General features: G+C 50.8%; 21 protein-coding genes and 5 non-coding genes across 47 annotated transcripts; 10 read left to right on the forward strand and 16 right to left on the reverse strand.

The window, feature by feature from the left end:
- Positions 1 to 4,049: 4,049 nt before the first annotated feature.
- Positions 4,050 to 21,038, reverse strand: CENPI (centromere protein I). Of its 3 annotated transcripts, none has more exons than XM_072335312.1 (21): positions 20,974 to 21,038; positions 18,451 to 18,777; positions 17,686 to 17,823; positions 16,587 to 16,705; positions 15,989 to 16,096; positions 14,810 to 14,858; positions 14,466 to 14,512; positions 13,661 to 13,750; positions 12,630 to 12,758; positions 12,226 to 12,390; positions 11,829 to 11,949; positions 11,532 to 11,623; positions 11,101 to 11,218; positions 10,939 to 11,003; positions 10,379 to 10,476; positions 9,882 to 10,017; positions 9,127 to 9,251; positions 7,972 to 8,020; positions 6,987 to 7,220; positions 5,574 to 5,615; positions 4,050 to 4,937 (listed from the first exon to the last, which is right to left on the reverse strand). In XM_072335312.1, the coding sequence occupies exons 2-21, from the start codon at positions 18,647 to 18,649 to the stop codon at positions 4,806 to 4,808; spliced, it is 2,256 nt and encodes a 751-aa protein (XP_072191413.1). In that variant the 5' UTR covers positions 18,650 to 18,777; positions 20,974 to 21,038; the 3' UTR covers positions 4,050 to 4,805. The 3 variants fall into 3 exon arrangements, with proteins under 3 accessions (XP_072191413.1, XP_072191414.1, XP_072191416.1); XM_072335313.1 differs by having other exon boundaries at positions 20,950 to 21,027; XM_072335315.1 differs by lacking the exon at positions 20,974 to 21,038 and having other exon boundaries at positions 17,743 to 17,823; positions 18,451 to 18,773.
- Positions 21,039 to 21,994: 956 nt separating this feature from the next.
- On the reverse strand, positions 21,995 to 26,304 carry TMEM35A (transmembrane protein 35A). Its single transcript, XM_072336286.1, has 2 exons — positions 25,821 to 26,304; positions 21,995 to 23,518 (listed from the first exon to the last, which is right to left on the reverse strand). Exons 1-2 carry the CDS (start codon positions 25,938 to 25,940, stop codon positions 23,132 to 23,134), a joined length of 507 nt encoding a protein of 168 aa, XP_072192387.1. The 5' UTR covers positions 25,941 to 26,304; the 3' UTR covers positions 21,995 to 23,131.
- Positions 26,305 to 27,324: 1,020 nt separating this feature from the next.
- Positions 27,325 to 34,209, reverse strand: TRMT2B (tRNA methyltransferase 2 homolog B). Its single transcript, XM_072335108.1, has 13 exons — positions 34,049 to 34,209; positions 33,235 to 33,499; positions 32,245 to 32,299; positions 31,726 to 31,845; positions 31,162 to 31,261; positions 30,915 to 30,985; positions 30,330 to 30,476; positions 30,142 to 30,236; positions 29,428 to 29,642; positions 29,075 to 29,176; positions 28,808 to 28,927; positions 28,453 to 28,552; positions 27,325 to 27,693 (listed from the first exon to the last, which is right to left on the reverse strand). The coding sequence occupies exons 2-13, from the start codon at positions 33,417 to 33,419 to the stop codon at positions 27,567 to 27,569; spliced, it is 1,437 nt and encodes a 478-aa protein (XP_072191209.1). The 5' UTR covers positions 33,420 to 33,499; positions 34,049 to 34,209; the 3' UTR covers positions 27,325 to 27,566.
- A 1,895-nt stretch (positions 34,210 to 36,104) lies between these two features.
- On the reverse strand, positions 36,105 to 38,588 carry LOC140251880 (probable G-protein coupled receptor 34). Of its 2 annotated transcripts, none has more exons than XM_072336041.1 (2): positions 38,485 to 38,588; positions 36,105 to 37,133 (listed from the first exon to the last, which is right to left on the reverse strand). In XM_072336041.1, the coding sequence occupies exon 2, from the start codon at positions 37,116 to 37,118 to the stop codon at positions 36,105 to 36,107; it is 1,014 nt and encodes a 337-aa protein (XP_072192142.1). In that variant the 5' UTR covers positions 37,119 to 37,133; positions 38,485 to 38,588. The 2 variants fall into 2 exon arrangements, with proteins under 2 accessions (XP_072192142.1, XP_072192141.1); XM_072336040.1 differs by lacking the exon at positions 38,485 to 38,588 and adding an exon at positions 38,178 to 38,215.
- Positions 38,589 to 39,229: 641 nt separating this feature from the next.
- On the forward strand, positions 39,230 to 40,521 carry LOC140251879 (40-kDa huntingtin-associated protein-like). Its single transcript, XM_072336038.1, has one exon. The coding sequence runs from the start codon at positions 39,332 to 39,334 to the stop codon at positions 40,376 to 40,378; it is 1,047 nt and encodes a 348-aa protein (XP_072192139.1). The 5' UTR covers positions 39,230 to 39,331; the 3' UTR covers positions 40,379 to 40,521.
- Positions 40,522 to 40,687: 166 nt separating this feature from the next.
- Positions 40,688 to 49,802, forward strand: DKC1 (dyskerin pseudouridine synthase 1). Its single transcript, XM_072336037.1, has 15 exons — positions 40,688 to 40,825; positions 41,010 to 41,071; positions 41,226 to 41,312; positions 41,583 to 41,674; positions 42,164 to 42,348; positions 42,806 to 42,870; positions 43,438 to 43,564; positions 43,900 to 44,030; positions 45,019 to 45,162; positions 45,424 to 45,544; positions 46,257 to 46,375; positions 46,888 to 46,991; positions 47,445 to 47,511; positions 48,124 to 48,282; positions 48,520 to 49,802. Exons 1-15 carry the CDS (start codon positions 40,810 to 40,812, stop codon positions 48,589 to 48,591), a joined length of 1,551 nt encoding a protein of 516 aa, XP_072192138.1. The 5' UTR covers positions 40,688 to 40,809; the 3' UTR covers positions 48,592 to 49,802.
- Positions 42,971 to 43,217, forward strand: LOC140252334 (small nucleolar RNA SNORD17). Its single transcript, XR_011903615.1, has one exon. It is a non-coding gene; the product is annotated as a small nucleolar RNA SNORD17 (small nucleolar RNA).
- LOC140252325 (small nucleolar RNA SNORD83) lies at positions 43,747 to 43,822 on the forward strand. Its single transcript, XR_011903607.1, has one exon. It is a non-coding gene; the product is annotated as a small nucleolar RNA SNORD83 (small nucleolar RNA).
- On the forward strand, positions 44,187 to 44,320 carry LOC140252331 (small nucleolar RNA SNORA36 family). The gene has a single exon (XR_011903612.1). It is a non-coding gene; the product is annotated as a small nucleolar RNA SNORA36 family (small nucleolar RNA).
- Positions 45,730 to 45,977, forward strand: LOC140252333 (small nucleolar RNA SNORD17). Its single transcript, XR_011903614.1, has one exon. It is a non-coding gene; the product is annotated as a small nucleolar RNA SNORD17 (small nucleolar RNA).
- On the forward strand, positions 46,453 to 46,528 carry LOC140252324 (small nucleolar RNA SNORD83). Its single transcript, XR_011903606.1, has one exon. It is a non-coding gene; the product is annotated as a small nucleolar RNA SNORD83 (small nucleolar RNA).
- Positions 49,803 to 50,077: 275 nt separating the features above from the next.
- On the reverse strand, positions 50,078 to 64,429 carry MPP1 (MAGUK p55 scaffold protein 1). The gene is made up of 12 exons (XM_072336265.1): positions 64,193 to 64,429; positions 59,793 to 59,936; positions 59,498 to 59,576; positions 58,531 to 58,616; positions 57,957 to 58,025; positions 55,442 to 55,638; positions 54,947 to 55,053; positions 54,291 to 54,371; positions 53,771 to 53,851; positions 53,093 to 53,295; positions 52,752 to 52,826; positions 50,078 to 51,340 (listed from the first exon to the last, which is right to left on the reverse strand). Exons 1-12 carry the CDS (start codon positions 64,298 to 64,300, stop codon positions 51,164 to 51,166), a joined length of 1,407 nt encoding a protein of 468 aa, XP_072192366.1. The 5' UTR covers positions 64,301 to 64,429; the 3' UTR covers positions 50,078 to 51,163.
- A 3,613-nt stretch (positions 64,430 to 68,042) lies between these two features.
- F8 (coagulation factor VIII) lies at positions 68,043 to 86,320 on the reverse strand. 3 transcript variants are annotated; one of them, XM_072335756.1, is made up of 26 exons: positions 86,002 to 86,320; positions 83,622 to 83,746; positions 83,347 to 83,469; positions 82,687 to 82,899; positions 81,632 to 81,703; positions 81,174 to 81,263; positions 80,544 to 80,765; positions 80,052 to 80,286; positions 79,421 to 79,595; positions 78,728 to 78,826; positions 78,112 to 78,318; positions 77,628 to 77,778; positions 77,312 to 77,521; positions 74,017 to 76,312; positions 73,518 to 73,683; positions 73,194 to 73,388; positions 72,377 to 72,605; positions 72,100 to 72,282; positions 71,787 to 71,903; positions 70,837 to 70,908; positions 70,490 to 70,575; positions 70,208 to 70,363; positions 69,757 to 69,901; positions 69,054 to 69,202; positions 68,607 to 68,783; positions 68,043 to 68,440 (listed from the first exon to the last, which is right to left on the reverse strand). In XM_072335756.1, exons 1-26 carry the CDS (start codon positions 86,184 to 86,186, stop codon positions 68,285 to 68,287), a joined length of 6,234 nt encoding a protein of 2,077 aa, XP_072191857.1. In that variant the 5' UTR covers positions 86,187 to 86,320; the 3' UTR covers positions 68,043 to 68,284. The 3 variants fall into 3 exon arrangements, with proteins under 3 accessions (XP_072191857.1, XP_072191858.1, XP_072191859.1); XM_072335757.1 differs by having other exon boundaries at positions 68,225 to 68,440; positions 73,518 to 73,695; XM_072335758.1 differs by lacking the exons at positions 77,312 to 77,521; positions 77,628 to 77,778; positions 78,112 to 78,318; ... (8 more) ...; positions 83,622 to 83,746; positions 86,002 to 86,320 and having other exon boundaries at positions 68,225 to 68,440; positions 73,518 to 73,671; positions 74,017 to 74,495.
- Positions 86,321 to 91,273: 4,953 nt separating this feature from the next.
- FUNDC2 (FUN14 domain containing 2) lies at positions 91,274 to 97,615 on the forward strand. The gene is made up of 5 exons (XM_072334280.1): positions 91,274 to 91,369; positions 91,689 to 91,839; positions 93,092 to 93,167; positions 94,107 to 94,241; positions 94,883 to 97,615. The coding sequence occupies exons 1-5, from the start codon at positions 91,309 to 91,311 to the stop codon at positions 94,958 to 94,960; spliced, it is 501 nt and encodes a 166-aa protein (XP_072190381.1). The 5' UTR covers positions 91,274 to 91,308; the 3' UTR covers positions 94,961 to 97,615.
- CMC4 (C-X9-C motif containing 4) lies at positions 95,543 to 106,202 on the reverse strand. 2 transcript variants are annotated; one of them, XM_072334283.1, is made up of 3 exons: positions 106,145 to 106,202; positions 101,577 to 101,644; positions 95,543 to 99,582 (listed from the first exon to the last, which is right to left on the reverse strand). In XM_072334283.1, exons 2-3 carry the CDS (start codon positions 101,632 to 101,634, stop codon positions 99,416 to 99,418), a joined length of 225 nt encoding a protein of 74 aa, XP_072190384.1. In that variant the 5' UTR covers positions 101,635 to 101,644; positions 106,145 to 106,202; the 3' UTR covers positions 95,543 to 99,415. The 2 variants fall into 2 exon arrangements, with proteins under 2 accessions (XP_072190384.1, XP_072190383.1); XM_072334282.1 differs by lacking the exon at positions 106,145 to 106,202 and adding an exon at positions 102,540 to 102,679.
- On the reverse strand, positions 102,581 to 103,419 carry MTCP1 (mature T cell proliferation 1). Its single transcript, XM_072334281.1, has 4 exons — positions 103,281 to 103,419; positions 103,009 to 103,179; positions 102,802 to 102,853; positions 102,581 to 102,720 (listed from the first exon to the last, which is right to left on the reverse strand). The coding sequence occupies exons 1-3, from the start codon at positions 103,386 to 103,388 to the stop codon at positions 102,806 to 102,808; spliced, it is 327 nt and encodes a 108-aa protein (XP_072190382.1). The 5' UTR covers positions 103,389 to 103,419; the 3' UTR covers positions 102,581 to 102,720; positions 102,802 to 102,805.
- A 237-nt stretch (positions 106,203 to 106,439) lies between the features above and the next one.
- BRCC3 (BRCA1/BRCA2-containing complex subunit 3) lies at positions 106,440 to 110,435 on the forward strand. The gene is made up of 8 exons (XM_072335268.1): positions 106,440 to 106,616; positions 106,750 to 106,869; positions 107,109 to 107,196; positions 107,535 to 107,623; positions 107,961 to 108,016; positions 108,579 to 108,710; positions 109,201 to 109,244; positions 109,697 to 110,435. The coding sequence occupies exons 1-8, from the start codon at positions 106,512 to 106,514 to the stop codon at positions 109,846 to 109,848; spliced, it is 786 nt and encodes a 261-aa protein (XP_072191369.1). The 5' UTR covers positions 106,440 to 106,511; the 3' UTR covers positions 109,849 to 110,435.
- A 761-nt stretch (positions 110,436 to 111,196) lies between these two features.
- On the reverse strand, positions 111,197 to 119,158 carry GCNA (germ cell nuclear acidic peptidase). The gene is made up of 10 exons (XM_072335786.1): positions 119,064 to 119,158; positions 118,652 to 118,698; positions 117,892 to 117,943; positions 117,383 to 117,459; positions 116,282 to 116,722; positions 115,982 to 116,138; positions 115,672 to 115,816; positions 113,791 to 113,929; positions 112,957 to 113,161; positions 111,197 to 112,298 (listed from the first exon to the last, which is right to left on the reverse strand). Exons 1-10 carry the CDS (start codon positions 119,123 to 119,125, stop codon positions 112,046 to 112,048), a joined length of 1,578 nt encoding a protein of 525 aa, XP_072191887.1. The 5' UTR covers positions 119,126 to 119,158; the 3' UTR covers positions 111,197 to 112,045.
- Positions 119,159 to 119,552: 394 nt separating this feature from the next.
- Positions 119,553 to 136,628, reverse strand: OGT (O-linked N-acetylglucosamine (GlcNAc) transferase). Of its 3 annotated transcripts, none has more exons than XM_072336747.1 (22): positions 136,428 to 136,628; positions 134,586 to 134,766; positions 133,405 to 133,648; positions 133,073 to 133,141; positions 130,023 to 130,139; positions 129,393 to 129,472; positions 128,596 to 128,791; positions 128,199 to 128,339; positions 127,873 to 127,973; positions 127,628 to 127,781; positions 127,427 to 127,528; positions 127,009 to 127,188; positions 126,606 to 126,764; positions 126,091 to 126,180; positions 125,382 to 125,507; positions 124,402 to 124,572; positions 124,153 to 124,269; positions 123,905 to 124,072; positions 121,838 to 121,990; positions 121,456 to 121,708; positions 121,153 to 121,276; positions 119,553 to 120,609 (listed from the first exon to the last, which is right to left on the reverse strand). In XM_072336747.1, exons 1-22 carry the CDS (start codon positions 136,462 to 136,464, stop codon positions 120,435 to 120,437), a joined length of 3,138 nt encoding a protein of 1,045 aa, XP_072192848.1. In that variant the 5' UTR covers positions 136,465 to 136,628; the 3' UTR covers positions 119,553 to 120,434. The 3 variants fall into 3 exon arrangements, with proteins under 3 accessions (XP_072192848.1, XP_072192847.1, XP_072192849.1); XM_072336746.1 differs by having other exon boundaries at positions 134,586 to 134,736; positions 136,428 to 136,610; XM_072336748.1 differs by lacking the exons at positions 134,586 to 134,766; positions 136,428 to 136,628 and adding an exon at positions 131,305 to 131,449.
- A 427-nt stretch (positions 136,629 to 137,055) lies between these two features.
- TAF1 (TATA-box binding protein associated factor 1) lies at positions 137,056 to 163,654 on the reverse strand. The gene is made up of 39 exons (XM_072336745.1): positions 163,499 to 163,654; positions 163,188 to 163,305; positions 162,488 to 162,604; positions 161,615 to 161,734; positions 160,894 to 160,967; positions 159,447 to 159,665; positions 158,799 to 159,017; positions 158,460 to 158,661; positions 157,506 to 157,622; positions 156,959 to 157,126; positions 155,717 to 155,844; positions 155,502 to 155,609; positions 155,075 to 155,248; positions 154,797 to 154,970; positions 154,608 to 154,712; positions 153,282 to 153,482; positions 152,858 to 152,999; positions 152,599 to 152,729; positions 152,163 to 152,243; positions 151,352 to 151,501; positions 151,069 to 151,188; positions 150,717 to 150,892; positions 149,831 to 150,072; positions 149,169 to 149,376; positions 147,969 to 148,134; positions 147,587 to 147,798; positions 147,301 to 147,409; positions 147,007 to 147,105; positions 146,148 to 146,325; positions 145,372 to 145,439; positions 144,864 to 144,986; positions 144,018 to 144,110; positions 143,858 to 143,942; positions 143,343 to 143,410; positions 143,139 to 143,255; positions 139,430 to 139,528; positions 139,002 to 139,152; positions 138,330 to 138,507; positions 137,056 to 137,568 (listed from the first exon to the last, which is right to left on the reverse strand). The coding sequence occupies exons 1-39, from the start codon at positions 163,622 to 163,624 to the stop codon at positions 137,352 to 137,354; spliced, it is 5,583 nt and encodes a 1,860-aa protein (XP_072192846.1). The 5' UTR covers positions 163,625 to 163,654; the 3' UTR covers positions 137,056 to 137,351.
- Positions 163,655 to 163,765: 111 nt separating this feature from the next.
- On the reverse strand, positions 163,766 to 175,424 carry LOC140251484 (rho-related GTP-binding protein RhoG-like). 4 transcript variants are annotated; one of them, XM_072335323.1, is made up of 3 exons: positions 175,364 to 175,424; positions 169,757 to 169,827; positions 163,766 to 167,906 (listed from the first exon to the last, which is right to left on the reverse strand). In XM_072335323.1, exon 3 carries the CDS (start codon positions 167,883 to 167,885, stop codon positions 167,310 to 167,312), a length of 576 nt encoding a protein of 191 aa, XP_072191424.1. In that variant the 5' UTR covers positions 167,886 to 167,906; positions 169,757 to 169,827; positions 175,364 to 175,424; the 3' UTR covers positions 163,766 to 167,309. The 4 variants fall into 4 exon arrangements, with proteins under 4 accessions (XP_072191424.1, XP_072191422.1, XP_072191425.1 ...); XM_072335321.1 differs by lacking the exon at positions 175,364 to 175,424 and adding an exon at positions 174,694 to 174,759; XM_072335324.1 differs by lacking the exon at positions 169,757 to 169,827 and having other exon boundaries at positions 175,364 to 175,409.
- A 209-nt stretch (positions 175,425 to 175,633) lies between these two features.
- On the reverse strand, positions 175,634 to 181,191 carry ITGB1BP2 (integrin subunit beta 1 binding protein 2). The gene is made up of 11 exons (XM_072335320.1): positions 181,128 to 181,191; positions 180,879 to 180,928; positions 180,737 to 180,793; positions 180,188 to 180,333; positions 179,931 to 180,040; positions 179,756 to 179,814; positions 178,957 to 179,027; positions 178,736 to 178,838; positions 177,357 to 177,470; positions 177,012 to 177,074; positions 175,634 to 175,943 (listed from the first exon to the last, which is right to left on the reverse strand). Exons 1-11 carry the CDS (start codon positions 181,189 to 181,191, stop codon positions 175,647 to 175,649), a joined length of 1,134 nt encoding a protein of 377 aa, XP_072191421.1. The 3' UTR covers positions 175,634 to 175,646.
- Positions 181,192 to 186,193: 5,002 nt separating this feature from the next.
- Positions 186,194 to 199,312, reverse strand: NONO (non-POU domain containing octamer binding). 5 transcript variants are annotated; one of them, XM_072336156.1, is made up of 11 exons: positions 199,121 to 199,312; positions 198,566 to 198,701; positions 196,450 to 196,643; positions 195,199 to 195,500; positions 193,231 to 193,326; positions 192,004 to 192,200; positions 191,768 to 191,852; positions 190,910 to 191,012; positions 190,232 to 190,274; positions 189,464 to 189,573; positions 186,194 to 187,246 (listed from the first exon to the last, which is right to left on the reverse strand). In XM_072336156.1, exons 1-11 carry the CDS (start codon positions 199,232 to 199,234, stop codon positions 187,109 to 187,111), a joined length of 1,518 nt encoding a protein of 505 aa, XP_072192257.1. In that variant the 5' UTR covers positions 199,235 to 199,312; the 3' UTR covers positions 186,194 to 187,108. The 5 variants fall into 5 exon arrangements, with proteins under 5 accessions (XP_072192257.1, XP_072192255.1, XP_072192260.1 ...); XM_072336154.1 differs by having other exon boundaries at positions 196,450 to 196,670; XM_072336159.1 differs by lacking the exon at positions 199,121 to 199,312 and adding an exon at positions 198,938 to 199,052.
- On the forward strand, positions 199,266 to 228,890 carry ZMYM3 (zinc finger MYM-type containing 3). Of its 6 annotated transcripts, none has more exons than XM_072336151.1 (25): positions 199,266 to 199,332; positions 207,514 to 208,413; positions 209,091 to 209,131; positions 209,521 to 209,590; positions 210,403 to 210,691; positions 211,060 to 211,237; positions 211,650 to 211,862; positions 212,456 to 212,606; positions 213,163 to 213,278; positions 215,282 to 215,368; positions 215,688 to 215,838; positions 216,421 to 216,593; positions 217,017 to 217,182; positions 220,920 to 220,978; positions 221,514 to 221,679; positions 222,285 to 222,400; positions 222,572 to 222,746; positions 223,250 to 223,396; positions 224,214 to 224,317; positions 224,713 to 224,881; positions 225,004 to 225,155; positions 225,577 to 225,691; positions 226,618 to 226,872; positions 226,964 to 227,081; positions 227,464 to 228,845. In XM_072336151.1, exons 2-25 carry the CDS (start codon positions 207,528 to 207,530, stop codon positions 227,660 to 227,662), a joined length of 4,296 nt encoding a protein of 1,431 aa, XP_072192252.1. In that variant the 5' UTR covers positions 199,266 to 199,332; positions 207,514 to 207,527; the 3' UTR covers positions 227,663 to 228,845. The 6 variants fall into 6 exon arrangements, with proteins under 6 accessions (XP_072192252.1, XP_072192251.1, XP_072192253.1 ...); XM_072336150.1 differs by lacking the exon at positions 199,266 to 199,332 and adding an exon at positions 199,479 to 199,590; XM_072336148.1 differs by lacking the exon at positions 199,266 to 199,332 and adding an exon at positions 199,988 to 200,069.
- Positions 228,891 to 229,460: 570 nt separating this feature from the next.
- Positions 229,461 to 233,610, reverse strand: GJB1 (gap junction protein beta 1). Of its 2 annotated transcripts, XM_072336161.1 has the most exons (3): positions 233,547 to 233,609; positions 232,807 to 232,923; positions 229,461 to 232,136 (listed from the first exon to the last, which is right to left on the reverse strand). In XM_072336161.1, the coding sequence occupies exon 3, from the start codon at positions 232,122 to 232,124 to the stop codon at positions 231,288 to 231,290; it is 837 nt and encodes a 278-aa protein (XP_072192262.1). In that variant the 5' UTR covers positions 232,125 to 232,136; positions 232,807 to 232,923; positions 233,547 to 233,609; the 3' UTR covers positions 229,461 to 231,287. The 2 variants fall into 2 exon arrangements, with proteins under 2 accessions (XP_072192262.1, XP_072192263.1); XM_072336162.1 differs by lacking the exon at positions 232,807 to 232,923 and having other exon boundaries at positions 233,547 to 233,610.
- LOC140251942 (gap junction alpha-3 protein-like) lies at positions 229,492 to 230,400 on the reverse strand. The gene has a single exon (XM_072336160.1). The coding sequence runs from the start codon at positions 230,398 to 230,400 to the stop codon at positions 229,492 to 229,494; it is 909 nt and encodes a 302-aa protein (XP_072192261.1).
- Positions 233,611 to 235,344: the final 1,734 nt, after the last annotated feature.

Consider the following 235,344-nt stretch of genomic DNA (forward strand, 5'->3'; position numbering starts at 1 on the left):
CTAGCTGTAGTCTGAATCGTTTTGAAGCTGGAGCTGTGTTTGGTATGACCCCAAAACCTGCACCTCTCACTCATTATTCAAAATCAATATTATTTGGCCAAATCACTCTGGAGCTGGAGCCTTCCATAACACAAAGTGCCTTGAAGACTGAACAACACAAGCAGTAACTGCAGCCCTAACAGCCCCAGCTTCAGCAGGACAGTTAAGGTGCTGGAATAGTTCAAGGCAATTACTCTCACCATCTCTCTGCCTACAGAGAAAAGAATGAGCATAGGATACAGGAACAATGGAGAAATACTGTGCACAGTTTTGGGCACCAACTCCAACCACTCCATGATTCTATGAAAGGCTACAAATGGGAAACATCTTACAGCCCCAAGAAATGCTGTTTCTTTGCCTTCTTGAGGTCTTTTCCTACCTGATTGATTCTATGATTCCCAAGTGCCACCAAAGCCTGTGCTCTGCTGAGATGGAAGCTCTCTCCTCTGGGTCTCCACCTATCTGAAACAACAGAAGGGACTGAGTTCTACCATGGCAGTCCATACCAGACAGCGATGCGTTTTTGCTGTGGGATCATTGATTGGAGTGGCCATGCAGTGTCCACCTTCAGAGAGCTAGAAGGGATGGACCTCACACAAAGGGACAGAGATGCTCCATTCCCATACATCAGATGGGAACACAAAGGGCCTTACTGCAATAAGAAGAAATAAACCCCAAATGAGGAGCCCTACACTCAGCTTGGGGCAACATAAGAACAATTCCTCAGACATCAAACCCTACTGTTCCTCCATCTGCATAAAGCAAACGATGTCAAGTAAATTATTAACTCCTTTGTGAGCATCCATAAACACCCAGATCTCCCAAGCACAGATTCCACGCTGCCTGAGGTGCTTAAGGAAAGCAGCAGGAGGGTTTCTAAAAGCACGATACCTGGGGTGAGAAGGGGGGGAGCTGTGCAGGCAGGCAGCACGAAGCAGAACAGACCCCTCTGTGAATGATCCTGCAGCAGCACTGGAGCAGCTCTGCCAAGGAATGAGAAAGGAGGGAGGAAACCTGTTTGCTTGCTGCTCTGAACAGTGAGAAAGAATCTGAGAGGGGAAAAAAGCAGCAGAGAGGAGACAGGGATAGAAAGAGCAAAAACGTGACAGAGAAAAGGCAGACAGCCCACTTTCAGGGGTTCTGTTGTTGTTGTTCAGAGGCTGTCACCACATTTATGACGTGCTCTCCACTCCCTCCCTGCTCTCTGGGCTCTGCACACAGAGGAAGGAAGGCCATCAAGCAGGAGCTGCTGAAATTCACTTTGACACAGAACAGAGGAGCCCTAAGAGAAAGGAAACTGCTTAGTGATCCATGTGCAGGCAGCTGGAGTGGGGATGTCACAGACATGGGATGTGTGAAGAGGGCTGGGATAAACCTGCAAGGAGAAAGCTATTCCTGGAGGGTGGGGGTTCAGGGTTTTACAGGTAAGCCACACACACAAGCAGCTTACGGCTATATTCCTTAAAGGAAGAGCCCAAACACATTAGACAGACAATAGAATGTTCAGCTCTTTATCCAAACGCAGTGCCTGGAGCTCAGGAACTGCACCATGTAACAGCACCTTAACTCCCCACCTCCTGCACAGCACTAAGCAGCCCATTCTGTGCCACAGCTCCCAACAGCGCCCACTGTGGGCTGATGGGAGTCGATTCATTCAGCAGCAGAACAGCATCCCACCTGAGCATTCAGATATCTAACGCTGCCAGGGTCAGTGGTATTCTGAGGCTGTGGAAGGTACCCACTGCTTTGTTTGAGGACCATTTGAGTTGATGTGTTTGTAGCGAGCCTGGAAGGAGAGCAAAATGACAGCAGATTTATCAAGGCACTAAAAACCCTCTTTGCTGTGGGAATCTTTTCCTCACTTGGAGCATGAAACCAAGAGAAATAAGGCAGCATCACAAATCAGCACTGCATTGAAGCCACCAATACTGCTCGGGTACTTCAGTGCCTGCCCCAGCCATCACAGTTTGCTGGGAGTTATGGCACAGCTCTGACAGCTGGGGCAAAACTCAGGAGTCCAGGGCCTAATGCCAGCTTCATGACTTCCTTCATCAACACACTCAGTTTGGCAAAGATCAGACTCTAACATCAGAACAAATCATAGCTGTTATTCTAAAGATCAGAGCCATAACAAGGGATGTCTTTCCTAGAGGTAGGTATTTGGAGACTTGGTTCTTTCAAGATACTCATCCTCCAGAGCAAGCTTGTTTCCAATACCTGTTGTTCTCCCAGGCTGAAGCATCCTCTGCCTTAAGAGCCCACAAAGAGCTCCTCACACACTTCCCTCAGGAGTCATGGAGAAGGAAAGCAGGTCAGCGTGCATTATTAATGACAAGCTATCAGAGGATCTAGGACCACAGCCAGGGAGAGGAGCTCCCTGCAGAACCTTTAGCACAGTTGAACTCTCAGCAGGGTCACAGTCCTCAGTTTCCCTTATTCTCTTCTCCTGGCTGCAAAAATTGGTGATAAACCAACCAGTGATCAGGAAGTGACTGCTCTGCCCAAAGGGCTTACAGCTGAGCTTCAACTCAAAGGCAAAGGATGCAAAGTGAGGAGGCGTGGGGTAGAGGCACATAAACATTACTGGAAAACAGCAGAGGTGAGTTTGATTTTTGGGTACCAGTTAGATGTTATTAAAGGGCTCAGAACATGCATACTAGCAGTTGTTGGAGCTGCAGTGCAAGCCTCAGAGTTTCAATTTTCTGAGTGGCTACAGCTGTACCACCTTCTAAATCCTTGGGTCCTGATTTATTCATGGCATTAGGAATGCAAAATGCAAGCAGAGGGAAGTAGGCCAGCAAGAGAATAGAAAGCAGGGACACAGAGGAAACAGTTTCCTCATTCCAGCTGAAAACAGGTTGAAATTGTTAACTCCTTCAGAGCAAGGTGACTCTATGAAAGAACAACACTGCCCAGTGTGTAGAGATGTACAAATACCCATCTCCACTACAAGTCCTTGATAAATATAACCACAAAGCCAACGTGGCTTCCGAAAAGGAATTCAGCTTAACTTGAGCTGAAGGTGTTCACATCTGAATGCATAACACACAGTCCACTGTGCCTGAAAGGAGTTAAGGGTTTGGGTTCTGGGAGCCAGCTGCTCAGATGGTGTTCTGGGGAGCATCTCACCTGGCTATTAGAAAGGAGAGGACAGAGAACTGTTCATCCCCAATTCTTCCTATCAGTAAACAGGGCAGTTTCTATTACGCTGTCCTAGCGCATACACAAGGCTGCAGCATCACAACTGGCAGAAAAGGGCACTAGAGAGGAATCATTGATTTCTCTTCTAACTTATGAGGAAATTGACAGAGCTCAACTGCCCTCATTTTAGCCCTCAGAGCAGATGCTGTGGTCAGCCAAACCTTTGAGCACATGATTGTAATGGAAAGTTGTCTACAAAATTTACCATGTTGGACAGTAAAGAAAGAGCAGGAAAAGAGGAGAGAGCAGCACTTTCCTCCCTAAAAGGCACGTTCTTCCATGTAATTCTTCCATGTATGTGGAGAGGTAGCAGAGAAAAAGTCACATCTAGAAGAGAAAAAGAAAATAAGTGTCCAGGTGTGAAAGAAGGACCTACAGAAGTCCATCCCCTGCACCTGAATAACGGAACGGCACACAATTTGGTCAAAGACTGAGCATAAGAGCTGTGGTGGTGCCACAACCAATGCTGCTATTCCTGAATAAAACACCTACAAAGGTTAAGGAAAAAAACTGATCCCAAGGATCAATAACTATACACTTTGCTACTAGCATTTTAGAGGTATTTACATACAACAGACACCCTTCAGACACAGGCATCTTCCTCAGCTGAAAGGAAGTCTCTGGCACTCACCTTCAAAGCATTTACAACCACATTAGTGGTGAGATAATTGGAAGTTCAGCTTCATCTGACCTCTACTTAGTGTGAAGAACAGAATACAAGAAGATACATTTTCTTTTCTAAAAACAAAAATCCTTCAAAATGTCATTTTTGAAGTTTAGATGTGTTTTTTTTGCTTTTTTTTTTTTTTAACAGAATATACATTATATATGTACACATTTAATATACAACATTATAGCACTAAAAACACAAAAAGGGAAAGCTTATCAATAGGAAACAGTAAGCCAGTGGCAACGCTGTTAAGCTGTTGAAGGTCACCAGCAAGCCAGTGGCGCACAAAGTTCTTCAGCTGCATTACAAGAACTTTATAGTCAAAGGTATCACAAAGTCTCTTCTGGAAGACTCGTAACAAAAGTGAAGTTCAGGAGGGTCCATTTGGCCATCCTGTTATGAGCCAGCATGTACGTGGCACAACAGGGAACTAGGAAACACGGAGTCCTCCAGTCTGGCACAAAAATCAGTCGTTCAGGGTATGTGTAAGTTGTCAGGAAAGAAAGAGGAGGGTCACATCAACGCATCTTCTAAATAAGGCAACACTTCTCGCCACAGCTTTGAGATGGAAAATGTTTTTCTTTTTCCCCCCCCTCAGATACTCCAGCAAAGAAAAACGAGGATAAAAATCAGGGATGTCACATATCACATCAGCTCAACAGTCTTGGACTAAAAAAGTTCAGCAGGAAATAAGGGGGTTCAGTGCTGGTGAACTAAAACAGCCTTAACGTTCCTTCTCTATTTTTGCTTTCCTAACACAGATGCCAGCATGAAAATGCAGGCAAGCATAATTGCTCTGCTTCTTTCCTCTGAGGAAGGAAGAATTACTGACACAGTCCGTTAACATTCTGTTTCCCTATTCCAGATGACAGAAAGGCTCCAACAAGTCCTTGAGTCACACTTCCTCATCCTCTGGTTTACTTTGAGAGGCCTTGGAAACACGATTGATGCTGCTTTCAATGAAGAGTTTCAGGCCCTCTAAACCTTGCCCGTAGAGATAGCTCAGATACCAGTTCCACTTCTTTCCCTGAAAAAGGAGAAAAGAATAGTCAGATATGCAGGTCATGCTTTGGCTTTCTTGAGCCAATCTGAAGAATTATGCAAATTCAACCTGCCAGCTTGACAACAACCATCCAGGCCCATAAACACTCCACAGGTATACAGAGGTCTCACCCTGTACCCAGATGCCTAGACTTCTCACTTACATATTTCACGTTCTTAGCTTGAACATAACAAACAAACCATGGTCTTATTTAATACACAGGATGTTCATAAATCCCAATTCTAAGAGAGCAACATCTGTTGGATCAACAGCAAAGATGTCAAAGACCAAATTCACATGGATACTGAAGTCTTCCCTCAATAACAGTGTGATTCTTCCAGATCAGGACTGAAGGACACCATGATACAGGAAAGGAAACAAACTGCTATGACAGTTATTCAGTTGTTCTAAGCTAAAGCAACACTATGCATTCATCTCAAATTTAATATTCTGTTTGTTGATTGGTAGTACAAATTCTGCTTTAAGCATACCAGAAGAATACCAGTTATATACCAGCATTTCTGAAGCTGATCAGCTTCTTCTCCCCCACCCACTGCCCCCACATCCTCTACTAAGTAGCTGCTGAAAGTGTCCCTGTTTTTGTGAAAACAGTCATTTTACCTTAATTAGATTGAAGCTGAAAGTGGTATCATCTGGCCAGGCCTTAAGGAGGGAAAATAAAACAGTGTCAGAACGGTGTCAAGCATGTATACCAAAAGAACATCCAGCATGGCCAGGCCACTGCTTGCTCCCCTCGTAAATCAGGAATTCCAGGTATGCAAAATCAGTCAGGGATATTTAATTATCTTTCAGAATGAGCTTCCAGTGTTAAACCTGGCCAAGTCCACAAGTACTGCAGTATTACAAGGTTGCAATAGAGATATGCATCAGTGCCTTTAGCAACTTCTTCTGCACAGCATACAAGGCATCCCTGCAGAACAGCTGGACTGCATGACCTTAGAGGTCTTTTCTAACCTCGGGGATTCTATGATTTCCATGAGCAGTAGATAAATAATTCCCCTCAATGAAACAAGGCAGGAAGAGAACATATTGTGTTCTCGAGATGTACTACAGAGCAGCGCCCTCTGGTGCTCAGCACTGAAGCCTTTAAGAAAAGAGCACTGCAGTCAAAACATTCTTGTCTCAGTGATGCAGTGAGAAGAGTGGAAGAGTTCTTCAGAATTACATTGTTGGGTTTTTTAAAAGCTTACAAAAGCTACAAGGAAAAAGGACCTAGATAGAAAAAAAGATGTAAGTTCTGCAATAGCAGGAGAAAAACCAAAGAAGATAGAACTATCAACTCATATTAGAAACCTTTCATCCAGCAAAGGGAAAGCTTGGGTTTAAGCCAACAGTAACAAAGTACTCAGGTTCAAGACACTAAGCATGTAAGCCAAGGCAAATCTGTAGTGTACCTAACCAGCATTCTTCACATTTAACCTAAGGTTTGCTGTGTTGCATTCCAGCAGCATGCTCGCAGTCTGCCAGAAGTCCTTGCAACAAAACAGCAGCTTTGTGCACCTCGTGGATAGCCTACAAAGCCTGATTTCTATGAGCGACACGCACTTCTTAAACAGTAACAACCTGGCAAGCTGCTCCCTCCACTGTTCATTAACTGTAGGAACATGAGGGCATTTTGAATTCAGCTAATAGAACTTGCATTGGATGTTAGAGTACACCATGTTTCATCCCGTACTTGGAAGCAGCTACATGTATTTGTTTAGACCATTCTCAAAAGGCAAAGAAAAAGCCAGAAAGCACAGCTACAAGTTCTGCTGTGGATACCCAAATACAACTTAATTACGCATTTCTGCATCTTTGGGAGTTTAAAAGTTTAAGTCACGCACTGTATTCTGTGAAGAAGGTTACTGAATCAGTACATTTCTATGTTATTTATCCATTTTAGTTGTGAAAATGCACAAATCAACATCAAGCTGTTTTTACTCAGCCAACAGACAGAGAGGCTTCTTTAGAGAAAACATCACTACACTCTTTGGTGCTGCTAAAGGCCAAGGTATTCACCTACAACATTACCTGCTGCAGGAAGTCAACAGCATAACACATCAGAGCTGGGTGGTAGACAATATTGAAGCTGTTTTTATACTCCTGCACTCCGGTTTTCTTCAGCAATTCATCATCCATACGAATGCCCTGAGGATGATTATCCTTCTCGAAGGCACTGGATGTCCACAGACAACCCACCATGGCTATTATGTACTGGTTATACTCTTGATATGTCTGGCTACTGAACTTGAATTGCTGTATTTTCTAAGGGACAAAAACAAACAAAAATTAAAAAAATAAAATAAAAAAAACAATCACAAATGCATTGCCCTGCTTTCAGCTGGGACAGAACTGATTTTCTTCTAGTGTCTGGCATGATGCTGTGTTTTGGCTTCAGGAGAACTATGTCAATAACACACATGTTTCAGTTGCTGCTGAGCAATGCTGTGTGGAGCCAAGAATATCTCAGCTTCTTGTATTGTCCCTACCAAGGAGGGAGCTGGGGGTACACAAGGAGCTGGGATAGGATAGAGCCAGGACAGCTGAGCCAAACTGGCCAGAAGGGATATTGCACACCATATGACATCATGTGAAAATATGGGGTGAATTGGAAGGGGGGGGGAGGGAGGGATGGGGTTAAGGAGGCAGGGGGAGATGGCTGGCCTTGAAAGAGGCCTGCTGCTGCTCAGACTGGCTGGGCATCACTCAGCAAGTAGAAAGTACTTAACTGTGCATAAAATACATAAATATATAAAATCATTACTATTATTTCTTTCCCTTCTCCATCTTTGTAAATAGTTTTTATTGTCGCTCCCTCAAAGTTCCACATCTTGCCCCCACCCTGTTGGGGTGAGTGAACGAACACTGTGGTGCTCGTTTGACCTGGTAGGCAGCCTACAACAAACATCTTTGAACAGCCACACATTCCCTGCAGTCCTTAAGAGCACTATCAAAACACCTTCCCCCTGCTGAACCCCACTCCATACTAAGGTCCATTCTAGAGCACAGCAGATACCTTTTTACTTATCTCGTTCTCTTTTGCGGCTATCAAGTTGGTTCTATACCTAAAACAAAACAACAGGTGTCAGTAAAACTTACTAACTCTCTTATCTGTCACTGCTGGAAAAAAAACCACTGGTGAAACATTTACATAGAGTGAAGAAAGGTTTTCTTAATACAAGAGACCAACAAGTTTTCCTCTTCTGATCAAAAGAGAGGCAGGAAATAAAATCAAAGAGACTTGATCACTTGGCATCAGTTTTTCCTGAGGGAGTAAGGACAAATTTGATAAGGTTCATGTCTTGGATGAGTAACACACAACTGAGCTTACCAGAGACAAACTTTCAGAAAGGCTATACACAAGAATCAGCTTAGCCTTGGAATAAGCAGAAAAATGCAGTGTATCTTTAAGATGAGAGACTTTCATTCACTAAGCAGAGAAACGGAAGTCACTGGAAGTAACACAACTTGACAGTTGTTCCATATAATAAGCACTAGCTCCTCTCATTTCCCAGAGAGCATCCTGTCATGTTAATTACCCTGCAGACTCCTTAGAGAAAAAAGCCACATGGAGAGCCCTACGCCAGCTGTCAGCAATTGGCTACTCTTCTTCTCAGATGCAGCCACTGGAATTAACAGGGCCAAGAGCAGTAGGGGTGGATCCAGCAGACCTAAACAGTGCTGCTGTTGGGCTTGCAAGCACAAGGCAACCCTAAATTTACCACACATTTTCAGGGTGGCAAAAGTGCTTCCTACTCAGCACGGCACAGAATTTGCAAGGAAAAAAGTCAAATCTGATGGTCAGAGCACAAGACTAAGAAGTTTAATGCTTAACCCGCTAATGATTGCAAGCTCTTTGTTGCTAGGCAACATAAATCCCCTCAGAACTATATCAAACTCCTTCCTTCACACATTAGTGATAACAAAAGTAATATTAGGAAAGGTCAGAATGCTGCCATTTAGGATAACAGACCGGGGAACAAAATGCAAGTTACAGCTCTAAAATATTTTACCATGAAAGCTGGACACAACTAGAACATTATCTTTGTTTTATATAAGGAGAAAAAGTATAGATACCCATTTCAGATTTATAGACCCACATAATTTCATTTTCAAAAACTCAAAAAAGACCAACAAGAGAAATCCCTACAGCCCACACCATTCATAGTACCTGTACATGATGTAGCAGAGCTGATTTAAGTTGACAGAATCCATGCTGAGCAGTGCTGGGTAGAAAACTCCAGCAGGAGGCATTATTAGCAATGGCAGTTTGTACTTCAGATATATGTCACACACCTGCAGGAAAAAAGCAAATCTAGGCAGATTATTACTGCCATTAACAAACCCCCAAACATCTAGGAGCAAAAGAGTGCACAATGCTGCATTCTAGCCAGCTCCATCAATTTGATCCAGGAGGAACTGTCTCACTCCAACCTTCTATTCATTTTTCTCAGGTACAAGGCATTTATCCACTCTCAGCTCACATCTCAGTCTGGTTCAACCATTTAAGTATCCCAGAATGCTGGTGTTTGGTTGCTTGTTGGGTAACACTCACTTAGACCCCTCCAAAACACAGCCCATTTGCTTCACATGTTTAATTAGCATTTTAGTTATAAGCTCCCATCCCTGTCATCATGTCCTTAATTCCTTGCAATGTTAGCCATGCTGTAGAAGCAACAACAGCATGGCTGAGTTCACCTGGCAGTAAACACATCTGTAGAGAAGATGGAGGGAAGCTAGAGAGTAGACTGAATACTATTCAGTGCTGGGGGAAAAACTATAATGGAGCATTTAAAGAACATCCCAGCAATTAATCAAAGCTTATCCAACCATATTTGGGAAGGTAACATCATTTCAGCTAGAAAAAAAATGCAAACAGCCTCAGGGAAATGGGATTTGGAAAGACAAAGCAAATGGAACACATACGGTCTCATAGAAATCCAGGATGAAGTACAGCAAGAAGGTATGACTCTTCTCCAAGTGCAACGCAGCAGTAGAAATCCGTCCCACAAAGCTGATCAGTTCAGCCACCCCATTCACAAGTCCAGAAAGGGTGGTATTCCTGTAACAGTACACACTGAATATTACTACACACACACACACCCCTCCACAACAGGTAGAAACATACAGAAAAAGAAGCCAAGTCATTCTTCTGCCCTGCCACCCCAAAGTATTTGGTATTATGTTTTTTTATAAAGTACATCCAGTAATAGATTGTTACCCACATAATTACAAAGATGACCCAAGCTGTCAGTGTTATAAGGATCTTGAGATCTGGACATACCAATAAAAATATTTTTAAATCAGAAATAAAAGTCAGGACCTAAGAGGTAGCTTACAATATAGCAGAAACATTACAGTAATACCAAGTAATCTTAGCATTAGGTAACAGACATATGTAGATGTGTTTTAGACAAGCTTACAAAGTACTGAATTGAGAATCAGACTCTGAATCCAGCTGAACCACATGCCAGTTTAACCAGTTCTGTAACAGCTCTTTCAGACTCTCCAGAACGCTGCACTGTAGGATTAAAAAGATGACAAGATGTTGAAAAATAACACGAGTGAAAAACACTGAGCAGGACACGCTGAGAATTAAAGTGTACAAGGAAATGTATCAAGAGTTTCTCAAAGAGAAGTGAGTATCTGTGGTCTCTGAGTATCTGTGGTCTCCCTTTAAACTGAGTGTATATATTACATAGTTTTTGCTGGAGAATGAGAGTTTTTAATTCTGTTAGAACTGCAATAAAAACCAGCTACTGCCTTTCATACTATCAGACAGCTCTTTCTAAATCCAGTGCCTCAACTTAGCTCAAAAAATAAGATATCTTAAAAGGCACTTGAGTTCCCAGAGAAGTTTCATCATCAGAACATTTTACCCTTGGGCACAGACTTCTCTCTGTACTATACTTCAGACTGTTACAACTTATACAAACACAGATGCAGTACCAACTAGAAGTAAATGGCCACTCACTCAGATTACCTTAAAGTAAAGGGATGATGTGAAGAAGAGCTGTGCCAGGGGATCGCAGAGTTGTGACTTCATCTCTGGAATAAACAAGAAAGTAGCATGCTACCTGTGCTTAAACTGTTCCTCTGGGATCAGACACTGCCCAACCTCATGCAAAAGATCTGCAATACATACCACAGAAGGTACTGAGGGGGATCCAGCTCACAAGTTGGAGGATTTGTGAACGGCAGGAAACGCCATCCCAGAGAGGAAGACTCCTGTACAGGAACTCCTCGCAGGAAGGAAATCCCTCCTAGAAAGGGGAAAGTGAGCACTGAGAAATTCATCTCCTATGCCTGAACCCTGCCATGATCAAATCTCCTGGAGAAGGAAGAGGTTTGCACCTGCTTCGTGCAGTTCTCCGGGACACTCAAATTACCATTCCTGCAGAAACAACAGTTATCTCCAAAAAATTGGCTCTCTATGGGAAAATGTATTTTTAAAGATTCTGGGGAGATTTCAGACAATGCCATTTCTCAGTTAAAATACAGGAAGCACACGTGTCTCAAAAATACGTTAAGGAACAACTTCATGAAACCCTTGGTTTCCACATAGCAGGAACTTACCTGCAAGAAACACTCTGCCCTGTAGGCAGTTTCTAGGAAGCCTTTGAATTCTTCTTCATATTGGTTATTATCAACTACACACCAGGTGCATTCTGAAGAGGAGAGAGTAATGCATTTGAACAAGAGCACAGCAAGAATAAACAAAACCTGAAATAAAATTCAACTCTTATGCAGTGTTTGTTCTAGTACTACACAAGTAGAACTATAAACCCAAATGGCAAAGCACTATTATCAAATGGTGAAAAGCTAGAGACATCCTTAACCACCCCAATGTGCAAGGTTATGCTGATTTCCTACCTTCCTGAAGAACCTGTCCCATCCAATAGTAGAGCCTCAGATAAACAGATTCATCTTTTCTGCAGTTCATGTAGTGAAGCAATAATGGGTTTGTTAGCACTGAGCCCATCTGGGAAGGAAACTGCAAGAACAGCGGCAACATAAATAAACAAAACCAAACTAGTTATTGTGTTTATATTTGCAAATTGCCACAGACTCTCATGCTATCAGAGCTGTCCAATCCTTCATTGGCAAAAAGATCATCCTCCAGACCTCCTGCTCACCAGCCTCAGGTAGGACTAGATGCTCTTCCTGAATTAGGATGCCCACACACTAGATATCTATAAGGGCATGGACAAAAATCTTTGGATCTCTCCAAAGCATGCACAGAGCTTGCTGAGACCTTCCTGCCACTCACCTCCAGGCGGTGGATGTTTTGTAGGAGTTGGGGAAAGGTCCGCAGCTGCTCCACTGGAAAAGATTCGTTAGCACTGTATGAATCAACACGGCTCATTTTCCCACCCACTGCTACATTTTGTGCGTTGGCACTGCTTGCAGGTATAATCAACTGGGTATTCCATTTCTGCAGAAAAGAAACAAACAAACAGCAGTGACTCAGCTGTGCACTTGTGCCCACTGTTCACAAAGATCCTGTTATGCAAAGAGAAAGAAAGCACCCAGACTTCCAATACAGTGGGCACACTGCATTTCCATTTGGCTATCCCACCCTTCAGAGCTCTGAGATATAACCCAGCTCCCACAATTTGCCATTACTCATCGTGAAAACAGCTGTTTGGCAGCTTCCTGAGGAGCAAAACCTACTCTTTTCCGGGAGCGAGGTTGAGCTGTGCCTAGAAGCAATGGTTGGGGCACAGTAGAATTGGCCTGGTTTCTCTGCTTTACAGCATTCATTGCTGCCTTCCAGGGGCTGTCTGCATTCTTGAAATAAGCCTGAAAACAAAAATCAGACAAATATGCAAGAAACCAAACTAAGACAAAGTATCAGAAAGACCAGATACTATTCCAGCAGACATCAGTGATGTATATACAATCATCTCTGCCTAGCAGACCAAGAGGCTAGGATTTGACAGCAAGTAACTCTCATCATTCCTTGCTTTCATTATCTTTCAACTGTACTTCAGCAGCTACACTTTCATGCTCCTTCTGAAACGCCTGCTTTTTCTTAAGGGAATTCCAATACTTATAGTTCTTAAGATCAATCATCTGTTCATAGAGTAAATCTCAAGCACACACTAAAATAAAGCTATGACAAAGGAATGCATGTGCAAGTTATAAGGAAGGCTTCATGAACTCAGTCAAACTGAACAACTCAATGAGTAATTGAGCTCTCGAATCAGGTATCACAGCTAAAATGAAATTGGATGAATGAACGAAGCCCAACACCTGACACAAGCACAACGTCTCTGCACAAAACTTACTTTTGTCATTTCATTTACATTTAACTCCAATCAAGTCCCAAAATATCACAAGGACATCCAAGAAATAGAACCTACCTTCATCACTAAAACATAAAATCATAGAATTACCAAGGTTGGAAAAGACCTAAAAGATCATCCAGTCCAACCATTCACCTATTGCCAACAGCTCCCACTAAACCATGTCCCTCAACACAACATCCAGTCTTTCCTTGAACACCCTCAGGGTCGGTGACTCCACCACCTCCCTGGGCATCCATTCCAGTGTCTGACCAACCTTTTCTGAGAAGTAATATATGTATTAGTACACATGTATACATTAGTATACATAGTATACATGCTATGGCACAAGCAGAAAGCTCATCACAAATACTGTCCTAGGTGCTGGCTCCAGATAGATTAAATCTGACTCCTCACCTTCATTTTCTGAGGAAGGGTTATGGATACCAGCTCAGGACGGAAAAGCTTATAAAGCGATAGCAGAGCCTGTAGATGAGGTTGCATACCCTGTCAAGAAAAGAGGAAGAAAAAGATGTGATATGTTTTTAATATAGATATCAAATATTGTATTTACAAAGCAGAAAAACTCTCATTACTGAAAGCTTCCATAAGTACACATCAGTAAGTAACTAGAGGTATACAATGAATAGAGTAAAAACAGTCTGTGAAATACTGCAGGGAGGGATTACGAGAAAGGACTTGATACTGTCATAGCTCTAATAAGACATTTAACAGATAAAAGCTATTCAAAAATACAGTGCTCTGCAGATTAAATGCTCCAAGTGTTACTGTAGCTACATAGCTCCATGTATACCCCTCTAGCAGCTGTAGTTACTTCTACAGCCATTTTAGTTTCTTACAAAAAGGCAGCAGGTACTGTACAATCTTATATTTCCCAGAAACGTTTAATAAAGCCTGGAACAGGAAATTAAATAAGGTAACAGATAAGTGAAAACAAGTCGCTCTTCACATCAGAGATTTTACCACATCTCTATGAAACAAAGTTTTGTACACGTCATTGCATGTGCTCATGACAACAGAAAAAAACACAATATGAGAATTCAGGATGCAAATGCAAGGTAGAGAAGCTCAGATGCTAGAAAGATTACAGCCTACTGTTCCAAGCCTAATCCCATCTTAAGCTGCTCGCCTCTGTTCTGTAAGGACACTCAGAAGCTGCACCATTAAGTTTCAGCCTCTACAAGATTTGAAATTAACTTGCCACTTTTGATTGGAGATCAAGGAGTCGCCTGACCCGAAAAGGCTTGACTGGAAAAAACAATGGAGAACATTAGAAACTAAAAAACACTTTCATTCAGCATTTAAGTGAAAATGAGATGCAACTTCTATTGGTATAGCAAAGCAAGCAGGAACAGCCAGTATTATTTCTGGGCTAATAGACAGGTTTCTGCTTCATCAAGTATGATATCAGATAGAATTATAGCTTAGGTCTCCTGGACTGCATTGCCTGGTCATTGTGTTACCTCCATTGGAAAATGTGGCAGCAGCAGTACACAGAATAAGAAACAAAATGGTATTTCAACTCATACAAATGAGGACTCTCACCATTTTCTTTCCTGGTCAACAGGTAGAGCACATGGCAGATGTAGGGACACTGCAAAGAAAAGGCAGCAATGAATCTGTCTTGCTGATGCAAACCACAAATCAGGACACACTGAAGGGGAGACCCATTCCATATGGACTTCACAAGCTAGTACTGCTTCATTCCATCTGCTGCCTCAAGTCATCACTGCATCCCCAGTGAGGGGCAGGTTACCTTACTTCCCATAGGAAGCAGCACATCCTTACACCTACAAAAAACTGCCATATGTGACATTACATATGTATATATATGCAGTTTTCATAGTAATCAGACTACTCAGGGACCCCTGGTCCTGTGTTTGAGAATGTGATTTGTGTATCTCAGAGATCAGCAGTGAAAGTTTCCAAAGCAAAAGTTACCCCTAAATAAAAAGAACATATTAATGCTAACTACAACAGGGGCTGCAAGGGTCTGAGATCAACTCAGCTGTACTTGAAAATGCTGCTTTGAAATATAAATCCAGTTTCCTGAAAAGATTACAACTGATGTTGAACAGTCGAAAATTTGGCTGACTGTGTAATCAGAACTTTGAGTCTTAACCCCAAAGTATTCTGAACTGGATTAATATGACCGATTTCACGTCTAATGGGACTCCAGTATTACCTTACCATGAATCAAATCTAGCTATTTCAGCATCACAGCACCCAGACTTTGCAGATACCTTACAGCACAAAATTCCTCAGTACCTGTTCTTATTTAAGCTCTGTTGCAAACCAACAAAGAACAGCATTTTGAGCTCTCATCATTCAATAAACATTTCTCCAGGTTGTGTTGTTGTGTTTTTGCCCTAGGTACACAAGTCAGTTTTTCCTTCTCAGGAGTAAAAGGACTTTATCAGCTGATGCCCTATAAAAGCTGTTCCAAGCACTGCAGCATACACTGCAGCTCTGTTTCTGTGTATGAGATTATCAATTCTTGAAATCATTTTAACAACCAGACCACATCATTCAAGCAAACAACTCAGTGTTTCCCTGTTTCTGAAGTACCCAGCAACCATCAAATCCAAAAGGAGAAGAGGAAAATGAGTTCCACAAAAAAAGCCTCTAGTTTGCAGCTATTCCTGTCTAATTCTATTATCAATATGCAAACTACTAATTTAGACTTATTTTGTTCAATTTCATATGTTTTTCAGTTCTCCTTACCAACTTCTCGTCATTCAGGAAGAAAAAGAAGATGCCATAGAGGGCATGAACTTGTTCCTTGTGATCAATGAAGTCAAACATCGTGATCAGCCATCTCAGAAAAAGCAGCTGCAGACAGAAAATAGCTGTCTTACATTAACAGGCAAAAGCAGGACAGACAAGGCACCAACCAGCTTAAGAGAAACAGTCATTACAGGACATTCAAAGACAACCAGACAGCTACAGATAAACAACCAGCACTAATTCGGTTGTGGAAGAAAGCCAGACAGAACATCTACTGCCATACTCCAACAGAAGAATCATCAGCATTGAATATGTGCTAGCCCCTAAAGATGAGGCAAACCTTCAGCCACCTACATGAAGGCCAGAAGGACTGTCCTTAAAGGTTTCCACACCAGACACAAGACAAGTAGAAACTGTGCAAGATTCCACTTAACTCCAAAGCATCCCACTGACACTTCAGGTGCAGGTCTCTCCATCAGCAGTTTATGCAATAGCTTTGTACATTAAAACCACAGGAAGCAGAAATCCTGCACATCACCTGTCCTCATCAATCCTGTGCAGAAACATTAACTGTAGCAAACATTTATGAAATTACCTGGACATTGCTTGAGCATTTGCTGACACAGAACCAAGATACAGAGGAAACAATAGAACTTTCTGGTATTGTTGTGGTTGGAATTAGGCTCTTCAGTAAACGAATATTCACTGTATCAGCTGCAAAACAAACCAATGAAGATCAGATACTGCTCAAATACCAGGTTCTTCAATATAGTTTAACAGGTTAGGTTAAGATCACCCAAATTACTCAGAGCTTCTTTGCTTACAGTAACAGTGCACAAGAATCCATTAGGGACTATTTGTATCTCCCAAAAGAAAACCAAATATCCAGATTAAAGACAGAAAACAGCATATCTAGTATTTTAGTATTGAAACAGCCTCTAGACTCCTTGCAAGACAAAGAAAAGTAGCACATCTCTGGAAATATTAATGACCAATTCCTTCACCAAAAGAGTATATGAGTGCCAGCCAAACATCAGCAAATTACTGCCTTAGAGATAAGCCAAGCAATGTGAATCAATAAAAGAACAAAATTACTTGCATAATGAGGAAAGAACCCTGCATGCTCCTCTTGGATGTGAGAAAGGGAAAGGTCATCCTTCTCATTTAATACATTAATCTGGAAATACAAGTGGTGGCCACAATTTCTAAGAGTGCAAAACAATAGACTGCAGTGACAGGGAATTGATTGGTAGTACAACGCTCTAATTTTAGTGAGTTTCATTAACACACTTAGGAAAGTACCCTGGTTTTGCTTGAGATAAAGTTAGTTTTCGTTGTGGTGGCTGATAAAGTGCCATGTTTAGGATTTAGGAGGGAAAAACTATGATGATAACACACTGATGTTTTAGTTGCTGCTGAGCAGTGCTTACACAATTCCAAAGATGTTTCACTTCCTCAGATCAACAAGTCTGGCAGTGCAACAAGAAGCAGAGCAGGGGCAGAATCAGGACAGGTGACCCAAACTGGCTAAAGGGATATTCCATACCACATGGCATCTGGACTCAGAATCCACAATGGAGCATGCAACAAAGATTATTTTTATGCCAAACCCTATAGCCACTATAAATGTACCACCTCAAGCAGGTTCAGTTAGAAGGGAAGGAAGACGTGCCAACAGTACATAAACATTTTACCAAGTTTGCCACTGAGTGCCACATCTAGCAATACATTAAAACCTTCAGGGGGTAAACCTCTTTTCAGGGCAATGCTTTCCATAGTAGACAAATGTTTCCGCAAAACTTCGCTCTTTTTCAGTGAAACTCGATCTTGAACTAGAATAAAAAAGACAAACAATGAAACAACTTCTGAAGTTAAAATGAAGTGTTTTAAACTTCTCCAAACTGCTCCTACATGTAGCCCTTCTTGCTGGGCCTTCCACAGTATCATAGGGTGGTCTGCATTGAAAAGAACCACAAAGATCATCCAACTCCAACCCCCTGCTGTGTGCAGGGTCACCAGCCACCAGCCCAGGCTGCCCAGAGCCACATCCAGCCTGGCTCTGGATGCCTGCAAGGAAGGGGAATCCACAGCCTCCTTGGGCAACCTGTTCCAGTGTGTCACCACCCTCTGGGTGAAAGATTTCCTCCTAAAATCCAACTTAAACCTTCCGTGTCTCAGTTTAAAACCATTCCCCTTTGTCCTATCACTGCCCACCCTCATAAACAGCTGCTCCCCCTCCTGCTTATATGCTCCCTCCAAGCATTGGAAGGCCACAATGAGATCTCCCTGAAGCCTTCTCTTTTCCAAGAAAAACAAGCTTCATACAACAAGCAAAAGAAAAAAAACCTTTAAATACACTAACAAGATGAGTTACTATAAAGCTCAGATGTTAGAATAGGGAACATTAGTCATTAACAATCTTTACAAGTCTGTGTAGCTACTCTTAAACCTGCTCTTACTTTTCTCAAAGTAGCTCAGAGCTTCCTCAAGGGAGTCTTGCTCATTGTCATTTTTCTGATCACTCCAAGATTGATGATTCTGGGCACTTTTCTCAGTATCAACTGCCCCTCCTTTTCGCCACGCAGAGAGATCAGTCTGATTGCTGTGGTGAACTTGCAGAGGTCGCTTGGAGCGCTTAGAACTCTGTCTTGGTTGCATCTTCTCAGACTTTCAGTTGAGACAGGAGAATTCCACTCATTTGTCATGTGGGTTCTGATTCTTCATTGCAAATGGGGAAGAAAACAGATCAACCTCCAAATGTTGAAGAGCAACAGAGAGCAAGTTTCCTGCAAGAGAAGAAAACAAGCATTATCCTGACAAACTGACTTTACAGGGACCTTGCATGAGGTTAACGGCAGTTCTCACAGCAAAACATTTATAGTTGCGAGTCACTGAATGATTCACACACAAAGGTGTTTTGAACTGAGCAGCTTTTTCACAATTAAAGAATCACAGAATGACCCAGGTTGGAAGGGACCTCAAGGATCATGAAGCTCCAACCCCCTGCCTGGAAGGGCCACCAAACTTCCACATTTACTAGATCAGGTTGCCCAGGGCCCCATCCAACCTGGCCTTGAACACCTCCAGGGACGGGGCATCCACAGCCTCCCTAGGCAGCCTGTTCCAGGACCTCACCACTCTCCTAGTAAAGAACTTTCCCCTAACATCCAACCTAAATCTTCCCTCTTTCAACTTAAAACCACTCCCCCTTGTCCTACTATTATCGGCCCTTTCAAAGAGTTTACTCCCCTCCTGGTTACAGGTTCCCTTCGGGTACTGAAAGGCTACAATGAGGTCACCCCGCAGCCTTCTGTACAGCTGCCTGGGCTTCTTCCAGCTCAATCACAGAATCACAGAATCACAGAATGACCCGGGTTGGAAGGGACCTCAAGGATCATGTGGTTCCAACCCCCCTGCCTAGCAGGGCCACCAAACATACGTCTTTACTAGATCAGGTTGCCCAGAGCCCCGTCCAACCTGGTCTTGAACACCTCCAAGGACGGGGCATCCACAACCTCCCTGGGCAGCCTGTTCCAGGACCTAACCACTCTCCTAGTAATGAACTTCCCCCTAACATCCAACCTAAATCTTCCCTCTTTTAACTTAAAACCATTTCCCCTAGTCCTGCTATTATCAGCCCTTTCGAAGAGTTTGCTCCCCTCCTGGGAGTAAGTTCCCTTCAGGTATTGAAAGGCTGCAATGAGGTCACCCCGCAACCTTCTCTTCTCCAGGCTGAACAAACCCAACTCCCTCAGCCTGTCCTCATAGGGGAGGTGCTCCAGCCCCCTGATCATCTTCGTGGCCCTCCTCTGGACCCTTTCCAAAATCTCCATATCTTTTTTGTACTGAGGGCTCCACACCTGGACACAGTACTCCAGATGGGGCCTCACAAGAGCAGAGTAGAGAGGGACAATCACCTCCCTATCCCTGCTGACCACCCCTCTCCTGATGGAGCCCAGGATCCCATTTGCCTTCCGGGCTGCCAGAGCGCACTGCTGGCTCATGTTAAGTTTCTCATCTATTAGGACCCCTAGGTCTTTCTCTGCCGAGCTGCTCTCAAGGACAACTCCTCCCAGTCTGTACAAGTGCCTGGGGTTCTTCCGGCCCAAGTGCAAACCCTTGCACTTTGCCATGTTAAACCTCATTAGGTTCACCCAGGCCCACCTTTCAAGTCTGTCAAGGTCCCTCTGAATGGCATTCCTTCCTTCGTGTCAACTGCACCACTCAGCTTGGTGTCATTGTTTCAAGGGATGATAAAACTCACAAGACTTAACACTAACGTTAATAAATAAAGCTCATCTGATGAAGCGTTACATCCTGTTTTGATCCAAAACTAACACAACCAGACAGCAAACACAGTACAAAAAGAAGGCCAATTCAGTGCATAAATTAAATAGATAAGAAAACCGTGAGCAGCCCTATTGCTGTACTTTATATGGCAATGCAGCCAGCCAACGGGTGGTGATTTCCTGATAGCTGATGCCCAGATTTTGAAGGGCCACAACACTCTCCTACCTGTTCCACAGCAATTAGGTTCTTATGGTCTGTTTCTATGTAACAGGTAGAGTTTAAAGAATAGAAACAGCGAGGGCCCAAGTGAAGCACAAAAGCTACCAGCACTGCAACACTACCAAGCTCTGCGTAAAACACACTACTGAAAAGTGGTGCTCCATCAGGATCAGCCCCCAGTTCCCCCCGCAGCACCGTGTCAGCCGCTGGGACACACTCGTCGCACTCTCTCCCACAGCTGACAGCTGCTTCAGGAGGAGCGCAGCAGCAGGCCGCGCCCACGGAGCTCAGCGCGGTGCTCTGACGCAACGAGAGCTCCTGTCAGGAGAAACCGCCGCCCTCCCCAGCCGAGCACGCACACCCCTTCCCCGAGAGGCTCTCCTCGAGCTCCCACGGCGCTCTCAGCCTCCCCCCGGCAGCCGTGGTCCCGCCGCTGCTCCCCAGCTCACCCCGCCGGCCGCCGCCATCATTACCTCACTCCAACCGCCCGCAGTTCAAACTTCCGCGCCACGCCGCGCGCATGCGCGCTACACACCACGCAGCGCCTCTGCGTGAGGTGCGTCTTTTAACCAGTACGCGCATGCGCAAAGCAGTGATGGCGCTCCCGGCCGTTCTGAGCATGCGCAGTCGCTGCGCTCAGTAGACGGGAGCGGATGGGAGCGGCTCCGCGTTTGGAAACGCAAAGAAAGGGTTAAAAAATGCAGTAGGCCCAGATAGTTACAAGGCACGGGATTAACATAACGTGTTGTCTAAGGGATAGGTGAGCTCGTGCCCACTGGTCACCTCCAGCAAGCAAAGATGGGGCTCCAAATATAGGCTGGTGCTGGGGGCAGTGATTGGAGGGCAGTGATTGGAGGGCAGGGATGGAGGGCAGGGATGGAGGGCAGCCATCATTGGCTCCAGGAACAGCCTTCTGAAAGAGAGAAGTATAGAGAAGGCACAGGTTTCGGAATCCACTTGCTGTCTGCATCTAGTTAAAGAGCCCACAGCAGTGGTCTGTGCTGCACACAGTGCTGCTAATCCGCCTCGAGGCATCTGTGTGCATTTGGGGTGACCTCGGGATGGTCTCTGAGCAGCAGAGGTTGCCTCAGCAAGGTGCCCTGTTGGCAGTGCCCTCTATCTAAGATAATCCCTGGGGCTGCAGGAGGGGGGTTTTGCATGATATGTGTGTTTGGGCTGCATCCTTTGTAGCAGAGGAAGCAACTGCAAAACGGGATACACTGCATGCAGACATCTATCTGATGCTTACAGTCACACAGTACCAATGTTTGGACTGCGGGTTTAATATCTTTTCTCACTGCTACTCTGTACTGGAGCAGTATTCCCATGGCTCCCATCCACTATCGCCTTGTCTTTCTCTGAACCCTCCCTAAGGTGATTCTGCCTGCTTTAGGTGCAGTGTTAGAGCACACAGGAAGATCATTTTCAGCTGCATCTCCCAAAAGGACACTTTTCTCCAAATTTCCCCCCCCCAAAAAAAATAAAACAACAAACCAAACCAAACCAGTTTATTTTCATCAGTAACGAATAAGGGAAAACCCAGACAAACATCGAAAGAAGCAAACAGAACTCGGAGGTAAAACACACTTCTTGTTTGACACACAGGGATTCGGGGCCTTGTGAGAGGACATTCCCCAGTGGGTCCTTCCCACTGAAGCTGTGTATGGGATGCACGGTGGTCACACCCAGACATATTCAGACCCTCATTGGTTAGCAGTAACCATGGATTCCAACAAGTTTGGGGAAAAAGGATTTCTTTTTCTTTCTCTTTTTTTCTTGAAAGGGAGAGTTTGATGCTTTTTGCCAGCAGCAAATATGGTACTGGATAAAAGGAACTCTTTAGGCAGTCCTGCTTCTCATCCTCCTCAGTTGGGAGGTAAAGAGATACCACTGCTTCATGTTAAATAGGGAAAAAGTTACTGCTAAGAGGCCACTGCCCCTGTTCTAAAGCCTCTGCAAAGCATGGAAATCTGAGAAGATGTAAGCAGTGCATCACGGCTTCCCTGCAGCACTGAACCACATAACAGACTGGTCACAGGCAAAGGCTATGGGACACCTCCCTCAAACACAAGAATGCTTAGTAGGGTCCATTCCCTGCCTGACTACATCAAAGGAAATGTACATTTGTGCCTGGGGTGACTCTATGGGGTGGGCTGCACGAGCCAGCGCAGGGCAATGGTTGTGTTCTACCCAGCAGCTGTTGCTGAGACTGCAACAAAGCAGAAGTGCATCCAGGCCAAGTTTACACTGCTGAGGATCTCAGGTCTTATGTTCAGGGATGAACCCCCACCTCAGGAGTGCCAACCTAGCATGATGAACTGCCCAAGTCTTTGCCCACACTCTGGTTTTGTTGAGGCCAGGACTCCTCCAGTCAGGTGCTAACTGCCTGCAAACGGTCCTGCTCTAAGCCAGCTTGTATCTTCCTACATTACAGACCAGCAGCAAAGCAAGACTATGCTGTAGACATACCATATATCTCTCAGACCCCAAGTGAAACTTGATTTAGAGAGCTGAAAAATATAAATAGGTAAATAAAAAACCAAAAAACAACAAACCAAAACCAAACCAATTTTTTCTGGGTGCTTTTGGAGAGAGCTGCCTCGAGGGTCCGTATTCCTCAGACTCACTCCACTAAGATACCTTCACTTTGCCTTTCTCAGGAGCCGGGTCATGGAGGAGAGGCTGCTCATCCCCATTCACCGACAGCATCCTCTTTTCTGGTGGCTGCTCCTCGGGCTGGCGGGCAATCAGCAGGCGGCAGGTGAGCAGGATCCCAAAGACCAGAGCATGGGCGTAACGCTTGAGCGGGTCCCCCACTAGCTGGTGGAAGAAGAGCACAGCCAGCACGAGGAGGAGGAGCAGAAAGTTGGCCACGTCTTTGGGGCGGCCGGGTACCAGTGTCATGACAATGCCACACGCCACTTCTAGGGCTCCGATGCTCTTGCGGAGAAGGATGGAGCTGACTCCCATCTTCTTCAGCATGGGGAGGGCCCGCACGTAGCTCTTGTAGGCTCGTTTCTGAAAGCAAGCAGTGATAGTGGAGGATGCGGTGATGTGAGAAGAAAGAGGTGACTTTCATTGACATAGGTAAGTGTGGTATGATGTAAAGATCATAGTCATACAATCATACAATCATAGTATGGCCTGGCTTGCAAAGGACCACAAAGATCATCCAGTTCCAATCCCCTGCTATGTGCAGAGTCCCAACCACCAGACCAGGCTGCCCAGAGTCACATCCAGCCTGGCCTTGAATGCCTGCAGGGATGGGGCATCCACAGCCTCCTTGGGAAACCAAGATCAGTTCAATCATCACAGACCCTGCTGGCACGATACCCCTCTGTAGCCATAAAGCTTCTGTTGGAAGGACATTAACACTCCATCAACCCGCAGTTCTCCTTCAGGAGCTGGAAGACAGCTGTGCAAGCTAGCACCCAGTGCTGGAGCTAGGAGCGTGTTAAGGACTCCTCCCAAAATCTGAAGTTACCATTGCTACGATCAGCAATGCAGAACCACATTTAAAAGAAACCACTGTCTGAGAGTATCATGGCCTTAAATAACACACCTTGTCCCTGACAAGCCAGGGCACAGATGGTGAAAGAAATCACTTCCCATCTCAAAGCAACACAGTGTACCCCGGGGTTTGTGGGCAGGACAGACTCGGTGCAGGGTAGACAACGCATCAGAGATCAGATTCACCTTTGTGAGTCCTGCTCCTGCTCTCACCCACCTCTGTGATCCTCTGTTTCCTCAGATGAAAGCATGCAGACAATTTGACATCCTTGCCCTCTGATTTATGCTGGATTTAGAAGCAGCGTGAGCCGCTGCCAGCCTCTTTCCATGGCTGCCTCCTTGTCTGAGGGAAGAAGCAACCTCTGTCCTCACATACACTCAAGTTCTTGCATTCGAACGTGGGGTATAGGTGGGTCTGCACATTTACTTCCCAGGCAGTTTTGGAAACCTGCCTTATGGGCACACAGAGCTTTCCCCCTTCTCTGTGAATTTTAAGAGAAGCCGATGATGCTGTGGTTGAACAATATTCAGCTTTGCTATCAGACAGAGATCCCTTGACCAAGTGTATGTAAGGCTTTTTGCTGAATGGGAAAATAAAACTGAAAAAAATCACTGCCCGTTTGGGTAAATAGCAGCAGTTCTGTTTGCCTGGGGCAAGAAGTCACATGCTGATGGGCAAGATCGGGTTTTCATCCCCATCTCCACCACCGAGCAGATCTGCCTGGTTTGCTGTGCAGCAAAAGCATAGAAACCTAAGGAGCCTCATCACAACGCAGGGCATTAAGAATGATGTTGTTGCCCAACATATGAATGCCTCCACTTCCTCCTTGTAATAAAAATGGAGATCATCCCTACCTGTAGGCCTCGCTTCTAGCAAAGCACAGACCCACAGAGAAGCCCAGTGCTGTGCAGAGCGAGCATTCTGCAATGCTGCTAAAGCCTCAGGGCCTTATTCCTAAACTTCACTTAGGCAGCAGGAGCTGGAGAGCTTTGTTTTCTGGACATTTTGTCCTCACCTCTCACTCCTGAGTTATTCTGCAATGCTGTTCTCGGTCAGAGCCCTGTGCAGAGCTGCAGACACAGCACTGCCATTCAGATGTTATTTGAGAGCTAAGGAAAAGCAGGTGCAGCGATGGGAGAGAACAGAACGTGCTGGAAACTTCCATCACTATTTCTTACGTGCTCAACAATTACACCGGTGCTTTTCCACCATTGCAAGGACTAAAATGAAAATGGAGGAAGGCAGGAGAATTAGCCAAGGCGGATGGGAGCAGAGGGCCAACCCTTGCTCTCCCAGCTGATAAGTGCACTCGGTGCCACCCCCCTCCTTAGCACCCTGTAGGGGAAGAGGTCCATTTCCCAGAGCACAAGGAGTAATTAGGTGATTCTTCACATCCTTTTCTGCCCGCTAAGAATCCCACAGCATCTCACGGATGGGAATTAATCTCGTGCAAGCCCGGTGAGGTGGGGACACTCAGTGCCATTATCCCTGCAGGAAGGCACCCACATCATCGAGCACAATCCTGGGGCGCCTGGGGTGGGCACTGCCCAGGGATGGCCGGGACCGCTGCCCCTCCCCAGACCCTGCATCCCACACCCATCCTTCCCCCATCTTTAGAGAACAGCGGTGCCATCCCACCGTCCTCGCCCCGCACCGCAGCTTTCTCCCAGGGAGCGCGGGGGGATGCCAGCATCTTTTCGCTCGGTTCCTCCCTGTACCCAGCGCACGGCTCCCTCCCTCCCATCGTTGTTCCCGAGGGGTCGCGGTCCCCACCCGAGAGCCGCACGGCCGCCCCTCCGCCGGCCTCACCATCTCGTTGTAGGCATCCCTGCTGAGCCGCGGGGTCAGCTTGATGGTCCCCATGAAGACAAAGAAGAGCCCCAGGGCCACCGAAAGGGCGACGATGGTGATGGTCCTGGGGGATGCCATCGAGCCACCGGGATGAGGTCCTAACGCGGCCTCCGAGCTGCGGTCACCATGGAGGAAGCCGAGGAATAACGCTGCAGAGACAGCGGGAGGGATGCGGCCTCTCCGCCCCGCGGCCGCCGGGTCCTAACGCCCGCCCCGCAATACCCCGCAGCTCCGGGCACGGGGTGCTGCTCCCGGAGCCCCGCATCCCAATGAGGACGGTGCAATCCCGCTGCCAGCTCCTCCCCTTGTGCGTGTAGCGCTCCACAGCAACCGTGCTTCCTGATCCCGTGTTGCTTTTTGATGTCAAGTCATTCTCTCCCCTCCAATTTCCTTTTGGCAGAAGGACAGCCTAGCAGAGATCTGTTCCCACCTTACAGCAAGAAGCCGAGGTGTAATTATACAAAGCAATGATGCTGGAGAGCCGTCTCTCCTATGGAGTCAGGCCGTGAGCTGGGGGGGGCTCAGCCTGGGGTTGCAGGGAGATCTCATATTTTGGGGGGCTCAGCCTGGGGAAAATAGGGCTGCAGGGAGACCTCAGTGCAGCACCTGAAGGGACTTTATAAGCAGCATGGGGACCGACTTTTTACAGTGATGGAAAGAGGGAGGATGGCTTTAAACTAAAACAGGAGAGGTTAAGGTTAGAGGTTAGGAAGAAACTCTTTACAGAGCTGTCCAGAGAACTGTGGGTGCCCCATTCCTTGGGACATTCAAGGCCAGGTTGGATGGGGCTCTGCTCAGCCTGAGCTGCTGGTTGGCAACCCCGTGCATGGCAGGGGGATTGGAATTAGGTGATTTTTAAGATGCTAACCTAAGCTAAGTTCCATGAACCACATCCCTCACCATGAGCTGAAAATGAGAGGGAAGCCATGCAAAGGGGCAGCACGAGGGAACCTGTCAGCAGTGTGCCCATCACCTCCTTCTGCTGTAGGATCTGCTGTAACAAGCCCCAGGTCCTGACCCATGTATTTGAAGAGCCCAGTGAAGGTGGCTGGCACTGTCCCAAACTCTTAGGGACATGGCTTAGAGGGGAATACTGGCAATAGGTGTACAGTTGGACTTGATGATCTTAAGAGGTCTTTTCCATTCTCAATGATCCTATGAAGCTCAGGGCTCCTTAGGACTAAATCACAGCTGTGAGAGATACCAGCAGGCAGAGCCCTTAGGGCAGGAGCTCTCCCCGTTTCCTTAGAAGTCTGCTAATATCCATTGAACCAATTTCTCCTTTCTGAGGAAATTCAAAGCCTGACAGTAGAAGCAAATTCTGCTGATGGAGACCAACCTCCAACCTGCAGCAGTTTCATCTTCTGAAGAGAGAAGGAGGCTGGAGAGAATTTCAAGCACCTTTGAGGCTCACAGCTTGCCAGCCAATGAGAAGAGCACGACGTACAAATACCTTCTATTTGTTTACGCAGTTAGCCTGATTTATCTATTTATTTGGCCATTAGAGAGCAACCCAATGAGAAAACAACTTCCAGAAATCATTCTGTTTCCATATAGATTAGGCAACCCGCAGTAAGAGCAAACAGAAAAGAACTCATTTCTTGAGATTCGTATAAAAATAAGTTCAAGTCCCAGCCACATCCGCTCCTTAAGGACATCAGGAGGTCGCTTCCTGAGCTTGCAGAGCTACAAACCTCCTCGCTGTCAGCGGGTGAGCAGCAGCACCAGCTCACAGTGAGCAGTGTGAGGGAACATGTCGAAAGGGACAGCCAGCATCGGGGCAAACGGCTCTCCTTGCAGCTTCTTCCCTGGGTCAGCTGGACAGCACAGCCTGCAGGAAGAACAGACCCAGAGAGCAACCTTCAGACTGGCAGCATAAGCTTTCCCGTGCCATTAGAGACACTGAGGAGGCATTAAGAGGGTATCTTTAGGATGGCTAACATCCGTCAGCTGGGTGATTAACCCTAAGGAGGTGACTGCTAATCCTAGGATTAGCTGGAGGCCCACCTTCCTGCAGGGAGCGTAGGGATGCGGTATCCCACACCCTGCTGCACTGCTATCATACAATCATACAATCATAGAATGGCCTGGGTTGCAAAGGACCACAAAGATCATCCAGTTCATCCCCCTGCTGTGTGCAGGGTCGCCAACCACAAGACCAGGCTGCCCAGAGCCACATCCAGCCTGGCCTTGAATGCCTGCAGGGATGGGGCATCTACAGCCTCCTTGGGCAACCTGTTCCAGTGCATCACCACGCTCCATGCCATGTTGGGGAAGGGCTGTGCACAGTGTCATTACAGCACCTTTGCATTGTTTTCTACCCCTGAATGATGCTTTCTGCTGGCACTCAGCCCCAAGAATACCCACTACTTCAACCAATGCAGCTTGCAGGTAAACTCAAAGCAGTGCAAAAGCACAAACCACTTCTAGTCACGCACTGACCAGGGTGCCACCTGCAGAATTAACCCAGTGAAATTTGGTAATAACAAAAACCCTCCTGTGCTGAGGACAGGTCTTCAGGTCCTGGTCCTCAGGGCACACAACAGTGGTCACTAATGTCAGCAGAAAAGAAAAAAGGGAGGCTGCTCACTCCAGGAAGTTCCTCATGGCTTCACCCTCTGGCTTGCAGGAGATGTAGAGCAGCCTTCGGATGGCCCCACAGCTCCGGATGGCCCTCACGACCCTGTGATCTGCAACAGCACAGCACCATCTCACCACGTTCTGGAGACATTCCAGCTCCTGGGGACACCCCATGGCACTGGGCAGCATCTGGGCTCTAGGGACAGTCTGGGACTCCCCAATACTGGCCCAAACCAGTAGAGGCCACGAGGGTGGTTGTAGGGCCAGAGAATGAGTGAGCTGGGGGCTTGGAGCCAGCTCAACAGCTCACACACAGCTTGATCAAAACTGTCTCTTCAAGGTGAAAATAAATGGTATATCCTTACGGATCCCAGCCCGGGATGGGTTCACCACTGCAACAAGGGGTCGGGCATCCTCCCATGATGAGAGCAGTGCTGGTAACACAACCTCTGCCTTTCCACTGTGAAACTCACAGTTTGAGATTCCTGCACAGAGAAAGCAGGCACACAAACAAAGAGCACTCTCAGACATCCCAACACAAAACCCCACTCTTTGCTGAGTGGAGGGAGTAGTTAGGAGCAACCCTTCCCTTTTGCTTCAGGTTTCTCAGCAATGGCAGTGGTTGAACTTACCATTGAATGCTGCATTCCACCTGGCATCCTCTATTGCCTTCTGTACTATCTCAACACCAATGACCTTGGACACGTGGCGAGCCAGAGAGAGACCAATAGTGCCTAGAAACCAGGGATTCACAAACACTCTGCATTTCCATGTAGAAAAACAAGCACTGGAGATAATGTTGGGCATGCAAAGCATCAGCCCCAGGGAGCTGTGGTGTCCCAACCCTGGAGGTGCCTATGGCCGGGCTGGATGGGGCCCTGGGCAGCCTGAGCTGATGGGGGGCACCCAGCCCATGGCACAGGTGGGACTGGGTTGGCTTTAAGATCCCTTCCAACCCAACTGCTCTATGATTCATGCTGCTCACCCGTCCCACAGCAGACATCGAGGAGCACAGTGTCTCCAGCAGCCTGGCTCAGCTCCCTGACCTGCCGATACAGCACTTCTGCTCCACTTGTGTTCACCTGGAAAAAGGCGTCTGGAGAGATGCGAAACGTCAGGCCCAGCACGTCTTCAAAGATGTGTGGCTCTCCATGAAGGAGCTGGAAGGGTGACAGCTCATGGGAACAGCGCGTCATGGTGCTGGAAGGACACATAAAATAACACCCTGCTGGGGGACAGCGTTTCATTGCCCCATTCCTGGGCTGCCCAATTGCTTTTATTCCATACAAACATTTCAACACGATCAAGGAATTGTGACACCTTCAAGGGATCTGCAACTTGCTGAACGGAGAATTGAATAGGGTCACGATGATGTAGGGTGGAGTTGCGGCCCTTAGTAGAGGGTTGTAGCCCTGGGATGTATTCCCACTTTTGCTGCTGATGTGATTTGGAAATGATAGAACTGCTGGGTCATTCAGGTTGGAATAGACCCTTAAGAGCACTGAGTGCAGCCATCAGCCTGGCAGTACCCAGTCCACCGGTCGTCTCCCTAAGAGCACTTTATGTTTTCCCTTTTGCTCCCCAGGCTTAATGCTCCCAAGGGACAGAACCATATCCAAGTATCTCTGATGCTTCGTGACGAACGCAAAGTGCAGCCAGCTTAAAGCCATGCCCACAAGAGCCACCCAAGCACCAATACCTCTCCTGGAAGTACAGTGACGTCAGGGCACACGCTGCTCCGGGTCCATGAGTGAAGAACTCTCTCAGCAGTTCTTTCTGAACAGCCAGAGCCTCCTGGAAGAGAGGGAAGGAAGGGTTGGGTCACTATGCCCAGAGAGCTCCATGACAGCCATTGGGATGGCCTGGAGTTGTCCCAGCCCCGCTCACCTGGCCCAGCTGCTGGGGGTGGAAGGTAACGATGGCCATGGTGTGGCCGTGCTGGGAGGTGCGCACCACGAGCTCCCTCCAGTGCCCACCTTCATGGAAGAGGATGCAGGAGCCCAGCGGGGAGCGGCGGATGAACTGCTCATAGCACTGCATGGAGAGCACAGTGAGGGGCACAGCCCTCATCCTCGCGCCTTGTTGTGCCCCAAATAGTGACCGTTCCACCATTGCCCTCTATGCTATCTCAGCTGAACACCAAGAGAAAGCTCTTTGTGAGGAAAACGACACATTTCTGTCGTTCCACTTCGTGATTCTCATCGGTTTTAAATAGCAGTTAATTGCTGCTCCATTAACTTTGCTCCAGGGGACACATCTGAGGTTCCAGCATTAACTTTTATGCTTCAAAAAACATTTTTTTCCATTGGCCAGAATCAAAACAGACCTGGGACCACCTCATAACTACACATGCATATACATGCACATACATACTACACATACACATACACACAACCAGTGCAGTGTTGCCCCAGGAGGAGCTCTGGCACTGTTTATCCTCCCTTCTACAGACAGATGTGATATTTGTTTTACCTGGGCCACTTGTGTGTGCTTTTGGGGGATGTTCTTCATGTGGTCAGTTCTCACACAGACAATATTTCTTGCTGGAGAGAAAGATGGGTTTGTGAGGGGCTTGTTTCACTGCAAACCATGCAGCGTGCAGCACTGTAAGCTGGAAGAAAGCTTTTCCTCTGAACCATCCCATGGTGCAAAAGAGAAGAAAAGGTGATATGTAAACCCAGCAGCTCTCACCCAGCTCCACTCCTGGCCCCATACTGACCTCTGCCCGTCCCCACGTACAGCCCCACTGTTTTGGGGTTCCCATCCGGCCCTCGGTTCACAGAGAAGGTGGACTTGTTGCGGTACCCATTGACAGTGGGCTGTGGGAGGAAAGAAGGAAATGAAAGCTTTGTATGAGGGCTGCTCCAAAAGTGATGCCACCTGTTTTATGATGTTGACCCACAATGTCACAGGGGGATGCTGGTGGGTAGGGTTAAAGCTTCCCAACAATATCCCAGTTCCTTTTGTTGCCATGTGACAAATGGCAGCAGAGGGATAGTCTGACAGAATGCAGTCTGACATGGGAGTGCAGACGAAGCAAAGGGGTGTCAATGAATCCCTCCATGCACAAAAAGTGGCACCCGTTGCCATTCAACAGCACTTGCTGGGCATTTGTGGAGCCCAACCGGTAGATGCAGTACAGTGGCTGCTGTGCTTCAGCTGTGGTGACAGCAACAGCAGTCACCACTGCTGGTGCAGATGTGAGAGCATACAGCTCTTGTTCTGCAGCCTGCAGAGCAGAAGGCAGCAAGGCACCTCCTCTGGAACCAACCAAGGCACTCACCGAGGGAACCACGGGCTGCAGGGGACAGCAGAGCCCACTGGGATCCTGCACGCCTCCTCCCAGCTCCTCTAGGTGCGACGTCAGGGTCTGCAGAACCTCTCTCAGGTTCTCATACTTCACCTACAGAGCAGTGCTAAGCCAGGAACACTCCCACAGGACCACACAATCTCTGTGTACCACAGAGCAATGGAGAGACCGTGGCCCCAAGGGTAAGTCTGGGATGTTGGATGACTGAAGACTCTGTTAACCAGTCCTGCACTGGGCAGGGCCTGAGCACCTTTTGTGTTTTAGAATAACTCAAGAATGAAGGCAACAAAGGGTGGGGCTTAGGGACTTGGTTCAGTAAGCATGGGGTGGGATTTGGCAATCTCTGAGGTCTTTTCTAATTCTAATGATTCTGTGACTCTATGAGGATGGACCAGGCTGCAGTGTCAGATCCCCACTGAGCAGTTGCTCAAGGGGATGGAAAGGGAGAGTTGGGGCAACACGATGGAGAAATTCCAGGTGAGCACACCTTACCTGCAGCTGCTCCTGGTATGGAAGCCTCCACAGCGGCGTCGCTGCATCTGCCAGCCTGGAAAGCACAACTGAGGGCTTGTGCTCAGAGCTGCTTGGGGTGGGAGGGCCCAGGAGCCACAACAAACACAGCAGCCACAGCGAGCACAAAACAGGCTGAGCCTGGGCCCCTGGTGTCCTGGATGAGCCCCCATTAGAGGACAGAGCCAAGAACAGCTCTGTCTCCCTGGAGGTTTCCCACAGAAAAACAAGACACTCCTCTCATTGCTTGCTGCACCCTCTGCCTGCTCACACTGCTGGTCACTGCTGTGAAAGCTGCATAGGATGAAACCCAATGCAGACCAATGCAGTTTCTGCACTGTATAAGGGGAATTACAGGCTCAAGGATGTGGCCAACCCTCCAGTGGCAGCCTTAGAACCCACTGATGCTTATATCCAAGTCAAGGGGAGCAGGAATGCAACATACAAAGCTTCCTTGTGTGAAGAAAATAAGAGAGGATGGGGTGAGATGTATATAACCCAAACAGTCCTAAGTGTCTATCAGGTGCTCAGATGGATATACTGCTGTTCTTCCCCACTGGGGCTTTGGGAGCTGCTTCCAAATCACCATCTGATTTTGAGCACACAACTGTGAATCACAGGGGTCAGTGCTTTCTGCTTGCAAGCAGGGCAGTAGCTCTGTCCCAGCTCCTTCCCTCTTGCTTAGGCCTCTTCATTTGCCCTTTCCATTACTTCTGTCACAGCTGAGCCACTCATTTCTACCTGGACAGAGGTGAAACCTTTAAGCTCTCAGTGCAGCCACCTGCTCTGGCACTGACAATCGCAGCCAGGCTGGTGCTTGCTGAGGGCAATAAACACCGTGATTGCTCAGGGTTCTGACAGCAGACAGCTGAGCTGTGCATGCAGCATGCAACACATGGACCTTCCTAACTGCAGCCCTCCATACCCCAATGCTCCCCTACCACAAGCAGCACACACCTCCCACTGCCATACCTCTCTTCCCAGGAGGATGCTGGCAGGCTGCAGCCTTCTCTGCCCTTCTTCCTTCTCCTCTTAGCTGCTCTCTCCCCTGTTGGCTGTCTGCAGTCCCACCCAGGCATGCTGCTCAGGAGCATGGGCTGCGGGGTCAGCAGGCGGAGGCACCGGCGTGTCAGCATGGACACATGGGGCAGAGCCATGGCAGGCAGCAGAGGGGCTGCTCAGAGCCCTCCAGCCCCTTGGCGTCAGCAGATGTCACAGCTGTGGGCCCCAGCTGCACCTGGAATAGAGCAGCAACAGGCATGATGCTTCTCCGGTCCTTTCCATCCTCAGATTTGAGCATCATGGGGAATTTTGCAAACTCCCCCCGGATCAGAGCTCAACTGCTCAGCTTTCCCAGCACTAAGATTGGCAGCAGTGACCCAGAGCTATCAGTGCAATGGTTTGGGCTCAGTTGAGCCTCCTGGAGACATCCCAGGCCTGGGGTTAACATTGCACAGATATCATTCCATTTACTGAAATGAGGCAGAGCAGAACGGCTGCTGCTTTGCATAACCACCACATAATATTCTACTGTGATTTACAGCATAATACCCCAACAGTTTAATCGATCATGGCTGAAAAGGACGGGGTCTCAAGTATGCTTGAAGCAGGAATTTGTTTATTTTTTGCTTCACCGTGTGACACATCCATCACCAATTGAACCGTACAACAAACCATCATCACAAAGCACATATCAACTAAAATTCTTATCCAGGCAATAGCAGCCCCGGGGTAACACAGGGAGGGATTCCCTCACATGCAAAGGGAACAAAAGGTTGCTTTTCACCTGGGAAAGCTGCAGGCTGCAGCCATCGCAGTGCGGAATCCGATGGGTGCAGGACAGCAGCAGCTGTGTGCTGTGCTGGGGCCACAGTGGGATCACAGCAGGGCCGTACCGGGGTCACAGCAGAGCGGAACCACCGCTGCTTCCCAGCAGCCCCCGCGGCTGCACGTCACCTCCTGCCTGCCAGAGATAATGATCCCAGCACTGCTTGGAGCTAGAAGTGAAAAGGATGCCAGCTTGCATCCCACCGCCTTCATGCTGGGGATGGGGCAGGGGGTGAGATGTGGGGCACCCGGCATTGAGCACAGCCCCACGAGCCCTGCGGCTTCTGCTGTGGGGGAGGATGGCTGCATGGAGGCGGGGGGATTCCTGCACGCTGAGCACTGCACACAGGCACTGCTGCTGCAATGCTGAGGCTTCTGAACCACAGTATCACTGCTGCAGCCCAGCAGCACAGATCGGAAAAGAAAAACAGCGCTGTGATCTTCGTTTGCAGCTTTCCACAGGAAAACCTTTGCTGGCTCTGTTTTTCCCCCCAACTCTGCTAAAAAGATCATCACAGAACCATAGCATGGCCTGGGTTGCAAAGAACCACAAAGATCATCCAGTTCCAACCCCGTGCTATGTGCAGGGTTGCCAGCCACCAGACCAGGCTGCCCAGAGCCACATCCAGCCTGGCCTTGAATGCCTGCAGGGATGGGGCATCCACAGCCAACTTGGGCAACCTGTTCCAGTGCGTCACCACCCTCTGGGTGAAATATCCCTCTCTCCTGTTCATCATACAGAGAGAAAAGAGGGCTGAAGCTGCTCACACCTTGATTGGAAAGACCAGAGCATTCAGTCTTTAAGGAAACATTTTATTCCCCCAAGTATTATTCAGGTATTGGAGATTTGTGGTTGCTACAGCAGTTCTGTCTGAACAAGCCCCCACCCCTCAGTGCCCAGCTCTGCTGCCCAGCAGGGAGGGCAGGCTGCTGCTCCACCTCTGCACTGCCTTAAAAATAAAGGAACAAATGAGGTGTGGGCATAGAACAGGATAAAAATACAGAGAAATATTCCCTTCAACAGGTGCTGATGAAGGTAGCAACACTTTCACATCCCTTGTGGGTTTCTCTTTAGGAGCTGCTGCAGAACAGCAGAGCTGAGAAGCTCAAAGCAGGCTGCTCCCACTGGGGCTCAGGGGGCACTGCAGCTCCTCTGCCCACTGCAACCTTCCTGAAGCAATGGCCCCAAGCGAGCTGTGCTGTGCCCAGGAGAGCTGCCAGCCCCTGCAAATGTGCTGCTGATAAGAGCAAAGAGCTAAAGGAAGCCCCAAACTCTCAGTGCACAGAGGCACTGGGGCTGAGCTGAGGTTACAGAGGCTGTGGTAATGAGAGGATATAGCTGTTGTTGACATGGTTTGGGGTTGCGGGTTTGCAGGGCTGCAACATTTCCTGGCAGGTCTGTAGTGCAAGTCTGGCAGTGTTCATCTCTGGGCTCCATCATGGAACAAAATATTCCCCTGCTCCACGAATGATGCTTTGATGAGTGTCGCCTCATCTTTCCCTGATGCTTTTGCACCTCTCCTGTCCCATCCCTTTCTGCCTCTTTCTGGTGAGAAGGCGATGTGTCCTCAGCAATGATTCACTGCCCATTCTCCTTCTCACTCCTCTCCTCTCCTCCATCTGTGAAGGAGCCCAGCTCTGCCTGCAGCTCTGCTCCTCTGGGCTGCCAAGGCCAAATCTCCTTTGGAACTTCCAGCTTTGTTCGTGCTCAGAAATGTGCTCTTCAGCCATGTCAGCTATGGTAGGAACAAGCTGGGACCCCAGCTGTCCTTTCCTCCTTGTTTACTCCCACGGAGGCTCTGATCCTGGTGGTGTTACATGAACTGTAGAGTCATGGAGTCATTATGGATGGAAAAAGGTGTCTATGATCACGAAGGCCAACCCTGACCCATCACACCATGCCACCAAGCCGTGTCTCGTGGCCTGGTTCCATCTTCCCAGCAAGCCTTTTCCCATAAATACCAGCAGCCAGAGACAATCTGCAATGGGGAAATCCCATTCCCCGGACATTGACCCTACAGTTCTGTCACAGACCTGCTGGGGGTCAGCCTGCCCTGGTTGCTCAGCAGGGCTCCCTTCAGCCTGCCCTGAATGGTGCAGAGCACGGCCCTGCGGAAACTGCTGGACAAGAAAAAGAAGATAATGGGGTCGAGGCAGCTGTTGAGGGCTGAGATGCAGAGCACGAGCTCGTTAGCAAGGTGCAGACCTTGCTTCCAGGGCAGGCTGGAAATGGCCCCGATCTGCGCCAGGATGTAAGGGATGCGGACAGTGTGGTATGGGGTGAAGCAGACAATGAAGATGATCAGGACCACGAAGGTCTTAGTGATGGCTCTTGTGCTGGTCTTCTTGTTCAGCTGCTGGGCCTTCACTGAGGAGACCTGGTGCAGCTTGGCAAATATCTTGCCATAGAAGTAGAGGAAGAGCAGCAGCACAATGAAGAAGGCGGCTACTGCGGCCATGTTGAGGGCTGCTGCCGTGGTGCTTTTGCTCCTGAAGTGGAAGCATTTATGGTCACAGGGTCCCTTCCCTCTTTTCTCAAAGAAGAAGGGCAGCATGAAGGCAAAGTTCACCACCCAAACCATCCCAGAGGCCAACATGCTGCGGGACACGGTGTGAATCCTGTATTTCTGGAGGGGCCGGATGATCTTCAGGTAGCGGTCCAAGCTGATCAGGCTGAGGAAGGTGATGCTGACATACATGTTGAGGTAGAAGAAGGCCCCAACAATGTTACAAAAGACACGGGGCTCACTCCTGTCCTGGAAGGCGATGCGGAAGGGCAGGCAGAGGGCCAGCAGGAGGTCAGAGAGTGCCAGGTTCCTCATGTACACAGTGATGGAGGTCTGGCGCTGCACACTGCGTGAGAACACCCAGAGTGCCAACACATTGCTGAGCAGCCCAATGGCAAAGATCAGTGAGTACATCACGGGCAGAGTCACTGAGAGGAACCCATCGTGGATCTGACAGCAGGAGTTACCCAGGAGCTGCTCAGTGACTTCAATGGCAGGAGGAGGGGTGCTCAGGGGGTCCATCGTGAGCGTGCAGACCTGGAATGCGATATGCAGGGAGAGCTGTAATGGGGTATTGGGGTGAGCTGGAGGCATGTGGGCATTGGGAAACACAGGGAGCACAGCCACTTGTGGTACCCAGTGCCCCAGATGCAATGGGAAAATGGCTCTGGGCAAGGAACAGGCTCTGCCTGCTCTCTGTAGGGAAACGTCTGTTGAGGATGTGCCCATTAAACACTGGTAGGAAAGCAGAGTCCGCTCCCGCCTGTCCCAGCTTCTCCCAGCTCTGTGCCATGAGGGAGGTCAGGAAGGGGCAGATGAGACTGTGGCTGTGTGCGGGGTGAGCTGCTGGAGGGGGGTCAGCCCAACTCAAGCTCTGATTTCACACAAGCGACGGAACAGGTACAGCGAATATTAATTCAGACCATGTGCAGCCCTGGGATCCAATGCTGGGCACTGACACATCCTCTGCCTGCACCTGCCCCACTGCCTGCAGAGCCCTTTGTGAGCCTGTGAGCTCCTGCGTGCCCCAGTGCCTCCCTCCCCTTTCCACTTTCCGTGATGCTGAGTGATTGAGAGCTGCAGAAATCTCTGACTTCCCTCCCACATACCACAACTTCTCTAATGCCTTTCTTTGCTCTCTCCACACCTGCCCAGCATGCGGGGACAGCAGGGCAGGGCAGCACGCCTGGATGGAGGCTGCAGAGCTCCATGAGCTTGCTGCTTGCAACTCACAGTCATAGAAAACCAGGGGACTGAGTGCCCCACATTCACAGCTCACTGCACAGCAGTGTTGCCACCCTGATGGTTTCAGAGCAGCACGCTCTGCCTGCGCACCCATCACAGTGCTCTGCAAATCCTTTGCAAGGGGCAGCACAGCCCCTGTGCAGAGCTGTGCGCACAGACAGCACAGTTTGCACGTAAAGGTAGCCCCAGCTGTGGGTGTCTGTATGGCACAGCAGTGTGGCAGCCATCCACAAATGGTCTCACAGCACAACCCTGCTCAACTCCAGGCTCTCCCTCCCAGCTCCGAGCATGACCCCCCCGCCAACTGCCCCCCCAACCCAGAGGCACCCACCTCACCTGGCACTCCTCAGCCCTTGCACAGCCTGTGACAGAGCTCCTTGTTCCTTACGGCCCCTATAAGCCCTTGGCTGGTGATGACACCTCCCACCCATGAGCCTCACCCCACTCCACCGCCCCTCCCACGTGGGCTCCTCTGGTTTTCCCCTCCCGGCCCTTGTGGGGGAGGTCGTGCAGGAGGTGAGCTCTGCAGTGCACCCAGGTGCACCACACACTGGTACCACACTAAGGCCCACATTTCCCTGCCCTGGGGCTGCACCTCCCCCTGCCGTGTGGAGTGCAGAGCAATGGACAGGCACTGAAATACCTCCAAATAACAGCTTGTCCGTGCCAGCACTTCTGCTTGAGGCCTTTAGGGGATGGTAGGGATTGCCCAGGGGGGTGGGAGGTGAGAGTCCAGGCAGCTCATCCCCACCAGCCCTCACCCAGCTCCAAACCAACAGCAGCCACATGCCTGGAGCAGGTTGTGCCGCAACAGCTTCCACCTTCCTGGATTTCTTTATCTCTGAGTTTGCCCACGCAGGTGCAGATGGCTGCGGTGGGTGGAAGGGCCTGAGAGGACGGGGGGAAGGAGGGCTCAGTTTTGAACCCTTGGCTACGCTCCTTGTGTACCTGGCACCAACATCCCATCCCACAAACTGTAGCAACGTGTGGGCAGGATAGGAAATGCGTCTTGTTCCATGCATGGAAATCTCAGAGCACAGTGAGGGGAAAGCAGAGGCCACCGAGCCCATTTTCTCCTCCTTGTCTCGGTATGTCTTGCTGGCTCAGCTTCACCTCCTGCCCCTGCTGAGTAATTCTAAGAGATAAAGCCGACCTGCCAACCCGCGGGCCCCGTGTGGCTTTGAAGGCAGGAAGAGCACCGCCTGCACTCAGCTGGTGTACGGGAGGAGCCAGCCCTGCCGCGGGACCGGCCCGCGTGCCCTGGGACAGCAACCGCGGGGCGCCGGGCGGCACGGAGCACAGACCGGCACGGCGCTGAGGGGGCGGGGCCGGCATGACGTGACCACGCCCCCACCGGACGGGGCTCCCGCGAGACCACGCCCCCGTCGACGCCCCTCCCCGCCCGACCCGGCAGCGGATGCCGATTGTCCAGCGGGATAAGGCCGCAGAGCGGGACGCGGCGCGATCGCGTCACTTCCCGGCGACGCGCGATGCTGGCGGCGGGCGGCTCGGGGCCCGGCGGGGCGGGCGGCTCCGGGCCCGGGCCGGGCCCCGGCGGCGGGGACGGGGATTTCCTGTCGCGGTACCGGCTGGTGTCGGCCAAACTGCGGCGGCGCTTCCTGCGGAAACCGAACGTGGCGGAGGCGGCGGAGCAGTTCGCGGCGCTGGCGCGGGAGCTGCGCGCTCAGGAGAGCCTGCCCTACGCGGCCTGGTGCCAGCTGGCGGTGGCGCGCTGCGCGCAGAGCCTGTTCCACGGCCCGGCCGAGGCGGCGGCGCTGGGCGAAGCGGCGCGGCTCTTCCTGCGCCAGGAGCGGGACCTGCGGCAGCGCCTGGCCCTGCGCGGCGGTTTCGGCGAGCACCTGGCGGCGGCGCAGAGCTGCGGGGCCTTCGCCGCCCGCCTGCACCTGGAGCGGGGGCAGCCGGCGCCGGCGGCCGGGCTCTGCCTGGAGCTGGCGGCGGCGCTGCGAGACACGGGCCGGCCCGCCCGCGCCGCCGCGCACTTCCAGAGGGCCGCCGAGCTCCTGACGGCCGCCAGGCTGCCCCTGGAGGCGCTGCGCTGCTTGACGGAGCGCGCCTCCTGCCTGCTGCTGGGCCGCGACTACGCCGGCGCTCTGGCGGCGCTGACCCGGGCGCAGGCGTTGGCCGGAGCCGGGATCGGGGGGAGCGGCGGGGCCGCGCCCGGCGGCGCCTTCCTGGACGCGCTGGTGACCTGCGAGGTGTCGCGGGTGCTGCTGCTGCTCCTCCTGCAGCCGCCGCCCGGCAAGCTGCCGCCCGAGCACGCCCGCACGCTGGAGCAGTACTGCTGGGAGATGCCCGAGGGCGGCGCGGCGGGCGGAGGGCTGCCGGCGGCCGCCGGGTACCTGCCCGCCGAGCTCTTCCTGCTGCTGCAGTCCGCCGTGCTGGCCTGCCAGGAGAAGGACGCGGCCGCGCTGCGCGCTCTGCAGGCCGAGCTGTGGCCGCTGCTGAGCGCCGAGCAGAACCACCTGCTGCACCTGGTGCTGCAGGACACGCTCAGCCCCGCGGGACACGGGCTCTGAAACCGCTCCGTCTGTCCCTGCGCTGTGTCCGTGCCGGGCCTGGAGGATCCCCGCTGCTCCACCACTGCTGCAGAACTCTCTTGCGCGGGAGCTGCCGGCGGGACGGGCTCGGGTTGCATGAGCCCCGCCGGCGGGGCGTGCAATGCCGGGTGATGCTGTGTAATACCGTGTGATGCTGTGTAACGCCGTGCAATGCCGTGTTACACCGTGTTACGGCCCGGCTCGGTGTCTGTAATAAAGCTGCGGTGCGAGCGCTCCATGGCTGCAGCGATTGGTTGCTGGGGCGGTGGGCGGGGTCGCCGAGTGGGCGTGGTCACGCACGGCGGGAGCGTGGGGCTCCGCCCACCTGGCGTCACGTGGTGCCGCGGGGGCTGTCGGGAAGGGGCGGTCTTTCCGCTCTCGGCGCGGCGGCGGCAGCACGCGGTTCGGTCATGGCGGACGGGGACGGTGAGCGGCGGCGGGAGGGGACCCGCAGCGGGACGGGACCCGCAGCGGGACGGGAGGAGCCCGACGTGTCCCGCGTGCCGTCCGGGACCGCGTGGCGATCAGCGGGGGGGGGATCCCGGCGGCGGGGCCGGCCCGGATGGCGCCTCGTCGGTGCGGCGGGCCGCTGAACGCGTCTCTCCCGTAGGTTCTAACGTGAAGAAACGGCGGAAGAAGGACAAGCGGTCGCTGCCCGACGAGGACGTGGCGGTGAGGGCGGCGCGGGGCTGGCGGAGCGCCGCGATGGGCTGCACGTGTCTCACACGGCGCCGGGCGGGGGGAGGGGCGGGCGGGGAGAGAACAACCGCGTGGCTCCCCCCGAGCCCTCGTTGTGTCCGCCCTGAGCCGCCGTTGTGCCCCGCAGGACATCCAGCACACCGAGGAGTTCCTGATCAAGCCCGAGTCCCGCGTGGCGCAGCTGGACACGTCCCAATGGCCGCTGCTGCTGAAGGTAACGGGCGCGGACGGGAGGCGGCTCTCAGCCTTTCTGCTCGGATTTGGTTCGTGTTCCTGTTCTGCGATGGGGCCCTGCTGGGTTTATTTGTGCTGCTCCTTTTCCTGCCCCTCGTCTGTGCTGCTATTGCAGTCGTTTTGGCCTTTAGAAGAGGCTCGTCAACCTGAATGCAAAGCAGCACTCCCTGTGCAACCAGGAGTGCTGATATCCTCGGTCTCACCTCCATCTGGTGATGCTTAAAATCGTTTCCTTGCTTTGCTTTCGTAGAACTTCGACAAGCTCAACGTGCTGACAACACACTACACACCCCTCCCTTCCGGTGCTAATCCCTTGAAGAGGGAGATCTCTGAATACATACGGTGAGTGTGACAGCCCACAATGTTGGATTCTCTTCCTCAGTTAACATCTCACAAGCACATCCTGTTCCGGGTTCCTTTTTCTCTTGACTCTGTCTTGTTGTTCAGCAGTGAATGTCTGCCTGGGACCTCCTTTCTGTGGAGGTGGCTTTGTTCTGGGTTTGTGGCTGCTCTGCAGGTAGATGTGGGCCAGAAGAGCCCTCAGTAGTTCTCTGGAGAGCCATTCAGTCTGCACGGGGTTTTGGGCCGGCTTGGAGCACAGCTGCAGCATTTTACACTGAGCTGTGGTAGCATAATGGAGAACAGTGTTTAATCATGGCATGTGTGAACACAGCTCCATGTGTGCTCGGTGGAGCAGCTCTGTGGCTCAGCTGCTGTCCAGCTGTTTATTCAGAGATGTTTCTATGTTACCACGACAGACCTCATCCTGTTTTTCACGTTGCTGTTGTTAGCCCCATTGTGTAGCTCTTAACTTGTCATCTCACTCTATAGGTCTGGCTTCATCAATCTGGACAAGCCTTCCAATCCATCTTCCCATGAGGTGGTGGCGTGGATCCGACGCATCCTTCGAGTAGAGAAGACAGGGCACAGTGGTACCCTGGACCCTAAGGTGACTGGGTGCCTCATTGTGTGCATTGAGAGGGCGACACGGCTCGTCAAGTCTCAGCAGAGTGCAGGTAGGTTCATTGCCACGGGACCGTGGTCAGAGTGGCTGAGGAGATGCAGAGCTCTTTTGGGGACAAGGAGGTTTTCATTCTTGCCCTAAGCCTTCAGAGCCTTTAGCTCAAGGATTGCTGGATTGCTTATCCATCTTGCTTCCAGCCATCGAGGGCACACCCGTGCTGTCTCAGGTGGTTTTTCTGATTGCTTCTCTGGGGTTTGGGCTCTTTTAGGTCAATGAAAACAGGTCTGAAAGACAGGTTTTATGTGTGAACTCAACTTGAGGCACAAGTGTGTAAATCCCAAGGAATAAAACACAATGAAGAAATAAACGTGCAGCTAAGATTGATTTGGGGAGAGAATAGCGTATGAGTGGTGCGCACCTCCTAGGAGAGCTGTTTGTATGGCAGTGCATGCCTTGAGTCAACATTAAATGCAAGTGGCCGCTCCTGACTGCTCTTGTCGTTCTTTCAGGCAAAGAGTATGTGGGAATTGTTCGGCTGCACAATGCAATTGAAAGTGAGGCTCAACTTGCCAGGGTAAGTCTCAGCACACTGTTGGCCATGCCGGTACTCTGTGCAAAGAGTTCAGCTCCTGTGGGAGATGAGCGGGTAGGAGCAGAGCTCAGGTGTGCTGTGTGTGAGGTGATGATGAAGTTTATCCATTCTCCGAGTGCGCTGGCACTGCCCTCCTGCAGCACCCCGATTCCTGTTCTAGGGTCTGGGTGCTGTGCAGCCTCCAGAGACCCTGCGGTGTCCCAGCGTCCTGCTGGGGGCTGCTGTGGTGTGTGGCTGGCTGCCTGCAGGAGCAAAGCGGTGCTGGCAGGGTCAGGGCCCTTCTCTGGGGGGCTCTGTCCTCACTGAGACGAGGGATGACATCTGATTGCACGCTGACACCTGATGAAAATCCCAGCTGTGCCTCACTGGCAGCTGTGGGAGCATTTTGACCACATCATTAGTTCACACCAGCTTTCTTAAATATGAGATAACCACGTGGTGATGAGCCTGTCACTCACAAATAAAGGTCTTCATTCCTGGAGACCCTGAGGTGCTCAGCTGTGCTAATGGCCCATCTTGAGGTGTTATTTCATCTGCTTCTACCTTCAGGCCATAGAAACTCTGACAGGAGCACTCTTCCAGCGACCGCCCCTCATTGCTGCTGTTAAACGACAGCTGAGAGTCAGGACCATCTATGAGAGCAAGCTGGTGGAGTACGATCCTGAGAGAAGACTGGGTAAAATACAGCTTTTCTGCCTTTGTCTGGTTACTCTCACAGCTCGTGTGCTGCTTCCCATTCTTTGCAGGTGTACTGAGATACAGATCCTTGCACCCACTGAGCAGTAAATGCTTTGTGCATTATTTACACTGAGAAACAAGTCTCACCTGCTTTGTTAGTTTTGCACCCTTCACTGAAGAGCCAAATGATGTCAGCTAGATGGCATTAGCACTCAGTGCAAAGATGACCTTCATCTATCACCCCATGCTGATGGCTCTGTGAGGGGCTGGATGTGGAGCCTGTAGATGTGGCTCGGTGGTAGCTGTACATATAAATTCTCTCCTGTGTTTCAGGTATCTTCTGGGTGAGCTGTGAAGCAGGAACATACATCCGAACGCTTTGTGTCCACCTTGGTTTGCTGCTTGGTGTTGGGGGCCAAATGCAGGAGCTCCGGAGAGTGCGGTCGGGCATCCTGGGAGAGATGGTAGGGTGGTGATTTGATTGTGAGTGTAACTAGAAACTGGGAGATTGCAGGAGTTCCCCAATATGGTCTTTCTTTGGTGCTGGTTGTAGGTGTACGGTGACTGGGAAGTGCTGTGAATAGACCTGGCAGTTGTGGCACTTGCCATAGGCAGCCTAGAACCAAAGTGTTGAGTTCAGTTCAGGGTCTTGTCCCTGTTCTGGTAATTAAGCTTTGGGACAGAAATGACTGGGAAGTGCACCCTGGTGACTGAAAGCTTGTTTTATGCCACCTGTGTTTCTCAGCCTACAAACCACACGCGTGTCTGGAGTTCAGGCACACGAGCTCAGCAGCATGATCACTTGTTGTCAGGGTGCAGTGCAGGGACTGTGCCTTAGCAAATGGCTCTTGGGATGTGCACTTCTGTGGGCTCTTCAGCACTTTGCACAGTTCTCCACCTGGTTGTTCCTGGCTCCCACTTGCCCATTCAAACTCCAGGACTAATTTCTCTGCTTGCAAAGCTGGATTTGAATCAGTGCAAGTGCTGCCCTGTCTGTGCTCTTACCAGAGCTGCAGTCACTGGCGGTCATTTCTGAATCCAAGGTGATGGATGGCTGCAGCTGCTTCAGTAACTTATCCCATGTTACAGATCCATGAGCTGATTAATTCAGGCTTTTATTCTTTCATCTATTTGTTAGAAGTCCCAGGTATTTAAGCTTGGTCCCGCTTGAAAAGTGTTTCACGTAGACAGTTTGCACACTTGATCCCAGTGCAGTGTGATGTTGGGCAGGTAGAAGCCTGAAGCAGCAGAGATGAGACTGTCCTCGAGCTGCCAGCAGGACATGCTTGTTCTTGCCTTTTCTATGGAGATTTTGTAGGTGTTTCTGAATTGGGCACCAATTTCCCCCCTTTCCAGCACGCTATCTGCCATTAGGCTTCAGCTCTGTCTTTTGTGCATGATTCAAGCTGGTGGCTGCTCGGCGGGGAGTTCATAGGGGCTGTGTCTTTGCAGGACAACATGGTGACCATGCACGACGTGCTGGATGCACAGTGGCAGTATGACAACAACAAGGATGACAGCTACCTGCGCCGTGTCATCCTGCCCCTGGAGAAGCTGCTCACCTCACACAAGAGGCTCGTCATGAAAGACAGTGCGGTGAGTTCCTGAGGTAGGGCTGCTCGATGCAGAGGTTGTGTCCTGTCTTTTGCAGCTCATAAAGGAAGGATCGGGGTCCTCATGGTGCACAGCGCTGTCGTGTCGCGTGCTGTGTAGGACCTGGTATTGATAGTCAGCTAGAAACATGTTAGTGTTATTGTTAATAACAGTAGTGACAATGGGAAGGCAAAAATAGAGGTACTTCTTGCATTGATTTTGTCCTCCAGTTGCTTACAGGCCTTTCTGTTCCTTCCTCTTTAGGTTAATGCCATTTGCTATGGAGCCAAGATCATGCTGCCTGGTGTCCTGAGGTATGAAGATGGTATTGAGCTTAATCAGGAGATAGTAGTCATCACCACAAAAGGAGAAGCTATCTGCCTAGGTATGAAACTGGCTTATTCCTGTGCCCACCTATGCAGAAATAACAAACTACTTTCTGGTGAAGTTATATTAGCTGAGACCCAGCGCATGGGGAGGTTTAAGTAGTGCTTCCCTAAAAGCTATTATTCAGCAAGGTGTGAGGCGTTCCTCAGTGTTTCAGTTGCACAGAGCTCAGGTGTGCTGTGTATGAGGTGATGATGAAGTTTATCCATTCTCTGAGTGCGCTGGCACTGCCCTCCTGCAGCACCCCGATTCCTGTTCTAGGGTCTGGGTGCTGTGCAGCCTCCAGAGACCCTGCAGTGTCCCAGCGTCCTGCTGGGGGCTGCTGTGGTGTGTGGCTGGCTGCCTGCAGGAGCAAAGCGGTGCTGGCAGGGTCAGGGTCCCTCTCTGGGGGGGCTCTGTCCTCACTGAGACGAGGGATGACATCTGATTGCACGCTGCCACCTGATGAAAATCCCAGCTGTGCCTCACTGGCAGCTGTGGGAGCCTTTTCAAACTGATGTGGTCATATCGGCTCACTGCCTTTGGGCAGGACATCTTCTGAAGCTTGAGTGCAAGCTTTCCTCCAGCGAGGTTTTCAGGGTGATATGGCGTTTTGTCTTTCCTTTGTGCTGCCAGAGGAGGAGCAGCCTGAACCCAACATACTCTTGCATCTGTACTCTCATGGTTTTGCTGTTGTAATGGGTCGTTAAGCTCCCTGCTTGTTTCTGCAGCCATTGCCTTGATGACCACTGCTGTCATTTCTACCTGCGACCATGGTGTGGTAGCAAAGATCAAGAGAGTCATCATGGAGAGAGACACATATCCCCGCAAATGGGGCCTCGGTCCCAAGGTGAGCAGCTGGGGACTCAGTGGTGTTGGTGGGTGCCCAGTTGTGGGGCTGCAGGCACTTCAGGTCTGTGTTCAAGAGCCAAATGATGTCAACTGGTTGGCATTAGCACCCTGTGCAAAGATGACCTTCATCTATCACCCCATGCTGATGGCTCTGGAGGGGCAGGAAGCTGTGCAGTTTCAGTGCTTCAGCTGAAATGTGGTTGGTCACTCAGGTGGAGGAAAAATGATGGCCAAGGATCTGAGTTTAGTGATACGCAGTTGTCTGCTGCTGTTCTCGTACAAATCAGCAGGTGATTACAGATACCCCCTGCCTGTTCCTTGTCTGAGACATAGGCTGCAGGGCAGTGGGTGTTTCTTGTGAGCTGTCAGAAGGTTCTCAGAATGGTTAAGCCAGTGCAGTTGTTGCCTTGGCTTTGTCCTTGGGTTATTCCTTAGGGTGGGTGGCTGAAGCCCAAGGGATGGTTTCTCCTTCATGGAGCTGTGGTCTGACCTTCTGTCCTTTGCTCTCAGGCCAGTCAAAAGAAGATGATGATCCAGAAGGGCCTGCTGGACAAACATGGGAAGCCCAACGAGTGCACACCAGATTCCTGGAAGAAGGAATACGTGGATTACAGGTGGGTACAGGGTGTGCAGCTTCAGAGTGGTGGGCGCAGTGATGGGTTGCATGCAACGAGCACTGTTCTGGGCACCGCCTTTTGTGCTTAGCATGTCAGACCTGGTCCAAGGTGAATTTGCTATCTGAACCCTTGGTGTTTAGCTGTGTTCCTCAGAGTCACAGGGAACATGCTGGTGGTGCGCCAGGCTGGAGTGAAAGGCCCTGAGCAGATGGTTATCCCTCTGTAGCCTGTGCCTGTGGCTCTGGAGGTAGTCAGTCTGCTAAATGAAAGAGGGGAGGCTCTGCTGTTGTCCTGTCCAGCTGGCACTGGTGCAGTCTGCAGGTCATCCCCACATTTAGCCCCCCTACCCAATGTCTGTGTGGGTTAGGGAGCCCTTGTGAGGAGGAGGGGGCTTTGTACTTGTAGAGGGCAGCAGCAGTCCCACTCAGCCTGAGATCTCTTCTCTTTTAGAGAGCCGTCCAAGAAAGAGGCAGCTAAAGTTCCCCAGGCTGTGTCAGAGGTGGAAAGGGCTCCAAAAGTGAGTATTGCTGCTCTCTGGTTTAAGGTTATTTGGGCTATGGAGACTGTTTTGGATCTTGTGCTTACCTCTGTGGTAGAACCTGCCTGTGTGAGAGCTGAGAGTGCTTCCATTGCTCTGTCCTTTTGGTCCCCATCTTTGTCTATGTATAGTGCAGCACAGTAAGTGGGAATGAGGAGTACTGTAAAAGCTGCAGCATCCAAAGAAATACACTGGATGGAGCTACAGTGCCAGGTCATTGTGCCAGAGAACCTTTCTGGAGTTCATCTGGTTCATCTAAGGAGTTCAAGCAAACACTGCATATGGAGCTCCCTGAGTTAGGAGTTCTGCACTGATGTAAGGAGCTAAATAAAGACTTGCAGGTAGTGCAGCAGTGTTTTGAATAGGAGGATTTGGGGTACAATTTGGGGGTGTATCTCTGGTAGGAAGGAATTCCTCTGCTGTATGATGGAAGGGATTTCTGGCAGTCTGTGGTTCACACTCGTGTTTGAAGTGTTGCTTACTGAGAAGTTTTGAGTCGGGGGAAAACAGCAGTTGTGATGGGCTTGCAAACAGCTTTTCCATCACTTGAGCTCATTGGGAAAACAGTCTGACAATGTGCTCTCCTAACAGAGGAAGCGAGAGTCAGAGAGTGAAAATGAGGCTGTGAGCCCCCCACCATCCCCAGCCACTCCACCAGCAGAGGAGCTGAGCAAAAAGGAAAAGAAAAAGAAGAAGAAAGAAAAGAAAGCCAAGGAAGCAGCTGAGAGTGGGGAAGAACAAATAGAAGTGGTATGTGACGGCGCTGCCATGGTATGGTTCAAGCATTGGGAAGAGTTGCTGTCTGTTGGGCACCTGGGATAAGCTTGTGTGGTGTTTGGACACCTGGGGCTGCGTGTGAAGCAATGGGAGGTGAAAGAGTTTTACTGAGTGCTGTGTTAGACTTCATGTGGGCTGGATTGTCACCCTGAGATGAGCAGTGAGTGATGCCTTTTGGATTCATTCCTGAACTCTCGATCCTCTTTGCAGATCAGTGAAACCAGCACCAAGAAGAAGAAGAAGAAAAAGAAACAGAAGGAGGTAGAAGAGAGCTCAGAGTAAGCAACTGGATCTGTCCAAAGCAGGCAAACCTCATCGTTAGGGAGGGAGAAGTCTGAGACCTTGAGGAAAAGAGGACTGCCCGTGCAGCTGAGGGGCCAGCAAATTCCAAGTTCCTTTTCTGCTGTGCATATGAGTGAGAAGTTGTTTGCCCAGGACGTGCCCTGCTCCAGCACCCCTCCTCATCCTGTTTTAAGGGTAGCCAGAGGAGTGTGGTGCCCGACTGGCCCTGCACTGAATTGCTCTGTGAAGCTGGACACCTTGATACCAGTTGTAGTGGTATCTTCATGGAAGATGCGGCTCCTTGCTCTTTGGGGTTTGTTTTCACCATGAAAGGGAGGAACAACACTTTCCCTTCTCTCTTTTGCCTCTTCCTTCTCTTCCAGTGTCAAAACTGTTACCCGACAGTTACAGAATGTGCTTGTGTCTGGAGGGACTGGCTTAGCCATGGCCATCTGGAAGGGTTTGGCACCTCTGGAGATGGCTGAATTGGTTATTTGAGGGGCTCAGGTTGGTTTTAACCTGGCCGTATACTTGGCCTGACCCTCAGCTAGTTGAGAGCAGATGTCCATTCTTTGGTACCTCTTTTCAACTTCATCATAAAAGGATTAGAACATGAAATTCCTGCTTTGTGCTTTTTAGTGCGGGGACCTGCTTGTTAGCTGTGAGCTGATCCCAGGCCCAGTGTGTCACAGTGATGTTGCCAGTGCTGGCTCCAATCTAGTTATTGGAATGGGGCGGCAGCTCTCTCAGCTGCCTCTGCTGTTTCTTGGTATCTATATGCTCAGGAGGTGTTAGGGTGGGGGGTGCAGCTGCAGGAGGAGCAGAGCTGGGCTTATTACAGGGCTTGTTGAACGCAGGCTTGGCAGCTGTGCACAGGGGCACCAAGCGTTAAAGGGAGTGTGCTCAGCAGGAGCAGGTTCCTTCTATTACAGGAACAGTGCCAGGATTTTAGCTTCTTTTAGTAGGGAAGGATCCTGGCTGCTTTGTTCTGTGCTCTCTCCCTGCAGAGATCCTGTAACGTTTGTCTTAGCCTCCTCAATTGTTTTAGTCTTAAATCATCTGACTTTTCCCTTCAATGCTAGAGATGCAGTCAGCGTGGACAGCAACCAATGGCTGTCAGAACCTGGGTTGAAAAGAAGTTAATTTTTATTCACTTTTTTTTTTTTATATATTAAAGAAAATAATAATAAAAGCCCTATTTTTGAATGGGTGACTTTCTTGCTTACCTGACTCCTCAAGCAGGGAACAGTTCTTAGACTACTTGGTCTGCTCAGGGGGAGGGCAGGCAGTAAACATGCCCAGGCTGTGGGTACATGGAGCACTCAGTAGGGGTGCCTGGGGGGAAAACCCAGTGGGATGTGCCTGCAATTCTAACTGCTTTTCTGCTTTACTTGTCCTGGAGAGCTTTGTGCTCCTGCCTGCCTTACCTTGGTGCCTGGAGCTCAGGGAGGTGGGAACAGCCTGAGGTAACACAGCACTCGTTGGCAACGTTTCAGCACGTGTTTATTGCTGCTCGCTGTTTCCCTGCAGTGGATCAGAACGAAGGTCCCTATTGCACATCAACAGACTTTATTTTTGGCTTCTTTGAAAAAGAAAAAAAGAAAACTTGCACAAGACTTGTTTAAACCCCTTCCCCCAGCTGAGTGCTGAACACACACAACATTCTTGCACCTACAATGGTTATGGTTTGCCCAGGAGCCACAATGATGCTTCCTGGTCGTGATGGAGTTTGTGTGTCACTACATTCCAGCTTAAGGAACTCTTTTGTTTCACGTTAGCATAAGGTGTGTGGGACAGCCTGGACTCTAGGAAACATGCCTGGATGATCACTGAAGGAGACACAGTTTGTACTGCATGCAACAGATGCTTGTGGTTGGATCTACTCTACCTATCAAACTGTCCCTCGGAGGTTTGGTCCATAGGCCTTGCTCAGCTGCTGCAGAGTTTTTCTGGCCAGCTGGTAACAATCCAAGCTGCACAGTGAGAATTTTCACAGGGTGAATCAGAACACCTGAACCTAAGAATGCAGGCACGAGCCGTGCATTGGGATGGTGTGCTCTGTGCTCCTGTCAAACCCACGCTTACCTTTTCTGCTCCCCCTTGTTTGTGAGAGGAAGCCCTTGGGCTCAGGAGCTCTGCTGTGCTCTGAGAAGCCTCACAGATACCTGCCAGGCATTTGATGTGCTTGGGGCCACGTATGCTCTTGTAGAGGCAGAAGACCTGCCTGGAAGGCAGCTGCTGTACTGCTTCCCCAGGGCTGGTGCAGAGAATAAGATGGACTGGGTGCTGCAGGAGGATTGTGCTTGCCTCAGCAGGCATGGTGGGGATGCCCTGGGCTCTGCTGCTACCTCTCACTTAGCACCGTATGTCACTGGGCAGCCTCTGTCCTGCGTTCCCTGGCAGGGGCATTCTGAAGACCCTGTGAGTGTTGACCAATTGAAACTGTGTCCATGGAGCAGCAGAGGAAGGGAGCTGTGTTGGGCTGAGTGTAGATCAGGGGAAGCTGAGGAGGTTTCTCTGCTCCCCGCAGCTGCAGGATGGGTCGATGGGAAGCAGTGGGGGCTGGATGCCCTCAGTAAACCCAGGAGACAGGTACCCACTGCGGGGAGCTGCAGGCCTGCTCAAAGGCTTCCTCCAGCAGCTTGAGGCTTTCCTCCACTCCGTTGTTGACTATCGAGAGGTCAAAGTAGTGTGCATAGCGGCTCCGGATGCTCTCTGAATCCTTGCGAAGCTGCTGCAAAGCCTCCGACTGCAAGAAAAGAGAGACAGTGTTCAGAATGCCGAGGAGGAGGGTGATTTCATAGCCCATCCCAACAGGTTTGCTCTGTCCCATCCCCAGAACAGCTTCAGCTGCTACCAAGTACCAGAATACAGAACAGCCCCATCTCATCTAACAGACCAGGAGAGCTGTCATGCAGCAACACAGAACTTAAGGTGGATTTGTGCTGGATTATGAGGCTGGGCTGAAGGTAGGATCCCCACAGAAAGATCCCTCTCCAGTCCAAACCCAGTTCCAGGCATCTCCCTCCTGGAGCTTGAACTGCTTGCATCTCCTGCACCTAGGGGGGATGTGCTCACCGCAGTGCTGCTGGGTGTTGCTCAGCAGTTGTCAGCAGGGTGGAAGAAGGAGAGCACTAAGCAGTTTGCCTGGGTCATGTGAGCTCTGCTAAGTCACATTTTGGCACTGCTGTGTCCCCTCCAGTGAGCAGTTACCTGAGCTGCAGCAGCTCGCTATATATAGTGTGTGCAGCAGCAGGGCTGGCCCTGCCCACTGCGGCAGGAGTTAATGCTCTGGGACTGCAGGCAGTTGTTGATGGGGCATGGAGTAGAGGAGAGGGCTGCCACGCTGCCCTTTCTGCCCAGAACATCCCTACCTGCTCCATCTGGCTTTACTACACTCCACATATTGATGTGTCTCCAATAGCTTCATGATGCTACACAGATATACCTTGTGCCAGCTGCTGTCTGTACTGTAAACGTTATGAAGCCCCCAGCTACTGGCTTCAGCCAGCTCAGCTTGAAGAGAATGCCTTGGCTGGCTGTGCATACAGGAGGACATGCACCAGGTTTGCCTTCTCTCCCCTCTTCCCCTGGTGGAGATAACACAGCAGAGAGGCAGAACTGTTCTGTCTCTGGGAAACAGAATGATGCAGCCAAGAGCTTTGTGCTCAGCGCTGTGTGAGCTAACTGCAGCATTAGTGCTGCTTCATCCTAATTTCAGAGGGATGAGCATCTACATGAGCTAAAGAATGAAACGCTCTGCTGTTTGTGTGTCCCACTTGCACAGCTGATGGCAGGGTATGTGTTACTGCTCTGCAGCACTGCTGCAGCTAGAGATGGCCCTTGGTGCTGGGCTGTGCACCCAGCTACATGTTCGGGACTGACTGTGCTCCTCCAGGGATGGGGTTTGCTGGGGAACTCCCTACAGTAGAGAGCCTAAGGCTGCAGGAATCCCCAAGTCCTGTTTCTTGGGTCTGGGCTGATAAAGTTTCACTACTATCCTGGACCACTGAAACCAATTTGAACATGAAGAAGCTGATTCTCACTATAGAGCTAGGAAGAGAGTCCTGGGCTGCTACAAGGTGGCTTTGTCCACCCTGAGCTCCTTACCACCCCCTGCCCCATGCTGGAGAGCTGCAGCCACCACTGCGTCAACCTACCTCCTCTGCCTTGTCTGTTGGGGCAATGAAGACTATGAATGGGGAGAGTTCTGCCGTGCGGACAATCTTCAGGGTCTGGAGAGAGAGCAGAGTGCAGTCATCAGAACATGGCAAGCTGGTGGGCGGCCACCCCTACTTCCCCCAGCCAAGATTCACTGGTGCCTGTGGTGCAACAGTGGGCTGAAGGGGCAGTGGAGCCCTGAGCTTGGGGGTAGTAAGGCAATGTAAGGGCAATGGTACAGCCTGGGGAAGGGCAGGTGTGCGGGGATGGTCACAGCCCACACAAGGGTTGTCCAGCCTGCAGCAGTCCCCGTTCTGCCCACCACTTCCCTGCTTCCTACCTGGGGTTCAATGTCTAAAATAGCGACTTTGTCCTGCTGGTGGATCTTGTGCACTGTTTCAAACTTGGTGCCAAACATGTTTCCCTGGTAGCTTCCAAACTCCAGGAACTCATTGGCTGAGATGTCCCGGGTCATCTCCTCAGTGGAAACAAAGTAGTAGTCCTTCCCATCCACCTCATTCTTCTTCTGGGGGCGCGTGGTATCTGCAGAGGGAGAAAAATGCACGATGCCTTCAGCCAGGTGCTGACCTCCAGGAGGTCAGGGAGCCAACCTGGGGGTTCTATGGACCCTTTGTGAGCATGGGGCTAGAGCAAAGAGGAGCACAGAAGACCTATGTATCTCAAGATGAGGCTCATCAACCCCACTGGAATTCCATCCTAAATGGGACAAGTAGGCAACGTGGCCAGTGTGAGGAGAGCTGCGAGGTGCTGCACTGGGATGGGGACAGGATGTCTGCAACATGAGCAGCAGCAGCCCAGCCATCTCTGACTAGGTTCAGCCCATGGAGTAGGAGGCAGGAAGACCCTGCAGGGCTTTGTCTGGTGCCCCATACCATCAAAGGTTCATGGTACTGGAAGAACATCTCCCCACCTCCCATCCCACCTGGTGACTTGAGGAGGAGGTGAGGAAATGTACAGGGGTAGTGCTGCATGCCCTCACCCGACTGTGGTTACTTACATGGCGGGGGATACATGAACTTCTCAGGGTTGTTGCTGAGCAGAGCACTCTTGATGTGGCTGCGACCCACTCCACTGGCCCCTACAGGAAAAGAGGGGTAGACATGAGCTGGGCTGAGGAGTGTCCAAGAGAAGGTGCAACCATCTGTGGTGTTTTCCAGCCCTGGAGGAGGGTCTCCCTGCCCTAAGTGCACTCGCAGGTGCCTGCAGGCTGGGCTGCTTAGATCAGGAACTCCACCAGAAACTGCACTCTCAGCATGGAAGTGCTGGCTTTGGTGCAGCTGCACAGACCATAAGGACATTCAAGAGCCAGAAACTCTCCTGAAATAACTCCTCAGCACTGGAGTGCAGGTGCCAGACCACATGCACAGTGCCACATGGCAGATATCACCCTTCCTGGCAATCGCTGCAGGTAGAAGAAACTGCTCCCCAGTGCTTACCAGCTTTTGAAGGGCAGTGCTGTCTCAGCCCTGGTTCCCCACAGCCCCTACCACATGCAGGAGGACAGGGGAAGGACCTACCTATGAGCACCAGTGTCTTCCTCTTGAAGGCAGGCAGCCTCACCACCTCCTCGTATGAAACTACATCCAGCTGGTCAAAAACTGCAGTGAAGGAGAAATAAGAGTACTTAGAGCTGTCTCAGCTACAAGATAGGACTGTGCATGCTGGAGCAAGGCCAGATCCTTCAGCAAAATCTAGGGAGCAATCAAGATGGACTTGAGCTCTGCTTGTCTGGCCTGGGAAAGAGCACCAGCCCCAGCAGCAACCAGTACATGGCATATGTGTGGTGCTGAGAGGCTGGACTAGCAGCCTCTAAAGGAGTTAGATGTTTTCTCACTTTGTTTCTGCTCAGGGCAGTAGGACCCTGGGGCCGGGTGGGGAGGCAGTGGGAAGTTACAGAGAGCTTGTTGCTGGGGAAGCTTTATTTATCTCACTGATTTATGGCCTTGTTTGCCATCGGTCAGAGCTGTAGGTTGGGCTAGGAGCCAGCATGTCCTCAGGCCACTGCCTTTGCTGTCCTGGAGCAGGCCAAGCACTGCTTAGCACGGGGTTTAAGCAAGCAGATGACAGGCATGTGCCCCAAAAGTGACACTGCTGCTGGCTGTGCAGGGCCAGCGCCTGTCCCGCGTTTGGCAGCCTGCAGGATTTGGGGGCCCAGCACCCTGCTTACACTTACTTGAGCTGTGCTTGGCCAGGTATTTATCTTTGTACTTCTTTTTCTTCCCGAAGGGGCTGCAGCTCTGGGCTTCGCTCTGACTGGATTGGGTGACACTCGCCACACGCCTGCCAAGAGAGAATAACACCACTGTGTTTGGGGGCCCTGGGGAGCAGCGGGATCATCCCTCACACATGCAGTGGGGTGACTGCTGGGAAAACAAAGACTCATCCTGGAGCAGATGAGGTGAGGCGTGCCTCCTTTCCCAGCACAGTGGCACTGGTACTACCCAACATGGTCACCGAGCCCCAGATCCAACACTTCCAACCAAACCCAGCAACCACATCCTTATGCAGGGCTGTGATGGGTCACGGCAGCCATGGTGAGACAGCTCAGATCTTGTCAGAACGCACCTAACGCTTGCCATGCATGACACAGGACCTCCATGCACCAAAGCCATGAGATGGGCATGTGGCATCTCATGCCCAGGCTGGGATTTCCTGCAAAGGGACTTACCACTCCTGCAGTTCAGGGGAAGGGATGAGTCCTGCCGACTCAGTACTGGAGCCTTCCACACGGCCCTGCCACCAGTTGCTGTCATCCTTGTTGATGATCTGAATCACGTCACCTGTCTGGAACTTCAGCCCTGCTTCCTTGCAGGGGATCAGGTTGTCTTTTTTGGGGTCATAGTCAAACTGCGCCCTCATGAACATCTGAAAGAGAGAAAGGGCTGGGATCAGTATGGCCATATCTAGCTCCTGACTCCATACTGCATCTTACAGCACCAGCTGAGCAATAGGAGCTGGTGAAAGAACTGCTGCCTCCCTGCAGGACTGTGTGCCCTGCAGGACTGTGTGCCCTGCAGCTGGTGCTCAATCTCTGTCCGTGTAGCCCATTGGCAGTCCTGGGCTCTGCAGTGAGCAGCCAGGAGCAAGCAGGGCAGCCCTGCATGGCACGGGGCCTTGTGCTAGCCCAGAGCACCGTGTCACATCTATCCCTGCCTGAGACTGTCCTGGCTCTTCAGTATCACCTCTCCCTGGGAGGAAGGTACAGCACACATCTGCGCTCAGGTCCTCCCCGGGTAGGACAGACCATGCTGTCCTTGGACCATATCAAAACAACTTCCCCACAGTACGTTCCTCCAGCAATGCTGCTGTGATCTGCCAGACGCACGGGGCCAACAGGACACAAACATGGTTCTCTTTTGCTGCCAGAAAAGCAGAGCACATGGATCACACTGTGCCATGAGACCTCTCAAGGAAAACAACAAAAATGGAATGTCCTTCCAGGATCCATCCAGCCACCTGCTCAAGACTGACGCTTGTTTTGAAAGCACTCCCCAGTGCCAGGAAGATGGTCGTCAACACAAGCACATGAGGGACATGCAGCAAGCACTGCCCAGGCACCTGCCTGGAGCCCTCTCCTTCAGCCCTGGTGCCCCTGGCTAGACATAGCCAGGTGACTCCTCATTTGGAAAGACCCTACCAACAAGAGTTACCTTCAGACATCGCCCTGGGTCAGCTCCCAGCGCAGACTATTTGCCAAACACCTGCCAACCCCATTTCTAGGGCTGGAAGTTGAAATACCAAGAAGGATCCAGCATATGGAGTGCTACTGTTTATAGTCTATAGCCTGCAGTTGGCAGTGACCCTAAGAGACCTGAGCACTCAGTGCTTCTTATTAGGATCCTTCCAAGTAGAATTGTCCCAGGAGGTCTGTGGCTGGCCTCAAACTGCCAGCTGCCAAGCTGTGTGGCCAAGTGGGGCTGGCTTGGGGTGCTGTTTGCCCAGGGCATCGTGCTGGGACCTGCTCCATCTTACCTGTCACAATGTGAAATTAAGATGAACATGGGGACAGAGGAGAAGAAACAAAACCTGGAGTTACTTTGCTCCCAGCAGGGGATTGCAACAAGCAGAGGCACAGGCACAATATGACCTGTGCTTCCTGGGAGCCCAGATGCAATGAAAGGGAGTACAGCAGTTGTTGCTGGGCAAGGGTTTGTCCCCATGTCCTTCTCTGAACCCGGAGCAGGTGCAGGTGAGCCAGCAGCCATGTGCTTTTTGTCAGAGGTAAGTTCTCTCCAGGTGCTGAGCTGGCCTGGCCAACAGGGAAGGCAGATAGGGCCAGCACTTAATACACAAACACGTGCAAGGTTGGCTGAGCTGGAACAAGGACAGTGAGGGCTAAGAGGGAATAAAGGCAGTTTTTACTTGCTACCACAACTAGAGACTTCAGCTCCTCTGGTGGATGGAGGAAGGAGGGCACAGGCTCCCTGAGCATATCCATGCACCCCCAACATGCTGGGGACCCTGCCCCCTACTCTCCCCTGAGCTCCTTTCCCATTCCTGCCTGTCCTCAATGGAGGGGCCATGCTGGGCTCTGCTCCTGCACCTGGAGCAGGTCAGTATACCTGACATCCCAGGCATCCCAGCCTTCCCGGCCATCCTGAACACTTCAACCAAAGCAGAGCTCCAAAGACAAAACCAGCCAAGTGCACCCACCGGAACATGTCATCCCCTGCCACAGTGTGTCACCCCTTCCCATGCAGTGGCAGCAGAAGCTCTCTTCCTCTCCCCCACCACTTCCTTCCTCCCACTTGCTCACCGCTAACGGTTCCTACCAACGTGCTGGCAGCAGACAGAGCTACGTCATTTGCCCTGCAGCTGAGGCATTAAGCATCAGTGATGGTGTGGGCATGTGCCCTGTGCTGCACCTGGAGGCTCTGCCATCACCCCGTAGAAGAGAAGTGGCTGCACAGCTCTGTAATGGCAGTGCTCACAAGGAACAGGAGGCTCTTGTGCTTCCTGATGCACGCACACAACTGCTTTTGCATTACCAAACACTGCACACATGTACATCTGGCGCATGCTTCTACACACACATCTGGTTTATACATCTGCTCATTTGCACAGGCCAGGTCCCTTTCTCCTTCAGCAGCTTAGGGAAGGGGACAGCCAGACCAGCACCAACCCCCATGGTTTGCTCTGGTCCCACCCGGCCCCACAGCCACGGGTCTGGAAGCTGCACTTACCTGGAGAGCAGGGAGGCGGCTTTGCTGGTTGGGAATGACTTTTATTGAGACCATCCCCTGGGTTTCTTTCTAGTGAACAAAGGAAGGGGAGAAAGAAGAGTTGGAGGACATAAACCTGGATGCAGCCCAAGAGCAGCAGCCTGTGCACAGAGCAAGGCACTGCCAAGCATCACCAGAATAAACCATCTCCAGCCCAGCAGCCCCAGCAAGGAGCTTGACAGGACAGGCCCATTTGGACAGCATGATGGAAATGTTTCCCTCCAGCTTTCTCTCTGTGCTGGACCCTTGCTCCTTCTTCACAAATCCTACGTATTCTATAACAATGAGCACATCTGGAAACTCAGTGGGGACCCCAGGGTCAACTGTCCTTCTCAGGAGGCAAAGACAAGACACTGTGCGGAGGGGCTGAGCACTTAGCCATAGTACAGCACCCCAGGATGGCAGCCCCAGCTCCTGCCACAAGCAGTGATGTTGGCTCTGGTGTATAGGTAGGAGTTAATGCTCAGCCAACACGCATTTCTGCAGGCAAAGGGGTCATTCCTTGGGAACAGTCCTGCCAAATACAAATACCTACCAGCATCTTCTGCAGCTGGTCAACCGAGTGGTTGCTCACACTCTGCCCATTGATTTCTATGATCTCATCACCCACGTGAAGGGAGCCTGTCAGTAATGGGAGAAACATGAAAATGCAGGACTGGACAAAAGCTACTCACTCCTGACACCCAGGGCAGGCTGTAACCCAGTCACCACGATGCTAGTTTGAGCAGCACTTGTGGAGCTGCACACATCACCTACCCCTGAGGCACAAGGGGAATGAATTCTGCACCCGCCACCCCACACACACACTTTGTCCACTCTGAAGGTCATCAGGTTATCTACACTGGTCAAGTCACTTGTTCCAGAGTTATTCAAGTCCAACCCCAAGGTTCACCTGAAGCCAAACGACTGTCTCCTTTCAGGGCCCTTGAACACAAGGCATTCTTGACTTTGTGTGTTTTCAGTTAATATATCCAGCCAGATTGCAGCCTCAGATATACTGCTAAATCAGGCTCCAGCAGCATTACTGGAACAGCTCCTGGGTTATTTTGGCAGGGGTAAGCTGAGACTTCCCATTTGGACCCAAGGCTGGAAAATGGGCATCTTCTTCTAAGCACAGAACATCTCATTCAACGCTCCCTTGGCAAGAACCATAATCACAAAATGGCACCTATTAATTTCTTTTGGCCCTTTGGTTTGATTTGCAGAGCCAATCCACAGCAAGCCTGCCCCATCTGTGCACTTTAGGAACAGGAAGAGTTTCCCCCACAGTCTCTGGGGCATGGTCCTTCTCCAGTTACAGTCACCCCATCACGGGACGGAGACAGATGGGTCTCAAGTTCCTTTTTGGGAGAGCCCTGCCCCCAACCCTTCATTTCTCCCTAAAGCCTCCAGTGCATTTAACATGCCAGCCATGCAGAGAGATGAGTCCTGAGTTCCTGACATATTCCTGGTGGAGGAAAGGACACAGACACCCATGTCATAGGGAAAAGCTGGCTTGTTACCTTGTCTGTGTATCATGCCCCCGTGGAAGATCCTGGCCACCATACAGCTCTGCTTATCATTGAGCTTCAGCGTGATTCCCTGGAAGACAGGAAAATCCATGACTGCTCCTCTTGGCACCGGGCATCACCCGCTGATGGGGCTCACTCCAGATCCCAGGCAGCATCCAGCACCCTCTTCCCATGGCCGATGCTCCAGCAATCTCCTGCCTCCCCCAGGGCCAACCCATTGGCACAGCTCTACCTGCCCTCCGCCCCCCTGGATGCCACCAGCTTTGGGGATCTTGCCAGCTCTCACCATGGGCTCCTCTGTCACTTTCTCAAACTGGACCAGGCGGATCTTCCGCACCTCACGGCTGTTGCTGTGGGAAGGGCTGCCCAGGGTGGCAGAGCCATTGGTGTAAATGTCCTCAGTCATAGCATTCGGGGCCTGAGTAATGGCCTGTCAGGGCAAAACAGAGAGTGGGGTTTAGGGGCTCCACCTGCGTGGGGCTGAGCCACTTGGCAGTGTTAGCATTCCGGACACAGCAGGGAGAGCAGAGAACCATGTACTGGAAGAGAGGACAGCGAGAGCAAGGACAGACAAAGAGCACAAAAGTTTCGCCCTTGAAGATGCATATGTGGGCTTGATCAGTAGTTTTCCAGCTTGGGAAATACAGGAGGCAAGAAAAGTCTGGGAAAGCTACAGGTGCCAGAAGTCAGGAGTCCACAGCTGGTCATCTTCTGCAGCAGCAGGTCCCAAACACTGCTGTGTGTCACAGCAGCACTCAGCCCAACACCAGCTCATTGCAGAGCACACAGCCCAGGACAGCTTCAGAGCCAACAGAGCAGTATGGGACTCACCCCCAAGGAACAGGGACAGCACTGGGATCAGGCTCTGCTCTTGCTCAGTTTGCAATCCCTGCTTTTCTTCATCTAGGTCAATGGGCAACCAGCACGGTGCAGAGCCACGTCCCCATGGGCCAGGGGTGACAGAGCCTGTGGCTGTACCAGGACGGGCATTGGCAGAAAGGGACAAGGAAAGAGGGAGCTGTGTGCACTGTGCAGCACCAGCAAGGATGTGTGATACACTTTCATACTTCTAAGCTACTTCTGACAGAGCCCAACAGCCTCCTCCTCAGGGCAAAAAGGCAACATCACACACTATCTCTGGCTGCCAATGGCTTAACCACGGAGCAGGAGGAGGCTGAATCACAGCCCAGAGCAGTGCCAGTGGCTCACAGGGCAAAAGAGCTCACATCTTGTCAGCCCCAACGAGGTGAGCAGCTAGCAGGCAGGATCCAGTCCTGATGGTGCTCTCAGCTCTTTGTTCTTGATGAGTGGGTGCAAGGAGGAGGAAGTGAACAAACTCCTCCAGCCCTGCTCGAGGCCAAAGTGCCTCTGAGGTGATCTGAGTCAGCACAGATCGCACTTATCTCCTTCGTGCCTTGGGAAAGCATTACACCACACAATCCCCAGCCTCAAACCCCAGGCTCAGCAAAGCCTGCTGACCCAGGACATGGCAGAGCCTGCTCCACGGCTGGGAGTTCCCGTCCCTGCTGAGCCTCCCAGCCCTGACCTTTGCATTTTGCTGAGAGCTGGAGAAAACACCCAGCCCTCGACGCTGACACAGCACCAGTGTCACCCCGGCTGCCCTGGAGAGCAAGCCTTATCACCACAGACAGCCCCCGGTCACTCAATGGCAGCTCTGACCCAGAAGGGTCCTCCAGGGACCCTGGGCACAGCCCCTCCATCCCCAAAGTGACTGCACCGAGTGGCTGCTGGGCAGCTATGGAGGCATGCCTGACTCATAGTTGGGGTTGCACATGACAGTCCCAGCACTGACCAGAAGGGTTCAGGAGGTGGGAGATGCGCAGCTCACGCTCAGTGCGCACAAGCTGTCTGCCAGTGTTGCCTTCCATGAACTCTCCCAGAAGCTGTCACGCTCCTGGCCTGCTCAGTCTGTGACCTCTGGAGGCTTTGCAGCCGTGCTGGACACAGGCCAGCCCCTGCTACTTACTCACTGCTCCACAGGAAGCATCTGTGCATGCTGCCAGGAGCCAGCACCGCAGCTAACGTCAGCTCCACACAGCCTTGGGCTCAGCCAGGCCATGGAGGTGCAGGAAGGCACAGCCACTGGCTCCACAGCCATGAAGGCACAGCCCAACTTTTTCCTCTTCTGCAAGAGGCTCAGGGGTGAGGGGAGGACACCAGCCCTCAGGACCACACGTGCTAGCAGGGAATGCAGTGAGAGGGAAGCAACCCTTGACGAGAATCCTGGGCAGGGTCAGTGTCGCCCTCCTGGGCTGCTCCTGCTGCTGGGCTGGGCTGCAAACTGCTGGGGGAATCATGGAATGACTTGGGTCAGAAGGCTAGAAATCAAACATTAACCCTCATTTAGAGGAGAGTGAAGCAGCACCTGAGGGAAGCAGCGCCCTGGTGCAAAGGGCACACTTGGAGGCTTGGCTCCTGGGCTCTCCTTGCTGTCCTCACCAGGGGATTTCGGTATCAGGTGGTCTCAGAAGAGCACATGGAGAGCACACGGAGAAAGGTTTGCTGGTTGGGCCCTCAAAGCCCAGCAGCACAGAGAGAGACAGGAGGGCAGAACAGCCCCAGCTATGGCAAACAGCAAAACTCCAGCTCCCTCCAGCGCCATCACCTTTCATCTGGACATAATCACTGTGGGTGTGCAGGCAAGGCCAGGACACGAGCCTTGGGCACGTCCCTGCCCTGGAGTGGCTCAACCTGGATCTGCTCTGCTTGGTGCTGGCTCAGCAGCTTCTCATCCTACCTGAGAGCATTACCACCGAGCAGAAAATGCATGCACTGGAGTGCCTAAAAAACGCAGCAACACACAAAAGCAGACTAGCAAATAAAAAACGCGGGGAGCAGTGGGCATGTAGTCATCTAGTAGTAATTCATGCTGGTCTGAGGGTGCTGCTCATTCAGGTCAGCCTGGAGCAGACCTCACTCGAGACCTCTTCCAGTAAAACGGTCCATTTTAAAAAGAAAACAAACAAATCAAACAAAATTATGCTACAGAAACAAGGAAAAGGCACAGCTGCATCAACAGGTCACAGGGGATGTGGAACGGAGGAGCAGGAAGAACACAAGCGGCTGTGGGGGGGCAGAAGATGCTGCTCTCACTGCAGCTCACTGAGTGCTGTGATAGAGAAGGGCCACCTTCCCAAGCAGCCCCATCAGTTTTGCTGAGACGCAGCTCTCCTACCATGGAAGGCCGATGCAGCCTTCCAGGTGTGTTAATGAAACCTGCCACCTCTGAAGGACAGTCAGTAAATAGATGGGGCTTTGAGGAGCAGCACAGCCACTCCATTCCCTGCCTTCTACGTGGCGTTTTCCCTGCAGCCACACAGTCTGGAACAGCACAAACTGCATTCACGATTAAAGAGCCGAAGCCAGCCATACACCCCCATCGTTTATTTTGATCAAACCCAGGAGGAGTTTTGCTCAGCTCCCAACCACTATTTTCACCCACAGTCATTTCAGACCACAGCTGGAAATGGCACTGGTTTGATGCCATGTGATGCTGCCATGGGGTCACACACTGTCCCCTCCGCACCCCCAGCTCTGAGAAGGGCCCTGCTCCCAACCAACAGACCCACTGCCCATTTTACAGCTGGAGAACCGAGTCACAGCAGATTAGGTGCCATGCCCAAGGTCACCCTGCAAGCCAGCAGCACCGCTGGGAGCAAAGCCCACATCTCCCTGGCAAATCTCTATTTGCCATTAATAGATAAAGAAAAGCCAGGCAGGCACGTGGCAGGGCTGAAGGGAAGAGGGCTGCAGCCTCCTGCACTTCTGCTTGTTGTCTCTGCCTCCACTCATGAGGTTTGGGATCCCTGCCGCATCAGGAGCGGCAGGAAGAGGAACCTCTGTATGATCTGAGCTGGGAAGCAGCCAGCCTGACCCAGAGCCCTGAGAACTGCTGCCACGTCCCTGTCACCCTGCGTGGCCAGGAATGAGCACACACAAACAGACACGCAACCCAGCTGGATGCCAGCCCTACACTAACAGCTCCCAAGCAAACCCCAGCTGGTCACCTTCCCCTGTACCCCAACTGGAACGAGGGCATCTTGGTAGTGGGAACCTGTAGGCCAGCTTCTGAGTTCTCCACACCGCACTGCTTGGGGGATTGATTTATCCCTGCTCCAGGCACGCACAGGGATGGATGCAGAGCTCCTCTCAGCAGCACTTGCTCTAAATGCTTCTTCTATTTATTATTTGCAACACTCTGCCAGCGCTGAGCCATAAAAAGCACACAAACAAACCACCAGTACGGGCCAGACCGGACAAACATCCCTTGGATGTCCCGGATGGGCTGAAAGCAGCACCGCTCGGTGGGAATCTCCCGTCTGCTTTCAGAGGCAGCAAGGAAACCCCTTCCCCAGGCGGACAGCACGGCTCAGCCGCGGGCTGCTGCTCTGCCCTTCTCCCTTCACCCCAAAGGACAGCAGAGGAATGTCCCCGCGCTGCCCGGCCCGGTGTTCCTGTCGCACTCCCGGAGCCCGTTCCGCTCCCGCTTCCAGCTCAGACCAGCTACAACTTCGCAGCAAAACAAGCACACGGGCAGGATGCTGAGCTCCCTCCCCGCCCCCAGCCCCGCTCAGCCGGTTCCCGGGCAGGCCGGGCCCGCCGCGGCCTCGGGGCCGACCGGGAGACGCGGGGCCTCGGCGGGTTCGCCGGGCGCTCGGGGCTCACCTCGGGCTTGGCCCGGTTCTGCAGCAGGTGCTCCAGGTAGAGGTCGGACAGCGCCGTCCTCATGCTGCCGCTTCCACCGCCGCCGCCGCGGCCCGATTTGAGCGTCATCCCCCCGGCCCAGCGCGCCGCCAGCAGCCGCAGCCGGTTCCGCTGGCTCCAGCAGAGCGGCCCGGCACCGCCGCACCAGTCCGGCTCCAGCAGCGCCGCGGGGACCGCACGCTCCGCCCGGCACGGGGCGGGAGGAGGACGGGCTGGCGGCGGCGCGCCGGGCGGAGCCACGGGGCCGGGCAGGGCCGGGCAGGGCCGCGGCGGCAGGCCGGGATTGGGGCCGGGCCGCTAAGAGCGCGGGGGCGGCCCTCGGCGGTGGGGCTGCTGATCTGACCTGCTCGGCGGCCCCGAGAGGCGCTGGGCCGCGTGTTGTGCCCCGAGCGACTCGTTATCCAAGGGCTTACCAAGCAGGAGGTGACCCAAAGCCAGTCGGTGCGGTGCTGTCCTTTGCCTCGTGTACTTACTCTACAATGACACCTTCCCCCAGCACCTCCTACCACGTACATAAAGTCTGGTTTGTGTGCCCTGGTGGCCAAGAAGGCTGATGGGGTCCTGGGGTGCATTAAAAGGAGCGTGGCCAGCAGGTCAAGGCAAGTGTTCCTCCCCCTCTGCTCTGCCCCGGTCAGGCCTCACCTGCAGTACCATGTCCTGTGCTGGGCTCCCAGGTACAGAAAAGAGGGATTTCCTGGAGAGAGTCCAGCCGAGGGCTGCAAAGATGATGCAGGGCCTGGAGCTCACTATGAGGCCCATCGAACCTCTCGTGTTCTGTCTATAACTCAGACAGCAGAGCCTCAAGTGAAGTCTGAACTTCATTTGGGGGTGTGAAATTCCATCTGAGGGAATCTTTAAAACCATCTGAAAGGAAGAGAAAGGTGGTTCCGCTCCTGGCCCTTCCAAAACCCTTTGGGGTCCCTGGAGTTTTGGAGGCTTCTTTGAGCTGTGCTCCATCAAGGCACCAGAATTTCCTTCAGTGTAGCCACGCTGCTTCTCTCAGAGTTCCTCAGCTCACCTCACTCCATTCCTACCCTACGAAACACAAAGAGCCCAGGGTGCACCTCTTCCCTGCTGCCTTGTGCTGGGACAGCAGGCACTGCAAACACAGCTCCTTGAGAATGGGAGCAGCGGGGGGTGTGCAACGTGCACACACGTACGTGAGGCAGCAGAGCAGCAGCAGGATCAGCACGGTGATGGGGAAGACGTACAGGACGGCGATGGGGAAGTTCTCATAGAAGTGAGACCACGTGTCACCCAGGTAATCCACCAGCCAGGACCGACGGGAGCCTGAGAAGAGACGTGTCTTTGTGAGGAAGAGAGCAGAGAAACACCAGTGATACCAATACATTCTTTTTTTCCTCCTGGATTTGAGCATCATTTGAAGCAGGTTCAGGGCCTTCTTCCCCCATGCTGCTGTGCAGAGGTGCTGCACGAAGCGCTGCTGTGTACTTACGCACGATCACCTGGCTGGAGCCTTTTTCCTCCTGTGCATGAAGAGGGACCTTCCTGACCCACGTGTCATCCAAGTATTTCCCCTGGTGCCCTTCCAGCCTCTTCCTCTGCATCACCCCACCCAGCTGGGAGGTGATCTTGCGCTTGGAGGCATGTTGGCAGAATAAGGCAGTCAACATGGCGATGAGGAATAAAGCAGCTCGCAGGACCATGGCCTCACACAGCTTTCAGTCAGGCCTTGGGGGTTGTTTTTTGTCTGTAGGGCTTCCTGGGAGGAGGCCTGTAAAATCAGAGCGCTATGAGAAAATAACAAACTAGGCTGAGGGCCTCGAGAAGTGCCCTGATGGCATGCAGCACCCACACATGTGCCCAGCAGGTTGGAGGGCTCTGCTGGGACTGCCCTGCCCCAAAACCTTCTCAGCTGGCCAGGAGGCATCTGCAGAGCATGTGGGACCGGGCAGAGCACTTTGTGCTGCTCCAGCCCTTCCTCTGCACAATAACATCTGTGGGTTGGGGAAAGCTACGGTGCAGCTGAGAGCTGCGTCGCGCCAGGAGGAAATGGCATCTGGTCTCCATTCCCCACAAGATAAATGCCAAGAGACACTTCCAGTAATGGATGCCAGAGCTTGGCAGGCTCTGACACAGCTCCCTGCGGCCCCATCCCAGTGCTCTCACTGTATGCTGGGAGGCTGGAGAACATCCTGAGGGCTGCCTGGCAAAGGCTGCTTGGTTGCCCACAGAGGCTCCAGCTGTTTCCTCTTTGAAAAGTGATCCAGAGAAGGCCCTGGTGTGGGCAGCTTTTCTTCTGATCTAATCCTGTGTCACCTGACATCTGTGAGGAGCAGCTTGTTGCTGGAGGTGGGTGGCCGAGCACCCACTGGTGGGACCACGGATCATGTTCCCATCATACAGAACACCAGTCCTGCACCTGAGCCTGCCTCTGGGAGAGCAATTAAGCTTCAGCTAGTCAGGTAATGCCTGGCTTACTGAAGTAGCCATGGCAAGAAGAGTGCTGCCTTGAGAAAGGCCTGAGGTGGCAGGTTCTGCCCTGCTGTGCTGAAGGGAAGACCTCTCACCAGGTCCCCTGGTGGGGATGCTCCCTGTCGAGAAGCTCATGGTCCCAGCTCCTCCCTCCAGGCCTGCTCACACCAGGCAGCGTCTGCTCCCATATGTGCCTGATTACTGTCAGAATGCAATTAAGCCAAAGGGTAATTGCACCTCCTATCTGGGGCTGTAATGTAATCATTGCCAGGGCCACAGGAAAGGCTCCTTGTACAGCGATGCATGAGGAGGATGCGTGGAGTTTTCAGCACCGCTTCCATTAAAACCTCAGTTTCTGATCTCCACTGGCTGTGGATTTGGGGACAGCCTGGCCCCCTCCGTCCCCCAGCACTCACAGCACAGGGGGAGGACGGGCACGACACCACTGGCACTGCAGAGAGATGGGCATCCATGAAGCCATGGCCACCAACCTGCCCCACAATGCTCTGTGCCTTTCTGAGGTAGTATCATTCCAGAAGGTTCGCACCAACAGAAAACTCATGAACTCCCCCGTGGCGGGGCCATTATGAGCACTGCTGGGATGGGAGATGTCTGCCAGCAGGTAATAAGGATGGGGAGAAGTATCCATAGGACTGTGGAGCGTGGGAAGGGGGCTGCAGCCCACAGAGCCCTGTGGAGAGGAGCGCTGCTGCTGCCCTGTGATGTTGCAAGGAGCTGAGCCTTTCTGGGGCTCAGGCTGGCTTTGTGGGCATCTCCTCCTTAAATAAAGCTGCAGAGAGGACAAGAAGCAGGCAAAGGCCCTGCTGGGGCCTCCAGGAATGGGGACTGAGCAGTGCTGTCAGCTTCACTCCTTACAAGTGTGGGAAGAAGGGTGTGAAACCAGCTTTCCAGCTGGCACCACTGGCCACGACCTTCCTGTGTTCCCCAGTGCTGGGCATACTGGCATGGACAGTGTCCAACCAAAGCCACCGACAGAGCTCTTCCACTCAGAAACAAGGAGAACATTTCTGCAGCCAGCCCCAAAATGCCCCAGGGTGGCATCTAGCCATGTCAGCACAGCCTAGGAAGGAGATTAAGGGAACTGAGGGCCAAAGCCCAGTGCTGAGTCGGGTTGCGCAAGCACTGCCTCCAGGCGAGGCATCCGGATCCCCACTGGTTGTGAAATGTGCCCTGGGGAGGGGAGCAGTGCCTCTGTCCCCAGCCCTTATCTTTGCCACCGCCTCCTCCAGGGCTGTGCTTGTGGAAAACAAAGCTGAGGATGGCTGGGGCTCATTGTTTAATTACCGGCTGCTGGTAATGCTGACTGAGCCCCTGGGGACTCCAAGGTTGGAGAAGAGGAGAAAGTGCAGAGATACTGGAAAATTACTGTTTAATTCTTCAGCGTTACGTCTGACTATACGGCATGGGGTAGATGAGGAGCAGGAAGGCAGTGATGACAAACAGTCCACCCTGTCAGCAGGAGCCATTAGCACAGCACTGGGAGCAGAGAAACCTCTGCTGATGCCACCAGCACCTCCTGGACACACAGGGCCAGCTCCAGCCCCAGTGAGAGTTCAGTGTCCAGCTGGATGTGGGTCCATGGGCCAGCGCTGCCCATCAGTACACCTGCTGGGTGTCACAGCCGAGGAACTCTATCCGCAGGGCGATGTGGTTGTGCCAGTGGCGGGGGTGTATCCTCACATAGCGGGCAAAGAGCGGCGGCTCCAGGCTGTTCTGCACTGTGGTGGTGTGATCTCTGTTTGCCCTGAAAATCTGGAAAGGAGAGAGGAGTCTGTGGGGTGCTGGCTGCTTTGCTGAGCTCTGGTGCAGAGAGCCCTTGGCTGGAGGGCACAACCAACAAAGACCAGAGTATCTTGGGAACTCTTTAGAACTGCTGTGGGCATGTTTGCTGCTCCAGAGCTGCTGCGGTTCTGCCTACCTTCTCCTTGCCATCATGCAGGACCGGGCTCCAGTGGACACCATCCTGGCTGCTGGAGACAGCAAACTCCTTCACAAACATGTGAGTGAAGACAGCCTTGGCACCTTGGGTTATGATTGCAGTCACCTTCTTAGTTGCTTCAAAGTCCACTTGCAACCACTCATTAGGGCTGTTGCTCTGAGGAAGGACACATTGCCTTTACCCTTCTGCATCACCACCAGCAGCAGTGAGAAAAACAACTCCCAGCAGCTGAAGCCAAGCTGACCCTGCATGCCACCCTGGGCTTCACCCACCCCATCAGGGCTAGAGCTGCTGGGGGCAACCTGTCTGCATCTGGAATGTGTGGCTGAACTACTACTAAAGGTACCCTGGCCAGGAGAGGAGCAAGCACCCAGCCTGCCTGTTTCATGCCCCAGCTGCCTGCTGGGGGTCTCCTTGCTGGGCTACCTCTGGTCTCCATGCATTGGTCCTTCCCTGCAGGTTCAGGCGGGCCTGGGAGGGTGACCAGCTGGAGAAGATGTTGGAGCTGTAGGATGACGCAGAGATGCGCTGGTCAGGGATCCCTTTGTTCTCCATTCCTAGGGGCATGGAGCAGCCTGGAAGAGAGAAGCAACTTGTCAGAAGGGATAACAGACACCCATCATGGAGGTGCCTCCTGGCTGCACACTCGTCCCTCTGCCCTCCATGCACTTTCCTGCTCACAGCATCTCCTGTGCTTTGTAGCACCATCGCTGTGCTGCTCAGTGTATTTGTCTGTCTGCCAGGGCAAACTCATTTCAAGGGGAATGATGACTGGAGACACACTGGACACACACGAACTGGTGTGCATGTTCATCTGCCTGCTGTGTGGTGCCAGCACAGAGCTGCTGCCTGTAAGGATCTGCCTTGCTTTGTGCAAAGCTAAAAAGAGGGTCCCAGAGCAAAAAGCCAATAGCACAGCTCTCTGCTTGTTTCCTGCTCCCCAAGCTGAGGCAGCACCTCCCCAGCTATCAGCTCAGCTGCTGCCCAAAGTTTCCTGTGCTTCAGGACAAAGTGGTGAGGGTCCCATGCCTGAGGGGACCTGAAACATGGGGAGTCTCAAATCTGAGTACTCAGCACCCTGCTGGATCAGCCCCCAGCTCTGGTTCTGGGTGTCCCAGGTGGGACTTACTGTTCAGATCACAGCCGATGAGCTCCATGCGCAGCGTGGTGCGGATGCTGTAGTGAGTGGGGTTGATGCGGATGTAACGGGCTACGATCGGAGGGTTGAAGCGATTTTCTTTCACCGAGGTTGCATCCACGTTTGCAAAAAACAACTGCAGGGAAGAGGAGCTGTTGTGTCAGTGGAAAGAGCTAGACAGGACAAAGATTAGCATGGACAAGATCGTTTCAGTCTGGCGCTTCTGTATCTTATCACTATCCTTACAAGAGAACAACAACTCAGGGAATATTTTAAAGTGTGACTCAGACCAAGGAAATGTGAATGGGGGAAATCAGGGCAAACCACTGAGAAATGGAGGGGGAGAAACTCGGGGTCTGTGCAAATGAACTCTCTATATATTCACCAAGTTGTTGTGTTTTGTTTTGTTTTTTAAATCAGTCCTGGTACTGATCCTCCTCACCATCTGTGTGCTGGTGGCGTTGCCCTTGTATTTCTTCCACCTTTGACCGTCGAGGCTGTAGAAGACAACAAACTGAGAGACATAGAGACTGGAGAACCTTTGTCGAGCTCCTTGGGTCTTTATGCCATGAATGATCTTGAGGTGTAAAAGGTCCACCTGGGAATGAAATGCAGGGGTCAGTCTCTGATGGCTGTGTGTGTGGGTTCTTTTGCAGGGTGCGCAAGACAGTGTGTGCCCTGGCACTGTCCCCAGCAGTACCCATGGCCACAGGACCCCTCTCACCTGGATCCAGGGGTTGCCTTCACCGGTGCTCCACGCGTTGATGGAGCCAGAGTTGTGCAACCTGGCCAGCTTAGGGGCCCAGGGCCCTGCAAGGAGAGAGCAAAGGGATGAGGAGCAGGAAGTGCTGCCCACCTGCAGGATGAGCCCTGAGCATCGCCTGTCTCCTGAGGGATCAGCAGCTTCAAGCAGGGTGACATAGACACGGTGCAAAGGGGAGGCACCTTCAGGTCCCAGGTGGGACCCTGATGTGGGCATGGATGGAGAGGACTTGCTCAAGTCCAGCTTTGACCACACTTGAGCTGTGTGTGCTGAATCAAACCCAGCCCCAACAACCACCCCAAACTCACCTTCTTGCCCTGATGCTGTGATCTGGGAGTCTGCAATGTAGCCTGAGGCCATGCCCAGGGCGTTCTGGCAATCTGCAAGCAAACAAGGAGAAAAGTGGAGATGGCTGGTTGATAGAGGCCATAGCAAAGGTCCCATCATCAGTCTTTAGCCATACTAGTGCTGCTCTCCCATCCCTGAGCCCATGACCTCCTGTCCCCATGTCTCTGTCTCTCAACAATGCTGACAAGTGGCTCTTCCTTACACCTGTGCCTCATCCTTTGGCCTTTTTGTTGCTAGGCAGCATCTTTTAAAAACAAATATCACGTTGCTAAAGGGAAACCTGCCTGACACTCCTGTCTCTCTTCTGCACTGCTGAGCACAGGGCTGTTTGCCTCTTATAATAGCTCTTATTATTAGCAACTTGTCACATCTTGGCATCACTGCTGCATGGCAAATGCTTCTGGGGAGAAAACACGCATTTTGAAATCTTAAGCAGATTTTTAAGTTATGGAAATGTTTTCTGGCTGACATTTACTGCTCCTTTAGGAAGAGGAGAGGGGCTGTCACAGTGTGATAAAGCATCAGCCTTGCTAACTGCTTCCCCCTGCACTATTTACAGAGAGGGAGAAACGTGTTGTTCTGGAGGCAATGGAGCCGGAGGTTTCCTGTGCACTTGGCAGTTGTTCTCAGGGATGTTTCTATCAGAGCGACCTGCCATCGGGCAGCATTGCTCTCTGTGCCTCAGTTTACCTCTTGGCACGTGCTCTGGGAGAAAATATTTGCAGCTGAATAAAGCACTAAGAAGTCTCCAACCTTCACCCCAAACACACCTCTGCCAGGGATGTGTTATGGTTGGCAAGGACTGAAGTCAAAGTATGAACTGAATGAGAACACAGGGGATGCTGCTTGGACAACCCATGGGGACAGGGAGGTCAAAGCGTGCTGCTCTGGGCACAAAGGGGACACTCACCCTGGTTGTACACGAGGAAGAGGGCACTCATCCCAGCCTGCAGGTGCTCCCCCACTCTGCACTCCACCCGCCAGATCCCAGCGTGTGAGGGCTGCATCTCCACCGTCCCAAAGACACCTGGCCAGGAATGGAGAGCAGAGCAGAGGGGATTAACCAGCCATAGCACAGTGCAATGGTGCCAAATGTTGTACAGACACAGAGTCTGACTCTTTCAGTCCCGTTCCCCATCCTCTCTGTCCCCCGGCACTTCTTAACAGGCACAGACATGAAGCTATGCAATTGGGCTGTGCACGTCATCCAGGCTGCATCTCACCAGGATAAAGGTTGTAGACTCCCATGCGATACTCCTGGCTCGTCCTGATGCTGAACATCTGCCCATGAAAGTGGACAGAATGGATATCTTCAGTGCTGCCCATGTTCAGGAGGTGCCAGCGGATCCGCTGCTGCTGAGCCATCACCAGTCCAGGCAGAGTGTCACCCACGTAGCCGTTGATGGCTGGGGAAGGCAGAGGTCAGGAGTGGCCTGGACCCCTCGAGCCTTCCTACCCCAACGTGTTGTGGGATGGAAAGGGTAGGGGCCGGGTCCTCACCATGAAAGGAATGGTTTCTCCTAAAGTCAGGGTTGTCCAGCTGGATGCGGCACGGCGGGCGGCAGTTCCTCCTCATGTTCTCTGCGAAGTACCAGCTCCTGGTCTCATCAAAGATGGTGAAGAGCAGAGAGAACTCCTGCACGGCCAGCTGCCGCTTGAAAGCGGAGCTCAGCACCCCACGGCGGCAGATGATCAGTGGCCCGATGAGGCCTGAGTGCAAATCCTTCTCCTGCAAGACAACTTTGTGTTGGAGTAGGATGTGATGCTGCTGACCACCCAATCTGACCTACTACTCGAGTTAGTGGTTTGCAACCCTGCCTGTGGCAGAGAGGTTGATCCTTGAGGTGTCTTTCAACCCCAGACATTCTATGATTCTACGCTTCTACATCTGTCTGAAGGTGATGGTCCTGTCCACATCCCTAACCTGGTTTCTGACCCATACACAGGACACGGCGTGAACAGTGCCATTTTCCACAGCACATTCAAGGCAAGCAGTATCCCAAGTGTCCGATGCAATGTCCAACTTTGCTCCACTTGCACTGGATCCCAGGGATGAAATTAAACTAGATTGTGAGCTTATGGGGCTCCAGAATGCAAATTCCTACAAGTTTCACTGAAAAGGCACAACTAAGGGGAGGGGGTAGAGAGGAGGAGAGGGAAGGGAAGAGAAAAGGAGGGGAGTAGCAGTGTATGTTCATCACTGTATTAGTCAGCTGTGAATCTACACAGCCAGCAGCTGCTCAAAGCACAGCACCATAGGAAAAGCCTTGACCCCACAGACAGAGCCCAGACATGTTGCCCACAGTTCTCCACTCACCAGGTCCACGTTGGAGAGGTAAGCCCAGGCCTTGCAGTCGAACTCCTGCGTGGTGGGTGCCATCTGGGGCAGCACCTTCCAGGAGTACTCGCGCAGCTCACCGGGCTGCACCGCTTCACCTCCCTGCAGCTCCTCATAGCCTTGCAGTGAGGAGTGGAAGGAGAAGGGCCGCGAGGCCAGGTTCTTGAACTTGACCTGCACCGGATGGGAGGGGAAGCAAAAGCTCGTTACCCTTTTTACAATCCCTTTTACCTTAAAGCATTCTGCTGCTCAGTGAGCAGAGTCAACCAAGGGGAGAGATCAGAGTTTATAGGAAGAACTCACCATGATGGTATCTTCAACTTCTGCCCTGATGTACGGCCCGAGGATGCCCAAGTGTTCATCCAGCTCTCCCCGCATCACCGGCTGAGTGAAGGAACCATCCAGGTACTCTCGGAAAATCACCTTGCGGTACTGCCGGAAAGGTTTCCTCCTGCCACTCGTGGGGTCCCTGCAGGAGTGACTGGAGTTAAACAGTTGAGGTGACACTGTCCCCACTGCACAGCCACGTGCACCTATGCTGAGCTATCTGGCAGTGAGGGGAGCAGATCTGCTCTACTGACAGAGCCAAGCACATCCCTGAGCCATTTGCAAGGATGCTCAGGGACTCTGGAGGTATCAAACTCCTTATTGGGGATGCAGTGCTGGGAGCATCCTTCCCCTAGGCTACCTGAGTGGGTCACATAGTAAGAGGTCTGAGCTCCTGGCAATCCCAAGCTGCTGACTACGTGTGGAGCCATGCCATGCTGTGCTAGGGGAACACATAAGAGCCAGCAACACTTACGTGGCTTTTAGGAAGTGCTGGGGTCTCTGGTTCCCATATTCCCATATCACCTCCATTGCCGCAATGAAGTATTGTCGTATCTGCCCCTGGAAGGAGCGTGGGTCATGCTCATTTTCCCCATAGATGTCAAAATCCTGCTGTGTTTCACTATAGTCATCGTAGTCCGTGATGTTAGATTCTGACATCAAGAGGCTGGAGAAGGTCTTGTTGTTCAGGCTGTCCCCGTGTTCTGCTGCATGGCTCCTCTTCCCCACCGTGTTGCCACTTTCCCCATCCTCCTCAGGCCCTTCCACTTTCCCAGTTTCTCCAGGGACATCTTTCCTGCCAAGCACCTGCTGTCCATCTAAACTGGCCTGCACGTGTTTGTCTGGTTTCTCAATAATGCTGTGGTTGAATGAAGGGCTGCTCAGAGGCAGGGAAGTATTCTCCATAGGAGCCACTTTTCTGGGCATTTCATCAGGGTTTTGCCCAGAGGTGCTCTCAGACACGGAGTCCTTTGTGGCGTTGGCTTCCAGATGCTGGGGACTGAACCAGGTCCTCTCCTGATCTGGCTGCTCCACAGCATTTGTCTCCTCCTCCAGCTGACTTCTCCCCTGTCCCCGCTTGCCCCACAGAGCCCCCCAGGCAGCCCCTCCACCTGGCTGCATGGCAGCCAAAGCTGGGCTCTGCAAGCCCACAGCATGCCCTGCTGCCCCTGGTGAGACTGGGTCCCAGTTTGAAGCCACATCTGTATCATTGTTACCATCTTGCAGTGATGAGCTGCTGCCTGCCATCACTGCCCCACTCTCTGGTGCTGCCTGTGTGGGGAGCAAGCTGCTTCGCTGGTCCTGCTCTGCTCCATTACCCACAGAGAGGGACTCCCTGCTGCCAGAAGTGGGGCTGGGAAGACCCAGACCATGCTCCAAGCCTCTGCTCTGCAGGGACCTGGCTCGTCGGGGTCTCCAGCCAGGGATACCCATGCTCAGTGCATTTGGGGACTGCCTTGTGTCATTGACCACAAGGTTTGATCCAGAAAGGACAAGGCTATCTGTCTCTGGCAACTCCTTAGTGGCTGAAGCATCCTGAAACACTGCCTCCAGGATTAACTCATCCCTTTCTTCTGTTGTTAAGTATCTGGAAGGCTCAAGGTCATTGCTGTGTGCAAAGGTGCCTTCGGCAAGCCCTTTGGCTTCTTCCGTGCTGCTGTTTGCAGGCAAGGAGTTCTTCATATCTGTGAGGATTTGTTCTTGTACAGCTCGTAGATCTGAGAAAGAAACATTTTCCCCTCCCAAAGATTCATTAAAACCTTGTGAAACCACTTGGTGAGGTCTTTTATTCAGTCTGGCATCTAACTCATTGGAGGAGCGATTGCTTTCTGCACTGTGGCTCTGAGAAGTCCTGATGTCCTCTGTCCTGATTGAGCTGTCTGGTGTGAAGGAGGAGTTAGGGTCACTGCCTAACGTTGGTCCTATATTGCTTGCCTTCCTTGATTCATGGAGATGTAAGGGTGCTACATCAGCACCCTCTGAAGATGTGACTTGAAGTCCCAAACTGCGCTCCAGGTCATCCTGTTGAAATGAGCTCCCGGTGCCTTGAAGAGGGCCTTTGCCAGCAGCAAAAACAGTTGAGTTCAACAGATCATTTGTGTGAGCCGTTGGTTTTTGAGTCTCTGTTTCCAGCATCTGTAATGTACCACCAGACTGGACCACTGCTGCTTTTACTGGCTCCTGCACCTCTAAGACGTTTGTCATCTTCTTTTCCTCCATAGCATCTTCTGGAGCTGGCCGACTTTGGTGCAAACCTTCTCTTGAGCTCACAGTGCCATGGACCTCTCCACTGATGTGTTTTCCAGATGGGAGAGCACCAGCACCTTGGTCCTTCCTGATGGTTTTTGACAGTTCTTCTTCATCTGCCAGGAAGGACTCGTATGACACTAGGTCATAGTCTGGCAGAGAGGAGGTGGAAATATCATCTGGATGTGGGCTCCCTGGGAATGCTGACGTGCCATTGGAAGAAGGTCCAGAATTGGTGCCATTGTGTAGGAGGGCCCCATGGCTGGGTTCTGTCAAGCACAATGCTGGCTTCCTTGTCTCGTTTTTGGAAGAGGTGACGTTGTTGGGCTGCTCTCTCACACATGGCCTGAGCTGGCTCTTTCTCTTAGAGAAGCCCCTGGGTTGGAGCTCAAAGGCATCCTCTACGTAATCCTCATACTCTTCCTCATCAGGACTTCCCTCAAGCTGGCACTGAGAGACAGTGAACTTGGCGTGCATCCCTCGGTCTCTGAAATCAGGATTCATGCACCCCAGTGTCCAAATGCCTGTCTCAGGGGAAGACAAGAGGAAACCATCAATCCCCACAGTAGGGAATCAGAGGAGAATCAGATAGATTATTAGATAGAATCATAAAGGTTGGAAAACACCACTACAGTCATCTAGTCCAACCATCAGCCCACCACAACCCATCCCTTGACAGCGTGACCCACATTTTCAGGTCACTTCTAGGTCATGCTAGTGATCTCACAGTCCCCAGGGGATCTTAGAGCCATCAGGACTGCAAATGACGTCAGAAATGAACAAGCGCCATCAGCGGGGCTGGTGTTTTTTGCCACCAGGCCTGATGAGAAGTGATGCACTGAGAACCCACAGCATCCCCGGGATGATCACAGCACAGCCGTCACCGTAATCCGCCCCCGAAGACACGATGGTGCCCTGCAGATACACTTTACCCCCAGACAGTCGTCACGTCTCTCCCATTCAAGGAGAAAGCAATGAGAAGGCTGTGCTTTGCTCACATCCCCGCCGAGCACTGTGCAGTAACGCAGCTCTGACGCTGGAGAGAGCTGCCATCTGCTGCTGGCCTTAGACCGGCAGCGCTCGGAGGGTTGCAGTGTTTGGCTGTGACTTTTAGACTGGCGCAGCGCTCGTGAGCTGCGTGCAGCCGCACGGCAAAGCCTGCTTCCGCTATTGGTAAGGAAACGGTTAACGGCACCGCTTTGCAAATGCCAAGGGGAAAAGAAATAGCTGAGCAGGGGGAAATGATCAAACCCCAGAGTAATCAAACTCCCAAATCCTTCCTTGGAACTTCTCTGCAGCCGGAGCGCCTGTTCTTGCACAGCGGTGTGGGTAAATGAGATGCCATGAGCAGCACCAGAGGTGTGTGCTCACTGCCTTTCACTTTTGCTGCTCCAGCAGCTGTGCATCCCTCTGCTTTCAGGGCTGCCAAAACGTGGTCAGGTCCCAGCACCCAGCAGGGCCCCGGCTGGAAGTGCTCCCTCCACCCTGCTGGGAAGGTTTATGGAATAGCCCACGTTACTCACCTGGCTTTTCCACACTCATGAAGACGGTTTCTCCAGAAAATGGGAAAAGGGTGAGCATGTCCTCAAAGACCATGTTGCGCTTGAATGTGTTTCCAGAGAAGAAGACTGAGAGGAAATCTGTCTGGGCCCCAACGCTCAGCACGTACCAGTACACGACTTCATGCAGACAGAGATGCAGTTGCAGGTTGTCGAAGACAAAGCCATTAATAGCTGGAAGAGAGCACGGGGTGAGAGGTTCATCAGGACCTGGGGCTGCCGTGCAGCTGCCCCTTCCCTGGGGCAGGGAGCAGCTGGGGTCTCCCTGCTTTGCACTCACTGTGCATCACGTTAGAGGCATAAAACTGGGGGTCCTGTTTATCCACGTGGGCTGCATCGGTGCAGAACCGCCTGATGTTCTCCTCCAGGTACCAACTGCGGTTCTCATCGAAGACAGAAAACAGCACCAGCCTCATATCGTCCGACATTATCTGGGAGCAGAGAGGGAAGGGGATGCTGCTGGTCCATCCAGATCAGCCCCAGAGTGCGGTCTGTCCAGATCAGCCTCTTGGTCTGGGTGCATGGGGAGCAGTTCACTGCTTTTCACTAAGGTAGGATCCGGGATTGGAAAGAAGGAGGGACTGAGGATGGCAGAGGGTTGCAACTGATGTTAGGGTTGAAGACAACAGGACAGTTACATTTGGTTTTACCCAAGTATTTACCCCCCCACCCCCCAGTGTTATTTCAGCATGTTAAAGTGACAAAGCACCACCTTTCTAAGGGAATGGGATGCTCTCTCTGCCACACCTGGAGGGAGGGCCCACCTGATTTCCTCTCTGATCCATGGATTTCTTGGAGCAGATCAGGAGAGGCCCAATCAGGCCTGAGGCCGTGTCTTGCACTGGGTTGATGGAGCTGTAGTAGAAGCGGGTGAGGCAGCGAGGATCCGCCTGCGTTGGCCCATCTTCTGTTGTGATGCTCCACCTGTAGGTGAAGGACTGACCAGGGGCAATGGGAATGTCCTTCACGTCCTTGTCTGCCAACACACAGCCAAGGGCAGATCTGTTAGCTCTGGGCTGCTCCTCCAGGGGTCATCCCACTTCATAAAATTGCTCAGAAAGGTTTCTAGATGGTACAAGTTGCATAGAAAACTTCTCAAACCCAGGACCAACCCAGGACTGAGTCGCATAAGGATGGAGAGCCATGTGCCTGACTTTGAAAGCCCTTGAGACTCTCAGAAACAGGAAAGTTTGTCCGGTCTCTAAGCTGTCCAGGGGAGGTTGAAGACGAAGGTATTGAACTGGGTCTGGAGGTCTCAAGCAGTTGGACGGAAAGGTTAGTTGGGCAGCTTGTCTTAACATGTACTGCAGAAAGCTCTCCTGGCCCAGGAAAATGGCACTGGCCAACTGATGTTCTGAATTCCCATGGCCTGCCTACAGCCTTACCTTGTGAGGGCTTCATGGCATGGTATGGGTTTACGCTGGTGAGGCCGTGAGGGTAGATGTTGTATGGTCGGCTGGCTAGATTCCTGAACACAACCTGAAACAAAGACAGCCACTTGGGGATGATGGGCTCTGTCTGGATGCTGTGAGCCCTGTGTAGGGGTGAAGCTCTGAACCCCGGTGCACTGGGATTGGTATCTGCCAGCACCTCAAAGGAGCCTGTGCAGGTCCACAAAGCGGGAGGCAGGGTTGAAGAAATGACTGCTTCTCTACCAACCTGCTCTGTCCATCTTTCCAGGAGGTACCCACTTATTGCAAGTTTTGGTAGGGCATGAAAATGTCAGGTTTATAAAAGGCAGGTTACTATCTTTAGTCTAACTTTCCATATGAGACAGAAGGGCTCTGTCAATCCAGGAGGCCCCAGAGGACCAGGGCACAGCATGCATAGCAGGCAACAGCCTCAAAGCACTCCCCACTTCCCTGGGTGAAGCCCTTCATTTACTTCCCTAAATAACTCTATCCGGGCTTTGCCAAAGGTGTTACCTTCACCTTCATGCCCACAAACACACAGGGAAACTCTGGGGCAGGGAGCAGCAATGCAAAGCTCCTGGAAAGCTCCCAGTAGCAAATAAGAGCTGTTAGGAAGAAGAACACCCTTTCCAATCTCTGCATGGAAAGCAATTTCTCTTACCTTAAACTGATCTCCAACCTCCCCCTTTAGGACAGGCCCCAGAATTCCCTGGCCTGCTTGGGATGACACCTTGCGCTTCTTGAAGGTTGCATCCTCGTACTCCACAAACACCACTTTCTTGTACTTCGAACCAATCCGCTGTGGGCCAGCCTCCAGGAACAGTCTGCTGGTGTTTCTGCAGGCAAGAAAGAGCAAATGGCCACATGCAGGATGCTGCCAGAACCACAGCAAGACCTTCCAAGGATCAGCTGCCCAGGGCTGTGCTGGTGTATGGAGTGGGACACCCATCCCAGTCTTTACACACATGGCTGGGGAATAACATTTGCATTGCAAGTGGTACTCATTGGCGCTGCAGGATCCCCAGGGCTGGTGCATCACCTCTTCTTTCTGAGAATTTTTCTTAATATCCAACCTAAGCCTTCCCTGACACAACGTAAGGCCATCGCCTTTTGTCCTGTCTTGTTCTGCCTTGTCCCTACAGGACACCCCACTGCATCAAAGGAGTGTCCAGTGCTTCTTCTATGGAGAAAGCCTCAGCTAGGCTTCAAATGGGCCCATGTTCAAGGAGTGAAAACAAACTCCTGGGGAGAAGGGGAGGAGCAGCCCCATGGCCACAGGAGTTCTCTCTCACCTATCCAGAGATGGCGGCTTCACGGGAGCATAGTCCCAGTCCACCTCCTCAGCTGCAATGTAGTGGATCCACATCACAGGGTCCTTCTTGGCGAAAGAGCGCACCTGGATGACATGATAACCTTCTTCGTCTTCTTCTTCAGGTTCATCCATGTACTCTGGCTCGTCTGAGGGCTGCCCCATCTTCTGTTGGAGCTCTGGGCACTCTTCCACCTTCACAACAGCCTCCATGCCAGCTGTGTGGGAAGGGTCATGTTGACTTACCTACATAGGTAAGTCCAAGGCCCTGCTGGGAGATGGCCTCTCCTCTGCTATCACCATCAAATGTACCATCACATGGTCAGCCCATGTCTGGTTAGGGTTAGGGACCTGGTTAGGGACCAGGTTGCACCTCAATAGAACATGGCTGAACAGGAATGGCCTTGGAGATACAGCACTGCACAAAGCCCAGCCAAGTCCCTTGAACTTCTTTTCCCCTGAGCCCCGAGGGTACCTTGCTGATGGGATGGCATTTGGCAGAATATCCGAAACAAGCCAGCTGTTCCTGGAATGATCTGGGCCGTGAGATACGTGGCAGGGGAGATCTCGAGGCTGCTGAGACGGTGGTCCCTCACCAGGAATGTGTGGCCTTCGAAGAAGATGGAGTGGACTTCTGGCCCAGTGCCCAAGGCAATCACATGCCAATGGATCTGCTTCTTGAGGCACAGAGTGAGACCTGCCAGGGGGAAGGACAGTGCTCAGAAGTCATCTCTGTGTGTCTAACCCTAGCCCTAACCCTAGCCCTAACCACATGCTCTTTGTGTCAAGGATGCAGAGCCTGATTCTGAGAAGCATGGAGCTGGGAAATGGGATATATTTGTCTGATCGTAGTGCTGGCAATGCTGATGCTCCAACAGGACAGCTGGGATGAGGCTCCAGCATGTCTTCAGCAGGAGTTAAATACCCCAGAAAGGGCAGAGGGAGGTCACTAGGGTTGTTGGGAGGCTGGAGAAAATCCCTTCCTCTGAGAGATTCAAAGAGCTCAGCGTGCTTAGGAAGTGAGAGAAAAGATGGCTTGTAAAAGGATTCTCCTGGGGAGAATCGTGCCACCTTCCCCCTTTGTCTCCAGCACAGCAGTGCTCACCAGGCAGTGAACTGTTGATGTAACCATTGATGGTGTGCAGCTCTGTCCTGTTGCGGGCTGGGGAGTTGGGTTTTGAGTACCAGCTTTTCCCTGTGGAGAGAGGAGGATGTAGTCAGCTCTTGCTTGAGGGTATTTCAAAGAAAAATGCAACCTTCCCACCATGGTGAGACAGTCTGAAAGCCAAAATCCAGGCGGGTGTAGTGCTTGACGGAAGTTCATAGCAGGCGTGGCCATGGTTTTGCATGAGAGTGGCAGTGAGCACTGCACACAACAGGGAATTGCTCCTTCAGCCCATGTGAAAGGAATAACTGGTGGGTGAAAATGTGGAGCACAGAGGAAGATGTAGAAGCTCAATGTAGGAGTCAAATGGCTGTACCTACATCATGGCCAAAGCCTACACCCCAGAGCAGGCTGAATGCAGGTGACACCAATGTACTCAGCTCACTTAGCTTAGTTACCTTCATCAAACACCGCAAAGAGCATCACGAGGACTTGCTGCATGTTCTGCGCCCCATCTCTCACCAGGGTCCCTGCAACAGGACATGAGATGGGTCTCTTTACAAGTCAACAAGTACCATGCCCATCTCCCATGGGAAGTCGCTTTCTGCCCTCCAAGAACTGTTAAATGAAGACCAGGCGGTCCCCCAAGCCCTGTGGTTGTGCAGTAGCTTCCCCCAGCAGGCTCTGAAAGGTCACTCTGCCTTGCCTTCCCCTCACTGGCTCTCACATCACTTAGTCACCTGGAAGAGCCCATTTCATCCATCCCCTTCATCATCCCCATTGTCTGCACTGCTTGTCTAGACATTGCTCAGTCAGTGGAGGAATTGCTCGTGGCGAGTCATTGGGCTGCAGACAGCACATGGGTGCTGACTCACACCCAACAGGTGCTTCATTCCTCTCTGGTGACTACAGAGGGGTCTGGACAACTACCTATGGGAGACTGCTCAGCCACAGAGGGCCAGTCCTACACCAAGTTCACTTTCTGACGCCCCTGAGAGCGTTAACAGTCGAGATGTCATCTCCGTGTTCATCAAGAGGAAGAGGACAGGCACAGGTAGTGTGACTGAAGCAGTGCCCCAGGTGTTCTGCCTCTCCCCTTGCTGATAAAACTTCCCTTTAGGTCTTCCAACTAAATCCTGTTTGGCAAAGTGCCTTGGCTGGCAATAAATGTTCATAGCTTGCTGAAGATCTGAAGGAAAGACAAACATTTATGCTTCCACAGAAAATCGCCTTGTGAATAAATGAGGTTCAGATACAGGGCAAGATTTCATCTGTCATCTGAAATCTCACAAGGGAAAGAAGTAACCAGGTTCTCTCCAGCAAGGAAATCCAAAGGTGTTTGTCCACCACATCAGTAAGGGACTCTTTGGGGCAAGGGCCGAACCCCCAAAGTGCTGCTGCTGACCACAGCTCACTGACCCACTGCCACACAGCCTCTGAAAGGCATCTTTGGTTTTTGTGCCTCTCAATTCAGGACTGTGCCTGGCCTATCCCCATCCCGTGCTGCCCTTACCAGGCCGGCACACGAGCAGGGCTCCGATCAGACCGGAGTTGGTGTCCTTCACACTGTTGACGTTGGAGGAGTAGGAGTGGGTCAGGCACTGGGAGTCACCATCCGTGGGGCCTTGGTTCTGCTGGATTTCCCAGATGTAGGTGTGCGTCTTCCCTGGATCCACACTGTCACCCTCCTGTTCTGGCTGGCTGGTCTCATCCTCATACCCTGCGCCTGCAGCCAGAAGAACAGTCTGATTTCTCCAAAGCAAAATCCCCAGCACAAAGAGCCTACAGAAGTGCTTCTTCCCCACCTCAAGCCCTCAGTTAGCTCAACTGCTGCAGGCAATGGCCGGTGTCAGGGCAGTGAGCAGGACTGTGCTCGTAGGGGCATACATCTCCACCTGCCCCAGTGCTGGAGGATGCATGATCTTACTGGTCCTAAGCATCCAATCTTAGGTTTGACCAACATACTACCTCTCTAATCAATACAGGTCTGCTCTGGGCTGAGCATGGTCTTGCTACTCCCTCACTCTGTGCCAGTCTGTTCTCTCAGAGTAGGTGGGCGGCTGTGTCATAGAATCATAGCACAGCTTGAGCTGCAAGTCCCATGCTGGGGAGGGATGTGTCCCCACCTGGGAGGCAGGTACAGAGCAGGAGGTGCAGCTATAGCCCCACTCACCCTCTGATGCCTTCCAGTAGGACACCCCGACAGCATGGAGGTTGTAGGGGCGGGATGCCAGGTTCTTAAAGGTGATGACCACTGTGTCATAGACTTCTGCACGGATGGTGGGTCCCAGGAGTCCTGCAGGGGAAAAATAATGGGGTCAAGCAGCAGGGCTGGCATAACCACCCATGGGCCCTGAGGTCCTGTTGTTGGATGAGGAGCTGATGGCCTTCACCAGCATCCACCATGAGTCTGGCCACTAGGCTCACCACACCGTAGGTGTTTCTTACCCATCCACGCCGGTTTGGGTTTGGGCTGTGTGAAGGATGCATCAAGGTACTCCACAAACACTGCCTTCCTGTACCTCGGGAGGGCACCGGGAAGAGTGGGCTGTGGTTCCTGGGGCTCTGACACACTGCAGGAGGAAGGAAAAGCTGAGTGTATGGACCAGCTGCAGCCATCCTTTCCCTCCCTTTCCCGCCTGGGATTGCTCACTGTCGCATCTTTTCTGTTTGCTGACAACCACAGGTGTGTTTGGAAAGGATTTTCTCAGCTCACGGATGCCGACGTGGCAGTGATTAATGTCGTAGCATTCATCACAGGGGAAGAAGACACGGTGGTGCATGGCACAGTGCCATACAGGGCTGCTCTGCCTTGTACATCCCCAACACCTGTATGTGTGCTCCATCACACATCCCCTTGGCCTTCCTCCTCAGCTCCCTGCAGAAAAACTGCAGGGCAACGTTCCCACATGCCTTTCTTTTCTGCCCAAAGTGGCATTTCCAGCCAGACCTCGAGAAAACACTCCTTGGAACAGGAGGGTGAAGGATGCCTGAGTGTACTTCACACCCCACTTATCTCCGCTGGCCACTTTTGATCTGTAAGCAGCTTAGCAAATTCATTTTCCAGAAGGAGTCCAGCATGTTGATCAGGATAACAAAGCCGCTCCTCTCTCCGGGGATTTCAGAGGCTGCTTATCAGCCCCAGCCCCAGCACCGAGCCCATTTCCAGTAAGCAGACAGACTGCCTCCAGCCCCGCTTTGTTTGGAGCAAAGACCAGGTGGTGTTCACTTCCCACTGAAGAAACTGCAAGGTCTGAGCCCAGGCAGCAGTTCCCTGCCTGACTATTCCTCAAGGGGAAGAGGAAGGAGCCAGAATGACTCAGAAACCGAGGACAGTGAAATGCATTCGCCCCCACACTGCTGTCGGGAGACCCTTCCTTGCCCACCCTGGGGCTGGATCCTCAATCTGTATCTCACAGAAAGCCCAGCATGGAGCTCTCTCTGAGATCTGGGGCTCCAGAGCCCAGCACGGGGTCCAATACAGGGTGACAGAACCACTGCAGGGAGCGAAGGGGCCATTCTCAGTGCGGGGACGTGTGGTTGGAGTGCTTTGGCAGCTTCCTACACTCCAGTCCCCACTGACTTCCTACCCAGGGCGGCCGAGGAGCAGAGAGGTTCCTGGCTCGGCCGAGCGGCATTGTTAGCAGCACTATCTCTGGGAGCCAGCAGACAGACAAAGGCAACACCCCGTGCTGCCGGAGCACTCAGACAGGTCGGTGCTACGTGGCCGTCAGCGCAGAGCCGGAGCCGAGACCCCCATGGCCATTCCACTTGTGCTTGGAAGGAAGAGGAGAAATGGAACTCATTGGGAAGGTGAAAACAGCTCAGCCCGGTGGGTCACAGCAACACCAGATGCGCTCCTGGAGGTGCATCCTCCTAGGGATGCTATGAAGCGCTGATCCCATGAGGGAGAAGCAGTGGAGAAAGAGATATGTGTGCCCTTTCTCTGCACTTTGGGCATTTTCCTGTGTCCATCTCCATCTCTCATTGGTGGGGAAAGACTCGTGCCTGGGAGCAGCTTCTGGCTGTACAGGGCTGTTGGTGGGGCAGAGCCCTCTGCCACCCATAGGTTTGGCTTCTCATCAGCTCCAAGCACTCATCCCACCAGTATCACACAAGCAAACAGAGCACACACCAGCTTGAGCCCCCACAGCACCTCCAAAGGGTACAGGTGGACTCACAGTGGTGCATCTCTTAGCCCTGCTCTCCACCCCAGGCTCAGAGAGCACGTGCAGTGAGAGGACACACAGCTTTCTGTCTCCAAATACCACCATCTCAATGCCCAAACAACACAACAGCCACTTCTTCCCACTGCAAAGCACTTAGACAAAGCCACCATACCTTCCTCCCTCCTTTCGCTGCATACCAACACCTTTTCATGCCCAAACACTCGAAATTCTATTCATTCCCTAAAGGGAAAACCTCAGCCCCAGCAATGCAGTGCAGGCAGAGATTAAGAGCTAGAAGCTGGGAACAGGCACAGCACAGAGCCTTCATGCTGTGAGCTGCAGCGTGGAAACACCGCTCCCAGAGCAGAGGGGAAAGAAGTTCCACCTCTGCTTCTGTCTCTCCAAAGCAGTTGAGATACAGAGCAAGGGAAGGAGAAAGTGCAGCTGGAAAGGCAGCTCCCAGCTCCCAACACATCACAAGCGCAAGGTGTTAAAGCAAAGCAGGGCAGCTCTATGTTTTCCCTGCAGCTTTATCCTGTCCCAGGTGGAATAAAGGGATGGCACCTAGGGATTTCCTACCTGCCCCATGTATAGCCACCCAGACCCAGCACCACGTTGGCCAGTAGCCCTATGCGGAATGGCAACAGAAAGAGCTTTACCCCAGGGGTGCCTGCAGTGTGGAGAGCAGCTCGCTGTGCACGTAGTCCCAGGCGGTCTCCACGGCCCCAATGTAGTACCTCCTGACCTCACTGATGCCCTCCCCGAGCAGGGAGAGGAGCACGAGGCAGCGCAGGGCTCCCAGCAGCATCGTGTGGTGCGGAGAGCCGAGTGTTGAAATGCTCATCCAACAGCTGGAATCTGCCGGGGAAGGTGATCCCGAGGCGGCACCCGCAGCGCTCCGTCAGCGTGCTGGAGCTGTTCCCAAAGGCATCAGGGGGAGAATCACAGCGCGGGTTAACGGAGCGTGTGAGCGCGGCCTCTCCCTCTCTTCCTCCAGGGTGGCAATGACAGGAGGAGAGGAAAAAACAAAGGGAAAGGGAGGGCAAACACGGCGCGGAGCTCGGCCTCAGGACCCAGCTGGCTCCACGTCCTGGCCCGCAGCCGGCAGCGAGGTGAGGAAAGGGAGGGTTGCAGAGGAAGGGAGATTTAGGTGCGGTCTCTGCCTGGTTTCACCTTCTTTCTTACCGCACGAGGCAGAGAGGAAAGTGGGTTTGGGGCTGTGGGCTGTGTGTGCCCAGTTGAGGATGGGGGAACACATCCCTGCTGCCACTGCTGGGACCTCCACTATCCCAGCCCCATCCCATTCCCCACAGGGCTAGGGGCAGCTCCCCATCCTCATCCTCAGTACAGGGCCATTCCTCAATGGGGACATCCCCTCTCATCCCACCCACTCCGTAAGGCAGCTCCAAGGGAAAAAACCATCCCCAAACAACATTTTGGGACAAAACAAGCAGGGTGCCACAGGTGGGTGCTTTGCAGCTGACCCCACAGCCACATCCTTGAGCGGGGCTGTGGTTTTCCATGACAAACTCTTCTCATCCTTCCGCCACCCCAGTCACTGCTCACCCCTGCTCACGTACCCACAACTTGGAGTGAGTGGGATCCCTGCTCACACAGGGGAGCTGTCCCACTGCTCAGAACAAGGAACTATAAGGGATATCACCCCATGCTGGAGAGAAATGACACCCCCAGGTCTGGCAGCGATGGGCAGAGGGCAGGCAGCCATGCTTCTGGCACCGCTCCCCACTGCATGGACGTGACTCCCTTCCAGTCGTCCCTGCCTGGGAATCTCCTGGAGCTGCAGGACTGTGTGCTCCCGGAAAGGCTGGAAAGGAACAATGTCACTGAGCAGATAGAGCTACGGTGAGGGGGCAGAGTGCAGGTTGGGGTCAGGGGAGGGAAGGGATGCTCTTGGAGCTGAGATCACAGAGGGGGCTGAAGTGGCAGCAGCCCAGGCACTGACAGAAGTTACATTCTTGGCCCAGGCGGGTGCTGATGGATTGCTGGGTTTCACCATTTCCAGCAACCAGGAGGCAGCCCCAGATTCCTGTCTCAGAGATGGAAGAGTGGACAGGATATGGGGTCTGATAAGAGGGTGCAGAAGGAATATGGTCTGTAACGTCAAGACTGGATCCAGAAATGAGATCGAAGGGCACTTGGGGCTTTGCTGCTGCCAAATAGTTTATGTGATCTGCAGACAAAGCCCCAGGAGGGTTTGTCTGAGAGCAAACAGCACTGCTATTTGCCATGAGTAATGCAGGGGCACAAGACAGGGAGTTGCTAGGAACCACCTGGCCCATGTGGGGAGGGAGCAAAGGAGCGGCCCCATCACTGCTCAGCAACACTGAGGGCTCTGCAGAGCTGCACAGTGCCACTGCAGAGTGTCAGCATCACCTGCACAGGGACGAGTGACGCTGGAGAATGGCATCAGCATCATGTCCTGCCCAGGGTGCAGTGTTGGGCACATCCACCCACCTCAAACGTCCCCAGAAGCTGCTCTGGGGCACTGCCCTGCAGGACAGGTGGGATGGAGAAGCCAGGGCTGGCTCCTGGCATTGGGAGAATGCAGCTTGGGGTGTGCCAAGGACCCACATGAGGGCAGAAATGCCGGTTGTTTCTCCGAACTGCGCACGTCTCAGGGCTGGGGCGGGTAGAAATGACTCAGAACACAGTGCGCGGTGTCTAATCTCTCCTGGGACTTTCTGTGTGTGTCTCTATGTGTGTGTGTGTGTGTGTGTGTGTGTGTGTGACTCAATGGTGGCTTCTCGGGAATGCAGAGCAGCTCCACAGCAGCAGCCACCCACAGGGCGCATGCCCTTCCCGGCACTCACATGGGCAGAGGGCACAGTGACAGCGAGGGACCTGAGGGCAGTGACACCCATCCCTCCTCCTCTGTGCCCTGGGCACAGCCTCGCCACGTGGGCTCGCAGGCACACGCTGCTGGCTGGCACGTAACCAAGGCAGTGGTCATGCCTGCCTGGAGCCGTGCCATGCTGACTCACGGTGCTGCACACCACAGCAGATCCCCATCCCTTAGCCAGAGCAGAGGATGCTGTGGAGGATTCCGACCTTATCTGTCCTTGCGGGCAGAAGTCCTTCCTTTAGCACCAAAGCTCTGGGTTATGGGGGAAACACCTGGCCCTCCTGGTGCACTTGCTGCCCCAGCCCCCAAAAAAGGGATGCAGCCCCACACGCTGAGCATCCCACCCACAGCTGTGGGAACCCACGTACCCAGCTCTGAGCTCCCTCAGCACAGCCCCAGAGCAGAAATGCTGACGTGGAACAAGTCCCAAGTGGGTCCCCTCCACCCCCTCCTCTCCCAGCAGTAAGTGGGGCAGCAGGGCAGCTCTCCTCTCCCATTTCCCATGTGGGAAGCAGCTCTGGATGGCTCAGATGGTGGAGCATGATGGCTGTGCTCCCAAAAGGCACCTATGGAGCTGGAGCAGGATGTGTGTTTAAGCAGAGATGAGCATTTATAGGGAACGTGCATTTGAGGGGGGACGTGCATTTAGGGGGACCCACAGCCAGAGGATGCTCCCACAGCTGCTGCCTTTGCAGGGATGCTGCTAAAAGAGATCAGTTCTGGGAGAAGCGGAGCAGCCTCCAGGCACGCAGTCCTTCCTAAGTCACCTAATTACCCAGGTTGATTAAATAAAGCTCAGAGCAATTGCTTTGCAAGATGCTGTTGCTGGGTCAGCCTGAAGGTGGGTTTACATTCACTGAGCTGTGCAGGTTTTGGTGCCCAGCTCATCATCTCAGAGGCCAAAATGGGAGGCTGAAGTAACCCCCAGACCTCCAGAGGTGGTTGGATTCAGCCACACATCCCCTCCACCCCACAACGGCTGCATTCAGAGCCCGGCAATGCCCTTCCTCCCTGTTCCCCAGCTCTCAGCTCAGGCATCCCTGCACCGACTCAGCTCCTGGCAAGCCACAGACAGGGCTAAATTTAACAACAGCAATTGAGCGTCACTCCGCGGGGATGGCTGGTTCAGAAGTGTCCCAGAAAAATCCTCTCTCAATCATTGCAGAGAAGAAACGGATGCACAGAGAGCTCCCGCTGAGCCCGAAGCTGCTGCCCATTGCTGGGATGCAGCACCCAGCACCACGAGGGTCCCCGGTGCCCAATCCCATCCCGTGGGGTCGGCAGGAGAGGGAGCAGCCGTGTGAGATGGAGCCATCCGGAGCCAAAAATCCCCACTGCAGCCACACGGGGAGCCAAGGAGAAGGGCCGTCACCCCCACCAAAGCGACACGAAAAGCCGGAGCCCGAGTTTGTTTCATTTCCAGAAAACGAGAAGAGAGAACGAGAGGCAGGGGCAGAGAGAGAAACCCCGCTGAAAATCCCCGTGCTCTTGCTCTGACGGGGGCTGGGCTGCAAATTTCCTCTCTGAGCACTGCAGCGTGCCCCCAAACGGCCGCGGTGCCGGGGCTGTCCCAACGAGGCTGTGTGACACCACCGCGGACGTCCCAGCCAGGGGAAGGGGAATTCAGCCGTCGCTCCTCGCCGTACTAAAAGCTGTCTCTCCGTTGCAGCCTCAGCAGTGAACGGTGGCCATGAGGGTGGCGGCACGTGGATGTCCCCCTCAGCCACCACGGTAGCAGCCTGCAGCCTTCTGTGGCCCAGTGCGCCCAGGGACACGTGCTTTCGGCAGGGGACCTCGGTGTCTGGTGGAGATGGCCAGGTATGGTGGGGCACCCGGGGGGGGGGTACCAGCATTTTGGAGGGGCTCTGCAAGAGGGGGCTTGCTGGGGGAAGGTGGTTTTGTTGGATGCTTATTGCCCGATGCAGGTCATTCTGAGCATTGTGTCACCCAGCCATGTGGGCTGGGAGGCAGCGGTGGTGCTGGGAGGGACAGGAAGCATTTGAGACAGGGAATGGCTTTTGGGCTTGCACTCCTTGGGCTGAGTGAGGCTGGTGCCTTGCAGGGAGCCTTGAAGGCTGCAGGGTGCCCAGGTGCCACTGTCATCCTCCATCCTGAGCTGGAGCACAGGGACCCCCAGTGCCAGCAGTGCAGCTCCTTCCCCATCATGGGAGGAAGCTGAGCGCCCATTCTGGGCTATGTGTGGGGAAGGATGGGGCCATGTCACCAATGCTGGGGGCAGTGGGGGCTTTGGAGACGTTCAGGGGTGACACAGCTGGCACCAGGCATGAAGACAGTCCTGTGTGGCCCTGGGGGACACAGGGCAGACATGCAGGGGAGCCTGGCCCTGCCTGACACCAGTGTTGGTGTGGGATCTCCAAGATACAATGCTGCTAGAGGGCAGCCAGCCGTCCCATTGCCACAGCCAGCCGTCCCATTGCTACTGCCATCCCTCTGCTCACCACTGCCCTGCCTGGAGGATGGAGCCCCAGCGGAGACCTGGTGCCCTTGGCCGCTCAGTAGTCGGTGTAGGATCTGTCCGACAGTCTCACTAACAGCTACATCTGATTACTGGGTCACCAAAGGGCCACCACCATGCTGCAAGCACAGGAGCTGCACTTGGACGTGGGATGGATGGAGCTGCTGTGAGCACGGGGGGGATGCTGAGCAGCTCTGCGGGGCTTTGGCACCCCGAGGAGCACACACAGGAGCTCTGTGTTTGCAAGAGAGCGAATAAAGCTTCCCACATCGCCGTCTCCTTCTCTATGTGTTCATGAGAGCGTGGTCACCAGGGGCATGGGGCTACCATCCCTTCCACCCACCCACCCCCAGCCCTCGGCACTGCGTGCTCAGAGCTCAGCCAGGCCCGTTGTGCCCTATGGAAAGCCGCTGCTCGCCGTGCCCCCCAGCTGTGAGCCCCACGCTGCCCTGTCCACGCCACGGCCACGTGTCCCCCAGCCACGCGGGGCCGCAGAGGCCGGGACCTGCGGGTGGGCGGGGCCTCGTGGAGGCGGAACAACCGTGTGGGCGTGGTCGCGAAATGGGCGTGGTCACGCGATGGGCGTGGCTACATCACGGCGTGATCGTAAGGGGCGCGGCCGTACGCATGCGCAGTGAGGCCGGCCCGGCGGCGGAGCGGATCGGTGCCATGGCTGCGTCGGGCGGAGGTGGGCGGCGGTGTTGGGCTTCGTCCCGCCGGGGCTGCTCCTCCCGGCCCCGTATCCCGACGGCTGGGCGGGCTCGGCGGTCCGGTTCGACTCTCCTTGTGGGCCGTGCTGCCTATGCGGCGCCACTGCCATTAGCAACGCCTCGGGCGGGCGGTGCGGCCTGCTCCTGTGCGCGCTGTGGAGCCGGGCCCGGAGCCCGCCGCCCTCCCTCGGGGGTCCGCAGCGCGGGAGCGGCGGGGTGACGCCGGGGTGGGGGGCGAGCCCTGGGAGGCAGGATCGGGTCGGCCGCTCCGCCGTTGAGCTCCGTGCCCGCCCACAGGAAGGAAGGAGGACGCTTTCAACGTGCTGGACCTGGCCGAATACACCAAGAGCCGGCCCTGGTGGAAGAAGGTGTTCGCCCCCAGCTCCGGGTCGAGCGCCGAGAAGTACAACGTGGCCACGCAGCTGGTGATCGGAGGGGTGACGGGATGGTGAGTGGCCGTTCGGGGTGGCAAAGGCAGCCCTCGATCTTAGGGCAGGGTGGCGTTCTCCCTGAGGGCTGTGTGTGTGTGTGTGTGTGTGTGTGTGTGTGTGTGTGTGTGCTGGGGGCTGCACCGAAGCCTCACCTGGAGCAGCTGTCCGTGCCTTGCACATTGTGCTGTGGGCACACTGCCTGCCTGCAGGACGCTCTGAGTGGAGTGTGTGGCTCTGCTCACAGCATCTTGCTGCCCAGCCTTTATGTGACACAGAGGCAGCTGTTTAAAAGTATACGATGGATCATCTTTTCATAGAAGAAATAAATCCAAGCGAACAGCTTCTCAGGTAACTTCACCAAGTGTTTCTGTTCAGAAATGGGTAAGAGCAGGTTGCTGTGTTGTTTTGCATTGTTGATGGGGAAACTGTGGTCAAAGCAAAGGCTGCTTTGGGTGGCACAGTATGCTCAGCTCTGTGTGTCTGAGCAATGGGATGCTGCTGCTGGGGCTCTGGTGGCTGCAGCAATGCTGAAAGTGTAAAACCATGTTTGAGACCAGTGTATACCTCCAAACCGTTGCATCGGCAGTTTCTCACTTGAGAAATGGAAAGTAAAAGTTGTTTGGGCAACCAAGAAGCTGTAGCCTTGTGATCTGCTTCGTGTGCTCTTGTGTGGAGCAGCAGCAGCTGTGCTGCCAGGTCTCCTTTTGGAGATCATCACAGAACCACAGAATCATAGGGGCTGAAAGGGAGCTCTGGAGATCATCGAATCCAACCTCCCTACAAAGCAGGCCCCTACAGCAGGCTGCACAGGTAGGCATCCAGGTGGAGCTTGAATATCTCCAGAGGAGAATTCACAACCTCCCAGGGCAGCCTGTTCCAATGCTCGGTCACCCTTACTGTGAAGAAATTCCTTTACAAATGTTGCTACTCAAAAAACCAATAATTACCCTACCAAAATCATGCATTGATTTGGGTTAAATCGCGTGTTTGCAGTTAGCTTTTGGGAGAGCGCTGGTGCTGAAGAGAGAAGAATCAAAACTGAAAGCCTGAAATGCCATAGTGAGAAGTAAAAGGTTGTAAAGCATTCCACTTGGCTGGGCATAAATTCTTTCTCTTTTTCCCTGCTCGCACGTGGCTTGCTTGTGCTGTTAGTCGGGCTGTCTCTGAGCCCTGAGCAATTAGCACCAAAGGCAGAACTGTCTGTGGGATGTATGCTGAGGGATGTGAGTGGTGTCCTGGTCTCCTCACTGGATCCTGGTTTGTTTGCAGGTGCACTGGGTTCATCTTCCAGAAGGTTGGAAAGCTGGCAGCAACGGCGGTGGGAGGTGGCTTTTTCCTGCTTCAGGTGGGTATGAAGGGTGGGTCAGGCCTCCTGGAATGTGCTGGTGGAGGGGAAGGGGTGTCTGTGATGGCTGTTTGTTGGGACATATGGGATCCATTCCATACTCTGCCAGCAGCTCTGCACAGCTTGGGAAGCTGTGGGCACTTGTTCCTCGGCACACACAGCAGTCCTATCCCCACAGGTACATTAACCACAGCATGTTAGAACTGGAGCTGTGCTCAGATGCTGCTTATGAAGTTAATTAGAACATTTGCTCGTGTCTGTGATCTGCTACCTGAGGAATAAGGCTAAAACAGATGAGACACTTTGTAATGTGCTGAGGAAGAGTACAAACTCCCTCTCTATCCTTCTGGTTTCTAAGAACTCTGGAACTGAAGGGAACCTCTCGGATATCCTGAAATGCAGCTTGGATCTCCCACAGGAGGCTCACTCAGCACTCTTTGGTTGTTTGCTCCGGAGGTGCTCTATCTCGCTCTTCCTGTTCTGCTTGTTCTGCTGAAAGCCCAAAGCTTGCTCTGAGCCCGGAGAGCTTCACCTTTGAATCATCCTGACCAGATAAAATACTTAGGGAGGGACTGGCTATTAATAGCAGCACTCTAATATTAATAGTCCACCCGCAGCAGCAGGAGAGCTGCAGGGCATCCCAGCAGTGGATGTGACAGTTGTGAGGGGGAGGGAGTGCCAGCTTTGTGATAAAGGAGGGGCTGAAATGGGCTAAGCTGCAGTGTGCCCTTCTTTTAGAGGATTACTGAGGGAGGCAGATGTTGCAGGTCAGTTAATATATCAGAGAGGTGGTGCTTTGACTGCTGTTTAAGCTTGTGTGCTCATCCTCTCTTGACCTCCTGGTCCAGGGTGTGGGAAGGGGTGGTTGGGCAGGTGGGGGGGGGTTCTGTTCAGACAGAGCTTCACTCCAGGCTTTCATTCAACGCCTTGAAATTCTAGATTGCAAACCATACAGGATACATCAAAGTTGACTGGAAGCTCGTGGAACGTGACGTGAACAAAGCCAAGCAGCAGCTGAAATTTCACAGCAGCAGTAACAAAATGTCTCCAGAAGTGAAAAGCAAAGTGGATGAGGTGAGACAACTCTTCTAGTGTGTGTGCAGGCAGGTTTCCTGCTGGAGGGAGAGCGGGAAACGGGATGGACTCCTGGGTTCTTCTGTCATGCACATGCAAAGGGGGTGTGCTTGTGTAAAGACAAAACTAGTGAGATGGCAGACAGTATTTGAGGCATCTCGGCGTGATGCCAGCTCATCGTGTTGTGGCAAATTCCTTGGGGTTAGAAGAAAATGTGCTGGGACTGCAGGAGGGTGGTGAGGGAGGCTCAAGGGAGCTTCTGCTCTGTCTGTCTGGGAGGGAAAGCTAAGCAGATCTGGCAGCAGAGCGGCCTGGTTGCACTGGGTTCTACAGTATCATGGTGCAGCACATGCGTGCTGTCAGCAGCCCCTTCTGCCACTGTCACAGTGTGCTGCCTGTGGCAGAGCCTCTTGTGTCTGATAGGGGGTGTATGTGGGCTCTGGCTGTGTGACAGCTGTGCTGGGGTTGTGTCACAGTGTACAGTAGGGAGCTTGGGGGGGTACTTTGCTGGGGCTGAGCAGTGCCCACTCTCCAAGCATTACCCGCCTCAGAGAACAGCCTGGGATACCTTAGTATGGGGAGGGTGGGTGAGAGGCTGCTGCTGTTGGGCTACGCTCTTGGCTCTTCTCTCCCATGCTTAGGTGATCATATTTCTGAAGAAGAATGTTATCCTGACTGGAGGGTTTGCCGGAGGATTTCTGCTTGGAATGGCTTCCTAGGAACTACAGTCGACTTTCATCATGCCCAGCCTCCCCTGTCCTCTTCTCCTTCCTGTTCCCTCTCATGTAGAAGTCAGTGATAGTTCAGCCCTATGCTCACAGGTTCCAGCTCTTATTTCTTCCAACACTGCTTTTGATTTCCTGTCTGGACTGTTTGGGTGCTGTATTGGCCCGAAAGCGTTTGACTTCAGTGTATCATAGTGATTCCTTTCCCCCCCCAGTCCCAAGCTGCTGGATGAGTTGCAGCCTCATAAACATGTAGTGGCAGAGAAATCTCTACAACGTGCTTCTTTCCCAGTGCCTGGGACATGTACGCTTGTCTGCCAGTATACGTGTACAACAGCTGTCAGCTCTTCACTGCTATTTATCTTGCACTTTCTCTGCCCTGGTCGCTGGAAAGCCTGAGCTTCCATCTGTGCAGAGCTGGTGTGTGAAGTGCAGATGTGCTTGGCTGTCCTGGTGTAGCTGCAGAGGTGCTGGGGGACAGCGTGGGCCATGCCCAAGGCAGGTGGGTGAGGAGCATGTTCATGCTTTGTGTGTGGCAGGGGTTCTCTGCCTGCCCCTGCCGCTGCACTGCACGTAGGTGGCTGTTTGGCTTTCCCTCTGCTGTTATTTTTAGCCCTTACTGGAAGTGTAGCTCTGGTGCAGCTGATGGAAACTGAGCACAGTGTGTGTCACTCAGGGCCCTCTCCCTGTTGTGTTCTGAAAGGCTCCCAGCTCCCTCACAGAACCTCACTCAGTCACCAGCTGCCAACTTCTGAGGTGTGCTGAGGTGTTCTCTCCTTGTGGTGGGCTGGTTCCAGGGTGCTCCCAGCCTGTGGCAGGCTGGCTGGCACAGGCAGTGTGTGTTTCTGCTGTGCCACTTACTGTAAGCCACGCTGGGGCTCAGGTCAGTGTTTCTAGGTCTGCCGTGACCTCTGGCTGCTTTGAAGTTGATGCTCTTAAAGCTGTAACTCCGTGGGATGGGATCGCAGGTAGGAATTGCATCCCTGTTTAGGGTACATTGTACTGGTCCAGGATCCTTTGTGCCAGTTGCATTGGAATGGAAGGGGGAGGATGTGAAATCCGGTTAGAACTGCTTTGAGCACCGTCTCTGAACTTTCTGCTTACAAGAAGCAGGCCTGAAGGATAAAAACTGGGAAAACCAGGTACGCCTTCTCTGTGGGAGCAGGCAGCTTCCATGCTCTTTGCCCTTCTTTCTTTGAATTTACTGTTCCCCCCCTCGCCTCCCCCCAAAAAGAAGCTGCTTGCTTGATTTCCTTGTGTATTTCTGACAGCTGTAGCGTGGTGCAGGGCTCAGCTGCTCTTGGGAGCTCTGTGCCAGGGCACTTGTGTGCAGAGCAGCACTCTAACCCAGGAGAAAAAGGAAATATAGGGGTCTTGGAGGTGTTCTGCAATGGCCGTGCTGGGTTGGTGTTAGCACTTGGACTTGAATGAGCTCAGTGTGGTGTCCTTCAGCAGGTACAAATAGGTGTTCTTCCCCAGGGTGTTTCTTATGTGGGTCAGCACCTCCTTCACAGGGAACAAGCCTGGAGGGCAGCGATGTGTGTGAGTGACCAGGATGTGCTCCTGGTGGCTGCGGCCCATCTCTAGTGCTGTGTGATTCCATTCTGAACATACGTGGCGGGTAGAAGGGGGACTTGTCCCCACAGAGCTGCTGAGGGGGCTGGAACTGTGGGTTGAGCCTGCAGAGGTTTTGGGGTGAGCACTGACAGCCCTTTTGTTTCGCCTCTCATTGAGGTGTCGTTGTAGCAACACTTCCATCCAGTCGGTGCTTTTCTCACACTGCAGGCAGTCAAGAAGCAGAAGTTGGTATCGTTGCTCCTAGGGAGAAGGGAGGAGCAGCTGGGCTCACATCCTTGTAATGATGACATTTAGGATAGGCACGAGGGGCTGCAGGAGTGATGTGGTGCAGCAAATAGGTCCTCCATGAATTCGTGCTTGGGAGTGGAGTGATTAAATTAATAAAAAGCAGGTTTTTGTGGGAAACCTGCATAGCTGAACGTGTGAATGAATACATTTGTATTGCAGGGTATCTCTTGCTCCTGTACAAGTGTTGCTTCCCCTCTGCCTGCTGTGTTGAGTAACCCAGCTGGTATGCACCGTTCTTCACAAAGGGGCAAAAAGAAGGTAGATCATTGACAGGCTTTAGGGCTGCCCTCCAGCCTCCAGTCAGGCCCTGTCTGCCCAGGGTGGGAGGTGTTGCATTCTGCTCTGTGGGGTCCTCGTGTGCTGCTGCAGAGAGGGAGCCAGAACCTCTCAGTAACTGCTGCAAGGGGAAGAGAGGAGTTAAGGCCACTTGAGTTGGCTGTGAAGGTGGGCAGGGAGCAGCTGGGAGCTGGCACATCTTTCTGCTGCGCCAGCGTGAGGCTCACGGCTGGTGGTGGTGGATGCTGTGTGCCCACGCTGGGAGTTCTGGTGCCCATCGGCCTCTAGGGATGCATTTCTGTCACTGTGGGTGCCACGATGAGGTGTCCCCTCACACACACACACACACCTCCGACACACGCATCCCTTTTGTTCTTGTATCAGCCACTACTGGCATCCGTGCCGGTACAGGAAGGTTTCAAACACAACCAGGCTTTTTGAAGTCTTTTTATATATTGTATGTGGATGCTTGTTGAAGTGATATTTTATTAAACGGTTTTGCTTTAATTGCTGTGTGAGATCTGCTGAGTCCTGGGGACGCGCCGTGCCTTCATCTCACCCTCACGGCTGACCCAGTTTGTTCCACCTGAGCAGAACTGGGCACGGAGACGACAAAGGTTTCCTTTAAGTAGGTGCAGCAGAAGCCTGAACAGCTCTGTTTGATGTGCAGTAGTGATTTTCTTCCCCCGTTCCCCTTTGGATAGGGCAGGGGAGGGGAAAATGAGCCACTGCTGCTTGTTGTCATTGCTTTCCAAGCATCACCGCCTGCCCCATCCCCCCCATTTTGTCACTGTGGTCGTTTTTAGTGGGGTGGGAGGGCAGGGCTATCTCTGAATCCCCATTATAAAAATACCCAGCAGCTTCTATTTCAACCTGATGATCTCACACGTAGCCAAGCGGCCTGGCTTACAGCTGAGCTGTGCATCTCAGTAAACAGCCACGCTCAGACAGAGGTTTGTTCCAGTCATTTATTTCTTGTTATGGTATCTCAGAGCAGTGAGTACAGATGGTTTGCCGTTCTAGGCTTCAATGCACTCAACTATTGTGCCTAGACTACAGTGGTCTGTTCATAGAAGCTGTATTTTGTAGTTAATTATCACAGCACAAAAGTCCTTTTACGGCTAGATCTAATGACAGAGTTAGGAGCCTAGTGGGTTCTAAGTCTGGTGTTTTGGTGCCCAGTCCTGCAATGGACTTGGCACCCACGGAGGTGCCTGGACTCCTGCTACAGTGGACGGAGAGACAGAGGCAGCTCTGAAGGGTGGTGCAGGAACCTGACTACTGAGCTCTTCTACAGGTCACAGGAAATTCTGCTGCACGGGTGAGAGTATCTGCAGATCCATCTCTCCCTGGGGTCCAGACACGGCTTGGGTTGTGTGTGAGTCTGAAGTGCTGTACTGACAGAGGGTGCCTACAACTGAGCGCTCAGAAGCGGCACCTAAATCGGTTCTTGGATCTAGCCCAGGGCTTTGCGATAGGCCTCTGGGTCCCAGCACAAGGAGACGTGCTGGGTTGGTAACATATTGCTTCAAGGTCTTCAATTAGACAGAGATTTATAAACTTCAGAGCAACAGTCAGGATTTCCAAACGAATATTGCTTTTGCTTTTTGTTCTGTTTTTGTTTTTTAATTAAAAAAAAAAAAAGATCCTATTCCTGTAGCAATCCCTGAAATAATGTTCCTGTAACGTCTCCATTGTCATGCAAATAGCAGCGTGTAGGCAATTCAAATAGAAAGTCACCTAAACTCCTGTCCAGTGGGAAAGTGAGGCACTTAGGCAGAGTGACTTGCGGTCACCGTGAGCTATGCAAGACCTGGGGACAAACCCAGACCCCATTCCCATTCTTGAGCTTGAACCACTGGACGGGTGAATGTAAGCCTGGAACCGCCACCTGACGGCAGCAGTGCCTTTTGCTGTGTCAAAATGGACTTTGTTTTCAGGTGTCACGCTTAAACTCGCTCTTAAGAGCACGTTTCCTGTACCTCCCCCTCCAGAAGCCACAGTAACTTGGTTCCAGCCCTCCGTTGTGAGAGCAGGGATGGGTTAAAGGTAAGCATTCTAAACACATCAGATTGGTTTTTCCACAGACACGGATGCGATGCGAGGACAACGTAGGTGATGTTTTGGTACAGAAAATAAAAGTCAGTTAACCAGGCCATCTCTTGGTACTGCGTTACGCTTTTTGGTGCGCGGGGCGGTGTGTTCTAGGAGCCCTCTGGCTTTCCAGAAAGTTCAGAGGAGGCTCAAAAACACACCTGAGCTCGGCAGGTGAGTCCATGCTCTGGCACCTGCTGGAGCTGCTTTGTATTACTGAGGTGGTGGTGGGGGAATTCCTTCTGAAGTAGCTTTACGTTTTTCCCTCTCTTCCTTCTCAAAACCTGAACAACAGATGGATCTGCCCTCGGGGTACCGGGCGCAGCACCTCCTCATCTCTCGAAGCACAGCTTCACACTTGGACTCCATGTAGTTGTTCGCTGGAAAATAAGAAGGAGACACCAAGTGTAGGCAGGAGAGCCGGTTTTGTTCCCCGAGGGGATGTGTCTGGCCCTGTGATGATGCTGGGTGGTGCCCTGCTCTGCTTACTGGCACTCCACAGCATCCCCTGCTCTACAGTCTCCCTTCTGTGCCATCTGGGTTGGATGCTGTCAGCCTTGCTGCTACGGATGGGGGCACATTCAGTTCCCTAGATGCGTATCTATTGCATCACTACAGCAGGAATGAGGTTTTCCCACCCATTGCCCCTTTGCTCCCTACTTTTTTAGCCTAAGTGCTTTTCAGCTGGATTAGCCCACTGTCCCTGCAGGGCTGGGAGAGGAAGGGGTGGGCCGTGTGGCTGCAGCCCTCCCACAACAGCCCGCTGTGGGCAGGATGCAGCTCTGCATAGCAGTGCTCACAGGAAGCCATCCCTCTGCCAGCAGCCAAAGCAGCAACAGGAGCCCTTCTGCACTGAGCTCCCACCTCCAGCTCAGAGAAGCCCTTTGCCACATCTCGGTGCCGTCAACCTCTCCCCTCCTTCCCAGGAGCATCCTCTTGGGCACTATGAGACAGGGTGGGCTGCCAGCCCTGTCCTGGGGATGACACTACCCACCCCATCATGACTGACAGGTGACAGCAGGGGTTCAGCCCCACCAAGGCTTCTGCCCAGCCCTGGGAAAGCGGGGCTGACAGCTGGTGCTTGGGAAGGACACCTTCAGCTCCACCTGCTGCCCAAAGGCCCAGCTGCTCTGGGGGTTCAGGAGGAAGCTGGCAGCCCAGAAGGCACAGTGGGGCCTTGGAAGGAGAGCTAACACCTCCCTGCCCTCATGTTCCTACCACACGTGCTCCAAAAGGTTCTCCTAACCATTCCTGTGCGGCTCTGTTTCTATAGCTATGCCCTGCTACCCATCAGGGATCACTGCAGAAAGGCAATCATGGATGGCAAAACACAGATGAGGCTGATGGTTTACAGTGAGCATTTGGTCTCACAGAGGAAACAGGCAACATCTTTTGAAACAGTGACCCTCTGCAAAAAGGCCTTTAGAAGCTGCACTTCCCTGCTCCTGCCCTCATCCTCCACACCATCCACGTGTGCTGCTTACTCCAGGCTTCTCCCCAGCCATCGGAGGCTGTTACCACACCGGTTACAACCACAACGCTTGCTGCAGGCAGCAAAGCTGCCCCTCTGCTCCATGTTAACTAACGTGCCCAGCTGCTGCGAGCACCGCTGTTACCCTCAGCCCTGGGCTCACAGCCAGCCGCCCTCCAGCAAAGCTCCTCACACACACAGAGCTCTGCTGGGTGAGTCAGGAAACACTTCCCAATGCTGAGCTGCATGCATACACAGGAAAGGTTTCTCTTATTCATCCCATTGGAAGCAACTACATTTTTTCCAAGGATATTTTATTCTGCAAGTAACCCTCCTGCCTTCCCCAGCTCAGCCAACAGAACAACGTTGTCACATAACCTCCCTTTTCCCAACGACTATTTTGCTCAATTAACACAGAACAGCTGTGAAGGCCTCCAAGAGGCTCCTCAGCTCACCTGCTGCCCCCAGGCCAGGCGCACACCTGGCTGCTCCTGCAGCCCTCTCTCTGCCTGCAGCTCCAAGCTGTGTGTGTCCTCACTGCACCCACCCACAGCCCCACCTCCCACTCCAACACAGCTCGCACAGCGTCTGGCTCTCCCCACCTACAGCTCAGTCCCGAGACTACACACAGCCTCCTGCTACAGCACACGGAATGCTCGGCTTGGAAGAGCTGTTGAGAAAAGCTCTGTTTTGTGCTCACGGTGTCTCACTCCTTACAACCGAGCACAAAGGAATTCTCTTCAGACCCCATCGCTGCAATTTTGCTGCCTTTGAGGTCAGGTCACACTCGTGTGCTTGTTTGCTTCCTCCCCACAGGTGAAAGGAGAACAGGGAGACGTGAAAAAGAACTCAGTGCTACCAAAACTCAAGACACCAAAAAGACAAAAAAATGGCTCTCAGTACCTTGCAAGCATTTCTGTATTTCACAGGCTTGTTTCTGGCAGGGATCCTTCTGGGACATGTTCAGAGAACTAAAAATGAAGGAAAATGTTACTGTAGAAACAAGGTTTGGGGGAGGCAGGAGGCAAAACAGCACCTTTGAGCAAAGAGCTCCTGGCCTCCCTCCCTGCTGCAGGTGGCCAAGATGCACCTGCTGCCAACAGACGGGATCCCCCCCTCCCGCTGAACACACCACATGCTCACAGCACTCCTCCTCTGGGGAGCAACCCACCAGCTGCCCCCCAACAGACCCCTGGGCCTGGCCATCAGCTCAGGCCATGAGCACAGGGAAGATCTACAGAGCTACACCTGAAGGCCCTTCCCTTTTCCTCTGACCTTTTCCACTTGGAAGCAGAAGGATTCCAACAACAACTCACATGAACACGGCTCTCTGTTAACAGTCCTATGCCTTTAAACCTTTTGCTAATAGGTGAGCCCCCTCTGTGAGCTCTGTGCATCCCTGGGTTTGGCACAGCCATGAAACTGCACCTGGAGGAGGAACTGGGGACAAACAGCAGAACAGCATCGCTGTGTTCGTCCCGGAAATACAACAAGGGGGCATCATCTTTGTCGCAGGAGAAATCCTCTTGGGATTCCCCCATAAGAAACAGCTCTGCCATTATCAGATCCCCAGAAAGCAGACGGCAGGCGACCAGTTGGACAGTACCCACCCGTCACCGGGATCTGAGAAACCAACAGGTAAGCAAAAAGCTGGGGGAGCAGCGAGGGGGTGAGAGAGCTCGGAAGGACAGTACGGCCGTGGCTGTACACGGCAGAGGACTTCAGTTCCTGCGGTGCCACAGCTCAGCCCTGCCCGGAGTCGGGGCTGCTGTCAGCCTCCTGCCCATCCCCTGCCCCACGGCACTTCTGCTGCCTATTTCCAGCATCCTGGCCAAGCTCCACTCAGGGCAATTACATTCTGCCTACCTAGAACTCCCCCTGACGTTTCAATTGGGCACGATACTCCTCTTCACTGCCTGTCCTAAGCTCATGTGATGTTGCTGTGTGTTGTTTAACTGCTTCCACCTCGGGGGTGGCCGCATTTCAGTGGAGAGAGAATCATTTATTGTACAAAACATACAAGGACATCTTCCTAGAGCCACTGCTCCTGAAAGACAAAAACTCGTATTAAAGAATGACGGGGAATAAACAGAGCACAGTACAAAGCAGGGGTAATGTCTGCACGTACCAGATTAATCACCAGGCACGAGTTTAAGCAGCAGTTCTTCAACACCACCGAGCTGTAAGCGACAAGGAAAAGTTCAATACGGCTGCAGTTACTGTGGCTGAGAGCTACTGGACTTCAATACAATAACAGTCCTCTGCCGTCCCTCAAGGATCTCAAATGACTTCACAAACAGGAATGACTATGGTCTATTGTCGCCACCATCCTTACCATGAGATGGTGCTCTATCTCCCAAACGCGAGAGTTACTATCCCTGTACTGCTCACCCTGGGACAGCTGCCACATGTGAGGCAGCCGGGATGGGGGGAGCTGGCTGGGTCGCAGCGCCTCACCCAGGGGAACCTGAACTCTTTGGATCCGAGCCCTCAGCATACCTTCCTCCTGGTGGAAAGCAACAAAGAGAGGAGGCAGTTACTGGCAACGCAGGAGAGGCACCTGAGACAGCAAAGCTACAATCCCGGCGAAGCCCAAAGGACACTTGCCTCTTCCGCAGCCACGAGCCACGTTTTGCGGTGCTCATCGCAGTACACACCTACGCGTCGCACCCACAGCCGCACGGGGGGAGCGCCGGCCTGCCCTCCTTCAGCCATCCCCTGTCACTCCTCCGTGCTCCGTCGGGCCTGCGGCATCAACACGCGGGGCTCCTTCGCTCCCAGCACATCGGCGGGGTGAGCTCTGGGACCTGAAAGGCACCTCGGGGGGCAGCCGGCCTATGGTGGGAGATGCTACGCGCCGAAACGTCCCTAGAAGTGGCTCTGGGAAACTGAGGTGGTGGCCGGGTGGAAGGAGGTCTCTGGGCAGCTTGTACCGTCGGAGGCGTGTGCTGAGCGGCGTTTGTAAGGCATTCTGGGCCAAAAGGTGCTATCGGTGCACAGTTAAACCCTGTGAATATTGGCTTTGCTTATTCCGCTAACAGTCCTATTAACAGTCTTCGTGTAAAACGATGGGGGGGTGGCGGGAGGGGGGCAAGTAAAGACAAAGAAAGAAGCGATGGAGGCGGGAAGTTCTGTGGGTAACGACGTTCTAAATCCCAAAAGCAAAACTTGTGACAGCGGGTGAAATCAGCTTAACGAGAACGGAGATCAATCTGGAGACAGAGCGTGAGACTCCATGTGCTGGACTCTCACACCGGGAACTCGCAGAGCTGTCATGGTGCGGGCTCCTTCCTCTCATCCCTTACGGCACAGCAGCGTGGTCCACACTCACACAGCCTTCTCCTGAGCAGCTCTCATCGCTTCACGTCGTTCAGACTTAAGGTGCTTCCCAAGAGGCAACGACAGCAGCAGGAGGAACGGAATTTGGGACATGGAGGTGGCTATTCCCAAAAGGGTTTTGGCTTAGCAGCAAGTTTGTCTGTGCACGGCTTAGGTCAAGCTGAGCCATTAGCAAGTGGAGGGCTGGGAAAATGATTCTCTCTTTGAACCCTAGAAGAGGTAATCAAAACGGTACGGACAGTCTTCATTCTTTATCTAGGTTTAAAGTAGAACAGAATTAAGCTGCAATACACGTAACATCTTCCTGCTATGAAGCAGATGCAGTGTTCCTATCCCAGCGAAACACAGGGATCTTCTGCAAGCGTGTGAAGTTACAAGGCATGTTTCAGACAGAGGCAAGAACATCTGGGTACAAAATAAAGCAGGGAAGGTCAGGGAGAGAAAAATATTGTTATACAGACAGAACAGGAAACACGCTGCCACGCTGCCTGCTACGCCACACACTGAGCTTCTCTACCTTTTGGAACCGGAGGGTCACTCAGCCTTTCTGAAAACAAAACACCAAGCACAGGTCGGCCCCCACCGCGCCGTGACAGCAATTGAGGGCTGGGACATTCTTTTCATGTTTCTTTTTCTCCTGTTCTGGTTTTGTTTCCTTGCTTGACGTGTGGGAGTGCAGAGGTGCCATACAAAGAGCACCGCTGCTCTGCAGGCCATCCTGCAATGCCTTACAGCCATTCCAAGCAGTGCCCTGGCAGTCGGACTGCTGGCGTCGGCAGGAATGCAACAGCAGCCAAACGAGCCTCACAAAGCCTTCAGGAACGAGCTCTGAGGGTTACAGCCATGTTTCTATAAGCCCGAGTCATTCTGCTTTACCCTACTTTGCTTCACCAACCCAAGCCCATGTGCGCTACCTGCTTTGCCCGGCAGTGAAAGGCAGCAATCGCTGCTGCTCATTTTCAGTCAGCAGAATGTAATTACCCAGGTTGGAATTTGGCCAGGACACTCTCCTACTCCGTGGTAAAATGCCAAAAGCTCCGTCATGCCCCCAAAACAACTTTGCTTTTATAGCCTGTTTGAAGCTGGAATCTCCACCGAGCGAGAAGACACCGTCAGCTCAGCACTGATTCAGCAGTGGCAGAGCAGCACTCAGTAAGCAAACACAACATGCTACATCCTACAGCACGTAACCTCTCCTGTCCCAACACGGACCTTGCTGAGCTGCAGGCAGGATTACAGCACAGTGTGCGTGACTGTGCCCACTGTGCACACACACGGTGGCAGTGATGGGGGCTCAGACAGAGCGAGGGCTCACACAGAGGACCCGGATCGGAACGGGCAGCAGTTTGGGGTGTTCTTTTCAGTCTTTGCCCCTTTAATCAGCCCCAAACTTCCCCCAAACTCCACAGCTGTGGGCTCAGGGTGAAGGTCAAGCAGAACTGCCCGTGGTTTGGAGCAGGACGGGGATATCTCCGATCCAAACACAGCGAGGAAAGGGGAGCTGCGGACAGACGTGCTGAGACATTCACAGTGCGACTTTAGGGAGGGAAAAGCATCTCCAATTTTCTCCTCTTTTCTCGCCGTTTTTATCAGAGAGCAACACGGAGCCCTTAACAAGGCAGGGCTGAGGAAACGTCAGCGTGCCGAGACCTCAAATAAGCGCCACGACCGCGATCCTTCCAGGGCTCCGTTCGGAACCCGCGCTACCGACAAGCACCCAGCGGCAGCACGCAGACTGCAGCGTCATGCTCCGACAGCGCCCGCCGCTCCTCTGGGCAGCACGCAGCACGCTGCCGGTGCCGGGCCGTGCGGTCGGGGCTCCGGATCCCGCCGTGCCCAAAGCTGCCGCGGGTCGCAGCGCACCGCCGGGCCGGCCCCGAGTGCGGGAGGAGCGTCCCGTGACGGAGGCGCCGCGTTCGCTCTGGCAGTGGGCGCGTTCCGAGCTCGTACCGCGGAGGCCGCTCCCGGGGCCGCCCCGCAGCTCGCCCGGATCCGAAGGAGTCGCGATGGGGGCCGGGATGCGCGGCGGGGGCAGAACGGCGGGGAGCGGCCCGGTGAGGCCGATGGGAGCGGGGAGGAGGTTGGGGGGCGCGGCGCGTATCCGTGGCAACCGCCCCCCGGCCGCCACCTACCTGCAGCCCCGCGCCGCTGACAGCCCGCGCCGTGAGCGCCCGGCGAAGCCTTCCCCGCCCTCCCCCCGGACCCCGCCGCCGCCCCCCTCCTGCTCGCGGGCCCCAATGGCCGCCGCCGCCGAGCCCCGCCCCCAACCCCCCCCCCCCCCACACCGGCCCCGCCCCGGTGCGGGCGGCGATCGCCTCGCGGAACCCCGGGCCCCCGCTCGCGTGGAGCGCACGGAACTTCCGCCGCGACGCACCGCTCGCCCCCCCCAGCCACCGGAAGGATGCCGGGAGCCGCTCCGGGATTGGCCCGTCCGCAGAGCGCTCCGGGGGCGGACCCCGGCTACTTCCGGCGGCGGCGGCGAAGAGGGGAGGCGGCAAGATGGCGGTGCAGGCCGTGCACCTGGAGGCCGACGCGTTCCTGGTGTGTCTGAACCACGCGCTGAGTACCGAGAAGGAGGAGGTGATGGGGCTCTGCATCGGGGAGGTACCGCGCTCGGCTCTCGCCGTCACCCTCAGCGCCGCCTGGAGCGGGCGGCTCCCCGGCACGGCCCTGCCCGGTGCCGTCCTGCCGAGCGGCCGTTCGTACAGCGGAGGATCCGCCGTTTTCTCTCTGCCAGGTGGACACCAGCAGAATCGTGCACATCCACTCCGTGATCATCCTGCGCCGCTCGGACAAGAGGAAGGACCGCGTGGAGATCTCTCCCGAGCAGCTCTCGGCCGCCTCCACCGAAGCAGAGATATCCTTTGGCGGGGCGGGGGGGAACTGCGGAGTCCGGTTTGCTTCTGCGGCCCCGCTGTCCCGCCTCTATGGAGCGAGAAGCTGCCCGTTACTGCGGGGAGCTGAGCTTCGGTTGAGCTGGGACACGTTAAGCTGGGACACGTTAAGCTGGGACACCATTAAGTTGTGCCCTGTGCTTTGTGCCCTGGGTTTCTTGCGTTCGCCCCTTTGGTTTTAGAAGCACCTTGACTCACACACAGGTTGGCTGAGATGACGGGCCGCCCGATGAGAGTTGTGGGCTGGTACCATTCTCACCCACACATCACCGTCTGGCCGTCACACGTAGGTAAGAGCAGCCTCGGTTCTGTACAAATCTTGCAGCTGAATAAACAAATTGCTTTGTTTACTCCAGGAGCTGCACATCCCAGCTAGCAAAGCTTGGTTTCCCAAATTCCCTCTGTTAGGAGAGGGCTGTCTGGGTGTGCTGACGGTTTGTTAACTCTTCTCATGTATTTAATTACATTCTAAACGAGAGCAAGGATTTTACTTCACGTCCTGCAGCGTGCACTTGAAAGTCAAGCTTGTGATTGTTACCAGATTCCAAGGTCACCTTTCAGAAGCTGGAAGATCTTTTTGCAGACCTTCAGGTGACCCACGCAGTTCTCCTTATTTCTTTGCCCATAGATGTCCGCACACAGGCCATGTACCAGATGATGGACCAGGGTTTTGTAGGGCTCATCTTCTCCTGTTTCATTGAAGACAAAAACACAAAGGTAAGCAGCTTAAGAGACGTGCCTGCATTGAAATGTTCGGGTGCCCTTCGGCTGCTCGGCAGATTGTTGCAGCCTCACGAGGCTGTTCCAGGTTGATGGGCTGATGGGGGGGTCTTACCCAGATTTCCCAAGCAGCCCTGGTCTGGGATTTTTGTATTCATAGTTAATGGATCTATTAGAGCTTGAAAACAGTTCCAGCATGCCAGTTAAAGTGTAAAGTGTGCACCTGTGCAAACTGCTCAAGTGCTCTTTGAAAGCACGTTCTTCTTTCTGAAGGAGTTTGGAGTTCCAGATGGTTTTTGGTACTTGAAATCAGACTTTGTGCTGTCTCTCTTAGACAGGCAGGATTCTCTACACCTGTTTCCAGTCCATTCAGGCCCAGAAGAGCTCAGAGTGAGTACAAAAGAAGAATATTATATTCTTCTATTTCATCTAAGTCCCTTCTTTCTAGTTTGTCTCAAATACGTGGTTTGTGGGTTCATCAAGAGCAGCAAATACTGTATAGAGATGCCTGATCTGGTTCCCTTTATCTCTATTAATGAAGGTTGCTTGGAGAAGGTTGACTGACTGTCCAGAACTTAGTAACAGCTTAGAACGTGATGTAGAGCACTGCAGTTTGCAGATGAGTTTGTGCTGTAATCTCTTGTGTAAGGGCTCACCCTTCTGCTTTCAACTCTAGATCTCAGAGCTCTGAGTCTGCACCAGTTGTGCACATGCCATGTGTTGTATTGTCGGTGCTAGTGCTTTAGTTACTCTAGCGTTTCTGTCATTGGAATTTGAGGTAAGAGTGTGGCTATAAGAGGCTTCCCATGGCCTGTCAGTTCTAGCACCTGTTCTCCAAAGTAATCTGTGATGATCCCACGAGTTTAACAGACTGCTGTAGGTTGGTAAAGCCCTGCTTTTGTTTTTTTCCTCTCTGCTGCTTTGCAGTTAATTGTATCTAATACCCTTTTAGATACGAAAGGATTGAAATTCCTATTCACGTTGTCCCCCATGAAACTATTGGTAAAGTGTGTCTGGAATCAGCTGTAGAGCTGCCCAAGATCCTGTGCCAAGAAGAACAAGATGCCTACAGGAGGATTCACAGGTAATACTGTGGCTACAGGCCTCCTTAAGTCTGTCTTTGCTGACACATTCTACCTCAAGAGCGCAGCCTTAGCAGAGATACAGAAAAGGAGAAGCATCAGTACCTCACGTGTACATCTTTGTAACATTCACATTACAGAGTTCAGGTGTTCTTGACCATGTACGTGCCCATGAGCCCAGCAAACTGCTCCTTTGCTGCACAGAAAAGGAGCTAAAATGTGTGTGAGCCGATGGTGATGTGTCTGCATGCAGCTGCATCTGTATTTAACCAGGGCACCAGTACTGAGAAGTCTGAAAAATGAGGAAAAATATCAGCATTGGGGTTTTTGCTGCTCTCTCTCTATTATGACCTGTAGTAAAGTCTGGTAGTGTTGTGAATATACAGGGTGTCTTCCAAGTGAAGAGGTTAAAAGCACCTGCAGTGTTAGCAGCTTGGAGGTGGCTGGTTCTACACTGCCTAATGTCACTAACCCACAGTTTTCTTCTCTTAGCCTCACCCACCTTGACTCCGTAACCAAGATTCATAACGGCTCAGGTAAGGATTGCACCTTTGTGTGAGTGCAGGATGCTGCTCTGTGAGCTAAGCAGCACAGCCTGGAGTGGCTGTTTTGGCTTTGCTTTCAGGGGAGAGTAGACCACAGCTGTATAACAGTCCTTGTGAGCTCCAGAGCTCCCCTTGGCATAAAGAGCAGTTCTTGTTCATTGCCATGCAGTTCGTTTTCAGTCACAAACTGTGTATCCAGATGGACTCTCCATTACATAAAGTCGTGTCAAAAAAAGTAATGCAGCATTTTAAAGGAAGATATCAAAAACTGTCACATAACCCAGCCAGAAGCTACTGATTCTGATCCCCTCCCTGTGGGGATCAGCAGTTGTCTTAGCCAGGATGGTGGGAAGCTCTGGCTCTCTGTAGCATCATTGGCTTTGCGGTGCTTGTAGCATAGACTCTGTGCTTGCACTGGCACAGTGTGCTCTTGTTCTTTCCAGTGTTCACGAAGAACCTCTGCAGCCAGATGTCTGCCATCAGCGGGCCCCTCCTTCAATGGCTGGAAGACAGGCTGGAGCAGAACAAGCAACGAGTGCAGGAGCTGCAGCAGGAGAAGGAGCAGCTCCTGGAGGAACTGGCTGCTTTAGACTGAAGGAGAAAATACAGACCCTTCAGGAAAAATATAAAGACATGAATAATCAACTCCACGGGACCCACCTGTGGCCGCAGGGTGGCCCCACATTGCCTTCCAATGAAGATACGAGGCTGTGCCTCTTGTTTTGCCCCCTGCAGCAAAGAGCACTTCTGTGGGATAAAGGTTCTGTGTACCCCAGCTTGACGGAGAGCAGCAATTCCTCTCTGGGTGCTGCATTGTGCAGCACAAGTAGAGCTCCGTGCTCGGGTTAGGCAGCATCTCTTGGTAGAGGAAACTTCAGTTGTGGAGGGCACAGACATAGGGAACACATTGTTTCTCCTCCCCTACAATTTGACAGAAGTCTCTGCTCTACTTGTATGCCCGAAGCCTAGAACAGGAGCATTAGAGAGGAAAGGAGTTACCGTCTGTCTCTGCTGTTGTGTCTGATGTGCCAACTTATGCCCTCTCTTAGTAGCTTCAGTTGACCACGATTGTACACCTAGTAATGGTTCTGGGTTACTGGTTAGGTAACAGGGAAGCCTGGAAACAGACCTGGAAGAGCTTTGACGTAGGGTCTGTGCTCAGTGTACCTCAACCCAAATAAAAAATTCAAAGCAAAAGCTGTTTGGAGTAAAACTGAAATGGCTGCTACACCAAACCCAGGGGCACTCCTCGGCCACCATCTGTTTTTTCCCCCTATTTCATGCAGTGCTGTTGCATACTCAGCACTGAAGCTTCTTACAAAACGGATTCTTTTTGCTGGCTCAGTGGTACAGACTGTAGTTCCTTCCAAAAGAGGAGCTGATTAAGGTGCTGGGCAGATACTGATAGATGGACAAGGCTGTCACAGGCTGAAGTTTCTGAATGGTGCTAGATTTCAGAGCATCCCCATCTTGTACATCACATTTCAATGCAAGATTCCCATCCACAGTACCTTAAAGTTCTGGGTAAGAGCATGTGTCCCATTGCGTGGCTTCCCCCTTCCAGCCACAGCCCCTAAGTAGCACCACTGCTGCACAGCAATGGGTGATGGCTCCTGTGTACACAGGGCTTTTGGGAAGAACCGTCCTGGCCTTCAAGGAAGGAAGTGTCAGGCCATGAATCCCATACACACGCTGTAAGGTAAGGTAACGTAAGTACCTCTGTGAGGTACTGCTACAAACAAGTATGAATGAAGTTGCTTTCTGTCCTACTGCAGCCCTCCAGGCACACAAGATGAGGGTGGTCACAGAGCAGCACAGGAGGCAGCCAGAGCCCAGGTCAGCTGCAGCAAGCAGAGTGACCTAGAAAATACCGGAATCTTTCACATACCAAAGCGACAGAGCCTGGGTTAAACTGCAACAGAAGAGCCTGCTTCACTGTGACACATGGTATGAAAAGCCATTTATTGATTATTCCAAAGTAACAGCCACCTGAGTGATTTGTTCACAGCAATGCACAAACACCGTAACTAATTCAATCACACTCTGCATGAAAAGGTTGCATCATTCAGACCGGATCTTCACATTGTATGGTTAAAAAAACAAAGTAGTGACAGGGACAAAGTCCAAATTCAATCAGAGGGTTCTGATCTCACTTGGAACCAGACAACTTAGCAAAACCTCCTGCTAATGGAGCCAAGGCACTGCTTACCCTATTGCCTGTAACAAGAACAGCCCAAAGATCACTCGCATAAACTCTCCTTGGGAGGACAACTGAATGATGTTGAAGTTTTCTTCAGGTCTGCCTCTTATCCTGCCCAGAAGTCACCCAGATGGATTCAGATGGCTGCTCACGTATCTGGCTTTGCTTCTGGCAGGCCCAGGCAGATCAGTGCACACACACACACACACACACACACACAGGACTGTGCTGCATCTGCACAAGCGAGCAGGTCAGCTGCACAGGTGAAACAATGAACACATTGCTCACAGGAGTCAGGGAACACTACAAACACCAACAGCTGTGTCCTAGGAAGGGTCCACCTGCTAAGAGAGTGAGCCTGGCTGATCGATCTGCACATTATTTGCCACAGACACCATCATCATTAATCTTTGCTCGCTTTTGCCCAGTTAAGAAATGTCCTCAGGGTCTTTATTGGAAGTATTTAAATCTAAAGTACTCAAATGGTCTGGAAGCCTCTACATCACACGCTCACAGGTTCCACAATAGGCTCATCTATTTACTGCCACGCAGGCAAACTGAGTAGCATGAAAGCAGTAAACACATCACACCATTAGAAGGAATCTTCAAGCCTCGTTTTCAATGCAAAATCAGCACTGAGTTTCCGCATCACTTCGGCGTGACTCAAACCCTGCTGCCCTCTTTTAGTCAGACCGTAGTTTTCTTTGACATACTTTGCAAAGGGTGTGAGGTTGGTCCTGGCAGGGGTGCCATCCTTCGGAGTGGGCTGACGCAGCACCAGCCGCCCCCCGCAGAACGCGCACACAAAGCGCTCCGTGTCCAAGGACTTGGAATGGCGGCCGATCCTGAAATGAAGAAATGAGCGCTTGGGTTTCACGTGCAGGAAGCACGATCAAAGCTACAGGCAGTTTCCTAAAGTCTGACACCAGGAGGTCGGTCTCCATGTTTTCATCGAATCAGACTTAATTAAAAGCAGAGTGGTTTGATTTCAGAAGAGTTTGGAACCACAGAACGGCCTGCGTTGAAAAGGCCCACAATGCTCACCCAGTTCCAACCCCCTGCTATGTGCAGGGTCACCAACCAGCAGCCCAGGCTGCCCAGAGCCACATCCAGCCTGGCCTTGAATGCCTGCAGGGATGGGGCATCCACAGCCTCCTTGGGCAACCTGTTCCAGTGCGTCACCACCCTCTGGGTGAAAAACGGAATGCCTTATTCCTTCCTACTGCTACAGGCAGCATGCATTCTACAGGGATGAGCCACATGCAGTCAGTGCAGGCTCATGATTATTCCTGACTTAGTACATGGCCCAGAATGAGAGATAACATCCCCTAACAAAAAGCCTGTAATAGAGTTGGTGTTGATCGTGAGATCTGGGACAACTGGTCAAATAAATTCACAAGGTCACCCAATGTTAACACAGAACAAGCTTGTAGGCACAGAAAACAGACAAATTAGAGACAGAAGTGAATGCACAGTCACGTGCAAGAACAAAACATTACTCACGTGGCTTTGCACACAACACACGCATACGTGAATTTGTACTTAATCTCGTAAGTGTGACACCGTGTTACCACAGGCAGTTCTGGGTGAACCACAGCTGATTTATTGGCATAGAACCTCCAGAATCGGCCGTGCCCATCACGGACGCCATTGATCAGCCAGGTGGCTGCATGGCAGATCTCATGAATTAACGTGTCTCGAAGGCGATCTAAGATGAATAAAAGACGTGGATGTCAGTCAGGTGTGGGGAACGATGAACATCCATCCTACCTCCCTGCTTCACACTTCTCTGACACTGCCTTTCTTATCCAGGGCCTCTTCCTTCACAGGTGAAGAAGTAGATTCCAGTATGGAACCGCAGACACAGAGCCCCGAACAGCAGTTCTCCATGTTCTGCTTGCTGACTGCGGTTGTCTGGTACTGCCAGAACAAGAATAAACCCACAACAGAACCCTCTCTAAAAATAACAGGTAAAATGCATTGAGCTGAACTGCAGCTTGCAAAGCTCGTAGTCTTAGATGACAGCGTAGGAAAGGTGCCTAGCATTGATGGATGGCATCAGTTTCTTAGAGTGACATGATGGTACACGTATTGGATGTCTTTAAGGCAATACAAAATAACAAAGTACTGAGGCTGGCACAAACTGATCTCTGTTCTCACGTTTCTCAAGTTGGCCCAGGCTTTTAGAAGGGCTGTGAGGACAAGCTAATACCATCAGTGGATATGTTTAAGGCAACACGGCATCTCATAGCAGGGGTCAGCCTCCTCCAATTCACGTTCTAATGTCTTCAATATGCTTTGCTAAAGATGGATCAGTGCAGGTTTTCTTCTACCTACCTGCAGAATCACAGACCTTCTCAGAGAGCTCTATCCGAGCGTATCGCTGCGCGTCGGGGCCTTTTGTCTGCCCAGTTACACAATAACCTGCTGTTTTCCTCATTTTTTTGTTCCAGTTTATTACCATTTTCTCTGGCAACTGAAAGACAAAACAGGACGTGTCATTCACCCTCTCCTACCTCTTTTAACCTTCTTAGGCCTTCTGGCTTCCCCTCATATGTACTGCATCCTCGGCACAGTATGTCCCTATTTGTACCCTTGGCAACGCCATGGCTGACATCCACTCTCCATGGCTCTCTTCCTCTATCATCATCTACATGTCTATAACCAGCAGGGGACTTTCACAGAGCAGGATGAGGCAGAAGTCCCTTAGATCCTCCATTCAGCCTCTAAGAGTGGCCAACATGCTGCTTTAAAGGAAACACAAGGACAGGTGAGGGATGCCACAGGACTTCCCCTCCCAGCACCCTGCCCAGCTACCACCATTTGCAGTGCAAATCCCTCACGGAGCCTGAGGTGGCTCTTTTTGCATTAAACAGCCTCCCAGTTTTTCCTTTTGCATTGCCTTTTTTTAGCACATATGAATTTTCAGCACCCATAACAGTACAATCAGATGTCCTGCAGCTTCATTTGCATCTCAAGTACCATCTGCCTTTGATTGTTCTGAACTTGTAAGATGCTATTTTTGCTCGGTGCACCTTCGCACTGCAAGATGAATAATCACCTTCTGCTTATCCTCTGTGCCGCTCCTGGTTTGATAAGCCTCCATCATACCTATCTTGGTTACCTCTTTTTCTTCTGCTGACAGTTTTCCCACATCTGAATTAGTTACATGAGTTCAAGGAAGTGATCTCCATCAACACAGGGACAGGGCTGAAGCACTGGAGATCTTTCAGCAATGGTGAGCCAGCTCAGCTCAGCTTTATGTGAACTGAGAAGCAGCTTTTCAGTCTGTTCTGGGACAGCAGACAGGAATATGCCATAGAAATGCACGTAGCATGACTAACCACGAGGCAACAGCCTGACACCAAAAGGAAGAGCTTTTAATCCTTCAGCTCTCTGGTGGCTGCTCCCCACCACACGCCCGTGGTCAGCTGCAAGCAAGGAACAGCATTTCTCCCTTTCCTGGCTGTGAACTGTTACACCCACGTTAGGGAAGGGTTAAGAGAGGCCCCGCTCTGAAACAGCTTGAGCCATGCGAAGTGCTGCCTGCTGTAGACTTGTCTCCCAGTTCCAGCTCACACTCTACTTTTTTGAGCAGACTGAAGCAGCTCAGCTAAGCAACATGCAAGTACATGGTGGGAAGCTGGGAACGTAACAAGAGAGATGACAGCTAGCAGACCTGCTTGTGCTACCACCAGCTATTAGCATGCAGCAATGCTGCAGTCTGCCAGCATGTGCTCTGTCACTATGGGCTGACTGAGCAGTGATGGAGGTGACCCTGAGCTTCTTTCAGCAGCACCGAGACACAAGGACACAGCTGCCTCTGCTGAGGGCTGGTACTGCTCAGAAAAACACGTAAACATCGGTCACCTCTTCAAAGATGAAACTGATCCAAGGCAGCCTCATGTTGCAGCTTATCTCATCAAAGAAGGATCCTGCTGGACACCACCCAATCTGCTCACTTAAGGATGGTGCACTGTTACAGCTGGGAAAGCAAGCCAAGCTGGAAACCGCTGCATCACAGTGCTGATAAATCCCTTTCAGAGAAATTGCTTGAACTAACAGGAACAGAAGCCATTACTGCAACACACAACTTCTATTAACTGAAGGAGACACAGAGCATTCTCATCAAGAAGTGAGGAGCAACATCAACGAGGTTTTTATAACTATAAAAATGGAAGATGCTCTGTGGTGTTTCTGTTTAATCTTAAAGCCAACCTTCTGCTCGAAGACGGTGCTGTTATAGAGGTGGTAAAGCTTCTGCGTCAGCTCCTCCTTACTCTTCTTGAAATACTTCACATACTGGGAATCTGGATTTGAGAGATCTTGTAAGAAGCAGCCAGGCACCGAGCACGCGTTAAGCCTACAAGAAAAGATACCATCGTTCACAGGAGGCCAGAGATACTGCATTATTCCTGGGCATACCTGAGCCTAACGGCCTCTGCTTCCAGTTACCAATTAACAAACACTGATCAGGTAGCAGAAGTGTGTAAGTAAAGTGCCACAGTAAAGATGGAGAACTACTTACTTTGACTGTGAGCAACTGACAGGTTCGCTCCTAGGAATTCTTACAGAAGCCGTTATCTTGGAAGGCGTTTCTTGAAGCGAAACAGATTTTGATGTTGGTGTCTTGCCTCCCTTTCCATTCAAGGGCTGGGCACCTTCACAGAGTGGCTTGATGTTTTCTAGTTCAGAGGGAAAAGGCACAAGATTTCACACTGCCACAGAACCAGGAGTGCAGCCATCAACCATCAGGTGACAAACACTGATGAAAGAAGTCATTGCTTCCAAAAGACAGCTTGCAAGTCAGCCAGGAATTGTTTCTTACCTCTCATGCTCGGCTGGTAGACAGCTGTACTTGTGCTTAAGATGGGTTTCCGGGGTGTATTCCGTTTCCTTATCCGTTCTATTAACGATTCAAACTCACTATCTGAGCTATCTGATTTTAACTCCGCACTCGGTTGGAGTGGCATGGCTGGTGTTTTAATTCCTGTATTCCCCTCACAGCTTCTTTCTGCCCTTCCAGCAGGGAAGCCTGAACTCCCTCTGGCTGCCAATTCTTTCTCATTTTGTGGAGGTGGCACTTTTAGGCACTTCCAACTCTCTTTCAGGTCCTTCGCTCCTCCATGTCGATATTCCTGCCAGGGGCTGTCCACAAACACAGAATCATCAGTGTCACTCAGAACCTCTGGATACTGCAACTCTTTGGAGCCAGCATTTTCCTTCTCTGAAGTCATCGGCTTCTTTGGGGTCTGAAGATCTTTCGGTGCTGTAATTCAAAAGAAACAGCTCAAGGTTCTGTCACATCAGATATCTGACTGTCACAGAACTAAAGGAGCTCTTGGAAGACAGGAAAACACAGAGGACAGAGTTTGCAGCTTCTTATTACAGGCTGCTCATTTACAGTCATACTGAACATCACTGAAAGATAATGTGCATCCATGGAGACAACTGTAATTTCTTATTCTTTTAATGCATCTGCCATCAGGGCTGACAATCCTGCCAGATGCAAATAGCCAGCATTAACATCAGCTTTATTCCTGGTGATGACAACTACACGCATGTAAGAATATAGCTGGATGTTTAATATGAAAGCCTTATGAAATTAAGAACAAGGAAAAGGTAATTTCAACAATGCTCAGCCTTAAGCTGATCAGAACGCAGCCCACAGCACAGAGCATGTGCTTGTCAATGAGGCTTCTGACACCTCAGCTTTGACTTATCAACAGCTCACATCAGATCTAACCCAGATGACTATTTATGACTCCAGACCGTTTTGTTTCCTCTGCCTTCTCCCTTGCCCTCACTGCTCCTCCAGGAATCACTCCGTTGCTTCTCACAGCCTGCAGCAGTTGCGATCTCAGCAATTAAAGCTACCTTTTGACCCAAGGGGATCCCTACTCTCTGTTAGTGTTGCACAATTACTTGCCCTTCTTTGTCGTGCTCTTTTTCATTTTAAAGTCCAAGAAGAAATCATCCATCGAGTCATCGATGAAGTCCTTCAAACTGTAAAACAAGCAACAATGAAACGACGGTAGGTGTAAGCAGCAAATCAAAGGAGCAACTTTGCCTTGTTAGAAAAGCAGCCACTAAAAAGGCCACCTAACACCAAAACAGCACCAGCTGCTCACAACGGTTACCAACTAATTCCAGCAGTAACAACAGCAGAACGCGGACTGTTCCAAACACCCCATTTTACATGACCTGAACACACACAGGTGGAACACACCGCAGTCCCTCTGTCTGCTCTCACTCCCGTAGATATAAATCTACTAATAAGCCCATGAACCACTGAAAATTTAATGTACGACCCTCAGAGGTCCCTTCTGACTCCAAGGACTGCGTGACTCCGTGATTAATCTTCTACATTCAGAGCAGCACACGCCATGCAGAAAAACCAATACAGGAAAACCAAAAGCCGTTTGTTGCAGCACCCACCTGGAATCCTCCTTTTTGGAGACTGATTTGGGAGTTTTCATTTTGGCTAAAACTGAAACGACAAACAGCAAACAATGAATGAAGAACAACGTTCCAACAATCCTTTTGTCATCTATTTGGTTTGTTGGTTTGTTTTACAAGGGAAAGCTTGCAGCTGGTAAAAATTCAGCCCGGAGGCTTCAAAAAGAAACCAAAAAGCAACCAACACCCAAATTTGAAAGTCAACTCTCCAATCCTTGAAGATAACAGAATTTCCTTCATTGCTCTCACACTATGAAGCCAGGAAGGCGCTATTGCAGAACCCTGTATATATGGGTCAAAATACATCCCTAGCCAAAACCATCCCTCTGAGAGGTTAAGAGTCACTCAAACTCTGTGACCTGATGGAATCTGAGCAGTTTAGGAACGTGTTTGGAACAGATCTTGTTCAGAGCAAATGGTTACGCACTGCAGAATGGGAAAGAGGCAGGAACGGGCAGGACAGGGGCAACAAGAAGCTCCATGTCGTGCCAGGCGCCGTTAACAACAAACTGAGCTGAGAAGAACAGAAAGAGCCTCGCATACAACGCAAGGCAAAAAGCATCCAGAACTGAGGCGGGAGATTCAAGAGCTCCCACCAGCACTGCACAGCACTGCAGCAAAGCAGCAATGACCTCTTAAAGAAAATCCTCCTTAAAGCCTTCCTGGCTGCACGCAGGTAGGGACGGATCCTTTCTATTTGCACTGGTTCAGCATCAAATCAACACGTGCTGTTACTTACACAACTCAAACTCATCATCGCTGCTGGACGAGAAGCACAGAGCGTGGCTGAAAAACACCAGAAGCAGAGGAACGTCAGGAACACACAGACCTGCAGCACTAACGGCCTGAAACCCCAAATACTGCCTGAAAACACAGCAAAGGTACATCTAAACAACACTGGATGGGCGTTCAGTGTTCACATAGTGATCAATGGCTGGGAGGGGGGGTGTGGGCTGAGTCCAGGATGGTGGTGGCTGTCACAAGGGACCAGCCGGGCTCTCGTCCCACAGGGGGGTTTGACACGGAGGTGTGCTGTGCAGTCTGGCAGCACTGATCTGCCATCTGATAGCACTGCTCTGCCGAGCGATTTGTGCCCTTTTCGGACAGAAAGCAGCTCTAACACCGCCACACACACACAGGACCCGCCTTACCTGGCGCTGCTCCCCGCCGCTCCCCGCCGGCCCGGCCCCAGCGGGGTTCTGAAAGCCGCCATCACAATTCGAAGCGCCCGCGCCTCCGCTGCCCACTTCCGCTTCCGGGACACCGCCACAGAGCGCGTGCGCAGTGCCGTACTCGGGAAGGCCGGAGCCCCTCCGGTGAGTGGCGGCGGTGCAACGTGTACCGCCAGCACCGCCCGAGCCGACTTAAGGCGGGCTGCAGCAGTGGCACAAACAAGGCGCCAGCAGTGACACAAACAAGGCGCCAGCAGTGACACAAACAAGGCGCCAGCAGCAAGGCTGAGGCCCATTTCAAGCAGCAGCCTTTGGCTCACACTGCAGCTGTGCTGTGGTGTTAACCCAGTGCAAAAGCAATCAGACAATGACAGTGCACTGTAAGAGCAGAGATGAGAAAGGAAACAGCAGCTGAGTACAGGCTGCATCCAGCTGCACGAGGGAAGCCAAAAACCGTGACAGTCCAACTGGCAAACCAAAGCTTTATTTGTTTTGTTTGAAGTCTTCGCTACAGCGCGCAGGACTGCGGCCTCTACACACCATGAACACCCATTGCTCAGAGGGCTGTCTGTCATTTGGCACCAGTTTGGGGTTTTTTTGTGTGTTTTCCTCAAACGCTTTTGGGGGAGGATTCGTTTTCCAATGGAATTTGGTTTTCTAAGAGAAGAGGAGCTGCCATGGTGAAGCCAATTAGAGCTGAGTTACTGGAGAAGCTTAAAAAACAAAAACAGAACAAAAAAGAAAAAGTCCTTATCTAAACCAACACGTTACAGAGCTCCAAAACAGGTCAAACATTAAAAGGCTGATATAGGCTCGAGTGGTTTATAAAACCTATAAAAAAAGACTACACCAGCAAATACGCCCTTCAGTCCGCACAGTTTAGAAATGAATGCAGGGAGCAACACTCGCTAGCTGGAAATCTTGCCATGGGAGAACCACACGTACACCAAGAGGAGTACCCCAAATCAAACGGCAAAAGGCTCCAATTCCCATCTATAGGAGACAAACGCGTCAGGAGATCGCATCAAATCCAAGGGATCGTAATTGGGTGGGCGGTTCAAACCTCCCCCACCAACCTCCACGTCTCTCACACATACAGGCTCACATGTACACGGCTCAGTCCCGTTCCAATTCCTCATGGAATAAAAGGATCCCAGGCTTTATAGAGTCTTTCCCTGTCATGCAAGAAATACGTCTGGCTGTGCTCTAATTACCATCGTGTATCACTTCAGCCACAGAGTACCAGGCAGATTAAGTAGAAATGCACAGTTTTTAGCTCATCGTCTCTGCACAAGTGTTGGAGAGGCTGAGCTCCTGGACAGGTCTGGCTGGGCACACAGACAAGTCTCTTCATGCAGATTCACTGGCTTCCACTGGCTTGATCATGTGGTCCGGTTTGTTGCCAGCAGCGTAGTGATCCCACATCTGAAGGTAAAGCCTCTCCAGGTCCATCGTGTACTGCTTGGTGTTGAACAAAGGACTGGATATTCTCTGCTTCCAGACTTTGCCACGTATTTTTTTCAGGCTGCAAAAAGAAAAAGTTGAAGCCAGTCATAAAGGCTTCCCAGCACTCCACAGAACTGTTTGCTTTTAAAATGGGTTTCAGCAGACCCAGAACTGCCAGTACAAAAACAGCAACTCCCACACCAAGTTCATGTGGATGTTTCACCCCCTTTTCGTTTCTGATACGGACCAGCATTATCTCTTCAGAACAGCTGTGACATTCAGTTGTCACATGAACTATTCTGCTCTGTGTTAGTGCACAGTTTTAAACTACTGTTTCAGCTTCAACCTACAAGAACTAAAAGTGAAATACAGTGCACTTTTAAATCAGACAAGACCCTGCACTCGAGCAATTCCTTCACAACAGCAGCCATGTTACTGGAGCCCTGTTACATACACTGCAAGAACAGAAGCAGAGTTAACTGTGACACTCTATGACACCTCAAGATGAGAACTGTCCTATTTCCAACATTAGTTGCAAAATTAATGACAAACTCAGCACTGTGATCCACCACAGCACTTTCTATTCTTGATCTTACAATCTACATAGTGCAAGTTTACTTACTATTCCAGATCAGTTCCCAGTTTCACAGCAATGTCCTCATATTCCTGCCTACTTTTCGCAATAAGCTCAAGACAACCAAGGCAAGTAAGCTGGGAGGCAGCGACTCGTGATGCAAGCGTTTCACCTGTGAAAGCACACAAATAGGGTAACAGGAATCACCAAGTAACACGCTACAGAGTGCAAAGCTGCTTTCCTTCTGCTTCTCAAAGAGGAAATGAGGAAATCTGCCAGGCCCACTCACTATTATAGTTACAATAATGATATCAAATTCACCCACTCCATCCAGGTTTCCCACAGCATTACCTGGCATAGTGACCATAGGAGTCCCAGCCCAGAGCACATCCATCCCTGTCGTGTGCCCATTGCACAGGGGAGTATCTAGACAAACATCAGCCAGCTGCCCTCTCCTCACGTGCTCTTCCTTGGGGGCAACAGGAGAAAAGATGATTCTGTTCTGGGAAAGACCCAAGTTTTGGGCATACTGCTGAATATTGGGCTCTCCTACAGCTGGGAAACGCAGCAGCCACAGCACACTGTTTGGAACTCTTTTTAGGATCTGTAACAACAATCAAGATGAAAACAGTTATGTTAGATCTCATTCATTCATTGCAACACGCTTCAGAATAAATTAATACCACTGTGCTCCAGAGGTTCGATCTCAGTTCCCAGATCCACAGATACTCACATTAGCCCACATCTGCAGCGTGGAAGGGTCAATCTTATAGAGCTGATTGAAGTTGCAGTATACAACAGCATCTTCTGGTAAGCCATACTGAGAACGGGTGGTAACGATGATGGTTCGTGGAACTTCTTCTCCAGTTGCCGCTTTGTTGTTAATCTAAATGAGGAAAAAAAATAAAGCTGTTGGAATACTGAAATTAAAGGAAATGTGCTTACGCCCTATAGAATGCTCCTGACACACACACTGCAACACGTGCTGGCATCAAAGCTTATCTTTCACTTCTTATACAAAGACTACATTGTCTACTTACCCATTACAAGAAATTAAGTGGTGTGTGTACATGCCTGTGGATACCACGATGCTACAACCACCAAGGAACAAAACACTGGGCATTTTCACGCCCTGGCTACGTCTCCCTGCAATTCCAGGTCATGAGAAAGAAAAGGCATTTAAGGAGCACTCCCCTCCTTAAAAGTCACCTCACTGCCTCAAAACTAAACATGAGAGCAAGACTTGAAGGAAGAAGAGAACAGTATTTAAAAAGCAAAGGGATTTCTTTTTGTTTGTTTTGGGGGTTGGGGTGGATGGGTTTATTTTTGTCTTCCTGTATTCCTTGTCTTGAGGATTAGAAAAATGGAAGTCAGAATGACAGATTTTTGTAGGCTATTTTCTGTTTGTTTTTAAGCAACAGGCAATGGTCAGAAGGAAACATCCTTACAGATACGGCAAAACAGGTACTTACAGCCTCTGTTTGTTTTAAATTTAACGTTTTACGTATGTATATAATTAAAGTTTATCTCACTGCCACTGCTGCCAGCCAAAATAAATGTACTGTTGACAAACTTGACATTCATGGGAATGACTCACTGTCACTGACTCTGTTAGAACATGGAGCCAGTATGTTGAAACTGTAAAGACATGAAGATAAACAAGATAATTTAGTTCAAAAGAAATAGGTAAGAGTGCTACTGACCCATAACACCGAAAACCTCAACCACAATGCACATTAATAGTCACCAATACCCCACATTACAACACATACGAAGAAGGGTTATCTTAGTATGATCAAAAGAGAGAAACCACATTTTAAAAGGGCACCAATACAACTTTGATTGGTTCTTTTGGTGGTGGAGTGATTAAGACAAGGAACTTCCTGCTATTTCAGGGCACAGCATTTCCAGGAAAGAAAGCCAATAAACTTACTGATCAAACTAAGACGAAGCCTACTGCCAACTTAGAGGGAAGTCTAAGCTGTGCACAAAAGAATTCATAAAAAGAAACCAAAGCATGAGGTTATGGATACAGCAGTAATAATAAAAGGTCTCCAGTCTTAAAAAATAGTTCCCTAGAAATTCATAGGGAAGTTCCACAAACTTCAGATCACAAAAGAGACTTAAAAGTTACAGAGTCAGTGTATTTCTTAATTCACCTGAGTAACAGATGGACCTTCCCCCCAATCCTACTCTGACTTGGCTCTGATTAGCCAGGATGGACTGAAGGTGCATTTTTACAAGGATTCACATACAAGGGTTCACACCTCAGCAGTATGGAACAACGTACTAGGAAGCCTACAGCTCACTCCTCCCTGGACCTGAAGACTAAACTGAAGGACATTCAGGAGTCAAAAGAAGACACATCAGAGTCAAAATACGGTGTTTTTTAAAAAGGAAGAACTGCTCTACAAGGTAAATATATATATATGTATGTATGTATGTATGTATTCAACAGAAACAGTAGTTGTCACTATCACCTAAATCCCGTGAACTGACAGCACTGAGTGATGGTACATTGAATGGTTCAGAAAGATACAACTGACAGTCTTTTCTATGCAGCAGAATTCAATCACTTTGGACTACAGGTTCCATTTGGTATAACCCCTCTACCTTTGGGGATAAATCATCTTCCACAACATCTGTGGCTTACAGCACATCTGGAGTTTCCCTCAGTATGAGAACTAAATAAATCAACATGACAGAAGAGAGGCATTTGCTTGGAGGTTCTTGTTTCTTGTTACGTTAAAACATACAAACACATTATAAAGTCCAAGAGTAGAGTCCTGAGGTGCCTCACCTGAGTAGTTGCAAGTCCATTACTAATGTTGAATCCATTGATGGTTATCTGAATTTGTCCACGATTAATCATCTCAATCACAGCTTCTGCAATTGTGTTCATAGGAATGACTGGCATACTGAGGGCAGCGTTGCTGTCTGCAGTGTCTCCACTATCAGGACACTTCATCTATGTAAGAAATCCCATAAAGTCAGAGAAAGCAATAGCTTAAATGCTTAAGACAGAACACACAAAGGTGCAGCACTCACCTTAACAATCTTGACATCAGGGAGGCTATCCAAGAAAGCCTTCAAGTCAATGCCATTCAAAACAATTCTGTTATCATAAATATGACCATTGGATTTGAAATCAATGACTGCTTTTTTCTGGAAATAAAAGGAAGCACACCACAGTTATTTACAAGACCCCTCACCAAGTATGCAGCGAGAGTCACTCCATTAACACAGAGAACAGCACTTGCTAACACCACCTACTCCTCCTGCCCTCTACCTACATACCTTTAGATGGGGGAACATGTTGGCGTGGTCTCCAATAAAGAAAGTGTTTGGCATGTAAGCTAATTTCTCTGAATACTGCTCAGCCACCTCAACTGGAGAAGTTTCTTTATCTGTGATGATGTAATCCATGAACAACGCCCCACTGGTTCCAGGATACCCTAACCACATTGCCTACAAGACAAAGAAGGAAGATTCCAGTCCCAGGTACACCATCAAACAATGCATGTTAAAACCAATGCATGTAAGTTCAATTTCCCACCTTCAGATTCAAGTTCTTTGTTGCGCTTTATCAACTTAAAAGCAATCACTGAGACAGTGAACAGGCAGAAAATACTCTAAAATTGATCCTCCAAGCAAAAGACTTCTAACCCACCTGCGCACAGCTTTAATCAGAGCATTAAGCACCAGTGATTTCAGCTTCCCTTAGCTGAGACAACTCCTGTAGGGCAGCAGGAGTCCACTTCAGGCTTCTGCCATTCTCTTTCCATAGGCATTAAAAAGAAAAATGTAGTCAAAAAACAACTGACCTTAATTCTCATTTATTCTGACCAGAATTTCATTATGCCTGAAGAGACTAGAACTCAAACTATTTTTTTCAAAACCTTTAAATACCCTTTTGTTGTTCTCACCAACACAAGCAGCCCTGTGGCAAAGAGAAACCTCACGAAACATAGCTCTATTTCTGGACAGTCAGCTGCACGCAAATCACACGCACGCACAAGAATGAAGGTTGCATTTCTGCAATCACTTGGCAGAGAACAGGAACAGAGAGGGCAAATGCTGTCTGAATGTTCTCTATGATCACAGTCAAAGCTTCTGCCTGACCTTCCTAAAAACACACTCGAGAGTCCCCAGATCTGCCATCAATCACCATGAGCAAACAGATGGGGTTTGTTTTTTTCCTGCTCTGACAGGAAAAAGAGACTCCCTGAACTCAGAAGGGGATATTCTAGAGAGAAAGATCTCTTCATCTCAGTTACCTGAATAGGTGCTGGTCTCAGAGCAAACAACTCATTCCGGGCTCCCTTGGTATAGCCATTCATGTTAATCAGAATGTGTATCCCATCCTGATGTATGCGGTCTGCTGCTTTCCCATTACACGGTATCTGAAGAAGAAATGAATCAAACTCATCTGTGCTTTCAATAACACCAGCTTTCCAATAGATAAATGTCAACTGTATAACCTGGTCAAGACTTCAATTTTGTCAACCCTTTTTAATAAGGAAAAGCAACTCATTTTTCCTTGAAGAGAGAGAGCAGTTAATTAAACTGCTGCCCTGCTTTTACTATGGCAGAGCTTTCAACATCCACTGCTGCAAAGGTAGAAAGAACAGCTCTCCATAAGCCTAACCGTAGGCCCTTGAAGAATTCTCTCAAGTCTCAGCTTTGCCAAACCCATCTTACAGACCAGCCCTGCTGACATGAACTTTGCATCGTTACTTATGAGAGCAGATCCTCAAACGTAATAGTTTCAGCTATCATCTAATTCTGGGACTGTCTGGGCACCAATCCAGTTCTATCATCTATTATTCCACATACACACATCCCATACTGATTCACATTCTTGTCAGTTCCTCAAATTCTAAAACCAGCATCTGCTTCATCCAATAAATCACTGCAGCAAAATATCTTCACCCAATCATCTGTTTTAAATTGTGACTTGCTAGATCTGTGTATCAAAAAGCTCACCTGAGATAAGTCAACAAAGTGATTTGCTTCTGCCATCACTTTCACACGGAAGTTCGTACCATCATCAGGACTCAGGGCATAACAGAACACCTACAGGAGGAGGCACCAGAAATTGACTGAGCATCTGCAACAATTTCTAACCGCTTTCAAACTCTTGATACAAAGTTTTTATGCAACAAAATGCTTTTGCTATTGAACATTGGGTATTTCAATTATAAATTACTTTAGTAAGACTGCAAGTCGCAGACCAGCTCTGCTGCATTTATCTGTGGGGCAGTTAGCACTGAGAAGTAGGGGCAGCGGGTGTTGAACACATCAGCATCATGCCCCAGACCCACCTAGTTCTGGCACTAGCATAACACGCCACATTTTGCATAGACTAAAACACAGCTTTCTCATCAGTCCAAGGTCAAGTGAATGTAACAAATTAATTCCCATTAAGTGTTTAATTTTCTAAGAACACCTTCTATGAGACTCTATTTTAAAGCTTCAGCACACTTTTTTTCTATTTTTACCTCAAATTTGTCCGGGTTATGCATGCCGGGGATTGACTGCATTAGGTGTGATGTTGGATGGTTTCCAAAATCAGAGCTCACATAACCAATGCGAAGTCGACCTTCACTGGCCTTCAAATCCTTTGGATGCTCATATGGCGGCTTGTGAAGTACATTAATCTGTCAAGAAAACACACACAAGTGAACCAAAATGCCAGGAACCAAATGCTAAGCATAAACAAAAAACAATCAAGTTCTTAGAATTAGCCTTATCCAATATTTAAGCAAGTGGGCTGTGGGCATCAGCTTCAGATCTGCACTGCTCACCTTGGGTCAGTGGCCAGATGCCTTCCACACCCAATACTACGCCTTAGATTTCCTGTGACAACAGTACTTCACAACAGACCTTTACAAAACCTCCTACCTTGTCCAAGCACAGATTTCCATGTCTCTCAGCAATAGCTTTCCTAAAGCTGTGAGAAAGGGGATACAGCATGCTGTGATGAGGGTGGACAGAAGGCAGTCTGTTTTTCTCCAGTTGATCAGCCACAATGCTAACCAGCTTCTTCATCCTTTCATCATAGTCTGTCCAGTCACAGACAATCTAGAGAAAAGGTAAAATACAAAACATAGGACAACAAGCTTCACTTGAGCTAAGATTTATCAAGAAGCTGAGATCAAAGCTCCTTCCAAAAACGGAAGCAAAATTTCCAGTGATCACCAGCCTTCTGATTTAAGACTTATTTACTCTTTCGCTTTGCTCACAGTGTTTGGTTGAGGTAATCAAGCTCAGCATTTGATACAGAGGAACCTTAAGACTACAGACAACAATATCCCCTCACCTGCAGACAGTGAGCCAAGTTGCAGTAGGCATCAGGGAAATCAGGTTTCAGTTTCAGAGCGGTGCGGTAGGATGCAATGGCTTCTGGTATATTCCCTGAATCCTGTGAAGACAGAGGAATGAGTCAGTAGATAAAAACACATTCAGGCTAAGTACCCACAGCACTCCAGCACGTTCCAAGTGATTCATACACGTGCACTACCTTGTGAATAGATGCCAGGTTGCTATGGGCATCAGCAAAAGCTGGGTTTATCTGAATGGCACGGGTGTAGCACTGCAGCGCTCCCTGAACATCCTGCATTTCCTTCAAAGTATTTCCCATATTGGAGTAGGCATCTGCAAACGTGGGGCTGATTCTGAGAAGGCAAGATAACATTATGAACAATCAAAGCTTCTCCTCCTTCCTGACAGGAAAGGCTGGGGCTACCACAAACAGCATCCATTTACCTAATTGCCTCTTTGTAATGCATCAGAGCTTCCTGTAACTTTCCTTGCTGTTGGAGAACGCTGGCTAAATTTGAATGTGCAGCAGCAAACTCTGGAAACACCTGGGGAAGAAAAAAAAAGTTGCCACCTGTCTAGCAGTACCCCAAAGCAAACCACGACAAAACGAATCTTGTGCGTTTCTTCCTCTGACTTCTTTATGACTCGTGTCTGAGCAGGCTTCCTTCTGATTATGGTAGGAGATGGAAGGAAAACAACCCCATGTCATACCATACTCTCTCAGCTTTATTCCTCTACCTTTTACCCCACACACCACAAACCAACTGCACCTCAAGAGCCTTCCGATAAAGGCGGACAGCTTCCTCAATGTTCCCCTGCTCCCGTTTGATGTTTGCCAGATTGTTGAGAGAATCTGCATGGGTGGGACAAAGTCGAAGAGCTGTATTGTAACATTCCTCTGCTTCAGCCACCTACAACAATAAAAAGAAGGAAGGGACGATAAGGGTAATGTTCACACTGTAACATTCCTCTTAACAGCACTGCTTGAGAAGGCATTAGACAAATCACTCCTAACAGGTATGAAGTGATTATTTCCTGAATCATTCTTAAGGAACATGACAAACAGAAGACATTATCTTAATAAAATTGATAACAATTGGTGTCCAAAGCGTCAGTAATACTTATGCTAACATTCTTAAGAAGGTAGAAAATGAAAGCACTCCTTACACTGCCCTTTTCCTTCAAGGCGTTGGCCAAGTTACAGTAGGCATCAGGGAAGTGGGGCTGTAGTTCAATAGCCCTCCTGTAGGTGTCTATTGCTAGGTCTATCAGGCCTTGCTCATAATACACACAAGCAAGGTTGCCGTGTACGACTGCATGGTTTGGACTCAAACTCAAGGCTCGAAGATAAGCCGCTACAGCTCTGTAACAAGAAAAAGAATGTAAACAATCACCCAGAGTATGATAACTATATTCACCTTGGTTATAAAAGCATACATAAAACACCGAAGGGAGATATTTTAACAGTCACACCTATTCTATTACTGGAAACACAGAAGTACTGCCTGAATTAAAAACCCCATCAGGAATCAATTATTACTCATGCCATTTCTGAACTACTCTGAAGAGACACGCAGGTCCTTCTGTTCAGGACTATTAAATGTGGTCTGTATTCCTAGCACATCTGTGCTAGTGTAAGGCTTGCTTCACTTGCAGAAATGCCCTTCTTTGGCCCACGTCCTTGTGAGTAAAGCAAAAATCAATGAGTGTACAGTGCCAACAGTCAAAACAATTATCTTCTCTTAGAGCTACAGAGAACAGTCACCAGAAATTATAACCCAATCAGACGCACTGTATATACACAACAAAGTCTGATCCTCTTTTGGAAACAAAATCTACAGACCAGGATCGATTTCCTACCTATCTCCATCTACATCCTTAGTAGTAAAATGTTAAAAACAAGACTCAAGCGCAGGAAGGTCACAAAGGAATACATCTAACAGGGGCTTTTTAGCTCTGCTTACCTGTCAAATATTCTTGCCTCCTTCAGGACATTTCCTAGATTGATGTATGCATCCAAAAAGTTTGGGTCAAGAGTTACAGCCTGAAATTACATGTAAAGTTTTGAGCATTAGCACAAAAGCTTTATCTATAATATCTCAAGTTAAGTGTTGTTTTGCTTGTTTTTATTTTCAATGGACACATACAAATTATGTATGCAAAATCATTCATTTTAAAGCCTGGTAAACCTAATCTGTAAGCCTTTAAGACTTTCTACTGGAAAGGAAGGAAAACACGAGTTATCCATCGAAAACACTGAGGTTCTTTTATGTAGAAGGGACAAAATACACTGCTTTCAAATTACTTCCTCATCAAAGTCATGACCTAATTGTCTCCAACAGAAACTTGGAATGAATTTTCTCATCTCTGATACGTGTGTGAAACCCTCAGGGCAATTCCAACAGCCCTCTTTAAAGGGACATAGGCAGCTCTAAACATCCTGAAGCAACAAGTGACTAACAGAGGGTGTCAAAGGGATTCTAAGTTCTACTGGTCAGAATATTTCTGTCTCCTATCAAAGTACTCTTCCATAAGCAGACAGCCGCCCGTGCAATAAGATTCATCAGTGAGGGCGAACTGGCTCAGGCTGTTACCTTTTCAAAGTGATGGATGGCGAGCCAGATTTCTCCTTGGGCATTGAAAACACAGCCAAGATTACTCCACGCCACTGCAAAGTTTGGTTGAGTCTCAATTGCTTTTAAGTAACAGGCCTTGGAACAGTTAAAGAAGAGAGATACAAGGGGAGGGGAATATTTGTAAAAAGAAAAAAATGAGAGAAAACAATTGTTAGTATGCATTCTCTAACCAGCCAAAAGTGACCCTGCAGTATAGGCTAGCTTGCGCCAAAACTACTGCGCTGCAAACTGCTGTTGGTCCTGCGCGGGCGCAAACCAAAACCCAGGTGCAAGCCCACCATTCTTCAGTTACGCTGCTGAGTCAATAAGACTGCAGTCACCAGCTCAGCACAGCAGTGATCTTAAGAATGGGGTGTGTAAAAATGGGGAAAAATAAAATAAAAAATGAGCGTGCAAAAACAACTCTGGGATGAAATGGAACGTTAGAGCTGTGGGGTGTTCTAAAATGAATGGGAATTACTCTCAAGAGGTAGGAAAGCTACTGGAAAACAGGCATTCTTCTGCTTTAGCAGTCCTCGCCGACTGATACGACACGTCCTGCCCACGGCTTTGAAGGCACTCGGCCACCTGCAGCTCGGAAACCTCAAATGACAGGATTGCATCAAGGTTTAGGTCCCTGTAATGCGAGCGCGAGAAATCGCTGCGCTTCCTACCCAGCACGGCGCCACGCTACCGCTGCCAACTGCTGCGCTCTACCAAGTGCCCCTAGGGAGCGTGAACGGCCAACCAGAATCATTAATCTATCAGACGGGCCCGTATGAAAAAAAATCGTGGCACGTTCAATTTGATGCGTGGAATCAGAAAGCATGGCAAGCCAATCGCATGGGGAGCCGGGCGGTCAGCCACAGATTAATCATCCGGCCGACCGTTCACCGGGGCTCCGCCGCACGGCAGGCGCGTTACCGCTGCGCAGCCTTTGCGCTACTGCAGGATCACAGCGCGTCATCAGAAGAGCAGAACGCTGCAATCCAAACAAAGAAGAAAAAAGGAAAAAAAATGAACAACCGGAAGAGTTAGAAGCTTTTACTATTAACTATCTCCAATTACTTCTTTTAAAATATATATATATCTTTAATTTACGTTTACGTTACTTCTTTGAAAGAATTTGTGGCTACTAGTATAAAACATTCTTACATTACTTGCTCGTAATTAAATATTTTAAGCTGTTTCTGAAGCCACAAGACAGAAGATTCAGGCATGGAGGCAAATGGTTTTGCTGTGGCAGTTACAAACCCGTTACCATATTTCTCATCATGTGACTTTTCGGTGCGTTCCTTGCTGGAAGAGGAGGAGGAGGTGTGTGTCTGCCCTAGATCCAGGCCTCGAGCTCCCTTCAGCGAGGCACCTTACGCATGGAATAGGAGGTTTCACCCACCTGAAACCTTCTAAATACAATATCAGTGGTGAAAAAACCAAAAACAAGAGAGAAAATAAAACAAGATCATTAGTAAAAGTTCAACAAAGCAATTGCAATTTTTTTGGATATGTCTTTAACACATGGGAATGAGGACAATCTGTCTGTAACAAGGGAGACATGCAGAAGGGAGAGGGTTAATCAGGGCAATTGCATACAGCAGGGACTTTTTTTTTTTTTTTTGGAAGAAAGGCTCTGAAATATCTACAAAGAAATTCAATTTTAGTTCAAAACTGTAAGGAATTTGCTGGCTTGATCTTTCAAATGGACTGATAACCAAAGAAACACGTTGCAATTGACTCGAGATGTTTTTCCTCGTTTATTAAGTTCTCACAGAACGGAATAACACTTTCAAACTAGGTGTTCTCCAGAGCTCTGAAACAAAGAAGTCAGCAACCTAAGGCAGGCGCAGTGTCTTGGCCTATACCAGTCACACTAAAGCTGCAGTGAAGTGCAATTCGTGTTAGCTGTCCGCTTGGTGGGCTGAGAACCAAATGTCTCCAGGACCGTTCAACGGTACCACGCATCGTTTGCAACCTGGATCTGACCAAATCAATTCCGCTGCCCTGGGATGGTACACACATCCAAGTTGTTAGGAGAAATCCAAACAATAATCAACTTTGAACCTACGCTCCCCATCGCCCCCTTAGAATCACCGCCCTCCCCGATGGTGCTGCAGCCAAACAGACAGCTACGCTGTTCATACACTCCACTTTGTAGCATGCGCGTGGGGCTTGGAGTGACAGACGTGGAGGCCAGAGTGTTTCTCACTTCTCCACACTCCTCACCCCTGCAGCGCGGACGCGTAAGGTGGCTTGTAACAAGACAATTTCTTTGTGCAATCCAAGTTTTAACGTGCCAAGAAATTTTCGACTCGTCTCGGTGTTCAAATTCTCAGTTTAGGAAACGCAAGACTGCTAGAAGCCACCTTTCCACTACAGCAAGTTTTCTTTGATCAGTTCATTTCCAAACAAACCAGCTTTGTCCTTCCGATTTCTTTATTTGAGGGAGGGGAGGAGGGAAGGCGTGAAGAAAAGTTATTCAGGGGGGCGCAGACTGCAGCTATTGATCATTTACTAGCCTTTCTTCCACCATCGAGGGGAGGGAAACGTTAAAGAAGAATAAATATCTTTAAAAGCCAATATTACAAGGTAACATTTGGATAAGTTTCTTCTCCACTTACAAGCCACAAAGGACTTTAGAAGAGCAGCATTTTCAATAGCACCTGCATCGTACAGGGATCTCGAGCTAACCACAGGCTCTCTGCTTGGCAGCAGCAGGCAAGCCTCAGATTTGAAGGGCCGTTACTTATTTCCAGATAAGAGCATGGTGGAGCCCCTGCCCAATACTTCAGAATGGTATCAGGTAGTCTAGTTCAGCAGGTAGGCTCGGTAATGTTCCATTTCTTGACTTAAACCAACTTTTAAACATGGACATGCCATATCTTGCCCTGCAACTACTCTGGGGCGTTTCAGTGCCTTCAGTTTTCAGCAGTTTCTCAGACTGTCTGTAGATCAACGCAGATTTGAAGACTTGGTGCAAAGTTCAAGTTTTCAAAACACTGGCGTTTACATGTATTCTACTCAACACCTACCTTGGCTTCTTCCAAGCGACCCAGGGCTTTGAGCAGGTTCCCCAGGTCACTACGAACACAGTACAAGTCCTGAAAAACCAAAGTCACTCAAGTCAGCTTCACGACTTCACAGCTGCCCCAAAGGTCTTGCAATTGGCAGTTCCCACTCCTCTATAAATTCATTCCAAATTCTTCGCAAAGATAACTACAGGTGTGATTTTTGATGGCTGTTTTTATTTATTAAATAATTGGTTTCTTAAATTAATAACAACCTTGCTTCCTGTACCCTTAACAGCTTTTCTCCCCGCGTATCCCCCACCAACCCATCCGTTCTTCTGAAAGGCACTACTCACAGGGTTGTACTGAAGGGCAGACACGTATGCCTGTACTGCTCCTTCCATATCTCCTGCAGCTACCAGTGCAGCAGCCAGATTAATGTATCCATCAATGAAATCTGGTTTGAGGCGCAGTGCATGTCTGTAGTGCTCGATAGCTTCCTGCAGCTGTCCACGTTCCTTGTACACGTTGCCCAGATTTGAGTAGGCTTCAGCCAGCAGTGGGTTCTGTTTAATAGCCAAAGTGCTGAAGTGAGCAGACCTGGGGAAAATCAGACAAGTTAACAAAGACAATTGATTTGGAGTGTTGGCCTGTTTACTGTTTGATGGACATTCATGCTTAAGCAAGACAAACATACAGCCAACATACGCAGGCTTACAGAGCTACCTTACATTTAGCTTCTCCTTGTTTAACCACCTCCCCTGTTCCCACTGCAAGTTCTACTGAGAAAGACAACCCAGCTCAATCAGCAGGATTCAAGTCTCCTCCTCAAACCTGAGCTCTACGTGGTCTGAGAAAACATCACAAATACTCTGTTAAGCCTCTTCAAACATTTGCATGCTTTCTTCTATGCAGTTTTTCACTTAGTTTTTCAGAAACAGAATATAGCAGACAGGCATAGGTTTAAAGTTCTGTCCAGCTCTCTTGTTTCATTTTCCCCCATCTAAATCATTACTACAGCTTCACTCAGAAGCCTACAGAGTAAATCCCAGTTACAAGTTATTACTTCCTTCATCATTTAAAGTTCCAGAGGCTTGAAAGACACAAGCAAGGTCAGGGAGAGGCAGGCAGAAGAAGCAGCAACAACTCTTAATTAAGCAATGCAATCTCACTGCAAACAATCAAACTCAGAACTTAAAAGTATTAACCCCACACTGCAGGTGGAATACATGAGAATTTCTTGTTTGCACGTGCAAATAACTCGGGCATGAAAGTGTACAATACGAAAACGGCATGAGAGTAACAGCACTATCTGATGCTTGCTCTAAAGCTAGCAATTCCCACTTGTATTCCTCTTACCCTAAAAGAACTCAAGAAACAAGAACATTATTTTTAGCCAGTCATTACTGCTAGCATTAAGTCAGCATCTGCATTCAGTGCTAAAGCCAATGTCAGATAAGCACTTCTATTAACTGTGCTCGGTACTAAGAGGAGCACAAACTCCAAAAGAAGCTTGAACGCAACATCTCAGTCCTACCTGTCCAATCTGCGACACTGGAAGTGAATAGACGATAGCAATAAAAGCACACCAGTATTATCAGGCTCTTGTCTCCAAAGCTGCATGCAGTGTCTCTCTGCTGCTTCAAAGTCTCCTGCCTGATACTCACGATGAGCCAACTCCGCTAACCCTTGGAAGGAAAGCATACGTTTCGTTGGTTCTGGAGAATCACCAAAACATTCAAGGGGGGAAAACAAAAAGTTAGAGAATGGAAACCAAACCAAAGAAACCAAACTAAATAACTAAACGAAAAAAAAAAATGACAAAACACCAACCAAAACAAAACCAACCAAACAACAAAAAAAAAGGTGTTTCAAACTAAAGGATGAAAACGTTTGAAATGACACAAAACAACACAGCAGGTGGAGGTTTGTGCTCTCACATCTTCAGGCCCCAAGCTGCTGCTGTGGGATTTCACCAGTTCACGTTTGGAAACAAAAGCAGCCATTACAGTTACACAACTTCCAAGTATTTTTCAGGTTAGCAGAAAACAGTTAAGATAATCCTACTGTAAAGCAGCTACTTGGGCTCAAACAGGCAGCAGAGCCAGACAGAACAATGAATTTCCTTGCCCCCCTCCCCCCATCCCCAGACCGGGCATGTAACACTTCCTAGCACTGAAAAGCACTATAAACCTCACAGGGAAATGCAGGACCACAGACACAGACTTCAAAGGACTCGAACTAAAGGAAGTTCTGCTGTGCCAGCAGATCCGTATCTTGTGAAAGCCCTTAAAAGAAAAAGGCGTAATGCACAGCGTTCCTTTAAACCTCCACTCTGCCTGTATTATCCACCACGCATAACAATTCCTCCACTGGAAAAGCAGCTGAATGCTATCTGATGGAATAGAGGGCTGCAACTGGAGGGAGACAAACTACTTCCATCAAACACCGGGCTCAGACAAAACAACCCATGTGAGCAGCCCAGTCGTTATCTCACGGTTCTGCATTAGAATAGAGAAAGAGCAGCTTAAGAAAAAACTCACAGCTGCTCACACTAGAAAGAAGCCCTTCAGGCCGTGCCTTTACATCAGCCGGACGTGCTGTTAAAAGCCCCGAGTACTGTAAGCAGCTCTTATTTTCCCCTCTTAAGCTCAGGACAGGGAAATGTAACGCTCCCAGCGCTCTGCGGGCACTGACCCCATTCGTTCAGCACTTCCTACCTGGCCCTACAGAATTCCACATCTCTGATGTAACGACTCACAGGATGGTTTGGGTTGGAAGGAACCTTTAAGATCACGTAGTCCCAACCCCCTGCTATAGCGGGGACACCCCCCTCTCCCCCGGGTTGCTCACAGCTCCATCCACCCAACCTGGCCCCGAGTGCTGCACGGCAGAGGGCATTCACGTCCTTACTGGGCAACAAGAGCCAGCGTCTCACCAGCCTCACAGTCAAGCATTTCTTCCAGTTATCTACCCCCGTTCCAACTGAGCTCCATAGCGCTGTGCCGCAGGGCAGGCCGGGGAGCAGCGCTGAGGGCAGGCTGAGAGCGGTGACCTTGGTGCTCCCACAGCACTGCGGCCCGGCCCCACCAGCGCAGCGCCCGTACCCCCCCCCCCCACAGCCTCCCTTCACGCTCCGTTCCGCACCGCCCCTTCCCCCCGCCGCCCCCGGAGCAGCGCCGTTTATTTCGGGCCCGTTGTCCGCCCTCCCCCCCTGCGGCTGACGGATAAATATAGCGCCTCGAACACGCGGCCCGGCCCGGGCCCTTGCGGCCGCTTCTGGAAAGTTCCGCCGGGAGCGGCACCCGCGGAGCGCTGCGCATGGGGGGGGGGGGGGGGGGGGGAGCGCGGCCCGGTGCGGCCTCGATCCCGGCGGTACCTGTGCTGTCGGCCACGTTCCCCACGGAGGTCGCCATCGGGACAGGGGCCGGCGGGGCGCCGGGCTGAGGAGGCGGAGAAGAACAGAGCTGCCCGCGCTCCCGGCGCTCTGAGGCGGCGGCTCCCGAAATGGCGCTGGCGGAGGCGGCGGAGAGCCGAATGGCTGCGGCCGGACCTAGCTCCCCGCGACAAATAGTCCGGGCGGAGCCAGCCGGCGGGGCGCCTCGCTGCGGAGTGATACAGCGGAACTACATCCGTCTCCTTCCGCCGAGCGCCCCCTCTCTCTGTCTCTCTCACACGCGCCGCCGCAGCGGCAGCTTTGTCAGCTGAGCCGGCGCTCCGCGCGGAGCCATTGCGACAAACGCAGCCGCAATTGCGCATGCGCCAATGGTCGCCTCCGCGCGGCCTCCGCGGGCACGTGCAGCGCGGCCGTGGTGGGTTGGGGGGTTAAATGGGGGCTGGGATGAATTGCGATTCAACATGAAGGCGCGGGGCCGCTGATCGCTGCAGGGCGCTGGAAGGCTGAGCGCACCTCCCAGACATCAAGCACTGCTCTCTGAGTTGTCATACAAAGCGCAGGGTGCTTTATTCCCAGCAGCCTTCCTTTTGCCCAGATGGACACGCGTGAATCCGACAGAAATTATTTGACATCTATTAAAATGAAGAACTAATAGTCTTCAATGGGATTCCAGAACCAATAAAGGCCACCACCCTACTGCGCACCGTTCCCTCAGTCTCACGTTTTACAGCTGATTAAAACAATATTCACATACTGTGCAATACTGTACGAAAAGGCTGCTCCTTGTTAGCACGGTGTTAATGCAGCACCAGCGCTGCTCCTCGGATCCAAGTGGGCCATCAGAAAGCCAGGAGCTGAGAGCAGCTCAGTTGTTGGTCAGAGCAGGGACAAGGAGCGCTCAGGAGGTCATTCATCTGAGTCCAGGTCACTGTCCCCTGCAATGGAGTGAAAATCCTCGCTGTCTTCCTCGTCCTCAGACAGGTGCACCTGGCTTAACACGCTCGGTCCACAACGCTGTTCTTCTTCTTCTTCCTCTTCCTCGGAGATCTCATACCCCCCGATGCTGCTGAAGCTCGTATCCCTCGTGTTGGACTTTGGGTCTGGCTCTTCGTAGCTGCCGTAACTAGGAGAAAAAAACAAGTGTACTCATATTCTGTCACGGTGAACTTCTGTAAGAACAACTTGGAACCACTGTGCATTAAAATGCTGTCAGCTGCGTAAAGCAAAAACCCAGCTCTCCTGAACCAACCCACTGCCAGCACCCTGATGTACCTGATGTACTCAGGGCAGGAAAAGCAACTGATTGCTTCTATCTGTCTCCTTCACTGCAGATAGAAAGGCAGAGAGTGCAACAACCACCATCGGAGCACAGCCCATCCACACGGCCAGTTGCTGGGCAGACCATTCACCCCACCCAGCACAGCCCCTCTTACAGGAAGGTTTTCATCACCTCTGCTTGGACAGAACTTGCCTGTACAACTCGTTCAGGCAGACAGTAGCAGCACTGAGGTACTGAATCCCACAAATGAAAAAAGAACAGAGAAACTAATGGCAACACTCTACGGAATGGACAGACAAGGAAAAGTCAGTCAGCATTTTCTTGGGCTGATGCAGAAAATAAAGCTAACATTGTCATCTACGCCATTTTCTGAGAACGGAACTCCTGCCAAAATGCCTAACCCTGTTCTTTTGTATGTCAGCTTCCTTTCAAGGAAGGAAGTGCTTATTCTTAGAGGAGAAATACCCACGTGTCAAGTTAATCGGTTAAGTCATCTTTAGCTTCAAAGTCAGCTCCGTTTCTGAGATGATCTATTACAATCTGTATTTGCATTGCCTTCAGAAACCACGATGCAAAGGGAAATTTAACTTACAAGGATACCTTACCTGATATTACTGTCCTCCATAACCTGAGATGTCTCCCCACCATCGCCCTCATAAGACATCATGCTCTCTTCATTGTCCATGCCCATCCGTGTGTTCTCTTGAAGAACGTGAGGCTGTTTAGGTCTCACTGCATTGGTCTCCACATCTGAATCACTGCCACTCTCACTGAGCTGGATAGCTGTGTAATAAGCCAACATTTGATCATAAATCAACTGTTTTGTTCTGGCAGGCACACACACAGATCTTTCTTTAAAGGATATGACATTGACTTAAGTGACATATACAAAGCAGTATGTGGAAAACATACTACAAATGATATTTCATACCACCGACTGAATACCTAGTTCTGATGTTATTCACTAACAACCTTACCACCCCTACTACTCGAAAGGCCTTATTTGTCAACTCTGAATAACTTTCCACCATTGCCCCTTCATAAGTTACAGAAGTTATCTCCAAAAACTAACACAACTTTTGATGCATGACAACCTCCATAGTGGAAGAGGGGAAAAAAGCAGCAAACCCTTCAGACTCCTTTCCCAGAACTCAGTAACACTGTCCAGTCCTTCATAACAAAATAAACATCTTGCTTTCTCTAAACTCCACCCAATTTTGTTTTCCATCTTGCCCTTCAGTTCTATTCAACCTTTTTATATAAAAAGAGAAACACACATGAGAAAGGATTATCGCCTTCTTCATCACTCCCATCATCATCATCCTCTCCATCTGACATGAGCAGATCTTCATAGAGGACACTGGCCTGGGGCTGTTGGGTTGATCCTTCTTCTTCATCAGCAAGGTCACCGTCTGCATCTTCAACTTCCTAGGGTGTACAGAACAGGGACACTGAGATCGCACATCACAGAACCCATTGCCATTTCCAGCACATGAATATAATTCAGAACATGGCTCACTCAGAATTGTTCTCTCGCTGCACAATGCTGATATTTAAAGCTACATTTTAATGTCTAGCTTTGTTATCATTACTGTCATCCTTCAAGGTGCCGGATGCAGCAGACAACCCTTACGATGGAGAATTCTACCACAAAGATGCAAGTTAACATTCAGATCGTGGCTGGGATTTCTGTAAATATACTCACTGGGGCTGGAGTCTTAGGTTTCCCATCATCATCCTCATCAAACCCTTCAATATCTACATCAGAGTCTTCCTCGCCCAGCCTACCTCGCCCCTGGCGCATCTGAATGGGGAACACAAATAGCAATACCATTGAGGAAGGCACTATTGGGTGTGAGCCAAAGGCATGACAGACCACAGTGGTGGGCAGGGAAACGAGAGGAGGGAGGAGAAAAAATTAAAAGTAACAAGAATAAGAGCAAAGTTCATTTCTCTTTATCCTACGATCAGGGAGCACACAGTCTCCACATACCTTTACTTGAATATGGCCATCTATGAAAAGGAAATCTCTAGCCTTAAAAGTGCCAGAGTTCTTTGTTTACCTTTTGTTTGCCAAGATATTTCTGGAAAGCATCACCAAATCTTAAAAACTGAACGTTTTCACGGGATGTTTTCAAAGCAGACACAGCTTCCATCAAGCCTTCTCCTGCCCTCCTCTCCCGTTCTTCTCCCAGTCACCATGAGTACAAAGCAGAGAGAACATGCAGATTCTGTCCCAAAGGCCATAAATTGGAAGTCGACAGAAAACCTGAAGACTTACACAAATCTAGAAGAAGGCATTCCCAAAGCCACAGACAGCCAAACCAATAAATGGAATCATTCGTATTCAGCCTGGATTGTTCAATAGCTCCCACTAGTCTTTCTGATACCAGCTTCAAACCTGTGGCCCTCCTCACCTTCTTCCTCCTCCTGAGTATTTCTTTTCATGCTCCTATTACTTTATCTCCTTCTGCTAGCTCTTCTCCTCTAACACATTTTTATTGTTGCTTAGACTAAAGACTAAGAAAAATATCCATGGTTACTGTAACCAGTTCATTAATGATGATTTAACAGCTCTAAGGTGTCAGTGGTTTTGTGGATTTTTCTTTCTTTTACAATTGCACTGTATCCACAGTAGCAGCCATCTCTTCCTAGGTGTTCGTACAGCTTCTAATCATCACTGGAATCAAGCACAATAAGTTAATTATCATCCTTCAAAACTGTAGAGTACACTTCACCATTTCCCTATTCGGAACCTGCAAGAGATTGCATATTAGCAGACTGCAGCTTGAGTCACCAGGTTTCTACTCTCAGAAGTAGTGAAGCAAACAAACAGTTGCCCTTAGGCAAAGTCTTTTGCAGCTTTTGATTCTCTACCCTTTGATTTGCAGTGCTGAAATCCCCAGTTCTCTTCACGTTTGTCTTCTTCCATCAGAGCAAATTGCACAGCTTTTGAAATGTGTTCCCTTCTCTGCCTGGGAAACCTGCCGATCTTTGTTACCTGTTTCCTGCCAAGGGATTACCTCCTTTTGGTGATTTGCTTACACAACCCATCTCTCAACCCACATGAGAAGATGGAGGATTCTGACCAGAGCTCTTTCCTTCTTTGGAGCTGTGTCCATAGCAGACAAACTGCTCTCATATTGACAGACTGAAGCACCAAATGGTATCATACATACAAATCAGATGGCCAAACTGTATGCAGAAACAGGAGATGTAACGTTCTCAAACACTGAACTGACACAAGACACAAGAGGTGAGGCTGAGATTTCAGAACTAAAAAGCAAAATGCATTTCTTGGGCACACTGTTTATACTATTAAACACTGGTTCATCAAAATAAGTATTAATTCTTCAAAGAATGAACGTGGTAAAACAGTGGCTCACAATTTCAGGTCTGAGGTTTGCAAAATAGAAGGCAGAACTACACAGCGCAATCCTGCAGAGGCCAAAACTGTAAATGGACTCTAAGAGGATTAGACAGATCTATAGAGAATAGGTCTCTCTGCAGCTCATAAAGCAATGGTCCATTTGCAGCTCCAGATGAAGGTCCCTGAGCTGCTAATTGCCTGAGACTTCAGTGTATGCATCACTATATGCTGGCATCCATTTACTCCTGGTCCCTGCCAGTCAGAAGACTCAGTTACATCAACTCCTGGTTAGAGTTGGTATGGCCCATCTCATGTTTCTACAATGGAAGTGGTATAACCACTGACACTGCTACTCAAGTGGAAGAAAACTATTTTATCACATATGAAACAGTCAAGCTTTACCTTTCAATCAATTCTATGTCAATCACTGTCTCAAGAGGCCCCAAAACTAACACAAGAGAGATAAATGGAGGTTTGGATAAAGCGCTCTAAAAGCCTCTAGTTTGTATTTAACTTGCTTTTGAGGAGCTAATGAGGAACTACTAGGTTAGGATTTTGATGAAACGCCGTTATAACACAGTTTTAATATCATGATGTGCCTAGAAGTGTTAAGAGCAGAAGCAATACCACTTAAATTGGGCAAAACAGGCTTCCTAAGAATTTAAACAGACATATAACCTATAGACAGCTCTCTACTTGCTGCATTTGCTTTTTACATTCTGGAGTCCAATTCCTGAAGACACATATGGGGAGATAAGTATGAGTCACCATGACTGCGTCTGAACTAAAGCCAAGCAGCCATCAGCAGACCTGCCATCTGTGACAAGTTTGAGAGCGTAGGAAGTGGGAGTGCACCTTCAGCAGAGAAGCAGAGGGGAAGGGTGGCCATCAGATGACAAGGTTGGGGGAGGAGCTTCCCCCAGCAAACAGAGAGGAAGAGCAGACAACTAATAAGCAATTTTCACTGCTCAGTCGTCATTTCTTCCATCAACTTGAAAAATATATATATATATATCAGAATAGATAACACTGTTCTTGAGAAGGAAACCAGCAGATAGGAAAAGAATGGTATTTTCGTCCTTCTTTCTCTGAAGCACTGGGATAGTCCTTGATTCCATCTAATTGTGTTTGAAATGTTAAAGTACATTAAATATTCCCCAGAAAATGTTTGCTATCCTGGCTCCAGCCCTGTCATCTTTATATATATGCATTGCCCAAATGTAAAACTTGTTTTTCTTCTTAAAAATAATCTTAGCAGATGCACAAATTGTTCTTAAATATCAAGACCCTCTTTTCTGCTCTGATTTAACTACAGCTAAATACAGCTTTCCAGATAAAATCACACCAGACATGCACAGAATAGAAAAATTAGTCATCTGCAGTTGGGAAGAACAACTGCAAAGAAAGCTTTGCTCTGTCTTCCCACACTGAGCATGCAACATCATTCGCTCTGGGTCTGTACAGAATAACTGACACACATGCCGCTGTTTGCTAATACAACAGTCATGAAGAGTCAAAAGTGGTGTTTCCATCAGAAGCAAAGCAGAAAAATGAAATCGCAGAGAATGCAGAAAGTACAGCCTGCTGAACATAGCAGGCATTCTTTGCTCACGTCAGCCCCTTCAACAATAGCCTAACAGAACAGCTCTTCTGGCTTCTTCTCCAGCTACAGCACTGACGTCTTTCCTTGCATTCTCCTTACCTTTTCACTGCTTGCCTTAGGGTTTCTAACTGCATCATTTACAAGTTTTGAATTTGCAACCAACATTCAGTTGCACCTGACAACACATTGCTCATTTTAAAATCACTTTTGCAAGTTGCCGGGTAAATTGCCTTCTTTGTCTCAGGCGTCTCTTCCTCTAAAGCTGCATAACTGCTTCTAATGCTTATCCTTAAAAGCAGCTGTAAGCACAACATCCAACAAGACAGCCTACTAAAAGATAAACTGAAGACAGATTGAGAACAGTCAGCAAGAGGCACCTTTAGATCAAATATTCAGGAGTGTGAAACTTAAAAACACTGAAAACCTTGCTTGGACACTTACCTGTGGAGTGTAGGGACCTGGGGTCATAGGATCAAGACTTTCCAGATCTGCCTCCTCTAGTGCTGCTTCCTTAGCAGTCGAGATGTCTCTCTCAAGTTGAGTCAGGTGCTCATCGTACTAAGAACAAAGAAGCTCGCTAAGGTTGCAGAACAGAAAACACAAAACAGAAAATAGAAAAACGTTGCAATAGACTTGTTTACATACCTCAGCTAAAGTTTGGTAACAGATGTTTACGATCTCCTGGGCTGTTTTTGTGTACTGACTGTCTGGCCCTGCAGAAATAAACAAATCTCTTTATGCATTCTTACATTTGTTCACTGTCAGCTGCTGAGACAGAAAGACTGGATTTGGTTACACAGCTCTCATGAGACAGGACCCTAAATCCCACTGCTTTCTCATCTAAGGAGAAACAAAGCAGGGTTCACGCTCAGCTAACAACGGGCGACCAGTTTATTCCAGCATCATTATCTGGGAGATAAAAGGTTGGATCCCATCAGACTCAAGTAAACTCCCAGAAACAATTCACTACAACAGGGATGTGAAGTGTTACAAACAGTAAATAAGGCACCAAGTGATAATGAAAATATCACCTTTCAAGCATCTGCTTTCTCAGCAAGAGAACAAAGCAACAATGGAGTTTAGCCTTCATAGCAGAACAGTTGCCCAGTTGTATTCAATTAAGGACAGAAGAAGATTGAAGCCTTATTTTCACCACCTACCGTTGTACTTAATGCTGTTAGCAAGGATGAGGTTAACATCATCCAGGAAAGTCTCCCTGTTCTGGTATTTGTGTTTGGAGATATTCTGCAAGAGATTGGTACCCACTGAGTAACCAAGTCTGAACACTCCTCAAGTGGCTGTTCAGATCAGGTTACACACCTTGCAGATGGTCTCTAGATCCATTGGATTAGCGATGACCTTGTAATAATCAGGAACAAACTTTTTATTAACTGGGTGATGAAATGGCCAAGACTGAAAGAAAGAAAACAGATAAAACTGCAGTGCCCAGCAAGAACAATCACTACTAGTACAGTAAACTTAGGTCTAATCTCACCATGGGGCTACTGTAACACATTGATTTTACAGCTCCGTGTGGTGTGAAGGCATAGAAATACTCTACAATCTTTTTCTAAACACCAGAAATGGTAAAATAATACTAATACTAATAATAATGGGATCAACAAAGTTTTAAAGGGGACAGGTCATGAGTCTGACCACTACATGCTCCTGTTTCTTACTCCTTCAGACACAGATAGTCCATTTTATTGGTTAAGCTTAAGGGTTTTAGTACAATACTGCCTGAAGTTCATCAGAGAGAAACAAGATTGAGTTTGTTTTGCACCTGTAAACTGCATCTCTGAGATCTCCAAAAGCAAGCACTATAATCAGTAGGAGAAAAATACGTTTGACAGTGAAAATTCTTAATAAAGACCAACGATTTTGTACCAAAGAGAGGAAGACATTTGCATCATTAAGGATTAAGAGCAGCAGAAAAAGGACAGGAGAAGTGTCTAGACTTCTGGACCAATGCTCCAGTGAAAGGGGTCACTACAGAAGCATTTGCCAATCAGAACAACACAGGCCAGCACCCTGACACTGCACTGTTTTTTTCTCCACAGGCTTTAACAGCCACAAGACGTATATTACCCTGTGATACGTAGCCACTGGACTACAATCTGCATGTTTGGCACATCGTGCTCATGCACACACATACACACTACGTACATCTGGAACTGCCATCATCTTTTGAGTGACAATGTTATCCAAAATGAAGGAAAAGGCCACTTGGTCATCATCGTCCAGGAGGGGATTGATTGCTTTTTCTAATCGAGCCAATTTATCTTCTTTCTGCAACAAAAGTAAGGAAACTCAGTGGCTGACCATAGACTAATAACTGTTATTATCAGGATACTCTGTACCAAAGAAATTCCCACTCCTTTTTTTCTTTATGAAGAATCTTGTAATTAAGAGAGAGAAATAGCCCAGATAAAAGCATACACACAAGGCAAAGTCACTAAAGTAACAAACAGGCATCTATTTTTTGAGAGAGGTTCCATTGTGAACTGTAGAAAATTGTAAAAATTCAAATACTCCTTACAAAAATTCAGGAAGTTCCCTTATTCTTCTCTCCTTAGTGAAGCCTTGTGTTCTGCATAGCCACGACCTTTATCCTCAAGCATCCACAACCATCCCTCCCTTTCCATTCTGATCCCAACTCATTCACAAAACTCACCTCCTTCAGCTTTTCGTCACACAGATCCAGCATGGACTGAGATATCTGAGTCAGCGAGTGCTTTGGCCCTGCAAACACACAGCAAGAACAGTGAGATAACTCTGGCCCCGATGGAAGGAGTACTCTGAAAACCAAACCCACTGCTCTAAATAATTTCACAATACACAAAAACAACTATTTGCAACAGAGCTATGAAAAAAACTCAGCTTTTTAATTAAGATAAAATGAGGAGTAAGCTGTCAAAATAAGAAAGGAAGCAGCAAAGGCACAGAACAAGCACTGTCGTATCACCCTGACTGCTGCACAGCTCAGAGAGAGATTCAATGCAGCTGGAAAATATTTAGCTGCCAAATGAGAGCTTTTTGGACAAAGATTTTTCTGTCAGCAGTCAGAGTACAGTTGACTTACAGTTGCTCAGTGAATCGGCACTTTTTCCCTAACAGCTGCATTATCTGCTTCAGAATCTATGCTTGTTATTTTTTCAATGCAACCTTTCTGACCATTCCAAATAGAAAAATAACTATTGCAACTAAGAAGCAAAAAGTGTAAAATCGTTACAATAAACTCTACCAGGAGCCACGTGTTCTAAGGCAGTAGCTCCAAAAGGTGTGCATGGTTCTTATTCAATAGATTTGATAGATCTTATTTGAAAGTCTCCATGCTTCACTAAAACATGTCACTGGGAAAAGCAGTTCCCATTAATTCCAAAAGCTCCAGCTCTCATAGAAGCACACAGCACTAGCAACAACAGCCTCCCTGCGCTGTTAACAGCTTACCATTGTATGTTGCACTGTTCTTAACAATTAGCTCCAGGTGTTCTCTGAACTCCTCCCGGGAAGGATATTGTCGCTTACGAACATTTTCACGCAAGGTCTGCAGATCCATAGGGCGAGTAATAATCTTGTAATAATCTTTGACAACCTTTGGATTTACTGGCGTGTGAAAGGGATATGTCTGAGGGCGAGAAGAAGGAAAGCTTATTAACATAGCACTAGTACTGTCGATCCCAATTTAATCTCCATAGGCAACAAAGCAGAATGTTTTTAAGCCATCGGTTCTTTAATTGCATCAAGGAAAACATGATGAGCTCAGCTCCACGGTGGCCAATTTTTTCTTCAACAAAATGTTCTTTAATATCATTATGAGAAGGATTCTCAGATAAAATTTTTGTTTATGCAAAACTGAAGTCACTTCTATTCTCCTATCAGCTGCCTTCACAGCAGGATAAATCAGCATGCGTCACAACAGCCAGGGGTTTGAAAAACAGGAGAAGTTCCGAGGAAAAGATATTTCCCAGATCTTTCCAACTGCCACAGGAAGGTAAGTCAAATAAATGATTCCTTCTGTGCTAGAACACCACCCACAACACTTTCCCAAGGCTCAAAAGGCTTACAAAGTAAACAACCCAGACAATCTATGCTGACAATGGTTTGCCCAAACAATGCTTGCAACGCAACAACACAGAAAATAGGAATGAAAACAAGGAGTACTGGTTTGGACTCCCCATAGGTAGCACAGACAGTGCAGGGGGAGAGGTGGCATATTCGTCTGAGGTAAGGTTTGCATCAATCTGGTGTATAATCCATTTTAACTGTGTTGCTCAAGAAGTTTTTTGGTCTGTTAGCTTAGACTTACATTAGGAAGATCCCTCATATCGTTGATGATGCCCTCCAAGATGGACGATAGCGTCACCATGGGATCTGTTCGACGTCGGTGGATGGATTTATGAGGACGCTTCAGAAAACAGAGGCAGAAAAGTTAAGGCAGCTCTAAAATGCAAAGTATGAATCTACAGAAGCCACAGCCAGTTCAGTTTACTAATGTTCTGTGTCTGTGGTGCATGCTGAGGATGTGCAGAAGTAAAGGAACTGTCCAGTTGGTACAAACAGAAACAGACACTGCAATCAGCTCAGTAAAGCCTTCACTCACATTCAGGTAGTCGCAGTGAACAGTTGTCCCTACTCGCCTCTTCTTCTTTGGAGGAAGCTGCTGCTTAGGAAACTTCAGGACCAGTGATTTCCTGCGAACCTCATCCGCACTAGTTAAAGAAAAACAGCATAAAACTTCCTATTGTGATCCAAGCCCATTTGTACCTTAGTACTGGCCATGGTCAATGACAGACACAATCAAAATGCAGTGGTAACAGCCTGTGTAAAGCCCTGTCACTTTATCCCTGTGATTAATATGCACGTGAGTATTCAACTTTTTCCCTTACCTCTCTATCAGTTGCTTCCCAAGGACAATTTTTGTTCCTTCTACCTTGATGAGTTCTTCGTTATCATTGTGAATGACTGTTTTCTCCAGCTCTTCCTCCTGCTCTTCTGTCATTGCAACAGGATTAGAAGGTGGGGCATTTGTTTGGTAGTAAAGAGGGCAAAACTTATTAGTCCTCATATGGCCAATTGCACCACATGCTCCACATTTTAGCTACAAAGATAAAAAGAAAGGTGACAGATCAGAACTCACACACAGAGTCCCAGTTTAGAGGCAGAGGATCATTAAAATCCCTTAGTCAGATCTTTTGTGCATCACAGAACAGAATGCTTCTCCAATACCCACGATTCATCACAGCACACTTAAAGTATGGATATGCTTACTTTCAGATCTGGACGTTCCTTTAATTTTTTGGGCTTCTTTTCTGGAGGGCCCTTGAGTTTCTCTTTTTCTTGGTTCCGTTTTAATCTCCGTAACTGTTCCTGGATTCTACGCCTCTCCTTGCGCATCTCCTCGCGGTGCTGTTCATCAAACAGTGCAAACTTGCGACTGAAGGAGGAGAAGAGAAAAAAACACACATCAAAACGTTCCCGCTGCTCTTCTGTCAATACCACTTTCCTAGGATTTGAACCTCTACTACAAAACTGGAGAAGTCACAGCATGTAAGGCCAAGTTCTTTAGCTCCCAACATGATTGAGGTTAATTTAGAACTTCAGTTAAACGCAGTCTTCTAGCATAGACATACTATAAATAACCTTAAGGTTACGAAATAAGCTGTTGATTTTGTTTATTCAATCTTTATTCAGTCCCTTTACACATTATATTACACCGTATGACCAAACGCTATTCCTTTCCCTCAGAACCAAACAATGGACAAAGCTCCTAATATCCTCTGAATGGACAGCTATGAAACCACCCTTTCTCTGAGCAATTACAGTGTCAGGCTTCTGCACTCACTTGTTTCCAATCACTGATTTCTCTGAGTATCGTGCAGCTTTCACAAGCACCATTTCCAAACGCTTCACAAAGAAAACTGCATCATTTCATGGGTTAGAGGACCAAAGCAGTTTAATCAAAACTGCATGAGTTTAAATGCCAAAGAAATAGAATGCCCAGTGCCACTCCACATGGCAGTTTGAATCTCATGTATTGAAAGTCCAGAAAAAATAACTGGTGATACCTTCGCTCATTGAGAGCTTTTTGATGGGAGCCAAGTAAAAGGGTCCGCTACGCAGAGAAGTCAGATAGGTGCTATAAAACCAAACTAGACAAAGGAAAGAATGGTTTCACTGCAGCTTTCCAAACTTCAGTAGCCAGCAGAGAAATGCTTGGACCTTACCAGAGCTTTACTCCCTATTCCAATATCCCAAGCATTTGGAGCATCTGAGATTCAACCCTACTAAAGGAAAGTCTCCTTTGAAGCAGCCATCAGGCCCTTCCTTCAATAGCAATGAAGCCACTATTTCCAATTTAATTAAATGCATTATATTTTTTGTAAATACAAACTATCTATGTGATACTTCCTACTCACAATACTATGAAATAGTCTACAGGGAAGGAAAAAAACAGCTGACTGGTCTCACATGAACTCTTCATCCTTGGTAGTCCGTATGCGGCAGTAGGCATCGATGACAGAGGGCTTCCTCACTGTCTCACACCTCACATATTCCTTCCCATCCTCATCTCTAAACGTGCGATAGATCTTGAGGCGGCGGCCGGTGGCAGAGGAGTTAAGGCTGGTTACTGAGGCAGTGTCATCATCTTTGTGGGAGTTGGCAGAGGCTCCTGAAGCTAAAGTTACAAAGAAGGGTTTTATTTGCCACAAAAGAAATTACCTTTTCCTTGTCAGCTACAGACACATCAGGATCTCTGTCAGAACACACTACAGTACACAGGTCCACAAGAAATCCAAGCCTGGCAACTGACTATCCCATTTGCCTCCAGTTAACAAACTACACACTGCTACAGCCCATAATACATATTATTATATATATTATATATATATATATAATATGTAAATATATATATAATATATGTATATGTATATATATATATAATATTTATATATAAAAACATATAGTGAAGGGGAAAGGACAACAACCAAAGCTACTGGGCAAAGGCAACACCTTAAATGTATATTTAGCCAGTGAATGCTCAGGAGAAGGAAAAAGCCCAAGGTATGTGTCAATACTTTCACACGCTGAAAGGCAGGACTAGTCGCATTCTGGTTGTTGCAGCTACTTACACAGCCCCTTTTTGTCTCTCCTGTCCTTTTTGCCCCTGTCTTTGTCATTCCCACTGTCTTCTCCCAAAAGCATCCTTTGCAACTCCTTCCGTTCCTGCTCTTCTCTTTCCCGAGAGAGCTGAGAACTGGTTTTCTTGTTCTGTAACATATTCTCAATGTTCTTTCCCATCTCTTCAAAGTCACTGTCTTCAGCTGAACTGCTGTCTGTGTCTGTTGACAGGATCTCAGTGGATTCCAGAACCCTGAAACAGGAGGCACCTTGAATGTCAGTTACCTTCTCAGAAATATGAAAGTAAAAGGGACACAAAGGTTTTAAAGTCAATGCTGCAAATCTCTAATAAGCCCAATGTATTCCTGTCTCAGTCTTCCTGTAATCTAAATGTCCAAATTATCAATTGTTCCAAGCCTGTCTTTTCCATTGACTCAATTTCTCTATCATCAACACTACTATATTCCTTCTCTCCTATCAGCTCTTGAGCTACAGCAAGAAAAAATGCATGAAAAGTCTGGCAGACCTAAAGAATAGGATATAGAATTGTTAGTTGCCACTCAATTGAGTTACAGCAAAAGAAATGAAAGGGAAAAAAAGGAAAGAAAGCAAAGGAAATGGGTTGGTGAACTGATCAGTGAAACTCCTCATGCTATTTTATGTGGCAAGCCATGTGATTCACTCTGCCTTTCCAAGAGGTCTATGACAGCAAAACAGCAAAGCTAACCCTTAAGTTAACAGTAACAACCAAAGCCCTCTTTGTATTCTGTGGGCCCAGCCAGGTGAATCAACAACTACACCACTACGTATCAGAGAGCCTCAGGCATTCATAGTTCTGGACTTTAAAGGTGGGGACAGGGTGGGGTTCACAGCTGTAAACATCAGATAAGAACTCACTTATTTTGCAAATCAAAAATGCGCTGACACTCCTCTTTGTATCTCTCTTGATGTTCTGCTACAGAAAACCGAGAGCCACGTGCAAATTTGCTCATAGGACCTTCTCCTGAACGAGCCTGCTCTGTAGACATGGTGCGTACCACATCAATTACTTCCCATCGGGACAGCTTTTTTATCTGAGAAGAGGAAGACAGAACAGAAATGGCTTTAGAGACTCACAACCAACGTAACTGATTGTGGATTTCAACTTTCTTACTACGTGACTAGAAAAGTGTACACCCTTTCCACCACCTGCTGCTGAAACCATCAACAAAGAGAACTTTGTATTTATCTGCTACAGGTTCAGGCTCACCTCCTCTTCAGGCACTCCAAATTTACGCAGGAGCTGTTTGGCATTTTTGAGAGAAAGCCGACGAAGATCAGCATCTGTCCCCGTTACTGTCTTTTTCACAGGCTGGGGTTCCTTATCATCCTGTTCAGAGAAAGATACAACCTATGAACAACTCGACATAAAAATCTTCCCCGGGGCCATTTTCAGATGTTTTCACTCCAACCAGTACTCTGTATTTACTCCCTTTCTCTCACACAGCTTCCCACTTACTGCTTCTTGTTCAATCCAACCCTGGGAATGATACCTTTTGCTGAGTTGGTTTGTTTGGAATCTTCACATAAGAAAATCCTTCACCACAGCCAGTAGGATCTGCTACGCCAGTCACTTCTAGAAGGCACTTGCCCTTCATAGCTGCAATGAAGGCTCGTGTGGTGTTCCATGGAGCCGTGCGCACCTGCCAGCAAGAAAAGAAACATGCCATAACAATCCTATTACCACCACACAGAATTCCAAGCTTTTCAATTTTCAATTCTTCCAATCATTGAACAGCTTGAGTTGAAAGGGACCTTAGAAATCACCCAATTCCAACCCCTTTGCCATGAGGTCTCCCTACAGTCTTCTCTTCTCCAAGCTGCATAAGCTCAACTCTCAACCTTCTTTCATAAGAGAATTGCTTCAGCCCTCTAACATCTTTGTGGCCCTCCTCCAGACCCACTTCAACAGCTCCACATCTTTCTCACGTTGGTGGTGCCAGACCTGGACACAGTACTCCAGATGGGGGCTCACAAGGCAGAGCAGAGCAGAAACCACTTCCCTCACCCTGCTGGCCACCCCTCTTTTCTCATGCAGCACAGGACACAGTCATCCTCCCAGGCTGCAAGTGCACACTGCTGGTTCACGTGTGCTTTTCATCCACCAGAACTCCCAAGTCCCCCTCAGCAGGGCTGCTCACAAATTCTTAATCCAGACTGTACTCATATGGGATTGCCCCAACCCAACTGCAACCCCTTGCACTCAACCTTGTTAAACTTCACTAGGTTCACATGGGCCCATTTTTCAAGCCAGTCCAGGTCCTTCTGGATGGCACCCCTTCCTTACATCACCCTGACAAGTACCTCATCATCGATCTTCATTTGGAAATCCTCTTCATTCTCTTCTTCTGGTGCAAAGAAGGATTTCTCCCCATAACCTGCATCCTGCAGAAAAACATTACACATGCTATTTTCTCCCCCTTACAGTCCAGCCCTGTCACACATTGCTTACTTTATGCTGTAGATGTCCAGCCAGAAACACTCGCTTACAACCTCCCTTTGCTACCTTTGACCACAGCTAGCTCAACATCTAAATACCAGGCATAAGTTCTTTGAGAGCTATTATATTTTTATCTCCCTTCTTACACTGCAGAACATTTAGCAAGCTGCCCAGTTGTCAGGGGCCTGATTTGCCTACTACAGAGCACAAATAGCTTTAGGCTGAAGGGGTTTCCTAAGCTCATTCTTCAAAGAACTATTTGTCAGCAACTTGCCTTACAGCCAACAATGAATGGTTTACCTTCAGTCGCTGCTCAGCTGCAATCATGCTGTAATAAGCACAGCACTGCTCTGGGGACACCATTGCTCTGATCTCTTCCTCTGTTGGCAATCTGAAATCCGGCTTTAAAACCCACCAGTTGGAGTCCATCCCTGAAAAACGCACGGATCAAATACAGAGTAGCATCCTACAAATATGAGAGGCCAACAATTCTTACTGTATTTCAACATTTGGCATCCCTCTGCAATGCCAGTATGCAAGCAGGACAACCCTGAAGTACCTGTGCGTTTGAAATCAGCACAGAGCTTGAGCCGCTTTCGGATGCTGCTCTCTGAGTGTGAGGGAAAGGCCTTCTTGATGTCCTCCATGCGAATCCTCCGAGGTCTGTCTCTGCTTTTCCAGAAGAGACGGTAAATGAAAACCTACAGAAGTGCAAAGAAAGAACAAAACAAAGCTGCAGGGATAGTGTAAGCAATGCTATTTTTACAGTGACTGCTCCGGACTTCCTATTTAAAGCTCATTGTTTCTTGTTATGTTTATCCAATAAGGTTTTTTAGGCCACATATCTGCTTCAAGTGCAGTCACTTTCACGAACAAATTCAGATGTATTGAATTCAATACATCTTGAATTGGGAATGTCCATGCTTTGAGCAGATAATTACATAGACCCCTCAGATCCCCAAAGTACCTTTATCATCACATACCTGCAGAAAATCTCTGATATGGGTGTTAGCTCGTTTAGAGTTTGGACCGGGTACTTCGTAAAGTGGGCACTCCTGGCCAACTACAAAAATATCCACTAATTCTCGGACATAATAGCCTTGTCGTGTCCGGATAATCAGGAAATCTGTCTCAGGCATCTTATGTAAATAGATGGGGGCCCGGAAAAGGTTGTTTTCAAACGCCTGACAAGAGGAAGAAATCACAGTTTGAAAGTTCGGTTCTGATCAAATTTTCTCCAGCACAAAATATCTCAACAAACCCAAATTCCCTATCATTCTAACAGTACACCATCATTAATAGTGGTACGTGTAGTCACAATTAAGAGAATAACCAAGAATGAAGCACAAAAGCATAACAAAACTTACAACAAATGCAGAAAGAGACCAAAGGACTCTTTGACTTTACCTTTAAGGACGTACTTTAAAGAAAGGACAAATAGGCATAAGAATGCTATAGCCATGGAAAAGAGCCCATAACACCCTCACAACCTGGGAATAGGCAACAGAAGCAAAGTCTGAAGGCTTTGCTCAGAAGCCAAGGCTGTAAGAATCTCATCAGAAAAGCAGAGTTCAGCCTTCAAAGGTAAGAGAGCTTAAACAAGCAGCAATGAGGCACTAGACTGAGCTTCCAGAAGTTCTGGTTAACCCGTGATGGCTTGGACAACTTTGGCTTGAACAACTCGCATTATTAGTTCTGTGCTTATTCTCTACTACAGCTCTTCATATTATTACTTTTTTTTTTCCTGTGGTGCAGTGGTGGACAGAATTATTGCTGCAGCAACAACAATTGGCTGTAATGGGAAATGGTTTATTTTCACATTTATCACGGCTTTTGTAACCAGTTGTTCCTTACTGCGTTCTTAATTTGTCTCCTCATCTCAACTGCACGTATCTTAACAACAGAGAAAGGTTCATCATAGCAGAATTCTTCACACCTGACTAGTACCCAAGAAGCACCCAGCAGACAATGAGCAGTGCAGTTCTCAGAAAGAACACATGTTTTTGCTCTCACACCACGAATCATGGCAAATCCATGTTTTCTATCCCCTCCAACTCTGGCTTAGCTGGATTTGCCAGCATTCAAGCAGGTTTGGCCTTCTACTTAGACTTCTCTAATAGCAGAATTTCTAATGCCATTACAGAGCAAAGTAGGAAGGATTCACCTCCTGCAATCCCTACCATTCCCACAGCATTCTGAAAACCACACAACTGACATTACAAAAACAAAGCCAACAACTGTATGTTAACTGTAAACACAGAGACTTAAAACAAAAATGAAACCGAACCTGGAACGCCTGTTTTTCTCACCTGCAGTAGCTGACCTGGATGCAGAGAACCCAGGAATGGAGAAGTGTGACAATAAACAGTCTCTCCATATTTACAGTCTGGAGCTCCTGGATCTTTGCCAGGTTTCTGCAACATGCAGTGAAAGTACAATTAGCGCTCAGCAAGAGGGAGAAGAAAATTACTGCCCAACAGCAACACTTACACACTCACCCTTTTGTAGTAATTTTTAATCTTCGTTGCCATGCCAACCTGCATCATTAAAGGAGCATTTTCCTCACTGTATTCGGCAAGAATGAGATCTCCATCCTTGCCAGTCAGGTCCTGCGGGGTGCGCATGAAGAACATTTCACCCCCGCCAGAAGCCTGACGCTCCTGCTCTCTCATCTGTGACAGTGAAAAGACAGCATCAGGAAAACAGCACTTTTAAATAGATCTGCTGCACAGATGGAGCCATAGCAGGCATCATACGCAGAGAAAAATAGCTGTACCTTAGCTTTCTTTTTTATATGCTTCAGTAGAGGTTGCACGGCATGCGGCCCAGGTTGGGACAGGGCACCAAAAGAGTATTTCTTCAGGGGAGGCCGATGAAATTGTCGAAGCTTCATAGGACCCATATGGGTGGGAAAGAACGGCTGGCGAAGTTCCACTGCTGGAATAGAGTGCTAACACGGGAACAGAGTAGTTATTAAGAAAGAATGACACACAGCATCACAAAATCATCCTCCAGTTTGGTTGATCCTTACATAAGAGAACCTAGTAATTCTTTTAGGTCTGCTGGTAGTAATACCAGTGCATTCAAACTCACTTATGCAGATTACTCTTTGACAAAAAGTGCTTCTCAATCTTATTTTCAGCTAGGAAGTTCATTACAAAGACAATCCCTCTCTCACTCTATATGCAGTGCAGTGTGACCACCTGGATGATATTGCCTCCAAAGGTCCCTCGAAGTCCCTGCTGTTTAGGGTAGTAAAACTCATCATTGGAGAGGTTCCAGGGATCCTTCACCTCTGGCTGAGACATGTTCTAATTCAATATTAAACAGAGAGTGAGACAGGTGTCAAAAAAACACATAAATCAGTCACCCCTTTCTGGTCAATCCCAACCTGCAAAACATTAAAGCTTATGCTAACCTGCTGTGGTTCTTCCTTTATGACACCGGTTTTTCCCAACAGTATTCGGCTCTTCTTTAGAGAAGATTCTTTCTTGTTTTCCTTGGATGGAGAGTTCAAAGTCATTTCTTCCTTTTCATCAGGAATTTCTAAAGAGACAAGCAAACAAACTCCTCCTAGCGTCCCTTTTCAGTATTACAGCTGCCTGCTAAGCTGGAGCTTGGTCTTTTTAGCCCCTCTGTTCAGTTTCTGAGGTGATTATCCTCCTCCAAGCTTCTCTTCCCACTTTCTCCATAGCCCCAGTTTCCACACCGTAAGAAGCCACAGAGGTGGCTTCACAAGTCAGTGAATTTCTTTCAGGTGTATATTGTTCCAGAGAAGATCCAACATACACGGGGTATCCATTGCTCAATACAATTTGCTAAAAACAAGAAACAGCACCTGTTCTGCCAAAGCTGTTCTATAAAGAGTTGAGGGTCGAGCTAAAAGGAGTACCAAGTTTGGAATTTTTTTGTGGTTTTCTACTTTAACAAAGCTGAAATTATGACTGGTTGTCATGGGTTCAGGCTAAGAGCAAAACACTCCAACCAACGCATAGAGAAATTCTTGTAACTGCCCCCATTTCCCCGAGAAAGGAAATGCAATCCAGACTCCAGCCATATAACGTACAAAAGGCTGCTTGAAGATTCCAACACAAAGATATAAGAACAAGTTATGATTTTAGGAGTCCAAATCAGACAAAAATCTTGCCTTGTAGCAGCATAAGCATTGCATATTCAAATCAAACTCCAGGAGCACTGAGTGTGTAGCAGTAGTGAAAATGCTGTCAGGTATTATGCAGAATCCTTGCTCCCACATGCTATTACTGTAGCCTGAAAGAGGCTTTTTCAGGCTTTAATTACAACCCATATTGGGAATGGCATGGGATAGTCTTTGGTTTACTTCCCTCCCCCCCCGACTTCAAACCAACATGCCTGCAAGTAAAACTAAGACAGTTGGTTCTAAAACACACCAGGAGTCAGATCACTTATGTTGAAATTAAGGGCATTGATGTTTACTCTCCCATTGCTGCTATTATCCTGGGAGCAGAAAGTACTTGCCACACTGTTATCAGAGTTGCTGCCTCTCAATCAGGCTTTTGATCACTTGCAATTTATTTTCAAAAGTCAGATCGTTTATTTCCACTACAGTGCAATCATAAATCCTTGCTCCTGTTTCCACTTGTATTTTCCCATTTGAGTCCTATTTCTGGATGCCACATACCTAGAATTATGTTTTCGTCATTTGGATCAAGTGTCAAGACAGGGGGATCCAAGTAGGTCTCCATTGCTTGATCATCCCAGATGATATTGTCTTCCCACCGGCCATATACTAACTCTTCATTATCAATTGGGAAAATGGAATACCAGGGCTTGTCTTCATCCAGGGAAACTGCAACAATCATAAGACAGATTTTTTTATATGCAAGCTTGGCAGAAATCCATTTTAGAGCTCATCCTTCACATCAACTTTACTCAACTTCCCCAGTCTTTCTGGGCCTTCTGAGACAGGAACTCTCAAAGGCAAAAGAATACTGAACTTGGAAGCAAAGAGGAAGCAGTCAACACTTGAAGAGATTTTGCTCCACTAAAACACAGAGAACCTCTAGGAATTAAACAACAAGGCTTTAACAGGTTTTAAAGCAAACATACAACACTTTCATCTACACCTTGCCACCAAGAGGACCCCACCACTACAAAGAACACAAGTGTACAGAAAAGCATATGTTACGTGCACCTGTTCATTAGGTAAATATTAACATCCTTGGTACCTTGCTGTTCAGGGGTCTGCTTTTCTTTGCCCTTTGCCATACCTAGGACCCCTGCTACACCTGGTTTCTGTGCTAGTGGAATGGGTGGATTGAGCAAAGAGCCACTGCGGTTCAACCCTAGAAAAAAGGAAAACAAAAGTAACATCAGCTTGAATTTGAGTTAGGGAGGTACTGCAAATATCTGGTATACAAAGGGTGATTTCCAGTCGGAATTAGTGTGGGTCTATTCCTACCATAACGAACACAATGTCATTATTATGGGTAAGACTAACTTAGAAAAAGTTCACCCACAGCTCAATGCTGGTCTGTCCTTTTCAAAATTACGTTTGGCTGTGTGTATATTGCACAACAATACACAAAGTGCATTTCTGTGTGGTCCTTACGAAAGGGAAAGGCTGCGTGCAGACAGTTACCACTAACAAAACAGTTGCTCTGGCTCCCAGCAGCTTCCTGTCTGATCTCAAGCTTGAAAATGATGGCCAAGCAGACACGAAGGAACTGTTCTGTGGAGTGTCTGCCCCAACCCCTTGTCGTTCTATCAGAGCAGACCAACTGACTGATGTCCACATCATGTGTGCCACTTAAGTTTATAGTCATGGTAGGTATAAGATGCAACACACATGAATGGACTAATCATGCTTAGGATGTAGTGGAGCTTTTGATGGGAACAACACAGTCAGTCCAGGTTGGACAGATCATGTACAGCTGTCCTAACATGAAATTGTAATAAAAAGCTATCTGCAGTGCCCCTCAGCATTTCATATCAAGAGCTGAACAGCAAAAAATTGATGCCAGCACCCACTAAAGACAGGTGTGATATAAGTTGATGTTTCCAGTTCTTTTCCCTTGTAGAAACAAGGCAAGATATAAGAAAAATAATAAGAATTACAATGTTTATTTGAGAGGAAAGCGTGCAGTCAGCTCAATTACAGTTCACATCGGATCACTACTTACCTTGCTGGGCATTGTATGCAGTGGCATTTCTAGTCATGCTTGACGGCAGCCAGCCTGCCAAACTTGCCCGCTGTGTTTTTGTTCCCTTGTGTTTGACATCTTCTCCATTCCATATAACATCGTCTTCCCACTGGAGCTGTGTCACCATAAGGAAGTGCTCATCAGCTAGCAGATCGTCCTTCTCATCCACCAACTCTGCATCCTGGAGGGAAATAACAGTCTTTTGAATACTGACGTTGACTTTACACTTCCAAGCTAAAGGAGAAAAAATAGAAGTCTCAAACTGTACACTGCACAGCCCTCCTCCAGAGCCACACATACTTCGAGTTACCCTCTCACCTTCTCATCTGCCTGTCCTTTAACCTCCGGCTCCGTCTTCTCTTTCAGCTTGAAGCCATAATCAAATCCACTGCCATCTTCTGGGATTCCCAGCATGTCATACCAGAGCTGTGCTGGGCCGTAGCGCCATTCTGCCACTTTAGGCTTTGTATCTGTCACCTTGTCTGTATCTCCAGCTGACTGAGAAAATTTTGATTCCACAGGTGCCATCATAGTAATCTAAAGCATAGCAAATTATGGAATGGTTATACCAATAGTCTACATATCAATAATAAGTTTATCCTTCCAAGTTGCCCAGCTCATCCTCAGAGGACAAAAGTGTATCTAAGAAATGCTTTTCCATACTTACTGGCTGCCTTAAGAACGTTCTGCAATTAGACTTCCAAGAGCACAGATTTCTTCTTGGTATAAAGAGGATAAGCTCTCCTATTGATCCCGTACCATGGATGCAGCCTTCTCAGTAAGAAGCAATCACCTGAAGTCACTGACTAGTATCTGGAGAGGAGCTTCTGCATTACTGGAATACAATCCAACCCTATCCTCCAGCTTGATTCCAGAGCAAAAGCTTTTTACTATGGAAGTTGCTGTCCAATCCACTACTAACCCCAGTGCTATCTGGCAACCCTGTCTAAGTCTCAGATATCCCACCTCATCATCTGAAAGGCACTGCTCAGGAGGGGGAGGAGCAGCAAACTCATATTCCCAGGGAGATTTTCCTTCCGTTCCACTCTCAGCTACAACTTCACCCTCCTGTATCTGCACTTCTTGCGCCAGCTCCCGATGTTTCTTCTTGCGCTTCCTTCGGGCACTACGCCAAACTGATGGGATATTCTTTCCAGGGCCGAAGAGACGGAGGAAACGCAGCACCTAAAACAGAATGAAAGCACCGTGGAATGATCGTCCATCTCTGCCCCACCTGAAATGCAACAATGAAGGAGAACATTCTAAAATTTGGAGGCTTGGCTTGTACTACAGTCCCAAGCCCTTAACAATCAACTATTCCATTGCAGTACTTCAAAAACAGTTGCTGATCCATCAGGTTGATATTAAGCATTAACAAAAATGAACACCTGGAAATTATTATTTTTATTTCCAACCTTCACAGCTTTCAAAAGATGTGGAGACTGACGAAGAGACAACGGTGATCAGCAACACAGACAAAGCTAGAAGACTTCTATAAAGCACAGTTAAGCAGCCAGAGACAAATACCGTTCAACACTGAATCAGTCTCTGATGTCAAAAGTTGAGCACCAAATGAAAACAAAAAAAGCCAGGGGAAACACCAGATTTGCACAAGGTAAGAGAGCAGCAAGTGGTTTGGAGGAAGGCAGATCTAACTTTGGTGTTAGAGACTCACCTGGATTTCTATCAGAGACCAATTAACTCATTAAATATGACATACAAATATGCAAGACCTTTAGCTTCTTAAACAAAGCCTGTGATGGAGGCACTCTCAAAACCAAGTTACCCCAGAGGACAACAATGTGTTTGACATCTGTAAGCTCATCTTTACCTTCCCTCCCCTCTCACATTTCCTCTCCTCTTGACAGCTTTTAAGTACTCAAACCAATAAATTAAACACAATAAATGCATTTGCTGCCTGAGAGAATTTTAAGGAGTATTGTAATCAATTTGTTTTCTGAAAAAAGGAAAAAGTGAAGAATTGCAAGGAGTTGAGGGCTAACAGTGAAGATTTCAAATCATTCCTACTACCAACTTTTTGTTGTTCCAAACTCTGATCCATACCTGAAGATTTAAGTAAAGGATACAAACATTACAGTTTTTTTGAGCAAGTCCAGATGAAGTTTAGAACGGCATGAAGGGAAGTTGATATTTAGCAGAAATGCCAGAAAGGAGAGTCTCAAAGAACAGCAAATATTACTTCATGCCCTCATTTCTACGAGGCTTTTTAAGAGGCTCTTGCATATGTCAGGGAAAGCATCGCAGTCTGGAAAGAGCAGGAACTAAACCAGAAAGTAATGAGATGAGCAAGACCATCTATGCAATTACTTACTATATACCCTTAATATGGTACACTTCATTCTTAAAAGGCTCACGCAACAGTTTCTGTCCCCTTGCCATATTGTAACAATACCTTGCCTGGTCGAAATTCCGGGAAGAGCTCCGTAACGTTTGGCAACAGCTTGGAAGCATCTCGCTGCACAATTCCTGCAAGAGGAAGTGTGAGTTTGCCTTCCTGGATTCTGCCTGCCTGGATTCTTGAGGTCCCACCTCGGACTCAGAATCAGAGCTGCTGCTGAAATCCACCTTGTTGGAGGCAGCAGAGGAAGGAGCAATGATGGAGGGCAAAACGATACCATCCCCATCTTCAGATACTAAGATAGAACAAGCACCTTATAAACAAACAAACAGATTTCCTCCCTGTTCCCTAGCAGAAACACACAATGTCACATCTCACATCTACTTTTTACACCATGGTATGTAAAAACCAAGCCTCTGGAGATGTTATGAGTGCCATTCTTGCTTAGCCTTTCATTTTATTGCATGTGCTCCTGGTGAAGTTCCCAGCCGCAACTGAGAGAAAGAGACTTAAAAAAGCAGCTTTGTTGTGAACATCAGTATTTTAGCAGTCATTAACTAATAAGAAATATCATACTTTACTGGGTTTCATACAGGAGCTCATCTCAGACAGTCCTATAACACTGTATAAGGACAAAGACTCGCCTTCAGATGCAGTCTGCAGGTAGAATTTTGATGAGATGTGGGTCCTTCCCACAGAACAAACTGCTATACAGCAATGTCTACTTCCTTCAGACACTCATATTGCCAGAAGGAAGAAGGAAGTATTCACTCACCAGTGGCAGCCGCATCCTTTTCATCTTCTTTCTTTCCAGGTACTGGAGGTGGTGGTGGTGGTGGCATCAGCTTGGAGTCAATGTCTTCACAGTCAGCATCATAATCATCCTCATCCTCATCTAACCAGTTAGGAGACAAGGCTGTATATTAAGCTGACTGAACGGGAAGCAAGACAACCTTCCCATCTGTACTATCTCATATCTGTTCCAACCTGATGAGAAGACCGTGCCTCTTCACTAGCTGAGCAAGGAAGACCATTCCCATTTCATAACTAAAACTCCTACCAGTTCAGCTTCCTTCACGCTAATTTGCAATATTGGAACTTAAGACACTTAAAAGGAAACTTAAATAAGAACTTAAAAGAGAAAGCCCCGTGTTTCAAAATGTGTTTCTGCTACACAGAGATCTCTGGCACCAATAAAAGAACCGAAGTGCTTTCAGTAGAAAGTCGCTTGGAAAAAGAAATCAGAGGCAAAAAAGGAGAGAAGTTAAGACTGATGTTACGCTGCAAGGGGCCAGGACCTCTACTTTACCTTTCATTAACTCTGAGAAGCACCTGACAGCCTTAATAACTCTTTTTCCTATGAACACAGGTTAAAGAATTACAAGCAAGTATCAGTATTCTCTATAGAATCCCATAAGAAGGATGTTTGTTTCTCTTCCGAGTGTAGCTTAATCCTGATGAAGAACTCATTCTTTAAAATGGGAAGACTGCAAGCAGTGGCTTTATCCCGTGAACATGGTTTCACAAAAGCTTTTATTTTGCTTCTTGAAACAACGAGACAAAAGCACCCATCAAGAGAACTACTGCTAATGCCAATTGCCCACAAACACGCTCAACTAGCTAGAGCTGTAATGTTAATCCCATTTACCTTGTCTTCCAATAGGCTGCAGGCTGCCCATGGCCTGCTTATACCTACGGCTTTCATCTTCTGCCACTTCATTAATATCTGAGTAATCAACAGCATCTTCTGTGCTTTTAACCCAACCTAAGGAGAAAAAACATCTGATCAAATAAAGCATCATCCCAATGTATATTACTAATGTCTGACTCCACTATATACTCTCTGCTTCTTTTTCTTACGGTAATAAAAACATTTAATTAACTTTTCTTATCAGAATATTTTCTCCCCGCTACAACCAAAAGCTCTGAATTTCTCCTACAGACTCACAGGTAAGAAGCTTTAGCACAAGTACTTTCCACTTACCCAATGAAACTGTCAGAAAAGCTCACCACCAAATAAACAGACAAGAAGTGTAATAACAGAACTGCTTAAATAGGCTTGCAAACATTCAACACAAAGAGTTTAACACAGGGAAAAACAGACCAAATTTCTTTACGAGGAAAAGGATAAGATGTAAAAAGCTAAAACTCGTAAAAGGGAAGGTGTACAATGGGGAACAGTTGATAAAATGGGATTCATTCTGACAAGACAAAGAAAGGCCTTTGCCAGAGAAGCTGTCAGCAGGCACCGTGCTGTTGTTTGCAGCCCAGACGACCGAGGTGCACCCTTTCCTCCCTAAGGGGAGCTCTGACGCTGCCGATTAGCTGCAGGTTCCCCAGTGCCTGACCTTCCTCATCCAGGTGGGCTCCGTCAGCCTCCGGGCTCTCGTCCTCGCTGGCTGTGATCTCAGTGATCAGGTTGCCGAGTCCGAGGGCACCCAACCCGGCCAGGTGCTTCTTGGATTCCTGGAGGGATCAGAGCCACGTCCCAGCAGGGAGGCTCCTCCGCCTCCCCCGCCCGAGCCCGGTGCCGGCAGCCCCCGCTCGGCACCCACCGCCCCGCCGAGGCCTACCCGGGCCCCCGCCGCCCCTCAGCCCCCTCTTCTCCTTCCCCTCCGCCGTGGCACAGACAGCGCCGCCCCGCAGCCAGACCCACTACCTTGTCGAGGACGCTGTCCCCCTCGAGCTGTCCGGCCTCATTGATGTTGCCGAAGAGGAAGCCGGCCAGAGAGAAGGGCTCGGCGCGGCCGCCATCCGCCTCCTCCTCGCTCTCAGAGTCCGACATCGCGGCGGCGGCGCCGGGCCGGAAGCGGAAGTGGGCGGCGTGCTGAGGGCTAAAGCGCCGCACTGCGCCCCCTGGCGGCCGCAACGCGCGCAGCTCCGGGCGGATCCGAACCGCGGAACGAACGACCGAGAGCCAGAAGGATGAGAAAGGTTTTTATTACCATTTAATTTTTGCATAATTTAAAAACAAACAAAAAAAAATCTTTTAAAACTGTTAGCTGTAATACAAATCCTTTTATCGTATAAAAATCAAGTCGCCAGTGTATGTATCAGTACCAGACGCAGAGGCGCGGGGCCGGGCCACGACCAGCCCGCTCCTACGGGCGAGCCCAGCGCAGCACCGGGATCCCGCAGAGCGGGGTTAGGATCCAGCAGTGAGGCTGCTCTAGTATGAATCCCACACTGAATCCCATGCTGTGTAAAGCAACACGGCGCTTCTCCATCCCAACGCCCAACTGTGAGGGTGCCGGGTGTTAAAGGGAATGATTCGCGAGCTGAAAGGTTAAAATTGGTCTTGTCACATAAAGCCTCTTGGGGGAGCGATGGCATTCAGAGAGCGTTTCCATGAAGTAAACACAAATCTTGAACAGGGTGGGAAACTCACAGGGTAACTCGGGGGTATCCTGACCTGCTGCCGACAGAGCGCAGCCATGCCATTGTGGGAGATGCGGCTGCCGTCTGTCCACAGGAGAAATGGAGACTGAAACACTGCACTACGTACAATGAAACGCACCAGGAGGGTGGAGGAAGAGAAAAAGAAAGACCCTAAATGGAGAGAATGCCCACCCAATGGCAAAGCTCAGTGCATCTGGGTGCTGCTGGAGGGCATGCTCATGGAGAGGCTGGAATAAATGAGCCGTCAGCCAGCAGGAGCTTTGCTCCCAAAAGGCACAGACGTGCAAGGCACCTAAAGGGCTGCTGATGAGGTACTCTGAAACCCAGAAAAAGCCTCTCAAGTCCTTCCGAGTTCACTTTCTGCTCAGTCCCACCACTGTCGTGTCCATCCGCTCAGTGCCGCCAAGCAATGTTTTCCTTAAGGTATCTAGATGGGGACAGAGCGCTCCATTCATCAGTGATGGAATCCATCACAACAAATCGGTTAAGGACTCCATCCCAACACACCCACTTCCAGTTGACACCAGGACGGCTGCTCTGCGAGCCCACGGGAACGGGCTGTGTGCAACCAGAGCTCCTCATGTGCAGAGTGACTGCCGGCCAGCCAGGGAGAGCAGAACCAAGAGATCTCAGTACGTAAAAAAAAAGGAAAACCTTTTCAAAACAGTAGTAGTAGCTTCAGTACAAAACTGCAAATAAAAGAGGTGCCCGTTGTTGACATTAAAAGCCTATTTAAGAGCAGTTAAAACATACCACAGAGTTGTTAAAGTACATCTGAGTTAAGCAAAGGTTACGGGCTTGCACCAGGGACTGACGATATAGGCCTGACCTGCATTACAAAGACATGTGCACTGGCTTAAATAAATACATTTTAAACACGATAAACTCTATTTACTCAGTTACTGACATTTACCTACAGAAAATAATCTTGCATTACAAGGCACGGGATTAATTGCTGCCAGCACGCCAAGCCCACACAAAAGGCCTACTCCTAAAAGGCAGAAGGTGGTGAGCGGAGGCCGCCTCCCTCACAGCCTGCAGGTGGAGCCACATCTGGAACAGCACTTCTGCGAGTGCAAAAGGTGCAAACAGATCCCAGACAACGGCACCTGGTGAAGAAAAACGTGCAGAAGTCTCCAGGTTTCTGCAAACATTCGTGCATGACAGGCATCGGGGTGTTGCCTACCAGTGTTAGGAACTCAGTGGTGCTTCACTAGCCACATCTATTTGGGTTAACTGCAGTTGCTATCTATGGGTCGCAGTTTGCTGAAGCAGTACTTGTATGAGCGTACATCAGATACATAAAAGTTGCAGTTAGTGTCGGCATCGGTTGCACCAGCTGAAGAAAGGCACATCCTCTTCAGAGAGGGGAATTAGGGCACAAACGTGAACGATTCTACCCCTTGTTTTGGGTTTTGGTTGGTTGGGTTTTGGGTTGGTTTGGGTTTTTTTTTGGTATCAGATAAAGCAAGGTCAGATTAACTCGAGATCCCTAATAACCTTGTTGATATATCTCCTGTTCTCTTGCTAAAATTAGGCTTTTATTTTCTTTTTCTCCTGCCCTGGGTATACACAGTGCAGTTTCACATGTGTGAGAATCACTGGGATGCAAGTTCTGAATGACCAACGGAGGCTGCATCTGGACAAAGACAGCACTGTCACCCTCAGCCAACAAAGCCCAGTCCAGCCCCATTGGTTTCATACAAAGCATCTTTGAAGCGTGCTGCTTTCATGCCACCAAGCTCTAAGGTTAAGACTAAGGAAGGCTTCATGCACTCACTCCTCAGCTGGTCCCAGAATCACACACAACTAACAGTGTACATCCTGAAAATCACAGCCAGCTGCCGCTCATCAGAGCTGCTAGAGAAAGTTAGAGAAGTACATAAGCAGAACTTCCATTTAAACAGTTCATACTGAATGGTGACCTGCCAGAGGGGAGAAAATTGCCCAGGTAAATCTATCCAGTGACTGACTAACCATGGCACAATTAACTGGAACCGTCAGAAGAAAACAAACGTTCCCGTTTCCCATAAACAGAACCTCCACATTTTCTGTCAATGATCACCCAGAAAACAACAAAACCCAACACAGGGATTTGCTGTGCAACGTCAGGTGGTGACTCCAAGAAGATAAAAGCGAAACAATTAACTCTTCAAGCACAAATGGGCTTCTAGCCGAGCCTCTGGGAGTTATCAAAGGGACACACTTAAAAACTGACTTTGAGAATAAGAGTCATCTCAGCTATCTCAGTCAGCCCAGGAAGATGGTTCTAAGTTTATTCTCAGGGTGTAAAGTCTCTTTGAAGAGTGAAGTAAAACCTTAACTTGGTTTAGGAGATTACGAAAGGCTTGCAACTAATCTGCTCTTCCGCCTCTCCATTTCAACAGCACTAAAACCTCACGCTTGAGTGATTCATCACTATCCTAAGTTCCTTACAGTAGGAATCTGCTTCTATTAACAAAACACTTGCAGGTGTTCCCTAGGTCTTGCTTACTGGATTTGATCTCTGTTAACTCTTCACATAAATGATCACAGTTCACTTTAAGGCAAATCTCAGTAATATTTCTGGCATTTTCGTATGTAAACAAATTGTTTTCAAGCTCTGAATTGGCAAATTACAACAAACGCACAGCCAGACTTCTATCTGTCAAACCAGTTTGATCTGTAAATAAGAGATGGAAAAAAACAGCACCTGGACTTAAGGCAAAGTTATCAGAACTTGTGCTTTCCAGCAAATCTAGCAACTGGTGGCTATAAAGTCAAGAAGTTGGGCTTCAGAGAAGTCCCTTCCTTTGTTTCCCTCCACTAAATAAGAACAGAAGCCAAGTGATCCCTGGAGAAGCTGGAGACTGGAACTTCAGAAATTAAGTATATATTTTGACCTCTCTGCTGGAAAAGAAGTTGTTTTGTTTCAGTTTCCCTGAAGCAATAAGACTGCAAGAATATTCTTTGCATAAACCGTTTCTGCTTAGAGCTGTTAGTGCAAGACGCAAATCTTCAATTGAACACGTTAAAAAGCCCTCCAAAATTCTAGTCACTATTCAACTTTGAGCATCCGTCAGCCGAGGTAACTACAATAAGACACATTTCCTTGTGTTCTTCTTTGTCACAGGATAAAGAACTGCACGCACAGCTTCAGCAAACACCTCCCGAACACCCTCCTGATTCAGCGCTGAGCACTCCAAATATTTGACTGCTCCAATTTGTTTAGCCAGCGAAGTCCCCTGTTGTGGGGTAGTGGGAGCCAAGCTTTGCTCTTTTAACTTTTTAACTGTTTCCAGGTCGTTTCTCAAGTCTCTCTTCGTGCCCACTAAAAGAATGGGAACATTGGGACAGTGGTGAGAAACTTCAGGATGCCACTTGTGCCTCACATTTGCATAGGAAGACGGGCTGCCAATGGAGAAGCAGATGACAAATACATTGGTTTGAGGATACGAGAGTGTGCGCAGACGGTCATATTCCTCCTGGCCTGCAGTGTCCCAGAGATTCAGGCTAACTGTCCGGCCATCAACAGTCATTTGGGCACTATAGTTGTCAAACACGGTAGGGATGTACTCTTCTGGGAAGGCATTGGTGGTGTAGCTGATGAGAAGACAAGTTTTTCCCACAGCGCCATCTCCAACAACTACGCACTTTATAGTCTGCATTCTTCACCCAGATACAAAGTCCTGCACAAAGCAAGAAAACAAGTTAGGAAAAGCACACTCAATGAAAGTCATTTTAAATAGATGCTTTTGCAAGTGTTTTTTAACATCACTAACAATTTCTTATCGCAGCCAGACACGCTCGGTGCCTTGGAAGCCACAATGAAGAGCTCAGAGGCTAGGAAGACAATAGTGAAACAGAGATGCAACAAGTTGAAAGCTCTGTGACAACTGGCTGCCTTCCAACCACAGAAGTACAAATTAGCCAAATTCCCACAGTCCTGCCTCAGGAGCAGACAGTTTCCCACAGGCAAAATGGACAAGTCCTTGGGAAGTACCTGCAAGCAGAAAAGGAGCATGGCCTCAGGCCTTGTAACAACATACTCTCTTGTTGTTGGTAAGTCCATCCACACGCACTCTAAGTTGACACTTATTGCCTACATACTCTACTTCCAGTCAGTTTATCACAAAGAAAACGATGGAATAAGCCAAGACATCAGTTGCTGGGCTGCACTGTTACTGTTTGCTACAATAATTCACTCAACTCACAATCAATCAGACCTCGAGTAACTACGTTATTCAGGATGAGAAGTTGAGACAGTAGCATAGACAAGAAAAGCTATTGTTTGAAATATAACAAGAAGTGGTATCCAGATTAGTATACATAAAGGATTTTTCTAAAGAAGCCAAGAACAGATTATTCTCTCTAATTGGTGACAGAACAAGCAGAACTTAATAAGCTTGAAGTAAAATAAAGAAAGCTTATATAGAGTGTTAGAAGAAACACATGGTGCAAAAGATCAGCGATCAAATAGCCTTTCTGGGCAGGCTGTGAAAAACGTTACTCAGGATACATGTCCCTTCAAGGCTTTCTTATCCTGTTTCTGATAAGTAAAGAGTAGGGTTCACCATTAAATGCATGCAGCCTAAAAATCAATTCATTCTAAGCATTTAATACAGGAACCTTCATGTACTTGTTCATTAGCACTGTGGAACATCTACAAGCACAGTCATTTGCTGCACATTTCTGTGCTGGAGCTTCCACTGCTTGCCTGAGCAAGAAAGAACTTGCATCTGCCTTCTCACCCAAATGCCTTTGGGGTACTATCAGTAATCCCCGACTCACAACCAGCACTAAATATGCTGCTTCAAACAAACAAACGGTGGGAGGAAATATATCGTGCATTCCAGAAGAATCACAGCTCCGACAGCATCCAAACTGTGCAGGGAACATGTGAAAATAAGCAAGTCAAGTACTTCACTAATAAAAAAAAATAATCACAAAATTCCTTCCCTCCAACCTCTCCTTCAACACCATCCAAACAAATCAACAGCTTGTTACTATTAAATCTTGCTTTGTCCTTTCTGAGACAGTCTGTATCTATATACTGCTATCTTCCCACTGGGAGCACACATGATTCCTCTGTGCTAGCTGGAAATAAAGTGCCTTATGCTTTGGCACTGCAACAGGCAGCTCTGGAGAGTGATCCTGACTCTGGTACCACAACACCCAGTGCTTAGGGAGGTATCGATACGTACATCCTTGCTATTCAAAAAACAATTGGCTGTGGGAAGCAGCATAAAAGCTTTGCACTAGAAAGGCTGGGCAGGATATGTGATGGGATTGGAAGGAACAAGACACAGAAGAACTTTTTCCTTTTTGAAAATGGCAGGAATGAAATTCCTAAGACATCATGAATGACCTGAGATGCAATCTGGCAGCGACTTCTGAGCTTTGGAAGAAAAGCCTACACGTGTATTTCAACATACATCCAAAACATTGGTCACCTCGCTTCGAGGCTACAGTCAAAAGTAAAGAAATATGCACACAATTTGAAATGGTAAAGGTAATCAGTAAGAAGAACAGCACTGACCAGCAAGAGCCAACAGCAGGACTGCATATATTACTCCCAATCAGTTGCACCAAGATTTTCATTTAACGGGGCTAGAAGAAAAAAAACAAAAGTAAAATCTGTCAAATTCAAGGCTTAAAAACATGAGATGCATTTTGCAGAACCCGAGGTTAAAACTCTATTAAAAACAAAACTGCCAAAAGCATTAGAAATTAAACATCTTTAGCATTTTACCATAACACTGCTGTATCTAACGATGCAGCTATAGCCCACTCTCCTTAATTCTGCTTCCCTGCAGGGCAGGCCACAACCTGCTCTGACACACTGGTCCCCATCACAGCCCTCAGACACCCCCAGGGCCGCAACCCTGCCCAGCAGGTAGCATGACACCCTCTTAAGTGACCCAGGAAGGCTTACCAGTCCTGTCATCCACTGCACCGAGTGGTACCAGCAGCTCTGGTGCGACCAAGGCAGTGGTGGAATGGTAGGAATGAACCACAGAGCACAGGAACCCCATTGCAGTTATTGCTCTTTATGAAACACAAACCACGAGCTCCCCCAAGGGCTCACTCATTAATTTCCAAACAGAATGTCTCACAGGAAGGCAAAGTAGCCCAGAATTGCATCATTATCTGCCCGCAGCATAGGCTGATTCTCCAGAGGGTGCACTATAACGTCACATCACCTCATGCAATCACTAGACAGAAAAGCTCAATTCAACCCCATTTAAAATGTTCTCTATTCAAAGATTATTTCTGTTGGGTCTTTGTTTGAAAGGCTTTCAGTTTGGAACACACTCATAAGGTAACAAAAAAGCTGGGAGGATTAATGCTCTTACTGCATTAATATCTTGAAACACCTGAGTAGAGCTTCAATTTTAGGAGAGCAACAGTCGAAACAGGAAGCAACTCCATGCAAATGTGCCAAAGCATCAAGCTAAGTATAAATTACCCAGAGATGATTAAAGAGCCTGTGGGCTCTTAAGTATGCGTCCCTGCAGGGCACCTTTCAAGTAGGTCCTCTTAGCTGGAAGGAATCATGTGTGGCATTTGCAGACAGAGAAACAAACGTAGACCAAGGTACAGGAGTTAGCAGCGAAATACCGAATTCAGAGAAACTAAAAGAAAATGTAGAAGGAAGCTGATGCCATAGAGAAACCTGCAGGCTGTGAGCAGGTGAGTGAGAGTGAAATTCCACATACAGCGGGTAAAAAAGGAGAACTGAACCAGAAAAAAAAAAGAGGGGAAAAATACAGATGAACACATCAAAAGGAAGGTTCAGAATACAGAAACAGAAAGTTAGGCACGAGCTTCAAAGTGAAGTTTAAAGGTTACTTGGCAAGGGAAAGGAGTCAACAGAAAGTCCAAAGTAGTGAGAGAAGTAATTCTGGTTGCTTCACCATGCCAGAGAACACACTTTGATTACAGCTTAGGCAGGAGATCATCAGAACACGAAGAGTTCTAACAGCTAGGGCAGAATGGGAATCATTTTGAAGGAATCGAGAAAACAAACATGAAATCCACCATCCCACAAAGCAGTGCTGTATGAAACCACACAGATGAATTCTTTCTTCATCAGTGTCTCTGACTTTCCAAACTGGCATTCCAGTTCAGGGTAGTTCTCTTCTCAGAGGATACTGCAAAGCAGGCTGCGTCTGCACACCTGGTGCCTCCTTTGGAATGCGCAAGATCTCAATCTGCGTGTTGAGGCATTGTCTGCAGAGCTGTTCTGACCTCATTCCACATGCTCTGCTATCCTCAGCTCGGACAGCTCGAGCTCCTGTAACGTGGGACACCGGCTGGGGAAATTCACTCCCTGGGCTACAATGTCCCCACAGCAACATCTCTCAGCTCCTCCATGCTACATCAAAATGCTGCTGAGGGAAAGAAGCAACTTCTAGACCTTCTCTTCAGTGCTTCTGAAAGAAATTCCCTCTCTGTTGAGAGAAGGGAGGAAAAAAAATAATGTCAAAAGAGAGTACATAAGAACTTTTGGGGCTTCCTTAGAGGTGTCTTTTTTTAATACTTCCTGCACTTTGAAAAATTCTCGGAATGGGGAACTATTTCTTAGCAGGATGTCTCTGCCCTCACTGCCTTAACGCTAAATGCCTCTTCTGGGTGGATTTTAACTTTGATCATTGCCCTTTGATAACCTCATTTTCATAAAGCTTGTCAGGTCTTCAACTCCTCTTTCCAGTTTGGATGGGGCCCCATTTTGGCCAAAGCACATGCAGAAAAAGCCCCTGGAGTACAGCAAAAGTCGTCTGTACTGAGCTGCTTTGTTCTATTCAGTCATCACCTTTGATCAATCCCTCCCTGTTTTGCAGCCACACAAGCCTGATACGCTGTTATCAGGAGCAAGCAGAAGTCCAGAAATCTAAACAACTTAATAGCTCATCTTCCAGTAACACAAACTACATCGGAGATGATTCATGCTGTCCATAGGAGAAATCAGGGAGAACCCTTCGGCAGTGAACTGGGAAGACAAGGCAGCTTGAAACTATATCCTACCATCCTCACCCAAGCAAAGGAGTTTCTAAGATTCCTGGTCTGTGTGACTTAACCACCCGCCCTAACAGGGGGGATAAAGAGGCTTTCAGCAGCCTAATCAAGGCTGTGTTCCTATTCCATAACAGCTCAGTTTACTCTCCATTGTTTTAGGCAAGCGCCAAACAAGTGGACAAGTGCCAAACTTTCAGCATGCGTGCCAAGAAAGAGTGAAAAAGAGGCTAAATAGGAGATCTCATCCCTAATGCCCTGACCATTGCTTCAGCAATGAATGACCTACTTGGACTCCTGAATGCCTTTCAAAGTTTTCATGCTGCTTTCTGTCCTCCCATTTACCTGCACACACAGCACAGCAGCCAGAGCAGAAACACAGAGGGGGAAACATTAACCAGGCGAGGATTTCAGCAGTGCAGCAAGAGCCTGCAGCCCACGGGCCTGTTCTGTGAACAGCAGAACCAAGGGAGGAGCTTGCTTTCTGCAGCTCTCCACTTTCAGGTTCAGTTCCATGCACACATTGCTGACATCTAACACGAGCACAACTATCACTGCTTCTTCATTCAGTGCAGACACTGTAAAGGCCTTCCTCTTCTTTACACACACAAGGAGATTTCAAAACCAAAAGAAACTGCTCAAAACCTTCCATGTAACATTTTGAAGGCCGATACCGCTGTCAAATTAGGCTGGGATTGGTTTATCTGCTATTTCGTCTGTTTGTTTTCCAGGGATGAGATATAAGCTTTGCAATCAGTATTTCTTAGGGAACAGTGGAGTAAACTTTGTAGCTTTGTTCCACACGAGCTGTTTGGGCACCTCAACCACACAAATGGCAATACATCATCAGTACCCTTACAATACAAATTTGATGGGCATACGACATGAGCAACCAAACGTCAATGAGTTTAAGTTCTACAAAGCCAAGATTGCAGTTCATTAGAAACAAGCCAGTAAAACAGCTGCACAGCTGTGAAATAACGCTGTGCTGAGGTGCAGCTGAACAGGAACTACAAACTAGAACATCTGCAGACATCTAAAGGCCCACTACATGAAAACAAAATGTATCCTGCCATAATCAGAAGCTGCAGAAAAATGGTTTTCTTCCTACAGCCAAACACAAAAGCATGGATTTGTCACAAGTGCCTTTCAGAAGGTATTTAAGCACACAAGTGATGTGCTTCAAAGATAATCACAATAAAGGTGCCAGACCAGGACTGCTGGCTTCACACAGCTCAGGAAAAGTGAGCAGTTGACAGTCCTTTCTAACCTCTGTAGATTTATTCATTACAGGTGGTATAAAACAAGGCAGAGCCTCGGAGACCAACTAAGTGAGGAGAACCAACCACGCTGCTGGGTAAATAACACATCCAGTTACAGCCTCCCTCATTTGGATTTGAGGTGGGGGGAAAAACAAGCAAACAACAGCAACGCTGTGTCTGCTTTCCCATCATCTTTTGTCACCTGGTGTTTAATGACACTATAAACATTTTATTCTGAAGGAAAGCTGGAAGAAAGCCACTGCTGTATTAGAGGGGAAACGTGTCCACAGGGAAAACCTGGCCTACTTCCTTAGAAAAAGGCACTCACGCCTCCTTGATTCTTTTTTGTTTTCTTTCTTTCTCCTCCTCCACGCTCAAATTTCACAGGGAAGTAAAACAAACAAACAAAATGGCCTTGCTCGATCAGCAGTAGCCTTCAGAAGTCCCTTTAAATAGCCTTGATACAACCAAGTCACAAGTTAAAGCATACAGTAAGCATGTATTTGCTCATGGCTACATTATTGCAATATCTGCCACTCTTGTTTGCATCAGCTGCTGCGCTTCTAAAAAGTCAGCACAAGTCCCTCTCACTACAAAGGAGCCTCTCAGCCATCCATCAGACCTGTGCACATAGGACTGTAAAGCAAAGACATAAAAGACTCCTCTTACAGACGCCAAACTTCTCTAACACACAGCCTCAAACAGCACAAAAACATTTAGCGCTGTAGAAGAATCACCACCTCATCACATAAGCAAATCAAACTGAGCGCTCACTTCCTTCCTACTAACTGCAAACCACAGACTTCATTCCAACATCTCCATACGGTTCCACTGATGGGGAATACTTCAAAGCTCCTTTTTTGAATGGAAACAGCTCGAAAGCCAAAATGACAAATGATGTCTCCCAGCCATAAGTTCCCTATGGAAAGCTGATCACAAGCAACCGGTGACAAACCAGGCAACAACGGTCTTCGTGCCCAGCACTAATTGCATAGCAGAGAACTTAAACTAAAAAAACAAGGCGGTTCTTTCGAAAAGAACAAAGGGGAACCGCATCAAACCGGAGATAACAGGTAGACTTTCCTCTGGCAGCCCGAGCTCGCAATTCCTCGCTGCAGAACACACTGAGAGTTGATATACGTTGAGAAGAGGCACACTCACGACAGAGCTCCGCAGCGGCCCTTTGTTGAGACAATACCTGAAACCGGCGAGCACTCCGCTGCCGAGGGCCGGCAGGGCGCCTTGAGGCCGCGCTTCCCTCCCGCTCCGCGCTCTCCACGGGGCCGTAACGCCGCCGGTTGGTGCGAAGGGACCGCCCGTCCCCGCCGCTCCGCGGCCCTGCGAAGGAACAGCCCGCAGTTCGTACCGACGAGCGCGGCCCGGCCCGGCCCTGCGGAAGGGGAACGCGGCGGAGCAGCGCGCGGGGCCGTCCGCACTTCCTGTACATCTCTCGGCAGGAAACCGGGCCGGAGGCGAGCGCGCTCCGAAGCGCCGCAGCTCCCGTCCGCTTCCCCTGCGCGCAACCCCCGCATAAAGCGCTTCACCTCCGGGCCCGCAGCCCGATCCCCCCTCGGGGCACGTACCGCCCCGGGACGCGCTTTTCCGAGCCGCTCCCGCCGCCCCCGCGCCCCTCGGGCGGCGCTGCCCCACGCAGCACGGCCGCCCCGCGCCCTGAGGGAACGGCCGCCCCCGCCGTGACAGCGGCCGCCTCCCGCCTCCCTTCCCCACGGCCATGAGGTAAAACCGCCGTGAAACCCCCTCGGGGCGACGGGACGGCCTCGCTCCCCTCGCGGTCCGCACCTTCAGAGCCCCGAAGCGGGGAACGGACGAGCGAAAGCCCCGCGCGGCCGCCGCCGCCCCCCGCTCACCTCACGCGCCGCCGGCTGCCGCTGCTCCCGGGGCGGCGAACCCGCGAACCGGCCGCACCCCACCGCGCGCATGCGCAACGCGCACGCGCAACGTTACGCCGGCGGGTCCGCGAGGGGGCGCTCGATGAGGGAAGGCGACGCTCCGGCTGAGGGACGGCGTCTCGACGGCTCCGCCTGGGTGCGCGGGCAGGAGGGGGGAGGGAGACGGCCGTAAATGTCAGCAATGTGTCCGCGTAGCCTTCGCTTGGTGCTTTTATTACTTGTCCCCGTCAGCGGGGCAATGCTACGGGCCGCTCCGGGCTCCGTCCGCTCTCGCAGAGCTCTCTCCAAAGCCGCTCTGCAGCCCCGTGCCGCTGGCTGCCTCCGGCTCTTCATCCTCCTCCTCTGACCAGCTCAGGCTGTCATCCGAATCGTCCTCGGGCTCCTCTGTGCTCACTGCCGCCTGGTCCGGCTCGCCCTGAGCGCAGGCCTTGCTCTGGGGGTGCTCCAGCCTGGCCCAGGTCCCGGGGTTGGCCTTATAGAGCGTGATCTCCACCTTGGTGGGGACCATGCTCACAAAGCTCTTCTCTGTTTCGATGACCTGGAGAGAGAGCAGAGGGTGTGGAGATGATCCTCCCTTCATGGCGTGAGCCCTGACACACCAGCAAAGGGAACAGCCCTCTGCTGCTGGGCAGGCAGAGCAGGAGGTGAGCCTCGACCTCAGTAGTGTGGGTGCCAGGCTCCCTCACAGGCAGCTCTGCAGCCAGCAGGACAATCTTCTGCAGAGGGGACACGGGCAGCGAGCACCAGGAATAAAAGTAAGAAGAGTACGTGCAAACTGCTGAGCCTTGCTGCTCCTCTGCAGCCAGCGAGAGGCTGAGAAATTGGAGAGTGGGGTTTGCCCTTTGTGTGGCTTCTGAAAACACAGGGACTGAGCCAGACTCGAGGAGAAGCAAATCCAGAATGCTTGCAGAGCCAGCAGCAACACTCTGCTCTCAGGCAAGGATTGGGTGGCTCAAACATCAGCAAAGCTCTGCTCACAGCCCCTAGCAGAGCTGGCTACAAGTGCCCATAGCTCAGCATTGTGGCTCCCGGATGATCCCAGCAATGAGCCAGCACTGAGGCAGTGTTTAAAAGAGCAGCCACAGTGCTTGAGGTAGTACAGAGCAGCCAGGCGCAGCTCTGACGTGGCTCATGGGGATCGCTACCCATACAGGATCAATAGAGAAAAAAGCATAATTTCCCCATCAGCCTTTGCTGTTATAGAAAACTGCAGCTCTGGAGATAAACGAATCCTCTCTGCTGCAACAGCAGCGATGGGTCTGTGTTCTCTGCAGGGCTTCAGGAGCTGGCAGCAAATAACGCCAAGGGAGGGACTGTGAAATGGCTGTTTGTTCCACAGATACGCCAGCCTGTGCTCAGCAAACAGCAGAGTCCCGCGGGTCGCGGCGTTTCTGCATGATAATGCAATTAAAGTCTTCCTCACGCTGCACGCACAGGAAGGACTGTGAAGAAATTGTAGCAGCAACCATTTTGCTGCTTTTGCAGAGGTCTGAGACGGCACAGGGAATCATTTTCTTTACTGAGAGCCTGCGTTTGGGGCTGCAAATCTCCAGCAGCACAGGCTGCAGATTTCTGAACAGGGAAATCAAAGTAAACAGGATCTTACCCCCCAGAGATCAAGTTCTGCCTGGAAAACCTTATTCCCTTCGAAGATGACGTGAACTTCGAGCTGAAAGATCAACAAGAAATGATCTTAGTGGGCAGCACAGCACTTCCAGAGCTGTTCTCCGGACAGTGCAACTGCCTTCCAGCACCGTAATGCCTCCTACATCCCAGCTGCAGTCTAACAGCCTGCTGATCCCTTCCACAGCTGTCTATCACCGCCGTCCCTATGGTGTGGGTCCACCCTGCTGCCAACCCCAGGTACTGAAGGGTGCCAGCAACCCAGCCGGCTCTTGGCTCATCAACATGGGTGCTGCATGCCCCAGCCAGCTCTCCCAGCCTCACTCACCACAGTGCGGTTGGCCTTCACGCTGCTGAGGGTGGGCAGAGGGTTCTTGCCGTAGATTGTCACCACCACTTGGCTGCCGGTTTGGTGCCAGTCCTGCCTGCATGACACCGCCTTCTTGTCCTGCCAGGGAGAGAAGCTGATGGTGCACAGACAGCAGAGGTGATGTTTGTGCCGAAGGATGCTCAGTCAGTGACTCTCTTTTGCAGAGCGCTGGCTGAGGGTGGTGTCAGAGCACAAGCAAATTGTGCCTCTGGTGCATGTTTTCAAGGGGAGGTGGTTCATGTGAGGGTGGGCAGACCCTGCCAGACTGCACCGTGAACACAAAGCATCTGTGCTGTGCTTGGGGTTGCTTCAAAAGCGTAAAGACCAGAGACATCCCTTTGTTCTAGAGTCACTCTGCAGTGCCCAGGCTCACGTCAGGAGCAGGCACAGTGCACATCCAGGAAGCTTGGTCTGGGGGGCAACAAGCGGGTAACATCATTGGATATGGATGATACCAGCACACTGAGTTTGTGGCCCAACTGCTCACCTTTCTCCCACAGGAGCTTTGGCCCCACCAGGCATTTCTGAGCATCACCAGGAGACAGACCCTACTGCAGCCACCACCACGGCAGCCAAAGAAACAGCAGGGAGGAATCCCAGCCCCTTACTCAGGTAACAGTTTGCACAGACCATTTGCACTACAACATCACAATTAATTCACTGCGTGGGGACAACAAATGACTCCCTGTTAAAGCAACCTCCCTTTTATCCCCAGCATGTTTTCTGCCCGGGACAGAAACATCCTGAGCTCTGAGAGGGGGGCTCAGAGGAATATGGTGCACTTTCAGAGATATCCTTGGCTGTTTTGTTGCAATTCTCCCAGCTCCAGCCTGTTGCCAGCCAAGAGAAGCTCCTTCCCCCCATCGCCCTGCCACAGCACCAAATCGCTGCGTGGATGAGGTCCCCCTCCTGCAAAGCAGCTGCAGAGAGAAGGCTTTACAATAAACAACTGCAGCCGTTTGCAGACATCCGCCAAAACTTTTGGGGGATTTTTGCAGGGCTTTTCCTGTGCTCAGCTGCCTGTTCCTGTGCAGCAGCTCTGTAGGCTGCACTAAAGCAAAGGCAGAGTCAACCCTCCTCCGGCTTCCTATTGCACGCGTGCCGCGGGCGTGAGAGCTGACAGGTTGTGTGAATGAAGAGGCAGTGTTTTAAACAACAGATGAGTGAAGATTACGCATTCAAGCCCCGATCCAGTCATCCGTGGGCAATTATGTTAATTAAGAGAATTAGATGTTAATGCAGAACGGGGGAAAGATCACACCTGAAGTGCCAATTAAGGGCTCTCTCTATGGCAGCCATCTGCCCGAGAGCTCCCCTACTGCTTTCCCATCCCTTACCGCCTTTCCCATCCAGCAGTGCCGCCCCGTGCTACAGCCCGGCTGCTCCAGGAAGGCACTGAAGTCCGTCGTTCTGATCCCGCAGCAGCTCCAGTACTTCATCCTGGGGGACGGCAGGGCTGCCTGAGCAAGGAGCTGGAGCCCTCAGGGACGGGACCGCACAGACCACTCCTGGCCTGTGGCAGGGTGAGCTTGCTCCCCAGTAAAGGATGGTTTCTTACCCCTCATGGAAGACAGGAACACCAGGGTGGAAAGTACAAACCTCTGTGTTGCTCTCTGGGCCCTGGTAGATCTGTGGGCAAAAAGCAGAGGCAGCCCTTGGCTGTGCCTCCAGCACGGCACGGCAGTACAGCTGGGCTTCTGCCCATTCCTGTGGTGGTGCCCACTGTCACCCCTTCACCAGAGTGCAGCGTCTGAGAGGACCGTGGCTGGTGCCAGTCCCTGCTCTGTGCCAATAGCACCCTGCTTCTGCAACAACATCCCCACTGCAACACCCCCACCTGCCACCTCTCCACACAGCACAGGGCTGCCCAGCAGCTGGGTGCTTTGGGCACTGCAGAACACTGCTCTCATCACCCCTAAAAATGAGAGTAATGCTCATCCTTCCTGCCCCTTCTCCTCCTTCCCAGGGTGTGTCAGTCCCACGTCCTTTCCTTGCTCCCTTCTCTGCTTCTTTCCAAGCATGCTGGCCTCCCTCTAGCACAAGCTTTGATGCTGTCAGACCATCCCACGTGGGACGGCTTTAGGGCAAGACAGGACGTGGGCTATGCTTCAGGAATTAAAAGCAGGCAGCAATTATTCCATCCCCGTTTTCAGAGCAAAGGTCCTGAGGACGTGCTGTACATCACTGCAAGCAATTAGCAGAAATGGAACAGGGGGGTACCACTAATCCAGGAATTCAGAAGCCTCTTGGAGGAACGTGGGCTGAGCTCAGCAGGGGCAGACACTTCCTCCTGCCCAGCACCCTGCCCGGCACACAGGGAAGGGGAGCAGCACAGCACAGCAATGCTGGATACTCACTGCCTTGCAGGCTGCGTTCTTGCAGGTGGTGCCAGCTCTCACCTGGGCAGCTGCCTCCCCTGTGAGGACAGCACAGCTTTGCTCATGGACATACAGCATGCCCCGAGCCCTCCCTGCAGGCCCTGCTCTAGGCTTGCCAGGCAAGACCTGCTGATGGCCATCAGCTTATTGCTACCTGCACAGTCGCCCTTGGGCTCCTTGTTGGGAGACAGGCTCAGTTTCTCCAGTGCTTGCTCAAGAGATCGAGATACTTTGATCGGCAGCAGTTGTCGTGGCTCATCAGAGCTGGAAAAACAACAGCAACAAAGGACGAGTGGGTGTTTGTTTTTTGCAATGCGAGTGTTGCTGCCTTTCCCCAGGAAGCAGGCAGGGCAAGGCACATGCACAAGCAGCAGCAAGGCCAGGCTGTACTGCCTACTGAGCCTCCCTCACCTTGGTCTTTCCCGCTGCATCTTCTCAGCTGATTTTGGTCCTTGGACGATGATCTCCTCCATTGGCTTGGCCTTTGGCTTGTCTGAGGTCTCCTCTTGGGAGGGCTCAGGAGGCTTCTCCTTGCTGTGAAATCCCTTCGTGCATCCCTGAGCAGCAGAGACAAACCTGATGTCTGCTTTTCCCTTTCTAACCTGCTCCCAAATCCTATCTCTGTGACCCAGTGGCTCTGTGTCTTGCAGAGACCCTACATGAGGGCAGGGGTGCCTGCGGGGATTCCTGGTGACAATCCCACGTGCAGTTTCAGCAGGACCTCAACAGGAAGGTCTCAGCTCTGCCACACTGCAGCCAAGAGGCAGCAGGAGCCTCCTGCCCCTCCCTGGGCCTCCTTTTGCTCCCAGCACTGCTCAGACACCACAGCTGTGCTGGCATGTGGGGGAAGAGCTGCATGGAGGGAGGGTCCCAGCTGCTGTGACACCACTCTCCAGAAGGCAGCACCCAGGAACAGGCAAGAAACCCCCAGGCAGGAGCCATCCGGTGCGAGTCACTCACCTTAATGGAGAGGAACTCGGAGAAGTCTGTCGTGCGCTTCTTGCAGCAAGACCAGCCCTGGGCACCGGGAGAAGACAAAATGGTTGGGGTGGATGATCCCACCGGATGCAAAGTCCCAACCTGCAGCTGCAGTCCTGCTCACCTTCAGGGCATCGTGGAAGATGGGGACGCCCGGGTGATACAGGCAGGAATCTGAAGAGAGAAAAACATGCGGAGCCTTTTGTGAAGGGCTGCCCTGCCTGCGAGCTGCCCGTGCTGCCCGGCAGCTCCTGAACCGCCTCCTGTCCCCTGGCCGGCATGGAGCCAGCACGCAGCAGCAGCTGAGCCCGCAGAGCAGGAACACAACAGGCACCCCAGCACACCTCGGTGTGAGGCAGAGGAACGTACTTACCCTCAGAGTTGTGCTCAGGATCAAACCTCTGCCCACAGCCCTTGTTGTAGCACAGCAGCGCCATGGCTCAGGCAGGCACGCAGCGCCCTTCACTCCAACACAAACCCCATCAATCTCATCCCTGTCGGCAGTTTCCCCTCTGTTTCCCCGTAGTTTCCAGCACAGGGGCTGGGAGGTGGCTTTGCCTATCTTTGGAGGCAGCTGGAGGAGGTGGTTGGTAACCTGAGAGCCAGCCAAAGATGGACAGAGCAGCTGACGGGGCACCGCCGTTATCTGCAGAGGCATTTGTGTCCTGCCCCTGTGTTCCAGCACACGCAGGCGCCCAGCAGAGGGGATGTGAGCTGTGGGGCTCCCCATGGGTGGGCTGAGTTCTGCCGCTGTCCACATCCCACCTGCATCTGGCACAGGGCATCCACGCCACCACGCTGCTGGTGCTCAGTTGCATATGGTTCCAACAACTGAGCTGCTGCAGGGATGGCTCTCCATCCATTTATCGTTCAGAGATGCAGCTGAAAGTTTCCTGCAAAGGGAGAGGTTTTCTAGGGTGAAACCCATACTGGTCTCCATGACCATCTGCTGGACACAGTGCATACGGCCCAAACATCCTCAGTGCAGGACCCTGTGCAACCCAGGGATGGAATCTGCTGTCTCTGCCCACTCCATCATCATCCCCACACCCAGGGAGGTTTGCTTGGGCTCCGTGCTCCCATCCTGGGACCTGGGATTTCCTCCTATGGGCAGGAAGTCCCCTTGAGCTGAAAGATTTTACTTAGTTCCTATGAACTTCTGAAAGAAAAGTGTATTTTTGTTGTTCCTGTTTGTAGACACAGACATTTCCTGGGTGCTTCAGGGCGCACAGCAGCCACCCAGCACTTCTGCTGTGGAACTGGCTCTGAAAGAAGCCCTTGGCACCACCACGGCCCCAAAGCGTGCCCTATGTACAGCACAGCGTTCTCACCCTCTGAGGAACACAGCGCCCTGAGGCACAACGACCTGAGGGGCACATAGAAAAGCTGAAGGGCTCACTTTGTTCCCAGGAAGCCAGGCAGAGCCCCGTGACAGGGAATGCCCAGCCAGGGGGCTGTGTGCTGCTATAGGGTTTCAGATCTCCTTGTCCTTTCCACGAGCCGTCAGCGTGGTCGCAGCTGTTGCCATCCTGTGCCAGCAAAGAGCTGGAACTCGGGTTACTTCATGGAGGAAATGCTGGGGCGATGCTGGAGCTGAGCACATTGGAGGGCCTGGCAGTGGGCAAGCAGAGCTCCCCAGCACCAGCAGAGTCCCCGTGTGCCTGCAGGAAGCCAGGAGCAAACCACCGCACTGCTCCATCCCCAGTGCACAGCTGTGGGTCAGCGGGGGGAGCGAGGCAGCCGGAAACCACACGTGTGCAGCGACACCAATGAGTTGCTGTGCCTGCAGCTCCCAGCCCAGCAAGGATAAGGTCAAAAGGTGCAGCGTGGGGACAGGCTGAAGACACCCCCTGCTAAGCAAGGATGTGCCACAGAGGTCTGTAACAGAGCTGGTGCCTTCAGTGTGCTTTATGGATGAGGGAAGGAAGGAGATGAGTTCAGATGATGGCAAGGCTGCACGGCCCTCATGGCTCATCCAGCTCAGAGCTGGGGCTGCCAGCAGTTGCAGCCCTGTGGTGCAGCCCACCATGCTCTGGGGCACAGCTCCAAGCACAGCACAGGTCCCTGGGCCGGCCATGCACTGTGCCTTGGAAGCAGCGTGCAAGGAGTGGCCAGCTGGGGATTACGAATAAAGCGCCTATAGCTTATGTGCAATTCATTTGATAGAACAGGGAACAAAAAGGAGATAGAGAAACTGAGCAAATCGCTTTCAAAATCCTTCTATTTCTTTCTTTCTTTTTAATCACCAAAAGAACAGTTTGCCCTCATGCACCACTGCTACCAGTGATCACCAAGCACACAGAGAACCAAAGGTGCTGTGCATGCTGGAGCAACAACATCGACTACAGACAGTGATTTGCATCGTTTGGGAAGCTAAAGAAGATAAAAGCTTATAACTTTTGCAACAGGTTCATCTCCAACCATGAACGCTGTCCTCCTGCAGCGGGGCTGTCACAACAGTGCTCTGGTCTCAGCAGATGAGCATGCACAAATACCAACCGGTGCAGACCTTGCTGTACTTCAGGCTGATTCTCACTCCCCAGGGTAGCTCTCCCTCCTCAGAGATGAGCTGCTGCTTTACTTCAGCGCTCACTCACACACACAGCATTCCCCACCGGAGAGCAGACAATCCTCCTTAATAGGAACTGGTCCCAAAAGAAGTGAGTGCAGCCCGCTCTGAAGATTCTGTTTTCCTACCTTCAGTTGGCACCAAGCATGAAAACCTTCCTTTGGAGGGTGCTGTTGCCTTGAAGCAGTCCCTACAAGGATCGCACAGAGCAGGGAGGCCAGGTGCAGTGATGGAAGGAGGTCCCAAAGGTACAGCTCTGTGAGGGGCTGAGCTGCCCTGCTCGCTTGCTCTCCTTGCAATCAGCTCTGGCTCTCACAGGGTACACGAGCCATCAAACATGGGGAAAGAAATAGTGGTGGCTCCTTTCAGCACGGCCACAGCAAACACCTTCTTTGGAGTTCTGAAGGCAGTTCGTTAGATAAAGCCACCATTTGGGGCTTTCTGTAATAAAAGGCAGCTTCTGGTGAGCTCCTGCGTGTCAGGAAAAAGGAAAACCAAAAGGAAATTGCTGTTATTTGATGTGACAAAATTCCTTGGGTTCCAGCTGGGTTTCCCAGATCCACTTTGATTCCTGTAAATGCAGGCACTGTTTAAAGGGAAGTAGCATAAATCACAATCTGTGCAGCTCACAAAGGCGGGGATTTAAAGCTAAGGAGCAAACTGCTGCGAGCCAGGCTGCTCATCATGCCTCAGTCCATCATGAACTCGCACTGTACGAGTGAGTTTTAACCACGCTGATCAGCAACGACAGCAAAAGGCGGTGGAATCTCCTATGACAGTTGTGATACTTTCTGTCTGCAGATACATAACACCAATGGTCTCCAAAAGCACGCAGTCAGACACGCTCCTCTGCTCACTGGCTGAATTTCAGCACATCTGAACAGTGCTCATACAGAACCTGCACTGCACAGCAGCACCAGCTGCCTTATCCAAGCAATGGCAGCTGCTCCAGGGCCTGGGAGTGCTCTGGGGTGATGCGGCCCTTCTTGTTCCTACACCCACCCAGTGCACCCTGTCTGCGCTCCAAGCAGTCTGTGTCATTCCTTCCTGCCTCTGGAAGTGGCGATAAGGGATTCCTTTATGATTGCCTTCCCAGATCCTCAGCGCAGGTTTTCAGTTTCCTCCTTCATAAATGAGTGCAGCTCTTTCTAGCACTCACCCCAGGGCGCAGCTTCAGTTTCTTCCTTTGCTGTCAACAGATCCTCCATTTTCACCTTAAACCTGTTTTCGTTAGATGAACCTTGAGCGGTGCTAAATCCCCCCTTCCTGTTACAGCCATTTGCTCCCAAAGCTTACCGCCTTAGTAACCTGCCCATCCTTACCTGACACTAGAATAGGACTGAGGCAGTGGCTGGAGCACCCGCATACTTGAGCTCTGTGCCTCTCCTAAGAATCATAGAATGGCCTGGGTTGGAAGGGACCTCATAAGACTCCAACTCCCCTGCTGCAGGCCAGGCTGCCAACCTCCACATTGAATACCAGCCCAGGCTGCCCAAGGCCCCATCCAACCTGGCCTTGAACACCTCCATGAACGGACGGGGCATCCACAGCCTCTCTGGGCAGCTGTTCCAGCACCTCACTGTTCTCATAGTGAAGAACTTCCCCTGATATCCAACCAAGGCAGGGACTTCTTGCATTACTCACCAACAAACCATCAGAACAACAGACAGAAGATTGAGACCGACACAGCTGGGTGTAACTTCACAGCTTCTTTCTAGCATTCCACATTTTGAAATCAAAATACCTACTTATCAGCCACTCTGCCTTAGGGAAAGCCTGCCAGCGACCTTCCAAACAGGAGGCAAAGAGCAGAGGCAGAGCCTCCACAAGGAGAGCCATTCTAGCCAGATTTCTGGCTATCTTGCTGCATGTGAAGCTATTGGAGCAAACACTGCAGGTGAAAAGCATCGCCCAACCCCTCACACTGCAGTGACAGGTAAATCGTAACCCCTCTCAGAAGTGCCACTAAATGCTGTATTACCTGAGCATGCCAGATGCTCGTGCTGCTGCTGTCAAACATGGAAATAAGCAATGGAAACAAGAGCAGCAGCTGTAGTCTCTCTCCAATCGTTTATCAATCATGCAATTACAGGCTAATTACAATTAATCGAGTGACAGGTGTAAACCAATGAACGCCTCCTGCACAACCACCTCACCCCTATTTCAGCAGGGTTCCTACAGGCCAAACCATGGTTTTTAAAAGCTGTTGCCTTGGTACCGCCTGTCATCTGACAAATGCTTTCGTCTTTCCTATTATCTGTAAGTCTGTAAGGCAGCTCCTCGTGCTCCAAGGCTGCGTCTCTCCCATACGTCCTCATCTAAGCCTTTTCATAAGCTCCTCTTTCTGCTCCCCCCCCACCCCCAGTCTCAACTGAAGAGCTCTAACACAAGAACACGAGGCGCAGAGGCCTCCTGGCCCTGCAGATTCCCTCATGCATTACACAACATTAAACCCACTGTCGCCACTGACAGCGACATGTCCTCAGCTTCCTGCCCCAAGCAGAGGTCAGAGCCCTACAGGAAGGCCCTGCATGCTGCTCAGACTCCGACATGGCACAAACAGCAGCACGTTGCTGTCAGACACCAACCGAACACGGCAGTCCCAGTGATGCACAAACAAGGCTCACATTGAGCTTCTGCGTCTGCACCGCAGCCATAACCCACACGCATCGCAGCTTCTCTTCTTTTACTCTTCAGTGCTGAGGTTCTCATTCCAAAACACAAACAAAACTCACTGGGTGACGAGGGGAACTGTTAGAAAATTTGCAGGGCTTAAAACCCTCTTTATTGACCAACACAAGATTTCGCTCCATCGTCTCCATACATAGTAACAAAGAATACCCCACAAACAGAAGAGGCAGCACAGCAGATAAAAAAGGCTTAAAACCCACTTTAATAATGCATTCCTGTAACATTCCTCAGACAAACTCAAACTTGTTAGTGGGACAATTACAGCTTGTGTCCAAACAGTTTACACTAAATGAAAAAATAATAATAATCCTGTAGTACTTCTACACAAAAGACAGGCAAGGTTATGATTATACAAACGTTTGTTTCAATTCAATCTTCAGCATGAGATACAGTATCTTTGTCCAATAGATTGTACTTTCCTACCGGTAGAAATAAGAAACAGCGATACAACACATTATCCAAAAAGCTCATCCCAAGCAGATCCTCCCAGCCACTCGGGCTGCACACGACGGTCAACTACTTGAAAGAAACAGATGGTCCGGATAAAAAGGGGAGCTACAAGTTAGGAGGGGGGGGAAAAAAAAACAACAGGAAAAAAGGAACATGAAAAATCTCTCTGATTCGTATCTGATGGATCATTTGGAGCAATAGAAATGTACAGAATGACGGGAGCTGCAAAGTACCCAGATGCTGCCCTAGTTCTCCAGAGCCTCCTTCCCTGTGCTACGCTAAGAAAACTAAACAAAAAAGCCAAGACTTACTGCAGTTTTAAATCAAGCTCTGCCTCAGGACTGTGGCTGCAAACAGGACACCCGGAATGGTCAAGGCATTGCGGCCCTTGCCAGATTTTACCGTTAGAGAACAACCACAGCAGCCTCCCTGAATCCATTTTCACATTGAAATTATAGGAATGCACCACATGAAATTCTCTAAAAACGTTTATCAGTCAGACTGCACTCCCCTCGTCCTAGAGTGGCTTAACCAAAGCAGGCCCTAATCCACTATTCTGATACCCACCCCCTGAGTAGAACCCTGTACGGCCTGCCAAGATTCCTTTCCTCTTTGAGGCAAGTGCAGGGGGCAGCTTAATCCTGTTAGTATCTGCGACGTTTGTTAGGGCCAAATTCACCCCCTGGGTTTCCTCGGTTGAAGGCAGGAGGGTTCCCTCCCATCGCTCCCAGGCCTTCCATCGAGCCGCCCTGCCCAAAGCGATCTGCAGGAGGTGGTGGAGTCTGTAATAAGAAGCAAGGAGGAAAACAAAGAGCAGACAACATTAGAATGAGAAGCCATTCTAATTGATTCAAATCCTTTCTACCTTGCCATTAAAGTACCCTAACCCACCAAAACTAACCCCACAACTGGACCCAGAGGGCTCTAACTACAGTTAAATATCACAGGTCCCTTCCCCACACAGCCTGGAGTCAAGCATATTGGGAAGCAGCTCATACACCATCCCCAGCCTACAGCCCTGCTGCAGAACCTGCGAGCAACAGTCTGGGAGAGGAATTTACATTTCCATCATATTTTCCTCACCCAAACTGAATGTAAATGAGGAGCAGCACACTGATAATGCAGCACTATCACAATCCAGACACAGACAATACTACGAATACAAGACAAGTCTGAAATACTGATCCCGTGGCCTGGCCGTATCCCTCCGTTTCCATTCCTCAAGCTCTCCCATCTCCCAGTTAAGGCAGTGCTCCTGCACAGCCTCTTCCTTCCAGCAGGCAGAAGAGCAAAGGATTGCTCAGCTTGGAAGATACCTCACGAAGTCCTCAGTCCAACCTCCTGCTCCAAGCTGGGAGGGCAGATCAGGTCAGACACAGCTTCAGCCCATCTGGTCTAAAAAGCACCCAAGGACTGGAATGCACTGACTCAGTAACTCAAACTAAGCACCTGGCCAGGACAGTGTCCTAAGAAATGATACATCTTTCTGGCCATTGAAGAAACAGCCTATTGCTTTTGGTCTAGGAGGACTTATTCCATCATACTGATTTCCACACATTTCCCATTGCTTTTCTCTTTTTTGTTTAGAACGAATATTAGGAGCTGCTCAAGATGAACAAACCTGCTGCTGTTTCAGCAGCTGACTGGAAGAGCTGCCCTGTGAGAGGATCAATCCTCTGTCTGAAGGACAGGAATGACAGATGCCACCAAAGCAATTATCTGTTGTAAAGCTCTGCAGCAAAGCCCTCGGTGCATGCCACCAAAGCTCCAATTCCTGAGCAGCAGTTCTCCTTCCCAGTACAGCTACCAGCTCTTCCCACACCCACACTATTGGCTCTAATAGACTAAGCTTCACTTGCAAAATAAGGAAGCTCCTAAAGTTGCAAGCTGGACACATTGACCACCACAGCATTATATTCATAGAAACAGTAACAACCAAATCACTGCAAGCAGTTCAATTCCTTCACCGTGCCAAGGCAGCCCTCACCACAATAACTGCGTGCAGACTCCGAGCTCACTGGTTCCTGAATTAAACCTGACACCCCCAACAACTCCTACACAACACTGTAGCTTTACCTCACATTTGTAACAAGCCAGAACGTGCACAGTTACCATTCACCACTGAAATCACTAATGCAGCAACCATTATTCCTGTCTCAATATCCTGCTTTTCCGTGTTCTCTCAGTAGTATCTCAATGTCCCTTAGGATCAGAAATTATTCTTAGTAGCATTTTCCTCTGCTCCTATTAGCAAACAGACTCTTTACAAGCTAGCTGCAACATGCAGAGTGACAAGTCTGTATGCTTCAGAGCAAGAGATTTCAGTTCATATCAGCACTGGCATTACATCCCTTCATCAGTTCATTTCTCTCATCACTGTTACTGAAGCAGACAGGTTGTGGGTTTCCTATGCAGGAAAAAACAATCCAACTTTGATCACCTCTCACACAGGATTTGTAATGAATGGAGCTTCTGAGATTTCCATTAGCTGTACTTAAACTTTACATTTGCATTCAGAATTCTCCCTAGGGCTTTTCTCTTTATAACTCAGCAGTGACAAATCCTCAGCTGTGAGAATGCCTGAGGTTTCCAATCGTTTAAGGTCTGTATGAGTGAGGTCAACTGGAGGCAAACAGGGCGTAAACCCAACCTGTGCTCACTGAGATTTGGAGATTCAGCCTTCGCTTTGGCTAGTCAAGCACTTAAAACTTTCTTTGCCCTCCAAGAACAGTCACAAAGGCCTTTAGCAAATATATACAGCTTCAAAATAAACTCTATATAAAAACTGAAAAAAGCAGATACATGAGCACAGCCTCCGCTGATTCTTTGCTCCTACTTTCTAAGCAAATTATCCGAACTCACTTTTGCATCTTCATTATTACCATAATCATCTCAGCTTATTAGCATGGGAACTCCCTAAACAGCACAGTGCCTCACAAGTGAAACAACATCATGTACGTTTAAAAGGTGTGCACAAGAAGCAGCTGGAGATGCATTACCATTCCCATGGCTCCGTCAGGTATCATAGCTCCAGGACCAGCTGCAGGAGGCGCAGCAGCCGGGACATTGGTACCACCCATAGCTCCTCTATTGTTCATGCCAATGGTGCCTGGAAAAGAAAGCCAAAGAATATTCATAGCAAATACAGAAGCAGCTGAGGTCTCCTCATAGCTCCAAACCCACAAAGCAGCAGGTAAGCTTCCTGCAGTGTTAGATGCAGGGACAGAGTCCGGTTTTATTGACGAGCATTGCACTATTAGGTCAAGACAAACTGGTTCTGCATTCCACTGTTATCTGAAATGACAGCAAATTCCAACAGCCACCATTTCCATCAAGTGCTGCTCCATGGTCTTCTCACTCTTATGTACATGGCCTGAAACTCCAGGTCATGTAGTCAAAATATTGAAAGACATTACTGAGATTACTGCCGGGATCAAGGGCAAGCTGCCATGCATTGTTAACACCTCATCAGTACAGATTTCATATTCATATATGGGTCTGACAGCAATTTCAATCAACTCTCCTGCTTCCTGAGCTTTCACATATACACAGTACTGCCTCACACGCAGTTTTTGCTGTATCTCCTGTAATACGATTGCTTCCTGTCACTACACTTAGAAACTGTCATAGTAATTCTCTCCAAATAGGGAGCAAATAAAACAAAGCCACTCAAAAAAAATCAGGGACTTTGTAGAGAAGGGAATAAACATGCATAGAAATGAAGAGGGCCGCAAAAAAAAAAACCCACCTCATCGCACCACACTTACCTCCCATCCCCATCTGTCCCATTCGCATGTCTGGTGGCTCCCTCTGGAAAAAGAGAGACTCATTTCAAACCATAAAGAAGATGGAATATTTCTTAATGAAGTTACATAAATCCATTGTGTTTTGGGCTTTTTGCTACTGCCTAGAAAAGTCATTCCCATACATATATTTCAAGAGTAGATCTATTCTATCGTGGTACAACATCGAGCAGCAAAGCAAAGCTGCATGTAGGGACTGTACCAAACTGCAGCACAAAGAGATACCCAAGACCTGCCTGGTGGGATCTGCTGAGCAGCAGTAACACATTGTAAAGAATCAGTGTTGCTAGTTCCTCAGCATAACTAAGCAGCTTTTCCTGTTGGAAGGAACGCAGGCTTACATAACCAATATGCAGCACTGGGCCACTTCCACAAAATGCCAGCTAGTGAGCTTAGGGCGCACACACACACCACAGATCCACCTCACTGCAAAGCCTGGACCTACACAAACAGCAGTGGGACAGTAACTGCATTCAGTACATCCAGACAAAACTATTAAGATTAAAGGGAATCAACAAACAAGCGTAGGATGGAGTGAATATAGAGTCTCTCAACCATCTTAAGCAATCACAGAAAGACCCATGCTGGGAAGGGCAAAATTCTAACGTGTCTGGATGCAGTGGGGAAGTGAACTATTCGTACCGCATCAGCAAAGTTCCCCTTGAAGCCTTCCTGCTGGCGTCTCATCATATCTTCCTGCTGCCTTCTCATTTCCTCCTCACGGCGCCTGCGTTCTTCCTCTTGCCTGGAAAAAAGAGGTAAAGATATTCAGCACAACACACACCCAGCATTCGCATCACAGAGTTGCAGTGCTCCCTAGCAAGCTCTTGTTTTGGAAACACGCAGCTTTAAAAACATGATTCTGCTGAAGCTGTAAAATATTAGGCACCTTGTGATGAAAACAAACATCCGTGAGCGAGACATTCTCACCACGCTCAGTTTTAAGGAATTCATTATAAAAACAGACCCGAGCACACCCATGTATACAGCAGTTCCCAAGTACATGCTAACTGTGTGCAATATAATGCATGAAAGCCAGATGGTTCTCAAGCTCCTTGGATTACAGAAGTAAACTGGAGGACCACATGGAGCTTCTTACAATGACCCTGAGACAAGGAAGAGCTGGAACAGAGAGAAATCTCTGAGGCTGTTACCTCCTAAATGAGAAGGCAGATACCAGATGGGGTTTTCCAACCTGCAGCACTAAAGCTGCTGCACAGAGTCTCATTTTTTGAATCTGCTTTGGTCAAGGAGCTAAACTGAGATAGGGAATTAAAAACAAACAAACAATCCAACCTAATACTGCTCAGTGTCCTTCAACTTCAGAAGGAACTCTTCCATCCTAAACCAGATGTACACTGTCCCTATGAGCAGAAAAGGCCAGAAACAACTGCTACATAAAGAGTGGCTATTAAGTTGTCGGCCTGAACAATTAGTGAACTGGAGCTGTGCTTTGTTCCGTATCATACCAGATTCACAGTTTCAGAACTGCCTCCTCACCTGATTTCCAACTGTTTACGTTTTTGTACTTCCTGGTTATGCAATTCCTCCATCCTCCTCAGTTCTTCCTGGCGTCTCATTAAATCTGTAATAAAAGATGACAGTTCCACAGTTGGTTAAAGTTGAGCAGCTATACACACAGCTCAGCTTCAGCAGGCTCCATCAGTCTACTGAGCCACTCATCCTGAGATGCTGGAGAGCCTTGTTATGCTATTGTATTTATCTTGGACAGGTACCTTGCCTCATGAGCATAACTTGGTGCTCATGGCGAGCTGCTTCCATTTCCATTTCCAGCTTCTCTCGAGCTTCCTTGATGTTACGGTCTACCTGTTCTTGCTGCTGCTTCTCCATTTCTATTAGAGCCTTCCAACGCATGGCATACTCATACTCGAAGCTGCCAGGCTGTGCAAATCGAGGTGGTTGCTCACGCTCCCTGTCAAGCAAAGAAGAGCTAGTGAATGCTTCAATAGAGCAAAGAAGAACTCAGAAAAAATAACTGTTTGTGTGCAAATGCAATGGCAGATCCTTTTGTCAGTGAGAAACGTGTCTCACTGCAACAAATAAGAAACCACTGCACTCTCTGTTTTTGCACAAATAGCTGTGCTTTAGATACCACTTTTCCCCCCCCCCTCAAGAAACTGCTGTTATTGGAAGAAGAAACTTAGGCAGAAAACAAGTATCCTGTCATCTCCCATGCCAAGTAATGACACTGTGATCCTAAGACACCAAGATACTGGGTGAAAGAATTTAGACGTTCTCTTGAAACAGGCTTTGCTTCTGCTGCACATCTTATGAACGGGTTTACTCCAGAAACACACAAAGCCCAAACATGCGTGTTTCCCTTGCAAATTTCTGCACCCCTGCACCTAGAGCACACATCTATTCCTCATGCATCCTCAGGGCTCCTGCAGCTCTCATTCTCCTTACTTGAAAAATGTATGACCTCACATGGTTTACTAATTCTCACTGCTGCGACCACACAATACCTGCTCATACCAGGAAGCCTCCAAAGACAATGGCCTTCCTCCTGGACAGCTCTATAATCTGTTAATGCTGTTCACACTCATACTCCTATTTTCACTGTGACTTTAAGTCTCCTTTTTTCCCCCTACAGACCGTCCATAACAGTTACAGTAAATAATTTAAGTCTGTTTCAGCTTCTCATCCAACCAAGGGGAACACACCCCAAATGGACATCATGTTTTATTCCAAGAATAGAAGCAGACAAACACTTATGAAAAAGTATGTGGAGGCTGCCAGTCTTATCCAGCAGAGTGGATCCAGAAACACCGCTCCCTTTCAGCTAACCAGGGCAAGGGAACAGTGCATGCAATCCTCTTTCCAGCACCAGGTCACACTGACAGAAAAAGGAAGCACTGACGAGCACCCTCCTACGGCTCAAGCAGGACAATGCCCTGGAGCCCACAGAGAGTGTCACCTTGTCTCTTATGGAAAGCACATACTTGTGGTATTGCTGGTTTTTGATGACAAGTTTTTCTGGTAGTCCCTCTTCATCATCATATTGATCCATGGGCTCCACAGTCACAGGCCGAGGGAATCTATAAAGAAGAGATGCTTTGAGGACAACTCCAGAATAAGCCTGCATTACAGAAAACCCTGTATACTACGTCAGAACCTATAAAATATTGCTTTTAGTGCTGCTCAATGAAATTCAGAGCAGTCATGGATCTGAACTAAAGTGAAACAAGAATTTTCTCCCCTTCCCTCCCTTTATGCTCAGAGCTGTTAACGGTGAGGAGTAACACCGCTCCTTGCTGGAGATCACTGGCTGTATCACTCATGCTCTCTTGGAGAGATCACCATGGGCTGTTTGTTGCTGCCAAACAGCAGAGCTCTGCCAGCTCCTGTTGGGCCTTGCCTTAATCTCCCTAGAAATCCACTGGCATGCTTTCACAACAGACACAGCACTTGAGAGCTTCTGCCCTCCTCATCTCTGTGTGAAGAAGAAAATTAATTAATAACAACAATTATCTCACAATCAGCTTCCCACTGCAGCACCGACACCGCTCACATCCTCAGCTTCTCTTGGGCTGCTTAGCCCATTTGCCAGAGCTTTGGAAATGGAAGAAACAGTCATGCAATGCTGAGGAGCAAGCAGTGCTCAGACTTCATCAGAAAGACAGGACATGAGAGGCTAAAGGTCCACAGCACAGCTCTTCAGTTTAAGGTGATACATGCCAGTGTCAACGGCCTTATTTTCCAATGTGAACTCATCTATTCCAGCCAGCTCATGTAGCTGCTGCTTAGTCCTAGTTCATGACAGCAGAATAACTCCAATCAAAATCAAACCGTATGTAGAAGTAAGCAACATATTGGTTCCCCATCCCCACATAATAACAACCAGCAAGAAAAAGAGCAAACGTTGCCCCCCAGGTGCTCTCTGTTATATACTGGTAGTGCTCAATTTGTTTTCATGGTCCTTTCAGACTACAGGCTTCTGAAGCAGCAAGAAGGCAGAGAGTAAATAATGCAAATGAACCAAGAGAGCCCAAGAGTACCCTGGCAGCAACCCTGCTGCTGGGAACTACACACTCTAATGGTTGTTCCCAAAGAGTCTCAGGCAGGAAACAGCAATGTGGAAAGAAAAAACAGAAACCAACACCCCCAAAACTGCTTTTTGAAACTGCAGTGAATGCTGCTGTGCCATACACAGCCACCCCGAGAACAGGGAGAGCACAAAGCTTACAAAATTACTTCTGAAATTATCAATCTGCTCAATTTCAGGCAGTGGTTCATTATCACATTCTAGGGGCACGCATAGAAGAAACAGTTTTTACTCTCAATATATCAAAAACAGCCACCCCCCCCTTGTTAAAGCAATAAGGAGTGCTCACAGAAGATATCTAGTCAGTCATTCACTTGTGCACATTCACATAATTACTCATGATGTCCTTTGTCATCTTATGATATTTAAGCACTAGGAAAATGATGTTATTACAGTTAAAACCCCAAACAACCCAATCCATCTGATCAGCACCTCAGACAGATCCCGTGCAGCACACCAGCATTCCATCTCAGCAGCACTCACTGCGTAGGGTCCCACCCCCAGACTCAGCATGCACAATTAACACCTTGAGCTTTGTTTCCAGCCAGTGGTCTCTGAAGCACCTCCTGTTTGTTACAAGGTGCTCCAATTGCTCTAAGGCACCTTTACCTACAAAGAGTTTATTGGGCAGCTTTGTACACTGCCCCTGCCAGCAGCTCCCCAAAAGGAAGCTCTGAGACTTGAGTTCCAACATATGTTCAAATCTTGCTGGAAAAGAAGCTAAGTAAAATTCTGTCTGTGCAAATTATCTCCTGCCCCATAGCTCATCTGCCCCCACTCCACTGCTAAAAAATACTGCTCACAAGCCAACACCACTCATCAGCCTGCACACATCCATACAGCACCCCTTGCCTTCCACACTTACGTTGTCAGCAGGAAAGAGCCATCACTACATCTGTCCAGGGCTTTCCTAGCCGCAGGCTTCCCTGAGAACTCCACAATGCCTTTTCCAGAGGATCGCCCTCTGTCATCCACAATCACCACAGCCCTTTCCACCTGGCCAAACACTGAGAAAGCTTCCTCCAGGAGCTCATTGGACACGAACTGAGGCAGGTTCCTGACCGTCAGCGATGCGCTGTGGCACGCAAAACGCACTCTGAGCTGCTTCCCACGGAGAGGCATGTTGTCTAGTTCCACTTTTGCAATCTCTGCCAGAGTGCGAGTTTCCTGAAGATAAAAAGTCACCATTGAAACTCTCAGAGTAGTGTGGAATCAGCTATGCACACAACTGGCACAGACATCTCCCCTGAACAAGTATTTTATTGAGAAGACAGCATTTCAAGACATGCCCTAATAGCCATTCTCTGCTATCGATGGCTCTGAAGACACACGTAGAGTTTGGAGGGGAAAAAGAAACATTAGGTGAAAGCCTTATCCAGTAACCAGTAGTAACAAAGCAAACACGTGATCATTATCTATCAGATATAACATAACCAGAGCAACAGAGTCTTCTAATAAATGCACTTAATAATTTGTTTTAAACAGTAATAACTAATGTTTCACATATTATTCAAGAAAATGTTTGCTGTATGAGCATCCAGGAAAGACATCCCACTTCAGTTTCACACCCTGATTCATTTACATCGCTGCCAAGAAGTTTGGGCTACAGTAAAATGCCCCCAGACTCTGGAACTCCCCACTCTATGCACTCCTAGTGGGGCTTTCAGACAGACAGCACCTGAGCCCACAGCTCTGAGAACCATTCTGTTGTGCCTGCAGCTGACTCCCCTCCCTCCCAGACATATTTCAATGCGATTATCTGGTGACTCTCTCCCACCTCTAAAGCATTTGTCACCCCAGTAATGTTGTCTGATGGTCTCTTCCAGGAGACAGAAGTCTACCTAGTCTGTAACAGCGTCGTGTTCAAGGTTTCCTTCTATCAGCTGATTCCAGAATAACTCTGCTAGGTATCTCACACATCCTGCCACAGGCTGCCTGAATTCACATTCCTTCTTAAGCCATGCTCTAGACAAATCACTTGTAGAAGCTAATCCAGGTCACTAAAAATTAACAGCAGGCCCAATTAACAAGATACCTGCAGAGCTGCAGTTAAGAACACTCTTCCATTCTAGTGCTCACTGCCACCAAAACACCCCTAGGGCAGCAGGTCACTCACCAGCCTGATAAAGCCAAAGCCTTTGTCCTTGTGTATGAAGACTTCGCCTGCCTTGCCATACTTCTCAAATAACTTTCTCATCTCTTCCTCTGTAATATCTGGGGGCAGATTCCCCACAAAGAGGCGGCTTCTTTGGGTGAAGGTTTTTTCACCAGGTTTCCGGAAGTTCTTCAGGTCGATGGTCAGGCCTTCATCTGAGGGGAATAAGGTACACAGCTGCTCTACAGTTGGGGGGGATAAACTCTATTAGGTTTCATCACAGTGAACACAGAGACAAATACAGGCAATACCACCCCCTCACTTCGGTCTCAAACCCCCCCAGCCACCTCTTCAGCAATAGGAGGATTTTATTTCACATTGGGCACACAGGTTTTTCTTAAAGAAAACATGCCTGAACCTCATTAACAGCAGTGAAATGCAGTCAAAAATCCAGAAGCAAAACAGCTTGGATAACTTTGGAGTTAATTTTGCCCGGACAGGTGACATTTTAGATAGCTGGTACTTGTACAGGGTGGAATTTGGGGTCCAAGCTGAAGAGAAGGCTGGAGTGGTGAAAATAACAAATATATATATATATGTATGTATATGTGTTTGTATATATATATATGTGTATGTATATATAAACAGCCCCTTAGATGAGACCTCAGAAAAATTACCAAGTTCATTACACAAAATCTGTATTTACTAAGTAATGCTACATTTAACATTAATAAACAGGAGTGTTCCTATGAACATCCTCCATCCCCACATCCACATAAACTTCTTTAGCACTCAGTTCAGCAAGAATCCAGCATGACCCTGGGAGCTACAGATCCCATGTGAAGATGTACAGTCTGATTACCTTACCCTACCCCCTTTCTTAAAGGCATACAGGAGCTCTCTACAAGCTGTAGGAAGATATTTCACTCTTTTTGGTTTTCTTTCTCCCTTCTATTTATTTGACAGGAGCACTTTGCACATCAAGCCCTCCCCAAGTTGCTTTGCTAAGGATACGCCACATGAAATAAAGCCGAGTGGTTTGATTCAGACTACAGAGTGTGATACTGACCAGAACAGGCTGCTCATGCAAACAGTGACTAAGGACCATGTTTTTATGAGTACGAACACTCCTCTACAGCTAATCCTAAAGAAAGCAAGCCTGACAGTGTAACCATAGAGGACAGTAAGTTATTCATGCAAAAGTCACATCAGGTGAAGTGCTTTGCTCTGTGAACTTCTCCAGGCTGATGCCTAGGACAGATGCAGGCTGCCCCTCTGAGTTGGACTCCAAGGAACACACTGATGCAGTCTTTGTGTTGTAGTGTTTCCAGATTAACTGGAAGCACAACAGTCGGCCACCCTGTTCTATCATCTCCCACAGACCTGCTTAACAGGATCTCTGCATAAAAAAACCCATGCATTTCATATTACCCTGACTGTCTGCATGCGTGGGAGCGAGCGGGGTTCAATTCAACCTGCAACCAGGACAGAAAAACAGGGGAACACAACTGAAGGGGCACTGAGCTCAGGAAACGCTTCTGAGAAAGCAAAGCTCACTTGTAGCCCACAGGGTCGGGTTGGACAGGGCTCCATTAGCACACAGTGCTTCAGCTCAGAACCACTCTTTGAACACCAACTGACAGAGCAGCAGCTCACGCTGATTAAGAACAAACTCGGAAACACCCTCAAGTAGAGAAAGGCAGCACTGATAGCAGCTGTTTATGCACAGCGAGGTACTCCTATGTGCTCCTGAGCATCTTGGGGGCTTTCCACGGTAAAAGTGAGTGTTAGGTGGCTGTAGCTAACAGTGCTGAGAGGGACACGGCTTAGTGGGCACGAGTGATGGCTGGACAACCTACACCTTGCTCTGTTTCCCTCACACTCGACAAAGAGCGCGTTGATCAAACCCTCCTGTGGCAGAGGGGAAACGAACGGAACGCGCTGAGAGCCGCCCCGTCCCACCCGCGGTGACGGAAACGCCGCCGCCAACTCGGAACCTTCCGAACTCGGCGCGGTTTCCCTCGACAACTCCCGCACAAAAAGGATCTCGGCCCGCCGCCCCGCAGACACAAACACGGCAGCGGCGGCGCCGAGTCCCGGCGGCACGAAGGGAACGCGCGGCGCGGCCGGGACTCACTCTGGCTGTTGGCCTGCTGCCCGTTGGCGGGGATGGCGGGCGGCGGGTGCTGCTGGTGTTGGTGCTGGTGCTGCTTCCGCGGCGCGTGGTTCTGTTTCTCCATGTTGAAGCCCTTGTTGCCCTGCATCTTCCCCACCTGCGGGGGGACACGCTCCGGTCGGCCGCGGCTCCGGGGCTCCACGCCCGCGGCCCCCGATTCCTCCGGCCGCGCCTCAGCCAGCCTCGGCGGCCTCGTGCGGCTGCGGGGCGGGGCGGGCCGCGCTAGGCCGCGCAAGGCCTCGGCGGGCTCTCGGCGGCAGAGACCGAGCGGGCGCGCCCTCCTCGCGGCGGAACGGCGCCGAGCGACGGACCCCGCGCCGGCCGCGGCCTCACCTGGCGTGGGACGGCGGCGTCGAGGCGAATCGCGGCCCCTTTCGCCCCGCGGCGGCCCTGAGAGAGGCGCGCGCGCGGCCGGAACTCGCGCAACCTAACCTCACGGCCCCCCCGACCCGCGCTCCCATTGGCCTCCCCGCCGAGAACGCCGCGCTCCCGTTGGCCGCGCGCGCCGCCACTCACCGGCCTATCGTGGCGGGGCGGGCCGAGGCGGGCCGGCGGCTCTTTGCGAGGAGCCGATTGGCTGCGTTTCGGCGGCGGCCCGCTGCGCGCGCTGCCAATCACCGCGGCGGGCATCAGGCTGGGTTGAGAGGCGAGCCGAGAGACAAAGGAGACGAGCGAGCGGCCGGCGGGCGCCGCGCAGGCGTTGTGAGCAGAACGGCCGCGCAGGCGCAGTAAGGACCGAGCGCTTTAAAGGGACCGCGGCTCCTACCGGCGCGTGCGGCGTCGTGCGCGCGCGTTGCCCCCCCCCGCCCCCGCACACTCTCCTCGCAACCGCGTGCGCGCGCCCGGGCGGGTGGCGGTAACGCCGCGAGGGGCGCGGGGCGGCACGGCTGTAGCCGCAGCCCGGGCGGAACTTGGGGGTCTCCTCGCGGAACCGCGGGGCCTCGGGGGACCGTCGACGGCCACGGAGCTCCGCAGGGCGGCCGCAGGTGCTCGCGTTCGTTCCGCTGCCCTTCAATAAAGCCCTGTGCTTCCCTCGGCGACACGCAGCGCTCGGGCGGTTCGCGGCCCTCACGGGGGGTTTATCTTCGCCGCTGCCCGGCTCGGCCCCGCTCCCGGGAGACAAAAAGCGAGCGGGCAGCCCCGGGCACGGCAGGTGGCTGCGGGAGCGTCCCGAGGCGGGGCGGGGAGAGCGGCCCGAGGGGTGTCCCGGGCGGGGCGGGGGGTGGTCGTCGTTGGGGGGGGGAGGGGGAGTCCGTGGTGGGGGCGTCGCGGTGGGGGCGGGGCGCGGGTGGCGGGCGCGGGCCGGGGGCTGCCCCTCCTGGGGGCGGTGCCGTGTCCCGGGCCCCCGCGGAAGCCCCGCCCGGCCGCGCTGTCACTCACCGCCCCGGGGAGACGCTCCAGCTCCGGGGGAGGCGGCGGTGGCGACGGCGCCCGGACCGGGCCGGGGGGCTCCTCCCGAGCGGAGGTAGAGACGGGAGCGGAGTGGCCGGGGGGTCCCTCAGGGCGGTGGCGGACCCAGGGCCGCGCGGCGAGAGGGTTAACGAGACGGGGGGGGGGAGCGGGACGGCGATACGTTCTGCGCCGTGCGGGCAGCTCTGCGGGGATCCGGGCGCCCCGTTCCGGCCCGCGCCGCGTCCCCTGCCCCGCGCCGTGCCCCCGCCGGGGTGCGGCCGCTGCCCGCGTTCGGCTCCGCGCTGTCGCTTGGCGCGGTCCCGCTCCTCCGCCAACTTCCGCTCCGGGTTTTCCGTCCGCCCGGCGGAGTGCGGGGCTGCCGCGCCGCTCCCTGCCTCGAGTTCCGGTCCGCGTTTTCGAGGCCGCCGCTCACCGGCCAGTCTCGCGAGCCCCGGCCCCGCCGCAGCCAATGGGGATTCGTCCCTCGCTCGGCGCAGCCAATGGGGAGCTGTTTCCCCCCCACCCCGGGCTGCAGCGCGCCGAGGGCTCCGAGCGGCGCCTCCATTTAAAGGGGCCGCGACCCGAATCCGGGCTCTGGGCAAAGCGGGCGGCGCGGCGCTGTGCAGCCCCAGGTAGGAGCGGCGCCGCCGCCCGCGGGCACCTCCACGCGGGCAGCGCGGGACCGAGGGCTTAAAGGCACGGGGGGGGGGCGGCGATCGCACCGAGGCGCCCCGTCGCGAGGGGCCGTTGCTCGCCCGTGGGGGCGGGGCGGGCGCGTGCCGAGCGGGGTCCGGGCGGGGGGCGGGGTCCCCCCGCAGAATGGGGGGCGGGGCGCGCGCCCCGCGGGAGGAGGCGGGGTCGCCGCCGGGCGAGGGGGCGGGGGCGGCTCTAAGCGCCCCTGCAGGTGGTGACCGCTGGGGGGCGCCCTGGGGCGGGGGCAGATCTGGAGCGACGGCGCCCCCTCGCGGCCACCACGGGGAGGTGGGCCGCGCCGAGGCCCGGTGTGCCCGCACGAGGCCCGCGTTCTGCTAATGGAGGTGCGGCCCGGCCCGGCCGGTGCGCGTGGTTCCTCGGCACGGCGTCTGTCTGTCCACGAGGAGGGTGCAGGAGGCCCCTGAGCGCCGTGCTCGGTACCCGCTTGGTAGTGCTGGTGCTGCGGCCCTGCCCCTGGCTGGCTCGCAGGGCTGAGGAGGGCACTGACACTGCTGGGAGCTGCGTGTGGCTGCATGGGGACGGGGCTCTGCTGTCAGATCGCGTGATGGGGTCAGCGTGGAGTGCCGGTGGGGATGGGAGGCTCAGCCTCATCCTCGGAAATGGTGTCTAGGCTCTGCTGTTGGGATGGGCTGCTCCGTTCGTGCTCTTCCCTTCTTCCCCCAGCGTTTCAGCCCTAGTCTCGCTCAAGGCTGTGATGTATTTATCTCTAACAGCCACTGCATTCCCCAAGACTTCAGATCTGCCTTCTCTCTGGCTGCCCTCTGATCCCAGGATCAAACCTGAGATAAGAACACAGCTCTGCCCCCGTCCCCGGGGCTGCCACCTCTCAGCCAGCAGCTGGTGGCTCTGCTCAATGCACTCACATCCTCTGCCTGCACTTGTCCTTCTCTTGGGGGATGCAGCTTGGCACACCCATTGACACACCATGTTAGCGAGGCACGCTTGTCTCCTAGCAGCCCTGACACAGAGAGAGGCCGAGCACACAGCCTGCCTTGGGGTGAAGAGCCCCATGTGGCTCCTGAGGATATTTGGTGGCCAGTGGATTGAGGATGCATGGCCCCGGTGGACGTGTGTGTTGCCAGAAGCCTGTTGTGTAGAAAATGGTGAAAGCAAAATGAGTGAAGAATGTGGTTGGCTGTAGCTATGACGATCGGTCTTATTATCTGAACGGAGATTGTGTTAGGATATCATTGTCTTAATCTTGGCAGCGTGTTCAAAGTGCAAACTTCTTCCCCTGCTGGCAGAGCAGGTTAGGAAAGGGCAGTGCTTGAGACCGTCCTTCCCAGCCCTCTTTGGACTCAGCCATTGGTCTGTGCAGTGCAGCATCACTGCAGTCGGTGTTACAGCTGCACGGGGGGTGAAGCAGCCCCAGGCTGACACTGCTTCTAGGGGACTCATGATGGGGACCTTGCAAAGGAGCCTGGGCCTGCAGGGAGGGCTGACTGCACCTCAGCTCCGGGGCTGAGCTGTTCCTGCCCTCATGTTCATTAGGGCTCCCAATCACTTGCTGTGCACGGGACTCCCCTCTCCAGGCGGCTGTGGCTTCTGCAGGGAAGGTCCAAGACTGTTGGGTGCTGTGATGCCCTCCAGCAGCATTTAGCAACAGGGAGATGGGCCTTTTTCTTGGATCCATGTCCATTTCTATCCTTTAATCATTGCCTTAACAATAAGACAGCTTCCTCGGGTGCTGCTCAGGTATGCCGTGCACCTCCTTGCTTTTTCTGTTGGGCACCAGGTGGTGCTTACCCAGGTTTTGAACCCCCTTGTGTCTTACAGGGATTTGGCAGATGCTGTCACGAGGCAGGAGGTGAGTCCTGGAAACAGCGCTGCTTGTTCATTCTGCGGACACACAGCAGTACAAGTAGCAGGAGTTGTGCTCTCTGACCTGATCTCTGAGTGGAGTTGGTTCTTGAAGCTGGATTGCTCTCCAGACGCCGGGTGTTAACTGCTAAGGCCTCTGTCTTAACACGGCTAAACAAAGGAAGTTGTGTTGGAGTGCACGGAGACTCGTTGCTCGTTTCTCTGTTGCAGGGCCTTGACACTCACAGCCTGGGGGATGCTGGGCTCAGGAAAAGATGTGAGAACATCCGAGCAGCTTCAAACTGCTGCCACGATGGCATCCCTGATGGATAAGTGCTTGTTTTTGTTGTCTTAGGGTTTAGTGCTGTTACAGGAGTGTTGGCTTAGTAGCAAGTGCTGATGATATCAGTGGAACACAGACAGGTACCTTTGAAGTGCTGTAAGAAGTCCTCTGGTCAATGTAATTCCAGACCATTCTGCTCTTGCTCGAAGCTAAGATGACCTTTGTGTAGAACATGAGGTCAAAATCTAATCTGGCTGGTCCTGCCTTTGAGGAATCGGCAGGGAACCTTTGGTGCTTTACAGCATCCCCTGCTCTGTGTTGGAAGGTTTGGGCCCTCTTGCTGCTGTGGATGACTGCTGTCATAGAACCATGGAATAGCCTGGGTTGAAAAGAACCACAATGCTCATCCAGTTCCAACCCCCTGCTATGTGCAGGGTCTCCATCCAGCAGCCCAGGCTGCCCAGAGCCACATCCAGCCTGGCCTTGAATGCCTGCAGGGATGGGGCATCCACAGCCTCCTTGGGAAACCTCTTCAGTGCGTCACCACCCTCTGGGTGAAAAACTTCCTCCTAAGATTCAACCTAAACCTCCCCTGTCTCAGTTTAAAACCATTCCCCTTGTCCTATCACTGTCTACCCTCACAAACAGCCATTCTCCCTCCTGTTTATACGCTCCCTCCAAGTACTGGAAGTGAGGTCTCCCCAGAGCCTTCTCTTCTCCAGGCTAAACAAACCCATTTCCCTCAGTCTTTCTTTATAGGAGAGCTGCTCCAGCCCTGTAAGCCCAAGGCCTGCCCACTAAGCTGGAGCTCCTGATGGAGAGAAGTCTGGCTTTGGTCTTTGCCCCCCAGTCTGGGGCTGTTGGACAGCCATTATTGGTGCCTTGAGGCTGTGGGGGTTGTCCAGCTTTGACTTCCAGCCCTTGGAGTCTTCTCGTACGTTTGTCTGTCTCTCTGAAGAGTCCTTCATCTCCCCATTTCTTTCCATAATGAAGTAGGTTTACCACTGGAAGGTGTTAACAACCCAACTCTTCCTTGTCTTCAAGGAGATGGCGATAGCTTAATGTAGTGCTGCATGGCAGCAGGTTTGGATGGCACCAATGGTGGCGTGTGCTTTGAATAATGACGTTCTGTTCCTTTCTGGAGGATTAACACTGGACTGAAGGCTGTCTGTAGCAGCACACGTGGCTCCCTGGCGATCCTTTATCAATTAATTTTGCTTTAAAACGAGTTAATCAATCTGTAATAAACGTTTGCAGCGCTTCAATCTGGAGGGCTATAAACTGCCTGGATAAACTCAGATAAATGGCAGCGATGAAGTGAGCTTTTACCACATGTGTCATTCAAGGTGCAATAGCTAATGAAGATGTGCTGCCCAGGGCCCGTGCTGGTCATGGTTGGTGACAGCAGTGTGGGATGTGCACCCTGTGCTCAGTGCCCCTGCGCTGGAGGAAGGCGGTCTGCATGCAGCAGAGGTTTGGAGGAGTTCATTGCACCGTGAGGGAATAACGGCGCTGTTTTTGATGGTTTTCTCACTCTCTGATTTTAATTAAACATTTGATGGTGGCTCCTCTTTTTTTTTTTTTTCCAGGTAGGCCACGTATTCCCCTGCTAACAGTCAGCTGAATAAAGACACTCAGATGTGGGAGATCTGTGCTGTTACGGCACCAGTGGTGTCTCTCATCGTGTTTTTAATGAGCTAGTCATCAGGTGTTCCTGGGTGCCCCCATAGAGCTTCCTGGTCCAAGAGAAGACCCTTGTGCCCTCTCTTTGGTGGAAAGGTTGGGCAGGTCCAACCTTCCACACCTGTTGGGTTTGATGGTCAGAGCTACACCCCGTGCCAAGTCCCATGTGTTGGTGGGGTCCCGTGGCCTCTTTGGAAGCTCTGTGCTGTTGTGCAGAGGGTTTCACTGTCAGCTTGCAGTCTCACCCTCTGCGGATGAGCAGGATTTCAGCAGTCTCCTCTCCTGAGCAGTGTTGTGCTCCAGTGTGCTTCCCTTGTTGCCAGGCATGTGGCTGGAAGGCAGGAGGCTTTCAGGCAGACGGAATGAAAAAGGAGGGTGGAAATGTGGCGGATCATTTCAGCATCTGCCAGAAACAATCAGCTATTATTTGTCTGCTGGAGGTAGTGAGAAGAGACCTTACCAGGAGGTGAAGTTCACGTTCGGTTGGCAGCATAATGCGCTGTGAAGCTCAGCAGAAAGTCCGGATGAATTGGAAAGCCCGGGGCAAATGGAAGCAGCGTTTCTTACCTTGCTGCAGCTCAGCAGCTCTCATTTTCTCAGGTAGAGTTCAGCTTCAGAGCAGCCGACAGGGCTGCAGAGCATCCTTCTTCCCTGTCCTACGGGCTGCCTTCTTGATCCTGGGCAGCTGGCAGCTGAAAGTCACTGTGAAGACTGCTGTCAAGGGGACAGGATTTCAGTGGTGGGCAGAGACGTTTCTCCTTCCCCACCCAACTACTTGCAGCATCGTTTTGGGTCCATCACCACGCTGACTCCCTCAGCTTTTCCAGACTATTATAAATACGTCAGAAGTCAGCACCTCGCTGCCTCCTTATCTCCTTGTCACGGATTTCTGCTGCAGCACAGAAACTTCTTTTTAGAACAGAATGGTAAATTGCAGAACGAATTGCAACGGGAAATTTCGGAGGATCTGAATATAAACTGCTTCAGAGCCAATCCGTAGAGGATTTGTGTTCTCAGCGCAGCTCAATCCAAGCAGTTCTTCAGCAGCTGATGGTCCTGTTCTGTGCTCTCTCCCCAGGTATCCATTCGTGGTGGGAATAGAAACGAGGTATTTGAGTAGGCCCAGTGCCTGAAGGCAGTGCTGTGGTGTACGCTGTTGAAACCACGTGCTGTCAGTCTATTTGAAGAGCACGCGGGTAGCACGGCAGGTTTGTAGGTGTTCATAGGCTGTTGCCCGTGCTGTCCTTTGGGCAGGAAGGCCAAAATGGGTTCCTCATGCTCCAGCTTTTTTCCCAAGGTCTCTCCATACTGTAGCAATATCACCTCAGTGGTTCATTGCAGACTTGTGCAAAGGGTGTGAATCAACTTCCTTTGTTCATTTGAGTGGCTCGACCTTCCTGCTGCATTGCTGTAAGGTCTGCTGTCAGCCTGGAGATGTGGGCAGGGGACAGCTTGCAGATGCAAACACTGTTTGTTGTATCTGGAGCAGCAGAAAACGCGTTGATCCGGAGAGGATTCTCACCTGCTTCAAATCCTCATGGCCTCCCTTTCAAATGTCTCTGCTTCTGTTTTGCTTTGTTCTTCTTCCTGTCATCCTTAAAGCACGCCTCACGTTCTGCATTGCTGCAGGATTGGCTCGTTCTGGAGGCTTTGTCTCCTGTGTAGCTGAAGAAAACGAATGGAATAATCAGTCCTTAGTGGTGAAACTTGCTGAGATGCTGGAGATGACAACTTCGGTGCTTATCTGCTGCTGAAGCTGAAAACATCGCCATGTATTTTGGATCAAACAAAGAGATAATGACCTGTAGAGCAGAGTTCCCCAAACCCTGCTGAAATGAGGTTCAGAAGTCGGGAATGCTCTCGATCCAAATATTTCCTATTTAGTTGTGAGTGAACCATCTGTGGGTGATCCTTCCAGAGGGAAGGATGTGAAGAACCGGTCAGCCATCACCACTGAAATTATTTCACCCTTCCTTCTTTACTGGTATAGATGTGCTCACTGTTAAGCCCCAAACAAGCAGCAATACTGATTTTTCTGCTTCAGAGCTCAAGACAGTGCCAGATTTAGGATTAGAATGATCCTGCTAAGGGCTGTTGCCATATCTTCTGATTACATCGCCTTCCTTCCCCATAGTGTGGAGTTCAGCCTGCTGTGGGGATGTGATGCTCTATCAGCTCTTCCTCTGCATCGCCACTTTGCAGAACCCAGCTCCCTTCCCCTCTTCAGCTTCTATCTTTTTGTGGAGACACAGTGCATTATTAGCTGATAGGAATGTAAATGCTTTCTTGCCTCACCTGATCTCGGCTTCTCTGCCTGGCGGTGCTGCTGGCTGCAGAGCTGGGCTGTGGCTTTGGCCGTCTGCTGGTAGCAGCAAGCATTGCAGCTCCCTGTGCGAGTGCCGTGCACAGCCACGCTGCTCTTTCTTCCAGACTGCATTGCATGCTCGTGCATACTTTGCTGTTCTTCCTCTTTTGACTGCTTTTAACATTATGGGGTTTTCTGCTTTCCTTTCTGCCACCTTCCAGAATTTCCCCCAGCTCTGGCATTCTAGCTGTAGTTATGACATCGTTTATATCTGCCCTCTGACAAAATTCCTGCGTCTTATCACACTCTGTCTTGTTCAAGACTGAGACAACAGAGATACAAAGAAGTTATTTCTGCCTCTGTGTCGAGAGAAAAGACATTTTAGAAGATAGGGGATCTATGTGATAATGGATCAGGAGAAAGGAGGGGCCACATCATTTGAGCAGAGAACAGCTTGTCATAAGCAGGTCTGTTTGCCACGTGGTGAGGGCTGCGGATGGCAGAGGGGGTTCTGAAGGGTTGGCTTTGCTGAACCGCTGTGTCTTGCTGCTGCTTTTTGGCTTCAGAGTTCTGTAACCTCACCAGAGCTGTGACTGGTTTGCTGTTGTGCAGGGTATTGCTACCAATCCTGCCAGGCCTTGGTTCACTCCAGCAGTGTTCAGAAGAGAAGGCAATTCATGCCCCGTTAGATTGGTTGTCATTCACTTGCAAATCTCTCTCTCTCGTTTCCAGTTGTCATCATCTAAATGGATTCTAGTGAAATGTCGGGATCTCTGGACCCCCTTTCTCTGCCTGACAAACCACTCATTGCTGATCTTCCTGCTGACATGGAGTTTGGGGAGGATCTCCTGGGTTCCCAAACGGCTTCTACCCAGGAAGCTTCGGTTCTTCGGCCCCCAGACTGGGCTCAGTCCAAGCAAATGACTGCAGATGGGGACTTAGGCCTTCAGGAGAAAGGAGACAGCTTGTCTGAACAAAAGAAATCAGATGACCTCAATGTAGATAAGCCCAGTACTGTCTCGGACGTCCTGGAGAAACCTGGTGTCTTAGGTGACCTGGATGGAACTGCTGTTTCGGTGGAGTTAAATAAATCAGAGGATCTGGATGAACTGTGCAAGGCACAGCCTTCCCAGGATGGGGAGGGTGGGATGGGGGACTCCTCTGCCGTCTCTAAAGAAGGCCCTGTTCCAGAAACACAGAAAGAAGGGGAAGATGCACCAAAAACTAATGCTGGGGACCTAAAGGAAGACGGTGCTGCTGCTATTCCTGCACTGTCTGATGTCAACGGCCCCGAATCACCTCCACAGCCTGCTCCTGACTCTGGAGACCTCAGCAGTGCCCCAGCCACAGAAGAAACCACAGCACAACCCTCAAGTCCGCCGGTAGCTCCTCCACAACTCAGCCTTAAACAGTCAAAAAAGACGAGGTTGAAGGCACCAAGGAAAAGCTCACCTGTGCAGAGGGAAGGACTGCCGGGGGATGCAGAGGTGGAGCTGAGCCCAGACAGCGGTATGGCAGCTCTGCCCTCTGAACCCGCCCAGGAGAAGAAGGCAGAGGAATGGAATGATGATGGGAACAACTTATTGAGAGAAAGCACTGGACTGAAGGCAGAGGAAGCTGCATTACCAGCAGGTAGGTTGTTGTTTCTGCAAGACTTGGCTTCCTCTTGCTCAGAAGGCTGCTTGGTTGCACTCCTGTGAAGTTGGAGGTTGATCTGAGCTCTAACTTGTCCTGTCTTCCTTTACCTTGGAAATCAGTATGTTACTGCAGGACTAAATATGGGAAAAGCATCTCACTTACCTGGATTAATGTTCTGGAAGCTGTTCTTTTGGTGTGCACAAGCTCTCGCTCTGGTTTTCATAGCTTTAACTTTGATTTTTAATGCTTGTGTCAGCTGGGAGCTTCCGTGATAAAGCTGCTGCTGCACATCTCTTTCTCCTCATCCTTGGAGTCTTTGTTGGAGGTGAGGATTTCCAATAGGCAAAGTCCCACTGTCCAAGCAGGCCATCCTCAGGAGGTGCTCAGTCCCCACAGTCATGCAGCTGGAGGCAGCTGCCCAGCCTTCCTCCCTGCACGCAGGAAGGTCTCTCCTGTACGGGACTTCTCCCAGATCACATGTATTTATCTATACCTACAGGTGGTCGGTTTAGCTTTCCTGTGTCTGAACACCACCAGAATAGCTGGCTCTGTCTGAGGCTATATATATGCAGACTGGCCCAAAGGGCGGCTGCGTTTGAACAACTTCAGTGCTCTTCTGTTGGTGAAAAGCAAGGTGTCACATTTAAGTTTCTTCTGTGCTTCTGTTGCAGAAGGCCAGTCTTGGAAGGGAAGTGTGCCCCAAACTGAGAAGGTGAGGAGAATACAGTCAAGTACGTATGCTGTGGGAGCACTGAGGGTGGCTTATTGAGACACTGGCTGTCTTATCAGCCCTTTGGGAAGGAGTTTGCATGTCTGCAGTGATGGAGTGATCCCTGTGTAATGTCACTGTGCTATACATGTGGCTTCAGTGTATCTGTCCCTACCAGCCCCAGATGGAACATCATTCCCATAAGGCTGTTTTCCCCTCTCCCCCTCCCACGCGGCCAACTCTTGTTGGATATCTATGGAGGTTTATCCTTTTTTCAGCCAAGTTAGTGGGAATTTAAAGCTCAGAAACTGAAACTGCCCGGTGATCTGGGCTATTTATCCATTGTTATCCTAGCAAATGGTTAGTCTACACATTTTCTCAATCTCTTCTAGGAGAAAAGAAGTGAACGAGCCAGAAGATCAGAAACTGCCAGGCCTGAAACTGTGAACTCTGCTGAGAGCAGTGAGTAATCAGCGTTGGCCATCACCTGAGTTCAGCCCTAGGGCAAGTCCTGGGCACAGTGCAGACAGGCAGTTTGTGTTGTGAATACGGAGTAAGGACCATGGAGCTTCCATTTAGATGTTCCTGTTACATAGGACAGGTCCCTTCACCCCTAGAGTTTCCATTTCAGGACACTTGCCTTACCGTCTCGGGGTGAGGGAGCAGAGAGTTGCAGTATCTTTACAGTGGTTTATAGACATTAAGCACCAACTAATAACAGGGTGAAACTCCAGGGATGTTCCCAGGAAGCCCATCTTCCATTTCCTCAGCCAGAACCTTTCTTCCTTTGCCTCTATGCTGCCAGGCTGTCTGAAGGAAGGCTGCATTTTGGGGACTTGCCTGTAGAAATACAGGAAATCTCTGTCCTCCCTTATGTCAAGTGTTGCATTGACATTTTCTTACATTTTACTGTTGGTCAGTCATTGTCTGCCTGTGCTGGAGAAGCGGCTGGTGATCCAGCTTGTTCCCTTTAATGTTTACTGGTTCTTGGAGGGCTTTCTGTTGCAATGTTTACACTTCAGGCATCTGCTCCACCTAATGACTTTTCTTAGATGGGAACTTTACTTAAGACCAGTTTGCTTAAGAACCTCCCAGTTAGTCCCCAATTCCAGCAGAGTATCTTTTCAGGGTCCCTTTTATTATCCTGCTTAGCAAGGTAGAAAGCATGTAAACAAACTGCAGAAAGATGACCCTGAACAGCCCCAATGTGCCTCTCACGGCACAACTTTACCTTAGTTCCTAATGGAGAGTATCTTCTCTTTGCTGTTTTGCAGTTCCGGTCTCTGACGAAGATTCTGATGCGATGGTGGATGATCCCAATGATGAGGACTTTGTTCCTTTCCGTACCCGCCGCTCGACTCGCATGTCGTTACGCACTCAGGTAGCTCAGCGAGCTGCCCGTTCTGTTGCTAAGATGACGTGTGCCAACTGCCGGACCCCACTGCAGAAGGGTCAGACTGCCTACCAACGGAAAGGACTCCCTCAGCTCTTCTGCTCCAGCTCCTGTCTCACCACCTTCTCGAAAAGACCTCATGGCAAGAAGATATGCACCTTCTGTAAAAAGTGTGTCATCGTTCCCCTCTCCTCAGTCATCCCCTGCTTGTGACCCACTGCATTTTCCCCACAACCCTGTGACCCCCATGCTTCCTTTGTCACCCCATGTCTTCTTCACGCATCCCATCCTCCCTCCACTCCCTTTATGTTATTTATTGTCTCTCCCTGCCTGGCTTAGTTCCCCTTATCCCTGTGTGCTCTCAAAACAAACTCCTGCATGTTTCATTTTCAGGCACCACCCCTCTGGGCTGGGGCAGAAGCTGATGTGGGACCATTCCGGTCACTCCCTTGGGATAACAGAAAGTTCCTTCACTGCAGCTTGCTTAGTGGCAGGTCTGGTGTGTTCTTGTGCTGACGTGTCTCCTTTTGATCCCCAGGGAGATCTGGAATACCAGGGACTCTGTGGTCGCCCAGATTGGTTCAGGCGGCTCTTTCCACGAGTTCTGCACCTCTGTCTGCCTCTCCCTCTATGAGGCCCAGCAACAGAGACCAGCACCTCAGTTTGCAGACCCCTCAGACACCATCCGTTGCAGTGTCTGCCATAAACCTGGTGAGGTAAGCACATCTCTTGTCTTTCTCTTGTCCTGGATCCAGGGCCCTTGGCACTGCCTAGGTTCATCACCGGGCATTTGCTGGGTTCTCCCATGGTGTGAAGCCTTAGCTCCAGAGCTGCCTTGGACTCACTCCCACATTTTCCCTTCTTACTGTGAAGCAGCTCTTAATCCCAGAAACAAGGCTTCTGTTTCTCCCCAGCCTGCAGATTGTTGCTTTCTGCCACTCCACTCTCCCACTTGCTCTGCTGGCTTTTGACCAGAGGCCAGTCTGAGTCCCCAGCAGCTCCCAGCGTGGCACTTGTCAGAGTTTTAGTGTACCAGCCCATTCTCACAGGGGTGTTGGTAGCAGGGTGCATGTGTGGGAGAGAGGCCTGCGGTGTTCTGTGAGAGTGACAGCAATTTTGTCTCTGCAGATCCAGCATGAGGTCAGCAATGGGAATGTAGTTCACCGCATTTGCAGCGACGCCTGCTTCACCAAGTTCCGAGCCACCAAGGGGCTGAAAACCAACTGTTGTGACTACTGTGGACTTTACATATACAATAAGGGCATGCCTGTGGAGTACCTCTTCCATGAAGGCCAGCAAAAGCGCTTCTGCGACTCTAGCTGTCTCAACAGTTACAAGAAGGTGTGTGGAGTCAGCTGCTGGGGGTTGCAGGAAAGGGGGCTCCTCTCTGGGCACTCATCTCCTTTCTCCAGTTTGGCACGGGACGCTTTACACTGTAGCAGGCAGCTTGAACCTCCTTGGCCTTCTATTGCTGGCAAAATGCCTTAAGAGATTGCTGTGAAGAAACTTTGAAACAGAACTTAGTTCTACTGGTTGGGGCCCATCTTGGACCCAAGCACAGGTCAAACACTGGGACGCAGCTGGACAGGGCAGTTCCACAGGTAGATGCAGTTAGCGTGAGATGGCTTCTTTAGGATGCCTCTCCAAAGCTTGGTTGTATCTGTAGCCTGAGTAGACTTGTCTTAACTGTCCTAATGGGACTTCCAAGTCTTGTATTCTTTCCAGAGCACCCTTGATGTGAGAAGCGGGGGTGCCAAAGGCAGGTTTTCTGACTACAACCCGAGCCTACAGACTGTGAGCCTGGTTTTCACATCAGGTCTTTCCTACAGGAGAGCTGCCCTGTGGTGGACGCAGTAGTGGAGTAGAGTATGAAGATAGGACCTTACAGGCTGTGTTGGGCTCCCTGACAGCTCTGTTCTGCTCTGTGTTTGCAGAAGAACACCCGAGTCTACCCTTGCATGTGGTGCAAGACGCTGTGCAAAAACTTTGACATGCTGCCCAATGTGGACCGCAGTGGCAAGATGGGACTGTTCTGCTCCATTTGCTGCACTACCTCCCACAAAGTGAAGCAGTCGGGCTTGGTTGGTAAGGACCCTCATACAGTGATTCAGTCACCTTTCTACTCAACTCCTTTCTTTGTACTTTTTATTGCTTGTGGATGAGGCTGGAAAGAAGGTGGGAAGGTGTCTGGGGAGGAGTCCAGGGAGAGAAGTGAAAGAGGTTTGGAGAGGGAGGTACCCATTGCAACGTGTAGCCATCGTAGTGCTGAGGGGCAGTGTCTGTTGCTGTTCTTAAGAATGCAGGAGGCAGTTGTAGTACCGTACTGTGCTGGCATTGTCCTTCCCATTACATAGATCACCACTGTGTTCAGGAGTGGGTATGGTCTCTGATGAGTAATGCAAGCTGTTTTGTCCAAATTTCCATATAGCCAGGATCGCTTCTTTGAGCCAGTCTGCTTTCCATCCATGTTTAACATTTCTGTCCTAGCAGAATCTGGTGCTCTTTGTTTCCTGGTGTTCTTGTCCCTTCATTTTTTGGTAATAGCTTGACTGAGGATGAGTGAGTAGATTGCATGCCATCCTCAGAATCTAGACCCACGTCCTGTGCTGCTGCCCTCACCAATTCCTGTCTGTTTCATCAGGTCCCCCTAGACCCTGCAGCTTCTGCAGAAAGAGTTTATCTGAACCCTGCTATTACAACAAGACAGACCGGGTTGTCTACCAATTCTGCAGCCCCAGCTGCTGGACCAAATTCCAGGTACTGAAAAATCCTTCATGCTGGGCTGGGCCTTAGAGCTCCTGCCTCTTTTCACACTTAGCAGAGGCTGCAGCTTCTTCAGGCTCCTCAGGGAGCATCCATAAGAAAATCTCTACTGGAGCACAGGCATTCTAATGACTGCAGTTGCTTAATTCCTTGGTCTTGGCCCTACCTTCCCCTCACTTCACTTGGAGTAAGACTGTCTGTAATTCTCTCCAGTCTATTAGGTTATGCCAAGTAGGAGTACAGCACAGAGCTGCAATTGCATGGGTAGTTTGGAACATAGCGGCCTTACAAGGGTGCTGCAAGTAAGCTAGCAAAGCACCGTGGGCACCTGCTAGCATGGAAAGAGGCAGAGCTGCTCTCTGAGCCAGAGATCACCAAGAAACAGAAGTCTTCTAGGTCATGTTGCCTAAAAATTTACAACCAACAGACTGGGATACCTCATGTCTATTAGTCCTCAAGGGCTTGACTGATGATGTTGAGTTTTCTGGTGTTGAGTTTGGGCATACATTACGTGTTCATAGTATTCAAAGGCAACCAGAAGAATATTCGTTCTATACAGTTGCCAAAGAACAAAGCAACAGGAGAAGACCTGGGAAACTTAGGCCAGGATATGCCTTGGGAAACTGAGAAAACATAGAGAATCTAGAGCAGGAAAGTTATTTTCTGGCAGTTGCAGTGTCTGTTTGTCTGTTTGTTATTGTTTCCTTTCTCTATTCTTTATTGTGGTGTAATAGTTGGCTAAGATCATGTGTTGTGTGGATAAGGGGTAGCTGACGTGTCTTTACAGTTGTAGACTTCATCAAATGTTGGAGTTATAGCCATGTAAAATCAGCATTGTAACGTGACGTTAAAGCCATGCATAACCTGGATTAGGATCCATCTTACTGACAGATCTCAGCACGCACTTGATAAAGAGTGCTTCAAGATGGCTTCTCAGGGATCAGTATTAAGCCCAAGGAGTCGAACGTCTTCATCAGTCATCTGGAAATAAAGTCAAAGTAAGCGTACTAAAATTCTGCAGATGAAACAGAAACTGGTGAAGTGCTAACTGATGCTGAGGTCGGGGCAGTCATACACAGCGAAAGCGATTGGATTCCTTGACAAGGTTGGTTCCTCCCAGTGTATACTTGGAGTTCAGTGCAAGATCAGCCTTAGTCAGGTAATGCGGGGATGTGAGTCGTGGAGAGTAAGGATTTAGAAAGAAAGCCTCTTGATTGCAGCAGATAGGCCGTTAAGCATGAGTGCCTCAGTTTACAGCTATGAGAGGAAGGATCATGTTATTGTGAAACCATGCAGAAGAGCAGGAAGTGAGAAGTTAGGGGGCAAGGAAGCAAAAGATCTACCTAGAATACTGCACAGGTAGGAAGGATGTTCATCCAATGCCCAAGTTATTATTAATGTTGAAGAAAAATAGGAAGTGTGCTGAAGAAAAGCCACAGAGTTGCACAGAGCGTCAAAAAAAAGGGCACTGATAGAGCACCTGATCTGAGATGATCAGAATGAAAACCTGGAAGATCGCTTTATTAATGAAGATATCCCTATGGACAAGACACCAAGTATTAAATGGCGCTTTAATCTAGCAGAGGAACGTGGGATGAGAATGGCTGCTTGCATTTTGAAGTTGCATTACTCTGAAAATGGAAACCAGGCTTCAAGATCTTTCAGAGGAAGACTCAGAAGAGGTAGCGGAGCCACCATCTCTAAGTGAGCTCAAGTGCAGAGAGGTGGGGGCCTGAAAATGCCTTCTGGAGAAGAACTGGACCCAGAACATTGGGAGCGAAGTGGAATTGCTCAAGAATCTGCTCTGCAGGAGCTTAAGATGCGATCCGGTGGACTGACTGTGAGTCACTGACAGCGGCGGCCAGCGCAGGTGTGAGCAGGGGCAGATGGAGTGCTGTGGTCAGTGGAGCAGGCAGGACGACTGGTGGCAGTGCAGAACGGGTGCTTGCTGCCCTCTGTGTGCCCCCCTCTCCATGAGCTGTCTTTGTCTTCTACAGCACACCAGCCCGGAAGGTGGGATCCACCTGAACTGCCATTACTGCCACAATCTTTTCACCGGGAAGCCAGAGATCCTAGACTGGCAGGTGAGGACTTTCCCCAGGGCGATGTGGAGGCTGAGGTCAACCCCCATGAGGACCACAGAGCTCTTCCTTCCCCTGCTCAAAGGAGAGTCCTTTCTGAGCCATTGCTCTGCATGCCTTGGCTACAGAGACGTGCCTGGAGATGTGCCTGAGTGCTGCTCTGCTGATGTTCAGCAGCATGTCAGAAGGGTGGGAGGAGACCTCCTCTGCCAAACCCTGCCAGGGGAGCAGGGGACTTGTCTCAGACCCGTAGGCTTGCTTCTTTGGGAAGCATGGGGAGCTCCTGGCAGCCTGCCTGACCTGGTGACGGTCTTTTTGGCAGGACAAGATGTATCAGTTCTGCTGCAAGGATTGCTGTGAGGACTTCAAGCGGCTACGCGGGGTAGTGTCTCAGTGTGAGCACTGCAAGCAGGAGAAGCTGCTGCATGAGAAGATCCGCTTCTCAGGGGTGGAGAAGAACTTCTGCAGCGAAGGTACTTGGGGAAGGCACGGGAGAGGCAGAGCCCCCATGCCAGCCCTTGCTGGGGGAGGAGAAGAGAGCATGGAGTGGAACAGAGGGGAGACTGTCTAGCCAGGCCCTGGGGCGAGAGCCTCATCAGTGCAGTGAAGGGAGGACTGTCAGTGGGGATGGCTTGCTGTCCAGCCAGGCCCTAGGGCAAGATCTTTACCATTCGTTGTGTCCTAGGGGAGGGCTTTCTCACAGCTTTTCTCTCTCTGGGGGCTGGGGAGACAGCAGGTGGCAGCTCCGCTCCTCCTGTCATCATGCACTTCTACGCTCTTGCGTCTGGGCTGGCCTGACCTGGCCTTGCCCTGCCTGCTGGGTTCCTGCACACAGGAGGTTGGAGTCAGACTCTTCCTAGAAGCATGGAGGTGAGAGATGGCAAGTCCCCGTGAGGTCCCATCTTATCCCAGCCCCAGGGGCCAGTGCTGGATTGTTCCCTACAGTGTGTTGCGTGTGCTCTGTTGTCTCCGCAGACCTGGATTCTGGTCATGTTTGGGTCAGGGAGGCCCCCAGTTCATCCTGGGAAGGTTTCACTCCTATTGTTTCTCCGCAGGGTGTGTGCTTCTTTACAAACAGGATTTCACCAAGAACCTGGGCCTGTGCTGCATCACCTGCACCTACTGTTCTCAGACCTGCCAGCGGGCGGTCACCGAGCAGCTGGAGGGCAGCACCTGGGACTTCTGTAGTGAAGACTGCAAAAGCAAATACTTGCTCTGGTACTTCAAGGTCAGTATTGGCACTGGCAGCTTGTGCTAAGTGCTGTGGTGGGCACGGCACCCAGATAAGTGGGCATTGCGCTGAGGAAGCTCGCACTGCTGGAGTCTGGCTGGCACTGCTGCGGAGAACCTGGCACTGCTGGAGTCCTGCCTGGCAATGACGGGACACTGCTACGGGGAAGCTCACGTAGCTGGAGTCCCCAGCTGATCCTGCCAGAGCACTGCACTGAGGAAGCTCACAGTGCTGGATCCGCGGCTAGTGCTGCAGGGAGAAGCTCGCACCGCTGGAGACCCCGGCTGGCACTGGCAGGGCACTGCTGTGGGGAAGCTCACAGCACCTTGCCATGTGCACCTTTCACTGGAGAGTTGTGTTGCACTCGGAGGGGGTGTGGTTAGTTACTCGTTGTTTCTCTCCTGCTGATGCGGGCTTTAGGCAGCTCGGTGCCATGCCTGCAAGCGTCAGGGGAAGCTGCTGGAAACCATCCACTGGCGAGGGCAAATCAAACACTTCTGCAACCAGCAGTGTCTGCTGAGATTTTACAACCAACAGAACCAGCCCAACCTGGACACGCAGAAGGGGCCCGAGAGCCTGCTGAACAGTGAGTAGGAGGGAGGGAGGGGACCTGCATAGCTCAGTCTGAGAGACACAGGGAAGACCGAACAGCAAGGGGTGGAAGCTTCCCGCCTGGGACTGGATGAGACGCTAGGGAACAATCCTGCACTGGCCCTTGGGGGGGGAAAAGGACGGAGTGGGACCTAATGGGGCTTCTCCATCTCTAACGTCTATGGTTCTATGACACACAGGGCCCAGACGGGAGGAGCCGGTGCCAGCGTGCTGCCTGTAGCTCACACTCTTAGCGAGGATACTCAGGGATTTAATGGGCGATTCCATCCTCATGTTGCCAGCGGAGAGCTCGATTTGCAGGGTTAGGGGACAGCGTGGCTTGGCATGATAATCCACCTGCAGCCCCACACCACCTCCCAGCTGTGACCTTCTCAGATCTCATAAGCTAATCAGGATTGGGCCAGGTCAGTGCTTGGATGGGAAGCATTCAAGGAAAACACAGGGTGCTGCAGGAAGTGGTGCTGGTGATGCTGTAGGTGGGCTCTCCTCAGCCAGAGCTGAACCTAGATCGATCTTGAGGGAGCACAGAGCCGCTGGAGGCACTCTGTCCTGTGAAGTTAGATTGGAGTCCTACCAAAAGGTTGCTGCAGCTTTGGGGAATTGCCAACCCCGTGTCCCGGATAACCCCATTCTGCATCCGTGGAGTTCCAGCTGGAGAGGAGATTTTCACTGCCTGTTGCCTCATTTCCTATCGTTAACTTGAGCCAGTTGCTTACGGAAGATTGCAAAGTGCTTTGGGGTCCCTCAGGATGGAAGGTGCTCATAGTGACAGTGACAAGACATCGCATGGCCCTTGGACACTCGTGTAGTTTCATCCCGCTTGGTCTTTTCAGAGGCCATGATCTTCTAGGTAATCTGTTTGATCTAGTTAACAGAATGCCTGCGTTTTGTGACGTGACTTCCTTCAGTTCATCAGGCTTCGACTGATACCAGTGTTGCAGGCGAAGGGCTTTGCAGCCCCCTGGGATTTCAAGAGGTGTAGAACCCTGACTAGGGTGCACTGAGGAGGGGAAACCAAGAGGAGGATCTTCCTTTGAGAGACCTCGTTCTCCATCTTCAGGCTCTTCTTGAGGCCTCTCTTCTGACAGCAGTGGGCAAATGGCAAGATGAGGGAAATCCTGGATATCAGAACTGCTTCGAGAGCAAAGCAGAGCTGCTCTGCCAGAAGCAGACAGTTCCCCCAGCCGGGGGAGTCCCAACCTGTCTTCCAAGAGCCATGCTCTGTAAAGCACCGTGTGAGGTGACAGCTCAAGTGGCAACGCACTGAGGTGATCTGGACAAAAAACTGTTGGTTTCAGCTGGCACTGGAGTGTCCAGAGAGAGACTGCTTGATGGGGCACTGAGCTGCTGCCCCGGTGGAGGAAGAGGTGTTGACCTTGCCATCTCTTGTAGCTCACTGCGTGATTTTACAGCCTTAACCTTGTCGTTTGATTTGTCCCCTGCTTTCAAGGCATCTTACCTGTGAGGCATCAGTAACACTGCTGTGGGAACACAGGCACAGCAAGCAAGCCACTGCCTACCAAGGGAAGCATCTATTCCACGCCATTTGGCCCTTGCCTCATGGAGACATGGACCACAAGACTCTTTAAGTACTCTCTCCACCACCACCAACTGCCAGGACCTGACCACCACCCTCTGTCCTGTCTCTGGAGGCCCCCAGGAGTTTTGCTGTTTGGCACTTGGTGCGGTGCCCTTCCCCTTCTGCCTTTCTGTGTGCTTGCGAGGCAGGAGACTCTGAGGGCAAGCAAGGAAATGCCCTTTGGTAGTGGTGAGTGCTCGGCTGAGCATGTTCTCCAGGCTTGGTAAAAGCCAAAGTGCAAGTGCCTCTGGTGGCACCGAGTCTTCTGTGTTCTGGTACGCCTGTCCTCTGCCAGCTGTGGGAAAGGTGTGGACGGCTTTGTCCTGGGACTGTGGTGTACTGGTCAGTTTGCATTGGAAGGGTGCTGGAACCAGAGCTGCTATGTGCTTACACAGAGCTTTCCAGCCCAGCGGGCTGTGCAGGGTGTTTCAGGAGGAGCAGCTTGTCAGTGCTGGTGAGGAACAGCTTCTGCCTGGTCCAGCCAGGCTCTTCTGTGCACCTGGCAGCAGTGTTGCAAGCTTGCAAGGGACTGCTTGGATTTTAGGCCCATCTTGGGCATTGCTGCTGACCGCTTGCTTTTTTTTTGCAGCCAGTGGTTGCCTAAAACCATTAATTCCAGCAGCTTCTGTCTGCCCGTGATCCTCGGGGAGCTTGCTACCAGTAAGAGTGGCCTCTCCTTTGCTTGGAACAGTGTGTGTGTAACAAGTGATTGAGGAGCTCCTGCCACAGAACTGTGCCCAGAGGCTTCCAAAGGGAACTGGTTCTGTATAGAGCCATCCAGTTGCAGAGGAGAGAGGGCTAGAAGTCGTGCTTGGTGCAGTTTATGCACCTTGCTGAGTTCTGAGAGTAAAGACCAAGCCACGGCTTTCTTGAGAGCCTGGACATGCAGCGTGTGGAGCTTTGTGGTGGGAGGATTTTCTTGTTTCCCACAGTCCTAAATCTCTGGCCTGTGGGACCTTTGCTTTGATTGTGCTATAGCAAAGACTCTGCTTTTACTCTACTCCGCAGCTTGTCTTTCTCCATCCAAGCCATCCACGTCTCCCACCTAAACTTGCTGCCCGCTTTGGGTGGGTCATGGGGAACTCTTGGACCCACTGAGATGGTTGCACATCCTGTGGCTGAATGCCCAGCTGTAGGCTGGAGAGCTTCCTTGAATGGGAACTTAGCTGTCCCCCCTGCAGCAGTCACCAAACGGGCTTTGCTGCTCCTCTGTTTACTGAAGAGCAAAGTCCCTGGGATTTCCTTGGGACACAGGGAGCTACACAGTGCAAGTGCCTGTGTGTCGGTGCTAGAGGAGTCTGGGTCTTTCCTGGGGACCTATCTGTAGGAGGTGCAAGTGGACCCGCTGCTCTGTTTGGGTGCTCTGCCCTGCTGCTTTCCTTGCAGGCATCTCCTTCACACACGGCCCATGGTGGGTCAGTGCTGTAGAAGGCAGTTCTTTTTCTCAGTCACAAGGGTAACCGGGGTTCACGGGAGGCTTGGATGAAGGTGCTCTTTTAACTCAGCAGCCTTTGAGATGGGTGCAGGTGCTCTGCAAAGCAGCTGAGCTGGAATTATCATCCCAGCAAGGATGGTACTGTCACCATCTGAGAGCAGTGTCTGCCACGCACGCCTCTTATCTGCCGGTGATCCCTTCTCTTTTGCATCTCTAATGCTGGGCAAAGCTGTCTCTGTACTTTCTGGGATACCTCATAACACTGCTGTTAGCTCTGTCACCTTCTTCCCAGGGATCTCGAAGCACTTTGCCAAGATATTATGGCAGGGAGATGGAGGCACAGGGAGGGGCCATGGCTCGGTACAGCAAGCCGGTAGGCAGAGCTGGGAATAGAGCCCTGGTGTCCTCTCTCTACAAGGGGCTGGGATTTCTCCTGACCTGCTGTGATGGGGATGGGCTGGAATACAAGGGAACACAGATTGACACAGCAGTGACTTGATTGTGGAGCTGTAGTGTCTTCAAAGGTGCTAGGGCTAGAGATTGTTGGAATGACTGACTGTTCCTGGAGTGGCCAGGAGTGGTTCCTGGGGAGCCCGTCACTGCCCTCCTGCCTGTGGCTGCTGCCACCTCCAGTCCCAGCAATGGGACCTGTTAGCTGGAGAGCTCTTGAACTAAAAGGCGTTGCTTTCTCTTACAGGTCAATCTTCAGAAACAAAACCACCCGCTTCTTCCCATCAGAAGGCAGAGACTAACATGGTAAGGTCTGCTGGAGATAGCAGTTTGCTAGATAGCACGAGGGGGCTGTCCTCACTCAGATCGCAGATCTGCAATAGATGTGGAGATCTCATTCTCCTGTAACCAGTGCATTTTAATGGTAGTGGCCTGAGCAGTGGGAGCTGATATGAGCTTCTGGGCAGGGCAACATCAGCACATCTCCTGAGAGGGGGATGGGTAACTGTTGCCCAGGAATGAAGCATGGACACCACAGCAGTCTGTCACTGTACTGCTGCCTCCTCTTTGCACGGTGCTCATCTGTGCCTGGGCATAGTCACAGCCCCACTGCACTCCCTGCTGCTCGCCAGTGCCAAACTTCCTGCCGACTGCAGAGATCCCATGCAGGTTTGTTCCCTGCCACCATCAGCTTGGCAGCCTGTTGGCCAGATGTAACTGTGGGAGCACGTCTATGTGTGCTGTGGACTGGCAGGCTCCAGGAGGCTGTACCAGTGGTTGGAAAGAGATAGTGCTGCTGCTTTCAGTGGACACCAACCTCGTGCTTTCTGCATTTCCTCAGTTGTCATCAAAGACCTCAGCCCACATGTCTCCAGCCGCGCCGCCTCCCCCGCCTCCTCCAGTTCCAGCCACCCCTCGAAAGAACAAAGCTGCCATGTGCAAACCACTGATGCAGAACCGGGGTGTTTCCTGCAAAGTAGAAATGAAGTCCAAAGGATGTCAGACAGGTAGGACAGTAAGGCACAACTAACTGCAGCATTAAAGGGGCATTTCGGAAAGGAAGGTAGCACGCCTCTGCTCCAGGCTGGATGTGAATCCAGCTTGAAATACTCTATAGAACAGCTGAGTGTTTGGCATCATGCTGAGGGAGTGTCAGGGATGTGCAAGGCATGCACAGCCTTGGATGGAGGTAGGGAGTCCATTTCCATCAGCAACAAAAGAAGCACTGCAGTGCGATTCCTCCTCTCTTACAATACCTGAGGCAGCTCCTTTTCCTCTGGAGATCTTCATCTTGCCCGAGAGGCTGTCGAGCAGGATCCGCTGTGAAGCTGCCATTGGGTGCATGTATGTGGTCTCTAGCGTATACAAAGTGTATCTACATCTCTCACGTAAGGGGCCACGTAAGAGCAGGGCTTGCACTTCTTGCTAAGGCAAGCCTCTCCTGCTGCAGGGCTGTCTGGCTTGCCGCTGCTTCAGCTCTGCCTGTAAGACAGATGGCGATGCCTGGAAGGGCTGTGGTGCTGGTTGGCTGTGTGGGCATGGCAGTGCACAGCTAGGCTGGGTGGAGGAGCTGCTAGGAGCCAGCTCACTGATGTACTTTTGCTCTTGTCAGAGGCTGACTGGAAGCCCCAGGTGATTGTGTTGCCAATCCCAGTCCCGATCTTCGTGCCTGTGCCTATGCATATGTACTGCCAGAAAGTACCTGTGCCTTTCTCCATGCCTGTCCCGGTAAGCAACACACTTCACCTGCTTGTGTTCTCTGTCTCAGCCCTGCCTCGCTGTAGTTTTCCTGCTTCTCTGTCCTCTTCTCCTGCCTCTGCTTTTACAGCAGTTGGCTGAACCAGAACCCTGTGTGGGCACAGCACGTCTGATCTCTGCCTGCTGTGCTGCCGTCAACAGGTGCCTGTGCCAATGTTTCTACCCACCACGCTGGAGAGCGCGGATAAGATTGTGGAGACAATTGAGGAGCTGAAGGTGAAGATCCCCTCCAATCCTCTGGAGGCTGACATCCTGGCCATGGCAGAGATGATTGCGGAGGCTGAGGAACTGGACAAAGCCTCCTCGGACCTGTGCGGTAGGTTCTGCCGTGGCTCAGGCTGGCTCAGTGATTTACCTGCTCCTGAAACCAGAACGTCTGCCCGGATTGCAGCTCCTCCAAAGCCTTTGAGAAGGAGCAGAGTAGAGCAAGCCCTCAGCTGCTGCTGAGGAGGTAGCAGGAGGGGAGAGCTGCAGCAAGGAGCAGAGTCTGCCGCTGTCTGCTTTGGGAGTGCCGGTCTTGGCACACATCCACTAATTTATTCATATGGCTGTTCAGGCTCTTACCTAAAGTAACTCCCCAGACAGAAGACGAGCAGCCCTGACCTCACAGGTCCTTTTAGCTGGGGGCTGCGTTCCTCAATCCCCAGTGACTGGGGCTGTGTTGGGGTGAGGACAAAGATCTAATTTCGAGCACTTGTTGTGGGGCTGATCTGAGCACAGGACTGTACTCCAGGGAGCCTGACTTCATTTTCCACCCGTCGTGAGGAAAAGAGACAAAGCAGTTTTTTTGCAAGTTATGTTTCTGCTTTTGCATTGCAGACCTGGTGAGCAACCAGAGTGCAGAAGGTCTCCTGGAGGACTGTGATCTGTTTGGACCAGCGAGGGACGATGTGTTGGCTATGGCTGTCAAGATGGCAAACGTCCTCGATGAGCCAGGCCAGGACCTGGAGGCTGACTTCCCTAAGAGTAAGAGCTGGGTGAAGCAGGCATGCGGGGCTGCTCTGCTGCAGCAGGGTCCTCCTGTTGCCCTCAGCCCACCTTTGCCAGCAGCATTAAGACTTGTGTGAACTTACCTCCCCATGCCCTCTGACTGACCCTGCTTGAGGCCAGGAGCTGAGGGTCTTACAGATGACTGCTTGCAGCAGGGGTGAGACCACCACTTTGGAACAAGTCTGTGGTTTTTTGGCTAACTGACCTCCCGAGGCCGTAGGTCTGCAGAGAATGAGAAGCTGATTTTAACAGCACAAAGTGTAGGGCAAAGGTGACTGTGTGCTTACAGATAATGATTCCAGAGAATCCAGCTAAGCCCAGGAGAGGCTTGGACAGTGCATGACATATTGGGAAATGGCAGAATTGCTGTGTGTATGTCTGTCAGAGGGCAGAAGGTTGGGAAGAAGGGACAGACATGCACAGCAGTGCTGAGGCAGTACAGTAGCAACAGAGGACAGAGAGCTGAGGCCCTTGTGCCAGGCTGTCACCACTGCTGGCCTGGAATGAAGGGATGAGAGATGTTCCAGCTGTTTTAAACACATTTTTGGGTTCTGGTTAGCCTGAGAAATGTTGCAACTCTGGCAGGTGATAGTGTTTCCTTTGTTGGGCTGTGGATAAATTTTTGTGCCAGGCAGAAGTGGAGGGTACGAGGTTTTGGGCTGCGAGTTCCCTCTACAGCTGGCTGTAAGAACCAGGCCAGAATGGCAACTTGTCTTAGATGCCTGCCTGTTTTCCCTGTTGGGGACAGGATGTGGCGTCTCAGCTGATCTCTTATTTGTGTGTTTCCTTTCAGACCCTCTATATATCAACCCCAGTGTGGATTTCCTCTTTGACTGTGGGCTGGTGGGCCCAGAAGATGTGTCCACAGAACAAGAGCTGCCTCGTGCTGTCCGAAAGGTGAGCTCTTAGTGGGTACTGCCTGCTCAAAGCCTCGTGGATTTGGAGTGGGAGCTGCCATCTGGGATACGGTCTGAGGTGAGGTGTGCTGAGGAGGTTGTACTCCCTTCCTTCAGGGCATACCTGGCCTGTAGGCCATTCTCTGAATGGAAATATGTGCCTGTTACTATGGAGCAGCCCTGAATGCAGCACGCCATGTGAGAGCTGGCCTCTTCTCTGCCTGTGGTTCTCATAACTAATGGGTCTTGTTAGCTTGGCTGTCAGCAGAAGGATGCCTGCTGGCATTGGCACAGGCACACTGGGAGGGAACTAGCTGCCAGCAGGTCTGAGGAGCAGCTGGGAATCTTGCATCTGTCCCAGGTACGTGCCTAATCTCACAGTACACCTCTCTGCAGGGACAGAAACGTCTGGTGCTCTCTGAAAGCTGTTCCCGGGACTCAATGAGCAGTCAGCCCAGCTGCACAGCACTGAACTACTCATATGGTGTGAATGCTTGGAAGTCCTGGGTGCAAGCCAAGTACGCAGGGGGAGAGACCAGCAAGGGAGAGGAGCTGCGCTTTGGCCGTAAGTGTCCTGTCTGTATGGGGTGGAGTGGCAGACAACCTCCCAGCAGCTGAATCCCAGCCCATCCAGCTGCTTCTCACCTTGAAGGATATTGTCTGAGGCTACAGTGTTTGTTTCCACAGCCAAGCCCATAAGGATCAAAGAAGACATCCTGGCCTGCACGGCAGCTGAACTCAACTATGGCCTGGCTCAGTTTGTCAAGGAAATAACGCGGCCCAATGGAGAGCGCTACGAACCAGACAGCATCTATTACCTTTGCCTTGGCATCCAGCAGGTGAGGGAAGGCTTGTTGTCCTCACTTCCTTCCCAGCCAGACCCGGGGGTCACATCTGGTGAGGGAGAGCTCTTAGCCTTTATTTTGCCTTCTGGAGACCTATGACAGCAACCTACCTGGTTTAGTCTTTGTTCCTGAGCCCAGTGGGAGGTGACAGGCATTCCCTGTCCTTGCATCCAAGGAGCATATCCTAGAGGAAGGATTCTCCAAATTCATTCTCAATCCCTTCTCATTCATCAGTTCTGCTTTGTGATGTCCTGCAGTTTCTCACAGCTTTCAGGAATGGTTGCTTTTAGCTGAGCATCTGCTCTGCAACTCTGCCTGTGCAAACCTGGGTTCTGCGTGTGTCCTGGGCTTTATGGGAAGGGCTTGCATTCCAGGTACTGCTGTATCTCTTGACTGTGTGTTCTGTTCTTTCTAGTACCTGCTTGAGAACAATCGTATGGTGAATATATTTACAGACCTTTACTACCTGACCTTCGTGCAGGAGCTGAACAAGTCGCTGAGTGGCTGGCAACCCACAGTCTTACCAAACAGTATGTGTCTCCATATTACCTTAACTTAGCATGCACACATAACCCATTTATGCTTCTTGCATTGGATCCTCCAGTCTGTTTGTGTTCCTCCAGCCTCAGTCTTCTCTTTTGGCACAGGCAGTGCTGTTCCACTGCATTTTAGGGTCATCCTGACCCATACTGACAGCAGAGCTGGTCTGGTTTATGCCTCAGCAACTTTGTTTCCCAGAGTCAGGCTGGCTGGGAGCAGAGCATGGCTGCTTTGTTTCTTGGAGCAGTTCTAACCTTTACAACAGTGAATTTCACTGGTGTCTGAACCCTTTGGTAAGGAGGATACCAAACCAACAGGTGTGGCGGCCCATGTCTTTCCCTTCCCAGTCTGTGGGAAAGCCCTGCATGCTGTTCTGAATGTTGGCCATGGTTGCTGTCATGCTACCTTGTGAACAGGCTGCCTTAGAGCTTTGCAGAGGCTTTGCATGATGCCACAATCTGGGCTTCCTTCCCTGTGGTGTCTTGTAGTTGCTGTAGCCTCTCCTCTGCATGATGGCTGTTCCAGGCAGAGGCCTTCAGCTCCAGATCTGTGTGTCCAGAGAGGAGCTCTCCCATGGTGAGGTGGAGCACTGACCCGGAGTCCACTTCATGGCTGTTTATAGATATGATCTGTTAGGATTTACTGGGATTCTGGGCTGAGATTTGCCTGTGCCGTGCAATGGGCAAGGTTAGGGTCCACTGATGGCTCTGAAGGAGGAACCTCATGGGAAAGCAGGCATTGTGAAGTGTCAGCACTGAGTTTAACTTGGAGGAGAAGGGATTGCTCCAGGCCCACGTTCTTCAGATGCCTGGGGCTGGCACCCAGCCACTGCTGGCTGGCACGTTGTTCTAGTTCCCCCCTGAAAGAACACAAGACCACTGTGGGTGTTGACCTGGTTTCTTCCTCTGTATTACAGACACAGTCTTCTCACGTGTCGAGGAGGAGCACCTATGGGAGTGCAAGCAGCTGGGTGTTTACTCACCCTTTGTGCTCCTTAACACCCTTATGTTCTTCAACACTAAGTTCTTTGGGCTGCAGACAGCAGAGGAGCACATGCAGCTCTCCTTCACCAACGTAGTACGGCAGTCCCGCAAGTGCACCACAGCCCGTGGCGTCACGAAGATGGTGAGCATCCGCTACTGTGCTCCTGCCAAGCAAAAGAAAGGCCGAGGTAGGGTCTGACAGAACATCTCTTTGTCCCTCTTCCTGCCTTCTCCGTCATGTCCCAGCTGTGATCCTACTCTATCCCCCCCCCTTTACAGATGGTAGCACTGGAAAGAGGAAGCGTGAGGAGGAGATGCCAATGCTGGAGCAGCGGGAGAACAAGATGAACCCGCTTCGATGCCCTGTCAAGTTCTATGAGTTTTATCTCTCTAAATGGTGAGGCTTTTCTGGATCAGAGGCTTGTGTTGCTTTGGGGCACCTCTCAGTTTTAGGGAGACCCAGTGGAGTAGCTGCTGCTCTCTGCATGTTCTTCCATGAGCGTTAAGCCTTGACCAGGGTTTGCTCTGCTCGTAGACTGTGGCTGAGAACACTTCTCTGTCTGCTTTCATTCCTTATTTCTTGAAAGACGTGGAGGGGTGCATGGCATGTCTGCTTTATTGGTTAGGGACTTTACTTCGGAGTGAGGACTACAGTGCATGGCCTGGTCTTGCCCAGAAGATGAGAGAGTTGAGCCCTCCTTAATAATTGAGAGGGCAAGCCAGGCTTTCTGAGCTTCTGCTATTGATGTCCTAGGTCTCACTTTCCTTTCTTCTTACAGTCCTGAGAGTATGCGGAACCGCAACGACATCTTCTACCTGCAGCCTGAGAGGTCGTGCATCGCCGAATCCCCACTTTGGTATTCAGTCATCCCCATGGACAGGAGCATGCTGGAAAGCATGCTGAACCGCATCCTGGTGGTGAGGGAGATCTACGAGGAGCACAGCCGGCTCAGCAGCCTGGAGGATGATATGGACTAAGCACAAGGTGCTGCTGGGCTCTTTCTGTTCCAGCCTTGGACACCTCATCTCCATGACTCCTGTTCTGGGAGCCGTGCAGCACAGTGTGGGGCATGGACTGCAGCAGTGCTGTCCCCACATTGTTAAAGACATCTCATCCTGCTCGTAACAGGCCTTTCCTACCTACGTGGCACCTGCGCTCAGCCCTGTCCCAGTGCCAGGTGGGCCATCTTCCCTGGGGTCAGCCCCTGCAGCACAGAGGTGGCAAAGCCACCAGGGTGGTGGCCCCTTTTCCACCCCATCCTCCCGTTCCCCAGGGCTGCAGCCCCTACCCCCAACTCTGACGTTAACCCCTTCTCCCTCTGCCCCGAGGCAGGAACCGCACAATATGGCAGAGCGCTGCCTGGGACCAGCAGGCTCTGAGGCTTTTAAATTCCCCCCTTCCCTCGGCATCAGCTCACAGAAGCTGCACGTGGCACGGCAGGAACAGTAGCTCTGCTGCAGTGGGACAGTGTTTGCAGGGCAGCAGGGAAGGACCGCAGGCAGAGCGTGAGCTGTTGGGTAGGGGAAGAGTTGTTTCCAGGGGTGGGGGTGGCCAGGGCTGGCTGTTGGGAGCAGATAAGTTGGTGCTGGAACATGGGGTCAGAGACCCAGCTGGGCTGTGTCCCTCAATTTTGTCAATGTTTTCTGAGTTGGCAGAAAACTGACTGACACGGGTCTGTGCCAGTGCTGCCCTTCCCTCCCCACTGTCCCCATTCCTGGTGTAGCCCCCTTCTGCAGGGTGAGGTGCCACCAGCATTGCAAGCTGGCTGGGGTGCTGGTGGCAGTGGCGGGTCCCTCTGCTCCTGCTCCAGGCTCAGGCAGCCGCTGGCAGAAGCGAGGGGATCTGCTTGGCCTCTCCTCCCCCCCAGACTTGCAGGACCCCAGCGCCCTGCCCAGAGCGGGCTGGGCTCCTGCTGTGCTGTTCCCTTCTGCCTCCTGCCCCTCCTCGTGTTCTGGTTGGTTTTCCTGAGCTGTACATGGGTCTCAGCACTGTCTGTTGAGCCTGTATATATTGTTCAGGGCCTTGGCCTGGGGCCCTCTGTTCTGTGTCCATGTGGAGAGTGAGCCACTCACCAGTCTTGTTGTAGTGATAACAGGGTGTTAGGACTAACCCTGTGTCTCTGGAAACCATTCATTTCAAAATAAAGTTGCCGAAAGTTGCTGGCTGCCCCTGCTTTCCCCAAGCAGGAGGTGGGTGCTGGCATGCAGCCCCTTGCTCAGCTCCCTCAGTGGGGATCTTGCCTGTGGGGCTGGGACCCTCCATTCCCTGGGCTTGGCCTCTCCCAGAGGTGCTCTGTTGGGCATAAGGGCATTTGTCCCCTTAGCAGAGGGTGATCCCAGCTCAGCATGGCCCTGCAGCCAGAAGATGGCCCAGGGAGAGGAGAGCAGGACGAGCTGCCACCACGCATCTCCTCTCCAACCCTCCCTTGCTGGGCTGCCTGCCCACTCCCCACCCATGGGACTGCAGCCCAGCATGGTAGTGGTCCTTCCCCAGCCTTTGAGGTCACGCTTGAGATGGATGTTCAGATAGAAGTGCCACGGTGCCCGTGGGCAGAGCAGGAGTCAAGTGAGGTGTAGTGGGTGTTTATTTGCTCCTCGGGGCTGATGGTTGGGGTAGTGGGGTTTGCCTCTGCTCCAGCTTGGCCCTGCTGCTCCCAGGCCATGCTCAGCTCTCATGCTGGACGCAGGGTCTGTGCTACGGGCCTGGCAGGTCCTGGAGATGGGAACCACAACTGTGGCCACCACAGCACAGCACAGCAGCCCACGCATCGTCCATCCCCGAGCATCCTGGCAGGCACCAGCTGCATTCACACTGCCAGGTCCCCCGCTCGTGCCTTCCCACGGGACCCGCCGGTCCCCCCCAGCCACACACCAGCCTTCCCCAGGGGTGCCAGGTGTGGTCTGCTGGCATCCGTGGGGTTGCCACCAGCAGGCAAGGTGAAGCGGGCGCTGTGGGACCCCGCAAGGCCATCAGGGCCTGGCAGGATGCGGGATCTTGGACCTGGCCGCTGCCGGCACTTGGTGAGGCCCAGGTGGTAGATCTCCACCAGGTTGAGCAGCAGAGACACGCAGGCCACCCCCAGCATGAAGAGGATGAAGATGGTCTTCTCGGTGGGCCGGGAGATGTAGCAGTTGACAGTGTTGGGGCAGGGCCAGCGGCTGCAGGTGTAGAGGGGCTTCAGCTCAAGCCCATACAAGGCGTACTGCCCTGCGATGAAGCCCATCTCGAAGAGAGCCTTGAAGACGACGCTGCAGACGTACGTCCTCAGGATGGCCCCACGCATGTGGACCCGGCCCCAAGTGTCCCGTGTTGGGATCCGGGGCTGTCTCTGCTGCTTCCGGGCCCCACTGCCACCCCGTGCTGCCGCCTGCTGCCGTGCCTTGTCCTCCAGGTGCACCAGGTGCAGGATGTGGCCCAGGTACACCAGGCTGGGGGTGGAGACGAAGATGATCTGCAGGACCCAGAAGCGCAGGTGGGAGATGGGGAAGGTGCTGTCGTAGCAGGCGTTCTGGCAGCCGGGCTGCTGCGTGTCGCAGGAGAAGCCGGCCAGCTCGTCACCCCACACCCGTTCTGCGGCCGCCCCCAGCACCAGGATGCGGAAGACGAAGAGGACGGTGAGCCAAACCTTCCCCACCACTGTGGAGTGCTCCTGGGCGTTCTCCAGCAGCCGCCCCAGCAGGCTCCAGTCCCCCATGGCGCTGCAAGACAGCCACATTCCAGACACACAGACACGTGCCCAACCACTGCCCCATCCCCAGGGTGGGCAAGCAGGGACCTGCACTGGGGCTGCCCCCACCTCATATATCCCAAACCCCCTAACCTGGTGTGGGGAGCTTCCAGCAGGAGCAGCCCCAGCGGTGGGGTGAGCTATGGGGACACCGCCAGCACGGGGACCCCTCACCGTCGTGGGTGTGTGGGTGCTCCCACGCTGTCAGCAGGGCGGTGTGGGATGCTCCGAGGCCGCTTCCCCAGTGATCACAGAGCGGACAGGTCTACCCGGCTCCGTCTGTCCACCCGTCCACCCACTGGTGGGCAGAGGGTTGGCGGGTTGTGATGCAGCTGCGGGCTCCATTGGCTTTTTTTTTTGTGACTGGCAGATGAAGCAGCCACTGGGGGAAAATTTTCCCCTCTATTTTTGGTCTGGGCACTTTTCTAAATATACTGTGGGGCTGCAGGGGCTGGTGCTCAATGCCACCAGAGGGTCACCGCTCCCGCACGCATGCTGCTGGGGCACCGTGACATCAACCGCAACCGTACCCAGGGACTGTGGCCCTCCAAACCCCTGGGTATGGAGCTGGGCAGCACTCCAGACCCCCAGCTATAGGGGTGGGCAGCCCTGCACGTGGGGGGCAGTGGTAGCCTGGGTGCACCCAGAGCTGCTCCTCTCTGCTCAGGAATAGGCACCCCAATGCTAGCACCGCATCCCCACCCGGAGCACAAAGCAGGGAGGCAGCACCTGAGAATGGACATTTAATGGCCTGAGCGTGCAGCGGCAGCCCTGCCCTCCCCATCCCTGCTGTCCAGGAGGGCCGGCACTGGGTGTGCCATATGTGGAATGAGGGCAGCGTGTGCCCTGCCCAGGGCTGCGGGGCGGCGTGGGGCTCAACAGGCGGAGCAGCGGTCGCCCTTCTCCTGCAGGCTGGGGTTGCGGCGCAGCATGTCCTTAAGGGATCCGTCCTGCTCGGTCAGCAGCTGGTTGATCTCGTTCTGCTTGTACTCAGAGATCTTGTGCCCGTAGAAGGAGCTTTTCGCTGAGGAAGGGTTGGAGTTGTGGCGGCCGCGGCGCGCGCAGGCCCGCACCACCAGGTAGACCAACTCGGCCATGTTGAGCACGATGCAGATGCTGGAGGTGACCAGCATGAAGACGGTGAAGATGGTCTTCTCGGTGGGTCGCGAGACGAAGCAATCGACGGTGTTGGGGCAGGGGTAGGCCTCACACTTGACCAGCCGCACCATCTGGTAGCCGGGGTAGATCATGTAGAAGAGGTACATGAAGACGGCCTCGAAGAGCAGCCTGAAGACCACGCTGCAGACGTACGTCCACCACAGCGACCCAGCAATGCGTATCTTGTGCTTCTTCACCTCCTCCAGGTGCTTGGCGTCCCCGTGGCCCGTCATCATCAGCAGCTTCTTCTCCTGGTGCTGCTGGTAGGCCACGTGCATGGCCACGAGCAGGGCCGGCGTGGTGACCAGGATGAGCTGCAGGGCCCACAGGCGGATGTGTGAGATGGGGAAGAAGTGGTCGTAGCAGACGCTGTTGCAGCCCGGCTGCTGCGTGTTGCAGGTGAAGGCGGACTTCTCGTCCCCCCAGACACTCTCGGCCGCCACCACCAGCACCATGATCCTGAAGATGAAGATGACGGAGAGCCAGATGCGCCCGATTGCTGTGGAGTGGCGGTTCACCCCGCTCAGCACCGCGTAGAGGCCGGCCCAGTTCATGGCTCCTCACGCCTGCCAGGGAGCAACGAGAGGCGGCGTTAGGAGGGGGATGGTCCCCAACTGAGAGCTACCATGGTGGCAGGGGGCATGGGAGCCATTGGCCACTGCAGCACAGCAGGGTGGTGGGCAGGACAGATAGATAGCAGGAGGGATGGATGGACAGACAGCGTGACAGCAGAACAGACGGACAGCAGGACGGGAGCTGCTGACACAGCTCAGGGCAGCACTCTGCCCCGTGGCTCTGCTGTTCCCCTGCCCCCAGCCCAGCCCCATAGCAGAGGGTCAAAGGGCTCCCAGCGTGCAGACGGGAGCTGCTGTGGGGCCTCTGCCTTCCCCCCACACAGGAGCACAGCTGACCCTTTCCGTCCCAGGGTGGCTCAGTGCCATCCTTCTGTCCTCCTCCCCACGGGCAGGTGCTGCAGGGGGGGGGGTGATGCTCCCAGACCCCCACCCGCACCCAGCACTGAGCTCTGCGCACTCCCTGTGCAGCCCTACAAACACCCCCAGAGTTGAGCTGGGGATCCCCAGCCCGGGGAGTGCAGCCCTGCAGTACCACCCTCCTCCAGCCCCATCCCTGCCCTGCGGGGCCCTACACGCCCCCAGTGCCAGCACCGAGCAGCACTGGGGGCTGCTGTGCACCCAGACACGGGGCTGGGAGCTGGGAGATGCCCCTGGTTTGTACCTGGAGGTGAGGAAGAGTCCCGCTGAGCTGCCCCCAAAGGCACCCTCTAAGGTCTCATGTCTCCCGCAGGAGAGCTCTGCTCCGCCTGCCCTCGTCTCTGTCCACCACTGCCCTGCACTGGAAGTCATATGCTGCTTTATAAACTATTTGCATACAAAGGGGCCTTTATGGGCTCCTGAACAACACACTTTAGCATTCAGATCCAACGCCCCGACTTCCGCCCACCCCGGCCAAACAAAGTCCCTGTGTGCTGCGTCCCCGCTCCCACCTCGCCCCGCGCCCAGCACGGATGTGGACCCTCCGCCGCCACCGGGGGGGGCTCCGGGTCGGCAGCCACCTGGGTCCGGCGGGCGGGACGTGGCAGCGCGGACGGGTCCCCTCCCGGGGCGGCGAGCACCGAGCGCGGCCACGTGCGGGGGACAAGCGGCCGAGTTGAGCCGCGTCTCCGCGCGGCAGCGACGGCATGGCGGGGCCGGTGCCATCCGCGCCTTCTCGTGCTCAGAGGGGTCCCCGTGTCCTGCCACCAGCCCCGGGCACGGAGCAGCACGCGCGGCACGGCTCCAGCTCATGGCCTGGCACGGACGCGGCACGGTGGGGACGAAGGAAGGGACGGCGCGGCGATGCCCCCCGTGTGCCAACGCCGCAGCCCCGAGGCGAGCGCTCGGATCGGGCGCTGGGCGAACCGCGCCGCGCGTCGTCCTCCCTGCGCCCACCCCGGCTCTCCCCCTGCCGGTACCCACCTCGCCGAGGGGCCGGCCGCAGCTCTCAGCCCCGCGCACCTCCCGACGCAACCTCCGGAGCTGCACCCTGGACTTTATACCGCCCCGGACGCCGCCCACCCCTCCCAAACCGCCCCGCTGCTCCTTCCCAGCGCCACAGGTGTGTCCCCGCACCCCTCGCCGTGCCCGGGGTCTCCGCACCGCCCCACGGCCCCGTCCCATCCTCTCGTTCCCTCCGCCTGCCGTGCGCTGCCGGGCAGGGGACACGCGGCCTCGCGCACCCCCACGGAGAAGCTCCGAGCGTCGTCGGTCGTTCCCGACACCCAAATTTAATGGGAAAAAGTGCAGAAGGGAAAAACAAACAGCCCCTGTCAACCATTAACCGCGCTGCGGCCGCTCCAAGGTCCCGTCGAGGAGATGGGACTCGGCGGTGGGGCCGGAGGGACACTGGGGTGGGGGCAGCGCGGGGCTGCGGGGCCCGGGATGGGGCTGTGGGCGGGGAGGGGCGGCAGTCCCCGATAAGGGGCTGAGTCAGCGCTGCCCCCAGCACCGCACCGCCATGGGAGGAGGAACTGCGGCGGCAGAGGGCGCTGCGGGGCCGGGCTGGGTCGGGCTGGGGATGGGGATGAGGATGGGATGGAGTGGGGGTGGAGAAAGGAATGGGAATGAGGGTGAGGATGAGAATAGTAATGGAGATGGGATGGGAATAGGAATGGGAATGGAAATGAGAATGGGAATGGAAATGGGAATGGGAATGGAAACGGGAATGGAAACGAGGATGGGGATGGGAACGGAGATGGGAATGGAATGAGGTGAGGTCTAGAATAGGAATGGGGATGGGATGGGGTTGGGGATGAAGATGGGAATGGGGATGGAGGTGAGGGTGGGGATGAGGCTTGCGGTGGGGGTGGAGAACTGCGAGCAGTGACCCCAGGACGGAGTGCGTTAAATGGGGACACGTTGGTGCCATCAGCAGCTGCTGCCCTTTGTACAGCAGCAAAAACATTGTGCAAAGCCCTCGTGCAGGGGACAGGCTGTACTCCGAGGGCAGGACCGGCCCTTGGCCGCCAGGAGCAGACGAGGGCTCACGGGTGGTGACGCCAATCTGGAGGCTGGCAGCGGGGTGGCGATGCGTGAGGCTGTGGGGACGGGAGAGGCGTTGTGCCGGGACGGCATCCGGCTGCAGGACCGGGCTGACGCAACGCTGCGGCCGCGGGGTCAGAGAGTCGCGGAGGGGATCGATGTCCAACCATCGCCGACGCACAGCGGTGCCGGGCAGTGCTGTCTGAGCTGCGGTTGCCCAGGATGAAGTGATGGCATCACGGGCGTCCCGAAGAGGCAGATCCCCCTCGCTGAAGTCTGCTCTGCCGGGAAGGGCGCAGACAGCACAGAAACGCTTTGTGCTGCAGAGCGAGGTCAGGGGAGCGCAGCAGCCGTGGAGCAATGGCTGTGGCTGGGCCCTGAGCCGGGGGGGCGGGGACCCGGACCAGAACCAGGACCAGCACACAGACCAGGACATGGACAAGGCCCAGGACACGGCATTGCTGCTGCGCTCCCACTGGTGGTGGCTCCTGGAGCATCACGGACACGCAGTGGCCGCTCACACAGTTCAGTTCCCTTCTGCTTCTCCTTGCCCTCGGCTCCAACCACATCCCTGGAGCCGGGGATATCCCGTGTCCTCACACAGATGTTGACCACGTGCGGTGTCAGGGATGTAGTGTCAGCTCTCTGCTGATGGTGGGGACACTCAGAGCAAATGGCAGCAGCCTGGGGAGGATGGCAGAAGCAGGATCTTAATAGCAGCGTGTCGCCTGTCACC

The sequence above is a fragment of the Excalfactoria chinensis genome, chromosome 4, assembly GCF_039878825.1.
Source record: "Excalfactoria chinensis isolate bCotChi1 chromosome 4, bCotChi1.hap2, whole genome shotgun sequence".
Classification (NCBI taxonomy): Eukaryota; Metazoa; Chordata; class Aves; order Galliformes; family Phasianidae; genus Excalfactoria; species Excalfactoria chinensis.

What these genes read in the sequence shown, in the direction of transcription:
- CENPI (XM_072335312.1), bottom strand. Translation starts at nt 18,649, where the DNA reads ATGCAACCAAGACAGAGTTCTAAGCGCTCCAAGCGACCTCTGCAAGTT. An exon ending in TCCTGGATTTCTATGAGACC is followed by an intron (nt 9,252 to 9,881) that starts GTATGTGTTCCA and finishes TTTTTCCTGCAG; the next exon opens with GTGTGTGACATATATCTGAA. An exon ending in CTGTTGACTTCCTGCAGCAG is followed by an intron (nt 5,616 to 6,986) that starts GTAATGTTGTAG and finishes TCCCTCCTTAAG; the next exon opens with GCCTGGCCAGATGATACCAC.
- TMEM35A (XM_072336286.1), bottom strand. Translation starts at nt 25,940, where the DNA reads ATGGCATCCCCCAGGACCATCACCATCGTCGCCCTTTCGGTGGCCCTG. An exon ending in GGGATGCCTACAACGAGATG is followed by an intron (nt 23,519 to 25,820) that starts GTGAGGCCGGCG and finishes GCTTGCTTTCAG; the next exon opens with AAACGAGCCTACAAGAGCTA.
- TRMT2B (XM_072335108.1), bottom strand. Translation starts at nt 33,419, where the DNA reads ATGGCTCTGCCCCATGTGTCCATGCTGACACGCCGGTGCCTCCGCCTG. An exon ending in TCACTGTACTTCCAGGAGAG is followed by an intron (nt 29,643 to 30,141) that starts GTATTGGTGCTT and finishes GTGTCCTTCCAG; the next exon opens with CACCATGACGCGCTGTTCCC. An exon ending in CCCATCCCGGGCTGGGATCC is followed by an intron (nt 28,553 to 28,807) that starts GTAAGGATATAC and finishes GTGCTGTTGCAG; the next exon opens with ATCACAGGGTCGTGAGGGCC.
- LOC140251880 (XM_072336041.1), bottom strand. Translation starts at nt 37,118, where the DNA reads ATGGACCCCCTGAGCACCCCTCCTCCTGCCATTGAAGTCACTGAGCAG.
- LOC140251879 (XM_072336038.1), top strand. Translation starts at nt 39,332, where the DNA reads ATGCTGGCGGCGGGCGGCTCGGGGCCCGGCGGGGCGGGCGGCTCCGGG.
- DKC1 (XM_072336037.1), top strand. An exon ending in AATGGCCGCTGCTGCTGAAG is followed by an intron (nt 41,313 to 41,582) that starts GTAACGGGCGCG and finishes TTGCTTTCGTAG; the next exon opens with AACTTCGACAAGCTCAACGT. An exon ending in GGGAAGAACAAATAGAAGTG is followed by an intron (nt 48,283 to 48,519) that starts GTATGTGACGGC and finishes TCCTCTTTGCAG; the next exon opens with ATCAGTGAAACCAGCACCAA.
- MPP1 (XM_072336265.1), bottom strand. Translation starts at nt 64,300, where the DNA reads ATGACGCTCAAATCGGGCCGCGGCGGCGGCGGTGGAAGCGGCAGCATG. An exon ending in ACCAGCTGCAGAAGATGCTG is followed by an intron (nt 58,026 to 58,530) that starts GTAGGTATTTGT and finishes TTTGTTCACTAG; the next exon opens with AAAGAAACCCAGGGGATGGT. An exon ending in GCCGCCTCCCTGCTCTCCAG is followed by an intron (nt 55,639 to 57,956) that starts GTAAGTGCAGCT and finishes TCTCTCTTTCAG; the next exon opens with ATGTTCATGAGGGCGCAGTT.
- F8 (XM_072335757.1), bottom strand. Translation starts at nt 86,186, where the DNA reads ATGAGCATTTCAACACTCGGCTCTCCGCACCACACGATGCTGCTGGGA. An exon ending in CTTTGCGGTGTTTGATGAAG is followed by an intron (nt 81,264 to 81,631) that starts GTAACTAAGCTA and finishes CTCTCTCCACAG; the next exon opens with GGAAAAGCTGGTACTCAAAA. An exon ending in CTTCCTCGTGTACAACCAGG is followed by an intron (nt 70,909 to 71,786) that starts GTGAGTGTCCCC and finishes GTTTGCTTGCAG; the next exon opens with ATTGCCAGAACGCCCTGGGC.
- FUNDC2 (XM_072334280.1), top strand. Translation starts at nt 91,309, where the DNA reads ATGCGCAGTGAGGCCGGCCCGGCGGCGGAGCGGATCGGTGCCATGGCT. An exon ending in GTGGCTTTTTCCTGCTTCAG is followed by an intron (nt 93,168 to 94,106) that starts GTGGGTATGAAG and finishes TTGAAATTCTAG; the next exon opens with ATTGCAAACCATACAGGATA. An exon ending in TGAAAAGCAAAGTGGATGAG is followed by an intron (nt 94,242 to 94,882) that starts GTGAGACAACTC and finishes TCCCATGCTTAG; the next exon opens with GTGATCATATTTCTGAAGAA.
- CMC4 (XM_072334283.1), bottom strand. Translation starts at nt 101,634, where the DNA reads ATGTCCCAGAAGGATCCCTGCCAGAAACAAGCCTGTGAAATACAGAAA. An exon ending in AATACAGAAATGCTTGCAAG is followed by an intron (nt 99,583 to 101,576) that starts GTACTGAGAGCC and finishes CTTATTTTCCAG; the next exon opens with CGAACAACTACATGGAGTCC.
- MTCP1 (XM_072334281.1), bottom strand. Translation starts at nt 103,388, where the DNA reads ATGGCTGAAGGAGGGCAGGCCGGCGCTCCCCCCGTGCGGCTGTGGGTG. An exon ending in GGCTCGTGGCTGCGGAAGAG is followed by an intron (nt 103,180 to 103,280) that starts GCAAGTGTCCTT and finishes GCTTTCCACCAG; the next exon opens with GAGGAAGGTATGCTGAGGGC. An exon ending in AGATAGAGCACCATCTCATG is followed by an intron (nt 102,854 to 103,008) that starts GTAAGGATGGTG and finishes TGTCGCTTACAG; the next exon opens with CTCGGTGGTGTTGAAGAACT.
- BRCC3 (XM_072335268.1), top strand. Translation starts at nt 106,512, where the DNA reads ATGGCGGTGCAGGCCGTGCACCTGGAGGCCGACGCGTTCCTGGTGTGT. An exon ending in TTGAAGACAAAAACACAAAG is followed by an intron (nt 107,624 to 107,960) that starts GTAAGCAGCTTA and finishes TGTCTCTCTTAG; the next exon opens with ACAGGCAGGATTCTCTACAC. An exon ending in CAAGATTCATAACGGCTCAG is followed by an intron (nt 109,245 to 109,696) that starts GTAAGGATTGCA and finishes TGTTCTTTCCAG; the next exon opens with TGTTCACGAAGAACCTCTGC.
- GCNA (XM_072335786.1), bottom strand. Translation starts at nt 119,125, where the DNA reads ATGGCGGCTTTCAGAACCCCGCTGGGGCCGGGCCGGCGGGGAGCGGCG. An exon ending in GCGGCGGGGAGCAGCGCCAG is followed by an intron (nt 118,699 to 119,063) that starts GTAAGGCGGGTC and finishes GGTGTTTTTCAG; the next exon opens with CCACGCTCTGTGCTTCTCGT. An exon ending in AAAGAGCACGACAAAGAAGG is followed by an intron (nt 116,723 to 117,382) that starts GCAAGTAATTGT and finishes TTTGAATTACAG; the next exon opens with CACCGAAAGATCTTCAGACC.
- OGT (XM_072336747.1), bottom strand. Translation starts at nt 136,464, where the DNA reads ATGGCGACCTCCGTGGGGAACGTGGCCGACAGCACAG. An exon ending in CAGTGTCGCAGATTGGACAG is followed by an intron (nt 133,649 to 134,585) that starts GTAGGACTGAGA and finishes GATTTTCCCCAG; the next exon opens with GTCTGCTCACTTCAGCACTT. An exon ending in TCCTATGGTCACTATGCCAG is followed by an intron (nt 121,277 to 121,455) that starts GTAATGCTGTGG and finishes GTGCTTTCACAG; the next exon opens with GTGAAACGCTTGCATCACGA.
- TAF1 (XM_072336745.1), bottom strand. Translation starts at nt 163,624, where the DNA reads ATGTCGGACTCTGAGAGCGAGGAGGAGGCGGATGGCGGCCGCGCCGAG. An exon ending in ATATAAAAAAGAAAGCTAAG is followed by an intron (nt 154,971 to 155,074) that starts GTACAGCTATTT and finishes TCACTGTCACAG; the next exon opens with ATGAGAGAGCAGGAGCGTCA. An exon ending in TTCACTGCGACTACCTGAAT is followed by an intron (nt 147,106 to 147,300) that starts GTGAGTGAAGGC and finishes TGTTTTCTGAAG; the next exon opens with CGTCCTCATAAATCCATCCA.
- LOC140251484 (XM_072335323.1), bottom strand. Translation starts at nt 167,885, where the DNA reads ATGCAGACTATAAAGTGCGTAGTTGTTGGAGATGGCGCTGTGGGAAAA.
- ITGB1BP2 (XM_072335320.1), bottom strand. Translation starts at nt 181,191, where the DNA reads ATGGCGCTGCTGTGCTACAACAAGGGCTGTGGGCAGAGGTTTGATCCT. An exon ending in TGAAGGCCAACCGCACTGTG is followed by an intron (nt 177,075 to 177,356) that starts GTGAGTGAGGCT and finishes TTGATCTTTCAG; the next exon opens with CTCGAAGTTCACGTCATCTT. An exon ending in CAGAACTTGATCTCTGGGGG is followed by an intron (nt 175,944 to 177,011) that starts GTAAGATCCTGT and finishes CTCTCTCTCCAG; the next exon opens with GTCATCGAAACAGAGAAGAG.
- NONO (XM_072336154.1), bottom strand. Translation starts at nt 199,234, where the DNA reads ATGCCCGCCGCGGTGATTGGCAGCGCGCGCAGCGGGCCGCCGCCGAAA. An exon ending in CGCCCCGCCACGATAGGCCG is followed by an intron (nt 198,702 to 199,120) that starts GTGAGTGGCGGC and finishes GTCCCCCCGCAG; the next exon opens with GTGGGGAAGATGCAGGGCAA. An exon ending in AAAAACCAGCAATACCACAA is followed by an intron (nt 192,201 to 193,230) that starts GTATGTGCTTTC and finishes TTTGCTTGACAG; the next exon opens with GGAGCGTGAGCAACCACCTC.
- ZMYM3 (XM_072336151.1), top strand. Translation starts at nt 207,528, where the DNA reads ATGGATTCTAGTGAAATGTCGGGATCTCTGGACCCCCTTTCTCTGCCT. An exon ending in GGAAGCTGCATTACCAGCAG is followed by an intron (nt 208,414 to 209,090) that starts GTAGGTTGTTGT and finishes CTTCTGTTGCAG; the next exon opens with AAGGCCAGTCTTGGAAGGGA. An exon ending in AGAAGGCAGAGACTAACATG is followed by an intron (nt 220,979 to 221,513) that starts GTAAGGTCTGCT and finishes GCATTTCCTCAG; the next exon opens with TTGTCATCAAAGACCTCAGC.
- LOC140251942 (XM_072336160.1), bottom strand. Translation starts at nt 230,400, where the DNA reads ATGTGGCTGTCTTGCAGCGCCATGGGGGACTGGAGCCTGCTGGGGCGG.
- GJB1 (XM_072336162.1), bottom strand. Translation starts at nt 232,124, where the DNA reads ATGAACTGGGCCGGCCTCTACGCGGTGCTGAGCGGGGTGAACCGCCAC.